Genomic DNA, 250197 nt, shown 5'->3' on the forward strand with positions numbered 1-250197 from the left:
TACCTCATATCTTTGACATGTATGTGATGGAACCAACCAAAAATTTACTCCAGCTGGTTTACTCAGGTAGTCTCCCATGCAAGTACTAACCATGCCCGAATCAGCTTAACTTTAGACATTTTTCGATCACCTACCCACACTATTGTTTAAGTAATTTGAAATTTACCTGAATTGATGGCTATTTAATGTTTGAAACTGTTTTAAAATTGATAGCGTTTGCACAGGTTACTTCTTGAATTGACCTATGACCTCTACATGCTTCGAGTAACACTACGCTATTTTAACAGCATTTTACGAAATATGTATTCTTGTTTTCGAAATTTCAAATATAGGACCCGTCAGTATAATATCATATGTAACATTCCCAATCGAATCTACCAACTTTGCAATCGGTTTTCACAACTTTGTAAGCTGTTTGTATTCGAATTGTCGGTTCCCAGTGGCGATAATCTGTTTCTATATAGGACATTTTCTATACATTTACTTAATGTTTTGAAAATTTTACTGCGGGGTTGTCGTGCCAATGACTTAGGTTAAATATACAAGCAGCCACGCCAACGTTTCGAACGCTTTTACCAACTGTGCACTCTGTTTTCTGTCATTTTTACAGTCAATCAGCTCTTGTGACACTCTCCTCATATAGGCTGCTTTTATCTGGCTTTTATTCATTTTTTGACTTTACAACTGCGGGTTTCTATATGCCAACAAGTTAGGTCAAACATGCATATACATCTACAAACTATGCAATCACTTTGTACAACTTTGCGTTCACTTTGAACAACTTTTACGGTAATTTAACAGCTAAAACACACTATGTGCCGACCGCATCAACAACTTGTTCTTTGAAAATAATAGGGAAAATCGAAAACTTTCCATGAATTTGAAAAAAATACATAAATTTCAATGTCTTTCTACTATAAATAATTGACATTACAGTAAAAATAATGCACGAACGTTGCCTCATATCTTTGACATGTATGTGATGGAACCAACCAAAAATTTACTCAGCTGGTTCACTCAGGTAGTCTCCCATGCAAGTACTAACCATGCCCGAATCAGCTTAACCTTAGACATTGTTCGATCACCTACCCACACTATTGTTTAAGTAATTTGAAATTTACCTGAATTGATGGCTATTTAATGTTTGAAACTGTTTTAAAATTGATAGCGTTTGCACAGGTTACTTCTTGAATTGACCTATGACCTCTACATGCTTCGAGTAACACTACGCTCTTTTAACGGCATTTTACGAAATATGTATTCTTGTTTTCGAAATTTCAACTATAGGACCCGTCAGTATAATATCATATGTAACATTCCCAATCGAATCTACCAACTTTGCAATCGGTTTTCACAACTTTGTAAGCTGTTTGTATTCGAATTGTCGGTTCCCAGTGGCGATAATCTGTTTCTATATAGGACATTTTCTATACATTTACTTAATGTTTTGAAAATTTTACTGGGGGTTGTCGTGCCAATGACTTAGGTTAAATATACAAGCAGCCACGCCAACGTTTCGAACGCTTTTACCAACTGTGCACTCTGTTTTCTGTCATTTTTACAGTCAATCAGCTCTTGTGACACTCTCCTCATATAGGCTGCTTTTATCTGGCTTTTATTCATTTTTTGACTTTACAACTGCGGGTTTCTATATGCCAACAAGTTAGGTCAAACATGCATATACATCTACAAACTTTGCAATCACTTTGTACAACTTTGCGTTCACTTTGAACAACTTTTACGGTAATTTAACAGCTAAAACACACTATGTGCCGACCGCATCAACAACTTGTTCTTTGAAAATAATAGGGAAAATCGAAAACTTTCCATGAATTTGAAAAAAAATACATAAATTTCAATGTCTTTCTACTATAAATAATTGACATTACAGTAAAAATGATGCACGAACGTTACCTCATATCTTTGACATGTATGTGATGGAACCAACCAAAAATTTACTCCAGCTGGTTTACTCAGGTAGTCTCCCATGCAAGTACTAACCAGGCCCGAATCAGCTTAACTTTAGACATTGTTCGATCACCTACCCACACTATTGTTTAAGTAATTTGAAATTTACCTGAATTGATGGCTATTTAATGTTTGAAACTGTTTTAAAATTGATAGCGTTTGCACAGGTTACTTCTTGAATTGACCTATGACCTCTACATGCTTCGAGTAACACTACGCTATTTTAACAGCATTTTACGAAATATGTATTCTTGTTTTCGAAATTTCAAATATAGGACCCGTCAGTATAATATCATATGTAACATTCCCAATCGAATCTACCAACTTTGCAATCGGTTTTCACAACTTTGTAAGCTGTTTGTATTCGAATTGTCGGTTCCCAGTGGCGATAATCTGTTTCTATATAGGACATTTTCTATACATTTACTTAATGTTTTGAAAATTTTACTGGGGGTTGTCGTGCCAATGACTTAGGTTAAATATACAAGCAGCTACGCCAACGTTTCGAACGCTTTTACCAACTGTGCACTCTGTTTTCTGTCATTTTTACAGTCAATCAGCTCATGTGACACTCTCCTCATATAGGCTGCTTTTATCTGGCTTTTATTCATTTTTTGACTTTACAACTGCGGGTTTCTATATGCCAACAAGTTAGGTCAAACATGCATATACATCTGCAAACTTTGCAATCACTTTGTACAACTTTGCGTTCACTTTGAACAACTTTTACGGTAATTTAACAGCTAAAACACACTATGTGCCGACCGCATCAACAACTTGTTCTTTGAAAATAATAGGGAAAATCGAAAACTTTCCATGAATTTGAAAAAAAATACATAAATTTCAATGTCTTTCTACTATAAATAATTGACATTACAGTAAAAATGATGCACGAACGTTACCTCATATCTTTGACATGTATGTGATGGAACCAACCAAAAATTTACTCCAGCTGGTTTACTCAGGTAGTCTCCCATGCAAGTACTAACCATGCCCGAATCAGCTTAACTTTAGACATTGTTCGATCACCTACTCACACTATTGTTTAAGTAATTTGAAATTTACCTGAATTGATGGCTATTTAATGTTTGAAACTGTTTTAAAATTGATAGCGTTTGCACAGGTTACTTCTTGAATTGACCTATGACCTCTACATGCTTCGAGTAACACTACGCTATTTTAACAGCATTTTACGAAATATGTATTCTTGTTTTCGAAATTTCAAATATAGGACCCGTCAGTATAATATCATATGTAACATTCCCAATCGAATCTACCAACTTTGCAATCGGTTTTCACAACTTTGTAAGCTGTTTGTATTCGAAATGTCGGTTCCCAGTGGCGATAATCTGTTTCTATATAGGACATTTTCTATACATTTACTTAATGTTTTGAAAATTTTACTGCGGGGTTGTCGTGCCAATGACTTAGGTTAAATATACAAGCAGCCACGCCAACGTTTCGAACGCTTTTACCAACTGTGCACTCTGTTTTCTATCATTTTTACAGTCAATCAGCTCATGTGACACTCTCCTCATATAGGCTGCTTTTATCTGGCTTTTATTCATTTTTTGACTTTACAACTGCGGGTTTCTATATGCCAACAAGTTAGGTCAAACATGCATATACATCTACAAACTTTGCAATCACTTTGTACAACTTTGCGTTCACTTTGAACAACTTTTACGGTAATTTAACAGCTAAAACACACTATGTGCCGACCGCATCAACAACTTGTTCTTTGAAAATAATAGGGAAAATCGAAAACTTTCCATGAATTTGAAAAAAAATACATAAATTTCAATGTCTTTCTACTATAAATAATTGACATTACAGTAAAAATGATGCACGAACGTTACCTCATATCTTTGACATGTATGTGATGGAACCAACCAAAAATTTACTCCAGCTGGTTTACTCAGGTAGTCTCCCATGCAAGTACTAACCATGCCCGAATCAGCTTAACTTTAGACATTGTTCGATCACCTACCCACACTATTGTTTAAGTACTTTGAAATTTACCTGAATTGATGGCTATTTAATGTTTGAAACTGTTTTAAAATTGATAGCGTTTGCACAGGTTACTTCTTGAATTGACCTATGACCTCTACATGCTTCGAGTAACACTACGCTATTATAACAGCATTTTACGAAATATGTATTCTTGTTTTCGAAATTTCAAATATAGGACCCGTCAGTATAATATCATATGTAACATTCCCAATCGAATCTACCAACTTTGCAATCGGTTTTCACAACTTTGTAAGCTGTTTGTATTCGAAATGTCTGTTCCCAGTGGCGATAATCTGTTTCTATATAGGACATTTTCTATACATTTACTTAATGTTTTGAAAATTTTACTGCGGGGTTGTCGTGCCAATGACTTAGGTTAAATATACAAGCAGCCACGCCAACGTTTCGAACGCTTTTACCAACTGTGCACTCTGTTTTCTATCATTTTTACAGTCAATCAGCTCATGTGACACTCTCCTCATATAGGCTGCTTTTATCTGGCTTTTATTCATTTTTTGACTTTACAACTGCGGGTTTCTATATGCCAACAAGTTAGGTCAAACATGCATATACATCTACAAACTTTGCAATCACTTTGTACAACTTTGCGTTCACTTTGAACAACTTTTACGGTAATTTAACAGCTAAAACACACTATGTGCCGACCGCATCAACAACTTGTTCTTTGAAAATAATAGGGAAAATCGAAAACTTTCCATGAATTTGAAAAAAAATACATAAATTTCAATGTCTTTCTACTATAAATAATTGACATTACAGTAAAAATGATGCACGAACGTTACCTCATATCTTTGACATGTATGTGATGGAACCAACCAAAAATTTACTCCAGCTGGTTTACTCAGGTAGTCTCCCATGCAAGTACTAACCATGCCCGAATCAGCTTAACTTTAGACATTGTTCGATCACCTACCCACACTATTGTTTAAGTACTTTGAAATTTACCTGAATTGATGGCTATTTAATGTTTGAAACTGTTTTAAAATTGATAGCGTTTGCACAGGTTACTTCTTGAATTGACCTATGACCTCTACATGCTTCGAGTAACACTACGCTATTATAACAGCATTTTACGAAATATGTATTCTTGTTTTCGAAATTTCAAATATAGGACCCGTCAGTATAATATCATATGTAACATTCCCAATCGAATCTACCAACTTTGCAATCGGTTTTCACAACTTTGTAAGCTGTTTGTATTCGAATTGTCGGTTCCCAGTGGCGATAATCTGTTTCTATATAGGACATTTTCTATACATTTACTTAATGTTTTGAAAATTTTACTGCGGGGTTGTCGTGCCAATGACTTAGGTTAAATATACAAGCAGCCACGCCAACGTTTTGAACGCTTTTACCAACTGTGCACTCTGTTTTCTATCATTTTTACAGTCAATCAGCTCATGTGACACTCTGCTCATATAGGCTGCTTTTATCTGACTTTTATTCATTTTTTGACTTTACAACTGCGGGTTTCTATATGCCAACAAGTTAGGTCAAACATGCATATACATCTACAAACTTTGCAATCACTTTGTACAACTTTGCGTTCACTTTGAACAACTTTTTACGGTAATTTAACAGCTAAAACGCACTATGTGCCGACCGCATCAACAACTTGTTCTTTGAAAATAATAGGGAAAATCGAAAACTTTCCATGAATTTGAAAAAAAATACATAAATTTCAATGTCTTTCTACTCTAAATAATTGACATTACAGTAAAAATGATGCACGAACGTTACCTCATATCTTTGACATGTATGTGATGGAACCAACCAAAAATTTACTCCAGCTGGTTTACTCAGGTAGTCTCCCATGCAAGTACTAACCATGCCCGAATCAGCTTAACTTTAGACATTGTTCGATCACCTACCCACACTATTGTTTAAGTAATTTGAAATTTACCTGAATTGATGGCTATTTAATGTTTGAAACTGTTTTAAAATTGATAGCGTTTGCACAGGTTACTTCTTGAATTGACCTATGACCTCTACATGCTTCGAGTAACACTACGCTATTTTAACAGCATTTTACGAAATATGTATTCTTGTTTTCGAAATTTCAAATATAGGACCCGTCAGTATAATATCATATGTAACATTCCCAATCGAATCTACCAACTTTGCAATCGGTTTTCACAACTTTGTAAGCTGTTTGTATTCGAAATGTCGGTTCCCAGTGGCGATAATCTGTTTCTATATAGGACATTTTCTATACATTTACTTAATGTTTTGAAAATTTTACTGCGGGGTTGTCGTGCCAATGACTTAGGTTAAATATACAAGCAGCCACGCCAACGTTTCGAACGCTTTTACCAACTGTGCACTCTGTTTTCTATCATTTTTACAGTCAATCAGCTCATGTGACACTCTTCTCATATAGGCTGCTTTTATCTGGCTTTTATTCATTTTTTGACTTTACAACTGCGGGTTTCTATATGCCAACAAGTTAGGTCAAACATGCATATACATCTACAAACTTTGCAATCACTTTGTACAACTTTGCGTTCACTTTGAACAACTTTTACGGTAATTTAACAGCTAAAACACACTATGTGCCGACCGCATCAACAACTTGTTCTTTGAAAATAATAGGGAAAATCGAAAACTTTCCATGAATTTGAAAAAAATACATAAATTTCAATGTCTTTCTACTATAAATAATTGACATTACAGTAAAAATGATGCACGAACGTTACCTCATATCTTTGACATGTATGTGATGGAACCAACCAAAAATTTACTCCAGCTGGTTTACTCAGGTAGTCTCCCATGCAAGTACTAACCATGCCCGAATCAGCTTAACTTTAGACATTGTTCGATCACCTACCCACACTATTGTTTAAGTACTTTGAAATTTACCTGAATTGATGGCTATTTAATGTTTGAAACTGTTTTAAAATTGATAGCGTTTGCACAGGTTACTTCTTGAATTGACCTATGACCTCTACATGCTTCGAGTAACACTACGCTATTATAACAGCATTTTACGAAATATGTATTCTTGTTTTCGAAATTTCAAATATAGGACCCGTCAGTATAATATCATATGTAACATTCCCAATCGAATCTACCAACTTTGCAATCGGTTTTCACAACTTTGTAAGCTGTTTGTATTCGAATTGTCGGTTCCCAGTGGCGATAATCTGTTTCTATATAGGACATTTTCTATACATTTACTTAATGTTTTGAAAATTTTACTGCGGGGTTGTCGTGCCAATGACTTAGGTTAAATATACAAGCAGCCACGCCAACGTTTTGAACGCTTTTACCAACTGTGCACTCTGTTTTCTATCATTTTTACAGTCAATCAGCTCATGTGACACTCTGCTCATATAGGCTGCTTTTATCTGACTTTTATTCATTTTTTGACTTTACAACTGCGGGTTTCTATATGCCAACAAGTTAGGTCAAACATGCATATACATCTACAAACTTTGCAATCACTTTGTACAACTTTGCGTTCACTTTGAACAACTTTTTACGGTAATTTAACAGCTAAAACGCACTATGTGCCGACCGCATCAACAACTTGTTCTTTGAAAATAATAGGGAAAATCGAAAACTTTCCATGAATTTGAAAAAAAATACATAAATTTCAATGTCTTTCTACTCTAAATAATTGACATTACAGTAAAAATGATGCACGAACGTTACCTCATATCTTTGACATGTATGTGATGGAACCAACCAAAAATTTACTCCAGCTGGTTTACTCAGGTAGTCTCCCATGCAAGTACTAACCATGCCCGAATCAGCTTAACTTTAGACATTGTTCGATCACCTACCCACACTATTGTTTAAGTAATTTGAAATTTACCTGAATTGATGGCTATTTAATGTTTGAAACTGTTTTAAAATTGATAGCGTTTGCACAGGTTACTTCTTGAATTGACCTATGACCTCTACATGCTTCGAGTAACACTACGCTATTTTAACAGCATTTTACGAAATATGTATTCTTGTTTTCGAAATTTCAAATATAGGACCCGTCAGTATAATATCATATGTAACATTCCCAATCGAATCTACCAACTTTGCAATCGGTTTTCACAACTTTGTAAGCTGTTTGTATTCGAAATGTCGGTTCCCAGTGGCGATAATCTGTTTCTATATAGGACATTTTCTATACATTTACTTAATGTTTTGAAAATTTTACTGCGGGGTTGTCGTGCCAATGACTTAGGTTAAATATACAAGCAGCCACGCCAACGTTTCGAACGCTTTTACCAACTGTGCACTCTGTTTTCTATCATTTTTACAGTCAATCAGCTCATGTGACACTCTCCTCATATAGGCTGCTTTTATCTGGCTTTTATTCATTTTTTGACTTTACAACTGCGGGTTTCTATATGCCAACAAGTTAGGTCAAACATGCATATACATCTACAAACTTTGCAATCACTTTGTACAACTTTGCGTTCACTTTGAACAACTTTTACGGTAATTTAACAGCTAAAACACACTATGTGCCGACCGCATCAACAACTTGTTCTTTGAAAATAATAGGGAAAATCGAAAACTTTCCATGAATTTGAAAAAAAATACATAAATTTCAATGTCTTTCTACTATAAATAATTGACATTACAGTAAAAATGATGCACGAACGTTACCTCATATCTTTGACATGTATGTGATGGAACCAACCAAAAATTTACTCCAGCTGGTTTACTCAGGTAGTCTCCCATGCAAGTACTAACCATGCCCGAATCAGCTTAACTTTAGACATTGTTCGATCACCTACCCACACTATTGTTTAAGTACTTTGAAATTTACCTGAATTGATGGCTATTTAATGTTTGAAACTGTTTTAAAATTGATAGCGTTTGCACAGGTTACTTCTTGAATTGACCTATGACCTCTACATGCTTCGAGTAACACTACGCTATTATAACAGCATTTTACGAAATATGTATTCTTGTTTTCGAAATTTCAAATATAGGACCCGTCAGTATAATATCATATGTAACATTCCCAATCGAATCTACCAACTTTGCAATCGGTTTTCACAACTTTGTAAGCTGTTTGTATTCGAATTGTCGGTTCCCAGTGGCGATAATCTGTTTCTATATAGGACATTTTCTATACATTTACTTAATGTTTTGAAAATTTTACTGCGGGGTTGTCGTGCCAATGACTTAGGTTAAATATACAAGCAGCCACGCCAACGTTTTGAACGCTTTTACCAACTGTGCACTCTGTTTTCTATCATTTTTACAGTCAATCAGCTCATGTGACACTCTGCTCATATAGGCTGCTTTTATCTGACTTTTATTCATTTTTTGACTTTACAACTGCGGGTTTCTATATGCCAACAAGTTAGGTCAAACATGCATATACATCTACAAACTTTGCAATCACTTTGTACAACTTTGCGTTCACTTTGAACAACTTTTTACGGTAATTTAACAGCTAAAACGCACTATGTGCCGACCGCATCAACAACTTGTTCTTTGAAAATAATAGGGAAAATCGAAAACTTTCCATGAATTTGAAAAAAAATACATAAATTTCAATGTCTTTCTACTATAAATAATTGACATTACAGTAAAAATGATGCACGAACGTTACCTCATATCTTTGACATGTATGTGATGGAACCAACCAAAAATTTACTCCAGCTGGTTTACTCAGGTAGTCTCCCATGCAAGTACTAACCATGCCCGAATCAGCTTAACTTTAGACATTTTTCGATCACCTACCCACACTATTGTTTAAGTAATTTGAAATTTACCTGAATTGATGGCTATTTAATGTTTGAAACTGTTTTAAAATTGATAGCGTTTGCACAGGTTACTTCTTGAATTGACCTATGACCTCTACATGCTTCGAGTAACACTACGCTATTTTAACAGCATTTTACGAAATATGTATTCTTGTTTTCGAAATTTCAAATATAGGACCCGTCAGTATAATATCATATGTAACATTCCCAATCGAATCTACCAACTTTGCAATCGGTTTTCACAACTTTGTAAGCTGTTTGTATTCGAATTGTCGGTTCCCAGTGGCGATAATCTGTTTCTATATAGGACATTTTCTATACATTTACTTAATGTTTTGAAAATTTTACTGCGGGGTTGTCGTGCCAATGACTTAGGTTAAATATACAAGCAGCCACGCCAACGTTTCGAACGCTTTTACCAACTGTGCACTCTGTTTTCTGTCATTTTTACAGTCAATCAGCTCATGTGACACTCTCCTCATATAGGCTGCTTTTATTTGGCTTTTATTCATTTTTTGACTTTACAACTGCGGGTTTCTATATGCCAACAAGTTAGGTCAAACATGCAATTACATCTACAAACTTTGCAATCACTTTGTACAACTTTGCGTTCACTTTGAACAACTTTTACGGTAATTTAACAGCTAAAACACACTATGTGCCGACCGCATCAACAACTTGTTCTTTGAAAATAATAGGGAAAATCGAAAACTTTCCATGAATTTGAAAAAAAATACATAAATTTCAATGTCTTTCTACTATAAATAATTGACATTACAGTAAAAATGATGCACGAACGTTACCTCATATCTTTGACATGTATGTGATGGAACCAACCAAAAATTTACTCCAGCTGGTTTACTCAGGTAGTCTCCCATGCAAGTACTAACCATGCCCGAATCAGCTTAACTTTAGACATTTTTCGATCACCTACCCACACTATTGTTTAAGTAATTTGAAATTTACCTGAATTGATGGCTATTTAATGTTTGAAACTGTTTTAAAATTGATAGCGTTTGCACAGGTTACTTCTTGAATTGACCTATGACCTCTACATGCTTCGAGTAACACTACGCTATTTTAACAGCATTTTACGAAATATGTATTCTTGTTTTCGAAATTTCAAATATAGGACCCGTCAGTATAATATCATATGTAACATTCCCAATCGAATCTACCAACTTTGCAATCGGTTTTCACAACTTTGTAAGCTGTTTGTATTCGAATTGTCGGTTCCCAGTGGCGATAATCTGTTTCTATATAGGACATTTTCTATACATTTACTTAATGTTTTGAAAATTTTACTGCGGGGTTGTCGTGCCAATGACTTAGGTTAAATATACAAGCAGCCACGCCAACGTTTTGAACGCTTTTACCAACTGTGCACTCTGTTTTCTATCATTTTTACAGTCAATCAGCTCATGTGACACTCTGCTCATATAGGCTGCTTTTATCTGACTTTTATTCATTTTTTGACTTTACAACTGCGGGTTTCTATATGCCAACAAGTTAGGTCAAACATGCATATACATCTACAAACTTTGCAATCACTTTGTACAACTTTGCGTTCACTTTGAACAACTTTTTACGGTAATTTAACAGCTAAAACGCACTATGTGCCGACCGCATCAACAACTTGTTCTTTGAAAATAATAGGGAAAATCGAAAACTTTCCATGAATTTGAAAAAAAATACATAAATTTCAATGTCTTTCTACTATAAATAATTGACATTACAGTAAAAATGATGCACGAACGTTACCTCATATCTTTGACATGTATGTGATGGAACCAACCAAAAATTTACTCCAGCTGGTTTACTCAGGTAGTCTCCCATGCAAGTACTAACCATGCCCGAATCAGCTTAACTTTAGACATTTTTCGATCACCTACCCACACTATTGTTTAAGTAATTTGAAATTTACCTGAATTGATGGCTATTTAATGTTTGAAACTGTTTTAAAATTGATAGCGTTTGCACAGGTTACTTCTTGAATTGACCTATGACCTCTACATGCTTCGAGTAACACTACGCTATTTTAACAGCATTTTACGAAATATGTATTCTTGTTTTCGAAATTTCAAATATAGGACCCGTCAGTATAATATCATATGTAACATTCCCAATCGAATCTACCAACTTTGCAATCGGTTTTCACAACTTTGTAAGCTGTTTGTATTCGAATTGTCGGTTCCCAGTGGCGATAATCTGTTTCTATATAGGACATTTTCTATACATTTACTTAATGTTTTGAAAATTTTACTGCGGGGTTGTCGTGCCAATGACTTAGGTTAAATATACAAGCAGCCACGCCAACGTTTCGAACGCTTTTACCAACTGTGCACTCTGTTTTCTGTCATTTTTACAGTCAATCAGCTCATGTGACACTCTCCTCATATAGGCTGCTTTTATTTGGCTTTTATTCATTTTTTGACTTTACAACTGCGGGTTTCTATATGCCAACAAGTTAGGTCAAACATGCAATTACATCTACAAACTTTGCAATCACTTTGTACAACTTTGCGTTCACTTTGAACAACTTTTACGGTAATTTAACAGCTAAAACACACTATGTGCCGACCGCATCAACAACTTGTTCTTTGAAAATAATAGGGAAAATCGAAAACTTTCCATGAATTTGAAAAAAAATACATAAATTTCAATGTCTTTCTACTATAAATAATTGACATTACAGTAAAAATGATGCACGAACGTTACCTCATATCTTTGACATGTATGTGATGGAACCAACCAAAAATTTACTCCAGCTGGTTTACTCAGGTAGTCTCCCATGCAAGTACTAACCATGCCCGAATCAGCTTAACTTTAGACATTTTTCGATCACCTACCCACACTATTGTTTAAGTAATTTGAAATTTACCTGAATTGATGGCTATTTAATGTTTGAAACTGTTTTAAAATTGATAGCGTTTGCACAGGTTACTTCTTGAATTGACCTATGACCTCTACATGCTTCGAGTAACACTACGCTATTTTAACAGCATTTTACGAAATATGTATTCTTGTTTTCGAAATTTCAAATATAGGACCCGTCAGTATAATATCATATGTAACATTCCCAATCGAATCTACCAACTTTGCAATCGGTTTTCACAACTTTGTAAGCTGTTTGTATTCGAATTGTCGGTTCCCAGTGGCGATAATCTGTTTCTATATAGGACATTTTCTATACATTTACTTAATGTTTTGAAAATTTTACTGCGGGGTTGTCGTGCCAATGACTTAGGTTAAATATACAAGCAGCCACGCCAACGTTTCGAACGCTTTTACCAACTGTGCACTCTGTTTTCTGTCATTTTTACAGTCAATCAGCTCATGTGACACTCTCCTCATATAGGCTGCTTTTATTTGGCTTTTATTCATTTTTTGACTTTACAACTGCGGGTTTCTATATGCCAACAAGTTAGGTCAAACATGCAATTACATCTACAAACTTTGCAATCACTTTGTACAACTTTGCGTTCACTTTGAACAACTTTTACGGTAATTTAACAGCTAAAACACACTATGTGCCGACCGCATCAACAACTTGTTCTTTGAAAATAATAGGGAAAATCGAAAACTTTCCATGAATTTGAAAAAAAATACATAAATTTCAATGTCTTTCTACTCTAAATAATTGACATTACAGTAAAAATGATGCACGAACGTTACCTCATATCTTTGACATGTATGTGATGGAACCAACCAAAAATTTACTCCAGCTGGTTTACTCAGGTAGTCTCCCATGCAAGTACTAACCATGCCCGAATCAGCTTAACTTTAGACATTGTTCGATCACCTACCCACACTATTGTTTAAGTAATTTGAAATTTACCTGAATTGATGGCTATTTAATGTTTGAAACTGTTTTAAAATTGATAGCGTTTGCACAGGTTACTTCTTGAATTGACCTATGACCTCTACATGCTTCGAGTAACACTACGCTATTTTAACAGCATTTTACGAAATATGTATTCTTGTTTTCGAAATTTCAAATATAGGACCCGTCAGTATAATATCATATGTAACATTCCCAATCGAATCTACCAACTTTGCAATCGGTTTTCACAACTTTGTAAGCTGTTTGTATTCGAAATGTCGGTTCCCAGTGGCGATAATCTGTTTCTATATAGGACATTTTCTATACATTTACTTAATGTTTTGAAAATTTTACTGCGGGGTTGTCGTGCCAATGACTTAGGTTAAATATACAAGCAGCCACGCCAACGTTTCGAACGCTTTTACCAACTGTGCACTCTGTTTTCTATCATTTTTACAGTCAATCAGCTCATGTGACACTCTCCTCATATAGGCTGCTTTTATCTGGCTTTTATTCATTTTTTGACTTTACAACTGCGGGTTTCTATATGCCAACAAGTTAGGTCAAACATGCATATACATCTACAAACTTTGCAATCACTTTGTACAACTTTGCGTTCACTTTGAACAACTTTTACGGTAATTTAACAGCTAAAACACACTATGTGCCGACCGCATCAACAACTTGTTCTTTGAAAATAATAGGGAAAATCGAAAACTTTCCATGAATTTGAAAAAAAATACATAAATTTCAATGTCTTTCTACTATAAATAATTGACATTACAGTAAAAATGATGCACGAACGTTACCTCATATCTTTGACATGTATGTGATGGAACCAACCAAAAATTTACTCCAGCTGGTTTACTCAGGTAGTCTCCCATGCAAGTACTAACCATGCCCGAATCAGCTTAACTTTAGACATTGTTCGATCACCTACCCACACTATTGTTTAAGTACTTTGAAATTTACCTGAATTGATGGCTATTTAATGTTTGAAACTGTTTTAAAATTGATAGCGTTTGCACAGGTTACTTCTTGAATTGACCTATGACCTCTACATGCTTCGAGTAACACTACGCTATTATAACAGCATTTTACGAAATATGTATTCTTGTTTTCGAAATTTCAAATATAGGACCCGTCAGTATAATATCATATGTAACATTCCCAATCGAATCTACCAACTTTGCAATCGGTTTTCACAACTTTGTAAGCTGTTTGTATTCGAATTGTCGGTTCCCAGTGGCGATAATCTGTTTCTATATAGGACATTTTCTATACATTTACTTAATGTTTTGAAAATTTTACTGCGGGGTTGTCGTGCCAATGACTTAGGTTAAATATACAAGCAGCCACGCCAACGTTTTGAACGCTTTTACCAACTGTGCACTCTGTTTTCTATCATTTTTACAGTCAATCAGCTCATGTGACACTCTGCTCATATAGGCTGCTTTTATCTGACTTTTATTCATTTTTTGACTTTACAACTGCGGGTTTCTATATGCCAACAAGTTAGGTCAAACATGCATATACATCTACAAACTTTGCAATCACTTTGTACAACTTTGCGTTCACTTTGAACAACTTTTTACGGTAATTTAACAGCTAAAACGCACTATGTGCCGACCGCATCAACAACTTGTTCTTTGAAAATAATAGGGAAAATCGAAAACTTTCCATGAATTTGAAAAAAAATACATAAATTTCAATGTCTTTCTACTATAAATAATTGACATTACAGTAAAAATGATGCACGAACGTTACCTCATATCTTTGACATGTATGTGATGGAACCAACCAAAAATTTACTCCAGCTGGTTTACTCAGGTAGTCTCCCATGCAAGTACTAACCATGCCCGAATCAGCTTAACTTTAGACATTTTTCGATCACCTACCCACACTATTGTTTAAGTAATTTGAAATTTACCTGAATTGATGGCTATTTAATGTTTGAAACTGTTTTAAAATTGATAGCGTTTGCACAGGTTACTTCTTGAATTGACCTATGACCTCTACATGCTTCGAGTAACACTACGCTATTTTAACAGCATTTTACGAAATATGTATTCTTGTTTTCGAAATTTCAAATATAGGACCCGTCAGTATAATATCATATGTAACATTCCCAATCGAATCTACCAACTTTGCAATCGGTTTTCACAACTTTGTAAGCTGTTTGTATTCGAATTGTCGGTTCCCAGTGGCGATAATCTGTTTCTATATAGGACATTTTCTATACATTTACTTAATGTTTTGAAAATTTTACTGCGGGGTTGTCGTGCCAATGACTTAGGTTAAATATACAAGCAGCCACGCCAACGTTTCGAACGCTTTTACCAACTGTGCACTCTGTTTTCTGTCATTTTTACAGTCAATCAGCTCATGTGACACTCTCCTCATATAGGCTGCTTTTATTTGGCTTTTATTCATTTTTTGACTTTACAACTGCGGGTTTCTATATGCCAACAAGTTAGGTCAAACATGCAATTACATCTACAAACTTTGCAATCACTTTGTACAACTTTGCGTTCACTTTGAACAACTTTTACGGTAATTTAACAGCTAAAACACACTATGTGCCGACCGCATCAACAACTTGTTCTTTGAAAATAATAGGGAAAATCGAAAACTTTCCATGAATTTGAAAAAAAATACATAAATTTCAATGTCTTTCTACTCTAAATAATTGACATTACAGTAAAAATGATGCACGAACGTTACCTCATATCTTTGACATGTATGTGATGGAACCAACCAAAAATTTACTCCAGCTGGTTTACTCAGGTAGTCTCCCATGCAAGTACTAACCATGCCCGAATCAGCTTAACTTTAGACATTGTTCGATCACCTACCCACACTATTGTTTAAGTAATTTGAAATTTACCTGAATTGATGGCTATTTAATGTTTGAAACTGTTTTAAAATTGATAGCGTTTGCACAGGTTACTTCTTGAATTGACCTATGACCTCTACATGCTTCGAGTAACACTACGCTATTTTAACAGCATTTTACGAAATATGTATTCTTGTTTTCGAAATTTCAAATATAGGACCCGTCAGTATAATATCATATGTAACATTCCCAATCGAATCTACCAACTTTGCAATCGGTTTTCACAACTTTGTAAGCTGTTTGTATTCGAAATGTCGGTTCCCAGTGGCGATAATCTGTTTCTATATAGGACATTTTCTATACATTTACTTAATGTTTTGAAAATTTTACTGCGGGGTTGTCGTGCCAATGACTTAGGTTAAATATACAAGCAGCCACGCCAACGTTTCGAACGCTTTTACCAACTGTGCACTCTGTTTTCTATCATTTTTACAGTCAATCAGCTCATGTGACACTCTCCTCATATAGGCTGCTTTTATCTGGCTTTTATTCATTTTTTGACTTTACAACTGCGGGTTTCTATATGCCAACAAGTTAGGTCAAACATGCATATACATCTACAAACTTTGCAATCACTTTGTACAACTTTGCGTTCACTTTGAACAACTTTTACGGTAATTTAACAGCTAAAACACACTATGTGCCGACCGCATCAACAACTTGTTCTTTGAAAATAATAGGGAAAATCGAAAACTTTCCATGAATTTGAAAAAAAATACATAAATTTCAATGTCTTTCTACTATAAATAATTGACATTACAGTAAAAATGATGCACGAACGTTACCTCATATCTTTGACATGTATGTGATGGAACCAACCAAAAATTTACTCCAGCTGGTTTACTCAGGTAGTCTCCCATGCAAGTACTAACCATGCCCGAATCAGCTTAACTTTAGACATTGTTCGATCACCTACCCACACTATTGTTTAAGTACTTCGAAATTTACCTGAATTGATGGCTATTTAATGTTTGAAACTGTTTTAAAATTGATAGCGTTTGCACAGGTTACTTCTTGAATTGACCTATGACCTCTACATGCTTCGAGTAACACTACGCTATTATAACAGCATTTTACGAAATATGTATTCTTGTTTTCGAAATTTCAAATATAGGACCCGTCAGTATAATATCATATGTAACATTCCCAATCGAATCTACCAACTTTGCAATCGGTTTTCACAACTTTGTAAGCTGTTTGTATTCGAATTGTCGGTTCCCAGTGGCGATAATCTGTTTCTATATAGGACATTTTCTATACATTTACTTAATGTTTTGAAAATTTTACTGCGGGGTTGTCGTGCCAATGACTTAGGTTAAATATATAAGCAGCCACGCCAACGTTTTGAACGCTTTTACCAACTGTGCACTCTGTTTTCTATCATTTTTACAGTCAATCAGCTCATGTGACACTCTGCTCATATAGGCTGCTTTTATCTGACTTTTATTCATTTTTTGACTTTACAACTGCGGGTTTCTATATGCCAACAAGTTAGGTCAAACATGCATATACATCTACAAACTTTGCAATCACTTTGTACAACTTTGCGTTCACTTTGAACAACTTTTTACGGTAATTTAACAGCTAAAACGCACTATGTGCCGACCGCATCAACAACTTGTTCTTTGAAAATAATAGGGAAAATCGAAAACTTTCCATGAATTTGAAAAAAAATACATAAATTTCAATGTCTTTCTACTATAAATAATTGACATTACAGTAAAAATGATGCACGAACGTTACCTCATATCTTTGACATGTATGTGATGGAACCAACCAAAAATTTACTCCAGCTGGTTTACTCAGGTAGTCTCCCATGCAAGTACTAACCATGCCCGAATCAGCTTAACTTTAGACATTTTTCGATCACCTACCCACACTATTGTTTAAGTAATTTGAAATTTACCTGAATTGATGGCTATTTAATGTTTGAAACTGTTTTAAAATTGATAGCGTTTGCACAGGTTACTTCTTGAATTGACCTATGACCTCTACATGCTTCGAGTAACACTACGCTATTTTAACAGCATTTTACGAAATATGTATTCTTGTTTTCGAAATTTCAAATATAGGAGCCGTCAGTATAATATCATATGTAACATTCCCAATCGAATCTACCAACTTTGCAATCGGTTTTCACAACTTTGTAAGCTGTTTGTATTCGAATTGTCGGTTCCCAGTGGCGATAATCTGTTTCTATATAGGACATTTTCTATACATTTACTTAATGTTTTGAAAATTTTACTGCGGGGTTGTCGTGCCAATGACTTAGGTTAAATATACAAGCAGCCACGCCAACGTTTCGAACGCTTTTACCAACTGTGCACTCTGTTTTCTGTCATTTTTACAGTCAATCAGCTCATGTGACACTCTCCTCATATAGGCTGCTTTTATTTGGCTTTTATTCATTTTTTGACTTTACAACTGCGGGTTTCTATATGCCAACAAGTTAGGCCAAACATGCAATTACATCTACAAACTTTGCAATCACTTTGTACAACTTTGCGTTCACTTTGAACAACTTTTACGGTAATTTAACAGCTAAAACACACTATGTGCCGACCGCATCAACAACTTGTTCTTTGAAAATAATAGGGAAAATCGAAAACTTTCCATGAATTTGAAAAAAAATACATAAATTTCAATGTCTTTCTACTCTAAATAATTGACATTACAGTAAAAATGATGCACGAACGTTACCTCATATCTTTGACATGTATGTGATGGAACCAACCAAAAATTTACTCCAGCTGGTTTACTCAGGTAGTCTCCCATGCAAGTACTAACCATGCCCGAATCAGCTTAACTTTAGACATTGTTCGATCACCTACCCACACTATTGTTTAAGTAATTTGAAATTTACCTGAATTGATGGCTATTTAATGTTTGAAACTGTTTTAAAATTGATAGCGTTTGCACAGGTTACTTCTTGAATTGACCTATGACCTCTACATGCTTCGAGTAACACTACGCTATTTTAACAGCATTTTACGAAATATGTATTCTTGTTTTCGAAATTTCAAATATAGGACCCGTCAGTATAATATCATATGTAACATTCCCAATCGAATCTACCAACTTTGCAATCGGTTTTCACAACTTTGTAAGCTGTTTGTATTCGAAATGTCGGTTCCCATTGGCGATAATCTGTTTCTATATAGGACGTTTTCTATACATTTACTTAATGTTTTGAAAATTTTACTGCGGGGTTGTCGTGCCAATGACTTAGGTTAAATATACAAGCAGCCACGCCAACGTTTCGAACGCTTTTACCAACTGTGCACTCTGTTTTCTATCATTTTTACAGTCAATCAGCTCATGTGACACTCTCCTCATATAGGCTGCTTTTATCTGGCTTTTATTCATTTTTTGACTTTACAACTGCGGGTTTCTATATGCCAACAAGTTAGGTCAAACATGCATATACATCTACAAACTTTGCAATCACTTTGTACAACTTTGCGTTCACTTTGAACAACTTTTACGGTAATTTAACAGCTAAAACACACTATGTGCCGACCGCATCAACAACTTGTTCTTTGAAAATAATAGGGAAAATCGAAAACTTTCCATGAATTTGAAAAAAAATACATAAATTTCAATGTCTTTCTACTATAAATAATTGACATTACAGTAAAAATGATGCACGAACGTTACCTCATATCTTTGACATGTATGTGATGGAACCAACCAAAAATTTACTCCAGCTGGTTTACTCAGGTAGTCTCCCATGCAAGTACTAACCATGCCCGAATCAGCTTAACTTTAGACATTGTTCGATCACCTACCCACACTATTGTTTAAGTACTTTGAAATTTACCTGAATTGATGGCTATTTAATGTTTGAAACTGTTTTAAAATTGATAGCGTTTGCACAGGTTACTTCTTGAATTGACCTATGACCTCTACATGCTTCGAGTAACACTACGCTATTATAACAGCATTTTACGAAATATGTATTCTTGTTTTCGAAATTTCAAATATAGGACCCGTCAGTATAATATCATATGTAACATTCCCAATCGAATCTACCAACTTTGCAATCGGTTTTCACAACTTTGTAAGCTGTTTGTATTCGAATTGTCGGTTCCCAGTGGCGATAATCTGTTTCTATATAGGACATTTTCTATACATTTACTTAATGTTTTGAAAATTTTACTGCGGGGTTGTCGTGCCAATGACTTAGGTTAAATATACAAGCAGCCACGTCAACGTTTTGAACGCTTTTACCAACTGTGCACTCTGTTTTCTATCATTTTTACAGTCAATCAGCTCATGTGACACTCTGCTCATATAGGCTGCTTTTATCTGACTTTTATTCATTTTTTGACTTTACAACTGCGGGTTTCTATATGCCAACAAGTTAGGTCAAACATGCATATACTTCTACAAACTTTGCAATCACTTTGTACAACTTTGCGTTCACTTTGAACAACTTTTTACGGTAATTTAACAGCTAAAACGCACTATGTGCCGACCGCATCAACAACTTGTTCTTTGAAAATAATAGGGAAAATCGAAAACTTTCCATGAATTTGAAAAAAAATACATAAATTTCAATGTCTTTCTACTATAAATAATTGACATTACAGTAAAAATGATGCACGAACGTTACCTCATATCTTTGACATGTATGTGATGGAACCAACCAAAAATTTACTCCAGCTGGTTTACTCAGGTAGTCTCCCATGCAAGTACTAACCATGCCCGAATCAGCTAACTTTAGACATTTTTCGATCACCTACCCACACTATTGTTTAAGTAATTTGAAATTTACCTGAATTGATGGCTATTTAATGTTTGAAACTGTTTTAAAATTGATAGCGTTTGCACAGGTTACTTCTTGAATTGACCTATGACCTCTACATGCTTCGAGTAACACTACGCTATTTTAACAGCATTTTACGAAATATGTATTCTTGTTTTCGAAATTTCAAATATAGGACCCGTCAGTATAATATCATATGTAACATTCCCAATCGAATCTACCAACTTTGCAATCGGTTTTCACAACTTTGTAAGCTGTTTGTATTCGAATTGTCGGTTCCCAGTGGCGATAATCTGTTTCTATATAGGACATTTTCTATACATTTACTTAATGTTTTGAAAATTTTACTGCGGGGTTGTCGTGCCAATGACTTAGGTTAAATATACAAGCAGCCACGCCAACGTTTCGAACGCTTTTACCAACTGTGCACTCTGTTTTCTGTCATTTTTACAGTCAATCAGCTCATGTGACACTCTCCTCATATAGGCTGCTTTTATTTGGCTTTTATTCATTTTTTGACTTTACAACTGCGGGTTTCTATATGCCAACAAGTTAGGTCAAACATGCAATTACATCTACAAACTTTGCAATCACTTTGTACAACTTTGCGTTCACTTTGAACAACTTTTACGGTAATTTAACAGCTAAAACACACTATGTGCCGACCGCATCAACAACTTGTTCTTTGAAAATAATAGGGAAAATCGAAAACTTTCCATGAATTTGAAAAAAAATACATAAATTTCAATGTCTTTCTACTCTAAATAATTGACATTACAGTAAAAATGATGCACGAACGTTACCTCATATCTTTGACATGTATGTGATGGAACCAACCAAAAATTTACTCCAGCTGGTTTACTCAGGTAGTCTCCCATGCAAGTACTAACCATGCCCGAATCAGCTTAACTTTAGACATTGTTCGATCACCTACCCACACTATTGTTTAAGTAATTTGAAATTTACCTGAATTGATGGCTATTTAATGTTTGAAACTGTTTTAAAATTGATAGCGTTTGCACAGGTTACTTCTTGAATTGACCTATGACCTCTACATGCTTCGAGTAACACTACGCTATTTTAACAGCATTTTACGAAATATGTATTCTTGTTTTCGAAATTTCAAATATAGGACCCGTCAGTATAATATCATATGTAACATTCCCAATCGAATCTACCAACTTTGCAATCGGTTTTCACAACTTTGTAAGCTGTTTGTATTCGAAATGTCGGTTCCCAGTGGCGATAATCTGTTTCTATATAGGACATTTTCTATACATTTACTTAATGTTTTGAAAATTTTACTGCGGGGTTGTCGTGCCAATGACTTAGGTTAAATATACAAGCAGCCACGCCAACGTTTCGAACGCTTTTACCAACTGTGCACTCTGTTTTCTATCATTTTTACAGTCAATCAGCTCATGTGACACTCTCCTCATATAGGCTGCTTTTATCTGGCTTTTATTCATTTTTTGACTTTACAACTGCGGGTTTCTATATGCCAACAAGTTAGGTCAAACATGCATATACATCTACAAACTTTGCAATCACTTTGTACAGCTTTGCGTTCACTTTGAACAACTTTTACGGTAATTTAACAGCTAAAACACACTATGTGCCGACCGCATCAACAACTTGTTCTTTGAAAATAATAGGGAAAATCGAAAACTTTCCATGAATTTGAAAAAAAATACATAAATTTCAATGTCTTTCTACTATAAATAATTGACATTACAGTAAAAATGATGCACGAACGTTACCTCATATCTTTGACATGTATGTGATGGAACCAACCAAAAATTTACTCCAGCTGGTTTACTCAGGTAGTCTCCCATGCAAGTACTAACCATGCCCGAATCAGCTTAACTTTAGACATTGTTCGATCACCTACCCACACTATTGTTTAAGTACTTTGAAATTTACCTGAATTGATGGCTATTTAATGTTTGAAACTGTTTTAAAATTGATAGCGTTTGCACAGGTTACTTCTTGAATTGACCTATGACCTCTACATGCTTCGAGTAACACTACGCTATTATAACAGCATTTTACGAAATATGTATTCTTGTTTTCGAAATTTCAAATATAGGACCCGTCAGTATAATATCATATGTAACATTCCCAATCGAATCTACCAACTTTGCAATCGGTTTTCACAACTTTGTAAGCTGTTTGTATTCGAATTGTCGGTTCCCAGTGGCGATAATCTGTTTCTATATAGGACATTTTCTATACATTTACTTAATGTTTTGAAAATTTTACTGCGGGGTTGTCGTGCCAATGACTTAGGTTAAATATACAAGCAGCCACGCCAACGTTTTGAACGCTTTTACCAACTGTGCACTCTGTTTTCTATCATTTTTACAGTCAATCAGCTCATGTGACACTCTGCTCATATAGGCTGCTTTTATCTGACTTTTATTCATTTTTTGACTTTACAACTGCGGGTTTCTATATGCCAACAAGTTAGGTCAAACATGCATATACATCTACAAACTTTGCAATCACTTTGTACAACTTTGCGTTCACTTTGAACAACTTTTACGGTAATTTAACAGCTAAAACACACTATGTGCCGACCGCATCAACAACTTGTTCTTTGAAAATAATAGGGAAAATCGAAAACTTTCCATGAATTTGAAAAAAAATACATAAATTTCAATGTCTTTCTACTATAAATAATTGACATTACAGTAAAAATGATGCACGAACGTTACCTCATATCTTTGACATGTATGTGATGGAACCAACCAAAAATTTACTCCAGCTGGTTTACTCAGGTAGTCTCCCATGCAAGTACTAACCATGCCCGAATCAGCTTAACTTTAGACATTGTTCGATCACCTACCCACACTATTGTTTAAGTACTTCGAAATTTACCTGAATTGATGGCTATTTAATGTTTGAAACTGTTTTAAAATTGATAGCGTTTGCACAGGTTACTTCTTGAATTGACCTATGACCTCTACATGCTTCGAGTAACACTACGCTATTATAACAGCATTTTACGAAATATGTATTCTTGTTTTCGAAATTTCAAATATAGGACCCGTCAGTATAATATCATATGTAACATTCCCAATCGAATCTACCAACTTTGCAATCGGTTTTCACAACTTTGTAAGCTGTTTGTATTCGAATTGTCGGTTCCCAGTGGCGATAATCTGTTTCTATATAGGACATTTTCTATACATTTACTTAATGTTTTGAAAATTTTACTGCGGGGTTGTCGTGCCAATGACTTAGGTTAAATATATAAGCAGCCACGCCAACGTTTTGAACGCTTTTACCAACTGTGCACTCTGTTTTCTATCATTTTTACAGTCAATCAGCTCATGTGACACTCTGCTCATATAGGCTGCTTTTATCTGACTTTTATTCATTTTTTGACTTTACAACTGCGGGTTTCTATATGCCAACAAGTTAGGTCAAACATGCATATACATCTACAAACTTTGCAATCACTTTGTACAACTTTGCGTTCACTTTGAACAACTTTTTACGGTAATTTAACAGCTAAAACGCACTATGTGCCGACCGCATCAACAACTTGTTCTTTGAAAATAATAGGGAAAATCGAAAACTTTCCATGAATTTGAAAAAAAATACATAAATTTCAATGTCTTTCTACTATAAATAATTGACATTACAGTAAAAATGATGCACGAACGTTACCTCATATCTTTGACATGTATGTGATGGAACCAACCAAAAATTTACTCCAGCTGGTTTACTCAGGTAGTCTCCCATGCAAGTACTAACCATGCCCGAATCAGCTTAACTTTAGACATTGTTCGATCACCTACCCACACTATTGTTTAAGTAATTTGAAATTTACCTGAATTGATGGCTATTTAATGTTTGAAACTGTTTTAAAATTGATAGCGTTTGCACAGGTTACTTCTTGAATTGACCTATGACCTCTACATGCTTCGAGTAACACTACGCTATTTTAACAGCATTTTACGAAATATGTATTCTTGTTTTCGAAATTTCAAATATAGGACCCGTCAGTATAATATCATATGTAACATTCCCAATCGAATCTACCAACTTTGCAATCGGTTTTCACAACTTTGTAAGCTGTTTGTATTCGAAATGTCGGTTCCCAGTGGCGATAATCTGTTTCTATATAGGACATTTTCTATACATTTACTTAATGTTTTGAAAATTTTACTGCGGGGTTGTCGTGCCAATGACTTAGGTTAAATATACAAGCAGCCACGCCAACGTTTCGAACGCTTTTACCAACTGTGCACTCTGTTTTCTATCATTTTTACAGTCAATCAGCTCATGTGACACTCTCCTCATATAGGCTGCTTTTATCTGGCTTTTATTCATTTTTTGACTTTACAACTGCGGGTTTCTATATGCCAACAAGTTAGGTCAAACATGCATATACATCTACAAACTTTGCAATCACTTTGTACAACTTTGCGTTCACTTTGAACAACTTTTACGGTAATTTAACAGCTAAAACACACTATGTGCCGACCGCATCAACAACTTGTTCTTTGAAAATAATAGGGAAAATCGAAAACTTTCCATGAATTTGAAAAAAAATACATAAATTTCAATGTCTTTCTACTATAAATAATTGACATTACAGTAAAAATGATGCACGAACGTTACCTCATATCTTTGACATGTATGTGATGGAACCAACCAAAAATTTACTCCAGCTGGTTTACTCAGGTAGTCTCCCATGCAAGTACTAACCATGCCCGAATCAGCTTAACTTTAGACATTGTTCGATCACCTACCCACACTATTGTTTAAGTACTTCGAAATTTACCTGAATTGATGGCTATTTAATGTTTGAAACTGTTTTAAAATTGATAGCGTTTGCACAGGTTACTTCTTGAATTGACCTATGACCTCTACATGCTTCGAGTAACACTACGCTATTATAACAGCATTTTACGAAATATGTATTCTTGTTTTCGAAATTTCAAATATAGGACCCGTCAGTATAATATCATATGTAACATTCCCAATCGAATCTACCAACTTTGCAATCGGTTTTCACAACTTTGTAAGCTGTTTGTATTCGAATTGTCGGTTCCCAGTGGCGATAATCTGTTTCTATATAGGACATTTTCTATACATTTACTTAATGTTTTGAAAATTTTACTGCGGGGTTGTCGTGCCAATGACTTAGGTTAAATATACAAGCAGCCACGCCAACGTTTCGAACGCTTTTACCAACTGTGCACTCTGTTTTCTATCATTTTTACAGTCAATCAGCTCATGTGACACTCTGCTCATATAGGCTGCTTTTATCTGACTTTTATTCATTTTTTGACTTTACAACTGCGGGTTTCTATATGCCAACAAGTTAGGTCAAACATGCATATACATCTACAAACTTTGCAATCACTTTGTACAACTTTGCGTTCACTTTGAACAACTTTTTACGGTAATTTAACAGCTAAAACGCACTATGTGCCGACCGCATCAACAACTTGTTCTTTGAAAATAATAGGGAAAATCGAAAACTTTCCATGAATTTGAAAAAAAATACATAAATTTCAATGTCTTTCTACTATAAATAATTGACATTACAGTAAAAATGATGCACGAACGTTACCTCATATCTTTGACATGTATGTGATGGAACCAACCAAAAATTTACTCCAGCTGGTTTACTCAGGTAGTCTCCCATGCAAGTACTAACCATGCCCGAATCAGCTTAACTTTAGACATTGTTCGATCACCTACCCACACTATTGTTTAAGTAATTTGAAATTTACCTGAATTGATGGCTATTTAATGTTTGAAACTGTTTTAAAATTGATAGCGTTTGCACAGGTTACTTCTTGAATTGACCTATGACCTCTACATGCTTCGAGTAACACTACGCTATTTTAACAGCATTTTACGAAATATGTATTCTTGTTTTCGAAATTTCAAATATAGGACCCGTCAGTATAATATCATATGTAACATTCCCAATCGAATCTACCAACTTTGCAATCGGTTTTCACAACTTTGTAAGCTGTTTGTATTCGAATTGTCGGTTCCCAGTGGCGATAATCTGTTTCTATATAGGACATTTTCTATACATTTACTTAATGTTTTGAAAATTTTACTGCGGGGTTGTCGTGCCAATGACTTAGGTTAAATATACAAGCAGCCACGCCAACGTTTCGAACGCTTTTACCAACTGTGCACTCTGTTTTCTGTCATTTTTACAGTCAATCAGCTCATGTGACACTCTCCTCATATAGGCTGCTTTTATTTGGCTTTTATTCATTTTTTGACTTTACAACTGCGGGTTTCTATATGCCAACAAGTTAGGTCAAACATGCAATTACATCTACAAACTTTGCAATCACTTTGTACAACTTTGCGTTCACTTTGAACAACTTTTACGGTAATTTAACAGCTAAAACACACTATGTGCCGACCGCATCAACAACTTGTTCTTTGAAAATAATAGGGAAAATCGAAAACTTTCCATGAATTTGAAAAAAAATACATAAATTTCAATGTCTTTCTACTATAAATAATTGACATTACAGTAAAAATGATGCACGAACGTTACCTCATATCTTTGACATGTATGTGATGGAACCAACCAAAAATTTACTCCAGCTGGTTTACTCAGGTAGTCTCCCATGCAAGTACTAACCATGCCCGAATCAGCTTAACTTTAGACATTGTTCGATCACCTACCCACACTATTGTTTAAGTACTTCGAAATTTACCTGAATTGATGGCTATTTAATGTTTGAAACTGTTTTAAAATTGATAGCGTTTGCACAGGTTACTTCTTGAATTGACCTATGACCTCTACATGCTTCGAGTAACACTACGCTATTATAACAGCATTTTACGAAATATGTATTCTTGTTTTCGAAATTTCAAATATAGGACCCGTCAGTATAATATCATATGTAACATTCCCAATCGAATCTACCAACTTTGCAATCGGTTTTCACAACTTTGTAAGCTGTTTGTATTCGAATTGTCGGTTCCCAGTGGCGATAATCTGTTTCTATATAGGACATTTTCTATACATTTACTTAATGTTTTGAAAATTTTACTGCGGGGTTGTCGTGCCAATGACTTAGGTTAAATATATAAGCAGCCACGCCAACGTTTTGAACGCTTTTACCAACTGTGCACTCTGTTTTCTATCATTTTTACAGTCAATCAGCTCATGTGACACTCTGCTCATATAGGCTGCTTTTATCTGACTTTTATTCATTTTTTGACTTTACAACTGCGGGTTTCTATATGCCAACAAGTTAGGTCAAACATGCATATACATCTACAAACTTTGCAATCACTTTGTACAACTTTGCGTTCACTTTGAACAACTTTTTACGGTAATTTAACAGCTAAAACGCACTATGTGCCGACCGCATCAACAACTTGTTCTTTGAAAATAATAGGGAAAATCGAAAACTTTCCATGAATTTGAAAAAAAATACATAAATTTCAATGTCTTTCTACTATAAATAATTGACATTACAGTAAAAATGATGCACGAACGTTACCTCATATCTTTGACATGTATGTGATGGAACCAACCAAAAATTTACTCCAGCTGGTTTACTCAGGTAGTCTCCCATGCAAGTACTAACCATGCCCGAATCAGCTTAACTTTAGACATTGTTCGATCACCTACCCACACTATTGTTTAAGTAATTTGAAATTTACCTGAATTGATGGCTATTTAATGTTTGAAACTGTTTTAAAATTGATAGCGTTTGCACAGGTTACTTCTTGAATTGACCTATGACCTCTACATGCTTCGAGTAACACTACGCTATTTTAACAGCATTTTACGAAATATGTATTCTTGTTTTCGAAATTTCAAATATAGGACCCGTCAGTATAATATCATATGTAACATTCCCAATCGAATCTACCAACTTTGCAATCGGTTTTCACAACTTTGTAAGCTGTTTGTATTCGAAATGTCGGTTCCCAGTGGCGATAATCTGTTTCTATATAGGACATTTTCTATACATTTACTTAATGTTTTGAAAATTTTACTGCGGGGTTGTCGTGCCAATGACTTAGGTTAAATATACAAGCAGCCACGCCAACGTTTCGAACGCTTTTACCAACTGTGCACTCTGTTTTCTATCATTTTTACAGTCAATCAGCTCATGTGACACTCTCCTCATATAGGCTGCTTTTATCTGGCTTTTATTCATTTTTTGACTTTACAACTGCGGGTTTCTATATGCCAACAAGTTAGGTCAAACATGCATATACATCTACAAACTTTGCAATCACTTTGTACAACTTTGCGTTCACTTTGAACAACTTTTACGGTAATTTAACAGCTAAAACACACTATGTGCCGACCGCATCAACAACTTGTTCTTTGAAAATAATAGGGAAAATCGAAAACTTTCCATGAATTTGAAAAAAAATACATAAATTTCAATGTCGTTCTACTATAAATAATTGACATTACAGTAAAAATGATGCACGAACGTTACCTCATATCTTTGACATGTATGTGATGGAACCAACCAAAAATTTACTCCAGCTGGTTTACTCAGGTAGTCTCCCATGCAAGTACTAACCATGCCCGAATCAGCTTAACTTTAGACATTGTTCGATCACCTACCCACACTATTGTTTAAGTACTTCGAAATTTACCTGAATTGATGGCTATTTAATGTTTGAAACTGTTTTAAAATTGATAGCGTTTGCACAGGTTACTTCTTGAATTGACCTATGACCTCTACATGCTTCGAGTAACACTACGCTATTATAACAGCATTTTACGAAATATGTATTCTTGTTTTCGAAATTTCAAATATAGGACCCGTCAGTATAATATCATATGTAACATTCCCAATCGAATCTACCAACTTTGCAATCGGTTTTCACAACTTTGTAAGCTGTTTGTATTCGAATTGTCGGTTCACAGTGGCGATAATCTGTTTCTATATAGGACATTTTCTATACATTTACTTAATGTTTTGAAAATTTTACTGCGGGGTTGTCGTGCCAATGACTTAGGTTAAATATACAAGCAGCCACGCCAACGTTTCGAACGCTTTTACCAACTGTGCACTCTGTTTTCTATCATTTTTACAGTCAATCAGCTCATGTGACACTCTGCTCATATAGGCTGCTTTTATCTGACTTTTATTCATTTTTTGACTTTACAACTGCGGGTTTCTATATGCCAACAAGTTAGGTCAAACATGCATATACATCTACAAACTTTGCAATCACTTTGTACAACTTTGCGTTCACTTTGAACAACTTTTTACGGTAATTTAACAGCTAAAACGCACTATGTGCCGACCGCATCAACAACTTGTTCTTTGAAAATAATAGGGAAAATCGAAAACTTTCCATGAATTTGAAAAAAAATACATAAATTTCAATGTCTTTCTACTATAAATAATTGACATTACAGTAAAAATGATGCACGAACGTTACCTCATATCTTTGACATGTATGTGATGGAACCAACCAAAAATTTACTCCAGCTGGTTTACTCAGGTAGTCTCCCATGCAAGTACTAACCATGCCCGAATCAGCTTAACTTTAGACATTGTTCGATCACCTACCCACACTATTGTTTAAGTAATTTGAAATTTACCTGAATTGATGGCTATTTAATGTTTGAAACTGTTTTAAAATTGATAGCGTTTGCACAGGTTACTTCTTGAATTGACCTATGACCTCTACATGCTTCGAGTAACACTACGCTATTTTAACAGCATTTTACGAAATATGTATTCTTGTTTTCGAAATTTCAAATATAGGACCCGTCAGTATAATATCATATGTAACATTCCCAATCGAATCTACCAACTTTGCAATCGGTTTTCACAACTTTGTAAGCTGTTTGTATTCGAATTGTCGGTTCCCAGTGGCGATAATCTGTTTCTATATAGGACATTTTCTATACATTTACTTAATGTTTTGAAAATTTTACTGCGGGGTTGTCGTGCCAATGACTTAGGTTAAATATACAAGCAGCCACGCCAACGTTTCGAACGCTTTTACCAACTGTGCACTCTGTTTTCTGTCATTTTTACAGTCAATCAGCTCATGTGACACTCTCCTCATATAGGCTGCTTTTATTTGGCTTTTATTCATTTTTTGACTTTACAACTGCGGGTTTCTATATGCCAACAAGTTAGGTCAAACATGCAATTACATCTACAAACTTTGCAATCACTTTGTACAACTTTGCGTTCACTTTGAACAACTTTTACGGTAATTTAACAGCTAAAACACACTATGTGCCGACCGCATCAACAACTTGTTCTTTGAAAATAATAGGGAAAATCGAAAACTTTCCATGAATTTGAAAAAAAATACATAAATTTCAATGTCGTTCTACTATAAATAATTGACATTACAGTAAAAATGATGCACGAACGTTACCTCATATCTTTGACATGTATGTGATGGAACCAACCAAAAATTTACTCCAGCTGGTTTACTCAGGTAGTCTCCCATGCAAGTACTAACCATGCCCGAATCAGCTTAACTTTAGACATTGTTCGATCACCTACCCACACTATTGTTTAAGTACTTCGAAATTTACCTGAATTGATGGCTATTTAATGTTTGAAACTGTTTTAAAATTGATAGCGTTTGCACAGGTTACTTCTTGAATTGACCTATGACCTCTACATGCTTCGAGTAACACTACGCTATTATAACAGCATTTTACGAAATATGTATTCTTGTTTTCGAAATTTCAAATATAGGACCCGTCAGTATAATATCATATGTAACATTCCCAATCGAATCTACCAACTTTGCAATCGGTTTTCACAACTTTGTAAGCTGTTTGTATTCGAATTGTCGGTTCCCAGTGGCGATAATCTGTTTCTATATAGGACATTTTCTATACATTTACTTAATGTTTTGAAAATTTTACTGCGGGGTTGTCGTGCCAATGACTTAGGTTAAATATACAAGCAGCCACGCCAACGTTTCGAACGCTTTTACCAACTGTGCACTCTGTTTTCTATCATTTTTACAGTCAATCAGCTCATGTGACACTCTGCTCATATAGGCTGCTTTTATCTGACTTTTATTCATTTTTTGACTTTACAACTGCGGGTTTCTATATGCCAACAAGTTAGGTCAAACATGCATATACATCTACAAACTTTGCAATCACTTTGTACAACTTTGCGTTCACTTTGAACAACTTTTTACGGTAATTTAACAGCTAAAACGCACTATGTGCCGACCGCATCAACAACTTGTTCTTTGAAAATAATAGGGAAAATCGAAAACTTTCCATGAATTTGAAAAAAAATACATAAATTTCAATGTCTTTCTACTATAAATAATTGACATTACAGTAAAAATGATGCACGAACGTTACCTCATATCTTTGACATGTATGTGATGGAACCAACCAAAAATTTACTCCAGCTGGTTTACTCAGGTAGTCTCCCATGCAAGTACTAACCATGCCCGAATCAGCTTAACTTTAGACATTGTTCGATCACCTACCCACACTATTGTTTAAGTAATTTGAAATTTACCTGAATTGATGGCTATTTAATGTTTGAAACTGTTTTAAAATTGATAGCGTTTGCACAGGTTACTTCTTGAATTGACCTATGACCTCTACATGCTTCGAGTAACACTACGCTATTTTAACAGCATTTTACGAAATATGTATTCTTGTTTTCGAAATTTCAAATATAGGACCCGTCAGTATAATATCATATGTAACATTCCCAATCGAATCTACCAACTTTGCAATCGGTTTTCACAACTTTGTAAGCTGTTTGTATTCGAATTGTCGGTTCCCAGTGGCGATAATCTGTTTCTATATAGGACATTTTCTATACATTTACTTAATGTTTTGAAAATTTACTGCGGGGTTGTCGTGCCAATGACTTAGGTTAAATATACAAGCAGCCACGCCAACGTTTCGAACGCTTTTACCAACTGTGCACTCTGTTTTCTGTCATTTTTACAGTCAATCAGCTCATGTGACACTCTCCTCATATAGGCTGCTTTTATTTGGCTTTTATTCATTTTTTGACTTTACAACTGCGGGTTTCTATATGCCAACAAGTTAGGTCAAACATGCAATTACATCTACAAACTTTGCAATCACTTTGTACAACTTTGCGTTCACTTTGAACAACTTTTACGGTAATTTAACAGCTAAAACACACTATGTGCCGACCGCATCAACAACTTGTTCTTTGAAAATAATAGGGAAAATCGAAAACTTTCCATGAATTTGAAAAAAAATACATAAATTTCAATGTCTTTTTACTATAAATAATTGACATTACAGTAAAAATGATGCACGAACGTTACCTCATATCTTTGACATGTATGTGATGGAACCAACCAAAAATTTACTCCAGCTGGTTTACTCAGGTAGTCTCCCATGCAAGTACTAACCATGCCCGAATCAGCTTAACTTTAGACATTGTTCGATCACCTACCCACACTAATGTTTAAGTAATTTGAAATTTACCTGAATTGATGGCTATTTAATGTTTGAAACTGTTTTAAAATTGATAGCGTTTGCACAGGTTACTTCTTGAATTGACCTATGACCTCTACATGCTTCGAGTAACACTACGCTATTTTAACAGCATTTTACGAAATATGTATTCTTGTTTTCGAAATTTCAAATATAGGACCCGTCAGTATAATATCATATGTAACATTCCCAATCGAATCTACCAACTTTGCAATCGGTTTTCACAACTTTGTAAGCTGTTTGTATTCGAATTGTCGGTTCCCAGTGGCGATAATCTGTTTCTATATAGGACATTTTCTATACATTTACTTAATGTTTTGAAAATTTTACTGCGGGGTTGTCGTGCCAATGACTTAGGTTAAATATACAAGCAGCCACGCCAACGTTTCGAACGCTTTTACCAACTGTGCACTCTGTTTTCTGTCATTTTTACAGTCAATCAGCTCATGTGACACTCTCCTCATATAGGCTGCTTTTATTTGGCTTTTATTCATTTTTTGACTTTACAACTGCGGGTTTCTATATGCCAACAAGTTAGGTCAAACATGCAATTACATCTACAAACTTTGCAATCACTTTGTACAACTTTGCGTTCACTTTGAACAACTTTTACGGTAATTTAACAGCTAAAACACACTATGTGCCGACCGCATCAACAACTTGTTCTTTGAAAATAATAGGGAAAATCGAAAACTTTCCATGAATTTGAAAAAAAATACATAAATTTCAATGTCTTTCTACTATAAATAATTGACATTACAGTAAAAATGATGCACGAACGTTACCTCATATCTTTGACATGTATGTGATGGAACCAACCAAAAATTTACTCCAGCTGGTTTACTCAGGTAGTCTCCCATGCAAGTTCTAACCATGCCCGAATCAGCTTAACTTTAGACATTGTTCGATCACCTACCCACACTATTGTTTAAGTAATTTGAAATTTACCTGAATTGATGGCTATTTAATGTTTGAAACTGTTTTAAAATTGATAGCGTTTGCACAGGTTACTTCTTGAATTGACCTATGACCTCTACATGCTTCGAGTAACACTACGCTATTTTAACAGCATTTTACGAAATATGTATTCTTGTTTTCGAAATTTCAAATATAGGACCCGTCAGTATATTATCATATGTAACATTCCCAATCGAATCTACCAACTTTGCAATCGGTTTTCACAACTTTGTAAGCTGTTTGTATTCGAAATGTCGGTTCCCAGTGGCGATAATCTGTTTCTATATAGGACATTTTCTATACATTTACTTAATGTTTTGAAAATTTTACTGCGGGGTTGTCGTGCCAATGACTTAGGTTAAATATACAAGCAGCCACGCCAACGTTTCGAACGCTTTTACCAACTGTGCACTCTGTTTTCTATCATTTTTACAGTCAATCAGCTCATGTGACACTCTCCTCATATAGGCTGCTTTTATCTGGCTTTTATTCATTTTTTGACTTTACAACTGCGGGTTTCTATATGCCAACAAGTTAGGTCAAACATGCATATACATCTACAAACTTTGCAATCACTTTGTACAACTTTGCGTTCACTTTGAACAACTTTTACGGTAATTTAACAGCTAAAACACACTATGTGCCGACCGCATCAACAACTTGTTCTTTGAAAATAATAGGGAAAATCGAAAACTTTCCATGAATTTGAAAAAAAATACATAAATTTCAATGTCTTTCTACTATAAATAATTGACATTACAGTAAAAATGATGCACGAACGTTACCTCATATCTTTGACATGTATGTGATGGAACCAACCAAAAATTTACTCCAGCTGGTTTACTCAGGTAGTCTCCCATGCAAGTACTAACCATGCCCGAATCAGCTTAACTTTAGACATTGTTCGATCACCTACCCACACTATTGTTTAAGTACTTTGAAAATTACCTGAATTGATGGCTATTTAATGTTTGAAACTGTTTTAAAATTGATAGCGTTTGCACAGGTTACTTCTTGAATTGACCTATGACCTCTACATGCTTCGAGTAACACTACGCTATTATAACAGCATTTTACGAAATATGTATTCTTGTTTTCGAAATTTCAAATATAGGACCCGTCAGTATAATATCATATGTAACATTCCCAATCGAATCTACCAACTTTGCAATCGGTTTTCACAACTTTGTAAGCTGTTTGTATTCGAATTGTCGGTTCCCAGTGGCGATAATCTGTTTCTATATAGGACATTTTCTATACATTTACTTAATGTTTTGAAAATTTTACTGCGGGGTTGTCGTGCCAATGACTTAGGTTAAATATACAAGCAGCCACGCCAACGTTTTGAACGCTTTTACCAACTGTGCACTCTGTTTTCTATCATTTTTACAGTCAATCAGCTCATGTGACACTCTGCTCATATAGGCTGCTTTTATCTGACTTTTATTCATTTTTTGACTTTACAACTGCGGGTTTCTATATGCCAACAAGTTAGGTCAAACATGCATATACATCTACAAACTTTGCAATCACTTTGTACAACTTTGCGTTCACTTTGAACAACTTTTTACGGTAATTTAACAGCTAAAACGCACTATGTGCCGACCGCATCAACAACTTGTTCTTTGAAAATAATAGGGAAAATCGAAAACTTTCCATGAATTTGAAAAAAAATACATAAATTTCAATGTCTTTCTACTATAAATAATTGACATTACAGTAAAAATGATGCACGAACGTTACCTCATATCTTTGACATGTATGTGATGGAACCAACCAAAAATTTACTCCAGCTGGTTTACTCAGGTAGTCTCCCATGCAAGTACTAACCATGCCCGAATCAGCTTAACTTTAGACATTGTTCAATCACCTACCCACACTATTGTTTAAGTAATTTGAAATTTACCTGAATTGATGGCTATTTAATGTTTGAAACTGTTTTAAAATTGATAGCGTTTGCACAGGTTACTTCTTGAATTGACCTATGACCTCTACATGCTTCGAGTAACACTACGCTATTATAACAGCATTTTACGAAATATGTATTCTTGTTTTCGAAATTTCAAATATAGGACCCGTCAGTATAATATCATATGTAACATTCCCAATCGAATCTACCAACTTTGCAATCGGTTTTCACAACTTTGTAAGCTGTTTGTATTCGAATTGTCGGTTCCCAGTGGCGATAATCTGTTTCTATATAGGACATTTTCTATACATCTACTTAATGTTTTGAAAATTTAACTGCGGGGTTGTCGTGCCAATGACGTAGGTTTAATATACAAGCAGCCACGCCAACGTTTCGAACGCTTTTACCAACTGTGCACTCGGTTTTCTGTCATTTTTACAGTCAATCAGCTCATGTGACACTCTCCTCATATAGGCTGCTTTTATTTGGCTTTTATTCATTTTTTGACTTTACAACTGCGGGTTTCTATATGCCAACAAGTTAGGTCAAACATGCAATTACATCTACAAACTTTGCAATCACTTTGTACAACTTTGCGTTCACTTTGAACAACTTTTACGGTAATTTAACAGCTAAAACACACTATGTGCCGACCGCATCAACAACTTGTTCTTTGAAAATAATAGGGAAAATCGAAAACTTTCCATGAATTTGAAAAAAAATACATAAATTTCAATGTCTTTCTACTATAAATAATTGACATTACAGTAAAAATGATGCACGAACGTTACCTCATATCTTTGACATGTATGTGATGGAACCAACCAAAAATTTACTCCAGCTGGTTTACTCAGGTAGTCTCCCATGCAAGTACTAACCATGCCCGAATCAGCTTAACTTTAGACATTGTTCGATCACCTACCCACACTATTGTTTAAGTAATTTGAAATTTACCTGAATTGATGGCTATTTAATGTTTGAAACTGTTTTAAAATTGATAGCGTTTGCACAGGTTACTTCTTGAATTGACCTATGACCTCTACATGCTTCGAGTAACACTACGCTATTTTAACAGCATTTTACGAAATATGTATTCTTGTTTTCGAAATTTCAAATATAGGACCCGTCAGTATATTATCATATGTAACATTCCCAATCGAATCTACCAACTTTGCAATCGGTTTTCACAACTTTGTAAGCTGTTTGTATTCGAAATGTCGGTTCCCAGTGGCGATAATCTGTTTCTATATAGGACATTTTCTATACATTTACTTAATGTTTTGAAAATTTTACTGCGGGGTTGTCGTGCCAATGACTTAGGTTAAATATACAAGCAGCCACGCCAACGTTTCGAACGCTTTTACCAACTGTGCACTCTGTTTTCTATCATTTTTACAGTCAATCAGCTCATGTGACACTCTCCTCATATAGGCTGCTTTTATCTGGCTTTTATTCATTTTTTGACTTTACAACTGCGGGTTTCTATATGCCAACAAGTTAGGTCAAACATGCATATACATCTACAAACTTTGCAATCACTTTGTACAACTTTGCGTTCACTTTGAACAACTTTTACGGTAATTTAACAGCTAAAACACACTATGTGCCGACCGCATCAACAACTTGTTCTTTGAAAATAATAGGGAAAATCGAAAACTTTCCATGAATTTGAAAAAAAAATACATAAATTTCAATGTCTTTCTACTATAAATAATTGACATTACAGTAAAAATGATGCACGAACGTTACCTCATATCTTTGACATGTATGTGATGGAACCAACCAAAAATTTACTCCAGCTGGTTTACTCAGGTAGTCTCCCATGCAAGTACTAACCATGCCCGAATCAGCTTAACTTTAGACATTGTTCGATCACCTACCCACACTATTGTTTAAGTACTTTGAAAATTACCTGAATTGATGGCTATTTAATGTTTGAAACTGTTTTAAAATTGATAGCGTTTGCACAGGTTACTTCTTGAATTGACCTATGACCTCTACATGCTTCGAGTAACACTACGCTATTATAACAGCATTTTACGAAATATGTATTCTTGTTTTCGAAATTTCAAATATAGGACCCGTCAGTATAATATCATATGTAACATTCCCAATCGAATCTACCAACTTTGCAATCGGTTTTCACAACTTTGTAAGCTGTTTGTATTCGAATTGTCGGTTCCCAGTGGCGATAATCTGTTTCTATATAGGACATTTTCTATACATTTACTTAATGTTTTGAAAATTTTACTGCGGGGTTGTCGTGCCAATGACTTAGGTTAAATATACAAGCAGCCACGCCAACGTTTTGAACGCTTTTACCAACTGTGCACTCTGTTTTCTATCATTTTTACAGTCAATCAGCTCATGTGACACTCTGCTCATATAGGCTGCTTTTATCTGACTTTTATTCATTTTTTGACTTTACAACTGCGGGTTTCTATATGCCAACAAGTTAGGTCAAACATGCATATACATCTACAAACTTTGCAATCACTTTGTACAACTTTGCGTTCACTTTGAACAACTTTTTACGGTAATTTAACAGCTAAAACGCACTATGTGCCGACCGCATCAACAACTTGTTCTTTGAAAATAATAGGGAAAATCGAAAACTTTCCATGAATTTGAAAAAAAATACATAAATTTCAATGTCTTTCTACTATAAATAATTGACATTACAGTAAAAATGATGCACGAACGTTACCTCATATCTTTGACATGTATGTGATGGAACCAACCAAAAATTTACTCCAGCTGGTTTACTCAGGTAGTCTCCCATGCAAGTACTAACCATGCCCGAATCAGCTTAACTTTAGACATTGTTCGATCACCTACCCAAACTATTGTTTAAGTAATTTGAAATTTACCTGAATTGATGGCTATTTAATGTTTGAAACTGTTTTAAAATTGATAGCGTTTGCACAGGTTACTTCTTGAATTGACCTATGACCTCTACATGCTTCGAGTAACACTACGCTATTATAACAGCATTTTACGAAATATGTATTCTTGTTTTCGAAATTTCAAATATAGGACCCGTCAGTATAATATCATATGTAACATTCCCAATCGAATCTACCAACTTTGCAATCGGTTTTCACAACTTTGTAAGCTGTTTGTATTCGAATTGTCGGTTCCCAGTGGCGATAATCTGTTTCTATATAGGACATTTTCTATACATTTACTTAATGTTTTGAAAATTTTACTGCGGGGTTGTCGTGCCAATGACTTAGGTTAAATATACAAGCAGCCACGCCAACGTTTCGAACGCTTTTACCAACTGTGCACTCTGTTTTCTATCATTTTTACAGTCAATCAGCTCATGTGACACTCTGCTCATATAGGCTGCTTTTATCTGACTTTTATTCATTTTTTGACTTTACAACTGCGGGTTTCTATATGCCAACAAGTTAGGTCAAACATGCATATACATCTACAAACTTTGCAATCACTTTGTACAACTTTGCGTTCACTTTGAACAACTTTTTACGGTAATTTAACAGCTAAAACGCACTATGTGCCGACCGCATCAACAACTTGTTCTTTGAAAATAATAGGGAAAATCGAAAACTTTCCATGAATTTGAAAAAAAATACATAAATTTCAATGTCTTTCTACTATAAATAATTGACATTACAGTAAAAATGATGCACGAACGTTACCTCATATCTTTGACATGTATGTGATGGAACCAACCAAAAATTTACTCCAGCTGGTTTACTCAGGTAGTCTCCCATGCAAGTACTAACCATGCCCGAATCAGCTTAACTTTAGACATTGTTCGATCACCTACCCACACTATTGTTTAAGTAATTTGAAATTTACCTGAATTGATGGCTATTTAATGTTTGAAACTGTTTTAAAATTGATAGCGTTTGCACAGGTTACTTCTTGAATTGACCTATGACCTCTACATGCTTCGAGTAACACTACGCTATTTTAACAGCATTTTACGAAATATGTATTCTTGTTTTCGAAATTTCAAATATAGGACCCGTCAGTATAATATCATATGTAACATTCCCAATCGAATCTACCAACTTTGCAATCGGTTTTCACAACTTTGTAAGCTGTTTGTATTCGAATTGTCGGTTCCCAGTGGCGATAATCTGTTTCTATATAGGACATTTTCTATACATTTACTTAATGTTTTGAAAATTTTACTGCGGGGTTGTCGTGCCAATGACTTAGGTTAAATATACAAGCAGCCACGCCAACGTTTCGAACGCTTTTACCAACTGTGCACTCTGTTTTCTGTCATTTTTACAGTCAATCAGCTCATGTGACACTCTCCTCATATAGGCTGCTTTTATTTGGCTTTTATTCATTTTTTGACTTTACAACTGCGGGTTTCTATATGCCAACAAGTTAGGTCAAACATGCAATTACATCTACAAACTTTGCAATCACTTTGTACAACTTTGCGTTCACTTTGAACAACTTTTACGGTAATTTAACAGCTAAAACACACTATGTGCCGACCGCATCAACAACTTGTTCTTTGAAAATAATAGGGAAAATCGAAAACTTTCCATGAATTTGAAAAAAAATACATAAATTTCAATGTCTTTCTACTATAAATAATTGACATTACAGTAAAAATGATGCACGAACGTTACCTCATATCTTTGACATGTATGTGATGGAACCAACCAAAAATTTACTCCAGCTGGTTTACTCAGGTAGTCTCCCATGCAAGTACTAACCATGCCCGAATCAGCTTAACTTTAGACATTGTTCGATCACCTACCCACACTATTGTTTAAGTAATTTGAAATTTACCTGAATTGATGGCTATTTAATGTTTGAAACTGTTTTAAAATTGATAGCGTTTGCACAGGTTACTTCTTGAATTGACCTATGACCTCTACATGCTTCGAGTAACACTACGCTATTTTAACAGCATTTTACGAAATATGTATTCTTGTTTTCGAAATTTCAAATATAGGACCCGTCAGTATAATATCATATGTAACATTCCCAATCGAATCTACCAACTTTGCAATCGGTTTTCACAACTTTGTAAGCTGTTTGTATTCGAATTGTCGGTTCCCAGTGGCGATAATCTGTTTCTATATAGGACATTTTCTATACATTTACTTAATGTTTTGAAAATTTTACTGCGGGGTTGTCGTGCCAATGACTTAGGTTAAATATACAAGCAGCCACGCCAACGTTTCGAACGCTTTTACCAACTGTGCACTCTGTTTTCTGTCATTTTTACAGTCAATCAGCTCATGTGACACTCTCCTCATATAGGCTGCTTTTATTTGGCTTTTATTCATTTTTTGACTTTACAACTGCGGGTTTCTATATGCCAACAAGTTAGGTCAAACATGCAATTACATCTACAAACTTTGCAATCACTTTGTACAACTTTGCGTTCACTTTGAACAACTTTTTACGGTAATTTAACAGCTAAAACGCACTATGTGCCGACCGCATCAACAACTTGTTCTTTGAAAATAATAGGGAAAATCGAAAACTTTCCATGAATTTGAAAAAAAATACATAAATTTCAATGTCTTTCTACTATAAATAATTGACATTACAGTAAAAATGATGCACGAACGTTACCTCATATCTTTGACATGTATGTGATGGAACCAACCAAAAATTTACTCCAGCTGGTTTACTCAGGTAGTCTCCCATGCAAGTACTAACCATGCCCGAATTAGCTTAACTTTAGACATTGTTCGATCACCTACCCACACTATTGTTTAAGTAATTTGAAATTTACCTGAATTGATGGCTATTTAATGTTTGAAACTGTTTTAAAATTGATAGCGTTTGCACAGGTTACTTCTTGAATTGACCTATGACCTCTACATGCTTCGAGTAACACTACGCTATTTTAACAGCATTTTACGAAATATGTATTCTTGTTTTCGAAATTTCAAATATAGGACCCGTCAGTATAATATCATATGTAACATTCCCAATCGAATCTACCAACTTTGCAATCGGTTTTCACAACTTTGTAAGCTGTTTGTATTCGAATTGTCGGTTCCCAGTGGCGATAATCTGTTTCTATATAGGACATTTTCTATACATTTACTTAATGTTTTGAAAATTTTACTGCGGGGTTGTCGTGCCAATGACTTAGGTTAAATATACAAGCAGCCACGCCAACGTTTCGAACGCTTTTACCAACTGTGCACTCTGTTTTCTGTCATTTTTACAGTCAATCAGCTCATGTGACACTCTCCTCATATAGGCTGCTTTTATTTGGCTTTTATTCATTTTTTGACTTTACAACTGCGGGTTTCTATATGCCAACAAGTTAGGTCAAACATGCAATTACATCTACAAACTTTGCAATCACTTTGTACAACTTTGCGTTCACTTTGAACAACTTTTACGGTAATTTAACAGCTAAAACACACTATGTGCCGACCGCATCAACAACTTGTTCTTTGAAAATAATAGGGAAAATCGAAAACTTTCCATGAATTTGAAAAAAAATACATAAATTTCAATGTCTTTCTACTATAAATAATTGACATTACAGTAAAAATGATGCACGAACGTTACCTCATATCTTTGACATGTATGTGATGGAACCAACCAAAAATTTACTCCAGCTGGTTTACTCAGGTAGTCTCCCATGCAAGTACTAACCATGCCCGAATCAGCTTAACTTTAGACATTGTTCGATCACCTACCCACACTATTGTTTAAGTAATTTGAAATTTACCTGAATTGATGGCTATTTAATGTTTGAAACTGTTTTAAAATTGATAGCGTTTGCACAGGTTACTTCTTGAATTGACCTATGACCTCTACATGCTTCGAGTAACACTACGCTATTTTAACAGCATTTTACGAAATATGTATTCTTGTTTTCGAAATTTCAAATATAGGACCCGTCAGTATAATATCATATGTAACATTCCCAATCGAATCTACCAACTTTGCAATCGGTTTTCACAACTTTGTAAGCTGTTTGTATTCGAATTGTCGGTTCCCAGTGGCGATAATCTGTTTCTATATAGGACATTTTCTATACATTTACTTAATGTTTTGAAAATTTTACTGCGGGGTTGTCGTGCCAATGACTTAGGTTAAATATACAAGCAGCCACGCCAACGTTTCGAACGCTTTTACCAACTGTGCACTCTGTTTTCTGTCATTTTTACAGTCAATCAGCTCATGTGACACTCTCCTCATATAGGCTGCTTTTATTTGGCTTTTATTCATTTTTTGACTTTACAACTGCGGGTTTCTATATGCCAACAAGTTAGGTCAAACATGCAATTACATCTACAAACTTTGCAATCACTTTGTACAACTTTGCGTTCACTTTGAACAACTTTTACGGTAATTTAACAGCTAAAACACACTATGTGCCGACCGCATCAACAACTTGTTCTTTGAAAATAATAGGGAAAATCGAAAACTTTCCATGAATTTGAAAAAAAATACATAAATTTCAATGTCTTTCTACTATAAATAATTGACATTACAGTAAAAATGATGCACGAACGTTACCTCATATCTTTGACATGTATGTGATGGAACCAACCAAAAATTTACTCCAGCTGGTTTACTCAGGTAGTCTCCCATGCAAGTTCTAAGCATGCCCGAATCAGCTTAACTTTAGACATTGTTCGATCACCTACCCACACTATTGTTTAAGTAATTTGAAATTTACCTGAATTGATGGCTATTTAATGTTTGAAACTGTTTTAAAATTGATAGCGTTTGCACAGGTTACTTCTTGAATTGACCTATGACCTCTACATGCTTCGAGTAACACTACGCTATTTTAACAGCATTTTACGAAATATGTATTCTTGTTTTCGAAATTTCAAATATAGGACCCGTCAGTATATTATCATATGTAACATTCCCAATCGAATCTACCAACTTTGCAATCGGTTTTCACAACTTTGTAAGCTGTTTGTATTCGAAATGTCGGTTCCCAGTGGCGATAATCTGTTTCTATATAGGACATTTTCTATACATTTACTTAATGTTTTGAAAATTTTACTGCGGGGTTGTCGTGCCAATGACTTAGGTTAAATATACAAGCAGCCACGCCAACGTTTCGAACGCTTTTACCAACTGTGCACTCTGTTTTCTGTCATTTTTACAGTCAATCAGCTCATGTGACACTCTCCTCATATAGGCTGCTTTTATTTGGCTTTTATTCATTTTTTGACTTTACAACTGCGGGTTTCTATATGCCAACAAGTTAGGTCAAACATGCAATTACATCTACAAACTTTGCAATCACTTTGTACAACTTTGCGTTCACTTTGAACAACTTTTACGGTAATTTAACAGCTAAAACACACTATGTGCCGACCGCATCAACAACTTGTTCTTTGAAAATAATAGGGAAAATCGAAAACTTTCCATGAATTTGAAAAAAAATACATAAATTTCAATGTCTTTCTACTATAAATAATTGACATTACAGTAAAAATGATGCACGAACGTTACCTCATATCTTTGACATGTATGTGATGGAACCAACCAAAAATTTACTCCAGCTGGTTTACTCAGGTAGTCTCCCATGCAAGTTCTAACCATGCCCGAATCAGCTTAACTTTAGACATTGTTCGATCACCTACCCACACTATTGTTTAAGTAATTTGAAATTTACCTGAATTGATGGCTATTTAATGTTTGAAACTGTTTTAAAATTGATAGCGTTTGCACAGGTTACTTCTTGAATTGACCTATGACCTCTACATGCTTCGAGTAACACTACGCTATTTTAACAGCATTTTACGAAATATGTATTCTTGTTTTCGAAATTTCAAATATAGGACCCGTCAGTATATTATCATATGTAACATTCCCAATCGAATCTACCAACTTTGCAATCGGTTTTCACAACTTTGTAAGCTGTTTGTATTCGAAATGTCGGTTCCCAGTGGCGATAATCTGTTTCTATATAGGACATTTTCTATACATTTACTTAATGTTTTGAAAATTTTACTGCGGGGTTGTCGTGCCAATGACTTAGGTTAAATATACAAGCAGCCACGCCAACGTTTCGAACGCTTTTACCAACTGTGCACTCTGTTTTCTATCATTTTTACAGTCAATCAGCTCATGTGACACTCTCCTCATATAGGCTGCTTTTATCTGGCTTTTATTCATTTTTTGACTTTACAACTGCGGGTTTCTATATGCCAACAAGTTAGGTCAAACATGCATATACATCTACAAACTTTGCAATCACTTTGTACAACTTTGCGTTCACTTTGAACAACTTTTACGGTAATTTAACAGCTAAAACACACTATGTGCCGACCGCATCAACAACTTGTTCTTTGAAAATAATAGGGAAAATCGAAAACTTTCCATGAATTTGAAAAAAAATACATAAATTTCAATGTCTTTCTACTATAAATAATTGACATTACAGTAAAAATGATGCACGAACGTTACCTCATATCTTTGACATGTATGTGATGGAACCAACCAAAAATTTACTCCAGCTGGTTTACTCAGGTAGTCTCCCATGCAAGTACTAACCATGCCCGAATCAGCTTAACTTTAGACATTGTTCGATCACCTACCCACACTATTGTTTAAGTACTTTGAAAATTACCTGAATTGATGGCTATTTAATGTTTGAAACTGTTTTAAAATTGATAGCGTTTGCACAGGTTACTTCTTGAATTGACCTATGACCTCTACATGCTTCGAGTAACACTACGCTATTATAACAGCATTTTACGAAATATGTATTCTTGTTTTCGAAATTTCAAATATAGGACCCGTCAGTATAATATCATATGTAACATTCCCAATCGAATCTACCAACTTTGCAATCGGTTTTCACAACTTTGTAAGCTGTTTGTATTCGAATTGTCGGTTCCCAGTGGCGATAATCTGTTTCTATATAGGACATTTTCTATACATTTACTTAATGTTTTGAAAATTTTACTGCGGGGTTGTCGTGCCAATGACTTAGGTTAAATATACAAGCAGCCACGCTAACGTTTTGAACGCTTTTACCAACTGTGCACTCTGTTTTCTATCATTTTTACAGTCAATCAGCTCATGTGACACTCTGCTCATATAGGCTGCTTTTATCTGACTTTTATTCATTTTTTGACTTTACAACTGCGGGTTTCTATATGCCAACAAGTTAGGTCAAACATGCATATACATCTACAAACTTTGCAATCACTTTGTACAACTTTGCGTTCACTTTGAACAACTTTTTACGGTAATTTAACAGCTAAAACGCACTATGTGCCGACCGCATCAACAACTTGTTCTTTGAAAATAATAGGGAAAATCGAAAACTTTCCATGAATTTGAAAAAAAATACATAAATTTCAATGTCTTTCTACTATAAATAATTGACATTACAGTAAAAATGATGCACGAACGTTACCTCATATTTTTGACATGTATGTGATGGAACCAACCAAAAATTTACTCCAGCTGGTTTACTCAGGTAGTCTCCCATGCAAGTACTAACCATGCCCGAATCAGCTTAACTTTAGACATTGTTCGATCACCTACCCACACTATTGTTTAAGTATTTTGAAATTTACCTGAATTGATGGCTATTTAATGTTTGAAACTGTTTTAAAATTGATAGCGTTTGCACAGGTTACTTCTTGAATTGACCTATGACCTCTACATGCTTCGAGTAACACTACGCTATTTTAACAGCATTTTACGAAATGTGTATTCTTGTTTTCGAAATTTCAAATATAGGACCCGTCAGTATAATATCATATGTAACATTCCCAATCGAATCTACCAACTTTGCAATCGGTTTTCACAACTTTGTAAGCTGTTTGTATTCGAATTGTCGGTTCCCAGATGCGATAATCTGTTTCTATATAGGACATTTTCTATACATTTACTTAATGTTTTGAAAATTTTACTGCGGGGTTGTCGTGCCAATGACTTAGGTTAAATATACAAGCAGCCACGCCAACGTTTCGAACGCTTTTACCAACTGTGCACTCTGTTTTCTATCATTTTTACAGTCAATCAGCTCATGTGACACTCTCCTCATACAGGCTGCTTTTATCTGGCTTTTATTCATTTTTTGACTTTACAACTGCGGGTTTCTATATGCCAACAAGTTAGGTCAAACATGCATATACATCTACAAACTTTGCAATCACTTTGTACAACTTTGCGTTCACTTTGAACAACTTTTACGGTAATTTAACAGCTAAAACACACTATGTGCCGACCGCATCAACAACTTGTTCTTTGAAAATAATAGGGAAAATCGAAAACTTTCCATGAATTTGAAAAAAAATACATAAATTTCAATGTCTTTCTACTATAAATAATTGACATTACAGTAAAAATGATGCACGAACGTTACCTCATATCTTTGACATGTATGTGATGGAACCAACCAAAATTTTACTCCAGCTGGTTTACTCAGGTAGTCTCCCATGCAAGTACTAACCATGCCCGAATCAGCTTAACTTTAGACATTGTTCGATCACCTACCCACACTATTGTTTAAGTAATTTGAAATTTACCTGAATTGATGGCTATTTAATGTTTGAAACTGTTTTAAAATTGATAGCGTTTGCACAGGTTACTTCTTGAATTGACCTATGACCTCTACATGCTTCGAGTAACACTACGCTATTTTAACAGCATTTTACGAAATATGTATTCTTGTTTTCGAAATTTCAAATATAGGACCCGTCAGTATAATATCATATGTAACATTCCCAATCGAATCTACCAACTTTGCAATCGGTTTTCACAACTTTGTAAGCTGTTTGTATTCGAATTGTCGGTTCCCAGTGGCGATAATCTGTTTCTATATAGGACATTTTCTATACATTTACTTAATGTTTTGAAAATTTTACTGCGGGGTTGTCGTGCCAATGACTTAGGTTAAATATACAAGCAGCCACGCCAACGTTTCGAACGCTTTTACCAACTGTGCACTCTGTTTTCTGTCATTTTTACAGTCAATCAGCTCATGTGACACTCTCCTCATATAGGCTGCTTTTATTTGGCTTTTATTCATTTTTTGACTTTACAACTGCGGGTTTCTATATGCCAACAAGTTAGGTCAAACATGCAATTACATCTACAAACTTTGCAATCACTTTGTACAACTTTGCGTTCACTTTGAACAACTTTTACGGTAATTTAACAGCTAAAACACACTATGTGCCGACCGCATCAACAACTTGTTCTTTGAAAATAATAGGGAAAATCGAAAACTTTCCATGAATTTGAAAAAAAATACATAAATTTCAATGTCTTTCTACTATAAATAATTGACATTACAGTAAAAATGATGCACGAACGTTACCTCATATCTTTGACATGTATGTGATGGAACCAACCAAAAATTTACTCCAGCTGGTTTACTCAGGTAGTCTCCCATGCAAGTACTAACCATGCCCGAATCAGCTTAACTTTAGACATTGTTCGATCACCTACCCACACTATTGTTTAAGTAATTTGAAATTTACCTGAATTGATGGCTATTTAATGTTTGAAACTGTTTTAAAATTGATAGCGTTTGCACAGGTTACTTCTTGAATTGACCTATGACCTCTACATGCTTCGAGTAACACTACGCTATTTTAACAGCATTTTACGAAATATGTATTCTTGTTTTCGAAATTTCAAATATAGGACCCGTCAGTATAATATCATATGTAACATTCCCAATCGAATCTACCAACTTTGCAATCGGTTTTCACAACTTTGTAAGCTGTTTGTATTCGAATTGTCGGTTCCCAGATGCGATAATCTGTTTCTATATAGGACATTTTCTATACATTTACTTAATGTTTTGAAAATTTTACTGCGGGGTTGTCGTGCCAATGACTTAGGTTAAATATACAAGCAGCCACGCCAACGTTTCGAACGCTTTTACCAACTGTGCACTCTGTTTTCTATCATTTTTACAGTCAATCAGCTCATGTGACACTCTCCTCATACAGGCTGCTTTTATCTGGCTTTTATTCATTTTTTGACTTTACAACTGCGGGTTTCTATATGCCAACAAGTTAGGTCAAACATGCATATACATCTACAAACTTTGCAATCACTTTGTACAACTTTGCGTTCACTTTGAACAACTTTTACGGTAATTTAACAGCTAAAACACACTATGTGCCGACCGCATCAACAACTTGTTCTTTGAAAATAATAGGGAAAATCGAAAACTTTCCATGAATTTGAAAAAAAATACATAAATTTCAATGTCTTTCTACTATAAATAATTGACATTACAGTAAAAATGATGCACGAACGTTACCTCATATCTTTGACATGTATGTGATGGAACCAACCAAAATTTTACTCCAGCTGGTTTACTCAGGTAGTCTCCCATGCAAGTACTAACCATGCCCGAATCAGCTTAACTTTAGACATTGTTCGATCACCTACCCACACTATTGTTTAAGTAATTTGAAATTTACCTGAATTGATGGCTATTTAATGTTTGAAACTGTTTTAAAATTGATAGCGTTTGCACAGGTTACTTCTTGAATTGACCTATGACCTCTACATGCTTCGAGTAACACTACGCTATTTTAACAGCATTTTACGAAATATGTATTCTTGTTTTCGAAATTTCAAATATAGGACCCGTCAGTATAATATCATATGTAACATTCCCAATCGAATCTACCAACTTTGCAATCGGTTTTCACAACTTTGTAAGCTGTTTGTATTCGAATTGTCGGTTCCCAGTGGCGATAATCTGTTTCTATATAGGACATTTTCTATACATTTACTTAATGTTTTGAAAATTTTACTGCGGGGTTGTCGTGCCAATGACTTAGGTTAAATATACAAGCAGCCACGCCAACGTTTCGAACGCTTTTACCAACTGTGCACTCTGTTTTCTGTCATTTTTACAGTCAATCAGCTCATGTGACACTCTCCTCATATAGGCTGCTTTTATTTGGCTTTTATTCATTTTTTGACTTTACAACTGCGGGTTTCTATATGCCAACAAGTTAGGTCAAACATGCAATTACATCTACAAACTTTGCAATCACTTTGTACAACTTTGCGTTCACTTTGAACAACTTTTACGGTAATTTAACAGCTAAAACACACTATGTGCCGACCGCATCAACAACTTGTTCTTTGAAAATAATAGGGAAAATCGAAAACTTTCCATGAATTTGAAAAAAAATACATAAATTTCAATGTCTTTCTACTATAAATAATTGACATTACAGTAAAAATGATGCACGAACGTTACCTCATATCTTTGACATGTATGTGATGGAACCAACCAAAAATTTACTCCAGCTGGTTTACTCAGGTAGTCTCCCATGCAAGTACTAACCATGCCCGAATCAGCTTAACTTTAGACATTGTTCGATCACCTACCCACACTATTGTTTAAGTACTTTGAAATTTACCTGAATTGATGGCTATTTAATGTTTGAAACTGTTTTAAAATTGATAGCGTTTGCACAGGTTACTTCTTGAATTGACCTATGACCTCTACATGCTTCGAGTAACACTACGCTATTTTAACAGCATTTTACGAAATATGTATTCTTGTTTTCGAAATTTCAAATATAGGACCCGTCAGTATAATATCATATGTAACATTCCCAATCGAATCTACCAACTTTGCAATCGGTTTTCACAACTTTGTAAGCTGTTTGTATTCGAAATGTCGGTTCCCAGTGGCGATAATCTGTTTCTATATAGGACATTTTCTATACATTTACTTAATGTTTTGAAAATTTTACTGCGGGGTTGTCGTGCCAATCACTTAGGTTAAATATACAAGCAGCCACGCCAACGTTTCGAACGCTTTTACCAACTGTGCACTCTGTTTTCTATCATTTTTACAGTCAATCAGCTCATGTGACACTCTCCTCATATAGGCTGCTTTTATCTGGGTTTTATTCAGTTTTTTGACTTTACAACTGCGGGTTTCTATATGCCAACAAGTTAGGTCAAACATGCATATACATCTACAAACTTTGCAATCACTTTGTACAACTTTGCGTTCACTTTGAACAACTTTTACGGTAATTTAACAGCTAAAACACACTATGTGCCGACCGCATCAACAACTTGTTCTTTGAAAATAATAGGGAAAATCGAAAACTTTCCATGAATTTGAAAAAAAATACATAAATTTCAATGTCTTTCTACTATAAATAATTGACATTACAGTAAAAATGATGCACGAACGTTACCTCATATCTTTGACATGTATGTGATGGAACCAACCAAAAATTTACTCCAGCTGGTTTACTCAGGTAGTCTCCCATGCAAGTACTAACCATGCCCGAATCAGCTTAACTTTAGACATTGTTCGATCACCTACCCACACTATTGTTTAAGTACTTTGAAATTTACCTGAATTGATGGCTATTTAATGTTTGAAACTGTTTTAAAATTGATAGCGTTTGCACAGGTTACTTCTTGAATTGACCTATGACCTCTACATGCTTCGAGTAACACTACGCTATTTTAACAGCATTTTACGAAATATGTATTCTTGTTTTCGAAATTTCAAATATAGGACCCGTCAGTATAATATCATATGTAACATTCCCAATCGAATCTACCAACTTTGTAATCGGTTTTCACAACTTTGTAAGCTGTTTGTATTCGAAATGTCGGTTCCCAGTGGCGATAATCTGTTTCTATATAGGACATTTTCTATACATTTACTTAATGTTTTGAAAATTTTACTGCGGGGTTGTCGTGCCAATGACTTAGGTTAAATATACAAGCAGCCACGCCAACGTTTCGAACGCTTTTACCAACTGTGCACTCTGTTTTCTATCATTTTTACAGTCAATCAGCTCATGTGACACTCTCCTCATATAGGCTGCTTTTATCTGGCTTTTATTCATTTTTTGACTTTACAACTGCGGGTTTCTATATGCCAACAAGTTAGGTCAAACATGCATATACATCTACAAACTTTGCAATCACTTTGTACAACTTTGCGTTCACTTTGAACAACTTTTACGGTAATTTAACAGCTAAAACACACTATGTGCCGACCGCATCAACAACTTGTTCTTTGAAAATAATAGGGAAAATCGAAAACTTTCCATGAATTTGAAAAAAAATACATAAATTTCAATGTCTTTCTACTATAAATAATTGACATTACAGTAAAAATGATGCACGAACGTTACCTCATATCTTTGACATGTATGTGATGGAACCAACCAAAAATTTACTCCAGCTGGTTTACTCAGGTAGTCTCCCATGCAAGTACTAACCATGCCCGAATCAGCTTAACTTTAGACATTGTTCGATCACCTACCCACACTATTGTTTAAGTACTTTGAAATTTACCTGAATTGATGGCTATTTAATGTTTGAAACTGTTTTAAAATTGATAGCGTTTGCACAGGTTACTTCTTGAATTGACCTATGACCTCTACATGCTTCGAGTAACACTACGCTATTTTAACAGCATTTTACGAAATATGTATTCTTGTTTTCGAAATTTCAAATATAGGACCCGTCAGTATAATATCATATGTAACATTCCCAATCGAATCTACCAACTTTGCAATCGGTTTTCACAACTTTGTAAGCTGTTTGTATTCGAAATGTCGGTTCCCAGTGGCGATAATCTGTTTCTATATAGGACATTTTCTATACATTTACTTAATGTTTTGAAAATTTTACTGCGGGGTTGTCGTGCCAATGACTTAGGTTAAATATACAAGCAGCCACGCCAACGTTTCGAACGCTTTTACCAACTGTGCACTCTGTTTTCTATCATTTTTACAGTCAATCAGCTCATGTGACACTCTCCTCATATAGGCTGCTTTTATCTGGCTTTTATTCATTTTTTGACTTTACAACTGCGGGTTTCTATATGCCAACAAGTTAGGTCAAACATGCATATACATCTACAAACTTTGCAATCACTTTGTACAACTTTGCGTTCACTTTGAACAACTTTTACGGTAATTTAACAGCTAAAACACACTATGTGCCGACCGCATCAACAACTTGTTCTTTGAAAATAATAGGGAAAATCGAAAACTTTCCATGAATTTGAAAAAAAATACATAAATTTCAATGTCTTTCTACTATAAATAATTGACATTACAGTAAAAATGATGCACGAACGTTACCTCATATCTTTGACATGTATGTGATGGAACCAACCAAAAATTTACTCCAGCTGGTTTACTCAGGTAGTCTCCCATGCAAGTACTAACCATGCCCGAATCAGCTTAACTTTAGACATTGTTCGATCACCTACCCACACTATTGTTTAAGTACTTTGAAATTTACCTGAATTGATGGCTATTTAATGTTTGAAACTGTTTTAAAATTGATAGCGTTTGCACAGGTTACTTCTTGAATTGACCTATGACCTCTACATGCTTCGAGTAACACTACGCTATTATAACAGCATTTTACGAAATATGTATTCTTGTTTTCGAAATTTCAAATATAGGACCCGTCAGTATAATATCATATGTAACATTCCCAATCGAATCTACCAACTTTGCAATCGGTTTTCACAACTTTGTAAGCTGTTTGTATTCGAAATGTCGGTTCCCAGTGGCGATAATCTGTTTCTATATAGGACATTTTCTATACATTTACTTAATGTTTTGAAAATTTTACTGCGGGGTTGTCGTGCCAATGACTTAGGTTAAATATACGAGCAGACACGCCAACGTTTCGAACGCTTTTACCAACTGTGCACTCTGTTTTCTATCATTTTTACAGTCAATCAGCTCATGTGACACTCTCCTCATATAGGCTGCTTTTATCTGGCTTTTATTCATTTTTTGACTTTACAACTGCGGGTTTCTATATGCCAACAAGTTAGGTCAAACATGCATATACATCTACAAACTTTGCAATCACTTTGTACAACTTTGCGTTCACTTTGAACAACTTTTACGGTAATTTAACAGCTAAAACACACTATGTGCCGACCGCATCAACAACTTGTTCTTTGAAAATAATAGGGAAAATCGAAAACTTTCCATGAATTTGAAAAAAAATACATAAATTTCAATGTCTTTCTACTATAAATAATTGACATTACAGTAAAAATGATGCACGAACGTTACCTCATATCTTTGACATGTATGTGATGGAACCAACCAAAAATTTACTCCAGCTGGTTTACTCAGGTAGTCTCCCATGCAAGTACTAACCATGCCCGAATCAGCTTAACTTTAGACATTGTTCGATCACCTACCCACACTATTGTTTAAGTAATTTGAAATTTACCTGAATTGATGGCTATTTAATGTTTGAAACTGTTTTAAAATTGATAGCGTTTGCACAGGTTACTTCTTGAATTGACCTATGACCTCTACATGCTTCGAGTAACACTACGCTATTTTAACAGCATTTTACGAAATATGTATTCTTGTTTTCGAAATTTCAAATATAGGACCCGTCATATAATATCATATGTAACATTCCCAATCGAATCTACCAACTTTGCAATCGGTTTTCACAACTTTGTAAGCTGTTTGTATTCGAAATGTCGGTTCCCAGTGGCGATAATCTGTTTCTATATAGGACATTTTCTATACATTTACTTAATGTTTTGAAAATTTTACTGCGGGGTTGTCGTGCCAATGACTTAGGTTAAATATACGAGCAGACACGCCAACGTTTCGAACGCTTTTACCAACTGTGCACTCTGTTTTCTATCATTTTTACAGTCAATCAGCTCATGTGACACTCTCCTCATATAGGCTGCTTTTATCTGGCTTTTATTCATTTTTTGACTTTACAACTGCGGGTTTCTATATGCCAACAAGTTAGGTCAAACATGCATATACATCTACAAACTTTGCAATCACTTTGTACAACTTTGCGTTCACTTTGAACAACTTTTACGGTAATTTAACAGCTAAAACACACTATGTGCCGACCGCATCAACAACTTGTTCTTTGAAAATAATAGGGAAAATCGAAAACTTTCCATGAATTTGAAAAAAAATACATAAATTTCAATGTCTTTCTACTATAAATAATTGACATTACAGTAAAAATGATGCACGAACGTTACCTCATATCTTTGACATGTATGTGATGGAACCAACCAAAAATTTACTCCAGCTGGTTTACTCAGGTAGTCTCCCATGCAAGTACTAACCATGCCCGAATCAGCTTAACTTTAGACATTGTTCGATCACCTACCCACACTATTGTTTAAGTACTTTGAAATTTACCTGAATTGATGGCTATTTAATGTTTGAAACTGTTTTAAAATTGATAGCGTTTGCACAGGTTACTTCTTGAATTGACCTATGACCTCTACATGCTTCGAGTAACACTACGCTATTATAACAGCATTTTACGAAATATGTATTCTTGTTTTCGAAATTTCAAATATAGGACCCGTCAGTATAATATCATATGTAACATTCCCAATCGAATCTACCAACTTTGCAATCGGTTTTCACAACTTTGTAAGCTGTTTGTATTCGAAATGTCGGTTCCCAGTGGCGATAATCTGTTTCTATATAGGACATTTTCTATACATTTACTTAATGTTTTGAAAATTTTACTGCGGGGTTGTCGTGCCAATGACTTAGGTTAAATATACGAGCAGACACGCCAACGTTTCGAACGCTTTTACCAACTGTGCACTCTGTTTTCTATCATTTTTACAGTCAATCAGCTCATGTGACACTCTCCTCATATAGGCTGCTTTTATCTGGCTTTTATTCATTTTTTGACTTTACAACTGCGGGTTTCTATATGCCAACAAGTTAGGTCAAACATGCATATACATCTACAAACTTTGCAATCACTTTGTACAACTTTGCGTTCACTTTGAACAACTTTTACGGTAATTTAACAGCTAAAACACACTATGTGCCGACCGCATCAACAACTTGTTCTTTGAAAATAATAGGGAAAATCGAAAACTTTCCATGAATTTGAAAAAAAATACATAAATTTCAATGTCTTTCTACTATAAATAATTGACATTACAGTAAAAATGATGCACGAACGTTACCTCATATCTTTGACATGTATGTGATGGAACCAACCAAAAATTTACTCCAGCTGGTTTACTCAGGTAGTCTCCCATGCAAGTACTAACCATGCCCGAATCAGCTTAACTTTAGACATTGTTCGATCACCTACCCACACTATTGTTTAAGTAATTTGAAATTTACCTGAATTGATGGCTATTTAATGTTTGAAACTGTTTTAAAATTGATAGCGTTTGCACAGGTTACTTCTTGAATTGACCTATGACCTCTACATGCTTCGAGTAACACTACGCTATTTTAACAGCATTTTACGAAATATGTATTCTTGTTTTCGAAATTTCAAATATAGGACCCGTCAGTATAATATCATATGTAACATTCCCAATCGAATCTACCAACTTTGCAATCGGTTTTCACAACTTTGTAAGCTGTTTGTATTCGAAATGTCGGTTCCCAGTGGCGATAATCTGTTTCTATATAGGACATTTTCTATACATTTACTTAATGTTTTGAAAATTTTACTGCGGGGTTGTCGTGCCAATGACTTAGGTTAAATATACGAGCAGACACGCCAACGTTTCGAACGCTTTTACCAACTGTGCACTCTGTTTTCTATCATTTTTACAGTCAATCAGCTCATGTGACACTCTCCTCATATAGGCTGCTTTTATCTGGCTTTTATTCATTTTTTGACTTTACAACTGCGGGTTTCTATATGCCAACAAGTTAGGTCAAACATGCATATACATCTACAAACTTTGCAATCACTTTGTACAACTTTGCGTTCACTTTGAACAACTTTTACGGTAATTTAACAGCTAAAACACACTATGTGCCGACCGCATCAACAACTTGTTCTTTGAAAATAATAGGGAAAATCGAAAACTTTCCATGAATTTGAAAAAAAATACATAAATTTCAATGTCTTTCTACTATAAATAATTGACATTACAGTAAAAATGATGCACGAACGTTACCTCATATCTTTGACATGTATGTGATGGAACCAACCAAAAATTTACTCCAGCTGGTTTACTCAGGTAGTCTCCCATGCAAGTACTAACCATGCCCGAATCAGCTTAACTTTAGACATTGTTCGATCACCTACCCACACTATTGTTTAAGTAATTTGAAATTTACCTGAATTGATGGCTATTTAATGTTTGAAACTGTTTTAAAATTGATAGCGTTTGCACAGGTTACTTCTTGAATTGACCTATGACCTCTACATGCTTCGAGTAACACTACGCTATTTTAACAGCATTTTACGAAATATGTATTCTTGTTTTCGAAATTTCAAATATAGGACCCGTCAGTATAATATCATATGTAACATTCCCAATCGAATCTACCAACTTTGCAATCGGTTTTCACAACTTTGTAAGCTGTTTGTATTCGAAATGTCGGTTCCCAGTGGCGATAATCTGTTTCTATATAGGACATTTTCTATACATTTACTTAATGTTTTGAAAATTTTACTGCGGGGTTGTCGTGCCAATGACTTAGGTTAAATATACGAGCAGACACGCCAACGTTTCGAACGCTTTTACCAACTGTGCACTCTGTTTTCTATCATTTTTACAGTCAATCAGCTCATGTGACACTCTCCTCATATAGGCTGCTTTTATCTGGCTTTTATTCATTTTTTGACTTTACAACTGCGGGTTTCTATATGCCAACAAGTTAGGTCAAACATGCATATACATCTACAAACTTTGCAATCACTTTGTACAACTTTGCGTTCACTTTGAACAACTTTTACGGTAATTTAACAGCTAAAACACACTATGTGCCGACCGCATCAACAACTTGTTCTTTGAAAATAATAGGGAAAATCGAAAACTTTCCATGAATTTGAAAAAAAATACATAAATTTCAATGTCTTTCTACTATAAATAATTGACATTACAGTAAAAATGATGCACGAACGTTACCTCATATCTTTGACATGTATGTGATGGAACCAACCAAAAATTTACTCCAGCTGGTTTACTCAGGTAGTCTCCCATGCAAGTACTAACCATGCCCGAATCAGCTTAACTTTAGACATTGTTCGATCACCTACCCACACTATTGTTTAAGAACTTTGAAATTTACCTGAATTGATGGCTATTTAATGTTTGAAACTGTTTTAAAATTGATAGCGTTTGCACAGGTTACTTCTTGAATTGACCTATGACCTCTACATGCTTCGAGTAACACTACGCTATTATAACAGCATTTTACGAAATATGTATTCTTGTTTTCGAAATTTCAAATATAGGACCCGTCAGTATAATATCATATGTAACATTCCCAATCGAATCTACCAACTTTGCAATCGGTTTTCACAACTTTGTAAGCTGTTTGTATTCGAATTGTCGGTTCCCAGTGGCGATAATCTGTTTCTATATAGGACATTTTCTATACATTTACTTAATGTTTTGAAAATTTTACTGCGGGGTTGTCGTGCCAATGACTTAGGTTAAATATACAAGCAGCCACGCCAACGTTTTGAACGCTTTTACCAACTGTGCACTCTGTTTTCTATCATTTTTACAGTCAATCAGCTCATGTGACACTCTGCTCATATAGGCTGCTTTTATCTGACTTTTATTCATTTTTTGACTTTACAACTGCGGGTTTCTATATGCCAACAAGTTAGGTCAAACATGCATATACATCTACAAACTTTGCAATCACTTTGTACAACTTTGCGTTCACTTTGAACAACTTTTTACGGTAATTTAACAGCTAAAACGCACTATGTGCCGACCGCATCAACAACTTGTTCTTTGAAAATAATAGGGAAAATCGAAAACTTTCCATGAATTTGAAAAAAAATACATAAATTTCAATGTCGTTCTACTATAAATAATTGACATTACAGTAAAAATGATGCACGAACGTTACCTCATATCTTTGACATGTATGTGATGGAACCAACCAAAAATTTACTCCAGCTGGTTTACTCAGGTAGTCTCCCATGCAAGTACTAACCATGCCCGAATCAGCTTAACTTTAGACATTGTTCGATCACCTACCCACACTATTGTTTAAGTAATTTGAAATTTACCTGAATTGATGGCTATTTAATGTTTGAAACTGTTTTAAAATTGATAGCGTTTGCACAGGTTACTTCTTGAATTGACCTATGACCTCTACATGCTTCGAGAAACACTACGCTATTTTAACGGCATTTTACGAAATATGTATTCTTGTTTTCGAACTTTCAACTATAGGACCCGTCAGTATAATATCATATGTAACATTCCCAATCGAATCTACTAACTTTGCAATCGGTTTTCACCATTTTGTAAGCTGTTTGTATTCGAATTGTCGGTTCCCAGTGGCGATAATATGTTTCTATATAGGACATTTTCTATACATTTACTTAATGTTTTGAAAATTTTACTGCGGGGTTGTCGTGCCAATGACTTAGGTTAAATATACAAGCAGCCACGCCAACGTTTCGAACGCTTTTACCAACTGTGCACTCTGTTTTCTGTCATTTTTACAGTCAATCAGCTCATGTGACACTCTCCTCATATAGGCTGCTTTTATTTGGCTTTTATTCATTTTTTGACTTTACAACTGCGGGTTTCTATATGCCAAAAAGTTAGGTCAAACATGCAATTACATCTACAAACTTTGCAATCACTTTGTACAACTTTGCGTTCACTTTGAACAACTTTTACGGTAATTTAACAGCTAAAACACACTATGTGCCGACCGCATCAACAACTTGTTCTTTGAAAATAATAGGGAAAATCGAAAACTTTCCATGAATTTGAAAAAAAATACATAAATTTCAATGTCTTTCTACTATAAATAATTGACATTACAGTAAAAATGATGCACGAACGTTACCTCATATCTTTGACATGTATGTGATGGAACCAACCAAAAATTTACTCCAGCTGGTTTACTCAGGTAGTCTCCCATGCAAGTACTAACCATGCCCGAATCAGCTTAACTTTAGACATTGTTCGATCACCTACCCACACTATTGTTTAAGTAATTTGAAATTTACCTGAATTGATGGCTATTTAATGTTTGAAACTGTTTTAAAATTGATAGCGTTTGCACAGGTTACTTCTTGAATTGACCTATGACCTCTACATGCTTCGAGTAACACTACGCTATTTTAACAGCATTTTACGAAATATGTATTCTTGTTTTCGAAATTTCAAATATAGGACCCGTCAGTATAATATCATATGTAACATTCCCAATCGAATCTACCAACTTTGCAATCGGTTTTCACAACTTTGTAAGCTGTTTGTATTCGAAATGTCGGTTCCCAGTGGCGATAATCTGTTTCTATATAGGACATTTTCTATACATTTACTTAATGTTTTGAAAATTTTACTGCGGGGTTGTCGTGCCAATGACTTAGGTTAAATATACGAGCAGACACGCCAACGTTTCGAACGCTTTTACCAACTGTGCACTCTGTTTTCTATCATTTTTACAGTCAATCAGCTCATGTGACACTCTCCTCATATAGGCTGCTTTTATCTGGCTTTTATTCATTTTTTGACTTTACAACTGCGGGTTTCTATATGCCAACAAGTTAGGTCAAACATGCATATACATCTACAAACTTTGCAATCACTTTGTACAACTTTGCGTTCACTTTGAACAACTTTTACGGTAATTTAACAGCTAAAACACACTATGTGCCGACCGCATCAACAACTTGTTCTTTGAAAATAATAGGGAAAATCGAAAACTTTCCATGAATTTGAAAAAAAATACATAAATTTCAATGTCTTTCTACTATAAATAATTGACATTACAGTAAAAATGATGCACGAACGTTACCTCATATCTTTGACATGTATGTGATGGAACCAACCAAAAATTTACTCCAGCTGGTTTACTCAGGTAGTCTCCCATGCAAGTACTAACCATGCCCGAATCAGCTTAACTTTAGACATTGTTCGATCACCTACCCACACTATTGTTTAAGAACTTTGAAATTTACCTGAATTGATGGCTATTTAATGTTTGAAACTGTTTTAAAATTGATAGCGTTTGCACAGGTTACTTCTTGAATTGACCTATGACCTCTACATGCTTCGAGTAACACTACGCTATTATAACAGCATTTTACGAAATATGTATTCTTGTTTTCGAAATTTCAAATATAGGACCCGTCAGTATAATATCATATGTAACATTCCCAATCGAATCTACCAACTTTGCAATCGGTTTTCACAACTTTGTAAGCTGTTTGTATTCGAATTGTCGGTTCCCAGTGGCGATAATCTGTTTCTATATAGGACATTTTCTATACATTTACTTAATGTTTTGAAAATTTTACTGCGGGGTTGTCGTGCCAATGACTTAGGTTAAATATACAAGCAGCCACGCCAACGTTTTGAACGCTTTTACCAACTGTGCACTCTGTTTTCTATCATTTTTACAGTCAATCAGCTCATGTGACACTCTGCTCATATAGGCTGCTTTTATCTGACTTTTATTCATTTTTTGACTTTACAACTGCGGGTTTCTATATGCCAACAAGTTAGGTCAAACATGCATATACATCTACAAACTTTGCAATCACTTTGTACAACTTTGCGTTCACTTTGAACAACTTTTTACGGTAATTTAACAGCTAAAACGCACTATGTGCCGACCGCATCAACAACTTGTTCTTTGAAAATAATAGGGAAAATCGAAAACTTTCCATGAATTTGAAAAAAAATACATAAATTTCAATGTCGTTCTACTATAAATAATTGACATTACAGTAAAAATGATTCACGAACGTTGCCTCATATCTTTGACATGTATGTGATGGAACCAACCAAAAATTTACTCCAGCTGGTTCACTCAGGTAGTCTCCCATGCAAGTACTAACCATCCCCAAATCAGCTGAACTTTAGACATTGTTCGATCACTTACCCACACTGTTGTTTAAGTAATTTGAAATTTACATGAATTGATGACTATTTAATGTTTGAAACTGTTTTAAAATTGATAGCGTTTGCACAAGTTACTTCTTGAATTGACCTATGACCTCTACATGCTTTGAGTAACACTACGCTATTTTAACAGCATTTTACGAAATATGTATTCTTGTTTTCGAAATTTCAAATACAGGACCCGTCAGTATAATATCATATGTAACATTCCCAATCGAATCTACCAACTTTGCAATCGGTTTTCACAACTTTGTAAGCTGTTTGTATTCGAATTGTCGGTTCCCAGTGGCGATAATCTGTTTCTATATAGGACATTTTCTATACATTTACTTAATGTTTTGAAAATTTTACTGCGGGGTTGTCGTGCCAATGACTTAGGTTAAATATACAAGCAGCCACGCCAACGTTTCGAACGCTTTTACCAACTGTGCACTCTGTTTTCTGTCATTTTTACAGTCAATCAGCTCATGTGACACTCTCCTCATATAGGCTGCTTTTATTTGGCTTTTATTCATTTTTTGACTTTACAACTGCGAGTTTCTATATGCCAACAAGTTAGGTCAAACATGCAATTACATCTACAAACTTTGCAATCACTTTGTACAACTTTGCGTTCACTTTGAACAACTTTTACGGTAATTTAACAGCTAAAACACACTATGTGCCGACCGCATCAACAACTTGTTCTTTGAAAATAATAGGGAAAATCGAAAACTTTCCATGAATTTGAAAAAAAATACATAAATTTCAATGTCTTTCTACTATAAATAATTGACATTACAGTAAAAATGATGCACGAACGTTACCTCATATCTTTGACATGTATGTGATGGAACCAACCAAAAATTTACTCCAGCTGGTTTACTCAGGTAGTCTCCCATGCAAGTACTAACCATGCCCGAATCAGCTTAACTTTAGACATTGTTCGATCACCTACCCACACTATTGTTTAAGTAATTTGAAATTTACCTGAATTGATGGCTATTTAATGTTTGAAACTGTTTTAAAATTGATAGCGTTTGCACAGGTTACTTCTTGAATTGACCTATGACCTCTACATGCTTCGAGTAACACTACGCTATTTTAACAGCATTTTACGAAATATGTATTCTTGTTTTCGAAATTTCAAATATAGGACCCGTCAGTATAATATCATATGTAACATTCCCAATCGAATCTACCAACTTTGCAATCGGTTTTCACAACTTTGTAAGCTGTTTGTATTCGAAATGTCGGTTCCCAGTGGCGATAATCTGTTTCTATATAGGACATTTTCTATACATTTACTTAATGTTTTGAAAATTTTACTGCGGGGTTGTCGTGCCAATGACTTAGGTTAAATATACGAGCAGACACGCCAACGTTTCGAACGCTTTTACCAACTGTGCACTCTGTTTTCTATCATTTTTACAGTCAATCAGCTCATGTGACACTCTCCTCATATAGGCTGCTTTTATCTGGCTTTTATTCATTTTTTGACTTTACAACTGCGGGTTTCAATATGCCAACAAGTTAGGTCAAACATGCATATACATCTACAAACTTTGCAATCACTTTGTACAACTTTGCGTTCACTTTGAACAACTTTTACGGTAATTTAACAGCTAAAACACACTATGTGCCGACCGCATCAACAACTTGTTCTTTGAAAATAATAGGGAAAATCGAAAACTTTCCATGAATTTGAAAAAAAATACATAAATTTCAATGTCTTTCTACTATAAATAATTGACATTACAGTAAAAATGATGCACGAACGTTACCTCATATCTTTGACATGTATGTGATGGAACCAACCAAAAATTTACTCCAGCTGGTTTACTCAGGTAGTCTCCCATGCAAGTACTAACCATGCCCGAATCAGCTTAACTTTAGACATTGTTCGATCACCTACCCACACTATTGTTTAAGAACTTTGAAATTTACCTGAATTGATGGCTATTTAATGTTTGAAACTGTTTTAAAATTGATAGCGTTTGCACAAGTTACTTCTTGAATTGACCTATGACCTCTACATGCTTCGAGTAACACTACGCTATTATAACAGCATTTTACGAAATATGTATTCTTGTTTTCGAAATTTCAAATATAGGACCCGTCAGTATAATATCATATGTAACATTCCCAATCGAATCTACCAACTTTGCAATCGGTTTTCACAACTTTGTAAGCTGTTTGTATTCGAATTGTCGGTTCCCAGTGGCGATAATCTGTTTCTATATAGGACATTTTCTATACATTTACTTAATGTTTTGAAAATTTTACTGCGGGGTTGTCGTGCCAATGACTTAGGTTAAATATACAAGCAGCCACGCCAACGTTTTGAACGCTTTTACCAACTGTGCACTCTGTTTTCTATCATTTTTACAGTCAATCAGCTCATGTGACACTCTGCTCATATAGGCTGCTTTTATCTGACTTTTATTCATTTTTTGACTTTACAACTGCGGGTTTCTATATGCCAACAAGTTAGGTCAAACATGCATATACATCTACAAACTTTGCAATCACTTTGTACAACTTTGCGTTCACTTTGAACAACTTTTTACGGTAATTTAACAGCTAAAACGCACTATGTGCCGACCGCATCAACAACTTGTTCTTTGAAAATAATAGGGAAAATCGAAAACTTTCCATGAATTTGAAAAAAAATACATAAATTTCAATGTCGTTCTACTATAAATAATTGACATTACAGTAAAAATGATTCACGAACGTTGCCTCATATCTTTGACATGTATGTGATGGAACCAACCAAAAATTTACTCCAGCTGGTTCACTCAGGTAGTCTCCCATGCAAGTACTAACCATCCCCAAATCAGCTGAACTTTAGACATTGTTCGATCACTTACCCACACTGTTGTTTAAGTAATTTGAAATTTACATGAATTGATGACTATTTAATGTTTGAAACTGTTTTAAAATTGATAGCGTTTGCACAAGTTACTTCTTGAATTGACCTATGACCTCTACATGCTTTGAGTAACACTACGCTATTTTAACAGCATTTTACGAAATATGTATTCTTGTTTTCGAAATTTCAAATACAGGACCCGTCAGTATAATATCATATGTAACATTCCCAATCGAATCTACCAACTTTGCAATCGGTTTTCACAACTTTGTAAGCTGTTTGTATTCGAATTGTCGGTTCCCAGTGGCGATAATCTGTTTCTATATAGGACATTTTCTATACATTTACTTAATGTTTTGAAAATTTTACTGCGGGGTTGTCGTGCCAATGACTTAGGTTAAATATACAAGCAGCCACGCCAACGTTTCGAACGCTTTTACCAACTGTGCACTCTGTTTTCTGTCATTTTTACAGTCAATCAGCTCATGTGACACTCTCCTCATATAGGCTGCTTTTATTTGGCTTTTATTCATTTTTTGACTTTACAACTGCGGGTTTCTATATGCCAACAAGTTAGGTCAAACATGCAATTACATCTACAAACTTTGCAATCACTTTGTACAACTTTGCGTTCACTTTGAACAACTTTTACGGTAATTTAACAGCTAAAACACACTATGTGCCGACCGCATCAACAACTTGTTCTTTGAAAATAATAGGGAAAATCGAAAACTTTCCATGAATTTGAAAAAAAATACATAAATTTCAATGTCTTTCTACTATAAATAATTGACATTACAGTAAAAATGATGCACGAACGTTACCTCATATCTTTGACATGTATGTGATGGAACCAACCAAAAATTTACTCCAGCTGGTTTACTCAGGTAGTCTCCCATGCAAGTACTAACCATGCCCGAATCAGCTTAACTTTAGACATTGTTCGATCACCTACCCACACTATTGTTTAAGTAATTTGAAATTTACCTGAATTGATGGCTATTTAATGTTTGAAACTGTTTTAAAATTGATAGCGTTTGCACAGGTTACTTCTTGAATTGACCTATGACCTCTACATGCTTCGAGTAACACTACGCTATTTTAACAGCATTTTACGAAATATGTATTCTTGTTTTCGAAATTTCAAATATAGGACCCGTCAGTATAATATCATATGTAACATTCCCAATCGAATATACCAACTTTGCAATCGGTTTTCACAACTTTGTAAGCTGTTTGTATTCGAAATGTCGGTTCCCAGATGCGATAATCTGTTTCTATATAGGACATTTTCTATACATTTACTTAATGTTTTGAAAATTTTACTGCGGGGTTGTCGTGCCAATGACTTAGGTTAAATATACAAGCAGCCACGCCAACGTTTCGAACGCTTTTACCAACTGTGCACTCTGTTTTCTATCATTTTTACAGTCAATCAGCTCATGTGACACTCTCCTCATATAGGCTGCTTTTATCTGGCTTTTATTCATTTTTTGACTTTACAACTGCGGGTTTCTATATGCCAACAAGTTAGGTCAAACATGCATATACATCTACAAACTTTGCAATCACTTTGTACAACTTTGCGTTCACTTTGAACAACTTTTACGGTAATTTAACAGCTAAAACACACTATGTGCCGACCGCATCAACAACTTGTTCTTTGAAAATAATAGGGAAAATCGAAAACTTTCCATGAATTTGAAAAAAAATACATAAATTTCAATGTCTTTCTACTATAAATAATTGACATTACAGTAAAAATGATGCACGAACGTTACCTCATATCTTTGACATGTATGTGATGGAACCAACCAAAAATTTACTCCAGCTGGTTTACTCAGGTAGTCTCCCATGCAAGTACTAACCATGCCCGAATCAGCTTAACTTTAGACATTGTTCGATCACCTACCCACACTATTGTTTAAGAACTTTGAAATTTACCTGAATTGATGGCTATTTAATGTTTGAAACTGTTTTAAAATTGATAGCGTTTGCACAGGTTACTTCTTGAATTGACCTATGACCTCTACATGCTTCGAGTAACACTACGCTATTATAACAGCATTTTACGAAATATGTATTCTTGTTTTCGAAATTTCAAATATAGGACCCGTCAGTATAATATCATATGTAACATTCCCAATCGAATCTACCAACTTTGCAATCGGTTTTCACAACTTTGTAAGCTGTTTGTATTCGAATTGTCGGTTCCCAGTGGCGATAATCTGTTTCTATATAGGACATTTTCTATACATTTACTTAATGTTTTGAAAATTTTACTGCGGGGTTGTCGTGCCAATGACTTAGGTTAAATATACAAGCAGCCACGCCAACGTTTTGAACGCTTTTACCAACTGTGCACTCTGTTTTCTATCATTTTTACAGTCAATCTGCTCATGTGACACTCTGCTCATATAGGCTGCTTTTATCTGACTTTTATTCATTTTTTGACTTTACAACTGCGAGTTTCTATATGCCAACAAGTTAGGTCAAACATGCATATACATCTACAAACTTTGCAATCACTTTGTACAACTTTGCGTTCACTTTGAACAACTTTTTACGGTAATTTAACAGCTAAAACGCACTATGTGCCGACCGCATCAACAACTTGTTCTTTGAAAATAATAGGGAAAATCGAAAACTTTCCATGAATTTGAAAAAAAATACATAAATTTCAATGTCGTTCTACTATAAAAAATTGACATTACAGTAAAAATGATTCACGAACGTTGCCTCATATCTTTGACATGTATGTGATGGAACCAACCAAAAATTTACTCCAGCTGGTTCACTCAGGTAGTCTCCCATGCAAATACTAAGCATCCCCAAATCAGCTGAACTTTAGACATTGTTCGATCACTTACCCACACTATTGTTTAAGTAATTTGAAATTTACATGAATTGATGGCTATTTAATGTTTGAAACTGTTTTAAAATTGATAGCGTTTGCACAAGTTACTTCTTGAATTGACCTATGACCTCTACATGCTTTGAGTAACACTACGCTATTTTAACAGCATTTTACGAAATATGTATTCTTGTTTTCGAAATTTCAAATACAGGACCCGTCAGTATAATATCATATGTAACATTCCCAATCGAATCTACCAACTTTGCAATCGGTTTTCACAACTTTGTAAGCTGTTTGTATTCGAATTGTCGGTTCCCAGTGGCGATAATCTGTTTCTATATAGGACATTTTCTATACATTTACTTAATGTTTTGAAAATTTTACTGCGGGGTTGTCGTGCCAATGACTTAGGTTAAATATACAAGCAGCCACGCCAACGTTTCGAACGCTTTTACCAACTGTGCACTCTGTTTTCTGTCATTTTTACAGTCAATCAGCTCATGTGACACTCTCCTCATATAGGCTGCTTTTATCTGGCTTTTATTCATTTTTTGACTTTACAACTGCGGGTTTCTATATGCCAACAAGTTAGGTCAAACATGCATATACATCTACAAACTTTGCAATCACTTTGTACTACTTTGCGTTCACTTTGAACAACTTTTACGGCAATTTAACAGCTAAAACACACTATGTGCCGACCGCATCAACAACTTGTTCTTTGAAAATAATAGGGAAAATCGAAAACTTTCCATGAATTTGAAAAAAATACATTAATTTCAATGTCTTTCTACTATAAATAATTGACATTACAGTAAAAATGATGCACGAACGTTACCTCATATCTTTGACATGTATGGTATGGAACCAACCAAAAATTTACTCCAGCTGGTTTACTCAGGTAGTCTCCCATGCAAGTACTAACCATGCCCGAATCAGCTTAACTTTAGACATTGTTCGATCACCTACCCACACTATTGTTTAAGTAATTTGAAATTTACCTGAATTGATGGCTATTTAATGTTTGAAACTGTTTTAAAATTGATAGCGTTTGCACAGGTTACTTCTTGAATTGACCTATGACCTCTACATGCTTCGAGTAACACTACGCTATTATAACAGCATTTTACGAAATATGTATTCTTGTTTTCGAAATTTCAAATATAGGACCCGTCAGTATAATATCATATGTAACATTCCCAATCGAATCTACCAACTTTGCAATCGGTTTTCACAACTTTGTAAGCTGTTTGTATTCGAATTGTCGGTTCCCAGTGGCGATAATCTGTTTCTATATAGGACATTTTCTATACATTTACTTAATGTTTTGAAAATTTTACTGCGGGGTTGTCGTGCCAATGACTTAGGTTAAATATACAAGCAGCCACGCCAACGTTTCGAACGCTTTTACCAACTGTGCACTCTGTTGTCTGTCATTTTTACAGTCAATCAGCTCATATGACACTCTGCTCATATAGGCTGCTTTTATCTGACTTTTATTCATTTTTTGACTTTACAACTGCGGGTTTCTATATGCCAACAAGTTAGGTCAAACATGCATATACATCTACAAACTTTGCAATCACTTTGTACAACTTTGCGTTCACTTTGAACAACTTTTTACGGTAATTTAACAGCTAAAACGCACTATGTGCCGACCGCATCAACAACTTGTTCTTTGAAAATAATAGGGAAAATCGAAAACTTTCCATGAATTTGAAAAAAAATACATAAATTTCAATGTCTTTCTACTATAAATAATTGACATTACGGTAAAAATGATTCACGAACGTTGCCTCATATCTTTGACATGTATGTGATGGAACCAACCAAAAATTTACCTCCAGCTGGTTCACTCAGGTAGTCTCCCTTGCAAGTACTAACCATCCCCAAATCAGCTGAACTTTAGACATTGTTCGATCACTTACCCACACTATTGTTTAAGTAATTTGAAATTTACATGAATTGATGGCTATTTAATGTTTGAAACTGTTTTAAAATTGATAGCGTTTGCACAAGTTACTTCTTGAATTGACCTATGACCTCTACATGCTTTGAGTAACACTACGCTATTTTAACGGCATTTTACGAAATATGTATTCTTCTTTTCGAACTTTCAACTATAAGACCTGTCAGTATAATATCATATGTAACATTCCCAATCGAATCTACCAACTTTGCAATCGGTTTTCACAACTTTGTACGCTGTTTGTATTCGAATTGTCCGTTCCCAGTGGCGATAATCTGTTTCTATATATGACATTTTCTATACATTTACTTAATGTTTTGAAAATTTTACTGCGAGGTTGTCGTGCCAATGACGTAAGTTTAATATACAAGCAGCCACGCCAACGTTTCGAACGCTTTTACCAAGTGTGCACTCTGTTTTCTGTCATTTTTACAGTCAATCAGCTCATGTGACACTCTGCTCATATAGGCTGCTTTTATCTGGCTTTTATTCATTTTTTGACTTTACAACTGCGGGTTTCTATATGCAAACAAGTTAGGTCAAACATGGATATACATCTACAAACTTTGCAATCACTTTGTACAACTTTGAGTTCACTTTGAACAACTTTTTACGGTAATTTAACAGCTAAAACGCACTATGTGCCGACCGCATCAACAACTTGTTCTTTGAAAATAATAAGGAAAATCGAAAACTTTCCATGAATTTGAAAAAAAATACATAAATTTCAATGTCTTTCTACTATAAATAATTGACATTACAGTAAAAATGATGCACGAACGTTACCTCATATCTTTGACATGTATGTGATGGAACCAACCAAAAATTTACTCCAGCTGGTTTACTCAGGTAGTCTCCCATGCAAGTACTAACCATGCCCGAATCAGCTTAACTTTAGACATTGTTCGATCACCTACCCACACTATTGTTTAAGTAATTTGAAATTTACCTGAATTGATGGCTATTTAATGTTTGAAACTGTTTTAAAATTGATAGCGTTTGCACAGGTTACTTCTTGAATTGACCTATGACCTCTACATGCTTCGAGTAACACTACGCTATTTTAACAGCATTTTACGAAATATGTATTCTTGTTTTCGAAATTTCAAATATAGGACCCGTCAGTATAATATCATATGTAACATTCCCAATCGAATATACCAACTTTGCAATCGGTTTTCACAACTTTGTAAGCTGTTTGTATTCGAAATGTCGGTTCCCAGATGCGATAATCTGTTTCTATATAGGACATTTTCTATACATTTACTTAATGTTTTGAAAATTTTACTGCGGGGTTGTCGTGCCAATGACTTAGGTTAAATATACAAGCAGCCACGCCAACGTTTCGAACGCTTTTACCAACTGTGCACTCTGTTTTCTATCATTTTTACAGTCAATCAGCTCATGTGACACTCTCCTCATATAGGCTGCTTTTATCTGGCTTTTATTCATTTTTTGACTTTACAACTGCGGGTTTCTATATGCCAACAAGTTAGGTCAAACATGCATATACATCTACAAACTTTGCAATCACTTTGTACAACTTTGCGTTCACTTTGAACAACTTTTACGGTAATTTAACAGCTAAAACACACTATGTGCCGACCGCATCAACAACTTGTTCTTTGAAAATAATAGGGAAAATCGAAAACTTTCCATGAATTTGAAAAAAAATACATAAATTTCAATGTCTTTCTACTATAAATAATTGACATTACAGTAAAAATGATGCACGAACGTTACCTCATATCTTTGACATGTATGTGATGGAACCAACCAAAAATTTACTCCAGCTGGTTTACTCAGGTAGTCTCCCATGCAAGTACTAACCATGCCCGAATCAGCTTAACTTTAGACATTGTTCGATCACCTACCCACACTATTGTTTAAGAACTTTGAAATTTACCTGAATTGATGGCTATTTAATGTTTGAAACTTTTTTAAAATTGATAGCGTTTGCACAAGTTACTTCTTGAATTGACCTATGACCTCTACATGCTTTGAGTAACACTACGCTATTATAACAGCATTTTACGAAATATGTATTCTTGTTTTCGAAATTTCAAATATAGGACCCGTCAGTATAATATCATATGTAACATTCCCAATCGAATCTACCAACTTTGCAATCGGTTTTCACAACTTTGTAAGCTGTTTGTATTCGAATTGTCGGTTCCCAGTGGCGATAATCTGTTTCTATATAGGACATTTTCTATACATTTACTTAATGTTTTGAAAATTTTACTGCGGGGTTGTCGTGCCAATGACTTAGGTTAAATATACAAGCAGCCACGCCAACGTTTCGAACGCTTTTACCAACTGTGCACTCTGTTTTCTGTCATTTTTACAGTCAATCAGCTCATGTGACACTCTCCTCATATAGGCTGCTTTTATCTGGCTTTTATTCATTTTTTGACTTTACAACTGCGGGTTTCTATATGCCAACAAGTTAGGTCAAACATGCATATACATCTACAAACTTTGCAATCACTTTGTACAACTTTGCGTTCACTTTGAACAACTTTTACGGTAATTTAACAGCTAAAACACACTATGTGCCGACCGCATCAACAACTTGTTCTTTGAAAATAATAGGGAAAATCGAAAACTTTCCATGAATTTGAAAAAAAATACATAAATTTCAATGTCTTTCTACTATAAATAATTGACATTACAGTAAAAATGATGCACGAACGTTACCTCATATCTTTGACATGTATGTGATGGAACCAACCAAAAATTTACTCCAGCTGGTTTACTCAGGTAGTCTCCCATGCAAGTACTAACCATGCTCGAATCAGCTTAACTTTAGACATTGTTCGATCACCTACCCACACTATTGTTTAAGTAATTTGAAATTTACCTGAATTGATGGCTATTTAATGTTTGAAACTGTTTTAAAATTGATAGCGTTTGCACAAGTTACTTCTTGAATTGACCTATGACCTCTACATGCTTTGAGTAACACTACGCTATTTTAACGGCATTTTACGAAATATGTATTCTTCTTTTCGAACTTTCAACTATAAGACCTGTCAGTATAATATCATATGTAACATTCCCAATCGAATCTACCAACTTTGCAATCGGTTTTCACAACTTTGTACGCTGTTTGTATTCGAATTGTCCGTTCCCAGTGGCGATAATCTATTTCTATATAGGACATTTTCTATACATTTACTTAATGTTTTGAAAATTTTACTGCGAGGTTGTCGTGCCAATGACGTAGGTTTAATATACAAGCAGCCACGCCAACGTTTCGAACGCTTTTACCAAGTGTGCACTCTGTTTTCTGTCATTTTTACAGTCAATCAGCTCATGTGACACTCTGCTCATATAGGCTGCTTTTATCTGGCTTTTATTCATTTTTTGACTTTACAACTGCGGGTTTCTATATGCAAACAAGTTAGGTCAAACATGGATATACATCTACAAACTTTGCAATCACTTTGTACAACTTTGAGTTCACTTTGAACAACTTTTTACGGTAATTTAACAGCTAAAACGCACTATGTGCCGACCGCATCAACAACTTGTTCTTTGAAAATAATAAGGAAAATCGAAAACTTTCCATGAATTTGAAAAAAAATACATAAATTTCAATGTCTTTCTACTATAAATAATTGACATTACAGTAAAAATGATGTACGAACGTTGCCTCATATCTTTGAAATGTATGTGATGGAACCAACCAAAAATTAACTCCAGCTGGTTTACTCAGGTAGTCTCCCATGCAAGTACTAACCATGCCCGAATCAGCTTAACTTTAGACATTGTTCGATCACATACCCACACTATTGTTTAAGTAATTTGAAATTTACATGAATTGATGGCTATTTAATGTTTGAAACTTTTTTAAAATTGATAGCGTTTGCACAAGTTACTTCTTGAATTGACCTATGACCTCTACATGCTTTGAGTAACACTACGCTATTTTAACAGCATTTTACGAAATATGTATTCTTGTTTTCGAAATTTCAAATATAGGACCCGTCAGTATAATATCATATGTAACATTCCCAATCGAATCTACCAACTTTGCAATCGGTTTTCACAACTTTGTAAGCTGTTTGTATTCGAATTGTCGGTTCCCAGTGGCGATAATCTGTTTCTATATAGGACATTTTCTATACATTTACTTAATGTTTTGAAAATTTTACTGCGGGGTTGTCGTGCCAATGACTTAGGTTAAATATACAAGCAGCCACGCCAACGTTTCGAACGCTTTTACCAACTGTGCACTCTGTTTTCTGTCATTTTTACAGTCAATCAGCTCATGTGACACTCTCCTCATATAGGCTGCTTTTATCTGGCTTTTATTCATTTTTTGACTTTACAACTGCGGATTTCTATATGCCAACAAGTTAGGTCAAACATGCATATACATCTACAAACTTTGCAATCACTTTGTACAACTTTGCGTTCACTTTGAACAACTTTTACGGTAATTTAACAGCTAAAACACACTATGTGCCGACCGCATCAACAACTTGTTCTTTGAAAATAATAGGGAAAATCGAAAACTTTCCATGAATTTGAAAAAAAATACATAAATTTCAATGTCTTTCTACTATAAATAATTGACATTACAGTAAAAATGATGCACGAACGTTACCTCATATCTTTGACATGTATGTGATGGAACCAACCAAAAATTTACTCCAGCTGGTTTACTCAGGTAGTCTCCCATGCAAGTACTAACCATGCTCGAATCAGCTTAACTTTAGACATTGTTCGATCACCTACCACTTTGAACAACTTTTTACGGTAATTTAACAGCTAAAACGCACTATGTGCCGACCGCATCAACAACTTGTTCTTTGAAAATAATAGGGAAAATCGAAAACTTTCCATGAATTTGAAAAAAAATACATAAATTTCAATGTCGTTCTACTATAAATAATTGACATTACAGTAAAAATGATTCACGAACGTTGCCTCATATCTTTGACATGTATGTGATGGAACCAACCAAAAATTTACTCCAGCTGGTTCACTCAGGTAGTCTCCCATGCAAGTACTAACCATCCCCAAATCAGCTGAACTTTAGACATTGTTCGATCACTTACCCACACTATTGTTTAAGTAATTTGAAATTTACATGAATTGATGGCTATTTAATGTTTGAAACTGTTTTAAAATTGATAGCGTTTGCACAAGTTACTTCTTGAATTGACCTATGACCTCTACATGCTTTGAGTAACACTACGCTATTTTAACGGCATTTTACGAAATATGTATTCTTCTTTTCGAACTTTCAACTATAAGACCTGTCAGTATAATATCATATGTAACATTCCCAATCGAATCTACCAACTTTGCAATCGGTTTTCACAACTTTGTACGCTGTTTGTATTCGAATTGTCCGTTCCCAGTGGCGATAATCTATTTCTATATAGGACATTTTCTATACATTTACTTAATGTTTTGAAAATTTTACTGCGAGGTTGTCGTGCCAATGACGTAGGTTTAATATACAAGCAGCCACGCCAACGTTTCGAACGCTTTTACCAAGTGTGCACTCTGTTTTCTGTCATTTTTACAGTCAATCAGCTCATGTGACACTCTGCTCATATAGGCTGCTTTTATCTGGCTTTTATTCATTTTTTGACTTTACAACTGCGGGTTTCTATATGCAAACAAGTTAGGTCAAACATGGATATACATCTACAAACTTTGCAATCACTTTGTACAACTTTGAGTTTACTTTGAACAACTTTTTACGGTAATTTAACAGCTAAAACGCACTATGTGCCGACCGCATCAACAACTTGTTCTTTGAAAATAATAAGGAAAATCGAAAACTTTCCATGAATTTGAAAAAAAATACATAAATTTCAATGTCTTTCTACTATAAATAATTGACATTACAGTAAAAATGATGTACGAACGTTGCCTCATATCTTTGAAATGTATGTGATGGAACCAACCAAAAATTAACTCCAGCTGGTTTACTCAGGTAGTCTCCCATGCAAGTACTAACCATGCCCGAATCAGCTTAACTTTAGACATTGTTCGATCACATACCCACACTATTGTTTAAGTAATTTGAAATTTACATGAATTGATGGCTATTTAATGTTTGAAACTTTTTTAAAATTGATAGCGTTTGCACAAGTTACTTCTTGAATTGACCTATGACCTCTACATGCTTTGAGTAACACTACGCTATTTTAACAGCATTTTACGAAATATGTATTCTTGTTTTCGAAATTTCAAATATAGGACCCGTCAGTATAATATCATATGTAACATTCCCAATCGAATCTACCAACTTTGCAATCGGTTTTCACAACTTTGTAAGCTGTTTGTATTCGAATTGTCGGTTCCCAGTGGCGATAATCTGTTTCTATATAGGACATTTTCTATACATTTACTTAATGTTTTGAAAATTTTACTGCGGGGTTGTCGTGCCAATGACTTAGGTTAAATATACAAGCAGCCACGCCAACGTTTCGAACGCTTTTACCAACTGTGCACTCTGTTTTCTGTCATTTTTACAGTCAATCAGCTCATGTGACACTCTCCTCATATAGGCTGCTTTTATCTGGCTTTTATTCATTTTTTGACTTTACAACTGCGGGTTTCTATATGCCAACAAGTTAGGTCAAACATGCATATACTTCTACAAACTTTGCAATCACTTTGTACAACTTTGCGTTCACTTTGAACAACTTTTACGGTAATTTAACAGCTAAAACACACTATGTGCCGACCGCATCAACAACTTGTTCTTTGAAAATAATAGGGAAAATCGAAAACTTTCCATGAATTTGAAAAAAAATACATAAATTTCAATGTCTTTCTACTATAAATAATTGACATTACAGTAAAAATGATGCACGAACGTTACCTCATATCTTTGACATGTATGTGATGGAACCAACCAAAAATTTACTCCAGCTGGTTTACTCAGGTAGTCTCCCATGCAAGTACTAACCATGCTCGAATCAGCTTAACTTTAGACATTGTTCGATCACCTACCCACACTATTGTTTAAGTAATTTGAAATTTACCTGAATTGATGGCTATTTAATGTTTGAAACTGTTTTAAAATTGATAGCGTTTGCACAGGTTACTTCTTGAATTGACCTATGACCTCTACATGCTTCGAGTAACACTACGCTATTTTAACAGCATTTTACGAAATATGTATTCTTGTTTTCGAAATTTCAAATATAGGACCCGTCAGTATAATATCATATGTAACATTCCCAATCGAATCTACCAACTTTGCAATCGGTTTTCACAACTTTGTAAGCTGTTTGTATTCGAATTGTCGGTTCCCAGTGGCGATAATCTGTTTCTATATAGGACATTTTCTATACATTTACTTAATGTTTTGAAAATTTTACTGCGAGGTTGTCGTGCCAATGACTTAGGTTAAATATACAAGCAGCCACGCCAACGTTTCGAACGCTTTTACCAACTGTGCACTCTGTTTTCTGTCATTTTTACAGTCAATCAGCTCATGTGACACTCTCCTCATATAGGCTGCTTTTATCTGACTTTTATTCATTTTTTGACTTTACAACTGCGGGTTTCTATATGCAAACAAGTTAGGTCAAACATGCATATACATCTACAAACTTTGCAATCACTTTGTACAACTTTGAGTTCACTTTGAACAACTTTTTACGGTAATTTAGCAGCTAAAACGCACTATGTGCCGACCGCATCAACAACTTGTTCTTTGAAAATAATAGGGAAAATCGAAAACTTTCCATGAATTTGAAAAAAAATACATAAATTTCAATGGCTTTCTACTATAAATAATTGACATTACAGTAAAAATGATGCACGAACGTTGCCTCATATCTTTGAAATGTATGTGATGGAACCAACCAAAAATTAACTCCAGCTGGTTTACTCAGGTAGTCTCCCATGCAAGTACTAACCATGCCCGAATCAACTTAACTTTAGACATTGTTCGATCACATACCCACACTATTGTTTAAGTAATTTGAAATTTACATGAATTGATGGCTATTTAATGTTTGAAACTGTTTTAAAATTGATAGCGTTTGCACAAGTTACTTCTTGAATTGACCTATGACCTCTACATGCTTTGAGTAACACTACGCTATTTTAACGGCATTTTACGAAATATGTATTCTTCTTTTCGAACTTTCAACTATAAGACCCGTCAGTATAATATCATATGTAACATTCCCAATCGAATCTACCAACTTTGCAATCGGTTTTCACAACTTTGTAAGCTGTTTGTATTCGAATTGTCGGTTCCCAGTGGCGATAATCTGTTTCTATATAGGACATTTTTTATACATTTACTTAATGTTTTGAAAATTTTACTGCGGGGTTGTCGTGCCAATGACTTAGGTTAAATATACAAGCAGCCACGCCAACGTTTCGAACGCTTTTACCAACTGTGCACTCTGTTTTCTGTCATTTTTACAGTCAATCAGCTCATGTGACACTCTCCTCATATAGGCTGCTTTTATCTGGCTTTTATTCATTTTTTGACTTTACAACTGCGGGTTTCTATATGCCAACAAGTTAGGTCAAACATGCATATACATCTACAAACTTTGCAATCACTTTGTACTACTTTGCGTTCACTTTGAACAACTTTTACGGCAATTTAACAGCTAAAACACACTATGTGCCGACCGCATCAACAACTTGTTCTTTGAAAATAATAGGGAAAATCGAAAACTTTCCATGAATTTGAAAAAAATACATAAATTTCAATGTCTTTCTACTATAAATAATTGACATTACAGTAAAAATGATGCACGAACGTTACCTCATATCTTTGACATGTATGGTATGGAACCAACCAAAAATTTACTCCAGCTGGTTTACTCAGGTAGTCTCCCATGCAAGTACTAACCATGCCCGAATCAGCTTAACTTTAGACATTGTTCGATCACCTACCCACACTATTGTTTAAGTAATTTGAAATTTACCTGAATTGATGGCTATTTAATGTTTGAAACTGTTTTAAAATTGATAGCGTTTGCACAGGTTACTTCTTGAATTGACCTATGACCTCTACATGCTTCGAGTAACACTACGCTATTATAACAGCATTTTACGAAATATGTATTCTTGTTTTCGAAATTTCAAATATAGGACCAGTCAGTATAATATCATATGTAACATTCCCAATCGAATCTACCAACTTTGCAATCGGTTTTCACAACTTTGTAAGCTGTTTGTATTCGAATTGTCGGTTCCCAGTGGCGATAATCTGTTTCTATATAGGACATTTTCTATACATTTACTTAATGTTTTGAAAATTTTACTGCGGGGTTGTCGTGCCAATGACTTAGGTTAAATATACAAGCAGCCACGCCAACGTTTCGAACGCTTTTACCAACTGTGCACTCTGTTTTCTGTCATTTTTTCAGTCAATCAGCTCATGTGACACTCTGCTCATACAGGCTGCTTTTATCTGGCTTTTATTCATTTTTTGACTTTACAACTGCGGGTTTCTATATGCAAACAAGTTAGGTCAAACATGGATATACATCTACAAACTTTGCAATCACTTTGTACAACTTTGAGTTCACTTTGAACAACTTTTTACGGTAATTTAACAGCTAAAACGCACTATGTGCCGACCGCATCAACAACTTGTTCTTTGAAAATAATAAGGAAAATCGAAAACTTTCCATGAATTTGAAAAAAAATACATAAATTTCAATGTCTTTCTACTATAAATAATTGACATTACAGTAAAAATGATGTACGAACGTTGCCTCATATCTTTGAAATGTATGTGATGGAACCAACCAAAAATTAACTCCAGCTGGTTTACTCAGGTAGTCTCCCATGCAAGTACTAACCATGCCCGAATCAGCTTAACTTTAGACATTGTTCGATCACATACCCACACTATTGTTTAAGTAATTTGAAATTTACATGAATTGATGGCTATTTAATGTTTGAAACTGTTCTAAAATTGATAGCGTTTGCACAGGTTACTTCTTGAATTGACCTATGACCTCTACATGCTTCGAGTAACACTACGCTATTTTAACAGCATTTTACGAAATATGTATTCTTGTTTTCGAAATTTCAAATATAGGACCCGTCAGTATAATATCATATGTAACATTCCCAATCGAATCTACCAACTTTGCAATCGGTTTTCACAACTTTGTAAGCTGTTTGTATTCGAATTGTCGGTTCCCAGTGGCGATAATCTGTTTCTATATAGGACATTTTCTATACATTTACTTAATGTTTTGAAAATTTTACTGCGGGGTTGTCGTGCCAATGACTTAGGTTTAATATACAAGCAGCCATGCCAACGTTTCGAACGCTTTTACCAACTGTGCACTCTGTTGTCTGTCATTTTTACAGTCAATCATCTCATATGACACTCTGCTCATATAGGCTGCTTTTATCTGGCTTTTATTCATTTTTTGACTTTACAACTGCGGGTTTCTATATGCCAACAAGTTAGGTCAAACATGCATATACATCTACAAACTTTGCAATCACTTTGTACTACTTTGCGTTCACTTTGAACAACTTTTACGGCAATTTAACAGCTAAAACACACTATGTGCCGACCGCATCAACAACTTGTTCTTTGAAAATAATAGGGAAAATCGAAAACTTTCCATGAATTTGAAAAAAATACATAAATTTCAATGTCTTTCTACTATAAATAATTGACATTACAGTAAAAATGATGCACGAACGTTACCTCATATCTTTGACATGTATGGTATGGAACCAACCAAAAATTTACTCCAGCTGGTTTACTCAGGTAGTCTCCCATGCAAGTACTAACCATGCCCGAATCAGCTTAACTTTAGACATTGTTCGATCACCTACCCACACTATTGTTTAAGTAATTTGAAATTTACCTGAATTGATGGCTATTTAATGTTTGAAACTGTTTTAAAATTGATAGCGTTTGCACAGGTTACTTCTTGAATTGACCTATGACCTCTACATGCTTCGAGTAACACTACGCTATTATAACAGCATTTTACGAAATATGTATTCTTGTTTTCGAAATTTCAAATATAGGACCAGTCAGTATAATATCATATGTAACATTCCCAATCGAATCTACCAACTTTGCAATCGGTTTTCACAACTTTGTAAGCTGTTTGTATTCGAATTGTCGGTTTCCAGTGGCGATAATCTGTTTCTATATAGGACATTTTCTATACATTTACTTAATGTTTTGAAAATTTTACTGCGGGGTTGTCGTGCCAATGACTTAGGTTAAATATACAAGCAGCCACGCCAACGTTTCGAACGCTTTTACCAACTGTGCACTCTGTTGTCTGTCATTTTTACAGTCAATCATCTCATATGACACTCTGCTCATATAGGCTGCTTTTATCTGGCTTTTATTCATTTTTTGACTTTACAACTGCGGGTTTCTATATGCCAACAAGTTAGGTCAAACATGCATATACATCTACAAACTTTGCAATCACTTTGTACTACTTTGCGTTCACTTTGAACAACTTTTACGGCAATTTAACAGCTAAAACACACTATGTGCCGACCGCATCAACAACTTGTTCTTTGAAAATAATAGGGAAAATCGAAAACTTTCCATGAATTTGAAAAAAATACATAAATTTCAATGTCTTTCTACTATAAATAATTGACATTACAGTAAAAATGATGCACGAACGTTACCTCATATCTTTGACATGTATGGTATGGAACCAACCAAAAATTTACTCCAGCTGGTTTACTCAGGTAGTCTCCCATGCAAGTACTAACCATGCCCGAATCAGCTTAACTTTAGACATTGTTCGATCACCTACCCACACTATTGTTTAAGTAATTTGAAATTTACCTGAATTGATGGCTATTTAATGTTTGAAACTGTTTTAAAATTGATAGCGTTTGCACAGGTTACTTCTTGAATTGACCTATGACCTCTACATGCTTCGAGTAACACTACGCTATTATAACAGCATTTTACGAAATATGTATTCTTGTTTTCGAAATTTCAAATATAGGACCAGTCAGTATAATATCATATGTAACATTCCCAATCGAATCTACCAACTTTGCAATCGGTTTTCACAACTTTGTAAGCTGTTTGTATTCGAATTGTCGGTTTCCAGTGGCGATAATCTGTTTCTATATAGGACATTTTCTATACATTTACTTAATGTTTTGAAAATTTTACTGCGGGGTTGTCGTGCCAATGACTTAGGTTAAATATACAAGCAGCCACGCCAACGTTTCGAACGCTTTTACCAAGTGTGCACTCTGTTTTCTGTCATTTTTACAGTCAATCAGCTCATGTGACACTCTGCTCATATAGGCTGCTTTTATCTGGCTTTTATTCATTTTTTGACTTTACAACTGCGGGTTTCTATATGCAAACAAGTTAGGTCAAACATGGATATACATCTACAAACTTTGCAATCACTTTGTACAACTTTGAGTTCACTTTGAACAACTTTTTACGGTAATTTAACAGCTAAAACGCACTATGTGCCGACCGCATCAACAACTTGTTCTTTGAAAATAATAAGGAAAATCGAAAACTTTCCATGAATTTGAAAAAAAATACATAAATTTCAATGTCTTTCTACTATAAATAATTGACATTACAGTAAAAATGATGTACGAACGTTGCCTCATATCTTTGAAATGTATGTGATGGAACCAACCAAAAATTAACTCCAGCTGGTTTACTCAGGTAGTCTCCCATGCAAGTACTAACCATGCCCGAATCAGCTTAACTTTAGACATTGTTCGATCACATACCCACACTATTGTTTAAGTAATTTGAAATTTACATGAATTGATGGCTATTTAATGTTTGAAACTGTTTTAAAATTGATAGCGTTTGCACAGGTTACTTCTTGAATTGACCTATGACCTCTACATGCTTCGAGTAACACTACGCTATTTTAACAGCATTTTACGAAATATGTATTCTTGTTTTCGAAATTTCAAATATAGGACCCGTCAGTATAATATCATATGTAACATTCCCAATCGAATCTACCAACTTTGCAATCGGTTTTCACAACTTTGTAAGCTGTTTGTATTCGAATTGTCGGTTCCCAGTGGCGATAATCTGTTTCTATATAGGACATTTTCTATACATTTACTTAATGTTTTGAAAATTTTACTGCGGGGTTGTCGTGCCAATGACTTAGGTTAAATATACAAGCAGCCACGCCAACGTTTCGAACGCTTTTACCAACTGTGCACTCTGTTTTCTGTCATTTTTACAGTCAATCAGCTCATGTGACACTCTCCTCATATAGGCTGCTTTTATCTGGCTTTTATTCATTTTTTGACTTTACAACTGCGGGTTTCTATATGCCAACAAGTTAGGTCAAACATGCATATACATCTACAAACTTTGCAATCACTTTGTACTACTTTGCGTTCACTTTGAACAACTTTTACGGCAATTTAACAGCTAAAACACACTATGTGCCGACCGCATCAACAACTTGTTCTTTGAAAATAATAGGGAAAATCGAAAACTTTCCATGAATTTGAAAAAAATACATAAATTTCAATGTCTTTCTACTATAAATAATTGACATTACAGTAAAAATGATGCACGAACGTTACCTCATATCTTTGACATGTATGGTATGGAACCAACCAAAAATTTACTCCAGCTGGTTTACTCAGGTAGTCTCCCATGCAAGTACTAACCATGCCCGAATCAGCTTAACTTTAGACATTGTTCGATCACCTACCCACACTATTGTTTAAGTAATTTGAAATTTACCTGAATTGATGGCTATTTAATGTTTGAAACTGTTTTAAAATTGATAGCGTTTGCACAGGTTACTTCTTGAATTGACCTATGACCTCTACATGCTTCGAGTAACACTACGCTATTATAACAGCATTTTACGAAATATGTATTCTTGTTTTCGAAATTTCAAATATAGGACCCGTCAGTATAATATCATATGTAACATTCCCAATCGAATCTACCAACTTTGCAATCGGTTTTCACAACTTTGTAAGCTGTTTGTATTCGAATTGTCGGTTCCCAGTGGCGATAATCTGTTTCTATATAGGACATTTTCTATACATTTACTTAATGTTTTGAAAATTTTACTGCGGGGTTGTCGTGCCAATGACTTAGGTTAAATATACAAGCAGCCACGCCAACGTTTCGAACGCTTTTACCAACTGTGCACTCTGTTGTCTGTCATTTTTACAGTCAATCATCTCATATGACACTCTGCTCATATAGGCTGCTTTTATCTGGCTTTTATTCATTTTTTGACTTTACAACTGCGGGTTTCTATATGCCAACAAGTTAGGTCAAACATGCATATACATCTACAAACTTTGCAATCACTTTGTACAACTTTGCGTTCACTTTGAACAACTTTTACGGCAATTTAACAGCTAAAACACACTATGTGCCGACCGCATCAACAAATTGTTCTTTGAAAATAATAGGGAAAATCGAAAACTTTCCATGAATTTGAAAAAAATACATAAATTTCAATGTCTTTCTACTATAAATAATTGACATTACAGTAAAAATGATGCACGAACGTTACCTCATATCTTTGACATGTATGGTATGGAACCAACCAAAAATTTACTCCAGCTGGTTTACTCAGGTAGTCTCCCATGCAAGTACTAACCATGCTCGAATCAGCTTAACTTTAGACATTGTTCGATCACCTACCCACACTATTGTTTAAGTAATTTGAAATATACCTGAATTGATGGCTATTTAATGTTTGAAACTGTTTTAAAATTGATAGCGTTTGCACAGGTTACTTCTTGAATTGACCTATGACCTCTACATGCTTCGAGTAACACTACGCTATTATAACAGCATTTTACGAAATATGTATTCTTGTTTTCGAAATTTCAAATATAGGACCCGTCAGTATAATATCATATGTAACATTCCCAATCGAATCTACCAACTTTGCAATCGGTTTTCACAACTTTGTAAGCTGTTTGTATTCGAATTGTCGGTTCCCAGTGGCGATAATCTGTTTCTATATAGGACATTTTCTATACATTTACTTAATGTTTTGAAAATTTTACTGCGGGGTTGTCGTGCCAATGACTTAGGTTAAATATACAAGCAGCCACGCCAACGTTTCGAACGCTTTTACCAACTGTGCACTCTGTTGTCTGTCATTTTTACAGTCAATCAGCTCATATGACACTCTGCTCATATAGGCTGCTTTTATCTGGCTTTTATTCATTTTTTGACTTTACAACTGCGGGTTTCTATATGCCAACAAGTTAGGTCAAACATGCATATACATCTACAAACTTTGCAATCACTTTGTACAACTTTGCGTTCACTTTGAACAACTTTTTACGGTAATTTAACAGCTAAAACGCACTATGTGCCGACCGCATCAACAACTTGTTCTTTGAAAATAATAGGGAAAATCGAAAACTTTCCATGAATTTGAAAAAAAATACATAAATTTCAATGTCTTTCTACTATAAATAATTGACATTACGGTAAAAATGATTCACGAACGTTGCCTCATATCTTTGACATGTATGTGATGGAACCAACCAAAAATTTACTCCAGCTGGTTCACTCAGGTAGTCTCCCTTGCAAGTACTAACCATCCCCAAATCAGCTGAACTTTAGACATTGTTCGATCACTTACCCACACTATTGTTTAAGTAATTTGAAATTTACCTGAATTGATGGCTATTTAATGTTTGAAACTGTTTTAAAATTGATAGCGTTTGCACAAGTTACTTCTTGAATTGACCTATGACCTCTACATGCTTTGAGTAACACTACGCTATTTTAACAGCATTTTACGAAATATGTATTCTTGTTTTCGAAATTTCAAATATAGGACCCGTCAGTATAATATCATATGTAACATTCCCTATCGAATCTACCAACTTTGCAATCGGTTTTCACAACTTTGTAAGCTGTTTGTATTCGAATTGTCGGTTCCCAGTGGCGATAATCTGTTTCTATATAGGACATTTTCTATACATTTACTTAATGTTTTGAAAATTTTACTGCGGGGTTGTCGTGCCAATGACTTAGGTTAAATATACAAGCAGCCACGCCAACGTTTCGAACGCTTTTACCAACTGTGCACTCTGTTTTCTGTCATTTTTACAGTCAATCAGCTCATGTGACACTCTCCTCATATAGGCTGCTTTTATCTGGCTTTTATTCATTTTTTGACTTTACAACTGCGGGTTTCTATATGCCAACAAGTTAGGTCAAACATGCATATACATCTACAAACTTTGCAATCACTTTGTACAACTTTGCGTTCACTTTGAACAACTTTTACGGTAATTTAACAGCTAAAACACACTATGTGCCGACCGCATCAACAACTTGTTCTTTGAAAATAATAGGGAAAATCGAAAACTTTCCATGAATTTGAAAAAAAATACATAAATTTCAATGTCTTTCTACTATAAATAATTGACATTACAGTAAAAATGATGCACGAACGTTACCTCATATCTTTGACATGTATGTGATGGAACCAACCAAAAATTTACTCCAGCTGGTTTACTCAGGTAGTCTCCCATGCAAGTACTAACCATGCCCGAATCAGCTTAACTTTAGACATTGTTCGATCACCTACCCACACTATTGTTTAAGTAATTTGAAATTTACCTGAATTGATGGCTATTTAATGTTTGAAACTGTTTTAAAATTGATAGCGTTTGCACAGGTTACTTCTTGAATTGACCTATGACCTCTACATGCTTCGAGTAACACTACGCTATTTTAACAGCATTTTACGAAATATGTATTCTTGTTTTCGAAATTTCAAATATAGGACCCGTCAGTATAATATCATATGTAACATTCCCAATCGAATCTACCAACTTTGCAATCGGTTTTCACAACTTTGTAAGCTGTTTGTATTCGAATTGTCGGTTCCCAGTGGCGATAATCTGTTTCTATATAGGACATTTTCTATACATTTACTTAATGTTTTGAAAATTTTACTGCGAGGTTGTCGTGCCAATGACTTAGGTTAAATATACAAGCAGCCACGCCAACGTTTCGAACGCTTTTACCAACTGTGCACTCTGTTTTCTGTCATTTTTACAGTCAATCAGCTCATGTGACACTCTCCTCATATAGGCTGCTTTTATCTGACTTTTATTCATTTTTTGACTTTACAACTGCGGGTTTCTATATGCAAACAAGTTAGGTCAAACATGCATATACATCTACAAACTTTGCAATCACTTTGTACAACTTTGAGTTCACTTTGAACAACTTTTTACGGTAATTTAGCAGCTAAAACGCACTATGTGCCGACCGCATCAACAACTTGTTCTTTGAAAATAATAGGGAAAATCGAAAACTTTCCATGAATTTGAAAAAAAATACATAAATTTCAATGGCTTTCTACTATAAATAATTTACATTACAGTAAAAATGATGCACGAACGTTGCCTCATATCTTTGAAATGTATGTGATGGAACCAACCAAAAATTAACTCCAGCTGGTTTACTCAGGTAGTCTCCCATGCAAGTACTAACCATGCCCGAATCAACTTAACTTTAGACATTGTTCGATCACATACCCACACTATTGTTTAAGTAATTTGAAATTTACATGAATTGATGGCTATTTAATGTTTGAAACTGTTTTAAAATTGATAGCGTTTGCACAAGTTACTTCTTGAATTGACCTATGACCTCTACATGCTTTGAGTAACACTACGCTATTTTTAACGGCATTTTACGAAATATGTATTCTTCTTTTCGAACTTTCAACTATAAGACCCGTCAGTATAATATCATATGTAACATTCCCAATCGAATCTACCAACTTTGCAATCGGTTTTCACAACTTTGTAAGCTGTTTGTATTCGAATTGTCGGTTCCCAGTGGCGATAATCTGTTTCTATATAGGACATTTTCTATACATTTACTTAATGTTTTGAAAATTGTACTGCGAGGTTGTCGTGCCAATGACTTAGGTTAAATATACAAGCAGCCATGCCAACGTTTCGAACGCTTTTACCAACTGTGCACTCTGTTTTCTGTCATTTTTACAGTCAATCAGCTCATGTGACACTCTCCTCATATAGGCTGCTTTTATCTGGCTTTTATTCATTTTTTGACTTTACAACTGCGGGTTTCTATATGCCAACAAGTTAGGTCAAACATGCATATACATCTACAAACTTTGCAATCACTTTGTACAACTTTGCGTTCACTTTGAACAACTTTTACGGTAATTTAACAGCTAAAACACACTATGTGCCGACCGCATCAACAACTTGTTCTTTGAAAATAATAGGGAAAATCGAAAACTTTCCATGAATTTGAAAAAAAATACATAAATTTCAATGTCTTTCTACTATAAATAATTGACATTACAGTAAAAATGATGCACGAACGTTACCTCATATCTTTGACATGTATGTGATGGAACCAACCAAAAATTTACTCCAGCTGGTTTACTCAGGTAGTCTCCCATGCAAGTACTAACCATGCCCGAATCAGCTTAACTTTAGACATTGTTCGATCACCTACCCACACTATTGTTTAAGTAATTTGAAATTTACCTGAATTGATGGCTATTTAATGTTTGAAACTGTTTTAAAATTGATAGCGTTTGCACAGGTTACTTCTTGAATTGACCTATGACCTCTACATGCTTCGAGTAACACTACGCTATTTTAACAGCATTTTACGAAATATGTATTCTTGTTTTCGAAATTTCAAATATAGGACCCGTCAGTATAATATCATATGTAACATTCCCAATCGAATCTACCAACTTTGCAATCGGTTTTCACAACTTTGTAAGCTGTTTGTATTCGAATTGTCGGTTCCCAGTGGCGATAATCTGTTTCTATATAGGACATTTTCTATACATTTACTTAATGTTTTGAAAATTTTACTGCGAGGTTGTCGTGCCAATGACTTAGGTTAAATATACAAGCAGCCACGCCAACGTTTCGAACGCTTTTACCAACTGTGCACTCTGTTTTCTGTCATTTTTACAGTCAATCAGCTCATGTGACACTCTCCTCATATAGGCTGCTTTTATCTGACTTTTATTCATTTTTTGACTTTACAACTGCGGGTTTCTATATGCAAACAAGTTAGGTCAAACATGCATATACATCTACAAACTTTGCAATCACTTTGTACAACTTTGAGTTCACTTTGAACAACTTTTTACGGTAATTTAGCAGCTAAAACGCACTATGTGCCGACCGCATCAACAACTTGTTCTTTGAAAATAATAGGGAAAATCGAAAACTTTCCATGAATTTGAAAAAAAATACATAAATTTCAATGGCTTTCTACTATAAATAATTTACATTACAGTAAAAATGATGCACGAACGTTGCCTCATATCTTTGAAATGTATGTGATGGAACCAACCAAAAATTAACTCCAGCTGGTTTACTCAGGTAGTCTCCCATGCAAGTACTAACCATGCCCGAATCAACTTAACTTTAGACATTGTTCGATCACATACCCACACTATTGTTTAAGTAATTTGAAATTTACATGAATTGATGGCTATTTAATGTTTGAAACTGTTTTAAAATTGATAGCGTTTGCACAAGTTACTTCTTGAATTGACCTATGACCTCTACATGCTTTGAGTAACACTACGCTATTTTTAACGGCATTTTACGAAATATGTATTCTTCTTTTCGAACTTTCAACTATAAGACCCGTCAGTATAATATCATATGTAACATTCCCAATCGAATCTACCAACTTTGCAATCGGTTTTCACAACTTTGTAAGCTGTTTGTATTCGAATTGTCGGTTCCCAGTGGCGATAATCTGTTTCTATATAGGACATTTTCTATACATTTACTTAATGTTTTGAAAATTGTACTGCGAGGTTGTCGTGCCAATGACTTAGGTTAAATATACAAGCAGCCATGCCAACGTTTCGAACGCTTTTACCAACTGTGCACTCTGTTTTCTGTCATTTTTACAGTCAATCAGCTCATGTGACACTCTCCTCATATAGGCTGCTTTTATCTGGCTTTTATTCATTTTTTGACTTTACAACTGCGGGTTTCTATATGCCAACAAGTTAGGTCAAACATGCATATACATCTACAAACTTTGCAATCACTTTGTACAACTTTGCGTTCACTTTGAACAACTTTTACGGTAATTTAACAGCTAAAACACACTATGTGCCGACCGCATCAACAACTTGTTCTTTGAAAATAATAGGGAAAATCGAAAACTTTCCATGAATTTGAAAAAAAATACATAAATTTCAATGTCTTTCTACTATAAATAATTGACATTACAGTAAAAATGATGCACGAACGTTACCTCATATCTTTGACATGTATGTGATGGAACCAACCAAAAATTTACTCCAGCTGGTTTACTCAGGTAGTCTCCCATGCAAGTACTAACCATGCCCGAATCAGCTTAACTTTAGACATTGTTCGATCACCTACCCACACTATTGTTTAAGTAATTTGAAACTTACCTGAATTGATGGCTATTTAATGTTTGAAACTGTTTTAAAATTGATAGCGTTTGCACAGGTTACTTCTTGAATTGACCTATGACCTCTACATGCTTCGAGTAACACTACGCTATTTTAACAGCATTTTACGAAATATGTATTCTTGTTTTCGAAATTTCAAATATAGGACCCGTCAGTATAATATCATATGTAACATTCCCAATCGAATCTACCAACTTTGCAATCGGTTTTCACAACTTTGTAAGCTGTTTGTATTCGAATTGTCGGTTCCCAGTGGCGATAATCTGTTTCTATATAGGACATTTTCTATACATTTACTTAATGTTTTGAAAATTTTACTGCGAGGTTGTCGTGCCAATGACTTAGGTTAAATATACAAGCAGCCATGCCAACGTTTCGAACGCTTTTACCAACTGTGCACTCTGTTTTCTGTCATTTTTACAGTCAATCAGCTCATATGACACTCTGCTCATATAGGCTGCTTTTATCTGGCTTTTATTCATTTTTTGACTTTACAACTGCGGGTTTCTATATGCCAACAAGTTAGGTCAAACATGCATATACATCTACAAACTTTGCAATCACTTTGTACAACTTTGCGTTCACTTTGAACAACTTTTTACGGTAATTTAACAGCTAAAACGCACTATGTGCCGACCGCATCAACAACTTGTTCTTTGAAAATAATAGGGAAAATCGAAAACTTTCCATGAATTTGAAAAAAAATACATAAATTTCAATGTCTTTCTACTATAAATAATTGACATTACAGTAAAAATGATTCACGAACGTTGCCTCATATCTTTGACATGTATGTGATGGAACCAACCAAAAATTTACTCCAGCTGGTTTACTCAGGTAGTCTCCCATGCAAGTACTAACCATGCCCGAATCAGCTTAACTTTAGACATTGTTCGATCACATACCCACACTATTGTTTAAGTAATTTGAAATTTACCTGAATTGATGGCTATTTAATGTTTGAAACTGTTTTAAAATTGATAGCGTTTGCACAAGTTACTTCTTGAATTGACCTATGACCTTTACATGCTTTGAGTAACACTACGCTATTTTAACGGCATTTTACGAAATATGTATTCTTCTTTTCGAACTTTCAACTATAAGACCCGTCAGTATAATATCATATGTAACATTCCCAATCGAATCTACCAACTTTGCAATCGGTTTTCACAACTTTGTAAGCTGTTTGTATTCGAATTGTCGGTTCCCAGTGGCGATAATCTGTTTCTATATAGGACATTTTCTATACATTTACTTAATGTTTTGAAAATTTTACTGCGAGGTTGTCGTGCCAATGACTTAGGTTAAATATACAAGCAGCCACGCCAACGTTTCGAACGCTTTTACCAACTGTGCACTCTGTTTTCTATCATTTTTACAGTCAATCAGCTCATGTGACACTCTGCTCATATAGGCTGCTTTTATCTGGCTTTTATTCATTTTTTGACTTTACAACTGCGGGTTTCTATATGCCAACAAGTTAGGTCAAACATGCATATACATCTACAAACTTTGCAATCACTTTGTACAACTTTGAGTTCACTTTGAACAACTTTTTTCGGTAATTTAACAGCTAAAACGCACTATGTGCCGACCGTATCAACAACTTGTTCTTTGAAAATAATAAGGAAAATCGAAAACTTTCCATGAATTTGAAAAAATACATAAATTTCAATGTCTTTCTACTATAAATAATTGACATTACAGTAAAAATGGTGCATGAACGTTGCCTCATATCTTTGACATGTATGTGATGGAACCAACCAAAAGTTTACTCCAGCTGGTTTACTCAGGTAGTCTCCCATGCAAGTACTAACCATGCCCGAATCAACTTAACTTTAGACATTGTTCGATCACATACCCACACTATTGTTTAAGTAATTTGAAATTTACATGAATTGATGGCTATTTAATGTTTGAAACTGTTTTAAAATTGATAGCGTTTGCACAAGTTACTTCTTGAATTGACCTATGACCTCTACATGCTTTGAGTAACACTAGGCTATTTTAACGGCATTTTACGAAATATGTATTCTTGTTTTCGAACTTTCAACTATAGGACCCGTCAGTATAATATCATATGTAACATTCCCAATCGAATCTACCAACTTTGCAATCGGTTTTCACAACTTTGTAAGCTGTTTGTATTCGAATTGTCGGTTCCCAGTGGCGATAATCTGTTTCTATATAGGACATTTTCTGTACATTTACTTAATGTTTTGAAAATTTTACTGCGGGGTTGTCGTGCCAATGACTTAGGTTAAATATACAAGCAGCAACGCCAACGTTTCGAACGCTTTTTCCAACTGTGCACGCTGTTTTCTATCATTTTTACAGTCAGTCAGCTCATGTGACACTCTGCTAATATAGGCTGCTTTCATCTGGCTTTTATTTATTTTTTGACTTTACAACTGCGGGTGTCTATATGCCAACAAGTTAGGTCAAACATGCATATACATCTGCAAACTTTGCAATCACTTTGTACAACTTTGCGTTCACTTTGAACAACTTTTTTCGGTAATTTAACAGCTAAAACGCACTATGTGCCGACCGCATCAACAACTTGTTCTTTGAAAATAATAAGGAAAATCGAAAACTTTCCATGAATTTGAAAAAATACATAAATTTCAATGTCTTTCTACTATAAATAATTGACATTACAGTAAAAATGGTGCATGAACGTTGCCTCATATCTTTGACATGTATGTGATGGAACCAACCAAAAATTTACTCCAGCTGGTTTACTCAGGTAGTCTTCCATGCAAGTACTAACCATGCCCGAATCAGCTTAACTTTAGACATTGTTCAATCACATACCCACACTATTGTTTAAGTAATTTGAAATTTATATGAATTGATGGCTATTTAATGTTTGAAACTGTTTTAAAATTGATAGCGTTTGCACAAGTTACTTCTTGAATTGACCTATGACCTCTACATGCTTTGAGTAACACTACGCTATTTTAACGGCATTTTACGAAATATGTATTCTTGTTTTCGAACTTTCAACTATAGGACCCGTCAGTATAATATCATATTTAACATTCCCAATCGAATCTACCAACTTTGCAATCGGTTTTCACAACTTTGTAAGCTGTTTGTATTCGAATTGTCGGTTCCCAGTGGCGATAATCTGCTTCTATACGGGACAATTTCTATACATTTACTTAATGTTTTCAAAATTTTACTGCTGGGTTGTCGTGCCAATGACTTAGGTTAAATATACAAGCAGCAACGCCAACGTTTCGAACGCTTTTACCAACTGTGCACTCTGTTTTCTGTCATTTTTACAGTCAATCAGCTCATGTGACACTCTGCTCATATAGGCTGCTTTTATCTGGCTTTTATTCATTTTTTGACTTTACAACTGCGGGTTTCTATATGCCAACAAGTTAGGTCAAACATGCAATTACATCTACAAACTTTGCAATCACTTTGCAGAACTTTGCGTTCACTTTGTACAACTTAACAGCTAAAACGCACTATGTGCCGACCGCATCAACAACTTGTTCTTTGAAAATAATAGGGTAATTGGAAAACTTTCCATGAATTTGTAAAAAATACATAGATTTCAATGTCTTTCCACTATAAATAATTGACATCAAGTAAAAAACATGCACGAACGTTGCCTCATATATTTGACATGTGTGTGATGGAACCAACCAAAAATTTACTCCAGCTAGTATACTCAGGTAGTCTCCCATGCAAGTACTAACCATGCCCGAATGAGCTTAACTTTAGACTTTGTTCGATCACCTACCCACACTAATGATTAAGTAATTTGAAATTTACCTGAATTGATGGCTGTTTCATGTTTGAAACTGTTTTAAAATTGATAGCGTTTGCACAGGTAACTTCTTGAATTGACCTATGACCTCTACATGCTCCGAGTAACACTATGCTACTTTAACGGCATTTTACGAAATATGTATTTTTGTTTTCGAACTTTCAACTATAGGACCCGTCAGTATAATATCATATGTAACATTCCCAATCGAATCTACCAACTTTGCAATCGGTTTTCACAACTTTGTAAGCCGTTTGTATTCGAATTGTCGGTTCCCAGTGGCGATAATCTGCTTCTATACGGGACAATTTCTATACATTTACTTAATGTTTTCAAAATGTTACTGAGGGGTTGTCGTGCCAATGACTTAGGTTAAATATACAAGCAGCAACGCCAACGTTTCGAACGCTTTTTCCAACTGTGCACGCTGTTTTCTATCATTTTTACAGTCAGTCAGCTCATGTGACACTCTGCTAATATAGGCTGCTTTCATCTGGCTTTTATTTATTTTTTGACTTTACAACTGCGGGTGTCTATATGCCAACAAGTTAAGTCAAACATACATATACATCTACAAACTTATTGAAAAAAATAATTGACATCAAGTAAAGAAAATGATGCACGAACGTTGCCTCATATCTTTGACATGTGTGTGATGGAACCAACCAAAAATTTACTCCAGCTGGTTTACTCAGGTAGTCTCCCATGCAAGTACTATCCATGCCCGAATGAGTTTAACTTTAGACTTTGTTCAATCACCTACCCACACTACTGTTTAAGGTAGCGGGACTATTATTTGCATACTTTTTTTCATCTTCTAATTGAGAGCAAACGACTACAAATAGACCCAGGAAAGTATATATTTTTGGAATCGCCAGACTTCAAGCTTTTCAAAGATGTGTTTGTCATGCCCGTATCTGCATTCTACGGTGAGTTACTTAATCAAAAGTGAAAAATTACTTTTTTTGTAAAAAAAATAATTACGCATTTATGCTGGTGATAATAAGTTTTGTTTTCGCTTTTCCTAGTTGTTCAATAGTCTGGTAAATTGAATGTGTCTGATCAGTTTTATTCAAGCAACGCGTTTTGAAAAATAGTGTCCTGAATTTTAATTTCTGTTTTAGTCGCATTGACCGCAACTCAAACCACAACACATTGGTAAATAATCCATGAAATAGTTTGTCTGGACACATTCAAGTTCCTCTCATTGTCACCTTAAAGCTGTGAAAATTTGGTGTTAATCCAATGACAATAAGTATACGTTATTTTTTGTTAAAGACCTTGTATTTTGAAAAACATAAACTCCTAGAAAACGTCGATGAAGTTACAGCAAAGATTTTCAAGCTTGTTTATCTGCACAAGCGATTTGTTTTCCCATCAAGGTTTGTTTTAACATGTGTAGGGGCATCCAAATGTGTAAGGCTATTGGAAACCTTCTTGAATTGACCTATGACCTCTACATGCTCCGAGTAACACTCCGCTACTTTAGAGGCATTTTACGAAATATGTATTCACGTTTGCGAACTTTTAACTATGGGACCCGTCAATATAATATATGTAACATTCCCAAACGAATCTACCAACTTTGCAATCGGTTTTCACAACTTTGTAAGCAGCTTGTCTTTGATTTTTCGGTTCGCAGTTGCAATAATCTGCTTATATTTTGGGCATTTTCTAGACATTTACTTATAATGTTCTCGAAATTTAACTGCGGGGTTGGCATGCCAATGAGTGACAACTTACCAAATATATAATTGCATTGGAATAAAAAACGTGCGCCACTAACTGACGAGTTAGGTGTTAAAATTATTTTCTGGTGTGTTTATTTTTGGCCAGATATCTCTTAACCCAATTAGCCTTTGGCACCGTATACACAATTAGTATATCCGACATGGCCAGTCCCCTGTCTTTAATATTACCCACTTCTGTAATTCGTGAAATCCTATCAGGACCACCCACGGGTATTTAAAAAGTAAACAGTTAATTTTCAGAAATGTGGAATTAGTTACAACTATGAATGTGAAAATATATATGAATTTTGACAGTACAAAATGACCTAATAATTTGCATTTTAAATCGGTGTTATATGAAAAATAAATCCCAACAATTTTAATATATTTAGGACACCATTTTAACTGTAATGGCGCATCTCTTCGAAATCGCCAACAACCAAGCCACATTGTCTCTGCTTCATCTTACTTACCTGAAGGCCCGACAATTTCTAGTATTCTCAATAAGTTTCTTACTGATGCTAAATCTTGGACAAAAATTGTTAGATAGTCCGCAAATTCTACTAAGGCCGTCAAATTTGTGTCAAATTTGCTTCATTAACAGTAATCGTGAACACTCATGATTTGTTTATCACGTTTATTAACACATTCTGCAAGCAAATTTGCAAGTTTTACTTTTAGCTTCATCAACTTTGCATGACAACACAATTGGAACTATTTCGGGATAATTGGATTCGCTTAAAATGTGCTACTGTAATGGTTTGTTTTCACAAAAATATTTTATTTGTTCGTTTTAGATTTTTTTCTGATAATTTCTGATGATTTCTTGTATTGATATCAGAAATGAGGAAATTAAGAACAATACAGTAGCACATTTTAAGCGAATCCAATTATCCCGAAATAGTTCCAATTGTGTTCATGATCCAACTTTGCAGGCATTCTACGAACATTACATTGTTCACGTAACTTTGCCATTCTTTCGCGATACTTTGATGGCTTTTCCCACAAATTCGCCTACTTTGCACACAGCTGTATGGGCTTTACACGTAACTGTGCATGCAACTTCGTAGATTTTCCTTGTAACTTCACAAATGTGTACATATTTTACAAGTTTTATTTGTAAGTACAAGAATTTTGCACACAGTTTTGCAGTTTTACCAAATTTGCATGCTCATTTGTCGTTTGTCACGAAAATTTACAAACTTTGCATGCAACCTCGTAAGTTTTTCGATCTAACTTCTCCAATTGTGCTCAAAACTTGGTATTGTAACCACACTTAAGCGCACAACGTTGCATGCATTCTATGTAACCTTACAAACTCTGTGGCTTTTCAATCATGTAACTTCACACATTTTGCACGCAACTTTTCTATAAAAATTCACCAATTTCGCAGGCATTCTACATAACTTTACCAAAGTTGCAGACAAATTTGTCGGATTTTCACATAACTTCACAAATTTTGCATGCAGCTTTGCCAGTTTTCATGTACATTCACCGCCTTTACAACACAACATTCGCTCTCCTAGCGTAAATTTACCAAATTTGCATCCACCTTTGTAGGTTTTTTTAATGTTACCTGTGGTACCAGCACCTGTATTCAGCACCATTTATATTGATACTATCATTATCACAAAACAGATGTGCATCAGTTACCAACCATGAGCCTCAATAATTATACAAACTAGGGCTAGGCATGCCTGAAAAACTATGAATGCCATTCTAATGTTTGTTTGTTTTTTAAGACAAAAATGGTTGCCAAGTGAAATTTCATAAAAATCCAGAAATAATACAAGAACATCTTGCCATTCTATAACATTTAAACAAAATCAGTGAAAGAAAATTAATTGACCACCAGACAGTCATAGGTCAACAAAATGCATATGCATTGTATGCCTTTGTACATCTGAATAAGCAAATCCAACACCCAAACACATGTCCCCATTTTCAAACAAGTCTCCCACTAATAAATATATGAAACATCAAAGCTGTCAGGTTGAAGCAAAAGTTGGCAAACACAAGAGGGGTGCTGGCAATCGCCTTGCAAATTCCAATCAATCTTTTTTTATTTTAGCAAAGCTTACAAACTGACCAAATTTGAGCACTCTATAATTTTACTATATTTTATTCAAGCAAAATGAAGATATAAATATTGCATTCCATGATTCCAATAGATTCATTACTCTAAAATATAAATATTTGTTAAAAAAGATTACCAATTCTCAATGGTCTCATATCAAAATAAGATTGCAATACTGTGTTTACAAGTATTAGCTGTGATTAACACCCTCTCTAGAAATCAATACATTTCTACAATTGTTTTGTAAATCTAATTCTTCCAAAAATTCTCATATCACATAAATTAGATAATAAAAAGAACACTAGTTTGTGAGTACCAACTGATAAGTTAAATCAAAATATTGAAAATGAGGAAAACAGAAAATCTTAGAAGAATAAATTCAAACATATTTTATTATCTTTTGTATATATCCATATTTGGACACCAAGAGTTGAGAGCGATACTCATAATAGTCACCTTTGACAATAAATTATCTGACTGATAAATAGAATAGTGATACACAAATACACAACTGTATTGGAGCAATATTTACCATATCTACTCTATTAGAAGCGCATCTGCAACATAAGTGCATACGTTGTATACTGAATCATTTTTACCATGGAAACATGTCATTTTCATAGGCGCATAAGCTATACTAAAAGAGCAAATAGCATTGTTAATTTTTATTTAATTTTCAGTCTTGATCAACATTTATGTTACGATTTATAATAAGTCTCATAAATCAATTCAAAACCACTGTTCACTTTCTCAAAATTGTCATGTATTGAATATAATCTGCTACATTTGACATACGGAACAACGTATCCTGCCATAGCAGAGCAATAAATATAGCATGTCACAGTAATTTTATTAATTGAAATTAAATATTAATTTATTTAATTCACAAATGAATGTTTCCAGTGGTTTACATACATGTACAAGTTAATCCAGTTGAATTAATTAAAAGTATGTAACCCATGTTTTTGTAAACTTTTGCTAAATGCATAGCAACAAATATTATGTGTTCATAACCAAGTTTAAATATTATTTGAAACTATGATAAGTTTTTAAATCAAAAAAGCCCAATTCTAGATGAGTTAGTAATAGGATTCAGTGAAAATATTGATGATGTTGATTATAAATGTGTGTTTTTTCTTTGATAGACGCGTGTCTAAAAACACAAAAGAAAGAAACTGGTAAAGCTGCAGAAGTTGTATATTATGTCATTCACTTATCAGTAGTTAGTATGGCAACTGTCATTTCGGTAAAGCAAAATATACCCAGCACAAATGAATGTTTAGTTTGAAAATGAAACAAAGTTACTGAAATCAATCAGACTCTTGTTTACTAAAAAAGAGAACTATATTATCTTATCCCAAATGTATAAATTTATAGAATTCATTGAATTCAAATGTAAGCAATAGTATATCAAAAATACAATTTAAGGAATTGTTCAATCAATGAAAAGCTAAAATTGGTTCAGGCAACTAATTTATAGCGTTTATATACCAAGATATACCATGGATGTATGCCTATATCATAGTTTGAGATTTTCATACAATTGTCTATTTCTAGACTAGACACCTGTCAACAAATAATACTCATGCATAAGCTGAAATGTTGAATGAAAACCAGGCTTAAGCCATGCATCCAGTTAGTGTAGATAATGCAGATACTAAAAGTTGCTCTTAACATTATAACCTTAAATAAATCCGTCATTATTGCAAACTACTCAACTACTCAAAGTTTCAGACAATCACAGAATTGTGTCACTTTCAGTTTTTTTTTAAATTTTGGTTACTTCTGATTTTTATTTTTTAAATCAATTGTTTTCTTTGCTTAAGCAGGTGGTTTTAGGAACACTATAAAATTGTAAACATTATGCAAAACTACTACTATAATATAAACAAACAAAAAATACTCCCCCCAGGTTTGAAAAGTATTGCTTATTATTCTGTCATGGTTTGATACAAAAAATCTGTTTTTCTTTTGTTTACTAAGGGACGACGTCAAAAGAGCGATGTCGGATAAAAAACTTAATTCCTTTTAATTAGTTTTTTTCCAAAACCCCCCTACCCCCCACTGAAACTTAATTGATAAATACTGGTCATGGCGTCAGACTACATTCACCATTAAATACAAATTGATTATCGAACAGTAGTATTGCATAGCAGTTGGTTGTCGGGTGGGTGTAAAAAGAGTTTACAAATGCACCTCATTTGACGCACAGATTTACACTCGAACCAAACCATTTTTCTGTTTTTTTTCCCTTTTCGGTTATTTCTGTCCATGATTGGATAGAACTACAAATACTCCAAGATTTGTTTGACTTCATTAAAAAATAAAATCGTTTTTTTAGGATGGAAACTTTTTGAGGTGAAAACCCCCCACCCCCAAACTAAAGGAAATAAGTTTTTTATCCGACATCGATCTTTTGACGTCGTCCTTAATACATTTGTAAACTTCAAGTTTGTTGAACACTTGATGGTCTCCATAGTAATACTGAAATCTGGCACGTTTTTTTTCAACATGATATAACCAACAGTTCATGTAAATCTGAATATTGATGATCACAAAAATCACATTCCGGAAGTAAATTAATTGCTATTAATAAAGTTGCAGTCTGATCAGTTGACAGCGATTTGCACTTTAAAAAGTACTGATAAAATTAACAGCTGTCATGATAACAAATGAAATATATTTCATATATTCATGCAATAAATCTACAAGTTTACGTAATCTGGAAGCTCACAATTGATTATGTTTTAACGGAAATTTTGTCTTCTAACAACAACGAATGCACCATGAAGTCACAAAATTTTAGTCTAAAAATATTATCACTTCAAAATTTCAATGTAATTTTTTATTCCAAAAACCACTGTTTCAAAAATAATTAGTCAATTGAGAAGTCAAATTATTTTCACTTTTCTTTTTTAAATATTTTTCCATTTTTTTAAATTAATTCATCATTAAAATAATTCAGCCAATAAATCTCATTATTGCTAATTGTTGATTGTTTTAATCAATGGTACAATGTATGTGGACCATCTGATGTATGCACAGGTGACAACTCCCTCGCTTTAGCTACCAAAGAATAATTTGCATAATAATGAAATCAAGAGTCAGTTGTTGGCAAACCAGTAAATGCAGTAGAAATGTCAGCATAATATAACTACTACAAATTGCACAGAATCACTACTTAAATAACTCAATAACAGAGCCAATTGGGACACTCCTCTCCATTATTGTCTGAAGGAATGGCCAGTGACACTATTAACAGAAAACGTAGGGAAAATGCAAGACTGTCTGTTTGGGAAATTGGTGTATTCAGTTTAGCCACATGCTGTAGTTATCAGCCAATGAATCACATCATAGCAGAAATGACTAGGAGTTGGGTGGGAGGGGCCAACTCACTGAACAATGTGGTAGTTACAAAACTTCCTCATAACAAATACAGATACAACTATGAATTGTATTTCTGTGATAGCCATAAATTGTTTCTTTGAAAATTAACTTTTTCTTTCTACCCAAAAGAATCTAACATACTGTCTCTAATTTGTTTTTTCAGCAGAACTATGGTTATACTAGTGAAGGTCAAACCAAAACAACATCAGACTGGTATAATTTAACATTCATCACTATGCAGAATTATCATATGAAATAACAGTAAAATAAATGAATCTATCTAAATTGTAAATTCATTTTGTGAAAATATTTTATGCAATTATATTATGCAATGAAAGCCATCATATTGTACTATTGTTACTGTTCTCTCATTGGTGTAAAGGATCAAGTTCAGGATGATGACTGGCTTGGTGTCGACGCAGATCTCTTTTGTATGCGTAATGTTTACCACAACTATCACAACCAAATTGCTTTTCCCCAGTATGTTTATGGAGATGACCCTGTAAACTGTCAAGCCGACTGAAAATTAACCCGCACTCCTCACATTTATAATGCTTAGTTTCCTTAGTTGCTGACAAGACCACAGATCTTTTATTACCTTTGATTGCAGTAAAGATTGGATGCATGTTTCTTCTGTGACGGTGAAGGTCACCGCGATAATAGAAGCTTTTGCCACAATGTTCACAGACGTATGGTTTCTCTCCAGTGTGAGTGAATTTATGTTGACGGAAGCAGTCTTGGGATCGGAATGTCTTTCCACATACTTTACACTTGAAAGGGCTTTCATCTAAATGTACAAGTTGATGACGGGCTAAGTCACGCCTATAGCCGTATGATTTATCACACTGGTCACATTTATATGGCTTTTCACCAGTGTGTGTTACTAAATGCTCACGTAAGTAGTCTGAACGAATAAAGGATCTTCCACATTCATGACAAATGTACATGTCATTACCTGTGTGTATCTTCATGTGATCTTTCAGTGATTTAGGATATACATATGCTTTACCACACTCTTGACATATATATCGTTTTTCACCAGTGTGAATCATTTGATGTTTCTGTAAATCAATGACTGATGAAAAGCTTTCAGGACATTGATTACATGTTATATTTTTCTGTTGACTGTGAATAATGGCATGTTTACCAAGACTTCTTTTGCTGTCAAATGAGAGTTGGCAGATTTCACAAGTATTACTCAGGATTCCACTCTCACGTTTCAGATTATTAATACAGTTATCTAGAGTTTTGCGTTTAGATGAAGGTACCACAATTTCATTTGGATCTGGTACATTCGGTTCCCCTACCAATCCACTGACACCTTCTTTTATAACTTCATGTTTTGACTCTACTTGAATTTCTTGGCCATCTGCTGTATGAAGGATTTTGATCAAGTCCTTCTCACCATGGACTTGTACAAACTCAGAACAACCTTTAAGGAGTGTTGGAATCTTAAAGAATTCAGCAGCAGCCTGTAGTGGGTAGACATTATCTTTGTCCAGGTTGACAACACCACTGTACAAAAACTGCAGTAAATTGCCCATGGTAGATGCAGAAATGTCACTCAAATCAATTTTATCCACCCCAGTACGCATCTGAAACATGGTACGGAAATACTCACTGCAGCTTGCAAGGACCAACTTGTGACATGGAAAATCTTGACTGTCTACAGAAATCAAAACATCAGTGAGAAATAGCTGTCGTCGTAGTTGGTCTAGTTGATTTACTATTTCTGAGGTGTATCCGGGAGATGTAAAAGTCCATGTCTTCTGAAAATAATTGGCATTGGTGACTGATGCAACTATTTTTGTCATGTCATCATTGATTAAAACAGCTTCATGGCTTTGCTGTTGTAGTTGGTCAACCAGAGATACAGGATGTACAACTTCTTTTTCAAGTTTAAGACAAACGTTCTGATATGTTTCCATTCTGTAAAATCTGAAATGATACATTGACACATAATTAATGAAGAGTTCCAAGAAATGGCTATAATGCATACTACATGTATTGTTAAATTGGTTCTCAAGGGTATTATCAAAAATACTTGCAATGAGTCCTTCTAGGTCTAAGCCTATAATTAAATTACCGCCCATATCTTTTCAATGTTCATCCAATTTAGCTTTGAAGTTTTCAGTGTTACTCCATGATTCAAAAATAGAAGTTTGTTTCACACTTCAGAGAACACTCATTAGCTAAAAATAGATTTCCTAACTTGCAAACATGTTTTTTTTTTAACAATTTCAACTTATGACCTTAATGCATGTTTTCCCTGACAAAAGTTTCAATCTTCTCACTCCAGTGATGCATGCATCAGCCCAAATTATGCCAATTTGTTCTTCTATGGTTTCCCTTGCAGTTTCTTGACAATTCAAGTAGCCCTCCTTGTACATTTTCCATGTGACTAATATTTAATAAAACAAGCCATGCATGGCACAGTCCCCTAATAAGTTGACCATGTCTAAGAATGAATGTAATTTTTCCACGAAAAATTAGAAATCCCACTTTGTCATTTCTGGATAGATCACAAAACATTCATGGTCTTACTTGAAGAATTCATGCAATGTGTTTGTTTCATACATGTACTTGATGTTATCCTAATCCCTCCACTACTATGTAAAACACTCTATACTTATCTCCAATTCAATCTGATTAAAATCTTAAATCTTGTATATTTATTTTACTTTTATTATTTTTTTAATTATTTTGTTTTTAAGTTTTACTTTGGATTCGGTATTTTTTTAACTATCACCACATACATCTGAACAAATGCCTATGTGACAATATTTCAACCAGACCTTCTCTGACTGGTTTCGTCAACGAATCACAGACCATCTATAATGCACCTGATGATGTCACCGGTCAGTCAGGTCATAAACACACTCAACTAAAATGGTGGATTATATCAATGTTAGCAATGAAAACTATCTGGGAAAAACATGGTATTTTGGTTTATAAATTGTCAAATGAACGAAAATTAACTATGATTTTTATGATTATATTGTGGCTTAAATGGTTCCAGTTTATGTCGTTATTTTGCATGGTTATTTCGGGAATGGCGATTTTTGTTTCACTGGTTCAACCAAACACCAGCAAACTGTTTGCAGTCGCTTGCCCTGGAGACAGGTGATGTTTTGTTAGTGATCATCTATGGTATTGAAGTCATTGCTGTAAATATTCATTAAAATGCATCAATATAATGTACAATAACTATTTATTAATATAATAGAGCTGAAATAAAATATTTATTCGGAACACATGACAATTGATCAGGAAATATGTTTTTGCTCCAATATTCAGTGTGGACACTGTTTAGCTGGTTATACAATTTAAAATTTGGAAATTAATTGTTGCATTGTTTACTATAGCTGTTTACAGTTCATGAAACAAGACATGAAATGTCACAGTCCCCGTTATTTGATTATAAAGTAGTACAAGGAAAATCTGCAAACAGGTGAATAAATATGTACTCTTTGTGGGTACAACTCATCATAAAGTGATTTCCCATAAACTAGTTGAAGAAACTGCATTCATAAATCTGAGTGAACCTTGATGTACATGACTTCTTTGTTAATCAGGTCTTAGTATATTACCAGGACCTGGGTTTGTTTCAACATCACCACTGGGCATCAGAATCATTCTCATGTTGTCAAATACAATTTGTTATTAATACAGGAAGGTTTATTATTTAAAATGTATTTATTGTACATAGACCAACATCTGTTAATTTAAACAATTGTAAAAGCTATGTTTTCAGAGCAAGTACATGTAATAATTAAGGAAGCCAGTAAAGGTTGGTCTGCTCATAACCTTCAATGGAGAAGTAACAATAACTGTTTGAAGTCTTTTTAGTGCATTTCAATCATTATTAATGAGTATAAAATACTGTAAACCATTTAATTTTCACTTCTAGATATATTCAGGATTCTATGAAATTTCAATGAAGTCCCTGACACTCCATGTTGTAGGATCCCAGAAAAAATTGCCTTGCGAAATTGGAGCAGTTCACAGCACCACTGTAAAAAAAAAAAAAGTTTGAAATGAGTATTGTCAAAAATAAACAAATGTGGATTCATAAGACATATGTACCAATCTGAGTGCTTCTCGAGATTACCGTACTTATCCGGGTAAGAGCCCATGCCTGGACAAACGCCCACCCCCCACTTTTGACACAATAAAGAAGTTGAGGTCATATCCGTGCACATGCCCAGGGGGGTCTTTTTCTACACAAAACAAAAAAACTATTTTCCATTCGTTGACTGTGGTTGTATTAACAGTTAGTTGACTTTCTTGAAGTCTGTCGTGATACTTCTTTTTTTGAAATATGCCGTGGCCCTAAAAAGGGCTGGCCGTTTTGTTTGTGCTTCCTTGGAAACTATTCAAGTAAATCGTATAAGGAGAGCCGCTAAGCAAGTGTCGTACTCGTTCGTCTTTAGCGTCGTCGACAATGAAAACAATGTTGCAATATTGTAGCAACCCGTAGCTGGGAGAATGGTTGAAATCACGTTATTTTGGCTTTATAAATATTTTGTTTAACCCCTGACATTTTAATTCATTTTGAGTTCACCCGTATTGGGCGTGTTTGTCGGCGGGAAAATCCTAACTCAAATGATTCATCACTGTCGATTTTTATTATTTCTGGTTTATTTGTCACATTATAAGCAATACATTATTTTTGTTTTACTTCTAGTGTTGCATATTGTTTATTTATTTCCGTTGCATGTTTTCATTTGCTGTTCTATTCCCTGCCGCAGTTCAATCTGCATGTTGTCACTTTTCGCCTATTTTCGTTTTTTTGCCAGGGATCTCCTGGCAAACGCCCACCCCTTCTTTTTAGCAATTTTCCATGTTCAGGACCCTGGGCTTATACCCGGATAAATACGGTAGTATCACAAGATTTTACTCTCTGTGATTCAATATCAGCCCTATGTATAACGCTGTGTTGATCAGGCAAACTAATTGACAATGGCCCTACATGTATCGCTATGCAATCACTGTAGTTTTGTATTCTTCTTGCAATTCGACCATAGAAAAATATTTGTTTTTGAGAGTGGCCGAATTATTAGAAGAAAAACAGAAACTATTTTTTTTAGTATAAATTATATAAATAAATTCAGCGAGCACTCCTGAAATTTCAGATCATTGGTACCATGTTTTTGGATACATTCAATGACCTAATACATAAAATCACATTTGTTATTGCTCAATCACTTGACCCTGTATGGCACAAGATTGCAAGCTTCTATCATAAAATTGGGTTATTTATTTGATGCAACGAAACATGCATTCACAGCAGACGGAAATTCGTTTGAGATATTACTGGATTTTTGTATTCAGTTTTCCATTTCAACCACCATCATCACTTAGTAAGCTGTGATCGTGCATTGGGATACTGACTGTGCATAAATGTGCAGTGTAGTGTCATCAGAAGACTGATTGTTTGAGAATATTTTGCACCATTACGCCATTTCAAATATTATATTAATTCACAGACAACAAAATAAAGATTTTCAATAACATACAAGTTTTCCCACAAATGATGATTGTATGGCAATTACAAGGCTTCGCCAGTTTTACTTTGGAAGAAGTTGAAAACAGGTAACAGGAAGGGGCTACATGACTACATTTTTTTTTTTTTATTTTAATCAAGCATGATTGTTTTACTTTTTTTTTTTTTTTTACAAATGTCTATTTCAGGGCAACAGAAACAAAAACAATAAATGTGTAGGTAGGCATTTTAACAATTGCACAATTAATATTGGATGAAAACGTCATTACCGATATAAATCATAATCATAATTAAAAATAAGATCACATTTAATTTAGTCAGTTTTCATAATAAAATGCATAATAACATGTACTTATAAATTTTAATAAGGTTCAACAGCCTTTTCATTTAGTGGCAGTTTATACACCATAAAACCTCTGGTTTAGGTGTCACACTCAGAGAAGAGTGAAAGGCCTTTGGTTCATAGGCATCGCGAAATGTTGGAATTGAATCCCCCCAAAAAATTCACATACTGTAACATGCATTATTTTTTTTATAATCTTGTTGATAACGAAAAGTAAAGTATGTTCTAAAAGAAGTTTCGAATAAATACAAACACGAATACATTGCTTAGTCGTTAGTACCGGTAGCGAATGATCACGGTAGCACAATCTGGTCATTCTGTGTTTCGCAAGTGAATAACTTACTTGTTTTCGAAGTATTGCAATTGTTGATTATTATTCAGTAATGATTATAAAAACGCACAAAAATTTAATTCGTTGAATTTATATAAATTGGAAGTAATATTCAACTTAGTTTCATCGTAAACGAATGATTTCGGTCGAATGTAAATGTTCGAAGAGATACGATATCCTCCATGTTCTCATTTACATGTGGCTCATTTAAATATGTTAATGACGGTTCAGTGACCTCGTGGTGAACGCAACGCGGTAGTAGATTTACCGATGTTCTGGCAAGACCTTTATTATGCTTTGATTGAAAACGGCATGATTTTTTTTAATCAAAAAATTAGTTGTTTTCAAAATATAAACTGAGCATTCAAAGAATAATTTAACATTGTTCGCAGAAATAACAGCTTCGAAACGAAGCTTACCTATTTGGGCTATTCACAATATGTGTCAATGACTACTATGGTACAATATAAATTAGACTCTTTTAGGCGCCAGGAGTGAATGAAGTATCTAAAATATTTTTAAAAAAAACTATAAAAAAATGCCGAAAAAATGCCGGGCGATTTCATGGTCCGTTGCAGACTACTCGACCAACCATCCATACACGTGTTGTCACTGCACATCGGCCATGTTGAATCGCGCGAGATCGACAAAATCTTCATTACAACTAATATAATCATAGGCAACCTACTATTATATAATGAATAAGTTGATCGACACAGGGACATCCCCCCCCCCCGAGTTGTGGATATTTTGGAAATCGCGACACAAGCAAAAGACCGGATAACGATTTTACTTGAAACTATGTCCCCATGAATTAATCGTTCGTGTACAATAATTTGACAGGGTATACAATTTACAAACTAGTTTCGTAGATTGGAGACAATTGTTTGCTTTTTTGGCTTTTCACAAAAATATAAAGCTGGCAATCATCATAATATTCACGTCCGTATGTACGTCACGGAATGTACACCAATCGCACCCCAAAATACATTCAATTTTGTAGAAACTGGAGAACTTACCTTTGCAAACACGTCTCTTATGCCGCCTTCTTGAAGTTCTTGAAATCAAATAAGGTTACTAGTTCTTCTAGTAACTAGTGAATAAGACCACTGAGCCGAACAGAATACATGTATAAACAGTACTATAATAAATTGCACGCAATGAAGAAATCACGTGCTGTAGCGTTAGTCACAGATCTAATCTACTGTAAAATATTTTATTTCAGCTGGAATTATCATTCGCTGAAAAGACTCTTTCTGGCTGTTTTTTGTATTGAATTTATTTTCATTGATTTTTGACAAGTTTGACTGTAAAATATAGGAAAAAGGAAATATTCGCTGGATTTTATTTTAACTGAAACATTCCTTCAGCGAAAATAGCAAAAAAATGTTGCAAGCAAAAATAAAGTATTTTACAGTAATTAATTTATTCTGAGCATGCGCAGACGTTCTGTCAATGTTGCCGGGAGAGATAATTTTTGATAAAAATCGTGAAAAAGACCCACTTGGGATTTTCAGATCTGGAAAAAAAATTACGTGCATACTCGGAATACACTTGTTCATCAACCTGCCAAGATTCACTGATACCTGCCTGCTGTAGAATTTCTGAGAAAATGTTGGAGACGGAAAACAGACAAAACCTGAATTATAACTCCCCTTTTCAGGCTGCGCCTGAACGGGGACTAATTACATGCATACTCAGCAGAGACTTGTTCATCAACCTGCCAAGTTTCACTGATATCTGCTGTAGAATTTCTGAGAAAATGTTGGAGACGGAAAATGGAATATGGAAAACGGAAACCGGAAAATGGACATTTTGACATAACCTGAATTACAAGTCCCCTTTTCAGGCTGTGCCTGAACGGGGACTAATAAAAAAATATTAAAGTGCTGTGGAATTTCTTTTGTAAATAAAAAGTATACCTAGTAATTTTCTAGACTATTAATTTATTGAGTTGTACATGATTTGGTGGGCAAAATATAATGTACAGAAAGAATGTCCATAGAGTATTGCTACAATAAAATTATGGATTGCAAAATGTTATACTAGAGCAAGAAACTGGGAAAGTATGTGCATCTCACACTTTTCCAAATTGTGGTGCGAATAACAATAATAATACTGCAGTCAATCTAAATATTACTGCAAATATATTATGCAATAGTTGCATTCAAATAAATTCTTTTTACCAAAGAATTTCAAAATTTGCAGTTGTATTTTTGTGTTATCTTGACAAACAGCCGGCAATCAACCGACACATTTAGATCGCCAAAGCAATGATGATCTAGATGGTTCATGTCTGGCAATGTTTTGTGCAAACTTACAAGAAAAGATGGTCAAGAACATGTCAGTGAAATGAAAAATTAAATAAAATGTGCAGTAGACAACAGAACATGAATTTTGACTTGAAATTGACTTGAGTATCTAACCACCTTTTTCAGACATTTGTCCTGGCCAAGCTTTGATAGAGATGATGTCTTCAAAATGAAACCCACACCAAGCAACACAATCTTTTTGCTTGTACATTTTGATTGTTTGTTATTTATTTTGCCGCAGGTCAATATAAAAGCCTATCTACAATTGGCTATAGCTTATACAAGATTTGAACAGGATTTATACAGGCATTGGGTCTGATCCTTGTGGGCTTTCATGATTACCAAAACTGACAGCAAATAAATGATAAATTAAAATAAAGTATAATGAAAATAAATAATTAAACACAAAATTAAAAAAAAAAAAAACTAGGATGTTTCTTTTATCAGACTGATCTCTGATTCAGACAGAAAACAAATTTAAAATGTAGTCATATTAGAAGGAAAACTACTGTACAGCTTACGTAATTCATCACCAGAATTTAAATATGACAATAATTTGATTTGAATTAATGAAAAAAAAATTGAACAGAATAATTTGAAATCAACTTAAATAATTAGAACTGGTTTTATTGAAAACAATGTAATAACAATAACTAAATGTACTGGTTTATAATAGAGAAACTACATACTGGTAGTAATAGCAGCATTCACAAATTTTCATTAATGGGTTAACTTGAGGTAACATTGTGGTAACATTGTGGTAACATTGTGGCAACATTGTGGCAACATTGTGGCAACATTGTGGCAACATTGTGGTAACATTGTGGTAACATTGTGGTAACATTGTGGCAACATTGTGGTAACATTGTGGTAACTTTGTAACACTATTTAAACAATTAATCGTTTCTATTGAATGCAGCATAAAAGATGCATCAACCACAATTTATTATGAGAAGATAAACGCAATTTACATTGATGTATGAGAAGAAAATGGGTTTATATCCTACCAATTATTTGATACTGACATATCATTACTGACAAAACCAGGATTCAGCTTTGGTCAAAAACAGCCTCTTGGGGATGATAATGTCTTAAGGCATGGCCAATAAAGATATAATATTTAATTCTACTCATTTTCCACTCAATTATGCCAAAATAATCACATTTATTGCGAATACACAACTCAAAACTCTCAAAAAGTTATACAAAATTGCAATACTTGTGTATAAAAAGCTGATGAGGCAAACAATACACTATATGATGTTGATGATTAGTGTATTTACTGTTAAGGTCACATGACATTAATCAAGAAATGACCGTTTGTATTTAAATTTAAATGCCTTGCAATACCCAACAACATTTTTTAAATATTTTTTTCTCATCTGACATAACCAAAGTTTACTTTGACCTAATTATTATACCATAAGTTTTGACCTCCCTTGACCTTGCATAGATCTGATAATTATGAGGTTGTGTGTTCAAGCACATATTTCATGAGATCAGCTCCATTTATATGGCAGGTGAAGTGCAAAGTAACCGGGGAATCTTTTTTATTTTTATTTTACCACTTTTCTGGCTTTGTATTCAACTATTTAGACACAATGGAATAATTTTTTATCCAGAAATGTCATATTTTGCTACGAGTTTCCACCCATTGTAGTAAATCACTTATATTTTGGTAGAAGAATTTGAAAATTTAAAATCTGGTACATTTTTTTGCCCTAATCTTATTAATTTGATATAGATTGGTATGTGGTCTTTAAATATAAATGTTTTTACAAAACTGGTCCACAAATTTTAATCATTCATCAATGAAATATTCATTTCACCGCTATTTTATGAGATTTTTGTCTTATTTTCACATTAAGGCTGACAATCTTAACAATTTGTAGTGCGACCATTTTTAATGTACCCTATTCAAAGTTTAATGAGGTCAAAATCCCAAATATTCAAATAAATTCTCAAAATTGTGTTGTGTATCTTGTCACTGACAAGAGATTTGCATACAGTCAGTATGTTAGCCAAGTATTACAACTCTTTCAATTTCACAACTATTGCTCTTTTCTCAGAATTGTTGTGAATAGTTTGCTAATTAGTTCCATCTTGAGTTTATTATTGAACAGTGTTTGTCCCCCCCCCCCCCGAATGCTGTTGATTTGGATTTGATCAGGATGTGTAATATGAGTATTTTATATCTAGACCCTTTTCTGGTTGGTATATTTTTATTTTTTCTAAATCATAAAATGTTTCTTAAAACTACTTTTTTTCACAAATTCCATGTGTGGCCATGGTAAATCAAACCACTGTTGTGTTTTGGTATAACCAAGGTTGCCCGTCACAGGTCTCTGGCCTAAATTCAGTTACCGTGGATTTTTTTTTTATTAATTGGAGAAACAATGTATTTATGATTTTTTTTGTAAATATAGTGATAAACTACCTTTAATAGTCATAATTCTATGTATTATTTTTAGAAATTAATTAAAATTACTAATCATGCCAAATGTTGGTCTGTACTTGTTTGTGGTGAATGAGAACATTATACATTACAGTACTGCATCTAATAATTAGGCTTATATTCATTGCCTACCATCTAATTTGGTGTTATGCTGAGTGTGTATGTTGCCAATTTCTACAACTAATTGTCTGGGTATAGGGCGCCACCAAGTGGTAGATTTTGATAAATAACCCCCAGGGTTTAAATTAGGTAAATTTTTTTCCAAGGGATATTCCATCATATACAAGATCAACAAGAACTTTATTAAACCTTAATTATTCTCTTAAGATCTCATGCCACTAATCGACCAATCACCATTCAATCACCCTATGAATTTTTTTTAATATTTGTTCTCAGGTTCTCATCAAAGGTGAGACTAACATGTGGTCTTTTGTTTATTACTTAGCGGCTGTGTACCTGTGGGTTTATTCTGTTTTTATTTTGATGTTCTAATCTTGGTGTTTTTCCAGTGGTTTCTCTACAGTAGTACAGTAGGTGTGTCTTGTTACCTGAGATTTACAAGTTTGAGCTGACAACATGTTAGTTTTTTTCATGTGGTTGATTACTGGCATGTTGATTTCCCACTTTTGAGCCATGTTTTCAACTTTGTTTATCATTTTCATAAAACAATCTCCTCATATATTACCAGTAACATTGTCGTCTATGGAGTTTCAATTAAATGGTCATTTTTATAGTCATATATTTCAAATAAATTTATTTTGAAAAATATGATTTTTGTCATCTCCATGGTAACAAAGTAGTTTGATGCTTCATTGCTGAAGTGTTCATGCATACAATGTGTAATAACTTACACCAGTTTGGGGACATCAGCTTTAAATACAAACAATGCATTTTACAACTGCCTTCACTGAGTTTTGAAAAAAACAAGTCATTGAAAATGACACAGTCCCAGTTAAATTTTTGAAAGTTTTCTTTGTGCTCATCATATTAAAGTGAAGGGGTTGTCATGAGTGTGTCCTTGAAACTTGAGTCCCAAGTGGCGTATACAACAGATTGTTTATTTACATCAAATTCGAACACATGTTGCATGACGAATCCTTCGGTTTAAGACATAGCAAAGAAAAACATAGATCACAAGTGAAAGCATGTCCAAGTTATCACATTTTAAACAAACAAGATGGCCGCCAGTTGGCCATATTTGATCAAATTGCAAATTGAATTGACATGTACATGTATCCATTTATGATATACTAAATATCAATGAAAATGATACATGGGTGACAGAGATATAGTAATACGACCAAAAATAAAAACAGCCGTTATTTGAGCATCTTTGATCTGATTATGAAACAGAGTGACATGTATGATGTATGTGCCAAATACAAATGAAAATGGTACATAAATCTTGGAAATATAGTAGTAAGGCAAAAAATTTAGATGGCTGTCAATCGGCCATCCTTGATCCGATTTTGAAACAAATTGTAATGGACATGTATCCTAACATGTATAAAGTATGTGCCAAATTTGAATGAAAACTGACAAAACATGTCCAAGATAACACATTTAAAAAAAAAACAAGATGGCTGCCAGTCGGCCATTTTGAATCAAATCGCTAAACCACTGCATGTGCATATGTCCCACATAAAGTACTGGGCACATGCAAAGAATTAATCTACACTTTTACTGTAGTTTGGACATTATACAGAAAGTTTAAAACTTAATTTAGAATAAAAAATGAATATTTTTTTAATGCATCTATGTCAATTATTATTATTATTTACATGTACATCACACTCTATAAGTTGTAGAAGCACAACTTTACCATAGCTTGGCATGAGCTGTTTACTACAGCTAGACATGCAAGAAAATAATCCCTACTGTTTAGAAGCATACATACATATACTCTTTACATTTAAATTACAAACAGATCAGATTTTTATATAATCAATTTATTGCTTTTTTACAAAAAAAAAATTGACAATGTCTTTGCGTAGGGTCAATAGAATATGGGTTTATAATTTGATAAGTTGTCGCCTTCAACCAGGGTTCACTGACCTTTAATGAGCATATTTATATCTTGATTTATCGTAAGAGATTTTATAAGTTTATGAAAAATTACTGTATAATATAAATACGTCAATAAGTATTCACAACTAAAGAAAATGCAAAAAAAAAACACCGCATACCACTATATTCGTGCATGCCAACGATTGACCTGGCAAATGTCGACGTGGCTGAAATCCAGCACCCAGGATTTTTCTGCTTCGCTCGCTCACTCAAAATAACGGGATATCACCGACCACGATATACAGCTGTAAACATGGTATTAGTTCACTTTAACGGCGTAAATGGCGGACATGAAAGTAACAGAGACACCGCCAAATAGACAGCTCGCTTAATCGACGCCATTATAAAACAAACAACGCTGCCACACCCGCGCGCCCCTGCGGAGAGCGAGCACACTAAATATACCGACAAATGCAGTTGTAAATTAAAAACCACACACTAAATATGTCAATTTGATGTGGTAATGACTTACATATTTCAGTCCTGCACTGCTGACACCAAGACACCAACTAATTAGCGTGAAATTCTCTAATTCCGTGCAAAGAAACTTTCCAATGCAAATCAGCTTACCCCGTAAAGGACACTTGCAAAGGTCAACCGTTGGCGGCGTGCTATCCGTGCATGTCATGACGCACATCTTGCGCGCACATTGTACCATTCCTTGTATCTCCTGTAACACGGATGACGATAATAATAGTCTATATTGAAATGATGTTTGTTTTTTTATATTGGTGTATATACAAAATAATGACAAAAAAGTTGACGTATTGTAAATACAAAACAGATAGAGCAAAAAATAAGGCATTAAGAAATACTAGTACTAACGTAACGGAAAAAATAAATCTAATGACACATGGTGCATACATTGCCTACTGAACAGTACTTCAACTTGTTTATCACTGAGTAAGTATCCATTCTCTCTATTTATACGCTAAGCTTGCATACGATCTCTTTTGAGAGGTATTTTGGCGTTTGTTTCAATGAATTGTATTTATTCATTGACACAAAACTTACTTTGGAAAGTACGGCATTAAGGTCACTAAAAACTATACGACAAGTGAAAAAAATGATTAATTACATTTACAAATTACATAGATTCACTATCCATTAACATATGAAAATACTTAAAAATGCACCTATAATTATACTATATGTGCTGCGGTCTTATTTTGTGTGCATGTTTGAAAAGATTGTGGTTATCCTAAGGTGTTGCCGTCATGATCAAATTATTTTTTTTTATAAATTTGGCCAATGCAATATTCATTGCAATTTGTTCTCTTCTGTCAAATTTGGGAAATTGTTTATTTGCTTTCCGGCTTCCTCATATAATTTCTTTCTTTGATCGGCAAGTTGTTATAAAATGGTATTCGTCTTCTTCTTCATTCTTTGAGCAAAGACGACAGTTTTGTTTTTCTAATAGTAATTTCGGTTTCGTGTGCAGCCCTGTTTCGATTTCGAGGGCAGTGGTTACTTATTAAACGGAATCGACAGATTGGCTCTCGTAGATCAATATTTGTTAGCATTTTTTGTGTTACTTATACTTACTAATTATTGTTTTCAAGATGAATAAATTGTCGGTTGTTTTCTGAACCCAAACTGTGTTTTCGAAATAATAATATTATCATTTAGGAAATTTGTTGTTCTTTGATTCAATATACTACTAGTAAACAGTTTTGCCGGGCAGCTAGATAAGGCTATACCACTGTAATTGCCGCTATTAAAAACCTGAACTTCATGATTCTGGGAAATCATGAGATTTGTAGACAATATTAAAGATGCAATATGGACGAGAAATTGATATTTTAATCACAGTCGTTTAATACTACATGCTATAGAAGAGATTGTAATGTGATTTATCAGAATCTAAAAGCATAACTCTTGTAACGCACTAAATAGTATTCGTTCAGTGAAACAACAAAACACGCTTTTTCGGTTTGTTGTTGTACGTACAGGCAAAATCAATGTAAACACAGAAATTGTAACGTCATAGGTTGATACTGCGCATGCGTCAGTACAAATTCGGAGTAAATATGGCCATAAGTTGGGGTTGGTCGTATTTAATAATATCATTGAATAATTTATCTTCAGCAATGGCTTTGTTAATTTTAAGTAGTTTAATGGTTTTTTTAATTTCATTTTGAAATAAAAATATAATAAATTGAAAACTAGTACCTCGAATACCCTCGTTATGACGACAAAAGCCGGGCCAACAACACTGTGTCTCTTGTAGACGTCTTCTTGCGACACTGGTGATGATTGTCGCCGGTTAGTTTTCAAATCTACTAATCAAGAAATAACATTTTAACATCACCGCGATTAATGAGTTAGTTCAACACCATCCAACCATCCAAGCAGACGGTCGCATTGCTATGTAATGTGAAGGCACGTGCACACATTATGGGAGTAGACAGTGTTGTGTATTTTGAGCCAATCACAAATACATATTTGAATTTGAATGAAAGCTATTGGTTACATTTGAAAATATATTAGTAATTATTAGTAAAATATAGCAATAATACTTTATTGCACTTTTCATCAAAACCTCAAATATGTGGTAGGATAGCAATAAATATTCTACTCTATTCTAAATCACGGCACGGTTACTAAAAAAGTAGTAAAGCCCTTTTTTTTCCCGTAAAACCGTACCAGCTACCCCCCTTGCCCCCCCCCCCCCTCTTCTTAGAATTGCTATAATCATAGACAGTTTGCGATGCAATCGTGGGCTCTGTAGTGCCATCAGTATGCGTTACATTCCCCCTTATATTCAAATCTAATGTCATCCAGTTTCCAACATTTAGACATGCACCTTGAAAAATTGTGGGAGAAAATACAGTCATGTTTGTGTATTTATACTTCAAAAATCACTATTTAACCAAAGACGCCCACCGGGCTGTGTCACCGGTCACAAATTGGCTCGTCCTTTTATGCGTGCGCATCGAAATCTAATTATTTCGAAAACGAGGCTGCCTTGGAAATTTTGCCAGATGGTTTCAGTACACGGGTAAGTTGTGATCTCGTTTATGTTATTTAACAAAAATTGCATTAAAATATGTCATATTTGACAAAATACATTTGTAATATAGATATGGGGTAGGATTATTATATGTTTTAATACAGTGCTAGCCCGGGCCGGGCTGCGCTTATTATTGTAATGCTTTTGTCCGGGCACTTGTTCAGACGCGACCGCCATTATAGAAACGGAAGGCAACAGCAAGAACGACTTGGGACGCAGCTGGGAGAGGTACATTTATCAGTGACCGCATCTGTATATAATAATAGAAGGATGAGTCTTTAGTGACGGTGGCGGGTCATCGAATCAGTCTAAATGTCGAGCTAGGCCACGCCCCGAACATTATGCCTTTCTCTTTACATTTGAACACTTACGAATTCTACAGAGCAGGGAACTGCAGGGAGCTGACAGAGGAACACTACAGCAGCGGTTCATATCGAGTGAAATAAACAAAGAAAAACAATGCAATACAATTTTGTTCTAGTATAGTTTTTCCTTTTATCAGAGGCATGCAAACAAAAGGGGGTACTAAATAAACAAAACATTTCACTAATTTCAAAAATGAATTTAGCTGATTTAATGTTGAAGGAAATCATGAATTTCATTGATAAATTTGCATATTAGTTGGGTTTTATTTGTTCACATTTAGTGAGATAAATGAAAGTTAATTGTTAGATATTTCTCAAAGTGGTACTCTAAAGGTATGTTTTACTTGTAGACACCTTCCTTGCAGGGACTTTGTTGTAATTGGTCTCTGCTGTCTCTGCTGTAATTTTTAAATCAGATAATGTTTCAGATACTGATATAATTTCAAATAAAATGTACAGAGTGCACCTTACATAATTAACCCTATCACTGAACTATTTAATACTATTTTAAATTCAGGAAATTTTTCATTGAAATAGAATTATAGTTTGATCATCTTGGGTAAATGTGAGCTATAGATTGGAAACCTACAAACTCCTAAACAAGAAATCGAGACAATTAAATAGTAACCAAGATTCAACTATGCAAACATAAAGAAGCAAGTAGACAAAAACAAAGCTTACAAAATATAAAATACAACAGAATAACATATTAGAATTTGTCTGTCTCTCTGCAAATACATGTACCATCCATTCCATTCTGTCATGCACAGAACTGAGGCTCACTGGCCATGGAAATGAACGACTGAAACAGTATTTTATAATGATTGTTTCTAGACTAATATGAACAAACATAACAGCTGATATTGGTTGGATACATATCCACTAATGATTATATATTAAAAATATCATTTTAATAGTAATATATATTTTTATTACATCTTTAAATACAATAAATAAATAAATAAATAACAGATAAATAAATGAAGTTATATCATTCATTTGGGAATGTGTGCAAAGGTGTATAGTTGGTAACAATGTTTAATATTTGGGAATGTGTGCAAAGGTGTATAGTTGGTGACAATGTTTAATATTTGGGAATGTGTGCAAAGGTGTATAGTTGGTGACAATGTTTAATATTTGGGAATGTGTGTAAAGGTGTATAGTTGGTAACAATTTGTGTCATTTGTTACCATTGACCATTACACCACAAGTTTTCAGTTTATCACAAATTCACAAAATAGTCCCATAAAAATAATAAAAACACAAATTTTGTCTGTTGGTTTAAAAATTAGGGTATATTTTCACAAATATTGAAGAATTATAAAGAAATAGTGCAAAAAGTCTGGTGGTGAAAAGATTAAATATATAAACCTGTCTGTATCATTTATTAAATATATGAACCTGTCTGTATCATTTATTAAATATATGAACCTGTCTGTATCATTTATTAAATATATGAACCTGTCTGTATCATTTATTAAATATATGAACCTGTCTGTATCATTTATTAAATATATGAACCTGTCTGTATCATTTATTAAATATATGAACCTGTCTGTATCATTTATTAAATATATGAACCTGTCTGTATCATTTATTAAATATATGAACCTGTCCGTATCATTTATTAAATATATGAACCTGTCTGTATCATTTATTAAATATATGAACCTGTCTGTATCATTTATTAAATATATGAACCTGTCTGTATCATTTATTAAATATATGAACCTGTCTGTATCATTTATTAAATATATGAACCGGTCATTCGTAAACAATCACTAACATTAGTAAATGATACAGACAGGTTCATATATTTACAAACAAGATATATTAATGTAAATAATCACTAACATTCGTAAATGATACAGACAGGTTCATATATTTACAAACAAGATATGTTAAGGTAAATAATCACTAACAAGATATGTTAATGTAAATAATCACTAACATTCGTAAATGATACACATTTACGAATGTTAGTGATTATTTACATTAACATATCTTGTTTGTAAATATATGAACCTGTCTGTATCATTTACGAATGTTAGTGATTATTTACATTAATATATCTTGTTTGTAAATATATGAACCTGTCTGTATCATTTACGAATGTTAGTGATTATTTACCTTAACATATCTTGTTTGTAAATATATGAACCTGTCTGTATCATTTACGAATGTTAGCTTGTCATTACAGAATGCTTATGCAGCTCAGGTTTGTGCTCTATGGAAGCAAGTCTGACTAATTAGTGCTATCAGCTTGTAAATAAACTATGAATTTTTGTTAACATAGGCTATGCAAGTGATTAACAGGACTCATTAGCATAGCCACACCTCCATTAAACACTTGCCCAGGGCAAGTGAATTAGGCCTTTGAGACCCATGTTGACTATATGTCCTGGCCCATTTACTTACTTGCCAATATCTGATTGGCATATAAAAAATGTGACCAAAAAAATGTAAAATAGTAAAAATAGAAAGCAAAAAGTTAGTTGCCGGTACAGGAGAGCCATAGAAATCCAGCAGTAATCTGTCTGTGGTATAACATCATATGCAGAAAGTGAGAACCACAAATGTAGACACATTACATTGCCATGATTGCGACAACTGGTGTCTCCATCTATTTGCTTCTGTCATTGCAAGAAAATGCTCAAGTGTATGTTGTTCCTGGGTGTGCGTTTTTACTTACAGTGGCGTGAACATTGCTACAATCAAAGACACGATAAACAGGAAGTCCATTCTTGTCTAGCACCATTGTCAAATTTTGTAGAGTTGAGGACTTTTTATACGTGAGTTGTTCAAATAAGGAATTGTGAACAATTTATGATACATCCTTTATTGGAACGAAACATGTTCTTGATTCACCAAAAAACAACGTTGCCATGTTTTTAGACACACAGCGAACTTGTAACAAATGAATCCGTCTGATCCAAACATCCTGTGTCTTTGAAAATCGAGTGTTATCACCCTTGCATTTATGAGCTAAAAAACATTGAGGCCAAAAACAACCGATTTTCGCCCAATCTTGTATGCAATTTTGATATTATTAATTCAGTCCAGCAGTTGCGGTTGTTTATTAGACACACCCGGGAAACCAAAATTTAGAATGTGAATCACTCCAGTGTTGCAAAATCGGTGTTAATAGCCAAGGGGGTGAGGTTCAAAACATATATGTATATTGGGTATATAAAAACAATTCTCAATTTACTACATTTACTAATTACAGAGTGAGCATAAATATATAAGTACTACTACATGTATGTCCAGATCAGATACTGTAAAAAATATGTCCACTACTGAAATGTTAATTGGGGTGAATTACAGTGAAGACAAGCGTGAACATTTGAAAGTTTATTCTCATGACATTTTTCATAATCTTTATATCAGAATACTTTCATGAATTAATATTTTTTGTATAAATATAGAAAATTTCACTGCAACAAAATTCCAGTACCTGTTTAATAGTTTTGTTGTTCCCAGTAATACCCAATTACTAGGAGAACGAGGTTTTTTTCACATGAATGAAAGACAGCCATGATTTAACCTGTGATTTGACCTTTTGTCATTCTATACAGTAGTAGTTGTGTAACACATGTAAACTAGCTGTGACAACAATCAACCCGCGATGGGGCTGCAAAAAAAACCCCTAAACTCGCCAAATTTGCAGAATTACTTTGTACAGCAACTCAGATATTAATGTTAGTTACATGTGTAACCACCTTTTTGGGGTCAAGGTTTGACATTTACTTGAACTATTAGCATCCTCATAGCCGTACTTTAACTATTAGTTAATAAATAGGCCATTATCTACCATTAGTGTCTGAGTTGCCTTAATTTAACAAAGTAATACTGAAAATTAGTGAGGTTTAGATGTTTTTGACTCCCGTGTGCAAAGCACAAAAGGGAGTCTTTGCAGTTACCCTGTCTGTATGTCTGTATGTATGTATGTATGTATGTCACTTTTTTTGTTCCACCGTTATCTCAAGAACCACTAATCAAATTTTGATGAAACTTGGTACATAGATGCTCTGGGATAATGCGCAGAGTTGATTAGGTTTTGGTAAAAATCTATGAATATTAATTACCTAATTTGCATGATAATTAGCTGATTTTTAGCTGTTTCAAGACTGTTCCACTGATATCTGAAGAACCACTCATTGGATTTTGATGAAATTTGGCACATGGATGCTCTGAACTAGTGCGCAGATTTGATTAGTTTTGGGTAAAAATCTATGAATATTAATTACCTAATTTGCATGATAATTAACTGATTTTAAGCTGTTCTATGACTTTTCCACTGATTTTTGAAGAACCACTCATTGGATTTCAATGAAACTTGGCACATGGATGCTCTGAACTAATGCACAGATTTGATTAGTTTTGGGTAAAAATCTGTTAATATTATTAATTACCTAATTTACATAATGATTAATCAATTTTCAGCTTTTCCACTGATATCTCAAGTACTAATCATAACATTTCAATAAAACTTGGTACATAGGTGTCCTATGACACTGCACAGACCTGATGGTTTTTAGGGTAATATCAGTACATATTAATTACCTAATTTGCATAATTAATTAACTTTCAGCTTTTGATATTTCGAGTAGTAATGATCACGCTTCAATAAAACTTGGTACATAGTTACTTGAGGACTGTGCAGAGACCTAATTAGTTTTTTTGTAAATATTTGTGCATATTAATCACCTTATTAGCATAATTAGTTAATTTTCAGCTTTTCACCTGATATCTCAAGTACTAATCATCACATTTCAATGAGACTTGCGACATAGATATTCTAGGACTATGCAGAGACCTGATTAATTTTGAGATAAAAAATTGTGCCTATTAATTACCTAATTTGCATAATTAGTTAATTTTTTGCTGTTCTATGGCTGTTGGTTTTCAATGAAACTTTTAAAGAGTACCCATCACATTTCAATGAACCTAAGACTATGCACCATATTAGTTTTTGGTAAATATTTATGCTTCTTAATCACCTAATTAACATAATTAATTAATACTAATATCTCAAGTATTGATCATCACATTTAAATAAAACTTGGTACATAAATGCTCTAGGACAATAGACAGCCTGATTAATTTTTGGTTAATATCTGTTCATATTAATTCTCTAATTAGCATAATAATTAATATTTTTTTTGGTTCTAATCACATTCCAATGAAACTTGGTACATTGTGCAGACCTTATTAGTTTTACACCTAAATCTGTTCATATAAGTTACCTTATTTGCATAATTAGTTTTCAGCTACATTGTATTCCATCAATATCTCAAGTATAAGTAATTTTGAATTAATTTTTAATGTGTCTCCAAAACTCTCAGCACACGAGAGTTCTTTCTAAGCTTTCTTTGATTTTTTTTTTCTGCGTCCTTGTGTCCTTATCGTGGGTTGTGTCTTGTCACAGCCTTAAAACTCCATTTGTGTGCTTCATAGTCAAAAAAATTCTTTATTCAACCACAAATCACCTGCTTTCTGATTTAGTCATCATACCTGTAAATCCATGTAATTTGTCAGTCTCAATTCAAAGCTTAGATGTTGCTGCTCAAAACAATTTCCTGTGTAATAGTGAGGGGGAAGTTGTGTACTCACTATTATGATCATGTGAGAACAACCTTGTTCTGAAAAACAGTCCACTTACTAATAAATTTTCAACAAAGATATCATTCTTTTCTAGTAAACAGGCATTTTTGAAAGAAAAAGAATACTTTCCTAGAAAATTGTGAAAAAAAATTTCTCACTATCGAAGGTTAGCAGAATGTTACAATAGAAATGAACTAGAACGTACATTGTACTTACTGTATTGCTGTGTATAACATTTAGTTATTTATTAGTCCCCGTTCAGACGAAGTCCGAAAACGGGGACTTATAATTCAGTCTCTGTCCATGCGTCTATGTGTCCGTGCGTCCGTCCGGAGTCATATCTCAGAATCCCTTGGACCGATTCCATTCATTCTTTGCATGTGCCTAGTACTTTATGTGGGACATATGCACATGCAGTGGTTTAGCGATTCGATTCAAAATGGCCGACTGGCAGACATCTTGTTTTTTGAAAATGTTGTATTTTGGACATGCTTTGTCAGTTTTCATTCAAACTTGGTACATAGATTATACATGTTAGGATACATGTCCCCGACCGTCCGTGAGTTCCTGAGTCTGTCCGTCCGTCCGTCCGTGTGTCAGTCTGTCCAGATTCATATTTCAGAATCCTGTGGACCGATTCTGTTCATTCTTTGCATGTGCCTAGTACCTTATGTGGGACATATGCACATGCAGTGGCTTAGCGATTCGATTCAAAATGACCGACTGGCAGCCATCTTGTTTTTTGAAAATGTTTTCATTCAAATTTGGCACATACATGTACTTTATACATGGTAGGATACATTTCCATGACAATTTGTTTCAAAATCTGGTCAAGGATGGCCGATTGACAGCCATCTGACTTTTTGGCCTTACTACTATATTTCCACATTTTATGTACCATTTTCATTCGTATTTGGCACATACATCATACATATCAGTGTATTTCATAATCAGATCAAAGATGATCGAATAATGGCTGTTATTATTTTTGGCCATATTACTACTACATGGAACACATGTTTTGATGTAAATAAACAATCTGTTGTATACGCCACTTGGAACTCAAGTTTCAAGGACACGCTCGCGACAACCCTTTCGCTTTAATATGACGAGCACAAAGAGAACTTTCAAAAATTTTACGGGGACTGTGTAATTTTCAATGACTTGTTCAATAAAGGCATGGTGATTGTTCAAAAATATTTCAAATAATTTTTCTTTTTCTTTTGCAGGTTATAATTAGATTTGTTGATGTGTTTAAATTAACAAGATGGATGAAACTGGCAGACATGCAGAACTGTCTTCTGTGCAGATGAATCAGCTTCTGGTGAAGACAGAATGCAAAAACACTGGATTTGTAACAAGACATGCAATGTCAGTTTTTAAAGACTATTTGAAAGAGAAGTATGGGTATGACTCAAACACCGTGGATAATTTCTCAGCAAAATTACTTGATGAAACTCTGACAAAGTTTTATGCTGAAGTGAGGACACAAAAGGGGGATCACTATTCTGCAAAATCATTGCAGGTGTTACGGCATGGAATACAACGATATTTCAATCGGCCTGGACTCCGAAAGAAGCATGACATTGTTAAGGGGGAGGAGTTTCGTAAGAGTTGCAACATGTTTACTGCTGTAGTCCATTCTTTGAGAAAAGAAGGAAAAGATCGGATACCATCTGCTTCTCTGCATCCAAGTGATCTTAACAAGTTATTGCAGTATTTTTCTCAGTACCAAATGGATGCTTCAGTTTTACTTCAGAAGGTGTGGTTCAGTATCAATTTATATATGTGTCGTCTTGGTAGAGAAGGACAACGTAGACTAACCATTGATTCATTCCAAGTTAAAACTGATGAATACGGAAATAAGTATGTAGTTTATGTTGAAAATGAAGCAAGTAGAAAACATGAATATGATGATCGTGCTGGTATGGCTGGAGTCATGTACACAGATGTTGACAATCCAAGTGGATGCCCTGTTCGTGCATATGAATTTTATGTGTCCAAAATCAATACATGTGTGAGTCGTACTTTATTTCGGCATGTTAAGGAGACTTACAATAGAGATGATGCTATTTGGTTTGATAATAGACCAGTGGGAAAGAATACATTATCACAAATGATGGCTTGTATATCTAGATCAGCTGGTCTTATTAGACGTTACACAAACCAGTCTATTAGGGCTACGTCTAGTAATACTTATAGCATGACAGGATTTGGTAATAAACAAGCAGTCAGGACTGGACAATCTGTGCAACCAGTGGATGTTATATGTGTTGCTGGTGTTCCTTCTACATTCAATTCTGAGAGATACCAGTTACCAGAATCAACAAGCTCTACTGCTGGTAGAGAAATCCATAGTTTTGATGCGTCTCAGAATGAGATGGCTGTTCCATTAACCCTCACCACCCACCAGGAACATACATGTAAAGTATGTGAAGTTGCAGTTTATATTCATTTGTATGCATAGCACATTTAATACTTTTGACATTTTTTTATTACTCATCAACAAAAAAATATAATAATAATTTTTGTATTCATCATTATGAATTTTAAACATGATATATTATTTATCACACATTGCTTCACAGTTTATACAACACATTGTATACCACACATTGCTGCACATTGTATACCACACTGTGCTACACATTGTATACCACACGGTGCTACACATTGCATACCACACATTGTATACCACACATTGCTACACATTGTATACCATACAGTGCTACACATTGTATACCACACATTGCTACACATTGTATACCACACGGTGCTACACATTGTATACCACACGGTGCTACACATTGCATACCACACATTGTATACCACACATTGCTACACATTGTATACCATACAGTGCTACACATTGTATACCACACATTGCTACACATTGTATACCACACAGTGCTACACATTATATACCACACATTGCTACACATTGTGTACCACACATTGCTACACATTGTATACCACACATTGCTACACATTGCATACCACACGGTGATACACATTGTATACCACACATTGCTACACATTGTATACCACACATTGCTACACATTGTATACCACACGGTGCTACACATTGTATACCACACATTGCTACACATTGTATACCACATCGTGCTACACATTGCATACCACACATTGCTACACATTGTATACTACACAGTACTACACATTGCATACCACACATTGCTACACATTGTATGCCACGCAGTGCTACACATTGTATACCACAAAGTGCTGCACATTGTATACCACATGGTGCTACACATTGTATACCACACGGTGCTACACATTGTATAGCCCACAGTGCTATACATTGCATACCACACATTGTATACCATGCTGTGCTACACATTGTATACCACACGGTGCTACACATTGTATACCACAGTGCTGCACATTGTATACCACATATTGCTACACATTGTATACCACACGATGCTACACATTCTATACCACACAGTGCTACACATTCTATACCACACGGTGCTGCACATTGTATACCATGCTGTGCTACACATTGTATACCACACGGTGCTACACATTGTATACCACACGGTGCAGCACATTGTATACCATGCTGTTCTACACATTGTATACCACGTGGTGCTACACATTGTATACCACACGGTGCTACACATTGTATACCACACGGTGCTACACATTGTATACCCCACAGTGCTATACATTGCATACCACACATTGCTACACATTGTATACCACAAGGTGCTGCACATTGTATACCATGCTGTGCTACACATTGTACATATGTATACCACACGATGCTACATTTTGCATACCATACATTGTATACCACACATTGCTACACATTGCATACCATACATTGCTACACATTGTATACCACACATTGCTACACATTGTATACCACACGGTGCTACACATTGTATACCACACAGTGTTACACATTGTATACCACACGGTGCATACCACAATGTGCCACACATTGCATACCACACATTGCTACACATTGTATACCAAACGGTGCTACACATTGTATACCACGCATTGCTACACATTGTATACCACACATTGCTACACATTGTATACCACACGGTGCTATACATTGTATACCACACATTGCTACACATTGTATACCACATCGTGCTACACATTGCATACCACACATTGCTACACATTGTATACTACACAGTACTACACATTGCATACCACACATTGCTACACATTGTATACCACTCGGTGCTACACATTGTTACACATTGTATACCACACATTGCATACCACACATTGCTACACATTGTATACCACACGGTGCTACACATTGTATACCACACAGTGCTGCACATTGTATACCACATGGTGCTACACATTGTATACCACACGGTGCTACACATTGTATAGCCCACAGTGCTATACATTGCATACCACACATTGTATACCATGCTGTGCTACACATTGTATACCACACGGTGCTACACATTGTATACCACAGTGCTGCACATTGTATACCACACATTGTATACCACATGGTGCTACACATTGTATACCACACGGTGCTACACATTGTATACCCCACAGTGCTATACATTGCATACCACACATTGCTACACATTGTATACCACACGGTGCTGCACATTGTATACCATGCTGTGCTACACATTGTATACCACATGGTGCTACACATTGTATACCACACGGTGCAGCACATTGTATACCATGCTGTGCTACACATTGTATACCACGTGGTGCTACACATTGTATACCACACGGTGCTACACATTGTATACCCCACTGTGCTATACATTGCATACCACACATTGTATACCACAAGGTGCTACACATTGTATACCACACAGTGCTGCACATTGTATACCACATGGTGCTACACATTGTATACCACACATTGCTACAAATTGTATACCACACGGTGCTGCACATTGTATACCATGCTGTGCTACACATTGTATACCACACGGTGCTACACATTGTATACCACATGGTGCTACACATTGTATACCACACAATGCTACACATTGTATACCACACAGTGTTACACATTGTATACCACACAGTGTTACACATTGTATACCACACGATGCTACACATTGTATACCACATGATGCTGCACATTGTATACCACACGATGCTACACATTGCATACCACACATTGCTACACATTGTATACCACACGGTGCTACACATTGTATACCACACATTGCTACACATTGTATACCACAGAGTGCTACACATTGTATACCAGAGTGCTACACATTGTATACCACACGGTGCTACACATTGTATACCACACGGTGCTACACATTGTATACCATACAAATGTACATTGTATACCACACGGTGCTACATATTGTATACCATACATTGCATACCACAGGGTGCTACATATTGCATACCATACATTACATACCACACGGTGCAACACATTGTATACCACACCGTGTTACATATTGTATACCACACAGTGTTACACATTGTGTACCACACAGTGTTACACATTGTATACCACACGATGCTACACATTGTATGCCACACGATGCTGCACATTGTATACCACACAACACTACACATTGTATACCACAGAGTGCTACACATTGTATACCACACGGTGCAACACATTGTATACCACATGGTGCTATACATTGCATACCACATGGTGCTACATATTGCATACCATACATTGCATACCACACGGTGCTACATATTGTATACCATACATTGTATACCACACAGTGCTACACGTTGTATACCATACATTGCATACCACATGATGTTACACATTGTATACCACACATTGAATACCACAATAAGTCACACATTGCATACCACACATTTCTACATATTGTATACCACACAGTGTTACACAATGTATACCACAAGATGCTACACATCGTATACCGCACGATGCTACACATTGTATACCACACGATGCTGCATATTGTATACCGCACAATGCTACACATTGTATACCACATGGTGCTACACATTGTATACCACACAATGCTACACATTGTATACCACAGTGTTACACATTGTATACCACACAGTGTTACACATTGTATACCTCACAGTGTTACACATTGTATACCACACGATGCTACACATTGTATACCACATGATGCTGCACATTGTATACCACACGATGCTACACATTGCATACCACACATTGTATACCACACGGTGCTACACATTGTATACCACACAGTAGTACACATTTATACTGCACAGTGTTACACATAGTATACCACATGATGCTACACATTGTATACCACACATTGCTACACATTGTATACCACAGAGTGCTACACATTGTATACCAGAGTGCTGCACATTGTATACCACACGGTGCTACACATTGTATACCATACAAATGTACATTGTATACCACACGGTGCTACATATTGTATACCATACATTGCATACCACATAGTGCTACATATTGCATACCACACGGTGCTACACATTGTATACCACATATTGCATACCACAGTGTTACACATTGTATACCACACATTGCATACCACACAGTGTTACACATTGTATACCACACATTGCATACCACACGATGCTACACATTGTATACCACACATTGCATACCACACAGTGTTACACATTGTATACCACACATTGCATACCACAGTGTTACACATTGCATGCCACACAGTGTTACACATTGTATACCACACGATGCTACACATTGTATACCACATGGTGCTACATATTGCATACCACAATGTGCCACACATTGTATACCACAATGTGCCACTCATTGTATACCACAATGTGCCACACATTGTATACCACACAGTGTTACACATTGTATACCACAATGTGCCACACATTGCATACCACACAGTGTTACACATTGTATACCACACATTCCATACCACAATGTGCCACACATTGCATAACACAATGTGCCACACATTGCATACCACACGGTGTTACACATTGTATACCACACATTGCATACCACACTGTGTTACACATTGTATACCACACATTGCATACCACAATAAGTCACACATTGCATACCACACATTGCTACATATTGTATACCACACAGTGTTACACAATGTATACCACACGATGCTACACATCATATACCACACATTGCATACCACATGGTGCTACACATTGTATACCACACAATGCTACACATTGTATACCACAGTGTTACACATTGTATACCACACAGTGTTACACATTGTATACCTAACAGTGTTACACATTGTATACCACACAATGCTACACATTGTATACCACATGATGCTGCACATTGTATGCCACACGATGCTACACATTGCATACCACACATTGTATACCACACGGTGCTACACATTGTATACCACACAGTACTACACATTTATACTACACAGTGTTACACATAGTATACCACATGATGCTACACATTGTATACCACACATTGCTACACATTGTATACCACAGAGTGCTACACATTGTATACCAGAGTGCTGCACATTGTATACCACACGGTGCTACACATTGTATACCATACAAATGTACATTGTATACCACACGGTGCTACATATTGTATACCATACATTGCATACCACATGGTGCTACATATTGCATACCACACGGTGCTACACATTGTATACCACATATTGCATACCACACAGTGTTACACATTGTATACCACACATTGCATACCACACAGTGTTACACATTGTATACCACACATTGCATACCACACGATGCTACACATTGTATACCACACATTGCATACCACACAGTGTTACACATTGTATACCACACATTGCATACCACAGTGTTACACATTGCATGCCACACAGTGTTACACATTGTATACCACACGATGCTACACATCGTATACCACATGGTGCTACATATTGCATACCACAATGTGCCACACATTGTATACCACAATGTGCCACTCATTGTATACCACAATGTGCCACACATTGTATACCACACAGTGTTACACATTGTATACCACAGTGTGCCACACATTGCATACCACACAGTGTTACACATTGTATACCACACATTGCATACCACAATGTGCCACACATTGCATAACACAATGTGCCACACATTGCATACCACACGGTGTTACACATTGTATACCACACATTGCATACCACACGGTGCTACACATTGTATACCACACATTGCATACCACACAGTATTACACATTGTATACCACACATTGCATACCACACAGTGTTCCACATTGTATACCACACATTGCATACCACACGATGCTACACATTGTATACCACACATTGCATACCACAATGTGCCACACATTGCATACCACAATGTGCCACACATTGCATACCACACTGTGTTACACATTGCATACCACAATGTGCCACACATTGCATACCACAATGTGCCACACATTGCATACCACACGGTGCATACCACAATGTGCCACACATTGCATACCACAATGTGCCACACATTGCATACCACACAGTGTTACACATTGTATACCACAGTGTTACACATTGTATACCACACATTGCATACCACAATGTGCCACACATTGCATACCACAATGTGCCACACATTGCATACCACACAGTGTTACACATTGTATACCACACAGTGTTACACATTGTATACCACACATTGCATACCACAATGTGCCACACATTGCATACCACAATGTGCCACATATTGCATACCACACGGTGCTACACATTGTATACCACACTTTGCATACCACAAAGTGTTACACATTGTATACCACACAGTGTTACACATTGCGTACCACACAGTGTTACACATTGCATACCACACAGTGTTACACATTGCATACCACAGTGTTACACATTGCATACCACACAGTGTTACACATTGTATACCACACAGTGTTACACATTGCATACCACACAGTGTTACACATTGCATACCACACATTGCATACCACAATGTGCCACACATTGCATACCACAATGTGCCACACATTGCATACCACACAGTGTTACACATTGTATACCACACATTGCATACCACAATGTGCCACACATTGCATATCACAATGTGCCACACATTGCATACCACAGTGTTACACATTGCATACCACAATGTGCCACACATTGCATACCACACAGTGTTACACATTGTAAACCACACATTGCATACCACAACATGCCACACATTGCATACCACACAGTGTTACACATTGTATACCACACATTGCATACCACAATGTGCCACACATTGCATACCACAATGTGCCACACATTGCATACCACACAGTGTTACACATTGCATACCACAATGTGCCACACATTGCATACCACACAGTGTTACACATTGTAAACCACACATTGCATACCACAACATGCCACACATTGCATACCACACAGTGTTACACATTGTATACCACACATTGCATACCACAATGTGCCACACATTGCATACCACAATGTGCCACACATTGCATACCACACAGTGTTACACATTGCATACCACAATGTGCCACACATTGCATACCACACGGTGTTACACATTGCATACCACACAGTGTTACACATTGTATACCACACAGTGTTACACATTGCATACCACACAGTGTTACACATTGCATACCACACAGTGTTACACATTGCATACCACACAGTGTTACACATTGCATACCACACAGTGTTACACATTGTATACCACACGATGTTACACATTGTATACCACACATTGCATACCACAATAAGTCACACATTGCATACCACACATTGCTACATATTGTATACCACACAGTGTTACACAATGTATACCACAAGATGCTACACATCGTATACCACACGATGCTACACATTGTATACCACACGATGCTGCATATTGTATACCACACAATGCTACACATTGTATACCACATGGTGCTACACATTGCATACCACACAATGCTACACATTGTATACCACACAGTGTTACACTTTGTATACCACACAGTGTTACACATTCTTTACCTCACAGTGTTACACATTGTATGCCACACGATGCTACACATTGTATACCACACAGTACTACACATTTATACCACACTTGGCATACCACAAAGTGTTACACATTGTATACCACACAGTGTTACACATAGTATACCACATGATGCTACACATTGTATACCACACATTGCTACACATTGTATACCGCAGAGTGCTACACATTGTATACCAGAGTACTACACATTGTATACCACACAGTGCTACACAGTGTATACCACACGGTGCTACACATTGTATACCATACAAATGTACATTGTATACCACACGGTGCTACATATTGTATACCATACATTGCATACCACAGGGTGCTACATATTGCATACCATACATTACATACCACACGGTGCTACACATTGTATACCACACCGTGTTACACATTGTATACCACACAGTGTTACACATTGTGTACCACACAGTGTTACACATTGTATACCACACGATGCTACACATTGTATGCCACACGATGCTGCACATTGTATACCACACAACACTACACATTGTATACCACAGACTGTTACACATTGTATACCACACAGTGTTACACATTGCGTACCACACAGTGTTACACATTGCATACCACACAGTGTTACACATTGTATACCACACATTGCATACCACACGATGCTACACATTGTATACCACACATTGCATACCACACAGTGTTACACATTGTATACCACACATTGCATACCCCAGTGTTACACATTGCATGCCACACAGTGTTACACATTGTATACCACACGATGCTACACATCGTATACCACATGGTGCTACATATTGCATACCACAATGTGCCACACATTGTATACCACAATGTGCCACTCATTGTATACCACAATGTGCCACACATTGTATACCACACAGTGTTACACATTGTATACCACAGTGTGCCACACATTGCATACCACACAGTGTTACACATTGTATACCACACATTGCATACCACAATGTGCCACACATTGCATAACACAATGTGCCACACATTGCATACCACACGGTGTTACACATTGTATACCACACATTGCATACCACACGGTGTTACACATTGTATACCACACATTGCATACCACAATAAGTCACACATTGCATACCACACATTGCTACATATTGTATACCACACAGTGTTACACAATGTATACCACACGATGCTACACATCGTATACCACATGGTGCTACATATTGCATACCACACGGTGCTACACATTGTATACCACACATTGCATACCACACAGTATTACACATTGTATACCACACATTGCATTCCACACAGTGTTCCACATTGTATACCACACATTGCATACCACACGATGCTACACATTGTATACCACACATTGCATACCACAATGTGCCACACATTGCATACCACAATGTGCCACACATTGCATACCACACTGTGTTACACATTGCATACCACAATGTGCCACACATTGCATACCACAATGTGCCACACATTGCATACCACACAGTGTTACACATTGTATACCACACAGTGTTACACATTGTATACCACACATTGCATACCACAATGTGCCACACATTGCATACCACAATGTGTCACACATTGCATACCACACAGTGTTACACATTGTATACCACACAGTGTTACACATTGTATACCACACATTGCATACCACAATGTGCCACACATTGCATACCACAATGTGCCACACATTGCATACCACACAGTGTTACACATTGTATACCACACAGTGTTACACATTGTATACCACACATTGCATACCACAATGTGCCACATATTGCATACCACACGGTGCTACACATTGTATACCACACTTTGCATACCACAAAGTGTTACACATTGTATACCACACAGTGTTACACATTGCGTACCACACAGTGTTACACATTGCATACCACACAGTGTTACACATTGCATACCACAGTGTTACACATTGCATACCACACAGTGTTACACATTGCATACCACACAGTGTTACACATTGCATACCACACATTGCATACCACAATGTGCCACACATTGCATACCACAATGTGCCACACATTGCATACCACACAGTGTTACACATTGTATACCACACATTGCATACCACACAGTGTTACACATTGCATACCACAGTGTTACACATTGTATACCACACAGTGTTACACATTGCATACCACACAGTGTTACACATTGCATACCACACATTGCATACCACAATGTGCCACACATTGCATACCACAATGTGCCACACATTGCATACCACACAGTGTTACACATTGTATACCACACATTGCATACCACAATGTGCCACACATTGCATACCACAATGTGCCACACATTGCATACCACACAGTGTTACACATTGCATACCACAATGTGCCACACATTGCATACCACACAGTGTTACACATTGTAAACCACACATTGCATACCACAACATGCCACACATTGCATACCACACAGTGTTACACATTGTATACCACACATTGCATACCACAATGTGCCACACATTGCATACCACAATGTGCCACACATTGCATACCACACAGTGTTACACATTGCATACCACAATGTGCCACACATTGCATACCACACGGTGTTACACATTGCATACCACACAGTGTTACACATTGTATACCACACAGTGTTACACATTGCATACCACACAGTGTTACACATTGCATACCACACAGTGTTACACATTGCATACCACACAGTGTTACACATTGCATACCACACAGTGTTACACATTGTATACCACACGATGTTACACATTGTATACCACACATTGCATACCACAATAAGTCACACATTGCATACCACACATTGCTACATATTGTATACCACACAGTGTTACACAATGTATACCACAAGATGCTACACATCGTATACCACACGATGCTACACATTGTATACCACACGATGCTGCATATTGTATACCACACAATGCTACACATTGTATACCACATGGTGCTACACATTGCATACCACACAATGCTACACATTGTATACCACAGTGTTACACTTTGTATACCACACAGTGTTACACATTCTTTACCTCACAGTGTTACACATTGTATGCCACACGATGCTACACATTGTATACCACACAGTACTACACATTTATACCACACTTGGCATACCACAAAGTGTTACACATTGTATACCACACAGTGTTACACATAGTATACCACATGATGCTACACATTGTATACCACACATTGCTACACATTGTATACCGCAGAGTGCTACACATTGTATACCAGAGTACTACACATTGTATACCACACAGTGCTACACAGTGTATACCACACGGTGCTACACATTGTATACCATACAAATGTACATTGTATACCACACGGTGCTACATATTGTATACCATACATTGCATACCACAGGGTGCTACATATTGCATACCATACATTACATACCACACGGTGCTACACATTGTATACCACACCGTGTTACACATTGTATACCACACAGTGTTACACATTGTGTACCACACAGTGTTACACATTGTATACCACACGATGCTACACATTGTATGCCACACGATGCTGCACATTGTATACCACACAACACTACACATTGTATACCACAGACTGTTACACATTGTATACCACACAGTGTTACACATTGCGTACCACACAGTGTTACACATTGCATACCACACAGTGTTACACATTGCATACCACACAGTGTTACACATTGCATACCACACAGTGTTACACATTGTATACCACACAGTGTTACACATTGCATACCACACAGTGTTACACATTGCATACCACACATTGCATACCACAATGTGCCACACATTGCATACCACACAGTGTTACACATTGTATACCACACATTGCATACCACAATGTGCCACACATTGCATACCACAATGTGCCACACATTGCATACCACACAGTGTTACACATTGCATACCACAATGTGCCACACATTGCATACCACACAGTGTTACACATTGTATACCACACATTGCATACCACAATGTGCCACACATTGCATACCACAATGTGCCACACATTGCATACCACACAGTGTTACACATTGCATACCACAATGTGCCACACATTGCATACCACACGGTGTTACACATTGCATACCACACAGTGTTACACATTGTATACCACACAGTGTTACACATTGCATACCACACAGTGTTACACATTGCATACCACACAGTGTTACACATTGCATACCACACAGTGTTACACATTGCATACCACACAGTGTTACACATTGTATACCACACGATGTTACACATTGTATACCACACATTGCATACCACAATAAGTCACACATTGCATACCACACAGTGCTAAATATTGTATACCATACATTGTATACCACACAGTGCTACACGTTGTATACCATACATTGCATACCACACGGTGTTAAACATTGTATACCACACATTGCATACCACAGTAAGTCACACATTGCATACCACACATTGCTACATATTGTATACCACACAGTGTTACACAATGTATACCACACGATGCTACACATCGTATACCACATGGTGCTACATATTGCATACCACACGATGCTACACATTGTATACCACATATTGCATACCACACAGTGTTACACATTGTATACCACACATTGCATACCACACAGTGTTACACATTGTATACCACACATTGCATACCACACGATGCTACACATTGTATACCACACATTGCATACCACACAGTGTTACACATTGTATACCACACATTGCATACCACAGTGTTACACATTGCATACCACACAGTGTTACACATTGTATACCACACGATGCTACACATCGTATACCACATGGTGCTACATATTGCATACCACAATGTGCCACACATTGTATACCACAATGTGCCACACATTGTATACCACAATGTGCCACACATTGTATACCACAATGTGCCACACATTGTATAACACAATGTGCCACACATTGCATACCACACAGTGTTACACATTGTATAACACACGGTGCATACCACAATGTGCCACACATTGCATACCACACAGTGTTACACATTGTATACCACACAGTGTTACACATTGTATACCACACATTGCATACCACAATGTGCCACACATTGCATACCACAATGTGCCACACATTGCATACCACAGTGTTACACATTGTATACCACAGTGTTACACATTGTATACCACACATTGCATATCATAATGTGCCACACATTGCATACCACAATGTGCCACACATTGCATACCACACAGTGTTACACATTGTATACCACACAGTGTTACACATTGTATACCACACATTGCATACCACAATGTGCCACACATTGCGTACCACAATGTGCCACATATTGCATACCACACGGTGCTACACATTGTATACCACACTTTGCATACCACAGTGTTACACATTGTATACCACACAGTGTTACACATTGCATACCACACAGTGTTACACATTGCATACCACACAGTGTTACACATTGCATACCACACAGTGTTACACATTGCATACCACACAGTGTTACACATTGCATACCACACAGTGTTACACATTGCATACCACACAGTGTTACACATTGTATACCACACAGTGTTACACATTGCATACCACACAGTGTTACACATTGCATACCACACAGTGTTACACATTGCATACCACACAGTGTTACACATTGCATACCACACAGTGTTACACATTGTATACCACACAATGCTACACATTGTATACCACACAGTGTTACACATTGTATACCACACAGTGTTACACATTGTATACCACACAGTGTTACACATTGTATACCTCACAGTGTTACACATTGTATACCACACGATGCTACACATTGTATACCACATGATGCTGCACATTGTATACCACACGATGCTACACATTGCATACCACACAATGCTACACATTGCATACCACACATTGTATACCACACATTGCTACACATTGTATACCACAGAGTGCTACACATTGTATACCAGAGTGCTACACATTGTATACCAGAGTGCTACACATTGTATACCACACGGTGCTACACATTGTATACCATACAAATGTACATTGTATACCACACGGTGCTACATATTGTGTACCATACATTGCATACCACAGAGTGCTACACATTGTATACCAGAGTGCTACACATTGTATACCACATGGTGCTACACATTGTATACCATACAAATGTACATTGTATACCACACGGTGCTACACATTGTATACCATACAAATGTACATTGTATACCACACGGTGCTACACATTGTATACCACACCGTGTTACACATTGTATACCACACATTGTGTACCACACAGTGTTACACATTGTATACCACACGATGCTACACATTGTATGCCACACGATGCTGCACATTGTATACCACACAACACTACACATTGTATACCACAGAGTGCTACACATTGTATACCACACGGTGCTACACATTGTATACCACACGGTGCTACACATTGTATACCACACGGTGCTACACATTGTATACCACACGGTGCTACACATTGCATACCACATGGTGCTACATATTGCATACCATACATTGCATACCACACGGTGTTACACATTGTATACCACACATTGCATACCACACAGTGTTCCACATTGTATACCACACATTGCATACCACACGATGCTACACATTGTATACCACACATTGCATACCACAATGTGCCACACATTGCATACCACAATGTGCCACACATTGCATACCACACTGTGTTACACATTGCATACCACAATGTGCCACACATTGCATACCACAATGTGCCACACATTGCATACCACACGGTGCATACCACAATGTGCCACACATTGCATACCACAATGTGCCACACATTGCATACCACACAGTGTTACACATTGTATACCACAGTGTTACACATTGTATACCACACATTGCATACCACAATGTGCCACACATTGCATACCACAATGTGCCACACATTGCATACCACACAGTGTTACACATTGTATACCACACAGTGTTACACATTGTATACCACACATTGCATACCACAATGTGCCACACATTGCATACCACAATGTGCCACATATTGCATACCACACGGTGCTACACATTGTATACCACACTTTGCATACCACAAAGTGTTACACATTGTATACCACACAGTGTTACACATTGCGTACCACACAGTGTTACACATTGCATACCACACAGTGTTACACATTGCATACCACAGTGTTACACATTGCATACCACACAGTGTTACACATTGTATACCACACAGTGTTACACATTGCATACCACACAGTGTTACACATTGCATACCACACATTGCATACCACAATGTGCCACACATTGCATACCACAATGTGCCACACATTGCATACCACACAGTGTTACACATTGTATACCACACATTGCATACCACAATGTGCCACACATTGCATATCACAATGTGCCACACATTGCATACCACAGTGTTACACATTGCATACCACAATGTGCCACACATTGCATACCACACAGTGTTACACATTGTAAACCACACATTGCATACCACAACATGCCACACATTGCATACCACACAGTGTTACACATTGTATACCACACATTGCATACCACAATGTGCCACACATTGCATACCACAATGTGCCACACATTGCATACCACACAGTGTTACACATTGCATACCACAATGTGCCACACATTGCATACCACACAGTGTTACACATTGTAAACCACACATTGCATACCACAACATGCCACACATTGCATACCACACAGTGTTACACATTGTATACCACACATTGCATACCACAATGTGCCACACATTGCATACCACAATGTGCCACACATTGCATACCACACAGTGTTACACATTGCATACCACAATGTGCCACACATTGCATACCACACGGTGTTACACATTGCATACCACACAGTGTTACACATTGTATACCACACAGTGTTACACATTGCATACCACACAGTGTTACACATTGCATACCACACAGTGTTACACATTGCATACCACACAGTGTTACACATTGCATACCACACAGTGTTACACATTGTATACCACACGATGTTACACATTGTATACCACACATTGCATACCACAATAAGTCACACATTGCATACCACACATTGCTACATATTGTATACCACACAGTGTTACACAATGTATACCACAAGATGCTACACATCGTATACCACACGATGCTACACATTGTATACCACACGATGCTGCATATTGTATACCACACAATGCTACACATTGTATACCACATGGTGCTACACATTGCATACCACACAATGCTACACATTGTATACCACACAGTGTTACACTTTGTATACCACACAGTGTTACACATTCTTTACCTCACAGTGTTACACATTGTATGCCACACGATGCTACACATTGTATACCACACAGTACTACACATTTATACCACACTTGGCATACCACAAAGTGTTACACATTGTATACCACACAGTGTTACACATAGTATACCACATGATGCTACACATTGTATACCACACATTGCTACACATTGTATACCGCAGAGTGCTACACATTGTATACCAGAGTACTACACATTGTATACCACACAGTGCTACACAGTGTATACCACACGGTGCTACACATTGTATACCATACAAATGTACATTGTATACCACACGGTGCTACATATTGTATACCATACATTGCATACCACAGGGTGCTACATATTGCATACCATACATTACATACCACACGGTGCTACACATTGTATACCACACCGTGTTACACATTGTATACCACACAGTGTTACACATTGTGTACCACACAGTGTTACACATTGTATACCACACGATGCTACACATTGTATGCCACACGATGCTGCACATTGTATACCACACAACACTACACATTGTATACCACAGACTGTTACACATTGTATACCACACAGTGTTACACATTGCGTACCACACAGTGTTACACATTGCATACCACACAGTGTTACACATTGTATACCACACATTGCATACCACACGATGCTACACATTGTATACCACACATTGCATACCACACAGTGTTACACATTGTATACCACACATTGCATACCCCAGTGTTACACATTGCATGCCACACAGTGTTACACATTGTATACCACACGATGCTACACATCGTATACCACATGGTGCTACATATTGCATACCACAATGTGCCACACATTGTATACCACAATGTGCCACTCATTGTATACCACAATGTGCCACACATTGTATACCACACAGTGTTACACATTGTATACCACAGTGTGCCACACATTGCATACCACACAGTGTTACACATTGTATACCACACATTGCATACCACAATGTGCCACACATTGCATAACACAATGTGCCACACATTGCATACCACACGGTGTTACACATTGTATACCACACATTGCATACCACACGGTGTTACACATTGTATACCACACATTGCATACCACAATAAGTCACACATTGCATACCACACATTGCTACATATTGTATACCACACAGTGTTACACAATGTATACCACACGATGCTACACATCGTATACCACATGGTGCTACATATTGCATACCACACGGTGCTACACATTGTATACCACACATTGCATACCACACAGTATTACACATTGTATACCACACATTGCATTCCACACAGTGTTCCACATTGTATACCACACATTGCATACCACACGATGCTACACATTGTATACCACACATTGCATACCACAATGTGCCACACATTGCATACCACAATGTGCCACACATTGCATACCACACTGTGTTACACATTGCATACCACAATGTGCCACACATTGCATACCACACGGTGCATACCACAATGTGCCACACATTGCATACCACAATGTGCCACACATTGCATACCACACAGTGTTACACATTGTATACCACACAGTGTTACACATTGTATACCACACATTGCATACCACAATGTGCCACACATTGCATACCACAATGTGTCACACATTGCATACCACACAGTGTTACACATTGTATACCACACAGTGTTACACATTGTATACCACACATTGCATACCACAATGTGCCACACATTGCATACCACAATGTGCCACACATTGCATACCACACAGTGTTACACATTGTATACCACACAGTGTTACACATTGTATACCACACATTGCATACCACAATGTGCCACATATTGCATACCACACGGTGCTACACATTGTATACCACACTTTGCATACCACAAAGTGTTACACATTGTATACCACACAGTGTTACACATTGCGTACCACACAGTGTTACACATTGCATACCACACAGTGTTACACATTGCATACCACAGTGTTACACATTGCATACCACACAGTGTTACACATTGCATACCACACAGTGTTACACATTGCATACCACACATTGCATACCACAATGTGCCACACATTGCATACCACAATGTGCCACACATTGCATACCACACAGTGTTACACATTGTATACCACACATTGCATACCACACAGTGTTACACATTGCATACCACAGTGTTACACATTGTATACCACACAGTGTTACACATTGCATACCACACAGTGTTACACATTGCATACCACACATTGCATACCACAATGTGCCACACATTGCATACCACAATGTGCCACACATTGCATACCACACAGTGTTACACATTGTATACCACACATTGCATACCACAATGTGCCACACATTGCATACCACAATGTGCCACACATTGCATACCACACAGTGTTACACATTGCATACCACAATGTGCCACACATTGCATACCACACAGTGTTACACATTGTAAACCACACATTGCATACCACAACATGCCACACATTGCATACCACACAGTGTTACACATTGTATACCACACATTGCATACCACAATGTGCCACACATTGCATACCACAATGTGCCACACATTGCATACCACACAGTGTTACACATTGCATACCACAATGTGCCACACATTGCATACCACACGGTGTTACACATTGCATACCACACAGTGTTACACATTGTATACCACACAGTGTTACACATTGCATACCACACAGTGTTACACATTGCATACCACACAGTGTTACACATTGCATACCACACAGTGTTACACATTGCATACCACACAGTGTTACACATTGTATACCACACGATGTTACACATTGTATACCACACATTGCATACCACAATAAGTCACACATTGCATACCACACATTGCTACATATTGTATACCACACAGTGTTACACAATGTATACCACAAGATGCTACACATCGTATACCACACGATGCTACACATTGTATACCACACGATGCTGCATATTGTATACCACACAATGCTACACATTGTATACCACATGGTGCTACACATTGCATACCACACAATGCTACACATTGTATACCACAGTGTTACACTTTGTATACCACACAGTGTTACACATTCTTTACCTCACAGTGTTACACATTGTATGCCACACGATGCTACACATTGTATACCACACAGTACTACACATTTATACCACACTTGGCATACCACAAAGTGTTACACATTGTATACCACACAGTGTTACACATAGTATACCACATGATGCTACACATTGTATACCACACATTGCTACACATTGTATACCGCAGAGTGCTACACATTGTATACCAGAGTACTACACATTGTATACCACACAGTGCTACACAGTGTATACCACACGGTGCTACACATTGTATACCATACAAATGTACATTGTATACCACACGGTGCTACATATTGTATACCATACATTGCATACCACAGGGTGCTACATATTGCATACCATACATTACATACCACACGGTGCTACACATTGTATACCACACCGTGTTACACATTGTATACCACACAGTGTTACACATTGTGTACCACACAGTGTTACACATTGTATACCACACGATGCTACACATTGTATGCCACACGATGCTGCACATTGTATACCACACAACACTACACATTGTATACCACAGACTGTTACACATTGTATACCACACAGTGTTACACATTGCGTACCACACAGTGTTACACATTGCATACCACACAGTGTTACACATTGCATACCACACAGTGTTACACATTGCATACCACACAGTGTTACACATTGTATACCACACAGTGTTACACATTGCATACCACACAGTGTTACACATTGCATACCACACATTGCATACCACAATGTGCCACACATTGCATACCACACAGTGTTACACATTGTATACCACACATTGCATACCACAATGTGCCACACATTGCATACCACAATGTGCCACACATTGCATACCACACAGTGTTACACATTGCATACCACAATGTGCCACACATTGCATACCACACAGTGTTACACATTGTATACCACACATTGCATACCACAATGTGCCACACATTGCATACCACAATGTGCCACACATTGCATACCACACAGTGTTACACATTGCATACCACAATGTGCCACACATTGCATACCACACGGTGTTACACATTGCATACCACACAGTGTTACACATTGTATACCACACAGTGTTACACATTGCATACCACACAGTGTTACACATTGCATACCACAGTGTTACACATTGCATACCACACAGTGTTACACATTGCATACCACACAGTGTTACACATTGTATACCACACGATGTTACACATTGTATACCACACATTGCATACCACAATAAGTCACACATTGCATACCACACAGTGCTAAATATTGTATACCATACATTGTATACCACACAGTGCTACACGTTGTATACCATACATTGCATACCACACGGTGTTAAACATTGTATACCACACATTGCATACCACAGTAAGTCACACATTGCATACCACACATTGCTACATATTGTATACCACACAGTGTTACACAATGTATACCACACGATGCTACACATCGTATACCACATGGTGCTACATATTGCATACCACACGATGCTACACATTGTATACCACATATTGCATACCACACAGTGTTACACATTGTATACCACACATTGCATACCACACAGTGTTACACATTGTATACCACACATTGCATACCACACGATGCTACACATTGTATACCACACATTGCATACCACACAGTGTTACACATTGTATACCACACATTGCATACCACAGTGTTACACATTGCATACCACACAGTGTTACACATTGTATACCACACGATGCTACACATCGTATACCACATGGTGCTACATATTGCATACCACAATGTGCCACACATTGTATACCACAATGTGCCACACATTGTATACCACAATGTGCCACACATTGTATACCACAATGTGCCACACATTGTATAACACAATGTGCCACACATTGCATACCACACAGTGTTACACATTGTATAACACACGGTGCATACCACAATGTGCCACACATTGCATACCACACAGTGTTACACATTGTATACCACACAGTGTTACACATTGTATACCACACATTGCATACCACAATGTGCCACACATTGCATACCACAATGTGCCACACATTGCATACCACAGTGTTACACATTGTATACCACAGTGTTACACATTGTATACCACACATTGCATATCATAATGTGCCACACATTGCATACCACAATGTGCCACACATTGCATACCACACAGTGTTACACATTGTATACCACACAGTGTTACACATTGTATACCACACATTGCATACCACAATGTGCCACACATTGCGTACCACAATGTGCCACATATTGCATACCACACGGTGCTACACATTGTATACCACACTTTGCATACCACAGTGTTACACATTGTATACCACACAGTGTTACACATTGCATACCACACAGTGTTACACATTGCATACCACACAGTGTTACACATTGCATACCACACAGTGTTACACATTGCATACCACACAGTGTTACACATTGCATACCACACAGTGTTACACATTGCATACCACACAGTGTTACACATTGTATACCACACAGTGTTACACATTGCATACCACACAGTGTTACACATTGCATACCACACAGTGTTACACATTGCATACCACACAGTGTTACACATTGCATACCACACAGTGTTACACATTGTATACCACACAATGCTACACATTGTATACCACACAGTGTTACACATTGTATACCACACAGTGTTACACATTGTATACCACACAGTGTTACACATTGTATACCTCACAGTGTTACACATTGTATACCACACGATGCTACACATTGTATACCACATGATGCTGCACATTGTATACCACACGATGCTACACATTGCATACCACACAATGCTACACATTGCATACCACACATTGTATACCACACATTGCTACACATTGTATACCACAGAGTGCTACACATTGTATACCAGAGTGCTACACATTGTATACCAGAGTGCTACACATTGTATACCACACGGTGCTACACATTGTATACCATACAAATGTACATTGTATACCACACGGTGCTACATATTGTGTACCATACATTGCATACCACAGAGTGCTACACATTGTATACCAGAGTGCTACACATTGTATACCACATGGTGCTACACATTGTATACCATACAAATGTACATTGTATACCACACGGTGCTACACATTGTATACCATACAAATGTACATTGTATACCACACGGTGCTACACATTGTATACCACACCGTGTTACACATTGTATACCACACATTGTGTACCACACAGTGTTACACATTGTATACCACACGATGCTACACATTGTATGCCACACGATGCTGCACATTGTATACCACACAACACTACACATTGTATACCACAGAGTGCTACACATTGTATACCACACGGTGCTACACATTGTATACCACACGGTGCTACACATTGTATACCACACGGTGCTACACATTGTATACCACACGGTGCTACACATTGCATACCACATGGTGCTACATATTGCATACCATACATTGCATACCACACGGTGTTACACATTGTATACCACACATTGCAAACCACACGGTGTTACACATTGTATACCACACATTGCATACCACAATAAGTCACACATTGCATACCACACATTGCTACATATTGTATACCACACAGTGTTACACAATGTATACCACAAGATGCTACACATCGTATACCACACGATGCTACACATTGTATACCACACGATGCTGCATATTGTATACCACACAATGCTACACATTGTATACCACATGGTGCTACACATTGTATACCACACAATGCTACACATTGTATACCACACAGTGTTACACTTTGTATACCACACAGTGTTACACATTCTTTACCTCACAGTGTTACACATTGTATGCCACACAATGCTACACATTGTATACCACACAGTACTACACATTTATACCACACTTGGCATACCACAAAGTGTTACACATTGTATACCACACAGTGTTACACATTGCATACCACACAGTGTTATACATAGTATACCACATGATGCTACACATTGTATACCACACATTGCTGCACATTGTATACCACAGAGTGCTACACATTGTATACCAGAGTACTACACATTATATACCACACAGTGCTACACATTGTATACCACACGGTGCTACACATTGTATACCATACAAATGTACATTGTATACCACACGGTGCTACATATTGTATACCATACATTGCATACCACAGGGTGCTGCTACATATTGCATACCATACATTACATACCACACGGTGCTACACATTGTATACCACACCGTCTTACACATTGTATACCACACAGTGTTACACATTGTGTACCACACAGTGTTACACACTGTATACCACACGATGCTACACATTGTATGCCACACGATGCTGCACATTGTATACCACACACAACTACACATTGTATACCACAGAGTGCTACACATTGTATACCACACGGTGCTTTACATTGCATACCACATGGTGCTACATATTGCATACCATACATTGCATACCACACGGTGCTAAATATTGTATACCATACATTGTATACCACACAGTGCTACACGTTGTATACCATACATTGCATACCACACGGTGTTACACATTGTATACCACACATTGCATACCACAGTAAGTCACACATTTCATACCACACATTGCTACATATTGTATACCACACAGTGTTACACAATGTATACCACACGATGCTACACATCGTATACCACATGGTGCTACATATTGCATACCACACAGTGCTACACATTGTATACCACATATTGCATACCACACAGTGTTACACATTGTATACCACTCATTGCATACCACACAGTGTTACACATTGTATACCACACATTGCATACCACACGATGCTACACATTGTATACCACACATTGCATTCCACACAGTGTTACACATTGTATACTACACATTGCATACCGCAGTGTTACACATTGCATACCACACAGTGTTACACATTGTATACCACACGATGCTACACATCGTATACCACATGGTGCTACATATTGCATACCACAATGTGCCACACATTGTATACCACAATGTGCCACACATTGTATACCACAATGTGCCACTCATTGTATACCACACAGTGTTACACATTTTATACCACAATGTGCCACACATTGCATACCACACAGTGTTACACATTGTATACCACACATTGCATACCACAATGTGCCACACATTGCATACCACAATGTGCCACACATTGCATACCACACAGTGTTACACATTGTATACCACACAGTGTTACACATTGCATACCACACAGTGTTACACATTGCATACCACACAGTGTTACACATTGCATACCACAGTGTTACACATTGCATACCACAGTGTTACACATTGCATACCACACAGTGTTACACATTGCATACCACACAGTGTTACACATTGCATACCACACAGTGTTACACATTGCATACCACACAGTGTTACACATTGCATACCACAGTGTTACACATTGTATACCTCACAGTGTTACACATTGTATACCACACGATGCTACACATTGTATACCACATGATGCTGCACATTGTATACCACACGATGCTACACATTGCATACCACACAATGCTACACATTGCATACCACACATTGTATACCACACATTGCTACACATTGTATACCACAGAGTGCTACACATTGTATACCAGAGTGCTACACATTGTATACCAGAGTGCTACACATTGTATACCACACGGTGCTACACATTGTATACCATACAAATGTACATTGTATACCACACGGTGCTACATATTGTGTACCATACATTGCATACCACAGAGTGCTACACATTGTATACCAGAGTGCTACACATTGTATACCACATGGTGCTACACATTGTATACCATACAAATGTACATTGTATACCACACGGTGCTACACATTGTATACCATACAAATGTACATTGTATACCACACGGTGCTACACATTGTATACCACACCGTGTTACACATTGTATACCACACATTGTGTACCACACAGTGTTACACATTGTATACCACACGATGCTACACATTGTATGCCACACGATGCTGCACATTGTATACCACACAACACTACACATTGTATACCACAGAGTGCTACACATTGTATACCACACAACACTACACATTGTATACCACACGGTGCTACACATTGTATACCACACGGTGCTACACATTGTATACCACACGGTGCTACACATTGCATACCACATGGTGCTACATATTGCATACCATACATTGCATACCACACGGTGTTACACATTGTATACCACACATTGCAAACCACACGGTGTTACACATTGTATACTACACATTGCATACCACAATAAGTCACACATTGCATACCACACATTGCTACATATTGTATACCACACAGTGTTACACAATGTATACCACAAGATGCTACACATCGTATACCACACGATGCTACACATTGTATACCACACGATGCTGCATATTGTATACCACACAATGCTACACATTGTATACCACATGGTGCTACACATTGTATACCACACAATGCTACACATTGTATACCACACAGTGTTACACTTTGTATACCACACAGTGTTACACATTCTTTACCTCACAGTGTTACACATTGTATGCCACACAATGCTACACATTGTATACCACACAGTACTACACATTTATACCACACTTGGCATACCACAAAGTGTTACACATTGTATACCACACAGTGTTACACATTGCATACCACACAGTGTTATACATAGTATACCACATGATGCTACACATTGTATACCACACATTGCTGCACATTGTATACCACAGAGTGCTACACATTGTATACCAGAGTACTACACATTATATACCACACAGTGCTACACATTGTATACCACACGGTGCTACACATTGTATACCATACAAATGTACATTGTATACCACACGGTGCTACATATTGTATACCATACATTGCATACCACAGGGTGCTGCTACATATTGCATACCATACATTACATACCACACGGTGCTACACATTGTATACCACACCGTCTTACACATTGTATACCACACAGTGTTACACATTGTGTACCACACAGTGTTACACACTGTATACCACACGATGCTACACATTGTATGCCACACGATGCTGCACATTGTATACCACACACAACTACACATTGTATACCACAGAGTGCTACACATTGTATACCACACGGTGATTTACATTGCATACCACATGGTGCTACATATTGCATACCATACATTGCATACCACACGGTGCTAAATATTGTATACCATACATTGTATACCACACAGTGCTACACGTTGTATACCATACATTGCATACCACACGGTGTTACACATTGTATACCACACATTGCATACCACAGTAAGTCACACATTTCATACCACACATTGCTACATATTGTATACCACACAGTGTTACACAATGTATACCACACGATGCTACACATCGTATACCACATGGTGCTACATATTGCATACCACACAGTGCTACACATTGTATACCACATATTGCATACCACACAGTGTTACACATTGTATACCACTCATTGCATACCACACAGTGTTACACATTGTATACCACACATTGCATACCACACGATGCTACACATTGTATACCACACATTGCATTCCACACAGTGTTACACATTGTATACTACACATTGCATACCGCAGTGTTACACATTGCATACCACACAGTGTTACACATTGTATACCACACGATGCTACACATCGTATACCACATGGTGCTACATATTGCATACCACAATGTGCCACACATTGTATACCACACAGTGTTACACATTGTATACCACACATTGCATACCACACAGTGTTACACATTGCATACCACAGTGTTACACATTGTATACCACACAGTGTTACACATTGCATACCACACAGTGTTACACATTGCATACCACACATTGCATACCACAATGTGCCACACATTGCATACCACAATGTGCCACACATTGCATACCACACAGTGTTACACATTGTATACCACACATTGCATACCACAATGTGCCACACATTGCATACCACAATGTGCCACACATTGCATACCACACAGTGTTACACATTGCATACCACAATGTGCCACACATTGCATACCACACAGTGTTACACATTGTAAACCACACATTGCATACCACAACATGCCACACATTGCATACCACACAGTGTTACACATTGTATACCACACATTGCATACCACAATGTGCCACACATTGCATACCACAATGTGCCACACATTGCATACCACACAGTGTTACACATTGCATACCACAATGTGCCACACATTGCATACCACACGGTGTTACACATTGCATACCACACAGTGTTACACATTGTATACCACACAGTGTTACACATTGCATACCACACAGTGTTACACATTGCATACCACACAGTGTTACACATTGCATACCACACAGTGTTACACATTGCATACCACACAGTGTTACACATTGTATACCACACGATGTTACACATTGTATACCACACATTGCATACCACAATAAGTCACACATTGCATACCACACATTGCTACATATTGTATACCACACAGTGTTACACAATGTATACCACAAGATGCTACACATCGTATACCACACGATGCTACACATTGTATACCACACGATGCTGCATATTGTATACCACACAATGCTACACATTGTATACCACATGGTGCTACACATTGCATACCACACAATGCTACACATTGTATACCACAGTGTTACACTTTGTATACCACAGTGTTACACATTCTTTACCTCACAGTGTTACACATTGTATGCCACACGATGCTACACATTGTATACCACACAGTACTACACATTTATACCACACTTGGCATACCACAAAGTGTTACACATTGTATACCACACAGTGTTACACATAGTATACCACATGATGCTACACATTGTATACCACACATTGCTACACATTGTATACCGCAGAGTGCTACACATTGTATACCAGAGTACTACACATTGTATACCACACAGTGCTACACAGTGTATACCACACGGTGCTACACATTGTATACCATACAAATGTACATTGTATACCACACGGTGCTACATATTGTATACCATACATTGCATACCACAGGGTGCTACATATTGCATACCATACATTACATACCACACGGTGCTACACATTGTATACCACACCGTGTTACACATTGTATACCACACAGTGTTACACATTGTGTACCACACAGTGTTACACATTGTATACCACACGATGCTACACATTGTATGCCACACGATGCTGCACATTGTATACCACACAACACTACACATTGTATACCACAGACTGTTACACATTGTATACCACACAGTGTTACACATTGCGTACCACACAGTGTTACACATTGCATACCACACAGTGTTACACATTGCATACCACACAGTGTTACACATTGCATACCACACAGTGTTACACATTGTATACCACACAGTGTTACACATTGCATACCACACAGTGTTACACATTGCATACCACACATTGCATACCACAATGTGCCACACATTGCATACCACACAGTGTTACACATTGTATACCACACATTGCATACCACAATGTGCCACACATTGCATACCACAATGTGCCACACATTGCATACCACACAGTGTTACACATTGCATACCACAATGTGCCACACATTGCATACCACACAGTGTTACACATTGTATACCACACATTGCATACCACAATGTGCCACACATTGCATACCACAATGTGCCACACATTGCATACCACACAGTGTTACACATTGCATACCACAATGTGCCACACATTGCATACCACACGGTGTTACACATTGCATACCACACAGTGTTACACATTGTATACCACACAGTGTTACACATTGCATACCACACAGTGTTACACATTGCATACCACACAGTGTTACACATTGCATACCACACAGTGTTACACATTGCATACCACACAGTGTTACACATTGTATACCACACGATGTTACACATTGTATACCACACATTGCATACCACAATAAGTCACACATTGCATACCACACAGTGCTAAATATTGTATACCATACATTGTATACCACACAGTGCTACACGTTGTATACCATACATTGCATACCACACGGTGTTAAACATTGTATACCACACATTGCATACCACAGTAAGTCACACATTGCATACCACACATTGCTACATATTGTATACCACACAGTGTTACACAATGTATACCACACGATGCTACACATCGTATACCACATGGTGCTACATATTGCATACCACACGATGCTACACATTGTATACCACATATTGCATACCACACAGTGTTACACATTGTATACCACACATTGCATACCACACAGTGTTACACATTGTATACCACACATTGCATACCACACGATGCTACACATTGTATACCACACATTGCATACCACACAGTGTTACACATTGTAAACCACACATTGCATACCACAGTGTTACACATTGCATACCACACAGTGTTACACATTGTATACCACACGATGCTACACATCGTATACCACATGGTGCTACATATTGCATACCACAATGTGCCACACATTGTATACCACAATGTGCCACACATTGTATACCACAATGTGCCACACATTGTATACCACAATGTGCCACACATTGTATAACACAATGTGCCACACATTGCATACCACACAGTGTTACACATTGTATAACACACGGTGCATACCACAATGTGCCACACATTGCATACCACACAGTGTTACACATTGTATACCACACAGTGTTACACATTGTATACCACACATTGCATACCACAATGTGCCACACATTGCATACCACAATGTGCCACACATTGCATACCACAGTGTTACACATTGTATACCACAGTGTTACACATTGTATACCACACATTGCATATCATAATGTGCCACACATTGCATACCACAATGTGCCACACATTGCATACCACACAGTGTTACACATTGTATACCACACAGTGTTACACATTGTATACCACACATTGCATACCACAATGTGCCACACATTGCGTACCACAATGTGCCACATATTGCATACCACACGGTGCTACACATTGTATACCACACTTTGCATACCACAGTGTTACACATTGTATACCACACAGTGTTACACATTGCATACCACACAGTGTTACACATTGCATACCACACAGTGTTACACATTGCATACCACACAGTGTTACACATTGCATACCACACAGTGTTACACATTGCATACCACACAGTGTTACACATTGCATACCACACAGTGTTACACATTGTATACCACACAGTGTTACACATTGCATACCACACAGTGTTACACATTGCATACCACACAGTGTTACACATTGCATACCACACAGTGTTACACATTGCATACCACACAGTGTTACACATTGTATACCACACAATGCTACACATTGTATACCACACAGTGTTACACATTGTATACCACACAGTGTTACACATTGTATACCACACAGTGTTACACATTGTATACCTCACAGTGTTACACATTGTATACCACACGATGCTACACATTGTATACCACATGATGCTGCACATTGTATACCACACGATGCTACACATTGCATACCACACATTGTATACCACACATTGCTACACATTGTATACCACAGAGTGCTACACATTGTATACCAGAGTGCTACACATTGTATACCAGAGTGCTACACATTGTATACCACACGGTGCTACACATTGTATACCATACAAATGTACATTGTATACCACACGGTGCTACATATTGTGTACCATACATTGCATACCACAGAGTGCTACACATTGTATACCAGAGTGCTACACATTGTATACCACATGGTGCTACACATTGTATACCATACAAATGTACATTGTATACCACACGGTGCTACACATTGTATACCATACAAATGTACATTGTATACCACACGGTGCTACACATTGTATACCACACCGTGTTACACATTGTATACCACACATTGTGTACCACACAGTGTTACACATTGTATACCACACGATGCTACACATTGTATGCCACACGATGCTGCACATTGTATACCACACAACACTACACATTGTATACCACAGAGTGCTACACATTGTATACCACACGGTGCTACACATTGTATACCACACGGTGCTACACATTGTATACCACACGGTGCTACACATTGTATACCACACGGTGCTACACATTGCATACCACATGGTGCTACATATTGCATACCATACATTGCATACCACACGGTGTTACACATTGTATACCACACATTGCAAACCACACGGTGTTACACATTGTATACCACACATTGCATACCACAATAAGTCACACATTGCATACCACACATTGCTACATATTGTATACCACACAGTGTTACACAATGTATACCACAAGATGCTACACATCGTATACCACACGATGCTACACATTGTATACCACACGATGCTGCATATTGTATACCACACAATGCTACACATTGTATACCACATGGTGCTACACATTGTATACCACACAATGCTACACATTGTATACCACACAGTGTTACACTTTGTATACCACACAGTGTTACACATTCTTTACCTCACAGTGTTACACATTGTATGCCACACAATGCTACACATTGTATACCACACATTGCTGCACATTGTATACCACAGAGTGCTACACATTGTATACCAGAGTACTACACATTATATACCACACAGTGCTACACATTGTATACCACACGGTGCTACACATTGTATACCATACAAATGTACATTGTATACCACACGGTGCTACATATTGTATACCATACATTGCATACCACAGGGTGCTGCTACATATTGCATACCATACATTACATACCACACGGTGCTACACATTGTATACCACACCGTCTTACACATTGTATACCACACAGTGTTACACATTGTGTACCACACAGTGTTACACACTGTATACCACACGATGCTACACATTGTATGCCACACGATGCTGCACATTGTATACCACACACAACTACACATTGTATACCACAGAGTGCTACACATTGTATACCACACGGTGCTTTACATTGCATACCACATGGTGCTACATATTGCATACCATACATTGCATACCACACGGTGCTAAATATTGTATACCATACATTGTATACCACACAGTGCTACACGTTGTATACCATACATTGCATACCACACGGTGTTACACATTGTATACCACACATTGCATACCACAGTAAGTCACACATTTCATACCACACATTGCTACATATTGTATACCACACAGTGTTACACAATGTATACCACACGATGCTACACATCGTATACCACATGGTGCTACATATTGCATACCACACAGTGCTACACATTGTATACCACATATTGCATACCACACAGTGTTACACATTGTATACCACTCATTGCATACCACACAGTGTTACACATTGTATACCACACATTGCATACCACACGATGCTACACATTGTATACCACACATTGCATTCCACACAGTGTTACACATTGTATACTACACATTGCATACCGCAGTGTTACACATTGCATACCACACAGTGTTACACATTGTATACCACACGATGCTACACATCGTATACCACATGGTGCTACATATTGCATACCACAATGTGCCACACATTGTATACCACAATGTGCCACACATTGTATACCACAATGTGCCACTCATTGTATACCACACAGTGTTACACATTTTATACCACAATGTGCCACACATTGCATACCACACAGTGTTACACATTGTATACCACACATTGCATACCACAATGTGCCACACATTGCATACCACAATGTGCCACACATTGCATACCACACAGTGTTACACATTGTATACCACACAGTGTTACACATTGCATACCACACAGTGTTACACATTGCATACCACACAGTGTTACACATTGCATACCACACAGTGTTACACATTGCATACCACAGTGTTACACATTGCATACCACACAGTGTTACACATTGCATACCACACAGTGTTACACATTGCATACCACACAGTGTTACACATTGCATACCACACAGTGTTACACATTGCATACCACAGTGTTACACATTGTATACCTCACAGTGTTACACATTGTATACCACACGATGCTACACATTGTATACCACATGATGCTGCACATTGTATACCACACGATGCTACACATTGCATACCACACAATGCTACACATTGCATACCACACATTGTATACCACACATTGCTACACATTGTATACCACAGAGTGCTACACATTGTATACCAGAGTGCTACACATTGTATACCAGAGTGCTACACATTGTATACCACACGGTGCTACACATTGTATACCATACAAATGTACATTGTATACCACACGGTGCTACATATTGTGTACCATACATTGCATACCACAGAGTGCTACACATTGTATACCAGAGTGCTACACATTGTATACCACATGGTGCTACACATTGTATACCATACAAATGTACATTGTATACCACACGGTGCTACACATTGTATACCATACAAATGTACATTGTATACCACACGGTGCTACACATTGTATACCACACCGTGTTACACATTGTATACCACACATTGTGTACCACACAGTGTTACACATTGTATACCACACGATGCTACACATTGTATGCCACACGATGCTGCACATTGTATACCACACAACACTACACATTGTATACCACAGAGTGCTACACATTGTATACCACACGGTGCTACACATTGTATACCACACGGTGCTACACATTGTATACCACACGGTGCTACACATTGTATACCACACGGTGCTACACATTGCATACCACATGGTGCTACATATTGCATACCATACATTGCATACCACACGGTGTTACACATTGTATACCACACATTGCAAACCACACGGTGTTACACATTGTATACTACACATTGCATACCACAATAAGTCACACATTGCATACCACACATTGCTACATATTGTATACCACACAGTGTTACACAATGTATACCACAAGATGCTACACATCGTATACCACACGATGCTACACATTGTATACCACACGATGCTGCATATTGTATACCACACAATGCTACACATTGTATACCACATGGTGCTACACATTGTATACCACACAATGCTACACATTGTATACCACACAGTGTTACACTTTGTATACCACACAGTGTTACACATTCTTTACCTCACAGTGTTACACATTGTATGCCACACAATGCTACACATTGTATACCACACAGTACTACACATTTATACCACACTTGGCATACCACAAAGTGTTACACATTGTATACCACACAGTGTTACACATTGCATACCACACAGTGTTATACATAGTATACCACATGATGCTACACATTGTATACCACACATTGCTGCACATTGTATACCACAGAGTGCTACACATTGTATACCAGAGTACTACACATTATATACCACACAGTGCTACACATTGTATACCACACGGTGCTACACATTGTATACCATACAAATGTACATTGTATACCACACGGTGCTACATATTGTATACCATACATTGCATACCACAGGGTGCTGCTACATATTGCATACCATACATTACATACCACACGGTGCTACACTTTGTATACCACACCGTCTTACACATTGTATACCACACAGTGTTACACATTGTGTACCACACAGTGTTACACACTGTATACCACACGATGCTACACATTGTATGCCACACGATGCTGCACATTGTATACCACACACAACTACACATTGTATACCACAGAGTGCTACACATTGTATACCACACGGTGATTTACATTGCATACCACATGGTGCTACATATTGCATACCATACATTGCATACCACACGGTGCTAAATATTGTATACCATACATTGTATACCACACAGTGCTACACGTTGTATACCATACATTGCATACCACACGGTGTTACACATTGTATACCACACATTGCATACCACAGTAAGTCACACATTTCATACCACACATTGCTACATATTGTATACCACACAGTGTTACACAATGTATACCACACGATGCTACACATCGTATACCACATGGTGCTACATATTGCATACCACACAGTGCTACACATTGTATACCACATATTGCATACCACACAGTGTTACACATTGTATACCACTCATTGCATACCACACAGTGTTACACATTGTATACCACACATTGCATACCACACGATGCTACACATTGTATACCACACATTGCATTCCACACAGTGTTACACATTGTATACTACACATTGCATACCGCAGTGTTACACATTGCATACCACACAGTGTTACACATTGTATACCACACGATGCTACACATCGTATACCACATGGTGCTACATATTGCATACCACAATGTGCCACACATTGTATACCACAATGTGCCACACATTGTATACCACAATGTGCCACTCATTGTATACCACACAGTGTTACACATTTTATACCACAATGTGCCACACATTGCATACCACACAGTGTTACACATTGTATACCACACATTGCATACCACAATGTGCCACACATTGCATACCACAATGTGCCACACATTGCATACCACACAGTGTTACACATTGTATACCACACAGTGTTACACATTGCATACCACACAGTGTTACACATTGCATACCACACAGTGTTACACATTGCATACCACACAGTGTTACACATTGCATACCACAGTGTTACACATTGCATACCACACAGTGTTACACATTGCATACCACACAGTGTTACACATTGCATACCACACAGTGTTACACATTGCATACCACACAGTGTTACACATTGTATACCACACGATGCTACACATCGTATACCACATGGTGCTACATATTGCATACCACAATGTGCCACACATTGTATACCACAATGTGCCACACATTGTATACCACAATGTGCCACACATTGTATACCACAATGTGCCACACATTGTATAACACAATGTGCCACACATTGCATACCACACAGTGTTACACATTGTATAACACACGGTGCATACCACAATGTGCCACACATTGCATACCACACAGTGTTACACATTGTATACCACACAGTGTTACACATTGTATACCACACATTGCATACCACAATGTGCCACACATTGCATACCACAATGTGCCACACATTGCATACCACAGTGTTACACATTGTATACCACAGTGTTACACATTGTATACCACACATTGCATATCATAATGTGCCACACATTGCATACCACAATGTGCCACACATTGCATACCACACAGTGTTACACATTGTATACCACACAGTGTTACACATTGTATACCACACATTGCATACCACAATGTGCCACACATTGCGTACCACAATGTGCCACATATTGCATACCACACGGTGCTACACATTGTATACCACACTTTGCATACCACAGTGTTACACATTGTATACCACACAGTGTTACACATTGCATACCACACAGTGTTACACATTGCATACCACACAGTGTTACACATTGCATACCACACAGTGTTACACATTGCATACCACACAGTGTTACACATTGCATACCACACAGTGTTACACATTGCATACCACACAGTGTTACACATTGCATACCACACAGTGTTACACATTGTATACCACACAGTGTTACACATTGCATACCACAGTGTTACACATTGCATACCACACAGTGTTACACATTGCATACCACACAGTGTTACACATTGCATACCACACAGTGTTACACATTGTATACCACACAATGCTACACATTGTATACCACACAGTGTTACACATTGTATACCACACAGTGTTACACATTGTATACCACACAGTGTTACACATTGTATACCTCACAGTGTTACACATTGTATACCACACGATGCTACACATTGTATACCACATGATGCTGCACATTGTATACCACACGATGCTACACATTGCATACCACACAATGCTACACATTGCATACCACACATTGTATACCACACATTGCTACACATTGTATACCACAGAGTGCTACACATTGTATACCAGAGTGCTACACATTGTATACCAGAGTGCTACACATTGTATACCACACGGTGCTACACATTGTATACCATACAAATGTACATTGTATACCACACGGTGCTACATATTGTGTACCATACATTGCATACCACAGAGTGCTACACATTGTATACCAGAGTGCTACACATTGTATACCACATGGTGCTACACATTGTATACCATACAAATGTACATTGTATACCACACGGTGCTACACATTGTATACCATACAAATGTACATTGTATACCACACGGTGCTACACATTGTATACCACACCGTGTTACACATTGTATACCACACATTGTGTACCACACAGTGTTACACATTGTATACCACACGATGCTACACATTGTATGCCACACGATGCTGCACATTGTATACCACACAACACTACACATTGTATACCACAGAGTGCTACACATTGTATACCACACGGTGCTACACATTGTATACCACACGGTGCTACACATTGTATACCACACGGTGCTACACATTGTATACCACACGGTGCTACACATTGCATACCACATGGTGCTACATATTGCATACCATACATTGCATACCACACGGTGTTACACATTGTATACCACACATTGCAAACCACACGGTGTTACACATTGTATACCACACATTGCATACCACAATAAGTCACACATTGCATACCACACATTGCTACATATTGTATACCACACAGTGTTACACAATGTATACCACAAGATGCTACACATCGTATACCACACGATGCTACACATTGTATACCACACGATGCTGCATATTGTATACCACACAATGCTACACATTGTATACCACATGGTGCTACACATTGTATACCACACAATGCTACACATTGTATACCACACAGTGTTACACTTTGTATACCACACAGTGTTACACATTCTTTACCTCACAGTGTTACACATTGTATGCCACACAATGCTACACATTGTATACCACACAGTACTACACATTTATACCACACTTGGCATACCACAAAGTGTTACACATTGTATACCACACAGTGTTACACATTGCATACCACACAGTGTTATACATAGTATACCACATGATGCTACACATTGTATACCACACATTGCTGCACATTGTATACCACAGAGTGCTACACATTGTATACCAGAGTACTACACATTATATACCACACAGTGCTACACATTGTATACCACACGGTGCTACACATTGTATACCATACAAATGTACATTGTATACCACACGGTGCTACATATTGTATACCATACATTGCATACCACAGGGTGCTGCTACATATTGCATACCATACATTACATACCACACGGTGCTACACATTGTATACCACACCGTCTTACACATTGTATACCACACAGTGTTACACATTGTGTACCACACAGTGTTACACACTGTATACCACACGATGCTACACATTGTATGCCACACGATGCTGCACATTGTATACCACACACAACTACACATTGTATACCACAGAGTGCTACACATTGTATACCACACGGTGCTTTACATTGCATACCACATGGTGCTACATATTGCATACCATACATTGCATACCACACGGTGCTAAATATTGTATACCATACATTGTATACCACACAGTGCTACACGTTGTATACCATACATTGCATACCACACGGTGTTACACATTGTATACCACACATTGCATACCACAGTAAGTCACACATTTCATACCACACATTGCTACATATTGTATACCACACAGTGTTACACAATGTACACCACACGATGCTACACATCGTATACCACATGGTGCTACATATTGCATACCACACAGTGCTACACATTGTATACCACATATTGCATACCACACAGTGTTACACATTGTATACCACTCATTGCATACCACACAGTGTTACACATTGTATACCACACATTGCATACCACACGATGCTACACATTGTATACCACACATTGCATTCCACACAGTGTTACACATTGTATACTACACATTGCATACCGCAGTGTTACACATTGCATACCACACAGTGTTACACATTGTATACCACACGATGCTACACATCGTATACCACATGGTGCTACATATTGCATACCACAATGTGCCACACATTGTATACCACAATGTGCCACACATTGTATACCACAATGTGCCACTCATTGTATACCACACAGTGTTACACATTTTATACCACAATGTGCCACACATTGCATACCACACAGTGTTACACATTGTATACCACACATTGCATACCACAATGTGCCACACATTGCATACCACAATGTGCCACACATTGCATACCACACAGTGTTACACATTGTATACCACACAGTGTTACACATTGCATACCACACAGTGTTACACATTGCATACCACACAGTGTTACACATTGCATACCACACAGTGTTACACATTGCATACCACAGTGTTACACATTGCATACCACACAGTGTTACACATTGCATACCACACAGTGTTACACATTGCATACCACACAGTGTTACACATTGCATACCACACAGTGTTACACATTGCATACCACAGTGTTACACATTGCATACCACAGTGTTACACATTGCGTACCACACAGTGTTACACATTGCATACCACACAGTGTTACACATTGTATACCACACAGTGTTACACATTGCATACCACACAGTGTTACACATTGTATACCACACAGTGTTACACATTGTATACCACACAGTGTTACACATTGTATACCACACAGTGTTACACATTGCATACCACAGTGTTACACATTGCATACCACACAGTCTTACACATTGTATACCACACAGTGTTACACATTGCATAACACAGTGTTACACATTGTATACCACAGTGTTACACATTGTATACCACACAGTGTTACACATTGTATACCACAGTGTTACACATTGTATACCACAGTGTTACACATTGCATACCACAGTGTTACACATTGCATACCACACAGTGTTACACATTGCATACCACACAGTGTTACACATTGCATACCACAGTGTTACACATTGTATACCACACAGTGTTACACATTGCATACCACACAGTGTTACACATTGTATACCACACAGTGTTACACATTGTATACCACACAGTGTTACACATTGTATACCACACAGTGTTACACATTGTATACCACACAGTGTTACACATTGTATACCACACAGTGTTACACATTGCATACCACACAGTGTTACACATTGTATACCACACAGTGTTACACATTGCATACCACACAGTGTTACACATTGTATACCACACAGTGTTACACATTGTATACCACACAGTGTTACACATTGTATACCACACAGTGTTACACATTGCATACCACAGTGTTACACATTGCATACCACACAGTGTTACACATTGTATACCACACAGTGTTACACATTGCATAACACAGTGTTACACATTGTATACCACACAGTGTTACACATTGTATACCACAGTGTTACACATTGTATACCACAGTGTTACACATTGCATACCACAGTGTTACACATTGCATACCACACAGTGTTACACATTGCATACCACACAGTGTTACACATTGCATACCACAGTGTTACACATTGTATACCACACAGTGTTACACATTGCATACCACACAGTGTTACACATTGTATACCACACAGTGTTACACATTGTATACCACATAGTGTTACACATTGTATACCACACAGTGTTACACATTGTATACCACACAGTGTTACACATTGTATACCACACAGTGTTACACATTGTATACCACACAGTGTTACACATTGTACACCACACAGTGTTACACATTGTACACCACACAGTGTTACACATTGTATACCACACAGTGTTACACATTGTATACCACACAGTGTTACACATTGCATACCACACAGTGTTACACATTGCATACCACACAGTGTTACACATTGCATACCACAGTGTTACACATTGTATACCACACAGTGTTACACATTGTATACCACACCGTCTTACACATTGTATACCACACAGTGTTACACATTGTGTACCACACAGTGTTACACACTGTATACCACACGATGCTACACATTGTATGCCACACGATGCTGCACATTGTATACCACACAACACTACACATTGTATACCACAGAGTGCTACACATTGTATACCACACGGTGCTTTACATTGCATACCACATGGTGCTACATATTGCATACCATACATTGCATACCACACGGTGCTAAATATTGTATACCATACATTGTATACCACACAGTGCTACACGTTGTATACCATACATTGCATACCACACGGTGTTACACATTGTATACCACACATTGCATACCACAGTAAGTCACACATTGCATACCACACATTGCTACATATTGTATACCACAGTGTTACACAATGTATACCACACGATGCTACACATCGTATACCACATGGTGCTACATATTGCATACCACACAGTGTTACACATTGTATACCACTCATTGCATACCACACAGTGTTACACATTGTATACCACACATTGCATACCACACGATGCTACACATTGTATACCACACATTGCATACCACACAGTGTTACACATTGTATACTACACATTGCATACCGCAGTGTTACACATTGCATACCACACAGTGTTACACATTGTATACCACACGATGCTACACATCGTATACCACATGGTGCTACATATTGCATACCACAATGTGCCACACATTGTATACCACAATGTGCCACACATTGTATACCACAATGTGCCACTTATTGTATACCACACAGTGTTACACATTTTATACCACAATGTGCCACACATTGCATACCACACAGTGTTACACATTGTATACCACACATTGCATACCACAATGTGCCACACATTGCATACCACAATGTGCCACACATTGCATACCACACAGTGTTACACATTGTATACCACACAGTGTTACACATTGCATACCACACAGTGTTACACATTGCATACCACACAGTGTTACACATTGCATACCACACAGTGTTACACATTGCATACCACACAGTGTTACACATTGCATACCACACAGTGTTACACATTGCATACCACACAGTGTTACACATTGCATACCACACAGTGTTACACATTGCATACCACACAGTGTTACACATTGCATACCACAGTGTTACACATTGCATACCACACAGTGTTACACATTGCGTACCACACAGTGTTACACATTGCATACCACACAGTGTTACACATTGTATACCACACAGTGTTACACATTGCATACCACACAGTGTTACACATTGTATACCACACAGTGTTACACATTGTATACCACACAGTGTTACACATTGTATACCACACAGTGTTACACATTGCATACCACAGTGTTACACATTGCATACCACACAGTCTTACACATTGTATACCACACAGTGTTACACATTGCATAACACAGTGTTACACATTGTATACCACAGTGTTACACATTGTATACCACACAGTGTTACACATTGTATACCACAGTGTTACACATTGTATACCACAGTGTTACACATTGCATACCACAGTGTTACACATTGCATACCACACAGTGTTACACATTGCATACCACACAGTGTTACACATTGTATACCACACGATGCTACACATTGTATACCACATGATGCTGCACATTGTATACCACACGATGCTACACATTGCATACCACACAATGCTACACATTGCATACCACACATTGTATACCACACATTGCTACACATTGTATACCACAGAGTGCTACACATTGTATACCAGAGTGCTACACATTGTATACCAGAGTGCTACACATTGTATACCACACGGTGCTACACATTGTATACCATACAAATGTACATTGTATACCACACGGTGCTACATATTGTGTACCATACATTGCATACCACAGAGTGCTACACATTGTATACCAGAGTGCTACACATTGTATACCACATGGTGCTACACATTGTATACCATACAAATGTACATTGTATACCACACGGTGCTACACATTGTATACCATACAAATGTACATTGTATACCACACGGTGCTACACATTGTATACCACACCGTGTTACACATTGTATACCACACATTGTGTACCACACAGTGTTACACATTGTATACCACACGATGCTACACATTGTATGCCACACGATGCTGCACATTGTATACCACACAACACTACACATTGTATACCACAGAGTGCTACACATTGTATACCACACGGTGCTACACATTGTATACCACACGGTGCTACACATTGTATACCACACGGTGCTACACATTGTATACCACACGGTGCTACACATTGCATACCACATGGTGCTACATATTGCATACCATACATTGCATACCACACGGTGTTACACATTGTATACCACACATTGCAAACCACACGGTGTTACACATTGTATACCACACATTGCATACCACAATAAGTCACACATTGCATACCACACATTGCTACATATTGTATACCACACAGTGTTACACAATGTATACCACAAGATGCTACACATCGTATACCACACGATGCTACACATTGTATACCACACGATGCTGCATATTGTATACCACACAATGCTACACATTGTATACCACATGGTGCTACACATTGTATACCACACAATGCTACACATTGTATACCACACAGTGTTACACTTTGTATACCACACAGTGTTACACATTCTTTACCTCACAGTGTTACACATTGTATGCCACACAATGCTACACATTGTATACCACACAGTACTACACATTTATACCACACTTGGCATACCACAAAGTGTTACACATTGTATACCACACAGTGTTACACATTGCATACCACACAGTGTTATACATAGTATACCACATGATGCTACACATTGTATACCACACATTGCTGCACATTGTATACCACAGAGTGCTACACATTGTATACCAGAGTACTACACATTATATACCACACAGTGCTACACATTGTATACCACACGGTGCTACACATTGTATACCATACAAATGTACATTGTATACCACACGGTGCTACATATTGTATACCATACATTGCATACCACAGGGTGCTGCTACATATTGCATACCATACATTACATACCACACGGTGCTACACATTGTATACCACACCGTCTTACACATTGTATACCACACAGTGTTACACATTGTGTACCACACAGTGTTACACACTGTATACCACACGATGCTACACATTGTATGCCACACGATGCTGCACATTGTATACCACACACAACTACACATTGTATACCACAGAGTGCTACACATTGTATACCACACGGTGCTTTACATTGCATACCACATGGTGCTACATATTGCATACCATACATTGCATACCACACGGTGCTAAATATTGTATACCATACATTGTATACCACACAGTGCTACACGTTGTATACCATACATTGCATACCACACGGTGTTACACATTGTATACCACACATTGCATACCACAGTAAGTCACACATTTCATACCACACATTGCTACATATTGTATACCACACAGTGTTACACAATGTATACCACACGATGCTACACATCGTATACCACATGGTGCTACATATTGCATACCACACAGTGCTACACATTGTATACCACATATTGCATACCACACAGTGTTACACATTGTATACCACTCATTGCATACCACACAGTGTTACACATTGTATACCACACATTGCATACCACACGATGCTACACATTGTATACCACACATTGCATTCCACACAGTGTTACACATTGTATACTACACATTGCATACCGCAGTGTTACACATTGCATACCACACAGTGTTACACATTGTATACCACACGATGCTACACATCGTATACCACATGGTGCTACATATTGCATACCACAATGTGCCACACATTGTATACCACAATGTGCCACACATTGTATACCACAATGTGCCACTCATTGTATACCACACAGTGTTACACATTTTATACCACAATGTGCCACACATTGCATACCACACAGTGTTACACATTGTATACCACACATTGCATACCACAATGTGCCACACATTGCATACCACAATGTGCCACACATTGCATACCACACAGTGTTACACATTGTATACCACACAGTGTTACACATTGCATACCACACAGTGTTACACATTGCATACCACACAGTGTTACACATTGCATACCACACAGTGTTACACATTGCATACCACAGTGTTACACATTGCATACCACACAGTGTTACACATTGCATACCACACAGTGTTACACATTGCATACCACACAGTGTTACACATTGCATACCACACAGTGTTACACATTGCATACCACAGTGTTACACATTGCATACCACACAGTGTTACACATTGCGTACCACACAGTGTTACACATTGCGTACCACACAGTGTTACACATTGTATACCACACAGTGTTACACATTGTATACCTCACAGTGTTACACATTGTATACCACACGATGCTACACATTGTATACCACATGATGCTGCACATTGTATACCACACGATGCTACACATTGCATACCACACAATGCTACACATTGCATACCACACATTGTATACCACACATTGCTACACATTGTATACCACAGAGTGCTACACATTGTATACCAGAGTGCTACACATTGTATACCAGAGTGCTACACATTGTATACCACACGGTGCTACACATTGTATACCATACAAATGTACATTGTATACCACACGGTGCTACATATTGTGTACCATACATTGCATACCACAGAGTGCTACACATTGTATACCAGAGTGCTACACATTGTATACCACATGGTGCTACACATTGTATACCATACAAATGTACATTGTATACCACACGGTGCTACACATTGTATACCATACAAATGTACATTGTATACCACACGGTGCTACACATTGTATACCACACCGTGTTACACATTGTATACCACACATTGTGTACCACACAGTGTTACACATTGTATACCACACGATGCTACACATTGTATGCCACACGATGCTGCACATTGTATACCACACAACACTACACATTGTATACCACAGAGTGTTACACATTGTATACCACACGGTGCTACACATTGTATACCACACGGTGCTACACATTGTATACCACACGGTGCTACACATTGTATACCACACGGTGCTACACATTGCATACCACATGGTGCTACATATTGCATACCATACATTGCATACCACACGGTGTTACACATTGTATACCACACATTGCAAACCACACGGTGTTACACATTGTATACTACACATTGCATACCACAATAAGTCACACATTGCATACCACACATTGCTACATATTGTATACCACACAGTGTTACACAATGTATACCACAAGATGCTACACATCGTATACCACACGATGCTACACATTGTATACCACACGATGCTGCATATTGTATACCACACAATGCTACACATTGTATACCACATGGTGCTACACATTGTATACCACACAATGCTACACATTGTATACCACACAGTGTTACACTTTGTATACCACACAGTGTTACACATTCTTTACCTCACAGTGTTACACATTGTATGCCACACAATGCTACACATTGTATACCACACAGTACTACACATTTATACCACACTTGGCATACCACAAAGTGTTACACATTGTATACCACACAGTGTTACACATTGCATACCACACAGTGTTATACATAGTATACCACATGATGCTACACATTGTATACCACACATTGCTGCACATTGTATACCACAGAGTGCTACACATTGTATACCAGAGTACTACACATTATATACCACACAGTGCTACACATTGTATACCACACGGTGCTACACATTGTATACCATACAAATGTACATTGTATACCACACGGTGCTACATATTGTATACCATACATTGCATACCACAGGGTGCTGCTACATATTGCATACCATACATTACATACCACACGGTGCTACACATTGTATACCACACCGTCTTACACATTGTATACCACACAGTGTTACACATTGTGTACCACACAGTGTTACACACTGTATACCACACGATGCTACACATTGTATGCCACACGATGCTGCACATTGTATACCACACACAACTACACATTGTATACCACAGAGTGCTACACATTGTATACCACACGGTGATTTACATTGCATACCACATGGTGCTACATATTGCATACCATACATTGCATACCACACGGTGCTAAATATTGTATACCATACATTGTATACCACACAGTGCTACACGTTGTATACCATACATTGCATACCACACGGTGTTACACATTGTATACCACACATTGCATACCACAGTAAGTCACACATTTCATACCACACATTGCTACATATTGTATACCACACAGTGTTACACAATGTATACCACACGATGCTACACATCGTATACCACATGGTGCTACATATTGCATACCACACAGTGCTACACATTGTATACCACATATTGCATACCACACAGTGTTACACATTGTATACCACTCATTGCATACCACACAGTGTTACACATTGTATACCACACATTGCATACCACACGATGCTACACATTGTATACCACACATTGCATTCCACACAGTGTTACACATTGTATACTACACATTGCATACCGCAGTGTTACACATTGCATACCACACAGTGTTACACATTGTATACCACACGATGCTACACATCGTATACCACATGGTGCTACATATTGCATACCACAATGTGCCACACATTGTATACCACAATGTGCCACACATTGTATACCACAATGTGCCACTCATTGTATACCACACAGTGTTACACATTTTATACCACAATGTGCCACACATTGCATACCACACAGTGTTACACATTGTATACCACACATTGCATACCACAATGTGCCACACATTGCATACCACAATGTGCCACACATTGCATACCACACAGTGTTACACATTGTATACCACACAGTGTTACACATTGCATACCACACAGTGTTACACATTGCATACCACACAGTGTTACACATTGCATACCACACAGTGTTACACATTGCATACCACAGTGTTACACATTGCATACCACACAGTGTTACACATTGCATACCACACAGTGTTACACATTGCATACCACACAGTGTTACACATTGCATACCACACAGTGTTACACATTGCATACCACAGTGTTACACATTGCATACCACACAGTGTTACACATTGCGTACCACACAGTTTACACATTGCATACCACACAGTGTTACACATTGTATACCACACAGTGTTACACATTGCATACCACACAGTGTTACACATTGTATACCACACAGTGTTACACATTGTATACCACACAGTGTTACACATTGTATACCACACAGTGTTACACATTGCATACCACAGTGTTACACATTGCATACCACACAGTCTTACACATTGTATACCACACAGTGTTACACATTGCATAACACAGTGTTACACATTGTATACCACAGTGTTACACATTGTATACCACACAGTGTTACACATTGTATACCACAGTGTTACACATTGTATACCACAGTGTTACACATTGCATACCACAGTGTTACACATTGCATACCACACAGTGTTACACATTGCATACCACACAGTGTTACACATTGCATACCACAGTGTTACACATTGTATACCACACAGTGTTACACATTGCATACCACACAGTGTTACACATTGTATACCACACAGTGTTACACATTGTATACCACACAGTGTTACACATTGTATACCACACAGTGTTACACATTGTATACCACACAGTGTTACACATTGCATACCACACAGTGTTACACATTGTATACCACACAGTGTTACACATTGTATACCACACAGTGTTACACATTGTATACCACACAGTGTTACACATTGCATACCACAGTGTTACACATTGCATACCACACAGTCTTACACATTGTATACCACACAGTGTTACACATTGCATAACACAGTGTTACACATTGTATACCACAGTGTTACACATTGTATACCACACAGTGTTACACATTGTATACCACAGTGTTACACATTGTATACCACAGTGTTACACATTGCATACCACAGTGTTACACATTGCATACCACACAGTGTTACACATTGCATACCACACAGTGTTACACATTGCATACCACAGTGTTACACATTGTATACCACACAGTGTTACACATTGCATACCACACAGTGTTACACATTGTATACCACACAGTGTTACACATTGTATACCACACAGTGTTACACATTGTATACCACACAGTGTTACACATTGTATACCACACAGTGTTACACATTGTATACCACACAGTGTTACACATTGCATACCACACAGTGTTACACATTGTATACCACACAGTGTTACACATTGCATACCACACAGTGTTACACATTGTATACCACACAGTGTTACACATTGTATACCACACAGTGTTACACATTGTATACCACACAGTGTTACACATTGCATACCACAGTGTTACACATTGCATACCACACAGTGTTACACATTGTATACCACACAGTGTTACACATTGCATAACACAGTGTTACACATTGTATACCACACAGTGTTACACATTGTATACCACAGTGTTACACATTGTATACCACAGTGTTACACATTGCATACCACAGTGTTACACATTGCATACCACACAGTGTTACACATTGCATACCACACAGTGTTACACATTGCATACCACAGTGTTACACATTGTATACCACACAGTGTTACACATTGCATACCACACAGTGTTACACATTGTATACCACACAGTGTTACACATTGTATACCACATAGTGTTACACATTGTATACCACACAGTGTTACACATTGTATACCACACAGTGTTACACATTGTATACCACACAGTGTTACACATTGTATACCACACAGTGTTACACATTGTACACCACACAGTGTTACACATTGTACACCACACAGTGTTACACATTGTATACCACACAGTGTTACACATTGTATACCACACAGTGTTACACATTGCATACCACACAGTGTTACACATTGCATACCACACAGTGTTACACATTGCATACCACAGTGTTACACATTGTATACCACACAGTGTTACACATTGTATACCACACCGTCTTACACATTGTATACCACACAGTGTTACACATTGTGTACCACACAGTGTTACACACTGTATACCACACGATGCTACACATTGTATGCCACACGATGCTGCACATTGTATACCACACAACACTACACATTGTATACCACAGAGTGCTACACATTGTATACCACACGGTGCTTTACATTGCATACCACATGGTGCTACATATTGCATACCATACATTGCATACCACACGGTGCTAAATATTGTATACCATACATTGTATACCACACAGTGCTACACGTTGTATACCATACATTGCATACCACACGGTGTTACACATTGTATACCACACATTGCATACCACAGTAAGTCACACATTGCATACCACACATTGCTACATATTGTATACCACAGTGTTACACAATGTATACCACACGATGCTACACATCGTATACCACATGGTGCTACATATTGCATACCACACAGTGTTACACATTGTATACCACTCATTGCATACCACACAGTGTTACACATTGTATACCACACATTGCATACCACACGATGCTACACATTGTATACCACACATTGCATACCACACAGTGTTACACATTGTATACTACACATTGCATACCGCAGTGTTACACATTGCATACCACACAGTGTTACACATTGTATACCACACGATGCTACACATCGTATACCACATGGTGCTACATATTGCATACCACAATGTGCCACACATTGTATACCACAATGTGCCACACATTGTATACCACAATGTGCCACTTATTGTATACCACACAGTGTTACACATTTTATACCACAATGTGCCACACATTGCATACCACACAGTGTTACACATTGTATACCACACATTGCATACCACAATGTGCCACACATTGCATACCACAATGTGCCACACATTGCATACCACACAGTGTTACACATTGTATACCACACAGTGTTACACATTGCATACCACACAGTGTTACACATTGCATACCACACAGTGTTACACATTGCATACCACACAGTGTTACACATTGCATACCACACAGTGTTACACATTGCATACCACACAGTGTTACACATTGCATACCACACAGTGTTACACATTGCATACCACACAGTGTTACACATTGCATACCACACAGTGTTACACATTGCATACCACAGTGTTACACATTGCATACCACACAGTGTTACACATTGCGTACCACACAGTGTTACACATTGCATACCACACAGTGTTACACATTGTATACCACACAGTGTTACACATTGCATACCACACAGTGTTACACATTGTATACCACACAGTGTTACACATTGTATACCACACAGTGTTACACATTGTATACCACACAGTGTTACACATTGCATACCACAGTGTTACACATTGCATACCACACAGTCTTACACATTGTATACCACACAGTGTTACACATTGCATAACACAGTGTTACACATTGTATACCACAGTGTTACACATTGTATACCACACAGTGTTACACATTGTATACCACAGTGTTACACATTGTATACCACAGTGTTACACATTGCATACCACAGTGTTACACATTGCATACCACACAGTGTTACACATTGCATACCACACAGTGTTACACATTGTATACCACACGATGCTACACATTGTATACCACATGATGCTGCACATTGTATACCACACGATGCTACACATTGCATACCACACAATGCTACACATTGCATACCACACATTGTATACCACACATTGCTACACATTGTATACCACAGAGTGCTACACATTGTATACCAGAGTGCTACACATTGTATACCAGAGTGCTACACATTGTATACCACACGGTGCTACACATTGTATACCATACAAATGTACATTGTATACCACACGGTGCTACATATTGTGTACCATACATTGCATACCACAGAGTGCTACACATTGTATACCAGAGTGCTACACATTGTATACCACATGGTGCTACACATTGTATACCATACAAATGTACATTGTATACCACACGGTGCTACACATTGTATACCATACAAATGTACATTGTATACCACACGGTGCTACACATTGTATACCACACCGTGTTACACATTGTATACCACACATTGTGTACCACACAGTGTTACACATTGTATACCACACGATGCTACACATTGTATGCCACACGATGCTGCACATTGTATACCACACAACACTACACATTGTATACCACAGAGTGCTACACATTGTATACCACACGGTGCTACACATTGTATACCACACGGTGCTACACATTGTATACCACACGGTGCTACACATTGTATACCACACGGTGCTACACATTGCATACCACATGGTGCTACATATTGCATACCATACATTGCATACCACACGGTGTTACACATTGTATACCACACATTGCAAACCACACGGTGTTACACATTGTATACCACACATTGCATACCACAATAAGTCACACATTGCATACCACACATTGCTACATATTGTATACCACACAGTGTTACACAATGTATACCACAAGATGCTACACATCGTATACCACACGATGCTACACATTGTATACCACACGATGCTGCATATTGTATACCACACAATGCTACACATTGTATACCACATGGTGCTACACATTGTATACCACACAATGCTACACATTGTATACCACACAGTGTTACACTTTGTATACCACACAGTGTTACACATTCTTTACCTCACAGTGTTACACATTGTATGCCACACAATGCTACACATTGTATACCACACAGTACTACACATTTATACCACACTTGGCATACCACAAAGTGTTACACATTGTATACCACACAGTGTTACACATTGCATACCACACAGTGTTATACATAGTATACCACATGATGCTACACATTGTATACCACACATTGCTGCACATTGTATACCACAGAGTGCTACACATTGTATACCAGAGTACTACACATTATATACCACACAGTGCTACACATTGTATACCACACGGTGCTACACATTGTATACCATACAAATGTACATTGTATACCACACGGTGCTACATATTGTATACCATACATTGCATACCACAGGGTGCTGCTACATATTGCATACCATACATTACATACCACACGGTGCTACACATTGTATACCACACCGTCTTACACATTGTATACCACACAGTGTTACACATTGTGTACCACACAGTGTTACACACTGTATACCACACGATGCTACACATTGTATGCCACACGATGCTGCACATTGTATACCACACACAACTACACATTGTATACCACAGAGTGCTACACATTGTATACCACACGGTGCTTTACATTGCATACCACATGGTGCTACATATTGCATACCATACATTGCATACCACACGGTGCTAAATATTGTATACCATACATTGTATACCACACAGTGCTACACGTTGTATACCATACATTGCATACCACACGGTGTTACACATTGTATACCACACATTGCATACCACAGTAAGTCACACATTTCATACCACACATTGCTACATATTGTATACCACACAGTGTTACACAATGTATACCACACGATGCTACACATCGTATACCACATGGTGCTACATATTGCATACCACACAGTGCTACACATTGTATACCACATATTGCATACCACACAGTGTTACACATTGTATACCACTCATTGCATACCACACAGTGTTACACATTGTATACCACACATTGCATACCACACGATGCTACACATTGTATACCACACATTGCATTCCACACAGTGTTACACATTGTATACTACACATTGCATACCGCAGTGTTACACATTGCATACCACACAGTGTTACACATTGTATACCACACGATGCTACACATCGTATACCACATGGTGCTACATATTGCATACCACAATGTGCCACACATTGTATACCACAATGTGCCACACATTGTATACCACAATGTGCCACTCATTGTATACCACACAGTGTTACACATTTTATACCACAATGTGCCACACATTGCATACCACACAGTGTTACACATTGTATACCACACATTGCATACCACAATGTGCCACACATTGCATACCACAATGTGCCACACATTGCATACCACACAGTGTTACACATTGTATACCACACAGTGTTACACATTGCATACCACACAGTGTTACACATTGCATACCACACAGTGTTACACATTGCATACCACACAGTGTTACACATTGCATACCACAGTGTTACACATTGCATACCACACAGTGTTACACATTGCATACCACACAGTGTTACACATTGCATACCACACAGTGTTACACATTGCATACCACACAGTGTTACACATTGCATACCACAGTGTTACACATTGCATACCACACAGTGTTACACATTGCGTACCACACAGTGTTACACATTGCGTACCACACAGTGTTACACATTGTATACCACACAGTGTTACACATTGTATACCTCACAGTGTTACACATTGTATACCACACGATGCTACACATTGTATACCACATGATGCTGCACATTGTATACCACACGATGCTACACATTGCATACCACACAATGCTACACATTGCATACCACACATTGTATACCACACATTGCTACACATTGTATACCACAGAGTGCTACACATTGTATACCAGAGTGCTACACATTGTATACCAGAGTGCTACACATTGTATACCACACGGTGCTACACATTGTATACCATACAAATGTACATTGTATACCACACGGTGCTACATATTGTGTACCATACATTGCATACCACAGAGTGCTACACATTGTATACCAGAGTGCTACACATTGTATACCACATGGTGCTACACATTGTATACCATACAAATGTACATTGTATACCACACGGTGCTACACATTGTATACCATACAAATGTACATTGTATACCACACGGTGCTACACATTGTATACCACACCGTGTTACACATTGTATACCACACATTGTGTACCACACAGTGTTACACATTGTATACCACACGATGCTACACATTGTATGCCACACGATGCTGCACATTGTATACCACACAACACTACACATTGTATACCACAGAGTGCTACACATTGTATACCACACGGTGCTACACATTGTATACCACACGGTGCTACACATTGTATACCACACGGTGCTACACATTGTATACCACACGGTGCTACACATTGCATACCACATGGTGCTACATATTGCATACCATACATTGCATACCACACGGTGTTACACATTGTATACCACACATTGCAAACCACACGGTGTTACACATTGTATACTACACATTGCATACCACAATAAGTCACACATTGCATACCACACATTGCTACATATTGTATACCACACAGTGTTACACAATGTATACCACAAGATGCTACACATCGTATACCACACGATGCTACACATTGTATACCACACGATGCTGCATATTGTATACCACACAATGCTACACATTGTATACCACATGGTGCTACACATTGTATACCACACAATGCTACACATTGTATACCACACAGTGTTACACTTTGTATACCACACAGTGTTACACATTCTTTACCTCACAGTGTTACACATTGTATGCCACACAATGCTACACATTGTATACCACACAGTACTACACATTTATACCACACTTGGCATACCACAAAGTGTTACACATTGTATACCACACAGTGTTACACATTGCATACCACACAGTGTTATACATAGTATACCACATGATGCTACACATTGTATACCACACATTGCTGCACATTGTATACCACAGAGTGCTACACATTGTATACCAGAGTACTACACATTATATACCACACAGTGCTACACATTGTATACCACACGGTGCTACACATTGTATACCATACAAATGTACATTGTATACCACACGGTGCTACATATTGTATACCATACATTGCATACCACAGGGTGCTGCTACATATTGCATACCATACATTACATACCACACGGTGCTACACATTGTATACCACACCGTCTTACACATTGTATACCACACAGTGTTACACATTGTGTACCACACAGTGTTACACACTGTATACCACACGATGCTACACATTGTATGCCACACGATGCTGCACATTGTATACCACACACAACTACACATTGTATACCACAGAGTGCTACACATTGTATACCACACGGTGATTTACATTGCATACCACATGGTGCTACATATTGCATACCATACATTGCATACCACACGGTGCTAAATATTGTATACCATACATTGTATACCACACAGTGCTACACGTTGTATACCATACATTGCATACCACACGGTGTTACACATTGTATACCACACATTGCATACCACAGTAAGTCACACATTTCATACCACACATTGCTACATATTGTATACCACACAGTGTTACACAATGTATACCACACGATGCTACACATCGTATACCACATGGTGCTACATATTGCATACCACACAGTGCTACACATTGTATACCACATATTGCATACCACACAGTGTTACACATTGTATACCACTCATTGCATACCACACAGTGTTACACATTGTATACCACACATTGCATACCACACGATGCTACACATTGTATACCACACATTGCATTCCACACAGTGTTACACATTGTATACTACACATTGCATACCGCAGTGTTACACATTGCATACCACACAGTGTTACACATTGTATACCACACGATGCTACACATCGTATACCACATGGTGCTACATATTGCATACCACAATGTGCCACACATTGTATACCACAATGTGCCACACATTGTATACCACAATGTGCCACTCATTGTATACCACACAGTGTTACACATTTTATACCACAATGTGCCACACATTGCATACCACACAGTGTTACACATTGTATACCACACATTGCATACCACAATGTGCCACACATTGCATACCACAATGTGCCACACATTGCATACCACACAGTGTTACACATTGTATACCACACAGTGTTACACATTGCATACCACACAGTGTTACACATTGCATACCACACAGTGTTACACATTGCATACCACACAGTGTTACACATTGCATACCACAGTGTTACACATTGCATACCACACAGTGTTACACATTGCATACCACACAGTGTTACACATTGCATACCACACAGTGTTACACATTGCATACCACACAGTGTTACACATTGCATACCACAGTGTTACACATTGCATACCACACAGTGTTACACATTGCGTACCACACAGTGTTACACATTGCATACCACACAGTGTTACACATTGTATACCACACAGTGTTACACATTGCATACCACACAGTGTTACACATTGTATACCACACAGTGTTACACATTGTATACCACACAGTGTTACACATTGTATACCACACAGTGTTACACATTGCATACCACAGTGTTACACATTGCATACCACACAGTCTTACACATTGTATACCACACAGTGTTACACATTGCATAACACAGTGTTACACATTGTATACCACAGTGTTACACATTGTATACCACACAGTGTTACACATTGTATACCACAGTGTTACACATTGTATACCACAGTGTTACACATTGCATACCACAGTGTTACACATTGCATACCACACAGTGTTACACATTGCATACCACACAGTGTTACACATTGCATACCACAGTGTTACACATTGTATACCACACAGTGTTACACATTGCATACCACACAGTGTTACACATTGTATACCACACAGTGTTACACATTGTATACCACACAGTGTTACACATTGTATACCACACAGTGTTACACATTGTATACCACACAGTGTTACACATTGTATACCACACAGTGTTACACATTGCATACCACACAGTGTTACACATTGTATACCACACAGTGTTACACATTGCATACCACACAGTGTTACACATTGTATACCACACAGTGTTACACATTGTATACCACACAGTGTTACACATTGTATACCACACAGTGTTACACATTGCATACCACAGTGTTACACATTGCATACCACACAGTGTTACACATTGTATACCACACAGTGTTACACATTGCATAACACAGTGTTACACATTGTATACCACACAGTGTTACACATTGTATACCACAGTGTTACACATTGTATACCACAGTGTTACACATTGCATACCACAGTGTTACACATTGCATACCACACAGTGTTACACATTGCATACCACACAGTGTTACACATTGCATACCACAGTGTTACACATTGTATACCACACAGTGTTACACATTGCATACCACACAGTGTTACACATTGTATACCACACAGTGTTACACATTGTATACCACATAGTGTTACACATTGTATACCACACAGTGTTACACATTGTATACCACACAGTGTTACACATTGTATACCACACAGTGTTACACATTGTATACCACACAGTGTTACACATTGTACACCACACAGTGTTACACATTGTACACCACACAGTGTTACACATTGTATACCACACAGTGTTACACATTGTATACCACACAGTGTTACACATTGCATACCACACAGTGTTACACATTGCATACCACACAGTGTTACACATTGCATACCACAGTGTTACACATTGTATACCACACAGTGTTACACATTGTATACCACACCGTCTTACACATTGTATACCACACAGTGTTACACATTGTGTACCACACAGTGTTACACACTGTATACCACACGATGCTACACATTGTATGCCACACGATGCTGCACATTGTATACCACACAACACTACACATTGTATACCACAGAGTGCTACACATTGTATACCACACGGTGCTTTACATTGCATACCACATGGTGCTACATATTGCATACCATACATTGCATACCACACGGTGCTAAATATTGTATACCATACATTGTATACCACACAGTGCTACACGTTGTATACCATACATTGCATACCACACGGTGTTACACATTGTATACCACACATTGCATACCACAGTAAGTCACTCATTGCATACCACACATTGCTACATATTGTATACCACAGTGTTACACAATGTATACCACACGATGCTACACATCGTATACCACATGGTGCTACATATTGCATACCACACAGTGCTACACATTGTATACCACATATTGCATACCACACAGTGTTACACATTGTATACCACTCATTGCATACCACACAGTGTTACACATTGTATACCACACATTGCATACCACACGATGCTACACATTGTATACCACACATTGCATACCACACAGTGTTACACATTGTATACTACACATTGCATACCGCAGTGTTACACATTGCATACCACACAGTGTTACACATTGTATACCACACGATGCTACACATCGTATACCACATGGTGCTACATATTGCATACCACAATGTGCCACACATTGTATACCACAATGTGCCACACATTGTATACCACAATGTGCCACTCATTGTATACCACACAGTGTTACACATTTTATACCACAATGTGCCACACATTGCATACCACACAGTGTTACACATTGTATACCACACATTGCATACCACAATGTGCCACACATTGCATACCACAATGTGCCACACATTGCATACCACACAGTGTTACACATTGTATACCACACAGTGTTACACATTGCATACCACACAGTGTTACACATTGCATACCACACAGTGTTACACATTGCATACCACACAGTGTTACACATTGCATACCACACAGTGTTACACATTGCATACCACACAGTGTTACACATTGCATACCACACAGTGTTACACATTGCATACCACACAGTGTTACACATTGCATACCACACAGTGTTACACATTGCATACCACAGTGTTACACATTGCATACCACACAGTGTTACACATTGCGTACCACACAGTGTTACACATTGCATACCACACAGTGTTACACATTGTATACCACACAGTGTTACACATTGCATACCACACAGTGTTACACATTGTATACCACACAGTGTTACACATTGTATACCACACAGTGTTACACATTGTATACCACACAGTGTTACACATTGCATACCACAGTGTTACACATTGCATACCACACAGTCTTACACATTGTATACCACACAGTGTTACACATTGCATAACACAGTGTTACACATTGTATACCAGTGTTACACATTGTATACCACACAGTGTTACACATTGTATACCACAGTGTTACACATTGTATACCACAGTGTTACACATTGCATACCACAGTGTTACACATTGCATACCACACAGTGTTACACATTGCATACCACACAGTGTTACACATTGCATACCACAGTGTTACACATTGTATACCACACAGTGTTACACATTGCATACCACACAGTGTTACACATTGTATACCACACAGTGTTACACATTGTATACCACACAGTGTTACACATTGTATACCACACAGTGTTACACATTGTATACCACAGTGTTACACATTGTATACCACAGTGTTACACATTGCATACCACACAGTGTTACACATTGTATACCACAGTGTTACACATTGCATACCACACAGTGTTACACATTGTATACCACACAGTGTTACACATTGTATACCACACAGTGTTACACATTGTATACCACACAGTGTTACACATTGCATACCACAGTGTTACACATTGCATACCACACAGTGTTACACATTGTATACCACACAGTGTTACACATTGCATAACACAGTGTTACACATTGTATACCACACAGTGTTACACATTGTATACCACAGTGTTACACATTGTATACCACAGTGTTACACATTGCATACCACAGTGTTACACATTGCATACCACACAGTGTTACACATTGCATACCACACAGTGTTACACATTGCATACCACAGTGTTACACATTGTATACCACACAGTGTTACACATTGCATACCACAGTGTTACACATTGTATACCACACAGTGTTACACATTGTATACCACATAGTGTTACACATTGTATACCATACAGTGTTACACATTGTATACCACACAGTGTTACACATTGTATACCACACAGTGTTACACATTGTATACCACACAGTGTTACACATTGTACACCACACAGTGTTACACATTGTACACCACACAGTGTTACACATTGTATACCACACAGTGTTACACATTGTATACCACACAGTGTTACACATTGCATACCACACAGTGTTACACATTGCATACCACACAGTGTTACACATTGCATACCACAGTGTTACACATTGTATACCACACGGTGCTACACATTGTATACCACACAGTGTTACACATTGTATACCACACAGTGTTACACTTTGCATACCACACAGTGTTACACATTGTATACCACACAGTGTTACACATTGTATACCACACAGTGTTACACATTGCATACCACACAGTGTTACACATTGTATACCACAGTGTTACACATTGTATACCACACAGTGTTACACATTGCATACCACAGTGTTACACATTGTATACCACACAGTGTTACACATTGTATAACACACATTGCATACCACACAGTGTTACACATTGTATACCACAGTGTTACACATTGTATACCAGTGTTACACATTGCATACCACACAGTGTTACACATTGCATACCACACAGTGTTACACATTGTATACCACACACTGTTACACATTGTATACCACACACTGTTACACATTGTATACCACACACTGTTACACATTGCATACCACAGTGTTACACATTGTATACCACACACTGTTACACATTGTATACCACACAGTGTTACACATTGTATACCACACAGTGTTACACATTGCATACCACAGTGTTACACATTGTATACCACAGTGTTACACATTGCATACCACACAGTGTTACACATTGTATACCACACAGTGTTACACATTGTATACCACACAGTGTTACACATTGCATACCACACAGTGTTACACATTGCATACCACAGTGTTACACATTGCATACCACACAGTGTTACACATTGCATACCACACAGTGTTACACATTGCATACCACACAGTGTTACACATTGTATACCACAGTGTTACACATTGTATACCACACAGTGTTACACATTGCATACCACAGTGTTACACATTGCATACCACACAGTGTTACACATTGCATACCACACAGTGTTACACATTGTATACCACAGTGTTACACATTGTATACCACACAGTGTTACACATTGCATACCACAGTGTTACACATTGTATACCACAGTGTTACACATTGTATACCACACAGTGTTACACATTGCATACCACAGTGTTAGACATTGTATACCACACAGTGTTACACATTGCATACCACACAGTGTTACACATTGTATACCACAGTGTTACACATTGTATACCACACAGTGTTACACATTGCATACCACAGTGTTACACATTGCATACCACACAGTGTTACACACTGTATACCACACAGTGTTACACATTGTATACCACACAGTGTTACACATTGTATACCACACAGTGTTACACATTGCATACCACAGTGTTGCACATTGCATACCACAGTGTTACACATTGCATACCACACAGTGTTACACATTGCATACCACACAGTGTTACACATTGCATACCACACAGTGTTACACATTGCATACCACACAGTGTTACACATTGTATACCACACAGTGTTACACATTGCATACCACAGTGTTACACATTGCATACCACAGTGTTACACATTGCATACCACACATTGTTACACATTGCATACCACACATTGTTACACATTGCATACCACACAGTGTTACACATTGCATACCACACAGTGTTACACATTGCATACCACACAGTGTTACACATTGCATACCACACAGTGTTACACATTGCATACCACACAGTGTTACACATTGCATACCACACAGTGTTACACATTGCATACCACAGTGTTACACATTGCATACCACACAGTGTTACACATTGCATACCACACAGTGTTACACATTGCATACCACACAGTGTTACACATTGCATACCACACAGTGTTACACATTGTATACCACACAGTGTTACACATTGTATACCACACAGTGTTACACATTGCATACCACAGTGTTACACATTGCATACCACAGTGTTACACATTGCATACCACACAGTGTTACACATTGCATACCACACAGTGTTACACATTGCATACCACACAGTGTTACACATTGTATACCACACAGTGTTACACATTGTATACCACACAGTGTTACACATTGTAAACCACACAGTGTTGCACATTGTATACCACACAGTGTTACACATTGTATACCACACAGTGTTACACATTGTATACCACACAGTGTTACACATTGTATACCACACAGTGTTACACATTGCATACCACACATTGTTACACATTGCATACCACACAGTGTTACACATTGCATACCACACAGTGTTACACATTGCATACCACACAGTGTTACACATTGCATACCACACAGTGTTACACATTGTATACCACACAGTGTTATACATTGTATACCACACAGTGTTACACATTGCATACCACACAGTGTTACACATTGTATACCACACAGTGTTACACATTGTATACCACACAGTGTTACACATTGTATACCACAGTGTTACACATTGTGTACCACACAGTGTTACACATTGCATACCACACAGTGTTACACATTGCATACCACAATGTGCCATACATTGCATACCACAATGTGCCACACATTGTATACCACAATGTGCCACACATTGTATACCACAATGTGCCACACATTGTATACCACACGATGCAATAGATGTTCAAATGCGCTGAAGATCAGATTAAATGATATGCTCATTGCACCACTGAAAGGTCATTGTAATCACAATGATAACATTGCAAGCAATATTGTGTGATTGTTTACGTCTGGAAAATATGTAACCTTCATTTAATTTTGCGTTGTTGATGCTACCGGTATATTTCTGGATGGATTTCCATTACTAATTCACATATAAATGTTGTCTTTTTATTTTTAGAAAGCCAGTAAGGAGAGTATGATAGAACATCAAGAGCAAATAAAAGAAATGGTTGGTAATGCTGGACTGAGACAAGATGAAATATTTATTAGTCCTGAACATTTTTCGTCTCTATTAACACAATTAAATAATTACAGGCATCAATGTGACATGACAGATGTTGTGATATGTGTGGGTGAGAGACAGTTCCCTTGTCATAGAGCAATTCTTGCTGGATGTAGTGAGTTTTTCCATCAACTTTTACAGACTCTACCTGCCTATGCAGAAAGTAAAGTTCAGAAATTAGTTATTGAAGACATTTATGTTGATACAGTTGACATATTTTTGAATTATGTTTATTCTGGTGTGGCTAAAATCACTGCAGATAATGTAGAACAGCTGTTGGACACTGCTAAGTTTTTTCAAGTTCAAAGATTGACTGAAGCCTGCACAGAATTCCTCAATAAGCACTGTTCATGAATGGATTTGATATTTTTGTGTTGTATTCTTGGATATGGCTGTACAATAAATAAACATGCTTTAAAAAGGGATGGTCAATGCAGAGTGTTTGAATTCCATGTAAGCAAACATATTTTACATGTGTTGTGTACATCACTATGAGTTCCATATCAAACACAACGCAATGCATCCTATTAACATTTTCACTGCCAGTTCCCTCTTTTCTTCACAAAATAGTCCTGTTATACTTTGCAATTTCCTTCAGAAAAAAAAAGCCAAATTTGTTGAGTAAAAAATATAAATTGACTCAAATTTTATCTTTTTGGCTCTAAAATTGCGGTTAATTTCTGAAAATATTGAAAAATATGAATAAGTGCAGAAAAATTTGTGGTGAACAGGTTAAGGTAAAGTGAATATTAAAAGGTGGACTGGTTATATTACTTATATTTTACCAGTCCTTATTTTATTTACACCGAGATATGAGGCTCTTGGGAGGATTACAATTTACATTTATTTTTCATTAATTAAATAGATATACATGTCACCATTCGGATTTACCTCTGTGTGTCAGTCCATCAATGTTTTTATGCATATTTATTTTATTCATCCGACTTAATGCCCATGCTTGATTAAGCACCCATCTCTTCACTTTTGGGACATTTCTGTTCTCCAGGTCAAATTCATCTAAGTGTCCATCATCTCCAAACAAAACCTAGTCTTTGATAATTGTTTGACTTTTCCCAAATAACTGTACATAGACTGTTTTTCGACAATGTCTTGTTCACAACCGTGAAAAGTGGTAAATACTAGTACTTACTTATTACATATTCAGTTTACCCTTTAAAAATTGCAAATTACTATTTCTTTTTTTTTAAATAATCCCCAAAATCAATTTCAACAAATCTAACTTTGAAACTGATAATTGACTTACACATTGCAATATCGGAATCCCTTCGAGAATTCTCGTAGAACTAAATTCTACAATACAGCATTCTGATTGGTTATTAACACACTTTGACCTAAAGGATATTTGTGCAGGTCAAATCATTTAAAAAACATAATGAAATTTGCTTTACGTCAAGAGTTTGCAGCTTTAACTGTTTTCACAGATCCTAATAAAATTAACATCCTAAATATTTGAATAAAATATGTATACACATGCAATATTTGTGTCATAAAATGGCCATACTACCAGTTGAACAGATTTAAATAATTCACTACGTTCAATTAAACACCATAGACTCCGGTCAGTCAAAATGACTATTTTGAACTGTAGGCATTAATCAGCGATTCTGTCGGTGACGGAGAGATAGAATCTAGGTCAGGGGAAGCCCCATGACCCCAAGATTCGTTTTCCCTTGCGTCACGAACCACGTGACCGAGCCCATATGGCGGCGCCATAGACGGCTGTACAATCACTCTTCTTTTTCTCCGCATCGAATGGAAATCAAGTCTAGCAAGCTCTGCCTGGATCACCTGCTTTTTTTCCTGTCCGGGTTTCTAGCTTGGGTTGTTGCCTTTGCCCGGCATTCGACATTGTAGCTGGTTTTACCCGCGTGTCATTTTCCCCTTTGTAGCTTAATCACTTGTTGGTTTCGTAACGTCTCCTTTCCTACTGTAATTCACTTCCCTCATGCATGTCATCTTCATTGTATGCTTGATCTAGGTATTTAGAAATGAATAGTTGTAATGACCAGGTTTTATGCACCAGGGCTCGCTGCCGTTTTTTTTGGGTATCCTCGTGTTTTGAGTCGACTGTGCAGTGGTTATATTCAGAATTTACTAGCATAGAACCCGCATCTGAAATGCTTTTGTCGTAGTTGCGTGCGGGGTTCGGGTTTTTTGCCGTGAAGGCATGTGTTTTTTCACTGGAGGTTTTTTTCAGAGACATCAAAATTGCTGAGACTGACTGCGTCGCTCGTTTCTTCACAGCAAGGTCGCACAATCAGTCTCACAGTCTGTTTTTTCAGGCGGTGGTTTACCCGATTTTAGGCTGTGACCCTGGAAGCTTTCCTCCTATGGGGCCCGTTGCGGGTCCCTTTGTGGACCCTTCCTTGCACGGCGCCGGGTTTGCCTCCGAGTTGAGGGCTTCGGTCGAAGGACTGTCGGGGCAATGGCGTCCCTGGCAGGCCGGGTAGATCAGACGCAGTCAGAGTGAGCTGTCTCCACTGCGGCCCCCTCGGTGGGCAAGCAGGAAGAAACACGAAAGCATGTTAGCATTCAAACACGTCTCTTCCGGGGAACCCCTGTTCCCAGTCACGACGCTCCTACTAATTTGGGTGAGGCCGAGGCTCAGGCTAATTGCACCAGGACTTCTCTGGAGCCTCAGGCACTAAATGCCAACGGTGTGCTGGCAGCCAAGACTCCGATCTCAGGGCAGGGCACACATTGACCCCCCTACTTTCAGCCAGCCAAGGTTCGTCGCACGGTAACGGTACAACGGTAATGAATTTATCCTTGTGTCTGCTCTCCGCTGTGGGTTTTGGACTCCCTTCTTACCAACCCATAGGCGTCCCCAAATGGAACCGACCCTGTCATGAGACGCACAGTCGAACATGCTCCCTCTCACATATTTAAAGTGAAAGGAGATGCAGTTTGCTCGCGTTCTACAGCCGGTTCTCTGGGCGGTCTCTCAGAGTCTTCCATTCGTAATGTCTCGGTGAGCCACACTTTCGGGGTGATGCAGAGTATCATCAATCCCAGTGATACGATGTAAATACCCCACCCTTGATCCTAAGGCGACCACCTAAGGTTGCTTCAATGCTTAGGGGATCACAGGCGTCGAGATCCAAAGCAATCCCGTTGGCATGTCTCTCCCTGTCCGTCTTAGTGCGTGGGCGGGCGTTGGTCAGCCACAGAGGACGTAACGCTTAAGGCCCCCGGGTGGGGAAAACCTTAGGCAACTCTTCCCACTGGACCAAACGCTACCCGGTCGGTGTTATTTCGCGATCAGACCCCATAGCATGGGATCAGACCAAAACGCCCCCAACCCGATCCCAAGGCTCCTTCCCCAGACTCCGGTACCACAAATTTCCATTTGTCAAACCTGGCAATAAAGGATAGCTGCGTTCCATGGGCGTTCTCGCCAGCTCAATTGAAAACGACTCATCCAGCCATGAGGGCAGAGTTGCTCGAGCGCATTATTGTACATTATTGTCCAGGACTCTGGAGACCTCGGAGACAGAACACACCAGCCTCCTAGACCAGGCAACACATTTACTCGTGGGCCACCGCACATCTACATGCGACATCCCCTAGTGTCACCTGGCTCTCTTGGCCGAGCCACTACTGTGCTACGAGATGCGGCCTTAGACGCACGTATTTTCGCCGACGCGCTGAGTCAGGGGGTACGTCCCCACCTCAGTGACGCAGACTGAACATCTTCCACCCTCTTTGTTCAGGGAATGGTGGGTACAGTCTCAGAGCTTCAGAGTGCAATGAACCAGAGGTTTCAGATCAAATCCGCTAGCCAGTTGGTCCTGCCAAGGGCAAGCAGAGGGCACCCCAAGCACAGAAAACACAACGCCCTATTGGCGTCGTCCGCTAGCCAGAGTCAGCCAGGAGACAAGTGCTCATACCCTTCCATGGGAGGGAAGAGTAGTGGCACGCCCCCAGGGAAGAAAGAGCTCCTCACTCTCCCTGGGTGGACGTCTAACCCGGCAGCAGGGGAAGCGTGTTTGACGCTCACCTCTGCAACCGGGGGGACAGGCATGTGTTCGGCCAGTGGCCAGGTCACAACTTAGTGACTACCTCAGGCCTTGGGGAACTCACCTCATGGGAGAAGAGAGCACCCCCCTCGCAACTGCCAAACCCATGGCCACATATCCCTGTCGTACACAGATTGCTCCGGTGTAGTCCGGTTTGGAGACAGCGGGTGACCGATCCCTGGACCTTTCCAGGTGGTGACATCTGGTTACGGGATATCGCTGAAATCTCCATCTCCCCCGTCAGTGTCTCCCCTGTTGAGCATTGCCAGGGGACTCCCGCAAGGCGGAAGCAATCAGACAGGAAGTAGCAGTTTGCTGGGAAAAGGCGCCATACACAAGGTAGATCAGCCGGAACTACATGTAAATCCAGGCTTCTTCCTAAATGTGTTCGTAGTACCAAATCTACAAGTGGCGGGCGTCCAGTTCTAGCAGACTGAATCAGTATGTGCTCTTTGATCGGTTCCACATGGAGACACCATTCAGGGTTCTTCTCTCCATCCACCGTTTCGACTGGATAACCCCACTAGACTAGCGGGGCCTACCTGCACATACCAATGCACCCAGCGAGTGGCCATCTCCTTCGAATCGCCTAGCTGGGCCAAGTATTTGAATTTCGAGTGGCCCCCGTTCGGGTTATGCACAGCGACCTACGTGTTCACCAGAGTAACGAAACAGGTAGTGCTGCAGCTTCACCAAATGTCAGTACACCTCAATTTGTTCCCAGACTACTGGTTACTACACAACCCGGACAAGGGGTTAATAGCCAAACACGTCAGGCTAACACAGGATTTACTTCACCATTTTGGCTTGTTAGTAAATCGACAAGTCCCACCTCGACCCAACACGCAGGTGTCCCTGCCATGGTGTTTTGACACAGAGGTAAGCTTGGTTTAGCTATTGCAAGCGTGTTGCTTAGCGCTAATCAGCCTAGCTGAATGCCTAGTCAGCGTTCCCTCAGTGTCCCTCCGAGAACTAATGCGGATCATCAGAATCATGACCTCGATTCGAAGGGTCGTTCCCCACACCGCACAACGCAGCCACCCGGTATAACGCTTGTTATAACGCTGAGCTCTCCTATGGGAACTAGATAGGCGGGTTTTGCTCTGGGACCAAGTGAAGGAAGCCCTACCCTGGTGGTCATCACTGGCCAACCTCGGACAGGGGTGCCCCTTGGACCCGCTCGCCACAGGTATGACTCTGGTAACTGATGCCTCCTCCCAAGGTTGGGGAGCGCATCTACTGGACGAACAAGTCCAAGTATATGGCCCACATTAGTTTCGGGACTACCATATCAACCGGCTCGAACTGAAAGCAGTATACTTAGCACTACCACGTTTTCTACTCGTAGTTCGAGACCACAGAGTCTTGATTCTTCATCAATCTGATGATGGGTTTTCAATATGAAATCCAAGACATTCTTGTCAATAAACACGCTGGCAAATGAGATAATTAATTACCTTCTTGTAAAGTATGTTGTACTGCAGTGTTTTTCGCTGAGAACACAGCATTCAAATGAACACACGATTTTGACAAGTACCAGTTAATAATTGTTTAATATTTACACGGTAAACAGGCAAAGTTATTGGTAAGGAGGACAGTCCATTATACAAGATTTTGTAATATACATGTATATATTTGATAATATATTTGTTTACTCTCTCTGAGCTCAGACATACTGAATTTGTTCATGAATGTGTACGTGAATGTCTTGCACACACCATTTACTCAAATCCTGCTGTTTTTTTATTAATTTGTAATTAATTCCACCCAAGAAAAATCTCCAATAGTTGATTCTTCCACTATTGATTTTCAAGTGGTTAGTTGATTTGCAGAAAATAACTGTATTGATCTAATTTCCATATTTTTGCGAGGGTGTGGTCATTATTGTGAAAAGCACACCTACTCGTTCCAAGGTGTAATCATACCAAATCTGAATAAAAACGAAATAGTGGTAGAGATAGCAGCAAATAACTGCATTGATTTAATTTGAATATTTTTCTTGGGGAGGGGGGGGGGCATTATTGCAAAAAGCACATCTACCCGTGTCAAGGTGTATTCATACCAAATATGAACGAAATCAGCTAAATTGTTGCTGAGATCAAACAAAATAACTGGATTTAGCTAATTTGCACATTTTGTGGGTAGGGTGTGGTCATATTAATTAAGTTGTCTCTTTATGCAACGAAACATTAGTCTTTGTACTTAAAAACTGCCGTCAAGACGCAATAGAAATTATGGGAGCTATCCAAGTACCCGCGACTTAGCCGAATCGCGACTTACCGAGGTGCGACTTGTCGAGGGGTCACTGTAATAATCTAAAAGATGACTTCCGGTGATAAGGAAGCTATTTTGAAATTGGATTCTGAGAAGTTGGTTCTGAGTTCTGAAAAGTATACACTACCCAGTGGTGCGCATCTTAGTAACATAGAACGTTCTGTGACGGAGCTCTTCCCGCGAGAATATTGCTGGGCATGTTACATTTCTATTTACTTCAATGAAATATGCCTAATTGAAAATAGATGTTTTAACTGTATGATAATGTTTTCTCAATATTTCAATTAAATGAGCATGATTCTTCAATAATTTTGAAATAATGATTTTTTTCAAGTGTAAATTTTCCTAATTTCCAAACGGTTTCTTTCTTATGTACCTGCTTTCCAAAATACTAGTACATCAATTTGGAATTTTAATTTCCATTGCTCTGCAAATCTTTATGCAATATCTAACATATTTTGCAGTTCAACTGCCCAGAATAGAGCAGGTATTGTCATAGTAGTAGCGACTGTCAATAGACCGTTTTATAGTCAACATATACGACATATTTAATACACACGAGAGAATGAAATGAATCACGTCAATGTCACATGAGTACGTATTGCACATACGCGAAATTTACGTAGAAATAAACACATTCCTGCATTAGGTTTTATAACATATTTGATACATCGTTTTTTTTTCAGAACAGGTTTGCTTTGTCTGTAGGCAGAACTATGAATGAATATTCATGAAAATTGTTTCCCAATCAAATACATGTTTGCAGACGGACCCGGTAAAAACCGTTGCTATGGAGACATAGCATTGCATTTACCTTTTTAGCAGGATAACTCTATAAGCTATATGAGAATCTTCATGCAATTTTAGAAGAAAATGCCAAGAGATTAGATTGTTAGGGCTTCTGAATCCGGTTGCCATGGAAACACGAATAGTGGCAGTGATTCGACACCATTGCCAGACAGGATTATTCTCAGGATAATAGTGTGCCACGGTGGGTTGAGGCTTTTAGAGTGACTTTTTGTTAAAACATTGTCATAATTACACATTATTACTGTGTCTACTTCTAATATATATAACCCAATATATATTACCATAAAACAAATTAAATGCAATAAATTTATTATTTGTATACACAGTTTTATTACAATTAAATGATGAAGTGAGTGATGTTTTTTGTTGTTGTTGTTGTTGTTGTTGTTGTTTTTCACAGAGAGCCCAGGGACTATATTTAATAGCTGCGTGTACATCTGATGTATGGTTTGACTCCAAAAACGCCGACCTGAATCATCTTGTATGAAAGGTAAATCATTACATTGAATCAAGGGCAGTAGGCAAAAGTGCCTGGGTTAATACAAAACTAGAGATAATACATGAATATTTCCTTCTTGGATAAAATAAGTTATTATTAACAATCTAGAAAAGATAAAACAGTACTACGAGCATTATATTCTAAACAGATTACATCTTGTATAAATGGCAACTAAGTACATTGAATGGTAAACTGACTGCATCTTGTATGAATGGCAACTCATTACATTGAATGGTAAACGGGCTACATCTTGTTTGTATGGTAACTCATTACATTGAATGGTAAACTGACTACATCTTGTATGAATAGCAACTCATTACATTTAATGATAAACTGACTACATCTTGTATGAATGGCAACTCATTACATTGAATGATAAACGGGCTACATCTTGTTTGTATGGTAACTCATTACATTGAATGGTAAACTGACTACATCTTGTATGAATAGCAACTCATTACATTGAATGATAAACTGACTACATCTTGTATGAATGGCAACTCAATACATTGAATGGTAAACTGACTACATCTTGTATGAATGGCAACTCATTACATTGAATGGTAAACGGGATACATCTTGTATGAATGGCAACTCATTACATTGAATGGTGAACTGACTACATCTTGTATGAATGGCAACTCATTACATTGACAGGTAAATGGACTACATCTTGTATGAATTGGCAACTCATTACATTGAATGATAAACGGGCTACATCTTGCTTGCATGGTAACTCATTACATTGAATGGTAAACTGACTACATCTTGTGTGAATGGAAACTCATTGCATTGAATGGTAAACTGATTACACCTTGTATGAATGGCAAGTCATTACATTGAATGGTAAACGGGCTACATCTTGTATATATGGCAACTCATTACATTGACAGATAAATGGACCACATCTTGTATGAATGGCAACTCATTACATTGAATGTTAAACTGACTAAATCTTGTACGAATAGCAACTCATTACATTGAATGATAAACTGACTACATCTTGTATGAATAGCAACTCATTACATTGAATTGTAAACTAACTACATCTTGTATGAATGGCAACCCATTGCATTGAATGGTAAACTGACTACATCTTGTATGAATGGCAACTCATTACATTGAATGGTAAACTGACTACATCTTGTATGAATGGCAACTCATTACATTGACAGGTAAATGGACTACATCTTGTATGAATTGGCAACTCATTACATTGAATGGTAAACGGGCTACATCTTGCTTGCATGGTAACTCATTACATTGAATGGTAAACTGACTACATCTTGTGTGAATGGAAACTCATTGCATTGAATGGTAAACCGATTACACCTTGTATGAATGGCAAGTCATTACATTGAATGGTAAACGGGCTACATCTTGTATGTATGGCAACTCATTACATTGACAGATAAATGGACCACATCTTGTATGAATGGCAACTCATTACATTGAATGTTAAACTGACTAAATCTTGTACGAATAGCAACTCATTACATTGAATGATAAACTGACTACATCTTGTATGAATAGCAACTCATTACATTGAATTGTAAACTAACTACATCTTGTATGAATGGCAACCCATTGCATTGAATGGTAAACTGACTACATCTTGTATGAATGGCAACTCATTACATTGAATGGTAAACGGGTTACATCTTGTTTGTATGGTAACTCATTACATTGAATGGTAAACTGACTACATCTTGTATGAATAGCAACTCATTACATTGAATGATAAACGGACTACATCTTGTATGAATGGTAACTCATTACATTGAATGATAAACGGGCTACATCTTGTTTGTATGGTAACTCATTACATTGAATGGTAAACTGACTGCATCTTGTATGAATGGCAACTCATTACATTGAAGGGTAAACGGGCTACATCTTGTTTGTATGGTAACTCATTACATTGAATGGTAAACTGACTACATCTTGTATGAATAGCAACTCATTACATTGAATGATAAACTGACTACATCTTGTATGAATGGCAACTCATTACATTGAATGATAAACGGGCTACATCTTGTTTGTATGGTAACTCATTACATTGAATGGTAAACTGACTGCATCTTGTATGAATGGCAACTCATTACATTGAAGGGTAAACGGGCTACATCTTGTATGAATGGCAACTCATTACATTGAATGGTAAACTGACTACATCTTGTATGAATGGCAACTCATTACATTGAATGGTGAACGGGCTACATCTTGTCTGTATGGTACCTCATTACATTGAATGGTAAACTGACTACATCTTGTATGAATAGCAACTCATTACATTGAATGATAAACGGACTACATCTTGTATGAATGGCAACTCATTACATTGAATGGTAAACTGACTACATCTTGTATGAATGGCAACTCATTACATTGAATGGTGAACGGGCTACATCTTGTCTGTATGGTAACTCATTACATTGAATGGTAAACTGACTACATCTTGTATGAATAGCAACTCATTACATTGAATGATAAACTGACTACATCTTGTATGAATGGCAACTCATTACATTGAATGGTAAACTAACTACATCTTGTATGAATGGCAACCCACTACATTGAATGGTAAACTGACTACATCTTGTATGAATTGGCAACTCATTACATTGCATGGTAAACGGGCTACATCTTGTATGTATGGCAACTCATTACATTGACAGATAAATGGACCACATCTTGTATGAATGGCAACTCACTACATTGAATGATAAACTGACTACATCTTGTATGAATAGCAACTCATTACATTTAATTGTAAACTAACTACATCTTGTATGAATGGCAACCCATTGCATTGAATGGTAAACTGACTGCATCTTGTATGAATGGCAACTCATTACATTGAAGGGTAAACGGGCTACATCTTGTTTGTATGGCAACTCATTACATTGAATGGTAAACTGACTACATCTTGTATGAATAGCAACTCATTACATTGAATGATAAACGGACTACATCTTGTATGAATGGCAACTCATTACATTGAAGGGTAAACGGGCTACATCTTGTTTGTATGGCAACTCATTACATTGAATGGTAAACTGACTACATCTTGTATGAATAGCAACTCATTACATTGAATGATAAACGGACTACATCTTGTATGAATGGCAACTCATTACATTGAATGGTAAACTGACTACATCTTGTATGAATGGCAACTCATTACATTGAATGGTGAACGGGCTACATCTTGTCTGTATGGTAACTCATTACATTGAATGGTAAACTGACTACATCTTGTATGAATAGCAACTCATTACATTGAATGATAAATGGACTACATCTTGTATGAATGGCAACTCATTACATTGAATGGTAAACTGACTACATCTTGTATGAATGGCACTCACTACATTGAATGTTAAACTGACTACATCTTGTATGAATGGCAACTCATTACATTGAATGGTAAACTGGCTACATCTTGTTTGAATGGTAAATTATTACATTGAATGGTAAAATGACTACATCTTGTATGAATAGCAACTCATTACATTGAATGATAAACTGACTACATCTTGTATGAATGGCAACTCATTACATTGAATGGTAAACTAACTACATCTTGTATGAATGGCAACCCACTACATTGAATGGTAAACTGACAACATCTTGTATGAATTGGCAACTCATTACATTGAATGGTAAACGGGCTACATCTTGCTTGCATGGTAACTCATTACATTGAATGGTAAATTAACTACATCTTGTGTGTATGGCAACTCATTGCATTGAATGGTAAACTGATTACATCTTGTATGAATGGCAACTCATTACATTGCATGGTAAACGGGCTACATCTTGTATGTATGGCAACTCATTACATTGACAGATAAATGGACCACATCTTGTATGAATGGCAACTCATTACATTGAATGGTAAACGGGTTACATCTTGTTTGTATGGTAACTCATTACATTGAATGGTAAACTGACTACATCTTGTATGAATAGCAACTCATTACATTGAATGATAAACGGACTACATCTTGTATGAATGGCAACTCATTACATTGAATGGTGAACGGGCTACATCTTGTCTGTATGGTAACTCATTACATTGAATGGTAAACTGACTACATCTTGTATGAATAGCAACTCATTACATTGAATGATAAATGGACTACATCTTGTATGAATGGCAACTCATTACAATGAATGGTAAACTGACTACATCTTGTATGAATGGCACTCACTACATTGAATGTTAAACTGACTACATCTTGTATGAATGGCAACTCATTACATTGAATGGTAAACTGGCTACATCTTGTTTGTATGGTAAATCATTACATTGAATGGTAAAATGACTACATCTTGTATGAATAGCAACTCATTACATTGAATGATAAACTGACTACATCTTGTATGAATGGCAACTCATTACATTGAATGGTAAACTAACTATATCTTGTATGAATGACAACCCACTACATTGAATGGTAAACTGACTACATCTTGTATGAATTGGCAACTCATTACATTGAATGGTAAACGGGCTACATCTTGCTTGCATGGTAACTCATTACATTGAATGGTAAACTGACTACATCTTGTGTGTATGGCAACTCATTGCATTGAATGGTAAACTGATTACATCTTGTATGAATGGCAAGTCATTACATTGAATGGTAAACGGGCTACATCTTGTATGTATGGCAACTCATTACATTCACAGATAAATGGACCACATCTTGTATGAATGGCAACTAATTACATTGAATGGTAAACTGACTACATCTTGTACGAATAGCAACTCATTACATTGATTTCTAAACTACCTACATCTTGTATGAATGGCAACCCATTGCATTAAATGGTAAACTGACTACATCTTGTATGAATGGCAACTCATTACATTGAATGGTAAACGGGTTACATCTTGTTTGTATGGTAACTCATTACATTGAATGGTAAACTGACTACATCTTGTATGAATAGCAACTCATTACATTGAATGATAAACGGACTACATCTTGTATGAATGGCAACTCATTACATTGAATGATAAACGGGCTACATCTTGTTTGTATGGTAACTCATTACATTGAATGGTAAACTGACTGCATCTTTTATGAATGGCAACTCATTACATTGAATGGTAAACGGGCTACATCTTGTATGAATAGCAACTCAATACATTGAATGATAAACTGACTACATCTTGTATGAATGGCAACTCATTACATTGAATGGTAAACTGACTACATCTTGTATGAATGGCAACTCATTACATTGAATGGTAAACTGACTACATCTTGTATGAATGGCAACTCACTACATTGAATGTTAAACCGACTACATCTTGTATGAATGGCAACTCATTACATTGAATGGTAAACGGGCTACATCTTGTTTGTATGGTAAAGCATTACATTGAATGGTAATCTGACTACATCTTGTATGAATAGCAACTCATTACATTGAATGATAAACTGACTACATCTTGTATGAATGGCAACTCATTACATTGAATGGTAAACTAACAACATCTTGTATGAATGGCAACTCACTACATTGAATGGTAAACTGACTACATCTTGTTTGTATGGTAACTCATTACATTGAATGGTAAACTGACTACATCTTGTACGAATAGCAACTCATTACATTGAATGATAAACTGACTACATCTTGTATGAATAGCAACTCATTACATTGAATTGTAAACTAACTACATCTTGTATGAATGGCAACCCATTGCATTGAATGGTAAACTGACTACATCTTGTATGAATGGCAACTCATTACATTGAATGGTAAACTGACTACATCTTGTATGAATGGCAACTCATTATATTGAATGATAAACGAGCTACATCTTGTTTGTATGGTAACTCATTACATTGAATGGTAAACTGACTACATCTTGTATGAATGGCAACTCATTACATTGAATGGTAAACGGACTACATCTTGTATGAATGGCAACTCATTACATTGAATGGTAAACTGACTATATCTTGTATGAAAGGCAACTCATTACATTGAATGGTAAACTGACTACATCTTGTATGAATTGCAACTCATTACATTGAATGGTAAACGGACTACATCTTGTATGAATTGCAACTCATTACATTGAATGGTAAACGGACAACATCTTGTATGAAAGGCAACTCATTACATTGAATGGTAAACGGACTACATCGTGTATGAATGGCAACTCATTACATTGAATGATAAACTGACTACATCTTGTGTGTATGGCAACTCATTGCATTGAATGGTAAACTGAATATATCTTGTATGAAGGGCAACTCATTACATTGAATGGTAAACGGGCTACATCTTGTATGTATGGCAACTCATTACATTGAATGGTAAACTGACTACATCTTGTTTGTATGGTAACTCATTACATTGAATGGTAAACTGACTACATCTTGTACGAATAGCAACTCATTACATTGAATGATAAACTGACTACATCTTGTATGAATAGCAACTCATTACATTGAATTGTAAACTAACTACATCTTGTATGAATGGCAACCCATTACATTGAATGGTAAACTGACTACATCTTGTATGAATGGCAACTCATTACATTGAATGGTAAACTGACTACATCTTGTATGAATGGCAACTCATTACATTGAATGATAAACGAGCTACATCTTGTTTGTATGGTAACTCTTTACATTGAATGGTAAACTGACTACATCTTGTATGAAAGGCAACTCATTACATTGAATGGTAAACTGACTACATCTTGTATGAATGGCAACTCATTACATTGAATGGTAAACGGACTACATCTTGTATGAATGGCAACTCATTACATTGAATGGTAAACTGACTACATCTTGTATGAAAGGCAACTCATTACATTGAATGGTAAACTGACTACATCTTGTATGAATTGCAACTCATTACATTGAATGGTAAACGGACTACATCTTGTATGAATTGCAACTCATTACATTGAATGGTAAACGGACTACATCTTGTATGAATTGCAACTCATTACATTGAATGGTAAACGGACTACATCTTGTATGAATTGCAACTCATTACATTGAATGGTAAACGGACTACATCTTGTATGAATTGCAACTCATTACATTGAATGGTAAACGGACTACATCTTGTATGAATAGCAACTCATTACATTTAATGGTAAACTGACTACATCTTGTATGACTGGCAACTCATTACATTGAATGGTAAACGGACTACATCTTGTATGAATGGCAACTCATTACATTGAATGGTAAACTGACTACATCTTGTATGAATAGCAACTCATTACATTGAATGATAAACGGACTACATCTTGTATGAATGGCAACTCATTACATTGAATGATAAACGGGCTACATCTTGTTTGTATGGTAACTCATTACATTGAATGGTAAACTGACTGCATCTTGTATGAATGGCAACTCATTACATTGAATGGTAAACGGGCTACATCTTGTATGAATAGCAACTCAATACATTGAATGATAAACTGACTACATCTTGTATGAATGGCAACTCATTACATTGAATGGTAAACTGACTACATCTTGTATGAATGGCAACTCATTACATTGAATGGTAAACTGACTACATCTTGTATGAATGGCAACTCACTACATTGAATGTTAAACCGACTACATCTTGTATGAATGGCAACTCATTACATTGAATGGTAAACGGGCTACATCTTGTTTGTATGGTAAAGCATTACATTGAATGGTAAACTGACTACATCTTGTATGAATAGCAACTCATTACATTGAATGATAAACTGACTACATCTTGTATGAATCGCAACTCATTACATTGAATGGTAAACTAACAACATCTTGTATGAATGGCAACTCACTACATTGAATGGTAAACTGACTACATCTTGTTTGTATGGTAACTCATTACATTGAATGGTAAACTGACTACATCTTGTACGAATAGCAACTCATTACATTGAATGATAAACTGACTACATCTTGTATGAATAGCAACTCATTACATTGAATTGTAAACTAACTACATCTTGTATGAATGGCAACCCATTGCATTGAATGGTAAACTGACTACATCTTGTATGAATGGCAACTCATTACATTGAATGGTAAACTGACTACATCTTGTATGAATGGCAACTCATTATATTGAATGATAAACGAGCTACATCTTGTTTGTAAGGTAACTCATTACATTGAATGGTAAACTGACTACATCTTGTATGAATGGCAACTCATTACATTGAATGGTAAACGGACTACATCTTGTATGAATGGCAACTCATTACATTGAATGGTAAACTGACTATATCTTGTATGAAAGGCAACTCATTACATTGAATGGTAAACTGACTACATCTTGTATGAATTGCAACTCATTACATTGAATGGTAAACGGACTACATCTTGTATGAATTGCAACTCATTACATTGAATGGTAAACGGACAACATCTTGTATGAAAGGCAACTCATTACATTGAATGGTAAACGGACTACATCGTGTATAAATGGCAACTCATTACATTGAATGATAAACTGACTACATCTTGTGTGTATGGCAACTCATTGCATTGAATGGTAAACTGAATATATCTTGTATGAAGGGCAACTCATTACATTGAATGGTAAACGGGCTACATCTTGTATGTATGGCAACTCATTACATTGAATGGTAAACTGACTACATCTTGTTTGTATGGTAACTCATTACATTGAATGGTAAACTGACTACATCTTGTACGAATAGCAACTCATTACATTGAATGATAAACTGACTACATCTTGTATGAATAGCAACTCATTACATTGAATTGTAAACTAACTACATCTTGTATGAATGGCAACCCATTACATTGAATGGTAAACTGACTACATCTTGTATGAATGGCAACTCATTACATTGAATGGTAAACTGACTACATCTTGTATGAATGGCAACTCATTACATTGAATGATAAACGAGCTACATCTTGTTTGTATGGTAACTCTTTACATTGAATGGTAAACCGACTACATCTTGTATGAATGGCAACTCATTACATTGAATGGTAAACTGACTACATCTTGTATGAAAGGCAACTCATTACATTGAATGGTAAACTGACTACATCTTGTATGAAAGGCAACTCATTACATTGAATGGTAAACTGACTACATCTTGTATGAAAGGCAACTCATTACATTGAATAATAAACTGACTACATCTTGTATGAAAGGCAACTCATTACATTGAATGGTAAACTGACTACATCTTGTATGAAAGGCAACTCATTACATTGAATGGTAAACTGACTACATCTTGTATGAAAGGCAACTCATTACATTGAATGGTAAACTGACTACATCTTGTTTGTATGGCAACTCATTACATTGAATGGTAAACTGACTACATCTTGTATGAATTGCAACTCATTACATTGAATGGTAAACTGACTACATCTTGTATGAATGGCAACTCATTACATTGAATGGTAAACTGACTACATCTTGTATGAAAGGCAACTCATTACATTGAATGGTAAACTGACTACATCTTGTATGAATGGCAACTCATTACATTGAATGGTAAACTGACTACATCTTGTATGAATGGCAACTCATTACATTGAATGGTAAACTGACTACATCTTGTATGAATGGCAACTCATTACATTGAATGGTGAACTGACTACATCTTGTATGAAAGGCAACTCATTACATTGAATGATAAACTGACTACATCTTGTATGAATGGCAACTCATTACATTGAATGGTAAACTGACTACATCTTGTATGAATGGCAACTCATTACATTGAATGGTAAACTGACTACATCTTGTATGAATGGCAACTCATTACATTGAATGGTAAACTGACTACATCTTGTATGAATGGCAACTCATTACATTGAATGGTAAACTGACTACATCTTGTATGAAAGGCAACTCATTACATTGAATGATAAACTGACTACATCTTGTATGAAAGGCAACTCATTACATTGAATGGTAAACCGACTACATCTTGTATGAATGGCAACTCATTACATTGAATGATAAACTGACTACATCTTGTATGAAAGGCAACTCATTACATTGAATGATAAACTGACTACATCTTGTATGAAAGGCAACTCATTACATTGAATGATAAACTGACTACATCTTGTATGAATGGCAACTCATTACATTGAATGGTAAACGGACTACATCTTGTATGAATTGCAACTCATTACATTGAATGGTAAACCGACTACATCTTGTATGAATGGCAACTCATTACATTGAATGGTAAACTGACTACATCTTGTATGAAAGGCAACTCATTACATTGAATGGTAAACTGACTACATCTTGTATGAAAGGCAACTCATTACATTGAATGGTAAACTGACTACATCTTGTATGAAAGGCAACTCATTACATTGAATAATAAACTGACTACATCTTGTATGAAAGGCAACTCATTACATTGAATGGTAAACTGACTACATCTTGTATGAAAGGCAACTCATTACATTGAATGGTAAACTGACTACATCTTGTATGAAAGGCAACTCATTACATTGAATGGTAAACTGACTACATCTTGTTTGTATGGCAACTCATTACATTGAATGGTAAACTGACTACATCTTGTATGAATTGCAACTCATTACATTGAATGGTAAACTGACTACATCTTGTATGAATGGCAACTCATTACATTGAATGGTAAACTGACTACATCTTGTATGAAAGGCAACTCATTACATTGAATGGTAAACTGACTACATCTTGTATGAATGGCAACTCATTACATTGAATGGTAAACTGACTACATCTTGTATGAATGGCAACTCATTACATTGAATGGTAAACTGACTACATCTTGTATGAACTCATAGTTGCTGTCGACATAGGAAGTAAAGTAAGCAAATAACACCGAATAAACGGCAAGGTAAAGACTATGTCTAATTATAGTAAATACGTACTGCGTGCGTGACTCGAACCAGCGCTCGCGTACGGCACCTAATCGCCTAGCTTCACGCCACTACACGTCTTCCCCTCGGCCACCGGGCATCCCCAAAAAAGGATGCTTAATAACCGAGCTTATTACGTGCAGAGAACGTGAAACCCGTCCACGCGATACGCGCCACACAGCATGGCCAGAATGCGGCAAAGGCCTTCAGATCTGGCTGTAGTAGGATGGTGAAAGTAACGGTACAGCATTTTAACAGTGAATAAGTACTGAGAAATAATTTTTAAACTCATAGTTGCTGTCGACATAGGAAGTAAAGTAAGCAAATAACACCGAATAAACGGCAAGGTAAAGACTATGTCTAATTATAGTAAATACGTACTGCGTGCGTGACTCGAACCAGCGCTCGCGTACGGCACTGTTAAAATGCTGTACCGTTACTTTCACCATCCTACTACAGCCAGATCTGAAGGCCTTTGCCGCATTCTGGCCATGCTGTGTGGCGCGTATCGCGTGGACGGGTTTCACGTTCTCTGCACGTAATAAGCTCGGTTATTAAGCATCCTTTTTTGGGGATGCCCGGTGGCCGAGGGGAAGACGTGTAGTGGCGTGAAGCTAGGCGATTAGGTGCCGTACGCGAGCGCTGGTTCGAGTCACGCACGCAGTACGTATTTACTATAATTAGACATAGTCTTTACCTTGCCGTTTATTCGGTGTTATTTGCTTACATCTTGTATGAATGGCAACTCATTACATTGAATGGTGAACTGACTACATCTTGTATGAAAGGCAACTCATTACATTGAATGATAAACTGACTACATCTTGTATGAATGGCAACTCATTACATTGAATGGTAAACTGACTACATCTTGTATGAATGGCAACTCATTACATTGAATGGTAAACTGACTACATCTTGTATGAATGGCAACTCATTACATTGAATGGTAAACTGACTACATCTTGTATGAATGGCAACTCATTACATTGAATGGTAAACTGACTACATCTTGTATGAATTGCAACTCATTACATTGAATGGTAAACCGACTACATCTTGTATGAATGGCAACTCATTACATTGAATGATAAACTGACTACATCTTGTATGAAAGGCAACTCATTACATTGAATGATAAACTGACTACATCTTGTATGAAAGGCAACTCATTACATTGAATGGTAAACCGACTACATCTTGTATGAATGGCAACTCATTACATTGAATGATAAACTGACTACATCTTGTATGAAAGGCAACTCATTACATTGAATGATAAACTGACTACATCTTGTATGAATGGCAACTCATTACATTGAATGGTAAACGGACTACATCTTGTATGAAAGGCAACTCATTACATTGAATGGTAAACTGACTACATCTTGAATGAATGGCAACTCATTACATTGAATGGTAAACTGACTACATATTGTATGAATGGCAACTCATTACATTGAATGGTAAACTGACTACATCTTGTATGAATTGCAACTCATTACATTGAATGGTAAACCGACTACATCTTGTATGAATGGCAACTCATTACATTGAATGATAAACTGACTACATCTTGTATGAAAGGCAACTCATTACATTGAATGATAAACTGACTACATCTTGTATGAAAGGCAACTCATTACATTGAATGGTAAACCGACTACATCTTGTATGAATGGCAACTCATTACATTGAATGATAAACTGACTACATCTTGTATGAAAGGCAACTCATTACATTGAATGATAAACTGACTACATCTTGTATGAAAGGCAACTCATTACATTGAATGATAAACTGACTACATCTTGTATGAATGGCAACTCATTACATTGAATGGTAAACGGACTACATCTTGTATGAATTGCAACTCATTACATTGAATGGTAAACCGACTACATCTTGTATGAATGGCAACTCATTACATTGAATGGTAAACTGACTACATCTTGTATGAAAGGCAACTCATTACATTGAATGGTAAACTGACTACATCTTGTATGAAAGGCAACTCATTACATTGAATGGTAAACTGACTACATCTTGTATGAAAGGCAACTCATTACATTGAATAATAAACTGACTACATCTTGTATGAAAGGCAACTCATTACATTGAATGGTAAACTGACTACATCTTGTATGAAAGGCAACTCATTACATTGAATGGTAAACTGACTACATCTTGTATGAAAGGCAACTCATTACATTGAATGATAAACTGACTACATCTTGTATGAAAGGCAACTCATTACATTGAATGGTAAACTGACTACATCTTGTATGAAAGGCAACTCATTACATTGAATGATAAACTGACTACATCTTGTATGAAAGGCAACTCATTACATTGAATGGTAAACTGACTACATCTTGTATGAATGGCAACTCATTACATTGAATGGTAAACTGACTACATCTTGTATGAATTGCAACTCATTACATTGAATGGTAAACTGACTACATCTTGTATGAATGGCAACTCATTACATTGAATGGTAAACTGACTACATCTTGTATGAATGGCAACTCATTACATTGAATGGTAAACTGACTACATCTTGTATGAATGGCAACTCATTACATTGAATGGTAAACTGACTACATCTTGTATGAATGGCAACTCATTACATTGAATGGTAAACTGACTACATCTTGTATGAATTGCAACTTATTACATTGAATGATAAACTGACTACATCTTGTATGAATGGCAACTCATTACATTGAATGGTAAACTGACTACATCTTGTATGAATTGCAACTCATTACATTGAATGGTAAACGGACTACATCTTGTATGAATGGCAACTCATTACATTGAATGGTAAACGGACTACATCTTGTATGAATTGCAACTCATTACATTGAATGATAAACTGACTACATCTTGTATGAAAGGCAACTCATTACATTGAATGGTAAACGGACTACATCTTGTATGAATTGCAACTCATTACATTGAATGGTAAACTGACTACATCTTGTATGAATGGCAACTCATTACATTGAATGGTAAACTGACTACATCTTGTATGAATTGCAACTCATTACATTGAATGGTAAACGGACTACATCTTGTATGAATGGCAACTCATTACATTGAATGGTAAACGGACTACATCTTGTATGAATGGCAACTCATTACATTGAATGATAAACTGACTACATCTTGTATGAATGGCAACTCATTACATTGAATGGTAAACTGACTACATCTTGTATGAATTGCAACTCATTACATTGAATGGTAAACTGACTACATCTTGTATGAATGGCAACTCATTACATTGAATGATAAACTGACTACATCTTGTATGAATGGCAACTCATTACATTGAATGGTGAACTGACTACATCTTGTATGAAAGGCAACTCATTACATTGAATGATAAACTGACTACATCTTGTATGAATGGCAACTCATTACATTGAATGGTAAACTGACTACATCTTGTATGAAAGGCAACTCATTACACTGAATGGTAAACTGACTACATCTTGTATGAATTGCAACTCATTACATTGAATGGTAAACTGACTACATCTTGTATGAATTGCAACTCATTACATTGAATGGTAAACTGACTACATCTTGTATGAATGGCAACTCATTACATTGAATGGTAAACTGACTACATCTTGTATGAATGGCAACTCATTACATTGAATGGTAAACTGACTACATCTTGTATGAATGGCAACTCATTACATTGAATGGTAAACTGACTACATCTTGTATGAATGGCAACTCATTACATTGAATGGTAAACTGACTACATCTTGTATGAATGGCAACTCATTACATTGAATGGTAAACTGACTACATCTTGTATGAATTGCAACTCATTACATTGAATGGTAAACGGGCTACATCTTGTATGAATGGCAACTCATTACATTGAATGGTAAACTGACTACATCTTGTATGAATTGCAACTCATTACATTGAATGGTAAACTGACTACATCTTGTATGAATTGCAACTCATTACATTGAATGGTAAACTGACTACATCATATGTCTATGACAGCTCATTACCATATAGACCTTGACTCGAATCCATTCGTCAGTCATAACGTGAAAACAATGCTTTGAATGAGCGGAATGGAAACGTGAAATATGAATTGAACTGTAGTTTTGATTCTTAATTTGAATCGCAAACCGCGAATATTTATTTGAATTATTGTGAACCATGACCTCATTTATAAGCTATGGTTTGAAATGTATTGAGTGAATTGAACTAAATGATGAACTATAATTTGAACTGTGAACATAGCTAGTAATGGTGTCTACACTGTTGTATATGTTTCTATGGTGTTGCCATGTATGTCATTTCTTAAATGTTGTTTTTTAGTAGTATCATGTCAAGAATTGTGTGATCTATGGTGAGTTCATATGACAAATATAGTTTTGTTTTGAAAGAACTTTGACTTCGGGCTTATATCACATACGCAGAGTTAAGCAAATGCCGACTGTTTAAAACAGATGAAATTTGGTCACGGCGTTCTTGGTTTTAAAGTTATCTTCACTAATCAGACTGAAAGGTTCTCACCAATTCTCTAAATGACAATATACTAAAAACTACACAAATGAGACTAGCTATTATAATTATGACAAGATTGATGATTATTTCACTCTTACCCAATTCGTGTCGTTTTAGAATTAAATAAAATGCACAGGGACATATAAAACTCATCCAGGGACTGACTAAGCTGCCAATGAATCCCATAAACTTTGAAAAGTGTGGCACAACTACAGCTAAAAATAGACAGAATAGGACTATGACAACGCGAAAAATCATGGCCCACACTGGAGGAAAATGTTTACGTGCCTCCCCATAACATGGTGGCAGAAACGAAAGATTCAACAAATGAATATTGTCAATTATGAAGAAGAAAAACAGTGGGTATGTGAAGAGAGCCTTAACAACCAACAATAAACTAACAATTGTGTGAATGGCGTTGTTAGGCAAATTGTAGGTGATAAATTCTTTCGTGTTGTCACCGAACGCAATGTATGGTGGGATCGAATATAACAGAAGAAAGAATGTGCAGAAGACGTAACTCAAGTTCACCATCCTGGCAAACTTTGATCTATCTCGCATACTCTCTTCAACACCCGCGATAGCAAAACTCGCTTCGAAGTTAAACAGAAGAACGCCACAGCAAGTGGTAAATGATTCAATAGTCACTCTGTGGTCTAGAGTAAATTCCCATCCCTCTTTCTTCATTTCATAGATTGAATATGCCAGAACACTTCCAAACATGGTAGACACAGCCATCACAGCTAACATACTTGACCAAGAAATTCGCGTTAATGTACGCAGAAAAATCGTTGGCAAAACTAATATAGTGGAGAGTAATGTCCACCCGAGCTCAGAAATTCCAGCTTGAGGAAATGTTTCCACCAAAATAAATCCCGAGAGTTCAAGATAAAGTGTTGCAACAGCAGTCACATAAATCAATTGTATAATTATAATCATTTTACGACCAAATCCCTTCCAGCAATCCTCTGCAATGTCGGCATAGCTGCTGCGTACTCGAACTCTTCTGACGTTTCCATCCACGTCTGTGACGTCATCATATAGACAGTATGCTAAAATCTGTTGAGAAAATACACATGATTTAATTAGGACCAAAATATACGTCATTTATTAATTGTTATATAAACAATATGTTTGTAGTTTCCCTTACAAAATCTTATAAGTCTAACCAGTAATCAGTAATCTAAAATGTAATCACTATGCAATTTTCCTGCAAATTGATTACTGCTCATTCGCACACATGATTCTTATAAACAATTTTTTTTATGGGAGAATAACGCTTACTTAGTTTGATTGATAGTCACGGTGAATAAATTATTCTGATTCTCTGCAGACAATATATAGTTGGACATGATTAGGGCTTTTAAAAATGTATTACGTGACCTATTCTGTTAATCCAACAAACAGGTGATCTTCACTAAATGTTGTGATATGTTACCTACACCTATATTTATTTGTATACCCACTGTTTTATAAAACTCAAAAAATGGATTTATTCGTTGCAATGTTTAGGTAAGAAAATTAGTGTATGTGCCCCGGGGGCAGCACCTGTTCAATACGATGACGATATGCCCCACTGGCTAATTGTCAATGCCCCCTCCCCCACATTTATCGACATATTCAAGTTAAAAATGACTGAGGATGTAAGTATGTCCTCTATTGATGAATCATAATAATTAGTATTCAACCCACCATGTAACAAGCGTTTAAAAGCTGGACAAACAGAGCACACATCACTTTGACGGGGATATTAGCAAATATAATGCAAACTTTTAAAGACAGAACCTGCATGTTATAATAACAGTTTTTTCCGGACAATGCATGAAAAAGTAGATAATAACACTGGACGAGTAAGTTGTGATGGATATGTACAGCACATCGTGTGCAGAACAATAGAATGAATAGTCCTCCTGGTAATCCTGCTAAAGTTGATATCTGATGTCAGAAGCATGTGATGCCCCATCAAAAACTTCCACTTCACGCTTCATTTCAGTCTAAATTCAATAGAAACCCAAATAACCTAATTAGGCGATGTAGTTTCAGATGATTATTTGTTTAGGTCTTTAACTGAAATAAATACTTGGCCACTAGTAAAACTGCACGATTGCTTGTAGCGAGACACCTTTCGGTGTTTTGCCCAGTGATTATGATATTATTATGATATGCATTGCTCAGTTAGCAACTGAGTGCAAACAACAACTTCATTTGTGTTACAATTACTACTGGTTTCTTGTGGTTCTGGCAATTGGTGAATAGATGGCCCAAGCGCTAGATTTATATAGTAGTGTTCTCTGAATTGGCTTTACTCAGGGGGTTGCTTGAGGTACTAGTTTTCTCAATGATGAGATTGCTTCCATCCTCCATATCACGGGCCACTAAAGAGGTACTTTGTTTGTCCCAAGATACAAGAGTCTGTGATGAGGCAGTATTTTAAATTGATTTTAAAAATCTTGGAGTCTTAATAATAACACTGCTATGGAGATGCAAAGGTTGAGTGTTGTGAGGTTCACATGCTAGAACAACAAATTGTCTAGATATTGGATGTATATCTCCTGTCGAGGCAAAACGACCACTACTACCTGTAATCCAATTGGAGCAGTGGTCAGGCGAAGGTATTCCCGTGTCCCTGGAAAAGGAAGCTTAGTAGTTGTTGGCTGTAACCCCATTAGAGCAGTGACCGGACAAAGGAATCCCTGTGTCCCTTGACAACGAAGCTTAGCAGTTGTTGGCTGTAATCCCGTTAGACCAGTGACCAGACAAAGGAATTCCTGTGTCCCTTGACAACGAAGCTTAGTAGATGCTGGCTGTAACACCATTAGAGCAGTGACCAGACGAAGATATCCCTGTGTCCCTTGATAACGAATCTTAGTAGTTGTTGGTTGTTACCCCCATTAGAGCAGTGATCAGACATTCCCGTGTCCCTGATTGTATACCCACTTTGAATATGTTTGTAGATTGTATACCCACTGTATACGTGTTTGATAAGAAAAGTAATTGGTTCGACGATGACTGCAAATATATGAAGCAACAGACCAGGAAAGCCCTAAATCAGTTTCGAAATTGTAGATCTGTTGTTAATCTTGAAAACTATATTACTCACAGAAATAATTATCGTATATTGCTAAGGGACAAAAAGAAATTATTTAACAATCTCAAAAAACGTGAACTTTACATCTCTGCAATCAATCCGAATACAAAGGAATTTTGGAATTTATTAAATAGTAAGAAAAGTGGCCCATCTACACAAATCCAACCAAGCGCATGGCATGTTTATTTTTCTCAACTCTTTACGAGTACAGATTTGAATTATGGGAATGAAAGTAACATGTTTTTAGAAGAAGTTCAAGACTATCTTGATAATTTATTAATTTTGCCAGAGTCAAATGCAGTTATTGACTATCAGATTTTAGATCAAGCATTACAATTGTGGAATTGGAACATGCCCTTAGTCGGTTAAATGCAAATAAGACAGCTGGTATTGATGGTTTATCGCCGGAAATATTTAAGCATATTCCTATGATTTTTAAACAATTACTTTTCAATACAATAATTAATACTGGTATATTCCCTCCACAATGGGTGCATGGTTTGATTATTCCTGTCTATAAGAAGGGTGAAAGAGATTCAGTTAATAACTATAGAGGTATTACATTATTGCCTTCGATTACAACAGTTTTCAGTGATAGTATATATCATCGTCTGCTTAATTGGGTGAACTTGCACTATCCTATTGTGGAAGAACAGACTGGTTTCCGTAAAAATTATTCATCAGTTGACAATCTAATCATTTTATCAACCATTATTGATCGTTATTTGTCATTAGGAAGTTAATTATACTGGGCATTTATAGATTTTGAAATGGAATTTGATAGGATTAACCACACCTTACTCTTTTATAAAGTAACAAAATCGGGAATGGGTGGCAAACTATTTAAAGTATTGAAGTCCATGTACCAAGATATCAGGGCATGTGTTCGCTCCCCAGTAGGTATTTCTGAATTGTTCAAATGTGAAGTAGGAGTCCAACAAGGCAGTGTTTTATCGCCACTCCTTTTCTCTCTCTTTGTAAATGATCTTGGCGAATCAATACAACACAGCCACGCCGGAGTTTATATAACGCCTATAAAATTATTTTATTTGTTATTTGCAGACGATTTGGCAGGTTTTAGCTCTTCCATTATGGGTTTACAACGTCTTCTGAATAGTTTGGATCTATATGTAAATAAATGGAGACTAAAAGTTAATATTGATAAATCTAAAGTAATGGTATTAAGGCGTAGGGGCAGATTGAAATCAACTGAGCAATGGTGGATTGCAGGACATAAACTAGAAGTTGTTTCTTATTATAATTATTTGGGTATAGTATTGTCGAGTTCTGGGCTTTGGAACTATGCCCAGTCTAGTTTGGCCAAAAAAGCGTCAGGATCGTTGTTTGCGATTAAGAAAAGTATTTTGCAATTTGACGGTATTGATGTAAATATTACATTTAAAATCTTTGATGGTAAAATCCTACCAATTTTAATGTACGCGAGCGAAGTCTGGGGCTTTCACAATGGCAATCAAGTTGAAATTATACAAAACAAATTCTGTCGATTTATATTGAAAGTCTATCATAATGCACCAAATTTGGCTATAAGGGGAGAGTTAGGTAGGTTCACTATTAAAACGTTTAGACTTATTAGGATTATTAAGTACTGGCTTCGCATTTTATCATTACCCTGACACAGATTGGTATATTTATGTTACATGTTTCAGTACCATGAAGCAGAAAGGGGTAAAAAGTGTTGGGTCCTGAATTTAAAAATGTTACTTCTTTCTTATGGCCTGGGTGAGGCATGGTACAACCAAGGGGTGGGGAACTCTGAATACTTTGTTAAGCTTTTCAAACAGAGATGCTTGGACATTGATATTCAAAATTGGCAAAGTGGACTCGAGCTATTTTCGAAGCTGTGCTTTTATAGAAAATTTAAATATATATTTGGTCAAGAGAATTATTTTAAAACAGTCCAAAAAGACTGTTACAGAGAAGCATTGTGTCGTTTAAGAATGTCTGCCCATTGTCTACGTATTGAAACTGATAGAAAATTCCATAATACACGCACAGAAAGAGTTTGTATTTTATGTAATACCAATTGTGTAGAGGACGAGTACCATTTTTGCATTATCTGTCTGTTTTACCAAGAGTTTACCAAGAGTTATTATTATACACTTCCCTCACCCGAAAAATTTATATCACTATTACAATTACAAAATGCAGTAATCTTGCGTAACATTTCTAAATTAATTTTTCTCGCCACAAAAAAACGTAATACAATTATTTTGGTCTGACAATTCATGTTCTTTTCATATTTTCTTGTTCTTTTTCAGTCACTGTGAAATGACATTGTCCTCTGTAACATGCTATGTAATTACAATGAGTATACCTTGAGGCCGGAGGCCTACAGTATTATGAATAAATTTATTATTATACGTGTTTGTAGGTTGTGTAACCACTGTTAAGAAGGTTGGCAAGGGGTATTCCGTAAGCTGTAAGCTATCCCCCCTTGCCCTCTACTGTTAATGTGTGAATGATCATCAAACGTGAAATATTCGGTAGAGTCAACATCGCGATTGGGGAATATTTAAACTAATCCCAACAGATTACGTAATGATGGCCAAACGTTGGCGTCAATATGACAGAATAAGATATAGGTAACCTAGGTAACAGACATAGAGCACCGATTACCGGTGCCTTGCTTTATCAGTGCATCCTTGCACGTTTATATAGTATAATAGTACGGCGCCCTCTAGTGACCAATTAGTTGAGAATTGCCTCTCTTCCTTTTTGCAAGTCTATCTCCAGCACAAGCTAATCATCATCTCCATGAGGTTCAGTCGTCATGGAAACTAATCAAGTAGTGAGTAAGTTAAATGCATCCTATCATAATTGTGTTTAAGACGGGTGTGCGGTAGATTAACTAGGATTTGGAATCAAAGTCACTTCATTATCTTGAGAACTATCCTACTAGGACTACACTCCAAATCTTATCAAGTAGTATGAAAAAATAGTCATTAGTATATAGACGAGGGCTTGATTTATCCTTGAAAATATATACTTTCTAGTATTTCAAAAATAATTAGACACGACCGAAGGATAAACACGACAATTAATTTTAGAGGTAAGTCTTGTGTTACTTAACAATGTTAAAGATCAATAAATAAATATCAATTAATACCTCAAGATTTGAAATTACAGTGGCTTTAAATATTGTGTTTTGATTCCCATATGTGAAGTGAGTACAATGGAAGCATGATAACAATCAACTATGTTACGATATATCACTGTATAAGCCAGCTTGATGCATGGCATACCGTTGTACAATGTTACGATATATCACTGTATAACACAGCTTGATGTATGGCATACCGTTGTACAATGTTACGATATATCACTGTATAAGACAGCTTGATGCATGGCATACCGTTGTACAATGTTACGATATATCACTGTATAAGACAGCTTGATGTATGGCATACCGTTGTACAATGTTACGATATATCACTGTATAAGACAGCTTGATGCATGGCATACCGTTGTACAATGTTACGATATATCACTGTATAAGACAGCTTGATGGATGGCATACCGTTGTACAATGTTACGATATATCACTGTATAAGACAGCTTGATGCATGGCATACCGTTGTACAATGTTACGATATATCACTGTATAAGACAGCTTGATGGATGGCATACCGTTGTACAATGTTACGATATATCATTGTATAAGACAGCTTGATGCATGGCATACCGTTGTACAATGTTACGATATATCACTGTATAAGACAGCTTGATGCATGGCATACCGTTGTACAATGTTACGATATATCACTGTATAAGACAGCTTGATGCATGGCATACCGTTGTACAATGTTACGATATATCACTGTATAAGACAGCTTGATGTATGGCATACCGTTGTACAATGTTACGATATATCACTGTACAAGACAGCTTGATGCATGGCATACCGTTGTACAATGTTACGATATATCACTGTATAAGACAGCTTGATGCATGGCATACCGTTGTACAATGTTACGATATATCACTGTATAAGACAGCTTGATGTATGGCATACCGTTGTACAATGTTACGATATATCACTGTATAAGACAGCTTGATGCATGGCATACCGTTGTACAATGTTACGATATATCACTGTATAAGACAGCTTGATGCATGGCATACCGTTGTACAATGTTACGATATATCACTGTATAAGACAGCTTGATGCATGGCATACCGTTGTACAATGTTACGATATATCACTGTATAAGACAGCTTGATGCATGGCATACCGTTGTACAATGTTACGATATATCACTGTATAAGACAGCTTGATGCATGGCATACCGTTGTACAATGTTTACACTATGCTCATTTTACACTAGCAGTTCAAACACAATATTAAAAACCAACGTATTTACTTATAGGCACAGTAGTGTGGCCATCTCTCAAATCATGTGTTGTAACCGTATTCATGTAAATAACGCACTTACTTTACTTGTATAGTTGTCAATTATACAGGCAGTTATGAATATGACCGTTGACGCAATAAGCCCGCCCTCCCTGACGGCGTACGGTATAGTTATAATGCCCACACCAAAGACACAGTTACATATATTCCAAGCAGCTTGTAGTACCGATCCGTCTCCTGAAAAAAACAATTTGGTAATAATTATAATATATCATGTCATTTGTTATTGGCCTTGCAATTACCAAATGTTAGATTAAGTCGACAGGTAATTTAATTTTGTTTATTTTCAATCTACTGAGAGTGTACTGAACACTCTTTGTGTGTGGGATATACGTGATTAGCACGTTAACGCATAAATACAGTGAACACTGCGTGTAATCACGGAATTACGTGCACAATGCTTTGTAAACAACATTAATTTTGCAAATCTATGCACAGATATCAAGAGATCGAATCACTACAAACACTTCTGGGATGTAGATACTTTTAAGCGACGTGATACATTCAGTGGGTCAATCGATGTCCATTAATTTGAAATTCTCCTACAAATCAAATACTGACCAGATTCGCTGTGAAGAGGGCGTTAGTATAGATTTCATACATTAAAAAATTGCTTTTAATGTTAGAAATCGAATATATGCGTCGACACCGACTTGTCTGGCGACTGAGTAATCAATATAACAAGTTCGACTACGGTAATTATTGGCCCAAGCCATTCCAGTAAAAGACACTTCGTCAGATCCAATGAGTATTGTAAAAAACACTGACTTATCGATTTGTCGTAAATCAAAAATAATGTAGGTTATTCTAGACGCGATGTGACAATTTGCGATAGTATGGCACGTGAATTATTCAACCTGATTTGAAATGATCCCATCAGACTTGTAATGATCAACGTGAATTGAAATGACCCAAGCCCAATCGTGCCCTCATAGCCACAAAGTAAACACTGTTTACATCGTTATGCTCCCATAGCCACAAAGTAAACACTGTTTACATCGTTATGCTTTCATAGCCACAAAGTAAACACTGTTTACATCGTTATGCTTCCATACCCACAAACTAAACACTGTTTACATCGTTATGCTTCCATAGCACAAACTAAACACTGTTTACATCGTTATGCTTCCATACCCACAAACTAAACACTGTTTTCATCGTTATGCTTCCATACCCACAAACTAAACACTGTTTACATCGTTATGCTTCCATACCCACAAACTAAACACTGTTTACATCGTTATGCTTCCATACCCACAAACTAAACACTGTTTTCATCGTTATGCTTCCATACCCACAAACTAAACACTGTTTACATCGTTATGCTTCCATAGCCACAAAGTAAACACTGTTTACATCGTTATGCTTCCATAGCCACAAAGTAAACACTGTTTACATCGTTATGATTCCATACCCACAAACTAAACACTGTTTACATCGTTATGCTTCCATAGCCACAAAGTAAACACTGTTTACATCGTTATGCTTCCATACCCACAAACTAAACACTGTTTACATCGTTATGCTTCCATAGCCACAAAGTAAACACTGTTTACATCGTTATGCTTCCATACCAACAAACTAAACACTGTTTACATCGTTATGCTTCCATACCAACAAACTAAACACTGTTTACATCGTTATGCTTCCATACCCACAAAGTAAACACTGTTTACATCGTTATGCTTCCATACCCAAAAACTAAACACTGTTTACATCGTTATGCTTCCATGCCCACAAACTAAACACTGTTTACATCGTTATGCTTCCATACCCACAAACTAAACACTGTTTACATCGTTATGCTTCCATACCCACAAAGTAAACACTGTTTACATCGTTATGCTTCAATACCCACAATCTAAACACTGTTAACATCGTTATGCTTCCATAGCCACAAACTAAACACTGTTTACATCGTTATGCTTCCATACCCAAAAACTAAACACTGTTTACATCGTTATGCTTCCATACCCACAAACTAAACACTGTTAACATCGGTATGCTTCCATAGCACAAACTAAACACTGTTTATTCGTTATGCTTCCATACCCACAAACTAAACACTGTTAACATCGGTATGCTTCCATAGCCACAAACTAAACACTGTTTACATCGTTATGCTTCCACACCCACAAACTAAACACTATTTACATCGTTATGCTTCCATACCCACAAACTAAACACTGTTTTCATCGTTATGCTTCCATACCCACAAACTAAACACTGTTTACATCGTTATGCTTCCATAGCCACAAAGTAAACACTGTTTACATCGTTATGCTTCCATAGCCACAAAGTAAACACTGTTTACATCGTTATGGTTCCATACCCACAAACTAAACACTGTTTACATCGTTATGCTTCCATACCAACAAACTAAACACTGTTTAATCGTTATGCTTCCATACCCACAAAGTAAACACTGTTTACATCGTTATGCTTCCATACCCACAAACTAAACACTGTTTACATCGTTATGCTTCCATGCCCACAAACTAAACACTGTTTACATCGTTCTGCTTCCATACCCACAAACTAAACACTGTTTACATCGTTATGCTTCCATACCCACAAAGTAAACACTGTTTACATCGTTATGCTTCAATACCCACAATATAAACACTGTTAACATCGTTATGCTTCCATAGCCACAAACTAAACACTGTTTACATCGTTATGCTTCCATACTCACAAACTAAACATTGTTTACATCGTTTTGCTTCCATAGCACAAACTAAACACTGTTTACATCGTTATGCTTCCATAGCCACAAACTAAACACTGTTTGCATCGTGTTGCTTCCATACCCACAAACTAAACACTGTTAACATCGGTATGCTTCCATAGCACAAACTAAACACTGTTAACATCGGTATGCTTCCATACCCACAAACTAAACATTGTTTACATCGTTTTGCTTCCATAGCACAAACTAAACACTGTTAACATCGGTATGCTTCCATACCCACAAACTAAACACTGTTTACATCGTGTTGCTTCCATACCCACAAACTAGACACTGTTTACATCGGTTTGCTTCCATAGCCACAAACTAAACACTGTTAACATCGGTATGCTTCCATACCCACAAACTAAACACTGTTTACATCGTTATGCTTCCATAGCCACAAACTAAACACTGTTTACATCGGTATGCTACCATAGCCACAAACTAGACACTGTTTACATCGTTATGCTTCCATATCACAAACTAAACACTGTTTACATCGTTGTGCTTCCATAGCCACAAACTAAACACTGTTAACATCGGTATGCTTCCATAGCCACAAACTAAACACTGTTTACATCGTTATGCTTCCATAGCCACAAACTAAACACTGTTTACATCGTTATGCTTCCATAGCCACAAAGTAAACACTGTTTACATCGTTTTGCTTCCATAGCCACAAAGTAAACACTGTTTACATTGTTATGCTTCCATAGCCTCAAAGTAAACACTGTTTGTATCTCTGTACTTCCATAGTCACCACTGAACAATAACGGTAGCTGCAAAATATGGTTTATCTTCGAGTTATATTGCCGTCATCTCGTCGAGCAAAGGCGCTCAACTCTTTTCACGGCTTACTCATTTGTAAATGCACATTTTTGAGGAGAACGTTGCTAGTTTTATTTAGTTTTGAAAATGAATTGTTTACCATGCTACAACATGAACAGACCGTGCATTCGGAGAATAAATGAAAAATTTCATCAGTTTCGTCCTCGACGAACATTTCGTACTCCATATGGAGTTAAATACACGAAAGAACGAATCTTATTTGTTGGTTACTTAGATTACATATGCTGACTTACTCCAGAAGTATTGGCAATAAATTAATAGTCGCTAGAATTTCGTGGAAGTGTTCACCAACGTGGCTATATTGTAAGGTATATGCAAAGGAATGTAGTCGTTACATTGATCAGATTGAATGCTACAAATTCAATAACTTTGAACCGATTGTCTAATATTTTCAATAATATGTCAGAAAACGGAATATATTGTATCTCATATGCTGTACACAATTTGTTGTTTTAACGTGATCCACTGAAACCTTAATAATGTGTGGGTAGAATACGAGCCGCACACATATGTCACAAGTAATTGATGATTTAATCAGTGGTTTACAATCATCTTGTTCCAATCATATTTCAATCATGTATGTTGTTTCAACTCATCGTTGAAAGTCTATAAATATATCAACCAGTGGAGATAAATAAGTAAAACATACCTTCATTTGCAATAGGGTGCTCTTTTTTGCCAGCCGTTCCTTTAACATCTCCGTTATTAAGTGTCAGAATCCGTGATTTTTCCGTGAAATTTGACATTTCTACGAACATAGACTTTTCTTCTGTCTCCATGGTCTCCTGTAGTCTCCGATGGTCTCTCTGCTGTTATGAGAACAACTAGTGTTAATGACCTCGTTTCAAACTACCTATTAGAAATTAAAATGCTTTAACGTGATTGGTTTATTTCAGTTTAGATGTACGTAGCCAATCACGAGTAGCGCATGAGATTGTATGATTGGACATGACAGTTCTTTTGCACGTAAGAAATACGATTTGATACGGAGGTAAGAAATCAAGAACTCTTAATCTACTTTTAGGCTTGCATCTTAGAAATATGCCTCTTGGCGCTACTAAGTTGTGTATTACGAATATATCAACAATATAGTAAATATATATGAGACAACCGCTTCTTCTCGTAATTCCAGTCATGTTGTGTACATCACAACTGTATGTTAGAACCTTATAAATGTTCCAATCATTCATGCATGAATACATGATAGTTGCTAAAATTAAGAGGGGGATTTAGTTTCTTGGAATCATAGCGCGCCCGAAAACAGCAATTTTTACGACCGTCTTTGAAACTACTGAACAAACGCTAGTAAATTGACAATCCCGTACGCCAACGCTTCGGAGACATGTACCACTACAAGATAATCAACGCTTAATCACGAGAAAGGCAAAATAGAAAACCACTGCAATTGACGTATTGTCAGTTCGGTGAATATCACAGTAATGAGTTGACGACAGGTTAGATTGCTGCCTCAAGGAGCGTTTACTGAACCATGAATGTGCTAGCTAACAAAACGAAGGCACGTGTGGTATTACTGATCAGAGAATCATACGAATTGTCACCCAACAGAATGCGTGTGTCTGCTACAGGCAAGTCACCGACAAGTTGATCTTGAAGACCTGCAGTTGCTACGAAGCAGAACGACAAGCGTCATACGGCACAGATTTTACCACCTCGCAAACCCATAATGGTTTCTGTCTCAGTGAGGTCGTACATAATAATATAATTTTTGCAAATATTTAGACATCAAGGACAATCCAAACTTTTAATTTGCAATAGTCAAAGTCTGTTATTTTGATTTTGATAAAACATGTCTGTACTTTTTATGTCACTGTTTATTCAACGAAACAACACTGACTAAAAATAGTGCAGCAATATGGTCTCAACAATAGCAATTAAAAATAATTTTATTTTGAAAACCTAACAATTAGAATAACATCTGAATCATTAAGCAAATAAATAAATTTAGATTTACTATTAAATTTTACACGCGTTGTGTACGTCTTTATGAGACTCATATCGAACATGACGTGGCGCGACGACCAACGCGCTTTAAAGAACTTTTCCTTATATTTCCTAATTTATTTATTCTGTGTAATTCATTATATCAGATTCGTAAACATTTTATTTTCACTTGTATTATACTCACACTAGTATTGTATTCCTGCTGTGGTTGTTGTGGGTTCGAATACCTGCTTTTGCCAAATATTTTCATTAGTAATGATATAATTAATACAACTGTAGCAATTACACTCTGCATATGAATACAACTGTAGCAATTACACTCTGCATATGAAAACAACTGTAGCAATTACATTTTACATATGAATATAACTGTTGCAATTACACTCTGCACATGAATACAACTGTAGCAATTACACTATGCATATGAATATAACTGTAGCAATTACACTCTACATATGAATACAACTGTAGCAATTACACTCTACATATGAATACAACTGTAGCAATTACATTTTACATATGAATATAACTGTAGCAATTACACTCTACATATGAATACAACTGTAGCAATTACACTCTGCATATGAATACAACTGTAGCAATTACATTCTACATATGAATACAACTGTAGCAATTACACTCTGCATATGAATATAACTGGAGCAATTACAATCTAAATATGAATATAACTGTAGCAATTACACTCTACATATGAATACAACTGTAGCAATTACACTCTACATATGAATACAACTGTAGCTATTACACTCTGCATATGAATACAACTGTAGCAATTACATTCTACATATGAATACAACTGTAGCAATTACACTCTACATATGAATACAACTGTAGCAATTACACTCTGCATTTGAATACAACTGTAGCAATTCCACTCTACATATGAATACAACTGTAGCAATTACATTCTAGATATGAATACAACTGTAGCAATTACATTCTAGATATGAATACAACTGTAGCAATTACATTCTAGAATGAATATAACTGTAGCAATTACACTCTGCATATGAATACAACTGTAGCAATTACACTCTTCATATGAATACAACTGTGGCAATTACACTCTGCATATGAATACAACTGTAGCAATTTCATTCTAGATATGAATACAACTGTAGCAATTACATTCTAGATATGAATACAACTGTAGCAATTACATTCTAGATATGAATACAACTGTAGCAATTACATTCTAGATATGAATACAACTGTAGCAATTACATTCTATATATGAATATAACTGCAGCAATCACACTCTGCATATGAATACAACTGTAGCAATTGCACTCTACATATGAATACAACAGTAGTAATTACACTCGTCATATGAATATAACTGTACCAATTACATTCTAGATATGAATATAACTGTAGCAATCACACTCTGCATATGAATACAACTGTAGCAATTACACTCTACATATGAATACAACTGTAGCAATTACACTGGTCATATGAATACAACTGTAGCAATTACATTCTAGATATGAATACAACTGTAGCAATAACACTCTACATATGAATATAACTGTAGCAATTACATTCTAGATATGAATACAACTGTAGCAATTACACTCTACATATGAATACAACTGTAGCAATTACATTCTAGATATGAATACAACTGTGGCAATTACACTCTGCATATGAATATAACTGTAGCAATTACATTCTAGATATGAATACAACTGTAGTAATTACATTCTGGATATGAATACAACTGTAGCAATTACATTCTAGATATGAATATATCTGTAGCAATTACATTCTAGATATGAATACAACTGTAGCAATTACATTCTAGATATGAATATAACTGCAGCAATTTCATTCTAGATATGAATACAACTGTAGCAATTACATTCTAGATATGAATACAACTGTAGCAATTACATTCTAGATATGAATACAACTGTAGCAATTACATTCTAGATATGAATACAACTGTAGCAATTACATTCTATATATGAATATAACTGCAGCAATCACACTCTGCATATGAATACAACTGTAGCAATTACACTCTACATATGAATACAACAGTAGTAATTACACTCGTCATATGAATATAACTGTAGCAATTACATTCTAGATATGAATATAACTGTAGCAATCACACTCTGCATATGAATACAACTGTAGCAATTACACTCTACATATGAATACAACTGTAGCAATTACACTGGTCATATGAATACAACTGTAGCAATTACATTCTAGATATGAATACAACTGTAGCAATTACATTCTAGATATGAATATAACTGCAGCAATTTCATTCTAGATATGAATACAACTGTAGCAATTACATTCTAGATATGAATATAACTGCAGCAATTTCATTCTAGATATGAATACAACTGTAGCAATTACATTCTAGATATGAATACAACTGTAGCAATTACATTCTAGATATGAATACAACTGCAGCAATTACATTCTAGATATGAATACAACTGTAGCAATTACATTCTAGATATGAATATACTTGTAGCAATCACACTCTGCATATGAATACAACTGTAGCAATTACACTCTACATATGAATACAACTGTAGCAATTACACTCGTCATATGAATATAACTGCAGCAATTACATTCTAGATATGAATATAACTGTAGCAATCACACTCTGCATATGAATACAACTGTAGCAATTGCACTCTTCATATGAATACAACTGTAGCAATTACATTCTACATATGAATACAACTGTAGCAATTACACTGGTCATATGAATACAACTGTAGCAATTACATTCTAGATATGAATACAACTGTAGCAATTACACTCTACATATGAATACAACTGTAGCAATTACATTCTAGATATGAATACAACTGTAGCAATTACACTCTACATATGAATACAACTGTAGCAATTACATTCTAGATATGAATACAACTGTGGCAATTACACTCTGCATATGAATATAACTGTAGCAATTACATTCTAGATATGAATACAACTGTAGTAATTACATTCTGGATATGAATACAACTGTAGCAATTACATTCTAGATATGAATATATCTGTAGCAATTACATTCTAGATATGAATACAACTGTAGCAATTACATTCTAGATATGAATATAACTGCAGCAATTTCATTCTAGATATGAATACAACTGTAGCAATTACATTCTAGATATGAATACAACTGTAGCAATTACATTCTAGATATGAATACAACTGCAGCAATTACATTCTAGATATGAATACAACTGTAGCAATTACATTCTAGATATGAATATACTTGTAGCAATCACACTCTGCATATGAATACAACTGTAGCAATTACACTCTACATATGAATACAACTGTAGCAATTACACTCGTCATATGAATATAACTGCAGCAATTGCACTCTTCATATGAATACAACTGTAGCAATTACATTCTACATATGAATACAACTGTAGCAATTGCACTCTTCATATGAATACAACTGTAGCAATTACATTCTAGATATGAATACAACTGTAGCAATTACACTCTACATATGAATATAACTGTAGCAATTACACTCTACATATGAATATAACTGTAGCAATTACACTCTGCATATGAATATAACTGTAGCAATTACATTCTAGATATGAATACAACTGTAGCAATTACATTGTAGATATGAATACAACTGTAGCAATTACACTCTGCATATGAACATAACTGTAGCAGTTACATTCTAGATATGAATATAACTGTAGCAATCACACTCTGCATATGAATACAACTGTAGCAATTGCACTCTTCATATGAATACAACTGTAGCAATTACATTCTACATATGAATACAACTGTAGCAATTGCACTCTTCATATGAATACAACTGTAGCAATTACATTCTAGATATGAATATACTTGTAGCAATCACACTCTGCATATGAATACAACTGTAGCAATTACACTCTACATATGAATACAACTGTAGCAATTACACTCGTCATATGAATATAACTGTAGCAATTACATTCTAGATATGAATATAACTGTAGCAATCACACTCTGCATATGAATACAACTGTAGCAATTGCACTCTTCATATGAATACAACTGTAGCAATTACATTCTACATATGAATACAACTGTAGCAATTGCACTCTTCATATGAATACAACTGTAGCAATTACATTCTAGATATGAATACAACTGTAGCAATTACACTCTACATATGAATATAACTGTAGCAATTACACTCTACATATGAATATAACTGTAGCAATTACACTCTGCATATGAATATAACTGTAGCAATTACATTCTAGATATGAATACAACTGTAGCAATAACATTGTAGATATGAATACAACTGTAGCAATTACACTCTGCATATGAATACAACTGTAGCAATTACACTCCGCATATGAATATAACTGTAGCAGTTACACTCTGCACATGAATACAACTGTAGCAATTACACTCTGCATATGAATATAACTGTAGCAATTACACTCTACATATGAATACAACTGTAGCAATTACACTCTACATATGAATACAACTGTAGCAATTACATTTTACATATGAATATAACTGTAGCAATTACACTCTACATATGAATACAACTGTAGCAATTACACTCTGCATATGAATACAACTGTAGAAATTACATTCTACATATGAATACAACTGTAGCAATTACACTCTGCATATGAATATAACTGGAGCAATTACAATCTAAATATGAATATAACTGTAGCAATTACACTCTACATATGAATACAACTGTAGCAATTACACTCTACATATGAATACAACTGTAGCAATTACACTCTGCATATGAATACAACTGTAGCAATTACATTGTAGATATGAATACAACTGTAGCAATTACACTCTACATATGAATACAACTGTAGCAATTACACTCTGCATTTGAATACAACTGTAGCAATTCCACTCTACATATGAATACAACTGTAGCAATTACATTCTAGATATGAATACAACTGTAGCAATTACATTCTAGAATGAATATAACTGTAGCAATTACACTCTGTATATGAATACAACTGTGGCAATTACACTCTGCATATGAATACAACTGTGGCAATTACACTCTGCATATGAATACAACTGTAGCAATTTCATTCTAGATATGAATACAACTGTAGCAATTACATTCTAGATATGAATACAACTGTAGCAATTACATTCTAGATATGAATACAACTGTAGCAATTACGTTCTATATATGAATATAACTGCAGCAATCACACTCTGCATATGAATACAACTGTAGCAATTACACTCTACATATGAATACAACAGTAGTAATTACACTCGTCATATGAATATAACTGTAGCAATTACATTCTAGATATGAATATAACTGTAGCAATCACACTCTGCATATGAATACAACTGTAGCAATTACACTCTACATATGAATACAACTGTAGCAATTACACTGGTCATATGAATACAACTGTAGCAATTACATTCTAGATATGAATACAACTGTAGCAATTACACTCTACATATGAATATAACTGTAGCAATTACATTCTAGATATGAATACAACTGTAGCAATTACACTCTACATATGAATACAACTGTAGCAATTACATTCTAGATATGAATACAACTGTGGCAATTACACTCTGCATATAAATATAACTGTAGCAATTACATTCTAGATATGAATACAACTGTAGTAATTACATTCTGGATATGAATACAACTGTAGCAATTACATTCTAGATATGAATATATCTGTAGCAATTACATTCTAGATATGAATACAACTGTAGCAATTACATTCTAGATATGAATATAACTGTAGCAATTTCATTCTAGATATGAATACAACTGTAGCAATTACATTCTAGATATGAATACAACTGTAGCAATTACATTCTAGATATGAATACAACTGCAGCAATTACATTCTAGATATGAATACAACTGTAGCAATTACATTCTAGATATGAATATACTTGTAGCAATCTCACTCTGCATATGAATACAACTGTAGCAATTACACTCTACATATGAATACAACTGTAGCAATTACACTCGTCATATGAATATAACTGTAGCAATTACATTCTAGATATGAATATAACTGTAGCAATCACACTCTGCATATGAATACAACTGTAGCAATTGCACTCTTCATATGAATACAACTGTAGCAATTACATTCTACATATGAATACAACTGAAGCAATTGCACTCTTCATATGAATACAACTGTAGCAATTACATTCTAGATATGAATACAACTGTAGCAATTACACTCTACATATGAATATAACTGTAGCAATTACACTCTACATATGAATATAACTGTAGCAATTACACTCTGCATATGAATATAACTGTAGCAATTACATTCTAGATATGAATACAACTGTAGCAATTACATTGTAGATATGAATACAACTGTAGCAATTACCCTCTGCATATGAATACAACTGTAGCAATTACACTCCGCATATGAATATAACTGTAGCAGTTACATTCTAGATATGAATATAACTGTAGCAATCACACTCTGCATATGAATACAACTGTAGCAATTGCACTCTTCATATGAATACAACTGTAGCAATTACATTCTACATATGAATACAACTGTAGCAATTGCACTCTTCATATGAATACAACTGTAGCAATTACATTCTAGATATGAATATACTTGTAGCAATCACACTCTGCATATGAATACAACTGTAGCAATTACACTCTACATATGAATACAACTGTAGCAATTACACTCGTCATATGAATATAACTGTAGCAATTACATTCTAGATATGAATATAACTGTAGCATTCACACTCTGCATATGAATACAACTGTAGCAATTGCACTCTTCATATGAATACAACTGTAGCAATTACATTCTACATATGAATACAACTGTAGCAATTGCACTCTTCATATGAATACAACTGTAGCAATTACATTCTAGATATGAATACAACTGTAGCAATTACACTCTACATATGAATATAACTGTAGCAATTACACTCTACATATGAATATAACTGTAGCAATTACACTCTGCATATGAATATAACTGTAGCAATTACATTCTAGATATGAATACAACTGTAGCAATTACATTGTAGATATGAATACAACTGTAGCAATTACACTCTGCATATGAATACAACTGTAGCAATTACACTCCGCATATGAATATAACTGTAGCAGTTACACTCTACATATGAATGCAACTGTAGCAATTACACTCTACATATGAATACAACTGTAGCAATTACATTCTAGATATGAATACAACTGTAGTAATTACATTCTGGATATGAATACAACTGTAGCAATTACATTCTAGATATGAATACAACTGTAGCAATTACATTCAAGATATGAATATAACTGTAGCAATTACACTCTGCATATGAATACAACTGTAGCAATTTCATTCTAGATATGAATACAACTGTAGCAATTACATTCTAGATATGAATACAACTGTAGCAATTACATTCAAGATATGAATATAACTGTAGCAATTACATTCTAGATATGAATACAACTGTAGCAATTACATTCTAGATATGAATACAACTGTAGCAATTACATTCTAGATATGAATACAACTGTAGCAATTACATTCTAGATATGAATATAACTGTAGAAATTACATTCTACATATGAATACAACTGTAGCAATTACACTCTGCATATGAATACAACTGTAGCAATTACATTCTAGATATGAATACAACTGTAGCAATTACATTCTAGATATGAATACAACTGTAGCAATTACATTCTAGATATGAATATAACTGTAGTAATTACATTCTACATATGAATACAACTGTAGCAATTACACTCTGCATATGAATATAACTGGAGCAATTACAATCTAAATATGAATATAACTGTAGCAATTACACTCTACATATGAATACAACTGTAGCAATTACACTCTACATATGAATACAACTGTAGTAATTACACTCTGCATATGAATACAACTGTAGCAATTACATTGTAGATATGAATACAACTGTAGCAATTACACTCTACATATGAATACAACTGTAGCAATTACACTCTGCATTTGAATACAACTGTAGCAATTCCACTCTACATATGAATACAACTGTAGCAATTACATTCTAGATATGAATACAACTGTAGCAATTACATTCTAGAATGAATATAACTGTAGCAATTACACTCTGTATATGAATACAACTGTGGCAATTACACTCTGCATATGAATACAACTGTGGCAATTACACTCTGCATATGAATACAACTGTAGCAATTTCATTCTAGATATGAATACAACTGTAGCAATTACATTCTAGATATGAATACAACTGTAGCAATTACATTCTAGATATGAATACAACTGTAGCAATTACGTTCTATATATGAATATAACTGCAGCAATCACACTCTGCATATGAATACAACTGTAGCAATTACACTCTACATATGAATACAACAGTAGTAATTACACTCGTCATATGAATATAACTGTAGCAATTACATTCTAGATATGAATATAACTGTAGCAATCACACTCTGCATATGAATACAACTGTAGCAATTACACTCTACATATGAATACAACTGTAGCAATTACACTGGTCATATGAATACAACTGTAGCAATTACATTCTAGATATGAATACAACTGTAGCAATTACACTCTACATATGAATATAACTGTAGCAATTACATTCTAGATATGAATACAACTGTAGCAATTACACTCTACATATGAATACAACTGTAGCAATTACATTCTAGATATGAATACAACTGTGGCAATTACACTCTGCATATAAATATAACTGTAGCAATTACATTCTAGATATGAATACAACTGTAGTAATTACATTCTGGATATGAATACAACTGTAGCAATTACATTCTAGATATGAATATATCTGTAGCAATTACATTCTAGATATGAATACAACTGTAGCAATTACATTCTAGATATGAATATAACTGTAGCAATTTCATTCTAGATATGAATACAACTGTAGCAATTACATTCTAGATATGAATACAACTGTAGCAATTACATTCTAGATATGAATACAACTGCAGCAATTACATTCTAGATATGAATACAACTGTAGCAATTACATTCTAGATATGAATATACTTGTAGCAATCTCACTCTGCATATGAATACAACTGTAGCAATTACACTCTACATATGAATACAACTGTAGCAATTACACTCGTCATATGAATATAACTGTAGCAATTACATTCTAGATATGAATATAACTGTAGCAATCACACTCTGCATATGAATACAACTGTAGCAATTGCACTCTTCATATGAATACAACTGTAGCAATTACATTCTACATATGAATACAACTGTAGCAATTGCACTCTTCATATGAATACAACTGTAGCAATTACATTCTAGATATGAATACAACTGTAGCAATTACACTCTACATATGAATATAACTGTAGCAATTACACTCTACATATGAATATAACTGTAGCAATTACACTCTGCATATGAATATAACTGTAGCAATTACATTCTAGATATGAATACAACTGTAGCAATTACATTGTAGATATGAATACAACTGTAGCAATTACCCTCTGCATATGAATACAACTGTAGCAATTACACTCCGCATATGAATATAACTGTAGCAGTTACATTCTAGATATGAATATAACTGTAGCAATCACACTCTGCATATGAATACAACTGTAGCAATTGCACTCTTCATATGAATACAACTGTAGCAATTACATTCTACATATGAATACAACTGTAGCAATTGCACTCTTCATATGAATACAACTGTAGCAATTACATTCTAGATATGAATATACTTGTAGCAATCACACTCTGCATATGAATACAACTGTAGCAATTACACTCTACATATGAATACAACTGTAGCAATTACACTCGTCATATGAATATAACTGTAGCAATTACATTCTAGATATGAATATAACTGTAGCATTCACACTCTGCATATGAATACAACTGTAGCAATTGCACTCTTCATATGAATACAACTGTAGCAATTACATTCTACATATGAATACAACTGTAGCAATTGCACTCTTCATATGAATACAACTGTAGCAATTACATTCTAGATATGAATACAACTGTAGCAATTACACTCTACATATGAATATAACTGTAGCAATTACACTCTACATATGAATATAACTGTAGCAATTACACTCTGCATATGAATATAACTGTAGCAATTACATTCTAGATATGAATACAACTGTAGCAATTACATTGTAGATATGAATACAACTGTAGCAATTACACTCTGCATATGAATACAACTGTAGCAATTACACTCCGCATATGAATATAACTGTAGCAGTTACACTCTACATATGAATGCAACTGTAGCAATTACACTCTACATATGAATACAACTGTAGCAATTACATTCTAGATATGAATACAACTGTAGTAATTACATTCTGGATATGAATACAACTGTAGCAATTACATTCTAGATATGAATACAACTGTAGCAATTACATTCAAGATATGAATATAACTGTAGCAATTACACTCTGCATATGAATACAACTGTAGCAATTTCATTCTAGATATGAATACAACTGTAGCAATTACATTCTAGATATGAATACAACTGTAGCAATTACATTCAAGATATGAATATAACTGTAGCAATTACATTCTAGATATGAATACAACTGTAGCAATTACATTCTAGATATGAATACAACTGTAGCAATTACATTCTAGATATGAATACAACTGTAGCAATTACATTCTAGATATGAATATAACTGTAGCAATTTCATTCTTGATATGAATACAACTGTAGCAATTACATTCTAGATATGAATACAACTGTAGCAATTACATTCTAGATATGAATACAACTGTAGCAATTACATTCTAGATATGAATATAACTGTAGCAATCACACTCTGCATATGAATACAACTGTAGCAATTACACTCGTCATATGAATATAACTGTAGCAATTACATTCTAGATATGAATATAACTGTAGCAATCACACTCTGCATATGAATACAACTGTAGCAATTACATTCTAGATATGAATACAACTGTGGCAATTACACTCTGCATATGAATATAACTGTAGCAATTGCATTCTAGATATGAATACAACTGTAGTAATTACATTCTGGATATGAATACAACTGTAGCAATTACATTCTAGATATGAATACAACTGTAGCAATTACATTCTAGATATGAATACAACTGTAGCAATTACATTCTTGATATGAATACAACTGTAGCAATTACATTCTAGATATGAATACAACTGTAGCAATTACATTCTAGATATGAATACAACTGTAGCAATTACATTCTAGATATGAATACAACTGTAGCAATTACATTCTAGATATGAATATAACTGTAGCAATCACACTCTGCATATCAATACAACTGTAGCAATTACACTCTACATATGAATACAACTGTAGCAATTACGCTCGTCATATGAATATAACTGTAGCAATTACATTCTAGATATGAATATAACTGTAGCAATCACACTGCATATGAATACAACTGTAGCAATTGCACTCTTCATATGAATACAACTGTAGCAATTACATTCTAGATATGAATACAACTGTAGCAATTACACTCTTCATATGAATACAACTGTAGCAATTACATTCTAGATATGAATACAACTGTAGCAATTACACTCTACATATGAATATAACTGTAGCAATTACACTCTACATATGAATATAACTGTAGCAATTACACTCTGCATATGAATACAACTGTAGCAATTACATTCTAGATATGAATACAACTATGGCAATTACACTCTGCATATGAATATAACTGTAGCAATTACATTCTAGATATGAATACAACTGTAGTAATTACATTCTGGATATGAATACAACTGTAGCAATTACATTCTAGATATGAATATATCTGTAGCAATTACATTCTAGATATGAATACAACTGTAGCAATTACATTCTAGATATGAATACAACTGTAGCAATTACATTCTAGATATGAATACAACTGTAGCAATTACATTCTAGATATGAATACAACTGTAGCAATTACATTCTAGATATGAATACAACTGTAGCAATTACATTCTAGATATGAATACAACTGTAGCAATTACATTCTAGATATGAATACAACTGTAGCAATTACATTCTATATATGAATATAACTGCAGCAATTACATTCTATATATGAATATAACTGCAGCAATCACACTCTGCATATGAATACAACTGTAGCAATTACACTCTACATATGAATACAACAGTAGTAATTACACTCGTCATATGAATATAACTGTAGCAATTTCATTCTAGATATGAATACAACTGTAGCAATTACATTCTAGATATGAATACAACTGTAGCAATTACATTCTAGATATGAATACAACTGTAGCAATTACATTCTAGATATGAATACAACTGTAGCAATTACATTCTAGATATGAATATAACTGTAGCAATCACACTCTGCATATGAATACAACTGTAGCAATTACACTCTACATATGAATACAACTGTAGCAATTACGCTCGTCATATGAATATAACTGTAGCAATTACATTCTAGATATGAATATAACTGTAGCAATCACACTCTGCATATGAATACAACTGTAGCAATTGCACTCTTCATATGAATACAACTGTAGCAATTACATTCTAGATATGAATACAACTGTAGCAATTACACTCTTCATATGAATACAACTGTAGCAATTACATTCTAGATATGAATACAACTGTAGCAATTACACTCTACATATGAATATAACTGTAGCAATTACACTCTACATATGAATATAACTGTAGCAATTACACTCTGCATATGAATACAACTGTAGCAATTACATTCTAGATATGAATACAACTGTAGCAATTACATTGTAGATATGAATACAACTGTAGCAATTACACTCTGCATATGAATATAACTGTAGCAGTTACACTCTACATATGAATGCAACTGTAGCAATTACACTCTACATATGAATATAACTGTAGCAATTACATTCTATATATGAATACAACTGTAGTAATTACATTCTGGATATGAATACAACTGTAGCAATTACATTCTAGACATGAATACAACTGTAGCAATTACATTCAAGATATGAATATAACTAGCAATTTCATTCTAGATATGAATACAACTGTAGCAATTACATTCTAGATATGAATACAACTGTAGCAATTACATTCTAGATATGAATACAACTGTAGCAATTACATTCTAGATATGAATATAACTGTAGCAATCACACTCTGCATATGAATACAACTGTAGCAATTACACTCTACATATGAATACAACTGTAGCAATTACACTCGTCATATGAATATAACTGTAGCAATTACATTCTAGATATGAATACAACTGTAGCAATTACACTCTGCATATGAATACAACTGTAGCAATTACACTCTACATATGAATATAACTGTAGCAATTACATTCTAGATATGAATACAACTGTAGCAATTTCATTCTAGATATGAATATAACTAGCAATTACATTCTAGATATGAATATAACTGTAGCAATTACATTCTAGATATGAATACAACTGTAGCAATTACACTCTGCATATGAATACAACTGTAGCAATTACACTCTACATATGAATATAACTGTAGCAATTACATTCTAGATATGAATACAACTGTAGCAATTTCATTCTAGATATGAATATAACTAGCAATTACATTCTAGATATGAATATAACTGTAGCAATTACACTCTTCATATGAATATAACAGTAGCACTTACATTCTAGATATGAATACAACTGTAGCAATTACACTCTGCATATGAATACAACTGTAGCAATTACACTCTACATATGAATATAACTGTAGCAATTATACTCTAGATATGAATATAACTGTAGCAATTTCATTCTAGATATGAATATAACTGTAGCAATTACATTCTAGATATGAATATAACTGTAGCAATTACACACTTCATATGAATATAACTGTAGCAATTACATTCTAGATATGAATACAACTGTAGCAATTACACTCTGCATATGAATACAACTGTAGCAAATACACTCTTCATATGAATATAACTGTAGCAATTACATTCTAGATATGAATACAACTGTAGCAATTACACTCTGCATATGAATACAACTGTAGCAATTATACTCTGCATATGAATACAACTGTAGCAATTACACTCTGCATATGAATACAACTGTAGCAATTACACTTTGCATATGAATACAACTGTAGCAATTACACTCTTCATATGAATATAACTGTAGCAATTACATTCTAGATATGAATACAACTGTAGCAATTGCATTCTACATATGAATACAACTGTAGCAATCACACTCTGCACATGAATACAACTGTAGCAATTACACTCTGCATATGAATACAACTGTAGCAATTACACTCTTGATATGAATATAATAACTGTAGCAATTACATTCTAGATATGAATACAACTGTAGCAATTGCATTCTACATATGAATACAACTGTAGCAATTACACTCTGCATATGAATACGACTGTAGCAATCACACTCTGCATATGAATATAACTGTAGCAGTTACACTCTACATATGAATATAACTGTAGCAATTACACTCTACATATGAATATAACTGTAGCAATTACATTCTAGATATGAATACAACTGTAGCAATTACATTCTAGATATGAATACAACTGTAGCAATTACACTCCGCATATGAATATAACTGTAGCAGTTACACTCTACATATGAATGCAACTGTAGCAATTACACTCTACATATGAATACAACTGTAGCAATTACATTCTAGATATGAATACAACTGTAGTAATTACATTCTGGATATGAATACAACTGTAGCAATTACATTCTAGATATGAATACAACTGTAGCAATTACATTCAAGATATGAATATAACTGTAGCAATTACACTCTGCATATGAATACAACTGTAGCAATTTCATTCTAGATATGAATACAACTGTAGCAATTACATTCTAGATATGAATACAACTGTAGCAATTACATTCAAGATATGAATATAACTGTAGCAATTACATTCTAGATATGAATACAACTGTAGCAATTACATTCTAGATATGAATACAACTGTAGCAATTACATTCTAGATATGAATACAACTGTAGCAATTACATTCTAGATATGAATATAACTGTAGCAATTTCATTCTTGATATGAATACAACTGTAGCAATTACATTCTAGATATGAATACAACTGTAGCAATTACATTCTAGATATGAATACAACTGTAGCAATTACATTCTAGATATGAATATAACTGTAGCAATCACACTCTGCATATGAATACAACTGTAGCAATTACACTCGTCATATGAATATAACTGTAGCAATTACATTCTAGATATGAATATAACTGTAGCAATCACACTCTGCATATGAATACAACTGTAGCAATTACATTCTAGATATGAATACAACTGTGGCAATTACACTCTGCATATGAATATAACTGTAGCAATTGCATTCTAGATATGAATACAACTGTAGTAATTACATTCTGGATATGAATACAACTGTAGCAATTACATTCTAGATATGAATACAACTGTAGCAATTACATTCTAGATATGAATACAACTGTAGCAATTACATTCTTGATATGAATACAACTGTAGCAATTACATTCTAGATATGAATACAACTGTAGCAATTACATTCTAGATATGAATACAACTGTAGCAATTACATTCTAGATATGAATACAACTGTAGCAATTACATTCTAGATATGAATATAACTGTAGCAATCACACTCTGCATATCAATACAACTGTAGCAATTACACTCTACATATGAATACAACTGTAGCAATTACGCTCGTCATATGAATATAACTGTAGCAATTACATTCTAGATATGAATATAACTGTAGCAATCACACTGCATATGAATACAACTGTAGCAATTGCACTCTTCATATGAATACAACTGTAGCAATTACATTCTAGATATGAATACAACTGTAGCAATTACACTCTTCATATGAATACAACTGTAGCAATTACATTCTAGATATGAATACAACTGTAGCAATTACACTCTACATATGAATATAACTGTAGCAATTACACTCTACATATGAATATAACTGTAGCAATTACACTCTGCATATGAATACAACTGTAGCAATTACATTCTAGATATGAATACAACTATGGCAATTACACTCTGCATATGAATATAACTGTAGCAATTACATTCTAGATATGAATACAACTGTAGTAATTACATTCTGGATATGAATACAACTGTAGCAATTACATTCTAGATATGAATATATCTGTAGCAATTACATTCTAGATATGAATACAACTGTAGCAATTACATTCTAGATATGAATACAACTGTAGCAATTACATTCTAGATATGAATACAACTGTAGCAATTACATTCTAGATATGAATACAACTGTAGCAATTACATTCTAGATATGAATACAACTGTAGCAATTACATTCTAGATATGAATACAACTGTAGCAATTACATTCTAGATATGAATACAACTGTAGCAATTACATTCTATATATGAATATAACTGCAGCAATTACATTCTATATATGAATATAACTGCAGCAATCACACTCTGCATATGAATACAACTGTAGCAATTACACTCTACATATGAATACAACAGTAGTAATTACACTCGTCATATGAATATAACTGTAGCAATTTCATTCTAGATATGAATACAACTGTAGCAATTACATTCTAGATATGAATACAACTGTAGCAATTACATTCTAGATATGAATACAACTGTAGCAATTACATTCTAGATATGAATACAACTGTAGCAATTACATTCTAGATATGAATATAACTGTAGCAATCACACTCTGCATATGAATACAACTGTAGCAATTACACTCTACATATGAATACAACTGTAGCAATTACGCTCGTCATATGAATATAACTGTAGCAATTACATTCTAGATATGAATATAACTGTAGCAATCACACTCTGCATATGAATACAACTGTAGCAATTGCACTCTTCATATGAATACAACTGTAGCAATTACATTCTAGATATGAATACAACTGTAGCAATTACACTCTTCATATGAATACAACTGTAGCAATTACATTCTAGATATGAATACAACTGTAGCAATTACACTCTACATATGAATATAACTGTAGCAATTACACTCTACATATGAATATAACTGTAGCAATTACACTCTGCATATGAATACAACTGTAGCAATTACATTCTAGATATGAATACAACTGTAGCAATTACATTGTAGATATGAATACAACTGTAGCAATTACACTCTGCATATGAATATAACTGTAGCAGTTACACTCTACATATGAATGCAACTGTAGCAATTACACTCTACATATGAATATAACTGTAGCAATTACATTCTATATATGAATACAACTGTAGTAATTACATTCTGGATATGAATACAACTGTAGCAATTACATTCTAGACATGAATACAACTGTAGCAATTACATTCAAGATATGAATATAACTAGCAATTTCATTCTAGATATGAATACAACTGTAGCAATTACATTCTAGATATGAATACAACTGTAGCAATTACATTCTAGATATGAATACAACTGTAGCAATTACATTCTAGATATGAATATAACTGTAGCAATCACACTCTGCATATGAATACAACTGTAGCAATTACACTCTACATATGAATACAACTGTAGCAATTACACTCGTCATATGAATATAACTGTAGCAATTACATTCTAGATATGAATACAACTGTAGCAATTACACTCTGCATATGAATACAACTGTAGCAATTACACTCTACATATGAATATAACTGTAGCAATTACATTCTAGATATGAATACAACTGTAGCAATTTCATTCTAGATATGAATATAACTAGCAATTACATTCTAGATATGAATATAACTGTAGCAATTACATTCTAGATATGAATACAACTGTAGCAATTACACTCTGCATATGAATACAACTGTAGCAATTACACTCTACATATGAATATAACTGTAGCAATTACATTCTAGATATGAATACAACTGTAGCAATTTCATTCTAGATATGAATATAACTAGCAATTACATTCTAGATATGAATATAACTGTAGCAATTACACTCTTCATATGAATATAACAGTAGCACTTACATTCTAGATATGAATACAACTGTAGCAATTACACTCTGCATATGAATACAACTGTAGCAATTACACTCTACATATGAATATAACTGTAGCAATTATACTCTAGATATGAATATAACTGTAGCAATTTCATTCTAGATATGAATATAACTGTAGCAATTACATTCTAGATATGAATATAACTGTAGCAATTACACACTTCATATGAATATAACTGTAGCAATTACATTCTAGATATGAATACAACTGTAGCAATTACACTCTGCATATGAATACAACTGTAGCAAATACACTCTTCATATGAATATAACTGTAGCAATTACATTCTAGATATGAATACAACTGTAGCAATTACACTCTGCATATGAATACAACTGTAGCAATTATACTCTGCATATGAATACAACTGTAGCAATTACACTCTGCATATGAATACAACTGTAGCAATTACACTTTGCATATGAATACAACTGTAGCAATTACACTCTTCATATGAATATAACTGTAGCAATTACATTCTAGATATGAATACAACTGTAGCAATTGCATTCTACATATGAATACAACTGTAGCAATCACACTCTGCACATGAATACAACTGTAGCAATTACACTCTGCATATGAATACAACTGTAGCAATTACACTCTTGATATGAATATAATAACTGTAGCAATTACATTCTAGATATGAATACAACTGTAGCAATTGCATTCTACATATGAATACAACTGTAGCAATTACACTCTGCATATGAATACGACTGTAGCAATCACACTCTGCATATGAATATAACTGTAGCAGTTACACTCTACATATGAATATAACTGTAGCAATTACACTCTACATATGAATATAACTGTAGCAATTACATTCTAGATATGAATACAACTGTAGCAATTACATTCTAGATATGAATACAACTGTAGCAATTACACTCTGCATATGAATACAACTGTAGCAATTACACTCTGCATATGAATACAACTGTAGCAATTACATTCTACATATGAATATAACTGTAGCAATTACACTCTGCATATGAATACAACTGTAGTGATTACACTCTGCATATGAATACAACTGTAGCAGTTACACTCTACATATGAATACAACTGTAGCAATTTCACTCTGCATATGAATATAACTGTAGCAGTTACATTCTAGATATGAATATAACTGTAGCAATTACACTCTGCATATGAATACAAGTGTAGCAATTACATTCTAGATATGAATATAACTGGCAATTACACTCTGCATATGAATACAACTGTAGCAATTACACTCCACATATGAATACAACTGTAGCAATTACACTCTGCATATGAATATAACTGTAGCAATTACATTCTAGATATGAATACAACTGTAGCAATTACATTCTAGATATGAATACAACTGTAGCAATTACATTATAGATATGAATACAACTGTAGCAATTACATTATAGATATGAATACAACTGTAGCAATTACATTCTAGATATGAATACAACTGTGGCAATTACACTATGCATATGAATACAACTGTAGCAATTACATTCTAGATATGAATACAACTGTGGCAATTACACTCTGCATATGAATATAACTGTAGCAATTACACTCTGCATATGAATACAAGTGTAGCAATTACATTCTAGATATGAATATAACTGTAGCAATAACACTCTGCATATGAATACAACTGTAGCAATTACACTCTGCATATGAATACAACTGTAGCAATTACACTCTGCATATGAATACAACTAGCCTAAAGAGACGTGTGTGAATTCATAGTAATAAACGTGCAACCAGAACAATAATCACATAATAATGGTATAACTTATAAGTTTTGCAATGTACATCACGTAATGAACACAGAAGACACGTGACCTGTACAAACCTGGCATCATGTTGTCGCATCTGTTCCATCAAATACCAAATACATACACTGACCTTTGAAATACATATTCTCCAGGCGCAAGTTATAATTGCCTTGAATTCTATAATTTACTTCAAAATTCAATTTAAACTAAAACTAGATAAGACGCATCGGCGTTGACGGAAATACTTAGTGGATAGGGAATGTGCAAGCTATAATCACGTTATCTTTAACAGTTTGGTTACCTGGCTTCCTGTGACGAATATCCACTTAGGGTGTGAACATATCAAGTACATTCGGTCTTCGTTTTACTCTGATTCATACGAACGATTAACGATGGTTTAATAACTTTGGTTATTTTAGCCTTCAACACTACATATCCCTAACCTCTGAGATAGGCTTAAACGCTAAATCTATTGGTACTGTTACTGTATTGTTTAGTGTGACTGTTCGTTCAAATTCTGGACTTAAACGCTAAATCTATTGATACTGTTACTGTATTGTTTAGTGTGACTGTTCGTTCAAATTCTGGACTTAAACGCTAAATCTATTGATACTGTTACTGTATTGTTTAGTGTGACTGTTCGTTCAAATTCTGGACTTAAACGCTAAATCTATTGATACTGTTACTGTATTGTTTAGTGTGACTGTTCGTTCAAATTCTGGACTTAAACGCTAAATCTATTGGTACTGTTACTGTATTGTTTAGTGTGACTGTTCGTTCAAATTCTGGATTTAAACGCTAAATCTATTGATACTGTTACTGTATTGTTTAGTGTGACTGTTCGTTCAAATTCTGGACTTAAACGCTAAATCTATTGATACTGTTACTGTATTGTTTAGTGTGACTGTTCGTTCAAATTCTGGACTTAAACGCTAAATCTATTGATACTGTTACTGTATTGTTTAGTGTGACTGTTCGTTCAAATTCTGGACTTAAACGCTAAATCTATTGATACTGTTACTGTATTGTTTAGTGTGACTGTTCGTTCAAATTCTGGACTTAAACGCTAAATCTATTGATACTGTTACTGTATTGTTTAGTGTGACTGTTCGTTCAAATTCTGGACGTAAACGCTAAATCTATTGATACTGTTACTGTATTGTTTAGTGTGACTGTTCGCTCAAATTCTGGACTTAAACGCTAAATCTATTGATACTGTTACTGTATTGTTTAGTGTGACTGTTCGTTCAAATTCTGGACTTAAACGCTAAATCTATTGATACTGTTACTGTATTGTTTAGTGTGACTGTTCGTTCAAATTCTGGACTTAAACGCTAAATCTATTGATACTGCTACTGTATTGTTTAGTGTGACTGTTCGAGATTGTCGCTTATTACGATTCACACTTAGAGATTTACAATTTAATACGTGTTTATTGAAGCAACTCTAACCCGTGGAAATACACCGTGTTTCGATGTGCCCTCCAAAAAGCGTGATTCCGATGCAGTTTCGTGACTCACATTTTACTTCAACACTGCTAATAGATTGAGTGTGTATTGCCATAAATGCATGTCAGGTCAATTTAGCAATATTATTTTCATTTTGCATTGAGACTGAAAGACATGTCCCACATAACTATCACGTGGTGCTAACGTCATGACGTATCTGTAACAATTTAGAAGACAAACTATTCGAAATATTGATTTGTTCTGACAATTTATCGATAATATGCTATATACGGTTTCCATAGTTACTAATACATGTCGCTTTCCAAGTTGTTTTCTAGTATTGGGGATTAAAAATCTGTCATGCTGCAATATCGCAGAAAAAAACATTATTCAATGGCATTTATTACATTGTGAGTTCAATTCAGTATGTCATGGCGAGTGAAATTACTCAGTGAGTTACAGAAAATAATATTATTCAGTATGTTATGGCGAGTGAAATTACTCAGTGAGTTACAGAAAATAATATTATTCAGTATGTTATGGCGAGTGAAATTACTCAGTGAGTTACAGAAAATAATATTATTCAGTATGTTATGGCGGATGAAATTACTCAGTGAGTTACAGAAAATAATATTATTCAGTATGTTATGGCGGATGAAATTACTCAGTGAGTTACAGAAAATAATATTATTCAGTATGTTATGGCGGATGAAATTACTCAGTGAGTTACAGAAAATAATATTATTCAGTATGTTATGGCGGATGAAATTACTCAGTGAGTTACAGAAAATAATATTATTCAGTATGTTATGGCGGATGAAATTACTCAGTGAGTTACAGAAAATAATATTATTCAGTATGTTATGGCGGATGAAATTACTCAGTGAGTTACAGAAAATAATATTATTCAGTATGTTATGGCGGATGAAATTACTCAGTAACTACAGAGAATAACATTATTCAGTATGTCATGGCGGATGAAATTACTCAGTGAGTTACAGAGAATAATATTATTCAGTATGTTATGGCGGATGAAATTACTCAGTGAGTTACAGAGAATAACATTATTCAGTATGTTATGGCGGATGAAATTACTCAGTGAGTTACAGAGAATAATATTATTCAGTATGTTATGGCGAGTGAAATTACTCAGTGAGTTGAGGAGAATAATATTATTCAGTATGTTATGGCAAGTGAAATTACTCAGTGAGTTACGGAGAATAACATTATTGAGTATGTTATGGCGGATGAAATTACTCAGTGAGTTACGGAGAATAATATTATTCAGTATGTTATGGCGAGTGAAATTACTCAGTGAGTTACAGAGAATAATATTATTCAGTATGTTATGGCGAGTGAAATTACTCAGTGAGTTACAGAGAATAATATTATTCAGTATGTTATGGCGAGTGAAATTACTCAGTGAGTTGAGGAGAATAACATTATTGAGTATGTTATGGCGAGTGAAATTACTCAGTGAGTTGAGGAGAATAACATTATTGAGTATGTTATGGCAAGTGAAATTACTCAGTGAGTTACAGAGAATAATATTATTCAGTATGTTATGGCGAGTGAAATTACTCAGTGAGTTACGGAGAATAATATTATTCAGTATGTTATGGCGAGTGAAGTTACTCAGTGTGTTACGGAGAATAACATTATTCAGTATGTTATGGCGAGTGAAATTACTCAGTGAGTTGAGGAGAATAATATTATTCAGTATGTTATGGCGAGTAAAATTACTCAGTGAGTTGAGGAGAAAAATATTATTCAGTATGTTATGGCGAGTGGAATTACTCAGTGAGTTGAGGAGAATAATATTATTGAGTATGTTATGGCGAGTGGAATTACTCAGTGACTTGAGGAGAATAATTTTATTCAGTATGTAATGGCGAGTAAAATTACTCAGTGAGTTGAGGAGAAAAATATTATTCAGTATGTTATGGCGAGTGAAATTACTCAGTGAGTTGAGGAGAATAATATTATTCAGTATGTTATGGCGAGTGAAATTACTCAGTGAGTTACAGAGAATAAGATTATTCAGTATGTTATGGCAAGTGAAATTACTCAGTGAGTTGAGGAGAAAAATATTATTCAGTATGTTATAGCGAGTGGAATTACTCAGTGAGTTGAGGAGAATAATATTATTCAGTATGTTATGGCGAGTGAAATTACTCAGTGAGTTACAGAGAATAACATTATTCAGTATGTTATGGCAAGTGAAATTACTCAGTAAGTTGAGGAGAAAAATATTATTCAGTATGTTATAGCGAGTGGAATTACTCAGTGAGTTACGGAGAATAATATTCAGTATGTTATGGCGAGTGAAATTACTCAGTGAGTTGAGGAGAATAATATTATTCAGTATGTTATGGCGAGTGAAATTACTCAGTGAGTTGAGGAGAATAATATTATTGAGTATGTTATGGCGAGTGAAATTACTCAGTGAGTTGAGGAGAATAATATTATTGAGTATGTTATGGCGAGTGAAATTACTCAGTGAGTTGAGGAGAATAATATTATTGAGTATGTTATGGCGAGTGAAATTACTCAGTGAGTTG

General features: G+C 36.0%; 3 protein-coding genes across 3 annotated transcripts; 1 reads left to right on the top strand and 2 right to left on the bottom strand.

Moving 5' to 3' along the window:
• Nucleotides 1-101062: 101062 nt before the first annotated feature.
• On the bottom strand, nt 101063-103285 carry LOC146734692 (uncharacterized). The gene has a single exon (XM_085507603.1). It carries the CDS (start codon nt 103283-103285, stop codon nt 101840-101842), a length of 1446 nt encoding a protein of 481 aa, XP_085363729.1. The 3' UTR covers nt 101063-101839.
• Nucleotides 103286-117436: 14151 nt separating this feature from the next.
• LOC102807726 (uncharacterized) lies at nt 117437-190431 on the top strand. Its single transcript, XM_085507604.1, has 3 exons — nt 117437-117486; nt 124700-125898; nt 189902-190431. The coding sequence occupies exons 2-3, from the start codon at nt 124738-124740 to the stop codon at nt 190358-190360; spliced, it is 1620 nt and encodes a 539-aa protein (XP_085363730.1). The 5' UTR covers nt 117437-117486; nt 124700-124737; the 3' UTR covers nt 190361-190431.
• A 22650-nt stretch (nt 190432-213081) lies between these two features.
• LOC100373237 (vesicular inhibitory amino acid transporter-like) lies at nt 213082-224996 on the bottom strand. Its single transcript, XM_085507747.1, has 3 exons — nt 224846-224996; nt 220639-220793; nt 213082-214155 (listed from the first exon to the last, which is right to left on the bottom strand). Exons 1-3 carry the CDS (start codon nt 224973-224975, stop codon nt 213082-213084), a joined length of 1359 nt encoding a protein of 452 aa, XP_085363873.1. The 5' UTR covers nt 224976-224996.
• Between the last annotated feature and the right edge of the window lie 25201 nt (nt 224997-250197).

Source organism: Saccoglossus kowalevskii, chromosome 14 (assembly GCF_978046115.1).
Source record: "Saccoglossus kowalevskii chromosome 14, keSacKowa6.1, whole genome shotgun sequence".
Lineage (NCBI taxonomy): Eukaryota > Metazoa > Hemichordata > Enteropneusta > Harrimaniidae > Saccoglossus > Saccoglossus kowalevskii.

Bases quoted from the DNA above. Each gene is read 5' to 3' on its own strand.
- LOC146734692 (XM_085507603.1), bottom strand. From the start codon at position 103,285: ATGACAAAAATAGTTGCATCAGTCACCAATGCCAATTATTTTCAGAAG.
- LOC102807726 (XM_085507604.1), top strand. From the start codon at position 124,738: ATGGATGAAACTGGCAGACATGCAGAACTGTCTTCTGTGCAGATGAAT. The intron at 125,899-189,901 runs GTATGTGAAGTT...TTTTATTTTTAG, and splicing joins ACCAGGAACATACATGTAAA to AAAGCCAGTAAGGAGAGTAT.
- LOC100373237 (XM_085507747.1), bottom strand. From the start codon at position 224,975: ATGGAGACAGAAGAAAAGTCTATGTTCGTAGAAATGTCAAATTTCACG. The intron at 220,794-224,845 runs GTATGTTTTACT...TGTTTTTTTCAG, and splicing joins GCACCCTATTGCAAATGAAG to GAGACGGATCGGTACTACAA. The intron at 214,156-220,638 runs GTAAGTGCGTTA...TTTTCTCAACAG, and splicing joins TTGACAACTATACAAGTAAA to ATTTTAGCATACTGTCTATA.